Source organism: Odocoileus virginianus, unplaced genomic scaffold (genome assembly GCF_023699985.2).
Source record: "Odocoileus virginianus isolate 20LAN1187 ecotype Illinois unplaced genomic scaffold, Ovbor_1.2 Unplaced_Contig_7, whole genome shotgun sequence".
NCBI classification, from domain to species: domain Eukaryota; kingdom Metazoa; phylum Chordata; class Mammalia; order Artiodactyla; family Cervidae; genus Odocoileus; species Odocoileus virginianus.
This window is the reverse complement of record NW_027224324.1, coordinates 2,815,809-3,104,166: the sequence shown is the minus strand read 5'-3', so window position 1 is coordinate 3,104,166 and position 288,358 is coordinate 2,815,809. Positions and strand designations below refer to the sequence as shown.

Below are 288,358 nucleotides of genomic sequence, written 5' to 3'. Positions count from 1 at the left end.
ATTACTTTTTGGAATGCAAAGCTCAGTGCCTTGGTGGTCAAGTGGGAAAACAGGTTATCTGTCTTAACTTTCAACATTTAATCCAGTTAATATGAGTCATTCAGTCCTTCACTTCTCCAGAAAAGAATTCTCCAGTATTCAGTCAGTACTGAGGAAGGGTAGCTATCAGATTATGAAGAGGAAAGTGTGTCTAGGGAAACCCTAATTTGTTGCACATCTTTTACCCAGTCCTCCTTATTTTAACCTCGAAACCCTTTGGGTTTCCGTGGTGGCTCAGATGGTAAAGAATCTGCCTGCAGTGCAGGAGACCAGGGTTTGATCCCATGGAGAAGGTTGTGGCAACACACCAGATATTCTTCCGTGGAGAATTCCATGGACGCAGGCGCCTGGCAGGTCATGATCCATGGGGTTGCAGATTTGGCATGTCTGAGTGACTAATGTTTGCACTATAAATTTCAGAAAAACCTGTTGTTACAAATGTTGAACCTTTTGAGGATTCTTCTTTGTAAACTGAAACCTAAGTCTCAGATTTTGCTTATTTTAGATTAGGTATTCTAACTCCCATCTATTTTTCTGGGTTCCAAAAGTTTGTTGCTGTTGTTACCTCTCTTGTTTGTCTTGTGATTTTTTTTGTCTTTAAAATCTGCAGTTAGAGTGAGGTTTCTGAAGGCAGAGAATTGAATTGTTTATTAAGTGCACTCTTTTAATTCAGAAGACTTTTTTTAAATTGACTTTAGAGGGTAAGAAATGAAGCCTTGTCCTTGAATTTATGAGAATACTTATTACTATGACTTGAGTATGTAAAATTAGAATATATTTAATAAGCTTCCCATAATTATTTTAAGCCTTATTTTTATGAATGCAGAATGTTTTCATGACAACAGGCAATCATCTTTGACAATAAAATTTAAATGTATTAATGACTAGTGGTTATTCTAGTGTGTTTGGTTATTAGCAGTTATTTAGAATTTAGTCACAGTAAATTCATGCTATACATATTCCTTTTATGCATTTTCCAGACTCCTCTCCTAATTGATTATTACCTTCATAAGAAAAATTTGTCTTTATCACAACTCTAAACTCTAGAACCTACAGTGTCTTGTATTTCTGATGAGAGCACTAACTTTATGTTGTGTGCATTTAAGAGAGGGAAAACCAACAGGACTGAAGTACATCATACTCTAATTACTTGTATTTCAGTTTAACAATTGATAGGTGGATCCAGAGAATCCATATAACATTTTTATTTATTTATTTATTTTTTGTTTTTTTTTTTCCATTTATTTTTATTAGTTGGAGGCTAATTACTTTACATCATTACAGTAGTTTTTGTTATACATTGAAATGAATTAGCCATGGATTTACATGTATTCCCCATCCCAGTCCCCCCTCCCACCTCCCTCTCCACCCGATCCCTCTGGGTCTTCCCAGTGCACCAGGCCCGAGCACTTGTCTCATGTACCCAACCTGGGCTGGTTATCTGTTTCACCCTAGATAATATACATGTTTCAATGCTGTTCTCTTGAAACATCTCACCCTCGCCTTCTCCCAGAGTCCACAAGTCAGTTCTATACATCTGAGTCTCTTTTTCTGTTTTGCATATAGGGTTATCGTTACCATCTTTCTAAAGTCCATATATATGTGTTAGTATACTGTAATGGTCTTTATCTTTCTGGCTTACTTCGCTCTGTATAATGGGCTCCAGTTTCATCCATCTCATTAGAACTGATTCAAATGAATTCTTTTTAATGGCTGAGTAATATTCCATGGTGTATATGTACCACAGCTTCCTCATCCATTCGTCTGCTGATGGGCATCTAGGTTGCTTCCATGTCCTGGCTATTATAAACAGTGCTGCGATGAACATTGGGGTGTATGTGTCTCTTTCAGATCTGGTTTCCTTGGTGTGTATGCCCAGAAGTGGGATTGCTGGGTCATATGGCAGTTCTATTTCCAGTTTTTTAAGAAATCTCCACACTGTTTTCCATAGTGGCTGTACTAATTTGCATTCCCACCAACAGTGTAAGAGGGTTCCCTTTTCTCCACACCCTCTCCAGCATTTATTGCTTGTAGACTTTTGGATAGCAGCCATCCTGACTGGTGTATAATGGTACCTCATTGTGGTTTTGATTTGCATTTCTCTGATAATGAGTGATGTTGAACATCTTTTCATGTGTTTGTTAGCCATCTGTATGTCTTCCTTGGAGAAATGTCTGTTGAGTTCTTTGGCCCATTTTTTGATTGGGTCATTTATTTTTCTGGAGTTGAGCTGGAGGAGTTGCTTGTATATTTTTGAGATTAATCCTTTGTCTGTTGCTTCGTTTGCTATTATTTTCTCCCAATCTGAGGGCTGTCTTTTCACCTTGCTTATCGTTTCCTTTGTTGTGCAAAAGCTTTTAAGTTTCATTAGGTCCCATTTGTTTATTTTTGCTTTTATTTCTGAAATGCTGGGATGTGGGTCATAGAGGATCCTGCTGTGATTTATGTCGAAATTGTCAAAATGGCTATACTACCTAAAGTAATCTATAGATTCAATGCAATCCCTATCAAACTACCAACGGTATTTTTCACAGAACTAGAACAAATAATTTCACAATTTGTATGGAAATACAAAAAACCTCGAATAGCCAAAGTAATCCTGAGAAAGAAGAATGGAACTGGAGGAATCAATCTGCCTGACTTCAGACTCTACTACAAAGCCACAGTCATCAAGACAGTATGGTACTGGCACAAAGACAGAAATATAGATCAATGGAACAGAATAGAAAGCCCAGAGATAAATCCACGAACCTATGGTCACCTTATCTTCGACAAAGGAGGCAAGGATATACAATGGAAAAAAGATAACCTCTTTAACAAGTGGTGCTGGGAAAACTGGTCAACCACCTGTAAAAGAATGAAACTAGAACACTTTCTAACACCATACACAAAAATAAACTCAAAATGGATTAAAGATCTAAATGTAAGACCAGAAACTATCAAACTCCTAGAGGAGAACATAGGCAAAACACTCTCCATATGACATTTTTAAAGCTAGTGAAATTTTATAGAACCTTAAAAGAACATATGTTTTTGTGTGTGGAATTCTTATCAGAATAATCTCACTACTCATCTGTGCACTTAGGCAAAATGAAAGCTTACTGGCACTGCATATGACACAGTCAGTTCTGCACTTCAGTTTTTCCAGTTGTTGTGCCAAAACTATTTTAAAATGGTACCTGAGCCTAGTATTGCTTAAATGTTCCTTGGACCTTACTTGGTAAAAGATAAGTTTATGTTTTCAAAACTATCCTGTGATTTCTGTTTTTAGTTCAGCTTAATATGGATGTTTTAAATTTGCATGATTCTGACAAGAATACAGTGTTAAAACCTGAGGACTTTTGGTTTTACAAATGAAATCAAAATAAAGAAGGAGGAAACTGACTTTACTATTCAAATAGCTTTGTATAATTTTTAGCAACTAGACTTGAGATCAGTCAATCTATGTTTGAGGAAAGTTTTCAGTTAACTTTTGCAAGGCACTATTAAAACTTCTTTTCAAAGTAGCATAGATGGATATTGTAACCGTGTGTTGCAACCCAATCTTGTAACTGTGTTTTTGTTTCTTCATTAAACCTAATTTGTATGGTCTGAATAAATAACTCCCAGAAGAATTCCCTCACTCAAAGGGAGGTTTGAAAATTATAGCAAGTTACCTGCTTTTCTCACTAATTTGAAATATGATTAGTTTGATTAAAAATGATGGATTAAGTTGTTTTTGTTGTTCCTCAGAATAGTGTATCCCTTCTAAAAGAGCAAGTTATTGATCTTTTCCCAAGAATTGTAGATATAAGAAGGAGTTGAGAGTAGTGTTAATAATGATGGTGCTGTTCATTTGAAAACAACTAAAATGAGAGAGAGTCTAGGCTAAGTTTCTTCTTTCATTGGCATATGAGAGTCAAAGAAAGAAAGAGTAATGAACATTAGGAATACTTAGTATGTGTCAGAGCCATTTTTATAAGCTGTATGGTATTAACTCATCTTCAGAGCAGCTCTGTAAAGTAAATACAATTATTATCATCCCCATTTCATAGAAGAAGAAATAGAGGCAAGTCATGGGGCTGATAAATTATAAAACTGGGCTTTGCTTCCAGACAGTCTGGTTCTGGAGTCCATAAGCTTAACTACCGCTCTAAATTGTTGCTACTGTAAGAGAATTCTGCAGAAAAATATGAAATTGCTCTCAAATAAAAGAAGAAAAAGAAGTGGGGATAAAGGAACATAGCCACACCAGTGATTCAAGGTCATGGGGCTCTGATTTATTGACATGGATCAGTATTATTGTGAGATTTTAACTTATTTGGCTTATATAGAGAAAAGAGTAAAATAAAGATGACAAAAGGGGCTTCCTGGATGGCTCAGCAGATAAAGAATCTGCCTGCAACACAGGAGACTCAGGTTCGATCCCTGGGTCAGGAAGATCCATCTGAAGGATGGAAATGGCAACCCACTTCAATATTCTTGCCTGGAGAGTCCCATGGACAGAGGAGCCTGGCTGGATACAGTGCAAAAGGTCGAAAAAAGTCAGACACAATTGAGTGACTAAGCATGCAGGAAGTAAATTTATCACATTAAAATCAGGAAGAAACACAATATACCTTGTAAATTTAGTAATTTTTCTTCTCAGTTACTTATTCTACTGACATTACTGTAATTCCAAAGGGAGGATGGAAGTGAGAGTCACATTAACGTGTATATGTATAGCTGAATCACTTTGTCGTACACCTAGTAAAATAAAAATAAATAAATAACTTACTGAAAAAATGTTTTGAGGTACCAATTTGAGATTCAGTGATCAATGTTAAGTAAGCTGTTGGATAAATGTAACTTAAGCTCAAAAGTTTGGGCTGAAGATACAAATTGGAGATCATTAAGACATAATAATATTTAAAGTCATGAAATTGCTTGGTATTATCTAGGAAGAGGATAGACAGAGAGAAGGGAATCTCATGTTAGGGTGAGAGGAGAAGTCAATAAAGCAGCCTGGGAAAGAGCAGTTCATAGAACAAGAGGAAATGCAGGAATGTGTGATGCAGGAAAGCCAGGAAACTAAGCATGGTAGAACGTGCCTAAGCCTGCTGAGGATTAGATTATGTGCAAGAAAAATTTCACTGGGTTTGGCAATGTGGAAGGCACTGATGAATTTAGAAAAGTAGTTTCAATGGACTGTGGACAGGGAAGCTAGATTGAGATGGATGGAAAAATTAAGAGGAAGTAAGCATGGGTAAACTCATATAGGGAGAGTTTTAGTAGACTAATTCTACTATGCGTCTTAAAATTGTTCTCATGTGCAAGTCTATGAGACCCCATGGACTGTAGCCCGCCAGGCTCCTCTGTCCATTGACTTCTCCAAGCAAGAACACTGGAGTGGATAGCCATTCCCTTCTCTAGGGGATTTTCCCCACCCAGGATCGAACCCAGTCTCCTGCTTTGCAGGCAGACTCTTTCCCATCTGAGCCACCAGGGAGGCCCTCATCAGACAAAGCCCAATCTAATCACTACCCTCCTCAACTCTATGGAACCGTCGTTCACGTGATTCTATCGTCTTTCCTCTGCATTTGTTTACCTCTTATTTATCCTTCCACCGCATCTTTCCCTTTAAAATTCCATTACTGTATCTTAGGGAATTCATTTTCTCTGGTTAAAAGTCTTCAGCCATATCTTTCAGTGTTATCTCTGCTTGCTTACTTTATCTTTGCCTTGACTGGGGACACTGACTCCCCTTACATACCGTACAGGCCAGGAGTGGGAGCAGTATCCTTGTTGACTATTGCTATTTTCAGGCAATACCCCTGCTCTTCTGAGTTTTCCCAAAGAGTTGGATGGAGTTTTAGTTATCTTAAAAGTAGCAGGGCTCTCAGAGTCTTGCATATAGTATTCATTGTACTGCATATTCCATTTTATGTAAGACTTTAGCAACCATGGATTTTGGTAACCATAGCCCAGGGATATTAAGGGGTGACTGTGGTTTCTTTCTGTTAAAACTCTTGCCTGTATTTTTTTTTTCCCTCTAGAACTCTTTCTTGGGACCAGAATATAACTCAAAGAAACATTGCTCCAAGCAGTCTTTAAAATAAGCAGAGAATCTTTAATTTCTTCAAACTTTCCACTCTCCATTTTTAAATGTTAGGCTGCACATACAGAGTTGCTCCTTTTGCTAAGTGTTCTGCTTCTTCATCTATTTTTTAATCATCATTACTTTCAAGGAATTCTCTATCATTTTTGTATTATTAGAAGAAAAAATGTATTTGCCTAAAAAAAAAAAAAGAAACATTGTTCCAGATATATCAGAGAGTAAGGATTTTGATTATGAAGTTTTCAGCTTTACCTCCTCGGAATGTTACACTTGAAAAGCATGAAACTAACATAGTTCTTCTAAATATTAAATATCAAAATAGTCATTTTAGAAGGATAATGTGAAATAATGTGGTTGCTAAGAACACTTGGGAGCTAATGTAGTGCACAAGAAAGTAGATGAAAACTTATAATTTTTTATGTAAAAATATTTCATATACTTATTTTCATTTCTAGATTACAGTGTATTGGCAAAGCAATAGTTTTCTTTGAATTTATAATTTGGTTTGTCTTCATGAAAGTTTATCTCTTTCTAACTCAACATTTAACCCTAAGAGACATTTGAGGCCTAGGAAAATTATCCCTTTGGCACAGGAATTTTTCACTTTGAATGACTTATTATTCATTTTTGGTTAAAAGAATTGGATTAAAAAGATTAAGTACCCAGTAAAATGTATAATCTGCAATTTTAGAAAAAAAATTTAATAATCAAACATTCCTTTTTCATATGCTCATAATTAAACCCATGGTCACCATAATTTCTAAATATATTATATGTCATTCATCCATCATCTCAAATCTCTAAAGTAGCTTCTTGGTAAGAATAAATGATACATTGAATCATGACCAGTTTTATTATTTAGCATAACAGCTTAGAAATGAATCTATCTTCAGGATTTTTTTTTAACCTATTTATATACCCAAATATGGCTTCTCAGGTAGCACAATGGTAAAGAATCTACCTGCCAATGGAGGAGATGCAAGAGACGTGGATTCAATCCCTTGGTTGGAAAGATCCCATGGAGAAGGAAATGGTAACCCGCTCCAGTATTCTTTCATGGAAAATTCCATAGACAGAGGAAGCTGGCTGACTGCAGTCCATGGGGTCACAAAGAAGCAGACATGACTGAGCGACTGAGCATGCACACATGCATATCCCAATATAGAAAACAAACTGAGCATGCACACATGCATATCCCAATATAGAAAACAAACCTCTGGATAACAGAAAGATTAATTAGCAATATGGTCTCTAGAGGCCCTCAATATCAGTTCTCAGTCCTGTCTTGTGAAAAAAATCTTCTAAGCTAAAATCTTCTAAGCTAACACCTTCTCTTCTTTGTGAATGTAATGTGGTTTTTCTTATAGAAAGTGATCACATATTCCAAGAGTCTAATTTAATGTATTTGGTTGTCTATTTCACTTCTCTTTTTGAGCATAAGACAGTTCAAGCCAGAGACTCGGCTCTTTGGCTGGATCTCCTCAAACTAATGGGGTTTCGCTAATAGCTCAGTAAAGAATCTTTCTGCAATGCAGGAGACCTGAGTTCGATTTTGGGGTTGGGAAGATATGCTAGAGAAGGAAATAGCAACCCACTCCAGTATTCTCTCCTGGAGAATCCCATGGACAGAGGAGCCTGGCAGGCTATAGTCCATGGGGTCGCAAAGAGTCAGACATGACTTAGCCACTGAACTACTACCACTACATACCTCAAACTGATGATGCTACCATTAAAACAACAATAATTACAAAATGTGAAATCTGTGGTTACATAGCCTCTAAACTTCACTGTTACAAGTAGAACATGATTGTGAAAGTGGATTATTTTCAAAATTTTACAGTAATAGACATGACTTTTTTTTAAGTTGCAGTTGCTGATCCCCAGAAAATAGCATTGACTCTATTGAAACCATTTATTGGTGTTACAGTAAATACACATACTTTATTGTTGTTGTTCAGTTGCTAAGTTGTGTCTGACTCTTTATGACTGCTTGAACTGCAGCCCACCAGGCCTCCCCAGTCCTTCACTATCTCCTGGAGTTTGCTCAAACTCAAGTCCATTGAGTTGGTGATGCCATCCAACCATCTCATGCTCTGTTGTTCCCTTCTCCCCTTGCCCTCAGTTTTTTCCAACATCAGTATCTTTTCCAATGCATCAGCTCTTCACATCAGGTGGCCAAAGTATTGGAGCTTCAGCTTCAGTATCAGTCCTTCCAATGAATATTCAGGGTTGATTTCCTTTAAGATTGACTGGTTTGATCTCTTTGCTGTCCAAGGGACTCTCAAGAGTCTTCTCCAGCACTGCAATTCAAAAACATCAATTCTTCGGCATTCAGCTTTCTTTATGGTCCAACTTTCACATCCATACATGACTACTGGAAAAACCATAGCTTTGACTATATGGACCTTTGTCAGCAAAGTGATGTCTTTGCTTTTTAATATGCTATCTAGGTTTGTCATAGTTTTTCTTCCAAGGAGCAAGTGTCTTTTAATTTTATGGCTGCAGTCACTGCCGTGATTTTGTGAAGTTTCTCAGTCATGTCTGACTCTTTGTGATCCTGTGGACTGTAGCCTACCAGGCTCCTCTGTCCATGGAATTCTCCAGGCAAGAATACTGGGGTGGGTAACCTTTCCCTTCTCCAGGGGATCTTCCCAACCCAGGGATCGAACCCAAGGTCTCCCTCATTGCAGGCAGACACTTTACTCTCTGAGCCACCAGGGAAGCCCTTATTTTGGAGCCCAGGAAAATAAAATCTGTCACTGTTTCCACTTTTTATCCATCTATTTGCCATGAAGTGATGGGACCGGAGGCTATGATCTTAGTTTTTTGAATGTTGTGTTTTAAGCCAGCTTTTCCACTCTCCTCCTTTACCCTCATCAAGAGACTGTTTAGTTCTTCTTTACTTTCTGTCATTAGAGTGGTATCATTTGCATATCTGAGGTTGTTGATATTTCTCCTGGCAATCTTGATTCCAGCTTGTGATTCACCTGACCTTTGTAGACCTTTATTTTTCTCACATAAGTAATACATATTTGCCCCTTTCTTTCTCCTTCCTATTTAACACAATCACACAGCTTTTCTTACAGTGAAAATGAATTATTTTCATTTTTTGACTTGAGCAACCACCAAGCAGTATAGATTTGGGTAGAAATAAAGGGATCTCATCTAAAGTATCTTTTTTGTAATATGAAGACAGAATTTGTAGGTCAGAGTTGTTTAAGTATTATGCCTTAGTTTATAAGTTTAGGCAAGTCATTAAACTTCTCAGGACTTCATTTACCTCACCTATGAAATGAAAATCATGGACTAAATTACAAATTCTTGCAATGCTAAAAATTCAGTTATTATTTGATATGAATCAGTCTAAGATTAAAAACTGAAAGTGGAACAAAAGCTTTTTAACAATCATGAAAGAATTATTAAGTACTAGGTTTATGCATGGCAATATTTTTCTACAAATTTAAAAAATTAAGTATCTTCTTTGAACTAGCTTACATTTAAAAATGAAAAGTCAAATAGGTCACCAGGTCCATTAAAGAAGACATTCAATGTATCTTGATATTTCTTCATTCAACCTAGTCACTTACATCTCTTAGCTAGACCTTGTGCAGGCAACAGAGGATTCAGAGATGAATAAAACACGGCCTCTAACCATGAGGAGTTTACAGTTTAACATGTTTAAAAGTCACTGCTAAATTATGACTGTAAAAACCTGAATAGCAAATTTGTAAATTGGGATTTTGCTATTCTTTAGAACTGACATTATCTTCCTTTACTAAATTAGTCAGGGACTTATTTAGTCAGTGTCAGTGTAACTGTAGGCTTAATAAAGGAAGGTACAGGTCTTATTTGAAGCTGTAAGGCAATGTAATCACTTAGTCCAGTGATTAGAATGGAGAGATACCTGATACGTTTGGTGAAGCAAATTAAGGGCATAACATACGTTGACATTTCTTACTATGATATCATTTTTGCTTGTTTACTTTGGAATATACACATACAGACTACTGCACAAAATACTATTGCGTTGCTCAGTGAGCTATGGTAAAGTAAGCACCTGTATAACCACTATGGAGGTTAATATAAAGATCATTGCCCGCTTTTAACTCCTACTGCTACCCCTCTTCCAAAAATCGCACTGATTTCTTGTGCTATCCACATGGCCCAAGAGGCTGCCAAAAGCATTCCTCAGTTTGTCATCACCTCTCGTGGGATTAGGAGACACTGAGTGGGACTTTCCAGGCACACTTCCCTGTGTGTCTTTCTTCTCACTCTCGGTCCTTGAAATTAGGTCTGCCATAATGGATCACATTATTGTTATTATCACATTTTATTATCATGTTATCACATATTATCATTATACTATATACTATATCATATATTATCACATATTATTATCATATTATCACATCATATTATTATTATCACATTATTATTATCATCATTATTATTGGAAGATCATAATATTTTAAGCCAAGGCACAGAGGTCATATTGAAAAAAAATACTAACTTTAAACAATTGTAAGTATAAATCTTCTTGCTACTGCAGGAGATGCAAGTGACATGGGTTTGATCCCTGGTCGGGAAGGTCTCCTGGAGTAGGAAATGGCAACCCACTCCAGTATTCTTGCCTGGAAAATTCCATGGATAGAGGAGCCTGGCAGGCTAATCCATGGGTCATAAAGAGTCAGACACAACTGAGCAACTGAGCATGTGCTATTTACCGTTATATGGTCTTCAGTTTTGAACTTTATAGTTAAATACACAGATATTGTTCAGTTCAGTCACTCAGTTGTGTCAAACTCTTTGCGACCCCATGGACTGCAACATGCCAGGTTCCCTGTCCATCGCCAACTCCCAGAGCTATTCAAACTCATGTTCATCGAGTTGGTGATGCCATCCAACCATCTCATCCTCTGTTGTCCCCTTCTCCTCCTGCCTTCAATCTTTCCCAGCATCAGGGTCTTTTCCAGTGAGTCAGTTCTTTGCATCAGGTGGCCAAAGTATTGGAGTTTCAGCTTCAGCATCAGTCCTTTCAATGAATATTCAGGACTGATTCCTTTAGGATGGACTGGTTGGATCTCCTTGCAGTCCAAGGGACTCTCAAGAGTCTTCTCCAGCACCACAGTTCAAAAGCATCAATTCTTTGGCACTCAGCTTTCTTTATAGTCCAACTCTCACATCCATACATGACTACTGGAAAAACCATAGCTTTGACTAGATGGACCTTTTTTTTTTACATTGTATTATTTGTTGTTTTTTTTTTTTTTTTTTGATACTTCAGTTTTATTTTATGCTACAAGAAATACTGAAACACCCTTCTCCTCCAGCCAGAGGAAAACAACAGGGCCAAGAGTACCCAAAGGCCAATATAGGCAAACAGTTAGGCCCCCTTAATAAATCAGCAACCAGGGTAGGAGTCAGTGCCCTGGGGAAGGATGCACTGCCTAGGTTAATCTTAGGTGCTCTTTCTTGGCCTAGGCTTAGGGATAACCAGGAACACAAAGTACCCTGTAATTGGTTGGTTGATCTCAACCAACGGGAAAAGCTGCCTGAGACAGGAGATGATAGAAATTTGGAGGTGGCCACCTTTTTTAGCAGCCAGCTGGCTAAAAGGGAGGGAAAAAGAAAATCAAATTAAATGTGGGAACTGTTCCTCTAATTCTCTCTGCCCCCTCAGCTGGTGACAGGCTCAGTGCACATATCTACATCCTTAGACTTCGCCTTTCAGGGGTCTCCAGTTGACTATTAGAATGACCCCAGACACCTGCCACCCACCCAGGCCCCTTTGCAAGCTAACATTGCCAGGATATTGCTGTTCACTGTGAGCACCTTCCTTACTGCCCTGTGGTAGGGCTGGGCGTGTGGGCTCAGGGACTAGCGGGCCATCTCTGCCTCCATGGGTAACAGGAAGAGCACTATGTTGGAGAAACTGAGAAGGTGGCTTCTTGGCCTTCCGGCCACGGGTGGCACATGCCCACCAAGTCCCAATGCAGAATGTCCACCAGGCCACGGACCAACGTGTCCTCCTGGCCCCAGGGTGGTGTACCACCAGGCCCTGGCACCACATGTCCACCTGGTCATGGGACGGTGTGGCCACCCGGCCCTGGCATGGCTTGTCCACCTGGCCAAGGCACGGCCTGTCCGTCCAGGCCCGATAAGGTGTCTTCGCCAGGTCCTGGAGTGTGAGGTACCGGCGCCAGCTCTGGGGCTCCAGCCGAGGCTGCACCTGCTTCTCCCATGCCTGTGAGGCCCTGGTGCCTTTCAGGGCCATTTGGGTCACCAGGTTCATCCGTGCCTCCCTGGCCTTCAGCACCTCTTGCCACGCCACCTCTGCTGGCACCTGGGTCTGTGGCCTCCAGAACCACTCATGCTGCAGTTCAGCCCACCAAGGCCAGCTGGACTGTATGAGGGGCTGAGGCACCCAAAGGAAACCATGTCCCTGGGCAGGTGACGGTACTGTGGGGGCCGAGAACACCTATTCAGTCAGGCTCTGACAGCAGTCTCTGGATGGCCCTCCTAGGTGGTTATGAGCACATGACTGTTTCCCACCAAAAGTGGAAACACCAAGTGAGCCCCTTCACCTTACATCTCTGCTGCCATGTTCACAGGTGACCAGCCTACTGACTTCAACTTCTGGAAGGGAGTCAAGCACCAGGGCTAGGCCCAGTCTGTCCCATTCGTCTCCCACATGTAGGTCAAGTCTGTGTCTTTGTCTGTGCATGTGGGCATGTGCAGGTGCGTGCACATGGGAGTGCGCTGGGACCCATCCCTGGGGTCCTGAGACCAGGGATGCCAGAGTGGGCTGTTCCTGTCCACCTGGAGAGGGAAGCGGGGACTCCTGCTGGGCCCACTGGGGAAGGCACGGTGCAGGGCCGCCTGGGGTCCGGGCACAGAGACTGCAGGAACTCCAGGCTGTGGGCATGCCCTGGGCCCCTCAGAAGCACCAGAGGAACCAGCTAGACTCAAGGGCAGAGGGAAGGGCCATGTTGCCCTGGACACCCGCAGTGTCTTGCCCTCTGCTGGCACAACTCTCATGGCCTTTCCCTCCCCAGGAACAATGTCTTAAGGCTGTCCGGAGGGCTGGAGGTACCGGGGGACCTCAAATGCGAGGTGATCCTGTGTCTGCTGGCCTGCTGGGTGCTGGTCTACTTCTGTGTCTGGGAGGGGTTCAAGTCAACAGGCAAGGTACAGCCAGGCGAGACCCCGGGGCTGGGGCAGCACTGCCTGGGCACTGGCTTCATCTGTCAGGGAACCACTGGTGCCACGGGAGGTGACTGCATCAGGGATTGTACTTCAATCTGGCCCCTGAGCCCCACGCCCTGGCGGGAGAGTCCTCTCGGCCCTCCAAGTCCAAGGCCAGCAGCCGTCCCCATCCCCACTGGAGGGGAAGAGGCACCAGCTATGGCTGACCGTTTCCTGTGTGTGGGGCATCCCTGTCCCACCTTCCCACCCTCCAAGTTTCTGTTGATTCTGGCCCCCAGTCAGTTTTAGGGTGTGCGAAGACCTGCCCTACTGCCTGTGTCTGTTCGCTGCTCTGTGGCCAAGAGGACCCCAGTGGGGTGCCTGGGCATGTCAATGTATGGCAAAACCAATACAATATTGTAACATAATTAGCCTCCAATTAAAATAAATAAATTTATATTAAAAATGAAAAGATAATTTAAAAAAGAAGTAAACACTTAGGTCAGTATTTCTAACTCTTGGAATACATTAACACTTTTAAGAAATAACCATTAATGGAAAGATTTATAAATTCCACTAAATCATTAACCATAGTAATGAAAAAAGTGGAATCAACTTAAATGTTCCATAATTACATTCTTTTTTTTTCCATTTATTTTTATTAGTTGGAGGCTAACCACTTTACAATCATTGTAGTGGTTTTTGTCATACATTGAAATGAATTAGCCATTGATTTACATGTATTCCCCATCCCAGTCCCCCCTCCCACCTCCCTCTCGACCCGATCCCTCTGGGTCTTCCCAGTGCACCAGGTCCGAGCACTTGTCTCATGCATCCAACCTGGGCTGGTGATCTGTTTCACCCTAGATAATATACATGTTTCGATGCTGTTCTCTCAAAACATCCCACCCTCGCCTTCTCCCACAGAGTCCAAAAGTCTGTTCTATACATCTGTGTCTCTTTTTCTGTTTTGCATATAGGGTTATCGTTACCATCTTTCTAAATTCCATATATATGTGTTAGTATACTGTAATGGTCTTTATCTTTCTGCTTACTTCACTCTGTATAATGGGCTCCAGTTTCATCCATCTCATTAGAACTGATTCAAATGAATTCTTTTTAATGGCTGAGTAATATTCCATGGTGTATATGTACCACAGCTTCCTCATCCATTCTGTCTGCTGATGGGCATCTAGGTTGCTTCCATGTCCTGGCTATTATAAACAGTGCTGCGATGAACATTGGGGTGTATGTGTCTCTTTCAGATCTGGTTTCCTTGGTGTGTATGCCCAGAAGTGGGATTGCTGGGTCATATGGCAGTTCTATTTCCAGCTTTTTAAGAAATCTCCACACTGTTTTCCATAGTGGCTGTACTAGTTTGCATTCCCACCAACAGTGTAAGAGTGTTCCCTTTCCTCCACACCCTCTCCAGCATTTATTGCTTGTAGACTTTTGGATAGCAGCCATCCTGACTGGCGTGTAATGGTACCTCATTGTGGTTTTGATTTGCATTTCTCTGATAATGAGTGATGTTGAGCATCTTTTCATGTGTTTGTTAGCCATCTGTATGTCTTCCTTGGAGAAATGTCTGTTTAGTTCTTTGGCCCATTTTTGGATTGGGTCATTTATTTTTCTGGAGTTGAGCTGGAGGAGTTGCTTGTATATTTTTGAGATTAATTCTTTGTCTGTTGCTTCATTTGCTATTATTTTCTCCCAATCTGAGGGCTGTCTTTTCACCTTGCTTATAGTTTCCTTTGTTGTGCAAAAGCTTTTAAGTTTCATTAGGTCCCATTTGTTTATTTTTGCTTTTGTTTCTAATATTCTGGGATGTGGGTCATAGAGGATCCTGCTGTGATTTATGTCAGAAAGTGTTTTGCCTATGTTCTCCTCTAGGAGTTTTATAGTCTCTGGTCTTACATTTAGATCTTTAATCCATTTTGAGTTTATTTTTGTGTATGGTGTTAGAAAGTGTTCTAGTTTCATTCTTTTACAAGTGGTTGACCAGTTTTCCCAGCACCACTTGTTAAAGAGGTTGTCTTTTTTCCATTGTATATCCTTGCCTCCTTTGTCAAAGATAAGGTGACCATAGGTTCGTGGATTTATCTCTGAGCTTTCTATTCTGTTCCATTGATCTATATTTCTGTCTTTGTGCCAGTACCATACTGTCTTGATGACTGTGGCTTTGTAGTATAGTCTGAAGTCAGGCAGGTTGATTCCTCCAGTTCCATTCTTCTTTCTCAAGATTACTTTGGCTATTCGAGGTTTTTTGTATTTCCATACAAATTGTGAAATTATTTGTTCTAGTTCTGTGAAAAATACCATTGGTAGCTTGATAGGGATTGCATTGAATCTATAGATTGCTTTGGGTAGTATAGCCATTTTGACAATATTGATTCTTCCAATCCATGAACACGGTATATTTCTCCATCTGTTTGTGTCTTCTTTGATTTCTTTCATCAGTGTTTTTATAGTTTTCTATGTATAGGTCTTTTGTTTCTTTAGGTAGATATACTCCTAAGTATTTTATTCTTTTTGTTGCAATGGTGAATGGTATTGTTTCCTTAATTTCTCTTTCTGTTTTCTCATTGTTAGTGTATAGGGATGCAAGAGATTTCTGTGTGTTAATTTTATATCCTGCAACTTTACTATATTCGTTGATTAGCTCTAGTGATTTTCTGGTAGAGTCTTTAGGGTTTTCTATGTAGAGGATCATGTCATCTGCAAACAGAGAGAGTTTCACTTCTTCTTTTCCTATCTGGATTCCTTTTACTTCTTTTTCTGCTCTGATTGCTGTGGCCAACACTTCCAAAACTATGTTGAATAGTAGTGGTGAGAGTGGGCACCCTTGTCTTGTTCCTGATTTTAGGGGAAATGCTTTCAATTTTTCACCATTGAGGGTAATGCTTGCTGTGGGTTTGTCATGTATAGCTTTTATTATGTTGAGGTATGTTCCTTCTATTCCTGCTTTCTGGAGAGTTTTAATCATAAATGGATGTTGAATTTTGTCAAAGGCTTTTTCTGCATCTATTGAGATAATCATATGGTTTTTATCTTTCAATTTGTTAATGTGGTGTATTACATTGATTGATTTGTGGATATTAAAGAATCCTTGCATTCCTGGGATAAAGCCCACTTGGTCATGGTGTATGATTTTTTTAATATGTTGTTGGATTCTGTTTGCTAGAATTTATGTTAAGGATTTTTGCATCTATATTCATCAGTGATATTGGCCTGTAGTTTTCTTTTTTTGTGGCATCTTTGTCTGGTTTTGGTATTAGGGTGATGGTGGCCTCATAGAATGAGTTTGGAAGTTTACCTTCTGCAATTTTCTGGAAGAGTTTGAGTAAGATAGGTGTTAGCTCTTCTCTAAATTTTTGGTAGAATTCAGCTGTGAAGCCATCTGGTCCTGGGCTTTTGTTTGCTGGAAGATTTCTGATTACAGTTTCGATTTCCTTGCTTGTGATGGGTCTGTTAAGATCTTCTATTTCTTCCTGGTTCAGTTTTGGAAAGTTATACTTCTCTAAGAACTTGTCCATTTCTTCCAAGTTGTCCATTTTATTGGCACACAGCTGCTGGTAGTAGTCTCTTATGATCCTTTGTATTTCAGTGTTGTCTGTTGTGATCTCTCCATTTTCATTTCTAATTTTGTTAATTTGGTTCTTCTCCCTTTGTTTCTTAATGAGTCTTGCTAATGGTTTGTCAATTTTGTTTATTTTTTCAAAAAACCAGCTTTTAGCTTTGTTGATTTTTGCTATGGTCTCTTTAGTTTCTTTTGCATTTATTTCTGCCCTAATTTTTAAGATTTCTTTTCTTCTACTAACCCTGGGGTTCTTTATTTCTTCCTTCTCTAGTTGCTTTAGGTGTAGAGTTAGGTTATTTATTAGACTTTTTTCTTGTTTCTTGAGGTAGGCCTGTAATGCTATGAATCGTCCCCTTAGCACTGCTTTTACAGTGTCCCATAGGTTTTGGGTTGTTGTGTTTTCATTTTCATTCATTTCTATGCATATTTTGATTTCTTTTTTGATTTCTTCTATGATTTGTTGGTTATTCAGAAGTGTGTTGTTTAGCCTCCATATGTTTGAATTTTTAATAATTTTTTTCCTGTAATTGAGATCTAATCTTACTTCATTGTGGTCAGAAAAGATGACTGGAATTATTTCAGTTTTTTTGAATTTACCAAGACTAGATTTATGGCCCAGGATGTGATCTATTCTGGAGAAGGTTCCGTGTGCACTTGAGAAAAAGGTGAAGTTGATTGTTTTGGGGTGAAACGTCCTATAGATGTCAATAAGGTCTAGCTGGTCCATTGTGTCCTTTAAAGTTTGTGTTTCCTTGTTCATTTTCTGTTTAGTTGATCTATCCATAGTTGTGAGTGGGGTATTAAAGTCTCCCACTATTATTGTGTTACTATTAATTTCCTCTTTCATACTCGTTAGCGTTTGCCTTACATATTGCGGTGCTCATATGTTGGGTGCATATATATTTATAATTGTTATATATTCTTCTTGGATTGATCCTTTGATCATTATGTGTGTCCTTCTTTGTCTCTTTTCACAGCCTTTATTTGAAAGTCTATTTTATCTGATATGAGTATTGCGACTCCTGCTTTCTTTTGGTCTCCATTTGCGTGAAATATTTTTTCCAGCCCTTCACTTTTAGTCTGTATGTGTCCCTTGTTTTGAGGTGGGTCATCTTGTAGACAGCATATATAGGGGTCTTGCTTTTGTATCCATTCAGCCAATCTTTGTCTTTTGGTTGGGGCATTCAACCCATTTACATTTAAGGTAATTATTGATAGGTATGGTCCCGTTGCCATTTACTTTGTTGTTTTGGGTTCACGTTTATACAACCTTTCTGTGTTTCCTGTCTAGAGAAGATCCTTTAGCATTTGTTGAAGAGCTGGTTTGGTGGTGCTGAATTCTCTCAGCTTTTGCTTGTCTGTAAAGCTTTTGAGTTCTCCTTCATATCTGAATGAGATCCTTGCTGGGTACAGTAATCTAGGTTGTAGGTTATTCTCTTTCATTACTCTAAGTATGTCCTGCCATTCCCTTCTGGCCTGAAGGGTTTCTATTGATAGATCAGCTGTTATCCTTATGGGAATCCCTTTGTGTGTTATTTGTTGTTTCTCCCTTGCTGCTTTTAAAATTTGTTCTTTGTGTTTGATCTTCATTAATTTGATTAATATGTGTCTTGGGGTGTTTTGCCTTGGGTTTATCCTGTTTGGGACTCTCTGGGTTTCTTGGACTTGGGTGGCTATTTCCTTCCCCATTTTAGGGAAGTTTTCAGCTATTATCTCCTCGAGTAACTTCTCATGGCCTTTCTTTTTGTCTTCTTCTTCTGGGACTCCTATGATTCGAATGTTGGGGCGTTTCACATTGTCCCAGAGATCCCTGAGGTTGTCTTCATTTCTTTTGATTCTTTTTTCTTTTTTCCTCTCTGCTTCATTTATTTCCACCATTTTATCTTCTACCTCACTTATCCTATCTTCTGTCTCCGTTATTCTACTGTTGGTTCCCTCCAGAGTGTTTTTGATCTCATTTATTGCATTATTCATTTTTAATTGACTCTTTTTTATTTCTTCTAGGTCCTTGTTAAACATTTCTTGCATCTTCTCAATCTTTGTCTCCAGGCTATTTATCTGTAACTCCATTTTGTTTTCAAGATTTTGGATCATTTTTATTATCATTATTCATAAATTCTTTTTCAGGTAGATTCCCTATCTCCTTCCTCTTTTGTTTGACTTGGTGAGCATTTTTCATGTTCCTTTACCTGTTGTGTATTTCCCTGCCTTTTCATCTTGTTTAGATTGCTGTGTCTGGAGTGGGCTTTCTGTATTCTGGTGGTCTGTGGTTCCTTTTTATTGTGGAGGTTTCACCCAGTGGGTGGGGTTGGACGATTGGTTTGTCAAGGTTTCCTGGTTAGGGAAGCTTGTGTCAGCATTCTGGTGCGTGGAATTGGATTTCTTCTCTCTGGAGTGCAATGGAGTGTTCAGTAATGAGTTTTGCGATGGGTCTATGTGTTAGGTGTGACTTTGGAGAGCCTGTATGTTGACACTCAGGTCTATGTTCCTGCGTTGCTAAAGAATTTGTGTGGTATGTCTTGTTCTGGAGCTTATTGGCTCTTGGGTGGTGGTTGGTTTTGGTGTAGGTATGGAGGCTTTTGGATGGTCTCTTATTCCTTAATGTTCCGTGTCAGTCAGGAGTTTTCTGGTTTTCTTAGGTTTTGAGCTTAAGTCTCCTGCCTCTGGATTTCAGTTTTATTCTTCCAATAGTCTCAAGACTTCTCCTACTATACAGCACTGATAGTAAAACTTCTAGGTTAACGGTGAAAAGATTCTCCACCATGAGAGAAAACCAGAGAGGTTCACAGAGTTACATGAAGAATATGAGAGGGAGGAAGGAGATAGAGGTGAGCAGGAGGAGAAAAAGGGGGACTCAAGAGGAGAGAGACAGATCTACGCAGTTATCTATTCCCAAAGTGTTTTCCGTAGCCCAGACACCCACAAAGATTCACAGAATTGGATTGGGAAGAGAAGGGGGAAGGAGTAAATAGAGGTGTTCTGTGGTAGAAAACAAGAGAGTCAAAAGTGGGAGAGAGTAATCAACACACTCCTGAATAGAAATGGGAACTGAATATTGGATTCTTAAATGTCCAAAATTTATATCACATACTGAAAAACAAAGATTAAAAATCTAGCGTAGAGGTTAGACTCTTTGAAATACAATATTTAAAAACAAAAACAAAAACACAAAAAAATTTAGAAATATATATGAAGTTCAGTTTAAAAATAGGGCTTCTCTCTCTTTTTTTTTTTTTGCAAGGTTATAGTGAAATGAAAATGAAAATTAAGGAATAATAGAGGAGTATTAGAGGACTTTAAAAGGAAATAGGAGAGAAAAACAAGAAAAAGAAAAAAAAAAGAAAAAAAAAAATTTTTTTTTCCCTAATTAAAAAAATCGTAAAAATATATGAAAATGAAAGTTGAGGAGTAATGGGGGAGTAATAGGGAATTTTAAAAGAAAATAAAAGAGAAAAAATAAGAAAGGAAAAAAAAAATTTTTTTTTAATTAAAAAAATATATCATATATATCTAGGAATTTCTTTGGACTGTTGCGGTCAGTGTAGTCAGTTCAATTTCAGATAGCTCCTCTTTCCAGCTTACACTTCTCTATATCTATAGGCCCCTTCCTGTGTAGTCGGTGTTACCTTCAGGGATTTTAATCTGTTGCACCGGTCCTTTCTGAAGCGGTTCCCTTTGTTTATTTGGCTTCTGTTTGCCGTCTCTTCGGTGTCTAATTTCTGCCCTGACACAGGCGGGTGGAGGTGATCTCTTATTTAGGTTCCCTAGTTCAGTTCAGTCCTGCTACGGGGAGGGCGGGGCGCTGCAGACAGATACCGCTCTGTGTGGATAGCACTCACCGTGTTCCGGCCACACTGGGTTTGCCCCGCTCACGGGTGTCTGTGCTTTCCCCGTCTACACTGCTCAGGCTCCCGGCTGCTCTATATGGAGCAGGCCCTGCATTGAGTGCAGTTCCAGTTTTCGGGTACTCCACAAAAGCGTAGATTCGGTTGCCCTGCGTTTTGTGCCTTCCCCAGCCTGAGCGGCTCTGGCAGCCAGGGGCTTGGGCGCACTCTCCCCGGGTGCGGCGCGCCTTTTCCCTCCGTGGCCCCAGCGCGAAGGTCGGGTGCCTGCAGCTTGTGTTTGTTCTCAGGAGCCCGGCGGCGGATGTCGACCATCCAGAATCTCAGGAAGTCTTTAGATAGACACCGGAGGCCTGTTTGCCGTGTGGGAGGGGGTGGCTTCTCTGGGGCTGAGTTTGCCCCTTTCCCCTCCCCCCTGCCTCCTACCTCCAGCGGGGATGGGCTGGATCTTCTCTGGAGTTTCTTAGTCCCTTTGTTTTGCGAACGGCTGGCAGTGTGTTCGGGCCAGTTAATTTTCTCCCTTGCTATCCCACAGTTTAAAAGAGCTCCCTCCGATTGCTCTCAGGGCCTTCAGGCCCGGTCCTTACCCTAAGCAATGCCGCCCGCTCCTCTCCGTTCCGCCCCCGCTTGTTGGTGGCGGGTGCGGGCGTCTGGGGTACTTTTCTGCTGGGAGTTGCTTTTAGGCACGTAATCTGTGGGCCTTATTTAATTTTTCCTCCCAGTTAGGTTGCCCTCCGAGATTCGAAAACTTCCCCCAGACCCGCCAGTGCGAGGGTTTCCTGGTGATTGGAAACTTCCTCTATTAAGACTCCCTTCCCGGGACGGGTCTCCGTCCCTAGCTCTTTTGTCTCCCTTTTTATCTTTTATATTTTGTCCTACCTCCCTTCGAAGACAATGGGTTGCTTTTCTGGGCGCCTGATGTCCTCTGCTAGCGATCAGAAGTTGTTTTGTGAAATTTGCTCAGCGTTCAATTGTTCTTTCGATGAATTTGTAGGGGAGAAAGTGGTCTCCCCATCCTATTCCTCCGCCATCTTGGCTCCTCCCTCTAGATGGAGCTTTTTTAGCAAAGTAATCTCTCTGCTTTTTAATATGTTGTCTAGGTTTGTCGTAGCTTTCCTTCCAAGGAGTAAGCGTCTTTTATTTCATGGCTGCAGTCACCATCTGCAATGATTTTGGGGCCCCAAAAAATAAAGTCTGTCACTGTTGCCACTGTTTCCCATCTATTTGCCATGAAGTGATGAGGCTGATGCCATGATCTTAGTTTTCTGAATGTTGAGTTTTAAGCCAACTTTTTCACTCTCCTCTTTCACTTTCATCAAGAGGCTCTTTAGTTCTTCTTTGCTTTCTGCCATAAGGGTGGTGTCATCTGCATATCTGAGATTATTGATATTTCTCCCGGCAATCTTGATTCCAGCTTGTGCTTCATCCAGCCTGACCCACTGGAGAAGGCCCTGATGCTGGGAGATATCTGAAGGCAGGATGAGATGGTTGGATGGCATCACTGACTCAATGGACATGAGTTTGAGTAAGCTCCAGGAGTTGGTGATGGACAGGGAAGCCTGGTGTGCTGCAGTCCATGGGGTCACAAAGAGTCAGACACAACTGAGCGACTGAACTGAACTGAACTGATAATGGCATGTATCCACCATTGTAGTATCACACAAAGTATTTTCACTACCCCCAAAATCCTCTGTGTTCTGCCTCCCCACAACACTGGCAACCACTAATCTTTTTGCCGTCTCCATAGTTTTACCTTTTCCAGAATTTGAGTAGTTGGAATCATACAGTTTCTAGGTAGCCCTTTCACACTGCCTTATTTCACCTAGTAATATGTGCTTAAGGTTTCTTGGAGTCTTTTCATGGATTGATAACTCATTTTTAGCTCTGAATAATATTCCATTGTCTATTTACACCACAGTTTATTTATCCATTCACTTTCTAAAGGATATCTTGAATGCTTCATAATTTTGGCAGTTTCAAATTAAGTTGATGTAAGCTTCCATGTTCAGATTTTCATGTGGACATAGATATCAACATTTGAGTAAATATCAAGGATTGTGATTACTGGATTGTATTGCAAGAGTACGGTTTGTTTTGTATGAAACTGCCAGACCGTCTTCCAATGTGGCTATATCATCTTACATTCCCATTTGCAGTGTGTGAATTTGGGTTGCTCTGCATCCTCTCCAGGTTTTGCTGTCAGTATTTTGGAATCTGGCCATTCTAATGGATATATAATGGTATCTCTTTGTTTTAATTCTCAGTTCCCTAATGACATATGATGTTGAACATCTTTTCATATGTTTACTTGCCATCTGTATGTCTTTAGTGAGGTGTCTGTTAAGACCTTTTGCCCATTTTTAAACATGAGATTATTGATTTTCTTTTTGAGTTTTAAGAATTCTTGTAAATGTTGGATGATATTTCTTTATCAGATATGCCTTTGTAAGTATTTTCTCCCAATCTGTTGGTTATCTTCTCCTTCTTTTGACATTGTCTGTTGCAGAGCAAAATTTTTTTTTAAATTGTAGGATAATTATTTTACAGTGTTGTGTTGGTTTCTGCCGTGCAACAAATCAAATCAGCCTTAAGTGCGTATATATATATATACCCCTCCCTCCAGAGCAGAAGTTCTTAATTATAATGAAGTCCAAGTATCAGTTGTTTCTTTCATGCATTGTACTTTGGGTATTGTATTTAAAATATCATCACCATGTCTGTCATCTAGATTTTCTTCTATGTTTTTCTGGGAGTTCTATAGTTTCTTTTTTAAAGCACTACAGATTTTTTTAAGTTGTATTCAGATAAGTTGATAGACAAAATTCAACATAAACATCATAATGAGTCTGCTTTTTATTTTTTTGACTTGCCCCCTCTGCAGTGGAAGTGCAGAGTTTAAACCCTTGGACCACCAGGGAAGTCCCAGGAGTTCTGTAGTTTCGCATTTTTAATTTATATCTATGATCTGTTTGAGTTAATCTTTATGGAGAGTGTAAAGTCTGCAAAGATTCTTTTTTTTTTTTCTTGTGGATGTCTAGTTGTTCTAGCACCGTTTATTGAAAAGATTATCTTTTTTCCACTGATTTGCCTTTGTTCCTTGTCAAAGATTAATTGACTGTGTTTGTCTAGGTCTATTTCTTGGTTCTCTATTCTGTTTCATAGATCTATTTGTTTCTTCTTTTGCCAATATCTTACTGTCTTGATCACTGCAACTTTATAGTAAGTTTTGAAGGCAGATAATGTCAGTCCTCTGACATGCTTTTCTTTCCTAGTTGCTCCAGTACCTCACAACTACTATATTTCAGTGAGTGTGCATGTCTGTGTTTTAATCCTTCTTGCTCTTTTATGGTCTGTCCTGATCAGCTTACCACTTTGCTTTCTTTATTTAATAATCCATATTGAAATTTATAGCTAATTGTTTTTAAATTTACATGTGGCAAGCTTCTTCCCTGAACCCCTCTGATTCTCATTAGAAAGAAGTTCCACTGAAAGTAAGGAGGATCAACAGATCTCCACAATAATTGCCTCAAGTTCCCATATATCCCCCTGGCTTTCACTGTTATACTTGCCCATGTATTTCATAATACCTTATGTCATATCTCTGCATATCCCAAGATGGAATGTTCTTCTTTCTGCCAGCCCTTGAATTGACTAGTTGCTACTCAGGCCTGATTTCTCCCTCTGCCTACAAGTAGGCTGAGGTCTCCCTGAACTGCACTCCAGCCTTATTCATTTCTGCTGTATCTCCTCTACCGTACTGAGCGTAGTTGCTGTAATAGAGTTCTCAGTTTTCTGAGGAAAAGGACAATTTCTTATTAATTTTGATACCCACGAACAACTATCCCAGTGACCAGTAGATAGCAATTGCTCCATTATGTATGTATGTTGAATTCCTGATTAAAACTAGAGCTACTGAGCCCCTACTTACTGCAACTAGAGAAAGCCCACACAGCTTGAATTTTAGTCATTTGTGATAATGAAATTTATAAAAATTTAAACAGTGCAAAAGCTAGCATCAGTTCCTCATTGGTAGTTAATTTGTTTTAATAGATCCCCTCTGAGGACTTTTCCTTTTTAAGTATTTTGTGATTTAAAAAATACTCAGTTTTGTTCACATTTTGAAACAGTTAATTGGCAGAGATATGAGTAGATGGTAGGAAAAAATTTCAGGAGAAGAATCTAGGAATTTCTAGATTTCTAAATAAATTCCATAATTTATAAACTGAAAAATCAATCCTTTAGTAGATAATGAACTGTGTAATTTCTTATGAAGTTATTTCCATTCCTTTGGTTAAAGTGAAATCACTCAGTTGTGTCCAACTCTTTGCGACCCCATGGACTCTACAGTCCATGGAATTCTCCAGGCTAGAATACTGGAGTGGGTAACCTTTCTCTTCTCCAGGGGATCTTCCCAACCCAAGGATCAAACCCAGGTCTCCTGCATTGCAGGCAGTCTTTACCAGCTGAGCCACAAGGGAAGTCCAAGAATACTGGAGTGGGTAGCCTATCCCTTCTCCAGCGGATCTTCCCAACCCAGGAATCGAACCTTGGTCTCCTGCATTGCAGGCAGATTCTTTACCACTGAGCTCTCGGGTATTTACATATATTTTAATGGTTCTTTGTTTTTATATTTCTGAGCAATTTCAATCATATAAAACTTTAGAGATTTTTATTCACAGAAGTATTGCACTTTTTTTTTAGTATGTTCTATGAAAAACTTCATTCAGAACTAGAATTATTAAAATTAACATTAATCTCTAGAGATATAGTTTTCAGCAGATGAGAGAATATTTAGGCTATTAAACCTAATTCATAAATCCCTATCTAGGGTAATGAGACTTTAATGTTGTCTTCAATTTTTCCATTAACTTGAAGTGTCCAGGACTTACAAATAAGTTATTTTGGTACAATCACTGTGGGACAGATATGACTCTGTTGCTATGGAAAACTTACTTCTTACATGTGCATTTTCCTTTCTATATTGAGATCTCTTAATTCCTTTCCCATACTCCCATAATATAACATATCAAAGAATATAAGTATTCTAACACTTTTCTATTATGATTATTGATATGTAAAATATGTATCTGAGATTATGGTAATTAATATTTAAAATGAAGAAGAAGTAAAAATTTAGCTTTTTAAAGGTGACAGTATTGTAGCTACCAAGAATTGGAGCCCACCATTAATTCTATAAACTACTAAAACATTTATATGTCGTAATCCAAATATAATAATGTCCTGATTTATATAACTCGATAGAAAAATTGGAAGTTTGAATTTTAAATGTGGAAATCAAAGTTCCCAGAAGTGATATGTCTGAATATTTAGTACCACGTAATGCTCCACGAAGAGAAATTTGAGAAATGCTTCCTTAGAAATTTAGCTTGTATGTTTTTATGTCTTACAGTTATGAAAGCTGTTTAATCTAGTTTAATATGATACTTTACTAACTTGACATTGAAACAGTTATTTTGATAATTAGCATATTAGTTGATTTTGGAAATCATTTAACCAAACTCACTCTAAGAAATATTGCAGTATGTCAGTAATCTACAGCTAATGTAGTAATATTTATTTATTTATTTATTTTTGGCTGTGCTGGGTCTTCATGCTGTATGGGTTTTTCTCTAGCTGTGGTGATAGGGGCTCTCTGGTTGCAGTGCACAGTGGTGGCTTCCCTTGCCTTGGAGCGTGGATTATAGGGTACATGGGCCTCAGTGTTTGTGGCGCGTGGGCTCAGTAGTTGCAGCTTGTGGGCTCTAGAGCACAGGCTCTAGCTAATTGTGGCCTTCGGGCTTAGTTGCTCTGAGGCATGTGGGATCTTCCCAGACCAGGGACTGAACCCATGTCTCTAGCATTGGGATTCTTCACCACTGAGCCTCCAGGGAAGCCCAATGATATGAACTTTTATCATGATATAACTTCCAATTTACTTCTATGGATTTGTAAATATTTGGATCAAACAATTGAACATAAGGTGAACAGGTAGAATTATTTCCAAATTTTTTTATTCTCCAATCACATAGTAAGATTAACTTCTAAAACTAAAGCCTGAAGATTGAATGTAATATTTTGGAGGATATTTTAACAATAGGTAGATTAGGTAATCTGAAAATCCTCCCAATAAAAATACCAAATTTAAAGCAAAATAAGATTAATATATTTGAAAGAATAGCTGAAATTACAATAAAGTGAGGAAAATCCTTTTGGGTTACAGATTAAGGTGGCATGTGAAGCAGGCTTTCTTGGATTGAGGTTGTAGATAGGTGAAGCCTAGGAGAAAATCTGAGAGCTGATTTTGTTGGAGCCCTGGAAAAGGAGGGCTAAGGGAAAAGTAGGGAGTTAGTTTGGGTTCTAATGGTGATCCAGGTACAGGTTCTTCTGATCATGAGTATATGGAATCATACTCTCTGTATATCAGGGCTTTTGGAGGTCTACCCTTCAGTGAAATGGTGGCTGAGAGAAATCTACTCACTTGGACAGTGTGTTGATAGGAAGCTTCTTGGGGTAGTCATAGGCCCTGTATGGAAATAACCTGATATGCTGAGGATTTGTTAACATGGAACAACCCATACAAGTTTAGGTTTTGAGTACCTGTGAGGTCCAGGAAACCCCAAGCTAACAAATGAACAAAACAAGTGGTCTTTACTTCACACCTACTAGGATGGCTATAATCAATAAAACAGAAAGTAACAACTGTTAGCCAGAACATGGAGAAATTGGAAACCTCATGCATTGTGGTGGGGATGTAAAATGATGGAACTGCTAGGGTAAACTGTTTGTTGGTTCCTCAAAAAGTTAAGCACAAAATTGTCATATGGCTCAGCAATTCCCTTCCTAGGTACATGTCTAAACAAATGAAAAGCAGGGACCTAGTTATTTGTACACCACTTTTCATAACAGTTCAGTTCAGTTGTTCAGTCATGTCCAACTGTTTGTGACCCCATGGACTGCAGCACGCCAGGCCTCCTTGTCCATCACCAACTCCCGGAGTTTACTCAGACTCATATCCATTGAGTTGGTGATGCCATCCAACCATCTCATCCTCTGCCTTCCCCTTCTCCTCCTGCCTTCAGTCTTTCCTAGCATCAGGGTCTTTCCAAATGAGTCAGTTCTTCGCATCAGATGGTCAAAGTATTGGAGTTTCAGGTTCACCATCAGTCCTTCCAATGAATATTCAGGACTGATTTCCTTGAGGATGGACTAGTTGGATCTCCTTGCAGTCCAAGAGACTCTCAAGAGTCTTCTCCAACATCACAGTTCAAAAGCATCAATTCTTCGGCGCTTAGCTTTCTTTATAGTCCAACTCTCACATCCATACATGACTACTGGAAAAACCATAGCCTTGACTAGATGGAGCTTTGTTGGCAAAGTAATGTCTCTGCTTTTTAATAAGCTATCTAGGTTGGTCATAACTTTTTTTCCCAAGGAGTAAGCATTTTTTTATTTCATGGCTGCAATCACCATCTGCAGTGATTTTGGGGCCCAAAAAATAAAATCTGTCACTGTTTCCACTGTTTCCCCATTATTTGCCATGAAGTGATGGGACTGGATAGCATGATCTTAGTTTCCTGAATGTTGAGCCTTAAGCCAACTTTTTCACTCTCCTCTTTCACTTTCATCAAGAGGCTCTTTAGTTCATCTTCACTTTCTGCCATAAGGGTGGTGTCATCTGCATATCTGAGGTTATTGATATTTCTCCCAGCAATCATAATACCAGCTGTGCTTCATCCAGCCCAGCGTTTCTCATGATGTACTCTGCGTATAAGTTAAATAAGCACATGACAATATACAGCCTTGACATACTCCTTTTCCTATTTGGAACCAGTCTGTTGTTCCATGTCCAGTTCTAACTGTTGCTTCCTGACCTGCATATAGGTTTCTCAGGAGGCAGGTCAGGTTGTCTGGTATTCCCATCTCTTTCAGAATTTTCCACAGTTTATTGTGATTCACACAGTCAAAGGCTTTGGCATAGTCAATAAAGCAGAAATAGATGTTTTTCTGGAACTCTCTTGCTTTTTCAATGATCCAGTGGATATTCTCAATTTGATCTCTGGTTCCTCTGCTTTTTCTAAAACTAGCTTGAACATCTGGATATTCATGGTTCACATATTGCTGAAGCCTGGCTTGGAGAATTTTGAGCATTACTTTGCTAGCATGTGAGATGAGTGCAATTGTGTGGTAGTTTGAGCATTCTTTGGTATTGCCTTTCTTTGGGATTGGAATGAAAACTGACCTTTTCCAGTCCTATGGCCACTGCTGAGTTTTACCAAATTTGCTGGCATATTGAGTGCAGCACTTTTACAGCATAGGATTTGAAACAGCTGAACTGGAATTCTGTCACCTCCACTAGCTTTATTCGTAGTGATACAGCAGTGTGCAAAACAGCTGAAATGTAGAAAAACTCAAGTGTCTTATCAACAGATGGATGGATAAACAAAATGTGATTTATACTCTGCTATGGAAAGGGATGAAATCTTGATATGTGCTACAACATGGATAGACTGATAATATTTTTAAATGTGATAAGCCAGACATAGAAAGGCAAATATTGTATGATTCCTCCATTTATACCTCCATTTATATGAGGTATCTAGAACAGGCAAATTCATCAAGATAGAAATAGAATAGAGGTTAACAGAGGTTGGGGGAGTAGGAAAGGGAGAGTTATTGTTTAATGGATACAGAATGGCTGGAGGCAAAATGCTTTGAGCATAACAGTGGTTCACCAACACTGAGAAGGTATGTAAGGCCACTGCACTGTTGTTGGAAATATAAGTTGGTACAGCCATTACAGAAAGACTCTACTCTGGAGGTTCCTCAAAAAAAATAAAAACGGTAAAGAAGGGTAGAACTACCACATGATCCAGTAATTTCACCTCTGGGTATTTATTCAAAGGACATGAAAGCACTGTTTTAGATATCTGAACTCCCATGTTTATTGCAGCATTATTCACAATTATTCCAAGACATGGAAACAACCTGTGTCCTTAAATGGCATAATGGTTAAATAAAATGTGGTATGTGTATTCAACAGAATATTATTCAGTCGTTAAAAAAGGAGATCTTGCCATTTGTGACTGTGTAGATGAAACTTGAGGGCATTAAGCTAAGTGAAATAATTCAGACGAAAACAAGTACTGTATGAGATCACTTACCTGTGGCATCTAAAAAGGTGGAAGTCATAGAAATACAGAATAGAGTGGTGGCTGCCAAGGGCTGGGGCAGGGGGAAATGAGGGGATATTGGCTAAAGAGTGTGAACTTCCCATTGTAAGAGGGGTACATTCTGAGGCTGTAATGTGCAACATGGTGACTGTGGTTTCCAATACTGTATTGTATGCCTGAAATTTGCTAAGAAAGCATATCTTAAATGTTCTCATCATCAGCATCACCACCACAACAAAATGGTAATTATGTGAGGTGAAGGATGTGTTAGTTAACCTTATTGTGATGAACATTTTGCAATGCATGTGTATTAAATGTGATGGTTATCACATTGTACACTTTAAAATTATCCATTGTTGTGTATCACTTATATCTCAGAAAAGTTGGGGAGCATAATGTAATTTTAATTTCACCTACCTTACTGTTATGGACTGAATGTTTGTCTCCCCCAAATTTATATGTTGACATTCTAACCCAATGTGGTCGTATTAAGAGCTTTTAGCTTTGAAAGGTGATTAGGTCGTCAGCATGGAGTCCTGATGAATGGGATTAGTGCTCTTATAAAGGATACCTCAGGAAGCTCTGTACCATGCAGGACACAGCAAATGAGCTCTCACCTGACATTAAATCTTTGGGGACATTGATCTTGGACTTCCAGACTCCCTAACTGTGGGAAATAAATGTTTGCTATTAAAGCCATCTGTCTGTGGTATTTTTGCTACAGCAGTTCAGATGGACCAAGATACCCACAACCAAAGTTTCTTGGGTACCCTCAGGGGTTCAGACTGCAATTTGAAAATCATACTTTGAGAATAAAATTATATGACTAGATTAAAAGCACAGTTATGTGCCATTCATAAGAAAAATGTCTAAAGTGTAAGTTGAAAGTATTTACTAGGGTGACAAAAGATAGACCAAAAAATATGCATGTGTTGTTAGAATCAGGCTATGTAGGCTTTAAGGCAAAATGCATTACTAAATATAGAGTAACAATATTATGATTAATACTCTTCAGGAATATCTAATAATCCTGAATTTATAATGTACCTAATAAACCATCATCTCAATATATAAAGACAAATTTAATGATAGTGAAATGTATTACCATAAGGGCTTCCCAGTGGCACTAGTGGTAAAGAACCTGCCTGCCAAAGCAGGAGACGTAAGAGATGCAGGTTCAATCCCTGTATTGGGAAGATCCCCTGAAGGAGAGCATGGCAACTCACTCCAGTATTCTTGCTTAGAGAATCTCATGGACAGAAAAGCCTGGCAGGCTACAGTCCAAAGGGTTGCAAAAAGTCGGTCATAACCAAAGCAACTTAGTACACACTCACATATTACCACATAGTGTAATATGTTGACATGTATCTATAATTACTAGCTTCTCAGAGAAATGAACAACAAAATAAACAAGCTTGTTCTAATTGACCTGCAGATATGCTGACACTGTAACTGATGCCAGATATTTCATAAAGTGTGTGAGTTTAACCTCTGTTTCCTGAAGGTTAAAACTGTGGCTCTCAGAACCTTAACCTAATAAAGATTGAATTAATTTAAGGGGAAATAATTTAGGCTCTAGGATTCTTAATTAACTCTTTTGAGCTATTGAGACATTTTATTGCACTTTTAGGAAATACTGCTTGAAGTGACTACTGAAAAGATGCTGCTGCTGCTGCTAAGTCGCTTCAGTCGTGTCTGACTCTGTGCGACCCCATAGATGGCAGCCACTAGGCTCCTCTGTCCCTGGGATTCTCCGGGCAAGGACACTGGAGTGGATTACCATTTCCTTCTCCAATGCAGGAAGGTGAAAAGTGAAAGTGCGGTTGCTCAGTTGTACCCGACTCTTAGCGACCCCATGGACTGCAGCCTACCAGGCTCCTCTGTCCATGGGATTTTCCAGGCAAGAGTACTGGAGTGGGTCACCAGTGCCTTCTCCAAAGAGATGCTATACCTACTCAAAATAAGTATAGGTTTCCCTACTCAAAATAAGTATAGCTGTCTTCTAATAAAGAATAGTGAGGAACCTTCTCTATGCTCAAGAATGTGGAAGTAAAGAAATAAGATTGCCTCTCATAGATAAATTATTAAATCAGTTCATACTTGATCAGAAAAAGAGATATTCAAGAATTCACTTCTCCCATACTAGGGAAGTTTTCAGCTATCATCTCTTCAAATATTTTCTCAAATCCTTTCTCTCTCTCTTCTCCTTCTGGGACCCCATAATGATAATGTTGCTACGTTTAATGTTGTCCCAGCAGTCTCTTAGGCTGTCTTCGTCTTTTTTTTCACTCTTCCTTCTGTATTCTGTTTTGTGGCAGTGATTTCCACCATTCTGTCTTCCAGGTCACTTATCCATTCTTCTGCCTCAGTTATTCTGCTATTGATTCCTTCTAGTGTATTGTTCATCTCTGTTTGTTCTTTAGTTCTTCTAGGTCTTTGGTAAACATTTCTTGCATCTTCTCCATTCTTTTTTCTGAGATCCTGGATCATCTTCACTATCATTATTCTGAATTCTTTTTCTGGAAGGTTGCCTATCTCCACTTCATTTAGTTGTTTTTCTGGGGTTTTGTCTTGTCCCTTCATCTGGGACATAATTCTCTGTATTTACATTTTAACTTTAACAATTTAATAACTTTCTGTGATGTGATTTTCATTCTGGAGGCTGTAGGATTGTAGTTTTTCTTGCTTTTTCTGTCTGCCCTCTGGTAGATGAGGCTAAGAGTCTTGTGTACGCTCCCTGATGGAAGGGACTGGTGCTGGGGAAAACTGGGTTTTGCTGTGGTGAGCAGAGCTGTGCTCAGTAACTATTATTGAATTGTCTGCTGATGAGTGGGGCTGCACTCCCTCCCCCTTTTAGTTGCTTGGCCTGAGGCAACCCAGTCCTGGCGTCTACAAGTTCTGTGGTTTTAAGAGTGCTCATACCAAGGGGGAGCTCCCAGGATTATTGCTGCCAGTATTCACCTCCCTGCAGCGAGCCACTGTCAACTGTGGCTCCATAGGAGACCCTCCAATATCAGCAGATAGGTCTGATTCAGTCTCCTGTCTGGTCACTGCTCCTTTCCCCCAGGTCCTAGAGCGCGCAAGATTTTGTTTGTACCCTCCAAGAGTGGAGTCTCTGTTTCCCCCAGTCCTGTGGAAGTCCTGTAATCAAATCCCACTGGCCTTCAAAGTCAGATTCCCTGGGGATTCCTAGTCCCTTTGCCAGATCCCCAGGCTGGGAAGCCTGATGTGGGGCTCAGAACCTTCACAACAGTGGGAGAACTTCTTTGGTATTATTGTTCTCCAGTTTGTGGGTCACCCACCTGGCAGGTATGGGATTTGATTTTATTGTGATTGCACCCCTCCTACTGTCTCACTGTGGCTTCTTCTTTGTCTTTGGACATGGGGTATCTTTTTTTGGTGGGTTCCAGCATCCTTCTCTTGATGGTGTTTCAATAGCTAGTTGCGATTTTGGTGCTCTCTCAGGGAGATGAACACATGTCCTTCCACTCCACAGTCTTGAACCAATCTGCCTTTGCTAACAATTGTGGTGATGTGGCCCTTGTTACATACCTAGTGGGACAGCTGGGTAACTCTGGCCATTCAGAGGAGACAATTAGCTTATTTTTCTCCGATTCTTTTGCTTTACTGCCTATGATTTGGTTTCCTGGGCATTTTCACCTAAAATACGTTCACCTATAATCTACCAATCAGTGAACGCAAGTCGTAACTGGTTTTTGTAAATGAAAGTAGCATCTTAAAAAAAAAAAATTCTGCGTTAGGTTACAGTGAGTCAGCTCCCCAGAGTCTGATTCCCTTGCATGTACCAGAAATCAAAGTCCCAGACACCCAGAGCTTAACTGGAATGAGATGATGGCCTGAGGTCCTCTTGACTGTGAGTCTGTTGGGAGGACAGCAGACCTCTCATGAGAGATAACCAATCTCACTGCCTTACGCTCCCTTCTCACTGCAACACTTACGACCCCAGGTAAGGGCGTGCTCTGGCTCATCATCCTGGGTTTGAGAGTCAGGCGAGTGTACACTCCTTGGTTCTGTCTCGTCACAACAAAGATTTGGAGTGACGGACATTAAAGCTCTCGGCGTGTCACAGCTCTTGGGTCTTGGACAGACTGTGTTATAGCTCTCAGGTCTCGAACAGACCATGTTATAGCTCTTAGACAAATCAGTGTTACAGCTCCGTGTTACAGCTCTATTTTATTTAGAAAATAGCAGGAAAATCCATCCTCGAGGCATGAGGGCATGTCGACCCAAAGACATGAAGAGAAGAGCGCCCCAGCATGCAGCAGAGAGAGAGAGAGAGACAGAGAGAGAGAGAGAGAGAGAGAGAGAGAGAGAGACTTGACAACAAATGCATTGGACCCCTGGTACACTGTTAGGACAGTGGAGTATTAAGGTGATAGAATTCTCAGACTTGCAACATTTTATGGTGTAGAGATAAGTGAAAGCGACAGTGTTAGTCACTCAGCTGTGTCTGACTCTTTGTGACTCCATGGACTGTGTGGCCTGTAGCCCTGCAGGCTTCTCTGTCTATGGAATTCTCCAGGCAAGAATACTGGACTGCTTAGCCATTCCCTTCTCCAGGGCATCTCCTGACCCAGTGATCAAACTCAAGTCTCCTGAGTTGCAGGCAGATTCTTTACCTTCTGAGCCACCAGAGATAAGAAACAAGTAAGCAATAGTACAAGACTGGTATAAGTGATACAGAAGTAAGGGATACAGAAAATGTCTGTGGGTATTCAGAGGAAACAGAAATCGCCTCTGCTTGAGGGAGAAGACTTAATGGAGGAGGTAGTAGGTAAAATGGCTCAGTAGTAAAGAATCCTCTTGCCAATGCAGGAGATGCAAGTTTGATACCTGGGTTGGGAGAATGCCCTGGAGAAGGAAATAGCAAGCTACTCCAGTAGTCTTGCTTGGGAAGTCTCATGGAGAGAGGAGCCTGGCAGGCTACAGTTTATGGGGTCTCAAAAGAGTCAGACATGACTTTATGACTAAACACCACCAACAAAGTATGTAAAACAACCTTGAAGAGGTGTGACTGATAAAGTGATATTTTCATACGTATTTAAAAATTCTTGCTTATCCCCACACATATGCTTAAATCCCCTGGGTGGCTTCCTGCTGGTAGAGACAAAGACTGAAACACTCAGCATGTCTGCTTATCCAGCTTTATCTTGCCCTGCACTCTCTGCTCACCTGTACTCTGGCCTTCTCTGGGTTCCTGTGTGATGCTGGGCTCCCTCCAGGTCTAGTGGCTTTGGACATGCCACTCTCTCTGCCTGAAACCCATGCACACACCATCTCATCTGTATTTCCTAATTTGCACCTACAAAGTCTCTTGATTTCAGTTAAAAGTGAATCTCATCTAAGTCTGCTTGTTACAGTGTAAATGCCATCCTCTGGTTAAATGCTGTCATGTACCATTTCACTTTTATTCCAGTACATGCATTGTGCTGTTTCACAGATCTAATTACACATGTCCCTGTGTGATTAGTTGATTTGTCTGAACCCAGATACTCCAGACTGTAAACTCAAAGAAAGATGAGACATTATCTGTTTTTTTCCCATTGGATGCTTACCACCCTGCATACACTCACCCACCACCTGACCCATGGTTGCTGTGCAATAAATATTTATTGAATGAATGAGAAATGCAAAAATGGAGAAGTTGTTTTAGATTGTGGGCAAAATGCAAATCAAAATACAGAGGTAAAAACTGCCCAAGCTCAAGAACATAGGAAATTATCTTTAATGGCAGAGATTTATTACTTAACTGCGGGATATGCAGAGATGAGTTAGTTAATGCCTCAGGAAAGGATTAACCCTCACTAAAAACACTTCTTGCTACCAACCAGATTCTTGACAGAAAGAAAAAGTTGTTATTCCTCAAGTGGTAGAAAAGTGTGACAAAAGTCAAATAATTTAGGGAAACAATTAGTAATGTTTCAAAAACACTTGTTAATGGATTGTACAAAATATGGTTAAGGTCAGGTACCAGTGCAAAACCAAAGCCTTGAGAGAAATGAACAAAGCACCTTGTCTGAGCCTGCAGTGACATTGTTAGTTTTTCAGAAAGAACTGATCTTAGAGCAAATCAGCCATAGACAAAATTTCCTTTTTTAAAATTGTGTTAATGCAAAATTTACACACAGTGAAATGCAAAAAACTCTTAAGGGTATAATTTGAAGATTTTGAAAAATTCATGTAAATCTAATCTACAATATTTTCCAGATGATAGAATTTTCCCTTCCTCCCAGACAGTTCCTTCTTGTCCATTCCCAGTCGGCTCTCTCTCCCACAGGAAGCTACTGCTGTGAAATCTAAATCCATAAAGTAGTTTTGCCTGTTTTGGATCTTCATATAAATGAAATTATACGTAAGCATAATTTGGTGTCTGGTTTCTGTTGCTCAGCATATTTTGGGGATTCATCCATGTTGTTGCATATAGCAGTGGTTCATGCCTTCATGTCACTTCAGAGTAGTCTGTTGTCCAAATATACCATAATTTATTTGCTCATTTTCATTTTGACATGCATTTGGATTGTTTCCATTTAGGACTTATTAATACTATAAATAAATAATAGAAATTGTTAATTCATATCAACTTATGAATAAATTTACTATGAACTTTATTGTACAAATATTTGTGGATATATATTTATTTTTACATAATTTTATTTATTTATTTATTTTTGGCTGTGCTGGGTCTTCGTTGCTGCAGGGCTTTTCTCTAGTTGCAGCGAGTGGGGGCTACTCTTTGTTGGCAGTACATGGTCTTCTCACTGTGGTGACTTCTCTCGTTGTGGAGCATGGGTTTGAGTAATTGTGGCACATGGGCTTGTAGGATCTTCCTGGATCAGGGATTGAACCCGTGCCTCTTGCATTGGCAGGCAGGTGGACTCTTTATCACTGAGCCACTAGGGAAGCCTGGACATATGTTTACTTTAGTCTCAGGTATATGCCTAGGTGGTGCAGTGGTAAAGAATCCACTTGCCAATGCAGCATGCAAGAGACATGGGTTTGATTGGGAAAATCCCCTGGGGTAGGGAATGGCAATATGCTCCAATATTCCTACCTGGAGAATTCCATGGACAGTGGAGCCTGGCAGGCTACAGTCTATGGGGTTGCAAAGAATAGGACACAACTGAGTGCATGCGCGCGTGCACACACCCACACACACACACACACACACACACACACACACACACACTCCCCCCGCCCTCTCACGAGGAAATTGATGGGGCATCAGTTCAGTTCAGTTTAGTCACTCAGTCATGTCTGACTCTGCGACCCCATGGACTGCAGCACGCCAGGCTTCCCTGTCCATCACCAACTCCCAGAGCTTACTCAAACTCATGTCCACTGAGTCGGTGATGCCATCCAACCATCTCATCCTTTGTTGTCCCCTTCTCCTCCTGCCTTTAACCTTTCACATAATCAGGGTCTTTTCCAGTGAAGCAGTTCTTCACATCTGGTGGCCAAAGTTTTAGAGTTTCATCTTCAGCATTAGTCCTTCCAGTGAATATTCAGGGCTGATTTCTTTGAAGATGGATTGGTTGAATCTCCTTGCAGTCCAGGAGACTGTCAAGAGTCTTCTCCAACACCACATTTCAAAAGAATCAATTCTTCAGCTCTCAGCTTTCTTTATAGTCCAATTCTCACATCCATACATGACTACTGGAAAAACCATAGCTTTGACTAGATGGACCTTTGTTGGCAAAGTAATGTCTCTGCTTTTTAATATGCTGTCTAGGTTGGTCATAGCTTTTCTTCCAAGGAGCAAGCATCTTTTAATTTCATGGTTGCAGTCACCATCTGCAGTGATTTTGGAGCCCAAGAAAATAAAGTCTGTCACTGTTTCCATTGTTTCCCCATCTATTTGCCATGAAGTGATAGGACTGGATGCCATGATCTTAGTTTTCTAAATGTTGAGTTTTAAGCCAACTTTTTCAATCTCCTCTTTCACTTTCATCAAGAGTTTTTCTTTGCTTTCTGCCGTGAAGGTGGTGGCATTTGCATATCTGAGGTTATTGATATTTCTCCTGGCAATCTTGATTCCAGCTTGTGCTTCATTCAGTCCAGCATTTCTCATGATGTACTCTGCATATAAGTTAAATAAGCAGGGTGACAATATACAGCCTTGATGTACTCCTTTCCCTATTTGGAACCAGTCTGTTGTTCCATATCCAGTTCTAACTGTTGCTTCTTGATCTGCATACAGATTTCTTAGGAGGCAGGTCAGGTGGTCTGGTATTCCCATCTCTTAAGGAACCAGAGATCAAATTGCCAACCTCTGTTGGATCATCAAAAAAGCAAGAGAGTTCTAGAAAAATATCTACTTTATCTTTATTTATTTATCTACTTTATTTGTAAAATATCTGCTTTATTGACTACGCCAAAGCCTTTAACTATGTGTATCATGACAAACTATGGAAAATTCTTAAAGAGAATTTGTGATCCACAATCTGGTCTCTGGTTCATCTGCCTTTTCTAAATCCAGTTTCAACATCTAGAAGTTCTCAGTTCATATACTGTTGAAGCTTGTCTTGGAGAATTTTGAGCATTACTTTACTAGCGTGTGAGATGAGTGCAATTCTGTGGTAGTTTGAGCCTTCTTTGGCATTGCCTGTCTTTGGGATTGGAATGAAAGCCGACCTTTTCCAGTCCTGTGGCCACTGCTGAGTTTTCCAAATTTGCTGGCATATTGAGTGCAGCACTTTCACAGCATCATCTTTTAGGACTTGAACCATCACCTCCACTAGCTTTGTTCATAGCGATGCTTCCTAAGGCCCACTTGACTTCGCATTCCAGGATGTCTGGCTCTAGGTGAGTGACTCACACCATCGTGGTTATCTGGGTCATGAAGACCTTTTTTGTATAGTTCTTCTGTGTATTCTTGCCACCTCTTCTTAATATCTTCTGCTTCTGTTAGATCCATACGGTTTCTGTCCTTTATTGTGCCCATTTTTGCATTAAATGTTCCTTTGGTATCTCTAATTTTCTTGAAGAGATCTCTAGTCTTTCCTATTCTATGATGGGGCATAGGTAGGAATTTGATTAACTTTATAAGAAATCTCATTGCTGTTTTCCAAAGGCTGTAACATTTTACCCTCTCACTAGTGATGTGTGCTCTGGTTATTCCCCCCAACACTTGGTATTGTCATTGTTTTCAATTTGAATCATCATGGTATGTGTATAGTGGTATTGCATTTTGGTTTTAATTTTCATTTCCCTGATGATTGATAATTTTAAGCATTTTTCATGTCTAACTGATCATTTTTGTATTTTCCTATGTGAATATCTGATCAATCTTTTACCAATTTCTTCACATGAAGTTTTTTCACATTATTAGTGATTTGTAGGATTTATGTATATATTCTGGAAAGAAGTTATTTTTCTGATACATATTTTGCGAAGATATTCTCTTGGTCTGTCACTTGCTTATTGATATTCTTAATGGTGTCTCCAGTGAACAGACATTTTTAATTTGAGTGAAATCTAAGTTGTCATTTTTTTTTATAGTTAGTGCTTTCTGTTTCCTAAGAAGTGTTTGCCTAACTCAAGTTGGCAAAGAAATTATCCTCAAATTTCCCTAGATGTATTAACATTTTAGCCTTCGCCTTTAGGTTTATGATCTTAAGTCAGTGTGGGTTTCTTTCTGCAATTTCTATGCTTTTTGTTTGATCAGCTTATCTGTCCTTTTGCCAGTACTACCCTAGCTTGATTACTGTAAAGTTATACTATTTCTTGAAATCAAGTAGTGTAAACTCTCCAATCTATTTCTCCTTTTTCAAGATTAGTTTTCTAGGTATTTTGTATTTTCATATACATTTTGGAATCAACTTACCAGTTTCTAAAAGCAAAACAAACTTTAAAAATCCTGCTGAGATTGTGATTGGGGTTGCATTCAATTTACAGATCGGTTTGGGAAAACATAACATTTTAACACTATTAAGTTTTCCAATTTATTGATGTATATTTCTCTTTTAGTTCAGGTGTTCTTTCATTTTTTCTCAGCTATGATTAGTAGTTTAGTGAAGAGCTCTTACACGTATGCTATTGCTTCTCTCTGAGTACCATACTCTTCATATTATTATTTAGGATGATTTTATGTTTCATTTTCTAAGTACTCATTGCTAAAATCTGGAAAAAAACAATTGATTTTTGTATTTGACTTGTATTGGTATCCTGTAAATCTTTCTAAAAGTACTTAATAATTCTAGGAGTTGTTTTGTAGATTTTTTGGTATTTTCAGTGTAAATAATTTATTATATTTAAATATGGAAGAGTTTTAGCTCTTTTCCAGTACTTACATATTTTTGTTTTGCATTGTCTCATTGACTAGAATCTCAAGAAAAATGTTGACTAGAAGTGGTGAGTGAACATCCTTGCTTGTTCCCAATATTAAGAAAGCATTCAGTTTTTTACCATCAAACATAATTTTAACTGTAGGTTTTCTACAAACATCTCTCATTAGAGTCTATTCCTAACGTGCTAGTTTTTAAAAGTCCTGTCTCTACTTCTCGCTGTGCTGGGTCACTGTTGCTGCGCAGGCTTTTCCTTAGCGGGGGCAGGCACGGGCTGCTCAATAGCTGCGGCCTGGGCCTCTGGTTTGGTGGCTGCTCTCTTGTTGCAGAGCGCAGGTGCGTGGGGTCTGGTAGCTGTGACACGTGGGCTCAGGACTTGTGGCTCCTGGGCCCGAGGGTGCAGGCTCAGTAGTTGTGGCACACAGACTTAGTTGCCCCACAGCACGTGAAGTCTTTGCCCATCGTCGAACCTGTGTCTCCTGCATTGACTCTTTACCGCTGACTCTTTACCACTGAGCCATCAGGGAAACCCTGTTAATTTTTTTTTTTTATCATGAAGACGTGTTGATTTTTTTTTTAATGCTTTTTCTGGACCTCTTTAAATGATCATATAATTTTCTCTTTTCATGCTTATGTGGTTAACTGTATCCACTGATTTTTAAGTGTTGAACTAACTGCCTTCCTGTGAAAAATTTCACTTGGCTATATTTCTTTTTTATACATTATTAGATTTAAATTACTAATAGTTTGTTAGGGAATTTTATGTCTATATTCATGAGAGATATTGGTTTGTAAATTTATTTTTGTAATGTCCTTATCTGGTTTTGGGATCAAGATTGTCCTAACCTTATAAAATGTATTACAAAGTGTTTTTTCTGCTATTTTCTGGAAAAAATTGTGTAGAATTAGTATTATTTCTTCTTTACTTGCTAGGAGCATTCATTAGACACTCCAGATTAGCCTGGAATTTCCCTTGAGGGAAAGCTTCTGATTACAAATTCAAAGAAATATTGTAATACTCAGATTTTCTAACTTCTTGTATCTGTTTTGGCAATTTGTGTCTCCTTCCCCCAATTATTTTCTTACATTTTCCCCGAGTTGTCCAGTTTTTGCTTGTCTTTTAGTATTATTTATTTATTGTTGGACGTGTTGGATCTTGGTTGTGGCACATGGGATCTTCCATGCATCATGTGGAATCTTTTGTCGTGGCAAGTGGGCTCAGCAGTTCAGGCATGCTGGCTCGGTCACCCCATAGCATGTAGGATTTTATTTCCCCAAGCAGGGAAACCTGTGTCCCCTGCATTGGAAGGTGGATTCTTAACCACTGGACTACTAAGGAAGTCCCTGTCCAGTTTGAAAAAAATAACATAAAAATTTTAATGATACTATCTTTTTGAAATTTAATGTCTGCAGTTTCCCTAGTGATACCCTCTTTCATTCTTTATACTAGTATTTTCCCCTCTTTTATTGTTGATCAGTCTAGTTACAGGTGTATCAATTTTATTAATCTTTTCAAGGAATCCACTTTTGACTTTGACTTTAATGTTTATATTCTGTTTTACTTTTTGTTTGTATTCTGATTGCTGCTTTTATATTTATTATTTTACCCCTTTTATTTATTTGAATTTAATTTAATCTTTTTATAGCTTTAGTTGAAACTTAGTTTAGTTCTTCTTTTCCAATATAGAGCTGCAAAGCTCCCTTTAAGCACCACTTTTGCAGTATTACACAAACTTATATCTATTGTGATTTCATTATTATTTAGTTAAAAGTGTTTCCTAATTATTCTGTGTTTTCTTTTTGGGTATGAATTATTTATAAATGTATTGCTTTACTTTCAAACATTTTGTTATTTTCAAATATTTGATATTTTTTGTTAATTGAGTTTTACTTTAATTTTTGTTATGATCGAAAAACATAATTCACGTGATTTTAATCCTGTTACATTTTGAGACTCCTTTTTTGTTGTTGTTCAGTACATAACTTATCTTGGTGACTGTTACATGTGCATTTTAAAAGAGTAAGTGTTCTCTAGGTGCCGGGTGTAGTGTCCATGCAAACAGGCAGTTAGATTAAATTGCTTGGCAGTGTTAAGTCTTACATTCTTCCTGATTTCTCTGTTTATTCTAACAGTGACTGAGAAAGGAGTGTTAAAATATCCAACTATAATTGTGGCTTTGTCAGTTCTTCTCAGTTTTTTCAGGTTTTTCTTTATGTGGTTTGAAACCCTGTTACTAGGTACGTTGGAAGAGGATTATGACTTCTGAATAACTGACTCTTTAGCATCTTGGAATGTACATTTTTAACCTTTTGTATGTTTACAATGGCTACTTTAAAGACTTTATTTCCCAATGCCAGCATGTGTCATCTTTGAGATCATTTCTTTTGTCTATTTTTTTCATGGTTACATGTTATATGTTCTTGTATCTTCACACATTTAGTCATTTTTGATAGTCTGCAGAGTATTGTAGATACTTTGTTTTTGAAAATTTAGGTTTTCTTTCTTTCCCTAAAGATCATTGCGTTTTATACTAATGGACAGTTAATTTACTAGAGTATCAGCTTAGTCCTGTTGAGCACTGGTTTAAGACTTAATTTGGTTGTGCTTAGGATGGCCTTTCTGTGACTCTTCTGAAGCAAATCCTTTATAGGCTCTCAACTAGATGCCCAGAACGTTCAACAAGTTCTCTCCACTGTGGATGATTGAAATTCCAGTTTTACCTAGCACCATATTATCTCCAGAATTATCATTCAACTCACTGTCACCCAGTAACTGTTCTGTTCTAGTCCTTGTAAAATTTTGTCCTGTATGTAGTACAAAGTAGTATTTGGTCCAAAGTCTGTGGAATCCTGTGAAGATTTCTGTTGTTTCTTTTCTGAACATCTTTCTGGTACCTTTCCAGCTAATTCCAGTTACCACAGCAGCCCCAAACATTGATTTCTGTTTCCTTCAGTCAGAATGATCATGCCTTGCTTTTTTGGACTCTACTTGTCTCCACTTCATTTTGGGAAAGAGGAGAAAATAAGGATGAATGTATAGCTTACCTCATGCATTTCTCTTTTCAGAGGGATTACGTCTAGTTCTTTCTGTTGTACATTGCCTGAAAACAATTGCTTTACATAGTTTTTCAAGTTCTGTAGTTGTCTCTGGCTGTAGTCTATCGTGATCAGAACTTAAAGTTCACATAGATGTTAAAAAATTGTCCCCAGTACATCTTGTCTTTTTTGAAAAAATGTGGAGGGGTATTGGGCTTCCCAGGTGACACAGTGGTGAAGAATCCACCCACAGTGCAGGAGACACAAGAGATGCAGATTTGATCCCTGGGTTGGGAAGATGCCCTGGAATAGAAAATGGCAACCCACTCTGGTATTCTTGCCTGGAAAAATTCAATGGGAGAGAAGCCTGGCAGGCTGCAGTCTATGGGGTCACAAAGAGTTGGACATGACTGAGTGACAAGCATGCACGTGCCAAGGGGCTATTTTAGTAAAATTTTCAGAAGTGGTTTGTCAAAATGATATACCTCTACTAATTTTCCTATATACATATTACCTGTGAAATATTTTATCTTAAAAAGAAAGCAGTAATTAACAAAAGTCTCTCTAACATATGCATAATTTACTTGTTTTTCTTAGCGCCCCCTGTCATCATCATCTTTCTCTCTGTCTCCAGAATTTTTCATTTGTTTATCATTCTTCCATCTCTCAAGTTAGTTTTTTAGAGTTGGTCCAGTTTGTTTCCTTCCACACTCAGGGACATTAACCCTCTAGGGATTTGTGTCTTTAGGAGCTCTTTGCTACTCGTCGCAAATAGTCTAAGTTGCTTTTCTAAAAAAATCTGTTTTTACCCATTTTTTTCCTAAAAAGGGGGAAAACAAATTGCCGTCTGTCTGCCTTGTCTTGTGTGTATACACACATACAGAGAAACAGCATCAGGGAGGGCCTAACTTGGCTTTAAATTATCCTGGTCTAGACAGTTGACACAATCTTCCAGAGACAATGGGTTTGAGGAGTTTTCTATCATTTCTCATTCTATCTCTTTTCTGTGCTATGAAGGAATAATCCTCTATTAAAGGATGCTATTGGTATCAACTGGGTGCCCTCCAACTGCTTCCAGTGTGTTGACTGAGCTCCTAGGACTGTTGAATGACTCCTTTAATTTTACTTAAAGTAATACACAAATAAAATGTAGATTATCTTTATCAACAAGTTTCTCACAGATGCATCAGGAGACTGGGAGTGTGGAAATCAGCGTTAAGAAATCCAAAATGCTTATTTAAAGACTTGCAGAGTGTTGAGATGACATCATATTTCCAGACACGTCTAATGTATAAGTGTACACAATGTATCTTGCTTTAGAAAATTGCTGGTTTCTGTGGTCCCTTACATCTCAAGGATAGACTTAAAAATATTTATTTAGCTCATGCTCTGTGTCTGACATTAGGCTGGGGCAGAATAATTTCTTTTTTTTTTTTTCCATTTATTTTTATTCGTTGGAGGCTAATTACTTTACAATATTGTAGTGGTTTTTGCCATACATTGACATGAATCAGCCATGGATTTACATGTGTTCCCCATCCCGATCCCCGCTCCCGCCTCCCTCCCCATCCCATCCCTCTGGGTCTTCCCAGTGCACCAGCCCTGAGCACTTGTCTCATGCATCCAACCTGGGCTGGTGATCTGTTTCACCCTTGATAGTAAACTTGTTTCAGTGTTATTACCTCAGAAGATCCCACCCTCGCCTTCTCCCACAGAGTCTAAAATTCTGTTCTGTACATCTGTGTCTCTTTTTCTGTTTTGCATATAGGGTTATCATTATCATCTTTTATAATTCCATATATATGTGTTAGTATACTGTATTGGTCTTTGTCTTTATCTGGCTTACTTCACTCTGTATAATGGGCTCCAGTTTCATCCATCTCATTAGAACTGATTCAAATGAATTCTTTTTAATGGCTGAGTAATATTCCATGGTGTATATGTACCACAGCTTCCTCATCCATTCGTCTGCTGATGGGCATCTAGGTTGCTTCCATGTCCTGGCTATTATAAACAGTGCTGCGATGAACATTGGGGTGCACATGTCTCTTTTGATTCTGGTTTCCTCGGTGTGTATGCCCAGGAATAATTTCTTTTAGATGATTGACCAGAAGGAAATTAGTCCCAGCAAAAGGGGCTTCCCAGGTAGATCAGTGGGTAAAGAACCTGTCTGCAATGCAGGAGACACAGAAGATTTGGTTTCTTCCTGGGTCCAGAAGATATCCTGGAGGAGGGTACTGCAACTCACTCCAGAATTCTTGCTGGAGATTCCCATAACAGAGGCGCCTGGTGGTCTGTAGTCCACAGGTCGCAGAGTTGGACACGACTGAAGTGACTAAGCGTGCATGCACACAGGATGCAAGAAGGTATTTGAGTACTTGAAAACTATTTCAGTTGACTGATGTGAGTTTGAGTGGAGCCTAAATGACATGAGAGAGAGAGAGGACAAACCTCTCCTAGCTGCATAGCAGAAGCCATAGAGAAGGGGGAAGATGACACCTGCAAACTTGACTAGTGATTTGACTAGTGATTTGACCTTGAATGCACTTTGCACATGTGCTTTTGATCTTCACTTGTTCACTTCACAAGTTTGTCCATTAAATCCAAAGTGAGCACAAGTGTTTGAAAAATTAAATTACTCTTCCACTGACTCTAAAAAGAATCAGTCTAAGACAACAAAATTTTGTGTCACTATGAAAAAATTACTTTTTTCCAAAAGTTTATATTTACAATTGGTAGGCTGTATTAAATAGTTTTATAGTAGATTTATCCTAGACCAATATGGAAATCTTCAGTTATATGAGAAAATTCACAGTCAATGTTAATAGAAGAAATAAACAGCACTAGCTTAAATTGACAGTAAAAACTGCATACAACAAAACTACAAAATTTGAGTGGAGAAATTGGATTTAATAGGTTTATGACTTCAAACAACACTCAAAAAGGCAAAAGCTATAAAGTGTAAAAGTGGACATGAAAAACAAATAGGCTGATTACTCAGAGGAAAATGTGATACAAAATGTTTATATAAAGTAGTTGATACCTGGTGAATATTTTCAAATAAATTTCCAATGTAGATAAAAATCCTTATTTAAATATTTACATTTATTAAAAATAATTTCAAAGCATCCTCAGGATTAAAACAGTGGGATAAAAAAGGGAACAGGTGAAGCATCTTCTTCATATACAAGATACCTCTGAAACAAGTTACATTGTTTACAGAAGAGTGTAACAATTTTTCTAACATTTTATTATAATACTTGCTTAGTCTTCTCAATGATAGTTAAAATTACAGATACTGAGACAGATACTGTTAAATCTGAAAAGTTGAAACTCAATTTACAAATATTCTGATAGTTATTAATATATCAAAGTGTACTGCAATCCATGATTTAAAGTTCTTCCATATGTAGTGTAACTCTGTATATTATGGAATCATTCATATTTGCAAATACTCACTTGCAAAATGTATTTGAATCCAAATCAAACTTACCTGACAGTTCTTCATCAGAGAATACCTAGGTCCCTTCAATGCAAGTGGGACTTGGTAAGTTCTCAGGATGCTTTGGTATGTTCCAAGGTGCAAGATAAACTTGAATCCATTTTGGAAAAGATACTTTTCACATCTCCTTTCCCCTCCCCCACTCTACTAGAGAGAATATTAAATCATCTTCTTTTCTACATAATTAAAGTCACATGGTTACAGAGTACAAACATTCAGGGTAAAAATTAACCTGTAATTTCTAAAATTACCTATAAAAAAATTACCTGTAAAAAATTCCTGCAAGCTGTTTAGCGGGAGAGGTAGGACATGAGTAGTACAGTGATAACAAAAATGAATAAATTTATGTGTCTTAGATTTAAGCTGAGAAACCATACTTTGCACATTTTTAATGACAGGGCCATGAAACTGGAAAGACTCTGGAGGATATGATGTATAATCACTTCTTAATGCATATGTTGAAAATGGAATGCAGTTCTCTGCCTTCAGTTTATTACTTCCCCTGAAAAGTTTAGCACCAGCAAGAAGTTTATTTAAAAAGGCATTTATCATCGTATCACCCACTGGATCACCCATTTGAGTGTTTAAATAGCTTTTAATCCTGTGTAACAGAAGAGAAATAAAACTATATCAATATATCAAAGGATATATGTTTAATTTTTCTAAACCTCTTCTGCCAACTCCTTCATAAAGAAATGAAATAAAAATTTTATTTAAAAGTACTGTTTAAAAAAGACCAAATCATTCTATTGTTATACTGACCTGAAGAGAAACTATTGACAGAGAAAAATAGCAAAATGTATATATGAAGCCTCCTGTCTATTAAAAATAAACAAACAGGAAAAAGGACACAAAAAAGTGTGCAGAGGTCTTTTTTTTACAAAAAATATAAAATAGCCAAAAGTTTATACACAATATTAACTTTGAAGAGTGTTTCAGTTCAGTTCAGTCACTCAGTCGTGTCTGACTCTTTGTGACCCCATGAACCGACAGCATGCCAGGCCTCCCTGTCCATCACCAACTCCTGGAGTCCACCCAAACCCATGTCCATTGTGTTGGTGATGCCATCCAACCATCTCATCCTCTGTCATCCCCTTCTCCTGCCTTCAATCTTTCCCAGCATCAGGGTCTTTTCAAATGAGTCAGCTCTTCGCATCAGGTGGCCAAAGTATTGGAGTTTCAACTTCAACATCAGTCCCTCCAGTGAACATCTAGGACTGATCTCCTTTAGGAGATGAAGAGTGTAGGTAAAAGAAAATGGAGCATGTCATTTTCTTCTGTCCATTTACCACTTCACAATATGGGCTAAACCATTTGTTTACACATGCTGTTAGTATTTTAAATTTCTGTACATTATTTTTTTTTTACTTTTTATGTGTTTGTTTTTCCTTCCACTCATAATTATTTCTCCAAATGTGAAACTTTATGTTTAATTTGTCTATAATAATGCTTCCATCAGTAAAGAGCCTGATGTTGATTATCTAGTCTCTTTACTGTACATGTAGAAAGAAAATTCTGCACATATATTAAGAGCTCTGTAGTTTTAGCAGAAACGGTGTTCCTAGCAACTCTTGAGAAACAGCAACTGAGAGATCCTAAAAGTAAATCAAGTGAAATTAAAGCACCTGTAGGTCATTTGGCACAAGTAGGCAACTGTCACGTTAGCTTTTTCTTTCTTAGGTAATGGAATTGGTTATGTAATGCTTTATAATTCCAGTGCAGTACTGTTTGGTCTTCTGAAATCTAAACTTCCAAGATTTAAGACAGTGATGAAAGGCAAATGGTAACTTGGCTGACTTCTTGGCTGTTTAGTGTGGTGTACGGTGTTTTGTGATGAGAACACACTAATAAGGATCTTTTATCAAGATTGGCTCTGTCAGAGCAATGAAGGGAGTGAGATGGAGAGGTGAGAGCTCAAGCCCCTTGTTCAGTGACACTCGGGATCCTTGAGTGTATGTGGGATTGGGAAGTTCTGGGAAGAGCAAAGTACCATTTAATTTCAGAGCTTATACAAGCAAGTCTTCTTGCCTTGGCTTCTAGTTTTATGTCATAAAATTTTCAATAATTGCTATTAAATATGATAAAAATAAAACTTAAAGGAAATAGTTTTCTGAATCAAGAAATTGTTATTATTATGGCTGTTAACATGAAAATCTGAAACAGGCAAGTCAGTCTCTTATGGACGCTGCATATTCTTTCACATGGCCTATCTTTAGAGCAGGAGTGGGGGTAATTATAAAGGATAGTATTATGCAGGTCTAAGGTGACAGACAGGGAGGCCTGGCATGCTGCAGTCCATGCGGTTGCAAAGAGTCAGACACGACTGAGTGACTGAACTGACTGACAAGTAGGTGCTAGTGGTAAAGAATCTGCCTGCCCTGGCAGAAGATGTAGGAGATGCAGGTTTGATCCCTGGGTTGGGAAGATCCTCTGGAGTAGGAAATGGCAACCCACTCCAGTATTCTTGCCTGGGAAATCCCATTGACAGAGAGGAGCCTGGTGGGCTGTAGTCCACAGGATCGCAAATTGTTGGACACAGCTGAGCACTGAGAAAGATCTGCACCCCCAAAAGCAAGCATTCATTTTGCGCTGTATGCAGCCCATTTCCCAGAGTCCTGAGCAGAGTCTGGCCCAGTGGTCTGAATGAAATGCATACTCATCTGAAGAAAATGTTTATTTCAGTAGAAGCAGAGCATAACCGGGGACACATATTACAGTCAAAAGACCTTCTTCTGCAGAATCTTTTAAAAACAATTAGATGAGAAGATGCAATTTTTTGGACTTAATTCATGCTAAGATCATGCATGTACTTGGGAGCAAATACTTGCATATGTGTCATTATAAACAAACACAGCAAATATTGCTACCCAATCTTTTTCCACACAACTTTTCAGACAGCTAATACCAATAAACCAGAGGGTCCTGCAATTTAAAATCTTCTATTTTTGATGTAGTCCAGTAAACCTGATGCCAAAATAGGATGGCCCTAGAGATCAACTTAACATAAATTTACTGAAGAATTTACTCATCAAAATACTTTGTATGGTTACATGAGATCACAGTGAGGCATAAAATGTGGTGTACACTCTTGAGGAACTTTGAGTCTTGTAGGAGAGAGAAGACACAGATTGTAATCCTGAGGTATTAAGTGACAGTTAGGCAAGATGGTCAAGAAGGTCCTACAGGAAATCTAGATGAGAGGAGAGAGCTGGAAGATCTAAAATGTTTAAGCAACAATTGGGGAATTTGGCTGAGGTAGGGAGGAGCAGAGAGAAAGAAGGTAAGATCCAGAGAGGGAGAGAGTCGCTCAGAAGGGCTCCAGGGTTAATGGTCATCGATCCTGAAAAACACGTCTCTACTGTCTGCTGCCTTCTGCATTGTCTACAGGATGTAGGTGCCTTGAGTTAGAAAGGATTGTTGAAGCCACAGATGCATCAGTGTTTCTAGAATGCCTAATAATAGAAGGAATATGTTTGGATTGTTTGACCTTTTTTTTTTTTAAACATGGAGAGCAGTAAAATCAAACCAATTCTTGAATACTAAGTTTTATAAGATTGGAGAACACTAAGGCATTTTTATACTACTAAATTAGTTACTAGACATAGAAATGTATCTGTAAAGTATACTGTATACTTAATCAAATATTTGGGCTTCCCTGGTGGCTCAAATGGTAAAGCATCTGTCTGCAATGCTGGAGACCTGGGTTCAATCCCTGGGTCAGGAAGATCCCCTGGAGAAGGAAATGGCAACCCACTCCAGTATTCTTGCCTGGAAAATCCCATGGACAGAAGAACCTGGTAGGGGTCGCAAAGAGTAGGACACAACTGAGTAACTTTACTTTACTTTAATCAAATATTTAATGGACAGCCTTTGTGTGTGTCTTTGACAACTTAAACCAACTATTTTCACTGTACATTTATGAGAGGACACTGCTAGTTCTTTTTGTGATTTGTGGAAATTTTTTTGCCATGAAACTCTTTACAACGTTATCTTCTGATTTTATTTCCCCTCGCACATTCTACTTAGGCTAGCAATACATTATAAGTGCTCTTTTTAATAATGCTGCATAAGAAGCTTCATTTCTGTTCCAGTGATTAAATTTATTGAAAGTAACTATGTAAACTTAATTTGTTATCTAATATTATATCCAAAAAGATATTTATCCAATGAATATGCCAAAGTCAGTGTCTGTATTTGTGGAACATAACCTTTTACAAATCCTGTTTACTGATATCTCCAACTAATATTATATTTTTTCCAAAAAATGCACAGTGTCTAATTGCATGCAACTGGATATAAACTTCAAATGTGCTTACTTGGATCATTCTCTGTTTGGAAAAGAAATGTCTACCGTTATAACCAAGGTTTCTCTTTTTATTTAGTTTTAAAATAGTTGAAAACATAATACAGTGAACCCATCTTTTTTTTATATGGTTTTAAAATATTTCCCCAGTAAGCTTTATTTTTTATTGTTTTTTTTTTCCATTTATTTATATTAGTTGAAGGCTAATTACTTTACAATATTGTAGTGTTTTTTTGCCATACATTGATATGAATCAGCCATGGATTTACATGTGTTCCCCATCCTGAACCCCCCTCGCACCTCCCTCCCCGTCCCTTCCCTCTGGGTCATCCTAGTGCACCAGGTTTGATGCATGAACCCATCTTTAAAGAGGTTTCCTGGTGGGATCTCAGAGCTTAAATACTGCTAGCAGGATTGCAGATGGTCTGTCTATATGATACAGCCTATCAAATGATTGATCTGTTACATGGGCAGATGGCAGAGGGGCCTGACAGCAGCTCAGTTTCCAAGTTGTGAGAGAGAGAGAGAGAGAGAGAGAGAGTGTGTGTGTGTGTGTGTGTGTGTGTGTAACCGCTGAAGAACAAAGCTCCTTTACTCTGAAAGGCAAAAATAATTGTATATGTTAACCTAGGCCATATTTGTCAGCGCAACACTGAAAACTAACACTTGAGTTTTGGAGTTATGCATGAAAAGAATAGTTTACCTAACTAAAGCAAAGCAAAACAAAAAGATGTAAGGCTGCTGATTTACCTGAACTATGGTTCTAAATTTTCGATAACATAAAAAATCAGAGAATTCTGCTCAATATTATGTAACAACCTAAATAGGAAAAGAATGTGAAATAGAACAGGCACGTGTGTATGTATAACTGAATCACTTTGCTGCACACCTGAGACTGTCACAATATCATTAATCAGCTGTACTCCAAAAAATAAAAAAATAAAACCTGAAATCATTGAAGAATGGTGAGCATCTGAAATCATTGAAGAATGATTCAGTTGAAGAATGCTTCAGAAAATTTTAAATTTAATGTTAGTTTTTACTCTTTGAAAATTGGAGAATTATATTCTTCATTAGTGAAAGATAATTTGAAATTTAAGAAAAATAATTTGCATCTTTTCATCTACAAGAATCTAAAATACTTTTTTTCATAACCTCCTGTTCTATGTATTTAAAAAAAATACAATTCTATATTCAATTTGAACTCATCTCTTCTGAGAAATAAATGAAAAATTTCAAAAACATTGTTAGCTGCAGAGCAGGCCCTGGGTTAGTGGTGCTCTTTGCTGTCTCTGTGAAGGACACAGTTGTTTCATTAACTTCCAGAGCTAGTTGATCTGAAAAATCTCAGTTGTTTTCCTTTCAAAATTATTCTGTCATCTGACACATCTCAGTCATTTGTCATGAGAAATGAGGGATTTTTTTTTCTCTTTTTTTCTGATCTAAGATGTAATAACTAAGCAAACAGATTTCCAGTCTAATTTCTGGTGCAGCCTGTCCCAGGAAACAAGATATTTTGAGAAGAAAATCAGTTGGTTCCTGCCTGGAGCCTAGATGCGGTAAACCATCTCTCTCCTCAGGAGATGGAAGGCAGCCACACATTTGGCAGCAAATACTCAGACAACTGACAGAGCAGGCAATTGACGGCACAGGAAAAGCACATCTGCTGCATTATTAAGTATCAAGATGACAAACAGAGGTCGTAATTAAGCTTGTACTTAACAGTTCATTGCCTTGAGTAATAACAACTACGATTTTCTAAAGGCACCCTCCTATCACTTCTCTCATGTCCTCCCAGAGAAATGTAATGATGTCAGAGTTGTCATCACTAGGACAATTTATCAGTGCTCTCCTTAATTAAAACCTTTCCTCTAGTCTTCTTATTAACATTTTTATATTTTCCAGCTTTTAAAATTACTTCAGTTGCTCTTTGGAGACAAATCACTGTATAAATCCCCAAACACAAATAAATAAGTCAGCCCAATTACATGTTGTCTAAGGCAATTACTTCATTTATATATGTCTATTCAAAAGGAGAAAGAAAAGTATTAGAGAAACTTCAGATGAATACTGTATTTTGATAAATAAAAACACTGAAATGGATTATGCAATGAAATGGCAAGGTATTCTATAAAACTTATATTACATATGTTACATATTACATCTTTGCATAAAGATTGAGTTTTTTCTGTTAGAGGTGAAAGAAAAGAAAGGAAGTATACTTAGCAGGTAATTAGAAATAATATTTTTACAGAGCTAATGTGTCCTAACTTATTTTTAAAAAGAGTAAAATAATGAATTAGAATTCCATATTCAAGAGAAATAAAATGTGCTAATTTTGATTATACAAGAAACCAAAAGACACCAAAAAAAAAAAAAGAAAGCAGGTGTTCAAAGAATGAATATAATATGGCAATTAGTACCTGATCAAATGTATAATAAAAAAACTGAGGATTCTAGTTAATAAGGATTATTCTGAGATGTTTCAAGTTTGGTATGTTGAGCCAGGTACAAGTAAATAAAAAATATAACTTGTTAATTTCTCCAACCATATGTACATTATAAGTGATGTTTGAGGTCCCTGCATAATACAGTGTTGTATGGATGTGAAGGCTGGACTGTAAAGAAAGCTGAATGCAGAAGATTTAATGCTTTTGAACTGTTTTGTTGGAGAAGACTCTTGAGAGTCCCTTGGGCTTCAAGGAGATCGAACCAGTCAGTCTTAAAGGAAATCAATCCTGTATATTCATTGGAGGGACTGATGCTAAAACTGAAACTCCAATACTTTGGCCACGTCATGCAAAGAACTGACTCATTGAAAAAGACCCTGATGCTGGGAAAGATAGAGGGCAAGAGGAGAAGGGGAGGACAGAGGATGAGACAGTTGAAGGGTATCACCAACTCGATGGACATGAGTTTGAGTAAGCTCTGGGAGTTGGTGATGGACAGGGAAACTTGGTGTGCTGCAGTCCATGGGGTCGCAGAGTCGGACTCAACTGAGCAACTGAGCTGAATGTTCAAAGTCAAGTAAGAAGGAATAAAGTATGGTTTTTAGGTTATACTAAAAGTATGGATCGTTAGGTTCTGTTAAGAAAAAAAGAACAACTGAGAGGTCTGTGAATTTACTGTACGTGAATTTCTCATGAGTTTTCAGTGAAGAGTTTTTGGTCTATAGGTATCATAGAAGACCAGGCATTGGACAATAAGACACATCAGTACTGCGGGCCTCACATTCCTGAGCAATCCAGTAGGCAAATCCACAGTGGTTAATATGGTTATTTTTTTGCCATTATTGTTCCTGTTTTGTTATTATTGCTCAGCTGATACTCCAGTAAAGCTGTTCCTTCTGTAGTCAGCGTAATTTATTTGCTATAGGACAATGCCAATCAAGTAAGCACAGGATGCAGAAGATTGAGTAGGCTGTTCTCCCCTGATTATTTCTAGTCCTCTTACAGGGAGAACAGGTACTAACTAGGGAAGAACACTAGTTTCACTTGCCATTTTCAGTGCTCACTTTTCTCTTCCTTTTTATTTTTTAAAAGTCATCCCCACCACTGCTGAAAAGTTTGCTGGTAGATAAAAGAACCCCTGGAGGGCTCCCACAAACCTGCAGTGGGGAATTTTTTATTTAAGTATAATGGACTTGGATGAACATGTGAACGAGAAGGTGGAAGCTAGAGTATTCTTCTATTTCGCATGGATTGTATCAGTCCCCTCCTGCTTTCCAGTGCATATTCTTGGCCTAAGTATGTGAATCAGTTTAAGAGAAAGGATTTTGGAAAAAGTTCTAGGTTTAAGTACTGGCTTCTACCTCTAAGGGTCATGTGATTCTGGGCAGGTCAGTTATACTTTCCTGGCTTTCGTTGCCTCATATGTGAAAATATAGTCATGATGATACCTATTTCAGAGACATTTTCAGATAAATAAATGAGACTATGTAGGGAATTTAGTGTAGTCAGACGTATAAACAATTAACAAATGATACGCTTGTACAACATGAAAAGAGTTTCCCACTCAAAATGATTCACTCTTCCAATTAACAGTGTGTATGGAAAAGATAAAATATGCATCCTCAAAGGCAAATGATAGGAAAAGAACTGTTTTGGGGATACTTATCTTTTGTCTCAGAAGAGAACAGACTTGTCAGCAACCCTGTCAAATACACAGCTATGGGAACCCTTGCTGCAGCCTTGGGGGCACACTGTCACCACCCCAGATATTTTGGAAATTTAGCTCTCATTAAGCTTGTGGCAAGGTCCTTGATCTACCATGGAAGCTTAAGGCTGTCCCATGAGCCAGCAAGAGGGAACTGTGTTAAGATTTATTCTTCATTGGGACTGAATTTTTGATGGCTTAGCTGTTTTAGGGCTAGGATGAACCACTTGGGTTCTCAGAGATACCCTGGGACACCCCACTGAAAGACATTATTTGGTAACTGACTATGTTAGCATAACACATCCCAGGGTGAGCTATTTTATTTCATTATTTTCCCTAATGCAAACCTAGTTGATTTTTGGCTGACTGAAGTTCACTGCCTCTTCAAGCTGGTCAGTTTTGCTGCTTTATTCTCTTTCATCACTGACCTCCTTTTGTCCTACCTATTCTACCTTCCTTTTGCTTGCTGGTAAGATAACTCTAGGTTTCCTGGCTTGAGCATTTGGTTTTGATCATTACTGTCAAAGCTTTTGCTCAAATCTGTAACATTTCTGACATAAAGTTCAGGTACCACAGAAGATAGCTTTTTTCCCTACTCACCTGCCCTCATGATCCAGTATTATACTTCCTCTCTTTCTCATAGCCTTGACCATCTTACTTCTCTATCCCTAAGTCCTAGTTGTCTGGCACAAATTTAACCTTCGTTAAACCTACCACTTTACATTTTGCATACCTACAACAGACTTGCTCATTGAGGCTGGAAAAAATACACAATCACAGCTGCATTCATGGTGCACAGTTTATAGCTGCCAGACCTCAATATTAAATTTATGACAACAGATCTCAAAGGAGCACTCAGTTAAACCCAGAAGTCCAGTAATACTTCCTTCGTCAGTCTTCCCTCACATTCCCTAAAAGGTCTTCTCTTTCTTCAAACACCCAAAATTCTATCCCCTTTTCTCACGCATATCTGTTGACCTTATTTCACCAATAAAATAGAAAGAAAGCATAAGAAAAGTCCTTATGTTTTCACTGCCAACACCCCAGAAACATCTGGCTTCTTCAACCTACAGGGCTTACATCCTGAGGAGACATCGGGCCATAGGGAATGGAGAGTCTGTTCTTGAAGAACTGATGTGCAGATTCAGTTAACCCTGGCACTCAGTCCACAAACAGCAATTTGAAAAGTGCCCAGGCCGTATGTGAAGGAGATTCATTTGCTGATCTTAAAGCATCTGCCAGAGGGACACAAGCTTGCTGAGACTATTTCTGGGGCTGGACGTGCTAGTGGGCGCCATCTGTGTGCTCTCACTTGCTAGCGCCCACCTCCTCAGGGCTGCCGTGAGCCCTGCCAGAGGCAGCAGGTGAGTGCTCTATCCCCTTGTGTCTCTGCCACAGTCCTCCTGGAGGTGATGGGCAAGCGCCTCACCCCTCATGTGTGCTCCAGTCACTTCATCAGAGGTGGTGGGCGAGGTATCCTGCCTCCCCCACAGGCCCCCAGAGCCAGTGGGCACATGCGACACACACAGAATATGCCCCTTGGACACTGGGTTCCCATGCCTGGATGGATTGTGTTTCAGAGCCCGTAGTTCTGAAACAGAGGGAGACTTCAAAAGACATCCAAGTACCAGTGCAGGATTAAACAATAAAGCTCATTGCCTACATGGGCCACCTCTTTAAGACTGGGAGAGAGAGCTGTTTTACCTAATGTATAGAACAAACATGAAGATTCAGGCAAAATGAGGAAATAGAAGAGGAGGAAAAAGAAGAGCAAGATAAGTCTTCAGAAAAAAAGTTAATGAGATGAGTAACTTGCATAATAAAGAATTCAAAGTAGTAGTCATAAAGATGCTCACTGAACTCAGGAAGAGAATGGATGAACAGAGAGAGCTTTGATAAAGGGATAGAAAATAAACACCAAACAGAAGTCACAAAACTGAACAATACAATAACTGAACTGAAAATATACTTAGAAGGGTTCAATAGTGGACTTGAATGAAGCAGAAGAAGAAAAAATAATTAAGGATCTGGGAGACAAGGAAGTGGAACTCACCCAGACAGAGAAGCAAAAAACAAAAAAAGTAAAGACTGCTTCCGGGACCTGTGGGACAACATCAAGAAAAATAATATCTATATTATAGGAGTCCTAGAAGGACAGAAGGCAGGGATAGGGACAGAAAACTTAACTTGAAAAAATGATGGCTGAAAACTTCCCTAACAATGCTAAGGAAACAGATATCTAGATTCAGGAAGCCCAGAGAATTCCAAACAAGAACCCAAAGAGACTCACACCAAGACACAGAGTAATTAAAATGCCAAAAGTTAAAGAGGGAATCTTAAAAGCAGCAAGAGAGAAACAAGGTATTTTGCATAAGGGAACACCCATAACATGAACAGCAGATTTCTCAGGTGAAACCTTCCAGATAAGAAGGGAGTGGCATGATATATAGAAACTACTTAAAGGAAAATACTTCTGACCATGCAGGATTATCATTCACATTTGAAGAAGATATCAAAAGGTTTCTAAATGAGCAAAAGCTAAGGAAGTTCATCAATGCTGAACTGGCTATACAAGAAGTGTTAAAGGGATCTTCTTTAAGGTGAAAAGAAAAGGCATTAATTAGTAACTAGAAAACATAAGAAAGTAAAAATCTCAGCAGTTGAGATAACATATAGTACAGGAAGTAGATTAATTACTTATAAAACTAGTATGAATGTTAAAAGAGAAAAGTAGTAAAAATAACCCTAATTACATAATTAGTTAATTAGGGATTCATAAACTTGTAAGACTGTAAAATATGATATCAAAAATATAAAATATGAAGGTGAGTGCAAGAATGCAGGCTTGTAGAATGTATTCAAATTTGCTATCAATTTAAACTATTGTACATTTATTAAAAAGCAGAGACATTACTTTGCCAACAAAGTAAATTCTAGAACTATGTTAATCTAATATTTTACAGTTAAGAATTCTTGAAGTTTTTCTTTTTATCTTATAAATAAACTCATAGAAGTTGAGGCTACTTTACCAACATTTTAATGGCTTTCACTGCTTCTCTTCAGACATGACCCAGATAATCACAATGGTGTGGTCACTCACATACAGCCAGACATCCTTAGGAAGCAGAACTACAAACAAAGCTAATGGAGGTGATGGAATTCCAGTTAAGCTATTACAAATCCTAAAAGATGATGCTGTGAAAGTGCTGCACTCAATATGCCAGCAAATTTGGAAAACTCAGCAGTGGCCACAGAACTGGAAAAGGTCAGTTTTCATTCCAGTCCCAAAGAAAGGCAATGCCAAGGAATGTTCAAACTATGACAGAATTGCACTCATCCCACACACTAGCAAAGTAATGCTCAAAATTCTCCAAGCCAGGTTTCAACAGTTCGTGAACCATAAATTTCCAAATGTTCAAACTGGATTTAGGAAAGGCAGAGGAACCAGAGATCAAGTTGCCAACATCCACTGGATCATCAAAAAAGCAAGAAAGTTCCAGAAAAACATCTATTTCTGCTTCATTGACTACATCAAAGCCTTTGACTGTGTGGATCACAGCAAACTGGAAAATTCTGAAAGAGATGGGAATACCAGATCACCTGACCTGCCTCCTGAGAAACCTGTATGCAGGTCAGGAAGCAACAGAACCAGACATGGAACAACAAACTGGTTCCAAATCGGGAAAGGAGTATGTCAAGGCTGTATACTGTCACCCTGCTTATTTAACTTATATGCAGAGTACATCATGAGAAATGCCAGGCTGAATGAAGCACAAGCTGGAATCAAGATTGCAGGGAGAAATATCAATAACCTCAGATATGCAGATGACACCACCCTTATGGCAGAAAGCAAAGAAGAACTAAAGAGCCTCTTGATGAAAGTAAAAGAGGAGAGTGAAAAAGTTGGCTTAAAACTCAACATTCAGAAAACTAAGATCATGGCATCCAGTCCCATCACTTCATGGCAAATAGATGGGGAAACAATGGAAACAGTGACAGACTTTATTTTTCTGGGCTCCAAAATCACTGCAGATGGTGACTGCAGCCATGAAATTGAAAGACTCTTGCTCCTTGGAAGAAAAGTTATGACCAACCTAGATAGCATATTAAAAAGCAGAGACATTACTTTGCCAACAAAGGTTCATCTAGTCAAAGCTATGGTTTTTCCAATAGTCATGTATGGATGTGAGAGTTGGACTATATGGAAGGCCTGATGTTGAAACTGAAACTCCAGTACTTTGGCCACCTGATGTAAAGTACTGACTCATTTGAAAAGACCCTGATGCTGGGAAAGATTGACGGCAGGAGGAGATGGTTGGATGGCATCACCGACTCAATGGACATGAGTATGAGCCAACTCCGGAAGTTGGTGATGGACAGGCAGCCTCGTGTGCTACAGTCCATGCGATTGCAAAGAGTTGGAGATGACTGAGAGACTGAACTGAACTGAGACTGATCCTTTTCAGTTTTTATAAACTAAAAGTAAAAGTCAAGTGTTAGTTGTTCAGTTTTGTCTGACTCTTGCAACCCAGTGGACTGTAGCCCACCAGGATCCTCTGTCCATGGGACCCTCAAGCATGAATACTGGAATGAGATGCCATGCCCTTCTGCAGGTGACCTTCCTGACCCAGAGATCAAACCTGAGCCTTTTGTGTCTTCTGCATTAGCAGGCAGGTTCTTTACCACTAGCACCATCTGGGAAGGTATCCAAGACAAAGTTAATTTTCTTGAAACTGTCTAAACTTTCTCTGACCATACAAGCTTTTTTTATTTTATAACTATCTTCTTGCTGTACAGAATATTTGCTTTAAGAGGAAATTACTCTGTTTTCCCACTGATAAGCAAAAGTGCATCACATTGCTTTGTCTACACATTTAATCTTTTAATCATTGCTCCCAGGATTGCTCCAGCATGAATTTTCAACCTAAATATCCAATTTATTTTCCACACAGAAAATTGAAAGATAAGGAATAACTGTTGCATACACAATCTTGGTAGCATACCAGCAAATTTCATGAGCACTGATAAAGCAATTACCTACAGCTATCATTTTTACAACTCCATAAAGTGGCAAAAATAGACATGTTCAGTAAATAAAAAGTATTTTATATGTAAATAAGGGGGCAACAGGGAGGCCTGGCATGCTGCAGTCCATGGGGTCTCAAAGAGTCGGACATGACTGAGTGACTGAATGAGCTGAACTGAACTGAAGGGGGCTTCCCAGGTGGCTCAGTGATAAAGAATCCGCCTGCCAAGCAGGAGACTTGGGTTCAATCCCTGGGAAGATTCCCCTCGTGTAAAAAATGGCAACCCAATCCAGTATTCTTGCCTAGAAAATTCCATGGATAGAGGAGCCTGGCAGGCTACAGTCCAAGGGGTTGCAAAGAGTCGGACATGACTGAGCAAATGAGCATGCATATGTACCTAATAAGAAATGTGAATAACAAGAAAAATGTAAATACATAAATAATAAGCAAATATTGGTGACTAATATTTCCGTATTCTATTTCATATAGAAATTAAGTATTCAAAGGTTATTTATTAAATAATCCAATATTAGTACTGGTGTTAAAGTTAACTAAAAACCCTGGAAATTATATCTAAGCAGATATGCCACTGAGTATAATTACTACTGATAAAAAAAGTTTGTCAGAGTTATATTTCAGTTTAGTTAAATACAGTTTTTTCTTTGCATTAGTTTCACCACCACCGATCACAATGCTTCTCACATGTAATCTCAGAACTTACAACCCCACAGCAAAGTAGGCCTTATTAGACTGTTTAGAGATGAATTAACGGAAATACTTCTTTGGTAAGTGGTGGAACCTGTATTCTGCCCTCCGTCTATCTTGCTTTCCAACTTGCTGAGGTAATTCTGAATGTCTCGTTAGTTTGTGAGCTCAGGAAGCATGATGCCTCCAATTTGATTTGTTCTCTCTCATGATTATTTTGGCTATTCTCACTTTTGTGTTTCACGCAAATTTTGTAATTATTTCTTCTTCTTCTGTGAAGAATGCCATCTGTACAGTAGATCTCCTACACACGAAGCCTCAGCTGCGAACTGTCACAGGTGTGAAGGTGCGTTTGCATGCCCAGTCACCTAAGTCAGCACAGTGTGTGCCTGTTCTGTCAGTTGGGTACCGAGGCTCACTTTGTTGGACTTGTGAGCAACTTTGATTTACGAATGTGCTGTTGGTATGGAACTCATTCGTCTGCAGGGGACTTACTGTGTTTTGATAGGGATTGCACTGAATCTGTAGAATGCTGTGGTTAGTTTGGATATAGTAACACTATTAATCCTTCTACTTCATAAGCATGGAGTAACTTTTCACTTGTTTCTGTTGACCTAAGTTAATGTTATGTAGTTTTCAATGTACAGATCTCCCATTTCTAGGTATTAGGTAAATACACTTTTATATTTTCCATCATCTTGAACACTGTGCAAATAATGCTACCTTGTCTGATCAGTAAACTGCTGTGAAAGCTTTAGGAAGTTCAGGTCAACTGGTCTCTTCATAAGAAAGCACATATAAGATCCTATTTAAAAATTACATTATGCATTATATTCCACATTTATAAAATAGAGAACTCATAGAACCATTCTTAAACCAAAATTACCAAGTAGTCTGATTTATCAAAAAAGAATTACCTTGATTACATGAACATTTTTAATAGAAAAAGTTGCTATCAAAGTATCACTTTTCTCTTAATAGCACAGCTGAAGTATTAGAAATCTGCTCCTTTATATGTGGGATTCTAGGAATAATATATTTATGTAAACACCTAAATTTTTTATAAAGCAATCAGAATTGATTTTTATTTTAAAAGATCTTTCATTTATTAATTTATAGAAATTAATTTATTAATGACTGTGATGGTAGGAAAATATTTCATGCTTACATTGAGAGAGAAAGACTGTTCTCAATTGTAGATAGAAAAGATCTTGTATCTTGTTTTATACCTTTAGTAATAGGTCAAAAGTAAGTACAGAAACACTATATCACAGTTGTTAACATTGCGGTGTGTTCTTTCGAATAAAGTTGAAGCACAAAAAGACAAAACAAGGGGAGAAAAAGAAAAAAACAACTCTTTGATATCTCTCAGTGACCAAGCTCATCACATGCTGAGACCATAAAACCAGATCTTCTTAAGTGTTTGTTGCCACCCAAGGGCTTCCCTGGTGGCTCAGAGGGTAAAGCATCTGCCTGCAGTGTGGGAGACCTGAGTTCGATCCCTGAGTGGGGAAGATCCCCTGGAGAAGGACATGGCAACCCACTCCAGTACCCTTGCCTGGAAAATCCCATGGACAGAGGAGCCTAGTGGGCTACAGTCCATGGGGTCGTAAAGAGTCGGACATGACTGAGCAACTTAACTTTCACTTTCTTTCAAGGGAAATACCGTGGCGCTAGTGGTAAAGAACCTGCCTGTCAATGCAGGAGATGCAGGAGATTCCAGTTTGATGTCTGGGTAGGGAATATCCCCTGAGGGCATGGCAACCCACTCCAGTATTCTTGCCTGGAGAATCCTATGGACAGAAGGAGCCTGGAAGGCTACAGTCCATGGGATTGCAGAGTTCGACACCACAGACATAGCACGCAGGCAAGGGAAACATTATTGGTCCTGCACAAATTAGAATCAAAATAAACTTTGCACAACATCAGAAACAAAAGTAAACTCTTGAACCCAGGAATTTCAGTACTCTGCTCTAAGTAAGCTCTGCTCACGGTCTCTGCTAACCTGTCATGCCTACTAGATAGGGTGCCCAGAATATGACTGTCTTTTGGGAGGGTGCCTGAACTAATTTACATAACTTTGGATATTACAGTTTATAGTAATGAGCATCCTCCTTGAAACCCAGCAATATAGACAAAAAAAAAAAAAATACAAATTTTAAAATAGTAAAAGGGAAAAGGAAAAATTAGTAAACCTGCTCAGACCACTAGAATGTAATAGTGGGATGGAAAGTGAAGTGAAAGTCACTCAGTTGTGTCCGACTCTTTGCGATCCCATGGACTGTATAGTCCCTGGAATTCTCCAGGCTAGAATACTGGAGTGGGTAGCTTTCCCCTTCTCCAGGGCATCTTCCCAGCCCAGGGGTTGAACCCAGGTCTCCCACATTGCCAGCAGATTCTTTACCAGCTGAGCCATAAGGAAAGCCCAGGAATCCTGGAGTGGGCAGCCTCTCCCTTCTCCAGGGGCTCTTCCCGCCCCAGGAATCACTGGGGTCTCCTGCATTGCAGGCGGATTCTTTACCAACTGAGCTATCAGGGAAGTGGGATGGAAAGAGAAGGGAGAAAAGTATCACACCTTGAAATTACAAAATAAGATATAGGAAGATTCCCAAACTGTCATTGTTTTCGAAAACTTTAAATAGAATAAACTTTCCAGTTAAAAGACAAAGATAGTTAGTCTATCAGTTGGATTTTAGAAATTTTATTGTATTCTGTTTTAAAAGAGATACCTAGGACATAATGACACAGAAAAGTCTAAAGAGAAAATAATGGTATCAGGCTATTACCAAGAAAAAGGGAACTTATTTGGCTGTGTTAATATTGGAAAAAAATGTATCTTCAGTTAGCATTTTTTTAGTACAGAACTGTAAGATCTTGTGATATATATTTATATCACGTGAAATATATTTATGTTGTGTGCTTAGTTGCATCTGACTCCTTGTGACCACATGGACTGTAGTCCATGGGATCCTCTGTCCATGGGGATACTCCAGGCATGAATACTGAAATGGGTTGCCGTGCTCTCCTCCATGCAGTCTTCCCAAACCAGGGATCGAACCCAGGTCTCTCGCACTGCCGGCAGATGCTTACCATCTGAAGCACCAGGGAATCCTAGATCTATATATATATGATATAGATATACCTAATGTATATTATACTTTTTATATATAATCTAATATATGTTTATATAATAGATATCATCAGATCTTAAGCTTCTTTATTCAGAAAAAAATTTTGCCCATTATTAGCGCTGCTAATATTAATACAGTAATTACATTATTTATCAATGTTTTAGTTAAATACACTACAGTATAAAGTATATATTTTAATATATAATATATGATACAATATTGATAATACCATTAATAATATAACAATATTAGTACTATTAATGTATTACTACATTATTACTTATATATATATAATTCTAGCTAATATATAAACATTTGTATACATACAGACATACATACATATATATACATATATATAAAGTATTATACCTGTATGAACCTAAGTATCCAGTATAAAACACTAGAAAAAAGAGAGTACACAAAGAAAACAGAATGAAGGAAATGATCAAATTAAGAACAGAAATTAATTAATATGGGCCAGTTTCATTTACAACATTGGAAACAAAAATGCTTAATGCCCAACCAAATCAAGCAGAGTGTGTGTGTGTAGATATGTATAAATATATAAATATACTGTGAAAGTACTAAGTGTTGGTAAGGTATGGAACAACTGGAAGTTTCATATGCTGTTGCTAGGAATAGAAATTGGTTAAAAGTGTTTTAAAAATCTCTTAGCAAACTTTAATAAATTCCTAAATTGAAAAAATATATCCAAACCATAAAAAAAAATCCCAATACTATATTTAAGAACATTCTAGTAATTTTCAAAATCATTACTCAGACCATCTCAAATTTTCCTCACATTTTTCTGAATTGAAATGTTCAGATGAGTACTTGCTAAAAAGACACAAATATGAACAAGGCATAGTCCTTGCCAAAAGGGATTCATGGATAATTTCAGGCGACAGACCTGAAATTACTAATAGAGAAGATCATGGAAGTACTAGAGGATTTACAAAATGATTTGGTAAAAAATAGATTAGTAGTAAAAATTGAATCTGGTTAAAGAGGTGTAGAAAGTGCATGAAGAATACTTGCCAGAGGTAGTGATATTAAGTAGGGCCTTGCAGGAAAATAGGAATTTTCCTTGCAAATTAGCTTGGGAGAGATGTAGAGATAGAATTTTAGATCACATCCACAATATTAAATGTACAGAGATAAGAAACCGTATGTTGGAAAAGTATGTTGGAACCATATGTAGTAAGAGAAGAAACTGAGAAAGTATATTGGGGCCGAATTTCATAACGAATGTGTTATAAAAAGAAGTGAGACAGTTACTGTGACTTCCTAGTATATCAAATTGCTTAAAATCTGTTGCTACTAGAAATAATACCTATTTGCAGAAGTGTATCATATCACTACTTTAAATTTTATATGTACTATTAGCTGCTTGAATATCACAAGAAACTCCTATTATTTTAATTAAACAGATTTATGTCATTTTAATAAGAAGATAATTTTGATGAGAGTAAAATGAAGAAATCAGAAATGTTATGTGCATTTTTTAAAAAATGCCCTGTTACTTTGAGACTGTGTGTGTATACTTAGTCGTGGTCCGACTCTTTGCAACCCCATGGACTGAAGCCTGCCAGGCTTCTCTGTCCATGGAATTTTCCAGGCAAGAATACTGGAGTGGGTTGCCACTTCCTACTCCAGGGGATCTTCCCGACCCAGAGATCGAACCTGTGTCTCCATCTCCTGCATTGGCGGGTGGATTCTTTACCACTGCACCACCTGGGAAGTAGCTGTGACTTTGAGAAATTCACTGAATAAGAGTGTTTCTCTTTACTGGTATATTTATAGGCAGTTAACTGCTTGTTGAAGCAAGTTGCATGGGTTTTACAGTGAAAAAAAAATGTTCTTTCTCATCCCATATTTAATATGTTTAGAAACATACAAAAGTCTGATATATTACTGACATACTTGATATCTTTAACTTTTAAAATTTAAATAATAAACTCAGATTTTTTAGCTTATAGGCAACAGATGTCCACTTCTACTTGGTTGAGCTGAAAGAGGATATTTACAATGAGGATATTCAGATATGTTGAGTAAGCAAGGGGATTTGAAAACGCCTTAGGAAGAGTGAACACGCCAGAGGATGAGATGGTTGGATGGCATCACTGACTCGACAGGCATGAGTTTGAGTAAACTCCGGGAGTTAGTGATGGACAGGGAAGCCTGGCATGCTTCAATCCATGGGGTGGCAGAGAGTCGGACATGACTGAGCATCTGAATTGAACTGAACTGAACTAGGAGAGTGAAAACTAGGGTGATCGTATGGATCTCAGAAGTAAGAGTTCTGTCATTTCGTGGCTCCAGCTGGCTCTCAAGACTCCAACTGACTGTTTAATCAATCAGCTGTGGTCATCCTGCCAGGATATAGAACAGAGCAATAGGGGCCTAATTCACAATCATTATACATGGGTGAAAATATAAAATTTGGGAATGATTCTTCCTCCAAATAGATGTTCCAAAGAATTAAAGCATTTTGTTTTATATATAAATGAATGAGTCTAAGGGAATACTCTTTTCTTAAAATCTCACTGAACTTATGCATCCTCTTTATCCTAGCCGTTGGCTGTAAGAAAAACATATGCAAAAATAGAACAGGTTGCGTTCAACATTTTCTTTAAATATTGTTTGGGAAAATGTCTGACATACTGTTTGTCAGAGACAAAAGTTTCCAGAGAGCTATAGTTAGTGGCTATAAAAACATTAAGAGAAGCATTGTATTAAATGTTACCCTTAGCTGATCTAGCTGAAAAAAAAAATGACAAAAGAGAAGGGTGTTTGAGATGACAAGGGGTATGATAAAAAGTCACTGCTCACAGTTTGGAGAAATCAAAAAGTCCCTGTTGAAGTCTGAATGCAACCTCTCTATTTGGCTGTCCTACAACATGCTAAGTCGCTTCAGTCGTGTCCGACTCTTTGCGACCCCGGACTGTAGCCCACCATTCTCCTCTGTCCATGGGATTCTCCAGGCAAGAATACTGGAGTGGGATGTCAACCCCTCCTTTAGGGTTCTTCCCAACCCAGGGATCGAGCTCGAGTCTCTCATGTCTACATGCGTTGGCAAGCAGGTTCTGTACCACCAGCACCACCCGGGAAGCCCGTGGTTGTACGAGCAGAGGGAAACGGGCCTGAGTCACAGAGTGAGGCGGACACCTCGGGTGACCTGGCTGAAGCACTACCAGCCCAAGAAAGGTTAAAAAGATCGTGTTCCCTGAGGTGTCTGGGAAAGCTCAGAGGAGAGAACACTGTGCTTCCTAACACACGCTAACATTTAGTTGCTCATGATACCTGGGGGCTTATTATGTGCCAGATACCTCAGATTGGCTTGCTTTATTTCACTTAACACTCAGAATAGCTTAATGAGATAAGCACTATTCTGTACTCCAGTTTACTGAAGTGGCCACACCGAAAGTCCAAGCTTTTGGACCACGTGATTTTATTTTGATACTCCGTATAAACAGATGTCAGCATAAAAAAATTTTAAGAGGAAAACCAGTCCCTTCATTGGTAAAAGTTTATCCTAAAATAAACTAAGTGATGACAGTTTCTCAGGCAGCACCCAACATTAGTGAAGCTCTAACTTTGTGCCATATTAAAGATGTGTAAGCTTGACCAGGGTTATGAATTTGATTATTTTTTAAATGGCTGGCAATTTAGCAGGTTATCTTTGCCAAACCCCTCAAAGCTTTTCTCAGTTATAGAAAGAAAATGCCTTGCACTTTGGCGAGTGAATATTTTTCATGTGTATGCTCATCCAAAACAGGGGATACAGCATTTCTATTTCTGTATGAGTCAGGCTTCCCAGGTGGCACTGCTGGTAAAGAACCCACCTGCCAATGCAGAAGACATAGCAAACCTGGGTTTTCCCCTGGAGGAGGGCATGGCAATCCACTCCAGTATTCTTGCCTAGAGAATCCCATGGACAGAGGAGCCTGGTGGGCTATAGTCCATGGGGTCACAAAGAGTCAGACACGACTGAAGTGACTTAGCATGCATGCATGCAGAGTCAGCAAGGATAGTCATTATTATTCTGAGCATGCATGATAAAATTTTTAATTATAAGTTTATAACCAAGTTAATGAATTTATGATATTTCTGTAATTTATATATTATAGCAAATAAAATGTGTAGTTAATGTAATTAATTATTAGTTGCAAATTTAACAATAACAAGGATAGTTAATATTTTGTAGAACTATGAATTCTCATATCACATGTATTTTTTTTTTCTTTGGGCATTTTTTTGTCTCCTAACTTGTATTCTGATTATTTGAATATCTCCCCCTCTATATTTTAGGCACAACTAGCCAGGGACTATATTATAATCTCAGCATTTTCTCCAGTTATGTCAAGAATTAGGATTCTTTAACTTTTGTACCTCAGGCACACCACTTTTACAGTAGTTTGGGGGAGAATTATCTTCCATGTCTGAGTTTCCTTATCATGGCAATGCCTTCTATTGCTTATTTCTATTCCAGGACGTATAAATTGCTTCAGAGTAAGGTTTTCAAAACTAGACACTGTATAACACCTCCACAGTTTTTGCCAAATATATCATCTGTACTATTACTTAATTAATGCTTTCTTTAAATAAATTCAAGACTTTTATGTAAAATTTACTTGTGAAGGAACTATCTAGCTATTGCAAATGGGAAAACAGAATAAGGCAAGTGATTTGCAATATTTGTATAGATCCTTTATAAATATACTTTATTTATATAATTTATGGGTTTCCCAATGACTCAGTGGTAAAGAATCTGCCTACAGTGCAGGAGATGCAGGTTCCATCTCTGGTTCAGGAAGACACCCCCGGAGGAGGAAATGATAACCCTCTCCAATATTCTTGCCTGGGAAATCCCATGGACTAAGGAGCCTAGCAGGCTACAGTCCATGGGCTCACAAAAGAATCAGGTACGACTGAGCGACTAAGCATGCACAAGCATATAATTTATAGGTATAATCACCTATATAATAATTATATACATTAAAATAATACACTGGAAACAAAGCTTTGGCTTTATTTTCTTACCGGGTCTCAACTGAAAGAGGGAGAGAGAGAGTAGCAGTTATTAGAGAAGCATTAAATACACACTGGATCTAATCTCAGTCTTTACCATTGATGCAATCAAGTTAACCAAAGGAAGTTTATAAAGGAGTGGGTTTCTTATGATCTAATGCTATATTACTTCATGCCACTTTTAAAATTTTTTATTTATGTTTCATTGGAGGATAGTTGCTTTATGATATTGTGTTGCTTTCTGCCACATATCAACATGAGTCAGCCATAGGTATACATATGTCTCTTCCCTCTTGAACTTCCCTCCCATCTCCCATCCCAGCCCACCCTTCAGGTTGTCACATAACACTGGATTTGAGCTCCCTGCATCATGCAGTAAATTTCCACTGGCTATCTAATTTTACATATGGTAATGTATATGTTTCAATGCTACTCTCTCAATTCACCCTCACCCACCACCATGTCCAAAAATGCCCATGAACATCTTATTTCCAACCATAGTTTTATTTTGGGAAACATGCCTTATGACATGGACCGCAAACAATGTGCATCATACCTTAGCTCAAATCCCTTCTCCTTAATTGCCTGATTTTTAACAAGTTACTTAATTCCTTTAAACCTTGATTTCTTACTGAAGAGAGGAATGATGGTATTTGCATTTCAAGATGACTTTGAGAGTATATGCTGTAATATTCACAATGTATCTAGTCTTGTTTCTAGAGTTTATTGAAAAAAAGTGACCTCCTACTATGTGTCAACTATGATCTTTTGGTGCTTCAGCATCTGGAAGACATGACAGAGAAGAACTCTGCTTTCAGGGAACTTGATTCTAGTAAGGGCAGATCAACCACAAACAACTCAGGTCATTTCAGGGAGTAAGTAAAGCTCTGAGGTAAATAAAACAAGGCAACATGAAAGAAACTGACTGGTATTCAATGAATACTAATTTCCTTCTGGACTGTCACCTCTATATCAGTTCAGTTCAGTCGCTCAGTCGTGTCCGACTCTTTGCGACCCCATGAATTGCAGCACGCCAGGCCTCCCTGTCCATCACCAACTCCCAGAGTTTACTCAAATTCATGTCCATTGAGTCGGTGATGCCATCCAGCCATCTCATCCTCTGTCATCCCCTTCTCCTCCTGCCCTTCAATCTTTCCCAGTGTCAGGGTCTTTTCAAATGAGTCAGCTCTTCACATCAGGTGGCCAAAGTATTGGAGTTTCAGCTTCATCACCTCTATATGGTTAGTATTTAATATATGTGAAGAGGATGAACTATTGAGAATATGCTTGCCAACTGATGTAAATAAAGGGCAAACACCAAAATAAATAATATATTAATTTCAGTTTACAACAATTAATTAAATGTGAAAAGTGAAAGTGTTAGTCAGTCATGTCTGACTCTTTGTGACCCTATAGACTGTAGAAATACATGGGCCACATCTTAGGTTTCTGTACTGCTCTAAGATCTGCTCTAAGTCTTTGTAAAGCACATGCTCTTGTTTTTGAAACAGCGGACATTTTAATGGTCATGTTTTGCAAATTAAATGCGGTTGAGGCTTTATCACCTACTTTTGTCATGAAAAAAAAAGTGAAAGTGTTAGTTACTTCTCTTCAGACTCATCATTTGCAGTTTTTATAAACTACAGTGTTAGTCACGCAGTCACATCCAACTCTTTGTGACCCTGTGGACTGTAGCCCTCAAGCCTCTTCTGTCCATGAAATTCTCCAGGCAAGAATACTGGAGTGGGTAGCCTTTTCCTTCTTCAGAAGTCTTCCTGACCAAGGAATGGAATCTGGGTCTCCTGGATAGCCGACAGATTCTTAAGCATCTGAGCTACTTTTGTCATGGTTGTGTTTAAAAAAAAAATCTCCAGAACCCATTTTTTTTTTTTTATTAGTTGGAGGCTAATTACTTTACAATATTGTAGTGGGTTTTGTCATACATTGACATGAATCAGCCATGGATTTACATGTGTTCCCCATCCCAATCCCCCCTCCCACCTCCCTCTCCACCTGATCCCTCTGGGTCTTTATGCTTAATGGGTGTGGTTTCAGAAAAGTTAACATTTTCCCACATAATTCAAACCCACTATGTACTTTGGGGAAAATTTTAGGAATTTTTCTTCAAATATATGTATTATATTTCTACATAGACAAATTTCACTGGGTAATTTCTCAAGAGAAATTTTTTTTTTAAATTTTCTCACTTTTTTCTTTTTTTGCAATATAAAAAAATACTCAACCATGATTTAAACTGAACTAAACGAACCTTTTGCAGACTCTCTATAAATGGGAACTTAGTGTTGAATTCAGCCATCAGCAGAGTCCCTGAGTGGGGCAGCACTCTAGGCCAGGGTGCTAATGGCAATGGAATGGGAAACCAAGTTGAAACAATTAAATTTTGTGTGAAAAGCACAGGATGGATTTATACAGACAAATAAATTTCAAAGACCTATTATTTGTCCTGTGAAAGATAAATTTGAGGCATTGCAGATTAACTTTGGAGTGCTAAGAAAAAAGGTTTCTTTTCCAATTCTTTTATCCCTTTTTCAGTTTTGTCATTTGTAATGGCTTTGAGTTCTATTTCTCTTACTGGACTCTGTTAACCCATCTTTCCAGTGTCTAACTGGCTTAATTATTGGAATATAAGATTTTGAAGGATCAATTGAAAGAGTATCAAGTTAGAGACAGGATGCCCAATTAGAAAATACTGGAAAGGCAGCAAATCTGCTCCCGGTGTCTTTCATCTCAGGCATTGTTGAATCTTGCTTTTCCTTCTCAAGTTACAATAACCTTTTTGATTTCTGTGATGGAAGGAAAACTCAAGCTGATTCTCAGAACCCACAAATGAGTCTCTTACCCTGCTCTACTTCTTCAAAGATTCAGCTAAATTTGACTTGCAGTTATGTTTTCAATGTAATTACCAGGCACAACAGAAAACTGCTCCCTTTATTATCATAACTGAAAAGCACCATTTCTTTATTCTTCCATTTTTTAATGTTACATTTTATATCAGTGGGATTCATGTAAATTTTATTTTTTCAGTGGAAATTCCCAATAAGAGATTTTCAAAGTAATGCCATAGGTTTTTTGCTTGTTTTCTGTCAGAACCCCTACCTCTAAAACAAGTAAGTTCAGTGCTGCTCATGCATAATTTACTTTAGAAGCCTAATGATTCTATTTCCTAGAATAGTAATTATGAATGTTTAACAGACTCGATGACATAGTGGAAAAAGCTGTGATCTAGTTCTGACCCCAGTGTTTACTATTTGTCCTTTAGCAAGTGAAATCTGAATTCTGAATCACCAGTTACATATTGGTAGAACATCAAATGTAGAAATGCATATGTCTGCTTTTTACACAGACTAAAGCAGCATACAAGAGCTCATGAAGCATGACTACAGTTAACCTCGTTTTTTAGTGCTCATTTTATGCAGCCACTTGTGTTCATTTGGACAGTTGTCATTTTGGGAGCTTGAATTATGGTGTTGAATACCTCAGTTCTTCTCTAAACAAATCCACGCAGATTACCACTGAGATTCCAAACATATGAAAGATATTTGGAGGATGAAAGAGCAGTTCAGAGCCACCCTTAGCCACATTGTTGAAGTCTGTACCTCGTAGGTGGACTGCCTCAGACTTCTTGAAAATTTACTTTTAGAAATAACGATACAAATGATATACTGTCCGTAATAGTACTGATTCACTGTTAAGTCTGTATTGAAATTTTGGGGTCAGTCTACCTCACGTAATCCATTTCTTTCTCCATTCTCTCTCCTACCAAACCTGCCAGCCAGGAATGCCTCTGACACGCAAGGCTGTTGGGGATTTGGTCTGTGTGGCTGCGTCATCCAGAAGCTCTCTGAAATCCAGACTAGTTCAGGGATTTCCCATCTGTAGCAAATGGAAGACCCTTAAAAGACTAAAATTAAGTTTTATTTTACCTCGTGAAGTGAGGTGGAACTGAGTCGAGCTGACTGAGGAAAAGATTTCAGAAAACAGGCTGACCAGTAACAAGACACTGTGATGGTTGATTTCATATGTCAACTTGATGAGTCTGTGGTGTGCAGTAGTTTGGTCAGCACCAGTCTAGATTCCATCAAAGAAGGAATTCATCCTCAAGACTCCAGTGTAGAAACCCTGCCTGAGTTTCTCACTTGCCTGACCAGCTTTGAGAATTTTGACTCAAGACTGTGACATTAAATCTTACATGAATTTCTAGCCTGTCAGCTTGCCCTCCAGATTTCGAGCTTGTCAGCCCTCATGAACATGTAAGCTAGTTTCTTATGATTGAATGCTTGTGCATTCTCTCTCTCTGCCTGAAACAACAAAACAAACACATTTCAGTACAACAGAGTAAATAGGGGGAAGAAGACAACAGTTTAAGATGTACGTTCACTCACTACTTAGTCTTTTCAAATGTAACCTACTTCTTGTTTTCTAACCTTTACTTCTTGCATCCCAACCAAGTGTCTACCTTGAAATTCTGCTGCAGTAAGCTTCTATGTTCAAGTTGCCAAGTTTCTAAATAAAAGTTGTGGTTTTTTTCCCCTGCCAAATTCTAATCTTATCTCAAGGATAATACCCTCTGATCTTAAATTATAACTATTTACAGGTCTCCTTAAAATCCATTTGTGTGCTTTGGAAAGAAAGCTGAAACTTGCTATCTATAAAGACATAATGGGGCTATAATTCATGTTCATTCTGGGAGGCCTAAGACACCATTTTTTTAAGAAAATGAGAGAACACAGAAAGGAACTAGCATTTAGGAGATGGGAATAGAGTTGTTTGAGAAGATTAAGAGACATGATCACTGTGGTTGTCATCTGTACATGTGCAGAGGAACCAGTCAGGAACAAGCTGACCCAGTTATTTAGCAATTACTGTGCCAGGCCCCTGGGGTGTTGAAGCCTGGAATCTAATGAGAGAGACAAAGTTAAAACATGCTAAGCATTTACATAAATATTTTCAGGTTCACAAAACCTTTTGTTCATATGCATGAATAATAAAGCAAAAATTGTTGCAAAAAAAAAAAAAGAATAAGTTGAGCTGCTTGTTCAAGTTATAGGCGTGACCAGTGCAGGGCTTCACTGGTGTGTCTTGGTTTCTCACTTCTCAGCCCTGTTCCTGGTGGCTCCTGGAGGTGCTGTGGGACACCACCTGAGAGCCATTGAGAGGTCAAGATTTCCCATTTTCTCAGCTTCTAGAACCCATGGATTATATGTGCACACATTCACTTGAACACATTAGGTTGGGGGCAGAGAATCATTGGGGGAAAGAAAACAACTCATGTATACATAAAGAAATACTTCATTTTCAGAAATTAAAAAAAAATTTTAAAAAGCACATGCCATAAGACTACATTTCACAAAAATTATGTGAAAATGATTCCAAGGCTGTAGAAATTCAAAAGAGGAAATGCCAGTCTGACTGAACAAACCAAGACAGACTTCACTGGGAAGCTGACTCTCGATATGCTGAGTCTGGACAAGAGAAGAGGACAAGAAGGGGACCATATAGGAGTGGCGACAGTGAGAACACAACGCTGGAGCAGGAATGACTGAACTTGATACTGGGAGACTGACCATGCGGAACAAAGAGCCTGCACAGTGAGTACTAGTTCAAACACATTTGGAAAGATTGAGACGTGTTACCAAGGGCAGGCCCTGAAGTTCTGGGTTACCTCTCAACATGCAGCATTTATAACTTTCCCCAATACATATTGGATGTTTAAAATTGCATGTAAAGTGAGGAAATTTTATTTGATTCAGGAGGTAATGGGAGAGCAACATCTTTCTAAATTAGACAAGTACATTGTGCTATTTCCTCCTACAGGTCTTATATTTAAACTATGTATTATTGATGTTCTTCTGTGTATTCTTGCCACCTCTTCTTAATATCTTCTGCTTCTGTTAGGTCCATACCATTTCTGTCCTTTATTGTGCCCATCTTTGCAGGAAATGTTCCCTTGGTATCTCTAATTTTCTTGACAAGAACTCTAGACTTTCCCATTCTATGGTTTTCCTTTTTTTCTTTGCATTGATACACAAAATACACAGAAGAATGATAGAAAAAGATCTTTATGACCCAGATAAACACGATGGTGTGATTACCCACCTAGAGCCAGGCATCCTGGTATGCAAAGTCAAGTGGGCCCTAGGAAGCATCACTGTGAACAAAGTTTCTGGAGGTGATGAAATCCCAGTTGAGCTATTTCAAATCCTAAAAGATGATGCTGTGAAAGTGCTGCACGCAATATGCCAGCAAATATGGAAAAGTCAGCAGTGGCCACGGGACTGGAAAAGGTCACTTTTCATTCCAATCCCAAAGAAAGGCAACACCAAAGAATGTTCAAAGTATTGCACAGTTGTACTCATGTCCCATGCTAATAAAGTAATGCTCAAAATTCTCCAAGCCAAGTTTCAGCAGTACGTGAACCATAAATTTCCAGACATTCAAGCTGGATTTAGAAAAGGCAGAGGAACCAGAGATCAAATTGCCAACATCCACTGGATCATCAAAAAAGCAAGAGAGTTCCAGAAAAACATCTACTTCTGCTTTATTGACTACACCAAAGCCTTTGACTGTGTGGATCACAACAAACTGTGGAAAATTCTGAAAGAGATGGGAATACCAGACCACCTGACTTGCCTCTTGAGAAATCTATACACAGGTCAAGAAGCAAGAGTTAGAACTGGACATGGAACAACAGACTGGTTCCAAATAGAAAAAGGAGTACTTTAAGGCTATATATTGTCACCCTGCTTATTTAACTTATATGCAGAGTACATCATGTGAAATGCCGGACTGGATGAAGCACAAGCTGGAATCAAGATTGCAGGGAAAAACATCAATAACCTCAGATATGCAGGTGACACCACCCTTATGGCAGAAAGTGAAGAAGAACTAAAGAGCCTCTTGATGAAAGTGAAAGAGGAGAGTAAAAAAGCTGGCTTAAAATTCAATATTCAGAAAACTAAGATCATGGCATCTGGTCCCATCACTTCATGGCAAATAGATGGGGAAACAATGGAAACAGTGACAGACTTTAATTTTGGGGCTCCAAAATCACTGCAGATGGTGACTGCAGTCATGAAATTAAAAGATACTTGCTCCTTGGAAGAAAATCTATGACCAACCTCGATGGCATATTAAAAAGCAGAGACATTACTTTGCCAACAAAGATCCATCTAATCAAAGGTATGGTTTTTTCTAATAGTCATGTATGGATGTGAGAGTTGGACTGTAAAGAAAGCTAAGTGCCGAAGAAGGGATGCTTTTGAACTGTGGTGTTGGAGAAGACTCTTGATCATCACTTGGACTGCAAGGAGATCCAACAAGTCAATCCTAAGGGAAATCAGCCCTGAATATTCATTGGAAGGACTGATGCTGAAGCTGAAACTGCAATACTTTGGCCACCTGATGTGAAGAGCTGACTCCTTGGGAAAGATACTGATGCTGGGAAAGATTGATGGCAGAGGAGAAGGGGACGAAGAGGATGAGATGGTTGGGTGGCATCACCGATTCAATGGACATGAGTTTGGGTGAACCCCGGAGTTGGTGATGGACAGGAAGGCCTGGCGTGCTGTGGTTCATAGGGTCACAAAGAGTTGGACATGACTGAGCGACTGAACTGACTGACTGATTTTTAATGTGTTATTAATGTAAGACTTCCATAGTGGCTTGATGGTAAAGAATTCACCTCTAATGAGAGAGACCTGTTTTCTGTCCCTAGCTTGGGAAGATCCCCTTGAGGAGAGGATGGCAACCCACTTCAGTATTCTTGCCTGGAGAATCCTAATGGACAGAAGAGCCTGGCAGGCTGCAGTGCATGGTTCGAAGAGTCGGACACTACTCACCAACTAAGCAACTATTACCGCAATTATATTTCAATGTAATAACCCAATATTGATTTGAACTCTTGATAATATTCAAAATATTATAAAAGCAACACATTGCCAATTCCCCAAAACTTTACAATTGTTTTGTTAAATGTACTAAAGTTAACCAAGTTCTGAGATGCACGTTTTCTACTACAAGTTACTTTTTCTGTCCTTTAAGTAATACATCATCATTTTGATAGTCAGCTTCCCTGGTGGCTCACATGTAAAGACTCTGTAATGCAGGAGACCGGGGTGGGGAAGATCCCTTGGAGAAGGGAATGGCAACCCACTCCAATATTCTTCCCTGGAGAATTCCATGGACCACGGAGCCTGGTGGGGTATAGTCTGTGAGGTCGCAAAGAGTTGGACACAACTGAGTGACTAAGCCTTGCACTTTCATAGTTTTGATAGTACTTGGAATTTATTTGAATCATGTATTGTAAGACTCACAGACTTGGAAATGAGTGTTTATGAGGCCAGAACTCTCACCAATCCTAAGAAACAGGAGGCATAGCACACCCTGCAGGGTTGGGCGGGGGCCCATGGAGAAGCTCCAAAGCTGGTCAGGAGGTCGGAGGTACGGGAGAAATTGTGGGCAGGAGCCTTCGCTGTGGTTTCCATGGACAGGTACAACTGAGGCAGTGTAAGCAGGCTTCAGATTGGCTAGTGTGAGTAATTTCAGCAATCTCTGGGGGCATAGGTCTTTGTTGTCTGGTACTTAGCCTTTGGAGTGATTGAGACAAGAGGATATTGCCCTGGAGTGTAAGAGCCCAAGAAAGGAGGTGGTTGGGGATATGGAATCTGGATTGTTTGGTTTACATTTGAAAAGCACATGCAAGGGATAGTTGTTTATTGTCCCTAAAAAATTGGCTGACATTGGGAGGGGCAGTTCTTTCAAGCTAGCAAGTATGTAATCCAGGAACTACCTAGTATCTAGCTCTGATCTACTAACGAGATACCAGAAAATCCTAAACTGTTAAAAATAAACTAGGCCCATAAAACCCAAAAAACTGCCTAGGGAACCATGTATAAGGCAGGAACTGAATTATCCTTAAAGTACTGGGGCTGACTCTGATATTCCCAATATCCATGCTGATGAAGCTCTGTACTACTGGTATAAAAATCTTTCTTTACTGGCTTTGGGGGGTTAGATCGGGGCAGCTGAAGAAGATTAAATGAGAATGGCAAGGGTGGAGGAGGAGCTTTAAAAATTTGTATTCGAGGTGAGCCATCAAACAAATAAAATATGAGATATGAAGACAGTAAAAAAAAAATAACCAGTCAGGAGAAGAATTCATTTCAGATAAAAATGAAAAATGTTGAGCACTCTTAAAATGACTTTTAAGTCTGTTTAAAATCCCATCGTAGTCTACTTAGGTTGCCATAATGTAATGCCATAGACTGGATGATTATGATTTAAAAACCAAATTTATTTTCCTACAGTTTTGGAGGCTGTTAACTCCAAGATAAATGTGCTGGCAGGGTCTGCTAATAGCAAGCACTCTCTCCTGGCTTGTGGGGGGGCTGCCTTCTCACTCTGTTGTCACAGGTCAGAGAGAGCTGATGACTCTTCCACTTTTATAGGGACATCAGTTCCAATATATCAGATTACTACCCTTTTGACTTCTTTGAACCCTAATATCTTGGAAACCCTATCTCCAATACAGTCACATGGATGATTAGGGTTTCAATATACAAATTTGGGGAGGTGACACAATTCACTTCAAAGCCGTATGCCTCTAGCTGCCCAAAATTCATGTCTTTATCATGTGCAAAATACATTCGTTCTGTCCACACACCCCCCAAAGCCTTAATTCGTTCTAGCATCAACTGTGAAGTCCAAAGTCTAATCTAAATACCATATGAATCAGATATGGATGAGATTCAAGGTACATTTCATTCTGAGACAAAAATTCTTCTCTAGCTGTGAACCTGCGATATCAGACAATTACGTGCTTCTGAAATACAGTGGTGGTTCAGGCACAGGCATTCCTACTCCAAAAGAAAGAAATAGGAAAGAAGGATAGGGTGACAGGTCCCAAGCAAATCCAAAACCTAGCAAGGCAGATTCCTTTAGTTTTAAAATAAAATTTTATTGGAGTATAGTTGCTGAAGAGTGTTGAGTTAGTTTCTACCGTACAGCAAAGTGAATCAGTTATATGTGTACATATACCCACTCTTTGATTTCCCTCCGTTAGGTCACCACAGAACACTGAGCAGAGTTCCCTAGGTATGCAGTAGTTTCTCATCAGTCATCTGTTTTACACATAGTAATGTATTTCAATCCCAGTCTCCCAATTCACCCAGCCCTCCTCTTCACCCCTTCGTGTTCATATGTATGTTCTGCATACTTATGTTTCTGTTTCTTTCTTCTTAAATAGGTGAAAGTGAAAGTGACTCAATCATGTCTGAATCTTTGTGACCCCATGGACTATACAGTCCGTGGAATTCTCCAGGTCAGAATACTGGAGTGGGTAGCCATTCCCTTTTCCAGGGGATCTTCCCAACCCAGGGATTGAACCCCAGGTCTCTTGCATTGCAGGAGGATTCTTTACCAGCTCAGCCACCAGAGAAACTCTGGTACAAATAGATTAAGCTATACCATTTTTTCTAGATTCCACATAGGTGTGTTAATATACAGTATTGTTTTTCTGACTCACTTCACTCTGTATGACAGTCTCTAGATTTATCGACATCTCTACAGATGACTTGATTTTGTTCCTTATTATGTTTAATATTCCATTGTCTATTTATATATAGATAGATACACACACACACACACACAAACACACATATATACATTATACATTATACAGTGGAAGTGAGAAATAAAGGGATTAGATCTGATAGAGTGCTTGAAAAACTATAGATGGAGATTCATGGCATTGTCCAGGAGGCAGGGATCAAGACCAACCCCAAGAAAAAGAAATGCAAAAAGGCAAAATGGTTGTCTGAGGAGGGCTTACAAATAGCTGTGAATAGAAGAGAAGCGAAAGGCAAAGGAGAGAAGGAAAGATATACTCATGTGATGACAGAGTTCCAAAGAACAGCAAGGAGAAATAAGAAAGCCTTCCTCAGAGATCAGTGCAAATAAATAGAGGAAAACAACAGAATGGGAAAGACTAGAGAACTCTTCAAGAAAATTAGAGGTACCAAAGAAACATTTCATCAAAGATGGGCTCAATAAAGGACAGAAATGGTATGGACCTAACAGAAGCAGAAGATATTAAGAAGAGGTGGCAAGATTACACAGAAGAACTATACACAAAAAGATCTTCATGACCCAGATAATCATGATGATGTGATCACTCACCTAGAGCCAGACATCTGGAATGCAAAGTCAAGTGGGCCTTAGGAAGCATCACTATGAACAAAGCTAGTGGAGGTGATGGAATTCCAGTTGAGCTATTTCAAATCCTAAAAGATGATGCTGTGAAAATGCTGCACTCAATATGCCAGCAAATTTGGAAAACTCAACATGGCCACAGGACTGGAAAAGGTCACTTTTCATTCCAGTCCCAAAGAAAGGCAATGCCAAAGATTGCTCAAACTACCACACAATTGCACTCATCTCACCCGCTAGCAAAGTAATGTGAGTATCCTAGGGGAAAGCTAACCTTTATTGGCTATTTCCACATGGCAAGAATCTCCTCTGTGAGTTATAGTTGGCAGACTATTTTTAGCTTTTCTTTACCTCCTATTATTTCTCTTTTTCATATTTGAGGGACTGCTGTATATCTTTCTTGGCTCAAAAACTCACAGATATACTGCCCAGCCATGTTTTTACCCCTTTTTGTTATGGAATTGTTTCTATTTAAAAGAAAATTTACACAAGCATGCAGTTATTCCCAAATGTATCACACCAATATCCCATTTTTGCAAGATGAATAAAAACAGTGACTACCAGAACTTATGAACAGTAAAGACTGTAAAGTCGTATCTAAAACTTATGTCTTACTGCTACTCACTGAAATTCCACTTGTGCTGTTTTCTGCCTCTTCAGTTTTAAAATTTGCAGTCATTACCAATTAATGTAAACTTTCTGTACTCTTAAGAAAAGTTCACAAATTCGTTTATACCTTTTTTAGTAGATTTTTACTCAGGCATTAAAAGTAATATAAAATTAACGCAAGGAATAATCATTTACCTCAGGAATTTGGATTGTTGAGCTATGTATAAAAATACCAGTGTAATTCCTGATGGTGCAAAGCAGCATATGAGCCAATATCTCATGGGGTCAAATGTTCATGCATTATAAAAGAGCAATTAATTTGAGCTGGAATGGTCACAAATGTCTTTTGTGAAATTTCTGAGAGTAGAACCCAAGTAGCTATCTAGTTTGTGTATATTTAGAGACAAAGAGGAGTTGATAATTATACTTAGAGACATGTGTGTATCTTGTTCAGGAAACAGTGAAGTGTCTGACCTAGCTAAAGAAAAGGATCTACACTGAGAAATAGTGAAGAAAAAAATGGATTACTGAAGCAGGTTGCATTGTAGAGGATCTTCTGTGACCTAAGAAGATAAATTAAGAGCAGTGTTTATTTATGTATGTTTCTAGGATCATTCATTGATAAGCTTCCTCCAAAATGATCTCTCAGGTCAGATGTGGAAAATACTGAGTTTCTTTACTGTGAGTCTTCTCTAAGACATTAATATGTTAATGGGCATTTTGATTTCCAGTAGGAAAATACAGCATTTCCCAAACCTATTTGACCATGGAACCCTTGCTAGGGAAACAGTGCATGGATCAAGTATTCTATCTACATTGGTATCAATCTCAGTCTGCAAACTGTAATATATTAAGATATGTACTGTTTTGTAGTTTTAAATAGTACATTTTATTTCTAGTTTAATCCTTTGTTCCCAGATTGGCAGAAATTCAAGATCTTTCCATTTTCTCCATGAATGTATCCATGTTATGGAGTCTTCTAATGCTAAGGAGCTAGGTCACTGTGGAATGAGGTGTGACATGTATCCACTGTATCATCTGTGTACGCTGGATGTCTGCTGAAATGTCCTACTTGCTCTCTGGTCCCAGGTGATGGGCCTGAGACATGTGTTACTCAAATCCACTGGTTCTCTTTGTTCCTTCCATATTGTAATTCTCATGTTGATGGGAATAACTTCACTGATCTGTTCCATGCTGAGGTACGAGAAATTCTGTATGAATGAACAATGCCCCATCTTTCTTAGACTTGTTATGTAATTGTTCTGTGGGGGCGTCCTAATCCCTCTTGGTCTCTACTTATGAAATGTGGCATGTATCCCGTGCCCCTAATGAGTTCAGGCTTTTCCCATGAGGTCTCTACCGAGATCTTCACGCTGTGCCAGGCATGGTTTTTGTTTCCTAGGAAACTAAGTTTTCAAAACTCGTAAGCAACGAAATGCTCTCTTTTTCTCTTATACTTCTGTAATTTCTTCTCCTCTGAGGAAATGATCTAGCTATCCCTTAAGACAGCTCAAGACAAGGAGAAAGGAAGAGCTAAGAAATATCTGAGGGGAAAAAAAATCAATTATTATTTCAAAGTTATTCCCTACCATGCTTCCTAATATCCTTTGCGAAATGCTAGTCTAAAGAATGGAGGGTTAAAAGCTGATGAATAAAAGGATATGTGTGACTGTAATGCTTTCTTGAGTTTTGTTTCCATGTGCGGTAAGTTACAGTATTGTTGTTCATTCATTAGATTGTGTCCAACTCTTTGAAACCCCATGGACTGCAGCACCCAGCTTCCTCTGTCCTCCACTATCTCACTACTGAGAATTGGTGATGCTGTCTAAACCTTTTATCCTCTGCCACTCCCTCTATTGCCTTAGGTCCTTACAAGCATCAGAGCTTTTCTAGTGAGTTGGCTCTTTGTGCATTGAGCTTCAGCAACCAAGGAGCTTCAGTCCTTCCAATGAATATTTAGGGTTGATTTCCTTTAGGATTGATTGGTTTGATCTCCTTGCAGTCCAAGGGACTCTCAAGAGTCTTCTCCAGCACCACAATTTGAAAGCATCAATTCTTCAGCACTCAGCCTTCTTTATGATCCAACTTTCACATCCATACATGACTACTGGAAAAACCAGGGCTTTGAATATATGGACCTTTGTCGGTAAAATGATGTCTCTGCTTTTAGATATGCTATCTAGATTTGTCATTGCTTTCCTTCCAAGGAGCAAGCATCTTTTAATTTCATGGCTGCAATCACTGTCTGCAGTGATTTTGGAGCCCAAGAAAATAAAATCTGTCACTGTTTTCACCCTTTCCCCTCTGCTTGCCGTGAAGTGATGAGACTGGATGCCATGATCTTAGTTTTTCTAATGGTTAGTTTCAAACCAGCTTTTTCACTCTCCTCTTTCACCCTTTCCAAGAGCCTCTTTAGTTCCTCTTCCCTTTCTACCATTAGAGTGGTATCATCTGCATATCTGAGGTTGTTGATAATTCTCCCAGAAATCTTGATTCCAGCTTGTGATTCGTCCAGCACAGCACTTCGCATGATATACTCTGCATATGAATTATATGAGCAGGGTGATGATATACAGCCTTTCCAAATTATGAACCAGTCTTTTGTTCCATGTCCAATTCTAACTGTTGCTTCTTGACTGGCATACAGATTTCTCAGGAGGCAAGTAAGGTGGTCTGGTACTCGCATCTCTTTAAGCATTTTTCATAGTTTGTGGTGATCCACATGGTCAAAGGGCTTCCGATAGCTCAGGAGGTAAAGATGCCACCTTCAACACAGGAGTCTCAGGAGACATGGATTTAATCCCTGGATCAGGAAGATTCCCCTGGAGGAGGAAATGGAAACCCACTCCAGTATTCTTGCCTGGAAAATCCCACGAACAGAGGAGCCTCATGGGCTACAGTCCACAGGGTGCAAAGAGTTGGACATGACTGAAACAGCTGAGCACCATGGATACATACAGTCAAAGGCTTTAGCATAGTCAGTGAAGCAGACACAGACGTTTTTCTGGAACTCCCTTACGTTCCTCAGTAAATAGTGAATAAACTCATTGTCTTTGTAGTCTTCTGTGGAGCCCTCTTCTACGCTGACTCTTGAAAAGCCCCTGTTGCTGTTGGGAACTCTTCTTCCACCACATGAAGTAGGCCTGTTTGCTGACTGAAGACATGGAGATCAGCCCAGAGCCAGCTTCCAACAGCAGACACATAGGTTACTCCAGCTTAGCTGCCAACTGATTACAGGTTCCTAAGTGATCTTAGTTGAGACCCAAACTGCCAGTTGAGCGTCTCCTGATGTGTTAAAATGAATCATAAGCAAATGAAATGGTTGTTTAACCTATTTTTATTGCATCGATATAAAACTGTACAGTACAGTACAGTACAAAAAAACAGTATAATATGGTAGGAATGAAAGAAGAGATATTTTGGGGGGAATATTTTCTCAAATACGGATATATGGGATCAAGAAAAACTGAAATGGTGTAAGCTGGGACCTTGAAAGGTCTTATTTTTCACTGAATGATCCAAAGTGGTTTTCTTGGTTTAAGTGCCTCATGTTCATTCGTTTTTTGTTTTTTGTTTTTTTAGTTTACTATTTTTTTTTAAATTTTTATTAGTTGGAGGCTAATTATTTTACATCATTGCAGTAGTTTTTGTCATACATTGAAATAAATTAGCCATGGATTTACATGTATTCCCCATCCCGGTCCCCCCTCCCACCTCCCTCTCCACCCGATCCCTCTGGGTCTTCCCAGTGCACCAGGCCCGACACTTGTCTCATGCACCCAACCTGGACTGGTGATCTGTTTCACCCTAGATAATATACATGGTGAAAAGACAGCCCTCAGATTGGGAGAAAATAATAGCAAACGAAGCAACAGACAAAGGATTAATCTCAAAAATATACAAGCAACTCCTCCAGCTCAACTCCAGAAAAATAAATGACCCAATCCAAAAATGGGCCAAAGAACTAAACAGACATTTCTCCAAGGAAGACATACAGATGGCTAACAAACACATGAAAAGATGCTCAACATCACTCATTATCAGAGAAATGCAAATCAAAACCACAATGAGGTACCATTATACGCCAGTCAGGATGGCTGCTATCCAAAAGTCTACAAGCAATAAATGCTGGAGAGGGTGTGGAGAAAAGGGAACACTCTTACACTGTTGGTGGGAATGCAAACTAGTACAGCCACTATGGAAAACAGTGTGGAGATTTCTTAAAAAGCTGGAAATAGAACTGCCATATGACCCAGCAATCCCACTTCTGGGCATACACACCAAGGAAACCAGATCTGAAAGAGACACATACACCCCAATGTTCATCGCAGCACTGTTTATAATAGCCAGGACATGGAAGCAACCCAGATGCCCATCAGCAGACGAATGGATGAGGAAGCTGTGGTACATATACACCATGGAATATTACTCAGCCATTAAAAAGAATTCATTTGAATCAGTTCTAATGAGATGGATGAAACTGGAGCCCATTATACAGAGCGAAGTAAGCCAGAAAGATAAAGACCATTACAGTATACTAACACATATATATGGACTTTAGAAAGATGGTAATGATAACCCTATATGCAAAACATAAAAAGAGACTCAGATGTATAGAAGAGACTTGTGGACTCTGGGAGAAGGCGAGGGTGGGATGTTTCAAGAGAACAGCTCATGTTCATTCTTGTGCCAGGAAATTCATTTATTTCTGGATGAGATCTGATCATTTAATTCAAACTCAACAAAACCATGCAAATGTTTTGTAAAAAAGTGTTCTCAAGTGTGATATTATAGGATAAAGAAAAGGTAAGGGTAAAGTGTGATTATGGGCACTGTAATCTTCAGGAACTTAGAAAACTGTAGACAGGTCAGTGGATGGACCCATCCTTGATGAGGTCATGGCATCATACTGCAGTTGAACCTTTCTATAAATCACTGTCACTCTCACTGGCTTGGATTCACGAGGTTGTTCTGTTGTCACTGATGAAATGAAAGCAAACAGTTGTCTTAGTTTGAACATATTCTCAGGTATTCAGTTCAGTTCAGTTCAGTTCAGTCGCTCAGTCATGTCCGACTCTTTGCAACCCCATGAATCACAGCATGCCAGGCCTCCCTGTCCATCACCAACTCCCGGAGTTTACTCAAACTCATGTCCATCGAGTCGGTGATGCCATCCAACCATCTCATCCTCTGTCATCCCCTTCTCCTCCTGCCCCCAATCCCTCCCAGCATCAGGGTCTTTTCCAATGAGTCAGCTCTTCGCATGAGGTGGCCAAAGTATTGGAGTTTCAGCTTCAGCATCAGTCCTTCCAATGAACACCCAGGACTGATCTCCTTTAGGATGGACTGGTTGGATCTCCTTGCAGTCCAAGGGACTCTCAAGAGTCTTCTCCAACATCACAGTTCAAAAGCATCAATTTTTCAGTGCTCAGCTTTCCTCACAGTCCAACTCTCACATCCATATATGACCACTGGAAAAACCATAGCCTTGACCAGATGGACCTTTGTTGACAAGGTAATGTCTCTGCTTTTTAATATGCTATCTAGGTTGGTTATAACTTTACTTCCAAGGAGTAAGCATCTTTTAATTTCATGACTGCAATCACCATCTGCAGTGATTTTGGAGCCCCCCAAAATAAAAGTCTGACACTGTTTCCACTCTCTCCCAGTCTGTTTCCCATGAAGTGATGGGACCAGATGCCATGATCTTAGTTTTCTGAATGTTGAGCGTAGACTCATCTAAATGCCTAATTAGATGGATTGTCATAAAGATTTCCTCAAAGCAATGAGATAAGTGTCATAAAACCAAGAGGTATTAAAAATATAAAGGGACTCATGATTCATGCCATCAGGTTGTGATTCTAAATGCTGCCTTATAAAAATGAACTGCTACCAGGAAGCTGTGATTAGCTAGGCTCAAGTAGTACTAACTCTAATCTCATAAGAACTTCTACTAGACCTATTAATTGCTTCTTTACAGATTTATTTTACATCCGTTATCTTATTTAATCTTTAGTGCAATCCTAAGATTTAGATACTTTTCATTAACATCTTAGAGATGAAGGAACTGAAACTGAGCTAGAATAATTGGCCAAAGTTAATGCAACTGGTAAATAGTGGTACAAGAGCTTATAGTCTGGAAAGTTGTTTTGACATTAGTCCTTTTTTTGTCAATGATGCTGGTTCTTTTCAACCTATTGCAAAGGCACTAGGAAGCTGCAGTGCCTCAGGGACCACTGACCAGAAAAGGGAAGGAGAGGGGAATAAACCAGGCAGTGCCCCTCGCCCCTCGCTCCAGGTTCAGCCCGAGCACGTCTTTTATATATGAGTTTTATTTTAAAAATTTCCAAATGTGATATTTTACCGGGATGTTCATTTTGAACTGTAGTGTTGGAGAAGACTCTTGAGAGTCCCTTGAACTGCAAGGAGATCCAACCAGCTCATCCTAAAGGAAATCAGTTCTTTCTAATCAGTCCATCAGTCCATCCTAAAGAAATCAGTCCATCCTAAAGGAATCAGTCCATCCTAAGGAAATCAGTCCATCTTAAAGGAAATCAGTTCATTGGAAGGACTGATGCTGAAGCTGAAACTGCAATACTTTGGCCACCTGATGCAAAGAACTGACTCGCTGGAAGAAACCCTGATGCTGGGAAAGATTGAAGGCAGGAGGAGAAGGGGACGAGAGAGGGTGAGATGGTTGGATGGCATCACCGATTCGATGGACATGAGTATGAGTAAGCTCCGGGAGTTGGTGATGGACAGGGAGGCCTGGCACGCTGCAGTCCTTGACCCCAAGGAGTTGGGTCACTGCAGTCCTTGGGGTCACAAAGAGTCGGACACGACTGAGCAACTGAACTGAACTGAACCATGATGTCTTCTAAAGCTGTATTAGTAGCTTCTTGAAATCAGAACAGTCTTATCCTTTCTTTGATCTCATGTGATGAAACTTCCCATGTCTTGGAGCAGATGGAAATTACTACCGTTAGAATGTGCTTTGGACTCCAGGATCTCCCATTGACCCTGGCAGCCTTGCTGTCTTTTGCATCAAAGTCAGTTACATTATTCACGTACCTGCAACCTTCTCACTGTTATCAGTGATATCAGTGATATCACTGTTATCAGAACTCACTGAGTTCTGTCCAAAGAGAGAAGTGATATCGTCTCCAAATATCTTGAGACAGTTTTCAATGAAAAATTGTATGAAAGAAATCTGTAACACAGAGGGGCAAAAAGTGGGGTATTACTGTACATATGGCGTCATAGTAAATCACATTTCATACATGAGTCTTGGCTCTAACAAAAAATGCAAGAGAAGTCTGAGAAAAATTCACTTGATTTAAAAAATATATATATTATATATACATCAGCTTTTTCTAAGAAATAACTAATACTTTCAAGAGTACTTTGGGCAAAATTTTAAAATTCTTTTAGTCGGTGGACTAAAGTTATAATATGTGGCCTAGTTTAATAGCTAAAATTTTGTAATGATTGTTACATGTTTAAAACTAGGATGATTTTTAAGTAGCCTACATAGGATGTTTGGGACAACAATGTATATTTTCTTATTAAGTTTTATTTATTTTTATTAAATTTTTTTCTCGTTTTATTGAGAGAGAATTTATATATAGCATCTCATTAAACTTTATAAAGTATCAAATGCAACACAACTTTTGAAATTCCCTTCAGTGAAGAACTCTCTGAAACTTGGGCAGCAGAGGTTTCTGTGTGGGGTGGGGGGGTTTGTGACGGAAGAAAGCATCTGGAGAGAACACATGTCTGTCTGCCTCACTGCATTGCCTTGCCTCACACTTGCTGTCCAGCGGGGCTTGGAAAAGAGCTGTGATCTTCTTAGGCATGTTGTGGCTCTGTCAGGATGTTCTGAAATATTTTATTAGCTTCCTCATCCTCTAGCAGAGACACAATAGAAGCCAAGTATTTTCCTGAATGAGCCAGAACTGGCAGAGTGAGGCCAGTATGTGTGGAGCCTTGGGTGCTCATATTGCCCAGGCCGCCTAAGATGTGCCGAGAGTGACCAGATGTATCGGGTGTTGTCATCATTGTGTAATGATGAAATCATAGTTTGGAGGTTTGTACACGCCTCAGTGATTAGGCTGAGAGTTGAATCTTGGTTCTCAGATTCCAAAGCCAGGTTCTGTTCTATCATACCATCCTACTGTTATCTCTCTAGTGTTTAATCTCTTGGATGGTAAAGGAGAAATGACTCAACTGTTCTCAGTTGCAATACACCTTCCCATGCCCAACCAGAGTAGGACTCTGCCAGTCGAAGGCAGTGTAATTAAAACGTGCACTTTAAAAACTGGTTCATCAGAGTTAATACCACAGACTTCAGGTTCAAAATGGGGACTCTGCCCCGCAAGGCATAAAAATGAGAGATCTCGTTACCTTTTTGGTGAAGTTTTCTAATTCTGTGCTGCCAGAATTAAGCAGACAAAGAATGCTTGGGGTTATATGCACTGATAAAATATAAGCTGACATCTGATTGGATGAGGAATGTTGCTCAATGTTGTGTAACACTCCAAAAAGGTATCGCAAAAAAACTACATTGGCTCTTGGCAGCTGGTCTAGGAGCCTAATGACAGAAAAAGGCACTTATATAAATAAAGCAAGTCATTTTCTTAGTAAGTGGAAATACAGAGAACAAAGTACTTCTTTTTATACCATGTCCACAGTCCATTCTCACAGTTCCAGGCATGAATGCATACAAAAATGTTTCACCAAATTTAATTCCTGAGCCAGGTAAGAACTGCTCTGGTTAGTTATGTGTTTGTATTTAAGATCATACCGCTGGCAGATTGGCTCTTTATCATCTCTTTTTAGACCAATGGATTTCATCTCCAACAATTTCGTGTATTCAGAAGGTGTAAAATGGTCAAGCATTCCATATGAATAAGATGAGGAGAGAAACACCAATTACAATGTCACCAATAAGGCATGCATCTCTTTTCAAACTGGCTTCCATGGGTATGATCAAGTGAAACCTTTTGATACTGGTCAATATTTTAGTGGACACAGCTGTAAACTATAAGCTGATATTTTCCTAACAGTATGTTGGTTGTATTTTCTCAGAGTTGAGAAAATTGCATCATTACCTCTGGGTCGCAGTTATTTTCTCCTCCTCATTCCCTTGATCAATAACATCAAGCCATTTATCATAGAGACTGGCTGAAAATATGCTTCCTGGAATATTTCGAAGAAAATCCTTAAATAGATCAAAAAATATATATTAGTCTTATGATCAATTCAATGGAGAAATTGCAAAGAAAATATTTAGTTGAAAAATTCAATTCAGTCCGTGGTTGCTTCACAGCCACGCAGACTGATTCACACAGAGCTTGGCTGTGATTCTCCACAGCCTTGCACACCCAGAAGTGCTGGTTGGATTTTCCCCAACTAAAATCAGAAGCACAAAAGTAGAGTTTGGGCTGTAGTGAGAATGAAGCTAAAGCTCCTTCTATCACCTGGAACTTACTCCTTGTGTTCATGTTAGCACATTAGTACAAACTGGCAAGGTCTGGTGATAACTCATCCTAAATCCAGTTAGTTTCTTGAAAAGAAATGCACATACCCATTTTGTTTGTTTACCTAAGACACACTACTTGCACTTAATTCAAGAAAGAGAAGTTCTGAAATAAAACAAACAAAATTACACCCCTACATGCTCTTATACACATATTAAGAGAAGACTTGAGCTATATGTGCTCTTTGGGGAAAAGCTAGTCTCATAATAGCTTCAATCTTTTTCTTTTTTTTTTAAACCATATAAAACTTCAGTCCTATAGACTTTTAAGCAGCAGGTGTTAGAAATAAATCAAAAGCCCCAATGGGTAAACTACATGTTACCCTTACAACTCTTTGAATGGAATATATTCTCCCCAAAGAGGAAACTGAGAATTTAGATACATTGCAACTTCACACCTGTGGGATAGAATATGCAAATATAAGCTTCCTAAGTGGAGGCCTGGGAAGTTCATCACTGATGAACAAGTCTTAGTATCATAGAATGGGGCCTTTTAAAATAGATGAAGTTGTAAGCTGTTTTGCAAGACTAAGGGGAATTGATTGCACTACCTTGCCAGTTTCAAAGGCACAACTTGCTTCCACTAGTCTTAATATAGAGCCTGACTTCTCTTAATAGTATCTTGTTGAGGCAATGTTTCTGGGCAACTATCATGATTATAATTCAGTCAGTGTTCACTTGTTTCAGTACTTATTGAGCTGCTGTTTGTGCCAGGCCCTCTTTTGAGTACTGAGGACAGAGTACAATGATAATGTACAAAGTCTCAGTCCTCTCATACTTTTTCTTGTAAGTGGTACACAGTACCCAATCATGGTTATTAGGTTTTCACTATGCTTCTTATGGAGTGTCCACAGTATATTTGGAAGGAGGAAGCACTCCATTTCAGTTCAGTCGTTCAGTCATGTCCTACTCTTTGTGACCCCATGGACTGCAGCACACCAGGCTTTCCTGTCCATCACCAACACCTGGGTCTTGCTCAAATTCATGTCCATCGAGTTGGTGATGCCATTCAACCGCCTCAGCTGGCTTTGGCTTCTGGGAGTCTGGGAGCGTGCAGCAGGCCTTTGCCTTGTGTACCAAACTACATGCACTTGGAGAGTGTGTCTCTTCTCTCTCTTGGACCCTGTGCTGTAGAATCGATTGGTGAGACTGAGTATGGTTAAGCCAGGACATGACTCATGCAGAATATGCCATGGGTATTTGCTGTTGGATCTCTGTTTATAGACAGTTTAATGGAAAACTCGATGTGGTTCTGACTATATATTCATTTCTGATTTAGACCAACTCTATGGTTGCTTGGACCTATGGTATTATCAAGGCTGAGGTTGCAAAGTCTGATTCCTCACCAAGATCAATCAACTTTAGGAAAAGAAAACTTTGGGATTGTGTAAGACCTGTACCCATAAGTAGCCACCCTCTGACTAGTCTGTGCTTATAGCATGGAAATAGGCAAGAGCCTAGTAACTCTTGCTCAAAACTCAAATCAGTTCCGAGTGTGCACCTTATAGACGGTAGCACTGCACTTGCTATTTGCATACCTAGTGTGTATTATTATGGTGCAAGTGTAGTAGGGGTCAACTCTAAGTTGTATCTGCACTGTTGCTATTACCATACAATCGAACATTAATAGGCGACAAGGGGAGACCATATGTTTAGTTTCTAAGATAATTTTAATAACTGTCTGTAGTTATTACTACATCAATATATTTTTGTTCATAGCTGCTAACAAGTATCAAGATGAATTGATTAAAATTTTTTCCTGTTCTATTATAGCCCTGGTAGAAATTAAACTACACACACTTGTGATTTAGCTGTATCACTTCAAACTCAGTCTATTTTTTGTATAAATCTATTGAATTTTCAAAATTCCAAACTGATTTTGACTGTTGCACTCACTTTGAAAATAAGTTATATAAGATGAGGCATGTAATAAAACTGGTTACCATGTAACTGTAACCTTGGGTGGTGGGTTAAACATACAAATATTAACAAAGGGTGTTGAAGATGGTAAGGGAGATAAAAGGAGGAACAAATGGTGGAGTCATCCCTACACTAATTTTAAAGTAAAAGGCATTGAGAGACAAGGGAAGGAAGGATGATGAAATGATCAGAGAATTTGGTGGCCTCACTAAGCATTTTTTGATTCACTGTAAGACAAATGGGCTTCCCAGGTGTTCCTAGTGATAAAGAACCTGCCTGCCAATGCAGGAGATGCAAGAGATGCAGGTTCGATCCCTGAATCAGGAAGATCTCCTGGAGAAGGGCATGGCAGCCCACTCTAGTATTCTTGCCTGGAGAATCCCATGGACCAAGGAGCCTGGTGGGCTAGAGTCCATGGGATCACGGAGAGTCGGATAGGACTAGGCGACTTACTAACACACACACATACACCGGAGTTTACCACAGTAAGTAACCATGTGTCTTGCATCCATGCAGAGTTGCTTCAGCCGTGTCTGACTCTGTGCCACCCCATAGACTATAGCCTGCCGGACTCCTCTGTCCATGGGATTCTCCAGGCGAGAATACTGGACTCGGTATGCCAGTCCCTTTTCCAGGGGATCCTTCCAACCCAGGGATCGAACCCAGGTCTCCCACATTGCAGGCAAATTCTTTACTGTCTGAGCCACTTGGGAAGTTACTTCTGTTAACTATTTCCAAAAGCTTAATGTAAATTTTATTTTGGAAATGTTGCCTTCACTACCAAGATGATGAGGAAGTCATCAAAAGCAGGAAGCTTGTTTTGGTAAACACTCTATGTGTAAGTGTGTATTTTGAAATTTATTATTATTCTTTTGCATGGAGTGTTCAGGAGTCAAGATGTGCAATGAAAAAGGAAAATATCTAATATATGGGGCTTATAATATTTGGGGTACCTTCCTTCAATTTTGGCTTTGTGAAGTGTTTTTCACTTTTTCAAATCCTTCCTCTCTTATGCCTATTATGTTTCTTGGGCAGTCATAATGAAGGACCAGTCATATAACTTCAGATTTACTCTGTGTGTGGATAATGCTCAATCTTTCCTTACCTTTAAGACGGATGCTACCACAAGAATGGATTCATCATCCAAATGCACTTTGTCCCCAGAGTTTAGTTTCTCCTTTAGGGCTCTGCATGATTTTATACTGGCTGATTTTCTGAAGATGCCTTCTGTGAATGGCCCTTTTTGATTGATAAAGGAAAGCATATCCTATAGGGAAGGAAAGAAAAGAAAAATATGGGACGTTTCATATCTACAAGCCCAGAGCACAAGCTTGCTCCTCTTTTGACAGAGCTGTGGTGTATGAGGGTGCAGTGCTAGAACTGGACCGAAGTCAATTTGAAATGTTTTCTTCAGTGTCTCTAAATATATTTTCTACCCAACCATCGATTTGGCATTCATACCCTGAAACATTTTCAACACCTGTGTAATCAGATTTTCCGTTTTAGTGAATTTACCCTGTTAAACGTCTCTGCTTTGAGGCCTTTGTAGATTCACCCTCTCCTCCTTCACTGCTCCTTTCTCATTATTCCCTATTATAGATGCTCTTCTGTAAGTGTGGAAATCTTTTTGCCATATTCATGCTCCATTTGTGTATTCCCCTTTCAGGGACTGGCCACCCCATTCATTCCTATTTCCTGTATTCCGTCCCCTCAAAATCAGGCTCAACATGCCTCTCCTCCTTCTCCGCTCACATTTCTTTCTCATCAGCCTTTCCAGTTCCTTCTGTATTTTCATGTACTCTGCTGTCTGCAGAGTAGAGAGATAACAGATACTGGAGCCAGGTTTTTCAAGGAATGTGGAATCTGTTTTGCTACTTATCCACTGTGTGACTTTAGGCATAGCACATACTTGGGTGAGGCTCTTTTGTTTTTCATTTATGAAGTGGGGGTGATGATAATCATAGCTACCCCCTCAATTTTCTGCGAAAGACACAAGGTCTGGGGTAGTGCTAGCACATAACTTGTGTGATAAATTTCTTCATATATACCATAAAATTCCCTGCATCTAATATAGTGCTTGGAGAGATAGTGGCCAGTGAACAAGTGTTAATGCTTACAGTTCAATACACTAATTTGATATAGCACAGTCCAAACTCTGTGACTTTCTTTTGACACATTCTGTCAGGATCAAATGATTCATTTTTTGCCAGAGGATGAGTAATTTATGCTTAAACACTTGAGTTACAAATCAAATCCGTGTGAGACATTTTGAATCATAAGGCGGGGTAGACTCAGCTGAAGGAGATTTGAGACTAGACTTCAAGGGAGGAGACAGGAGACAATATGAGGATGAGTTGGACTCTCAGAGATTCTTACATACAGAGTCTGAAGGAAAGTTACACAGCTCAAAATAGCCTGGAGTTAAAACTCCCCTCCAGGTCCTCCCCACCATTCTATGCAAAAGAAAGAGCTCTGTCACCCGAAGAAAAACATGGACATTAGGTTGATTACGCCCAGCTCCCAGCTGGTCCCAGCCTCTGGCCAGTCTCCAAAATTCCTTGCCCCAGCTGTGTAAGAGATAACTGCTCCGAACGACCTTGCAGAACAGGCCCCCTTAAGACAGTAGCTTTCCACATACATGCCTGTATATACTTACTCTTTTCTTGGGGTGGGGCAGCAGCTCACTAATCTGACTGCTGCCCCTTCTTGCCTCGTTAAAGGTGATCTGTTCCTGTAAAGTGCCGGTCTCATTCTTTTTCTCAACCTCGCCTTCTCTAACTCCCTTACCTTACAGAGTCCATTTTAACTGGTCTGAGCTGGTATAGACGGGTCTTTGTTGAAATCAGTGGAATGGATGAGAGTATCTTTTCATCTGGTATTTGCCTTCTAACTCTGCAGTACCTAAATCAGACCTTATTTTTTGAAGTAATACTACGAAACTTATCAGACAAAGCCAGACTTCTTCATTTGGGAGTAGATTTGGAAGAGAACACTTGATCTCTCAGAACTCCCCTCCTCAAGAAGGATACAGAAAACCAAAATAAGACCTACCAGAATTGGGGTGGGCAGGGTGTCATTATCACATACATCCTCAAGAGGAGCTCCAAAGAGCTGTTTTGGCTTTGTGGGTGGTAGACGTGGGTGTTGGTTGTCCTCGCGAGTCCTGGAGCTGCACCAAAAGGCCCAGTTTTTGGCAGAACTCTTACTAACTGTCTTCTTGTCTGAATCTAATGTAGAAGAGAGATTTTCACTAGTAGTAGTTTGGCTTATTTAGCCTGATTTCCACCACTTACATTCAGCAGCATGTTCATTGCAGTGGCTGAAAGAGAGAAACTGAACCATTTGTTATATAGAATTCCCCACATTCTGAAACGGACTCATTGCATCCTTGCAGTGTTAACATGTTCTTCTTCCCCATATCCTGCAAACCAGTAGTTAAACCTCGAGGCGTGATCAGACTCAGGGTTGACTCTTCTGTGACAGTGTTCCCTAGAGAGTGCTGTCTATTCCCTTTGCCCTGTGTCATGAGGCACTTAACCTGTAGCTATACAGGTTTCCTAATGTGAAGTATTATCAGTGGATTCTGGTATCAGATCTCATTTTAAAAGCCCAACGTATTTAATATTCAAATCAAACAGCATTTGGTTATCATTTACTTTTGTAGTAAGTTTCCTGCCTCTGTTCAATTTCCTGTTTGGCTTTCTGAGTACTCAGTCATGCCCAATTTTCTCTCATCAAAAGAATCGCCTTTCATGAGACATCCTGCCTGACCCTGCTTTTCAGTCAGCCTCTGCACCTCTTCTCTGGGAGGCCACACCCCTCAGTCAGCTCCAAGGCTGACTTCCTGCCCTCGCGGTCCTTGGGAAGTAGTCATTAAATGCAGACTATGTGGTAAGATTACAGGTGGCCATTTTTCTGTAACACCTTACTCAGCTAACCCAAAGAAGAATTTTAACTACCAACAGCCCCTGTCAAAGGAATGCAATGAAGGGCTTTTCCAAGAAAGAGTGAACAGCAATGAAAAATTGAATTCAAAGTTTCTCGTGCCCAGCTGTGAATGTTTTCCTGATATTTGCTCAATGAACCTGCTTAATATTTCCTTAAATTACCTGCTTAAGTAGCCAGCTGAAGAAGTCAATAGAGGAGCCAAGTTGTAGAAAAATAAACAGAAGAATTTAACGAAATATTTTGAAATGCCATCCACTTGGCTTTTCTGAGACATAGTGAGTGCATCACCATGTCCATTCAAGTGGGTGAGCCACTTGTGGTGCTGGGTGAGAGAACCAGAAGGCTCCTATTCTGCCCCCTAATTGGATAAGTTACCTAAAACTCTTTGAGCTTCGGTTTGCTCAAACTTAACATAAATGATGCTATTTACACCTCACTGGACTACATAACATAATGTACTGCTCCGTGCTATGTCACATAGCAGCCTTAATAAAGGTAATTTCCCTCCTTCAAAGGGCCTAAGGCAGCCTAGACATCAGTCACCTCCCCAACAAGCAGACCCCCACCCCCATTCTCCATTTGATTTTGCAGCCTCCAGAAGGTGTGCATTCCTGAAGGAATGTCATCGCTTTGCCTTAGGCTCTTCCTGCCTTGACATCATACCGCCATCATTTTCAAAGGAGATGATGAAGAAAGCAAATGCATTCCTAAATCCAGGAAGAGATTCTCCTAATTAATATGCACAAATGTTAAAAAGATACATGTTTATATGGGTAGAGTTGCTTTATGCACCCTGGTTTCCCTGCTCTTAACCTGATTATTTTATTTCTAAAACTACCCAAAGGTATTCATGTATTCCAAATGTATTCATTCATTGTTCAGCTTTAGTAAGAATACTCAGGAAGAAAGCTCTATCAGTTGCTACAAAGCTATACGTCCAGCTACTCTATGAGCATAGACGGAAAGCAAAATAGACATTAAGCCCTATACTTTTATTTTCAGGCCTAGATGGACCTTTCGTAATGTACATTGGTTGGTGTTAGAGTTCTTGCTGGCTCAGTGACCAATAAAAATACGTACTGTAGCCACGAAAAGTGTGGTGCTCGGTTGTTCAGTCGTGTCCAACTCTTGCACCCCTGTGGACTGTAGTGCATCAGGCTCCTGTCTGTGGGATTTCCCGGATGGTAATACTGCAGCGGGTTGCCAGGGACTGTTAGACAGGTTAACTTTATACCCTCATCTTTCTTAAACAGTCCTGACAAGATTTAGGTCAGCGTTTCGTCCTGTTCCAATTAGGGTTTGAATGTTAAAAAGTCAAATTTTGAAACTTTGTGGGTATAGAATAACAATTATAAGAGTAAAAATACTTTAAGTAGAAATTCTATTCTGGCCCCAATACTTCTTAAATTAGTGAGATATTTTATTCAGAGAAAGAAATATCAATGGGACAATATTGGAATGGTAGCAGGGATGATTGCAAGAGGAAAGATTAAAAAAATAAACAAACACATAAATATTCAGTCCAGTTCCATTCACAGCCTGGGTCTGAAGCGGAATGGAAAGTGAGCTTGCTGTGGAGGTAGAATCGAGATTCAAGTCTCAGGGGTCGTCCTAAGATGGCAGAGGATAGGACGGGGAGAAAACTTTCTCCCCCACAAATTCATCGAAAGAACATTTGAACGCTGAGCAAATTCCACGAAACAACTTCTGAATGCTGGCAGAGGACATCAGGCGCCCAGAAAGACAGCCCATTGTCTCTGAAAGGAGGTAGGACAAAATATAAAAGATAAAGAGAGAGACAGAAGAAGCAGGGACAGAGATCCGTCCTGGGAAGGGAGTCTTAAAAGAGGAGAAGTTTCCAAACACCAGGAAACACTCTCATAGCGGGTCTGTGGGGAGTTTTGGAATCTCAGAGGACAATATAACCAGGAGGAAAAATAAATATATAAATAAATAAAACCCACAGATTATGTGCCTAATGGCAACTCCCAGCAGAAAAGTAGCCCAGACGCTCGCATCCACCACCAGCAAGCCGGGGGCTGAACCGGGAGGCTTGGGCTGCATTGCTTAGAGTAAGGACCAGGCCTGAATGCCCCGAGGGCAATCTGAGGGAGCCAATGTGAGATAGCAACCCAGACTGTGGGATAGCCAGAGAGAGAGAAGGAGAACTGTCCTGAGAAAAGCCCTAACCCAAGACATTGCCAGACATCACCACATACACATGGACATCACCAGATGGTCAACAGCGAAATCAGATTGATTATATTCTTTGCAGCCAAAGATGGAGAAGCTCTAAACAGTCAGCAAAAACAAGACCAGAAGCTGACTGTTTCTCAGATCATGAGCTCCTTATTGCCAAATTCAGACTTAAACTGAAGAAAGCAGGGAAAACCACTAGACCATTCACGGTATGACCTAAATCAAATCCCTTATGACTATACAGTGGAAGTGAGAAATAGATTTAAGGGACTAGATCTGATAGACAGAGAGCCTGATGAACTATGGATGGAGGTTCGTGACATCATACAGGAGACAGGGATCATGACCATCCCCATGGGAAAGAAATGCAAGAAGACAAAATGGTTGTCTGAGGAGGCCTTTCACAGGAGACCTGTGAAAAGAAGAGAAATGAAAAGCAAAAGAGAAAAGCAAAAATATTCCCATTTGTATGCAGGGTTCCGAAGAATAGCCAGGAGAGATAAGAAAGCCTTCTTCAGCGATCAATGCAAAGAAATAGAGGAAAACAACACACTGGGAAAGACTAGAGATCTCTTCATGCAAATTAGAGATATCAAGGGAACATTTCAGGCAAAGATGGGTTCGATAAAGGACAGAAATGATATGGACCTAACAGAAGCAGAAGATATTAAGAGGAGGTGGCAAGAATACACAGAAGAACTGTACAAAAAAGGATCTTCATGACCCAGATAATCACAATGGTGTGATCACTCACCTAGAGCCAGACATCCTGGAATGTGAAGTCAAGTGGGCCTTAGAAAGTATCACTATGAACAAAGCTAGTGGATATGATGGAATTCCAGTTGAGCTATTTCAAATCCTGAAAGATGATGCTGTGAAAGTGCTACACTCAATATGCCAGCAAATTTGGAAAACTCAGCAGTGGCCACAGGACTGGAGAAAGTCCGTTTTCATTCGAATCCCTGAGAAAGGCAATCCCCAAAAATGTTCAAACTATCGCTAGTAAAATAATGCTCAAAATTCTCCAAGCCAGGCTTCAGCAATACGTGAACTGAGAACTTCAAGATGTTCAAGCTGGTTTTAGAAAAGGCAGAGGAACCAGATATCAAATTGCCAATATCCGCTGGATCATCGAAAAAGCAAGAGAGTTCCAGAAAAATATTTATTTCTGCTTTATTGACTTCGCCAAAGCCTTCGACTGTGTGGATCACAATAAACTGTGGAAAATTCTTCAAAGAGATGGGAATACCAGACCACCTGACCTGCCTCTTGAGAAACCTGTATGCAGGTCAGGAAGCAACAGTTAGAAGTGGACATGGAACAACAGACTGGTTCCAAATAGGAAAAGGAGTACCTCAAGGCTGTATATTGTCACCATGCTTATTTAACTTATATGCAGAGTACATCATGAGAAACGCTGGGCTGGAAGAAGCACAAGCTGGAATCAAGATTGCTAAGACAAATATCAATAACCTCAGATACACAGACACCACCCTTATGGCAGAGAGTGAAGAGGAACTAAAAAGGCTCTTGATGAAAGTGAAAGACGAGAGTGAAAAGTTGGCTTAAAGCTTAACATTCAGAAAACTAAGATGATGGCATCTGGTCCCATCACCTCATGGGAAATAGATGGGGAGACAGTGGAAACAGTGTCAGACTTTATTTTTTGGAGCTCCAAAATCACTGCAGATGGTGACTGCAGCCATGAAATTAAAAGATGCTTACTCCTTGGAAGGAAAGTTATGACCAACATAGATAGCATATTAAAAAGCAGAGACATTACTTTGCCAACAAAGGTCCGTCTGGTCAAGGCTATGGTTTTTCCAGTGGTCATGTATGGATGTGAGAGTTGGACTGTGAAGAAAGCTGAGTGCTGAAAAATTGATGGTTTTGAACTGTGGTGTTGGAGAAGACTCTTGAGAGTCCCTTGGACTGCAAGGAGATCCAACCAGTCCGTCCTAAAGGAGATCAGTCCTGGGTGTTCATTGGAGGGACTGATGTTGAAGCTGAAACTCCAATACTTTGGCCACCTGATGTGAAGAGCTGACTCATTGGAAAAGACCCTGATGCTGGGAGGGATTGGGGGCAGGAGGAGAAGGGGACGACAGAGGATGAGATGGCTGGATGGCATCACCGACTTGATGGGCATGAGTTTGAGTAAACTCTGGGAGTTGGTGATGGACAGGGAGGCCTGGCATGCTGCGATTCATGGGATTGCAAAAAGTCGGACACGACTGATTGACCGAACTGAACTGAAGACATTGCCGGCCTGCTCACAAAACAAAGGACTGAGCGAATACCAGAGGAGAGCTAGCTGGCTGTGGTCTGGCCCATCCCCCGCCGGAGACAGGGAGGCAGGAGGGGGGCAGCCAGAGCCGGAAAGGGGCAATCTCGGCCCCAGAGAGGCATCCTCTACCAAACCACAAGCAGGCTCCCAGTTGCTGACAAAATCTTCCTGGGGTCTTGGACGGTTGACATCCGCAGGGAGGGTCGCAGTCAGTGCTCGGCTCCCCAGAGGAGACACATGGCACACCTGAGCCGGGCGCGCCCACTTCCACCCAGGAAACCAGGCGGCTGGGACGGGGAGGTGATACGATGAGCCCGCATCTGGGGTGACTGCACTCGCCAAGTGCCTGAGCTGCTCAGGCCTGGAATGGGCACAAAACGCAGGCCCAACCGAGTCTGCGCCTTTGTGGAGTACCCAAGAACCCTGAACCTGAGCGGCTTAGACCTGGGAAGTGCACGCAACCCAGGGCCTGCTCCCTGCAGAGCAACCTGGAGCCTGAGCAGTGTAGACCGGGAAAGCACACACGCTGTGAGCGGGGGCAAACCCAGTGTGGCCGAGACACTGCGAGCACTCCCCACACACGCCAGTGACATTTGTTTGCAGTGCCCCTGCCTCCCCACAGCATGACTGAACAAGTGAGTCGAAATAAGTGACCACCTCCGCCCCCCTGTGTCAGGGTGGAAATTAGACACTGAAGAGACCAGCAAACAGAAGAAGCCAAAATAAACAGAGGGAACCACTTTGGAAGTGACAGGTGCAACAGATTAAAACCCTGTAGTTAGCACCGACTATATAGGAAGGGGGCTATAGATCTTGAGAAGTATAAGCTAGATAAGGAACTATCTGAAACTGAACTAACCCCACACTGCCCACAGCAGCTCCAGAGAAATTCCTAGATATAGTTTTATTATCATTTAAAAATTTTTTTAAGTTTTTTTTATTGTTAAATCCTCTATTCCTCCTTTAGTTTTCATTTTTATTACCTACTATTACCTTGAAAAAAAAAGACCCTAGTTTTAAAACAAGCTTCATATATATTTATTATAATTTTTGTGACTTTGTTTTTTTTAGTATTGTATTTTAAAGAATCTAACCTCTACTCTAGTTTTTTTTTTTACTCTAGATTTTTAATCTTTGCTTTTTGGTATTTGTTATCAATTTTGTACCTTTAAGAACCCAATCTTCAGTACCCATTTTTACTTGGGAGTGAGATTACTGGCTTGATTGCTCTCTCCCCCTTTTGACTCTCCTTTTTCTCCACCAGGTCGCCTCTATCTCCTCCCTCCCCCTTCTCTTCTCTACCCAACTCTGTGAATCTCTTTGTGTGTTCCAGGCTGTGGAGAACACTTAGGGAACTGATTACTGGCTGGATCTGTCTCTCTCCTTTTGATTCCCCCTTTTATCCTCCTGGCCACCTCTGTCTCCTTCCTCCCTCTTCTCTTCTCTGTGTAACTCCGTGAACATCTCTGAGGAATCCAGACTGTGGAGAGCACATAGGGAATTGATTACTGGCTAGCTTGCTCTCTCCCCTTTTGATTCCCTCTCTTCTCCTCCTAGTCACCTCTATCTCCCTCCTCCCTCTTCTCTTCTCCATGTAACTCTGTGAACCTCTCCGGGTGTCCCTCACTATGGTGAACCTTTTCAACATTAACTTAGATGTTTTATCATCAGTGCTGTATAGATGGAGAAGTCTTGAGGCTACTGTAAGAATAAGACTGAAAACCAGAGGCAGGAGGCTTAAGTCCAAAACCTGAGAACACCAGAGAACTCCTGACTCCAGGGAACATTAATCGATAAGAGCTCATCCAAAAGCCTCCATACCTACACTGAAACCAAGCACCACCCAAGAGCCAACAAGTTCCAGAGCAAGACATACCATGCAAATTCTCCAGCAATGCAGGAACATAGCCCTGAGCTTCAATATACAGGCTGCCCAAAGTCACACCAAACCCATAGACATCTCAAAACTCATGACTGGACACTTCATTGCACTGCAGAGAGAAGAAATCCAGCTCCACCCACCAGAACACCGACTCAAACTTCCCTAACAAGGAAACCTTGACAAGCCACCTGTCCAACCCCACCCACAGAGAGGAAAGGCCACCCCAAACACAAACAAAATGAAAAGGCAGAGAAATACTCAGCAGGTAAAGGAACATGATAAATGCCCACTAAACCAAACAAAAGAGGAGGAGATAGGGAGTCTACCTGAAAAAGAATTCAGAATAATGATAGTAAAAATGATCCAAAATCTTGAAAACAAAACGGAGTTACAGATAAATAGCCTGGAGACAAGGATTGAGAAGGTGCAAGAAATGTTTAACAAGGACCTGGAAGGAAAAAAAAGTCAATCAATAATGAATAATACAAGAAATGAGATCAAAAACAGTCTGGAGGGAACCAACAGTAGAATAACAAAGACAGAAGATAGGATAAGTGAGGTAGAAGGTAGAATGGTAGAAATAAAGGAAGCAGAGAGGAAAAAAGAAAAAAGGATTAAAAGAAATGAGGACAACCTCAGAGACCTTTGGGACAATGTGAAACACCCCAACATTCGAATCGTAGGAGTCCTAGAAGAAGAAGACAAAAAAAGAAAGGCCATGAGAAAATATTTCAGAAGATAATAGTTGAAAACTTCCCTAAAATGGTGAAAGAAACAGTCACACAAGTCCAAGAAACCCAGAGAGTCCCAAACTGGATAAACCCAAGGCAAAACACCCCAAGACACATATTAATCAACTTAACAAAGATCAAACACAAAGAACAAATATTAAAAGCAGCAAGGGAGAAACAACATGTAACACACAAGGGGATTCCCATAAGGATAACAGCTGATCTTTCAATAGAAATTCTTCAGGCCAGAAGGGAATGGCAGGACATACTTAAAGTGATGAAAGAGAAAAACCTATAACCCAGATTACTGTACCCAGCAAGGATCTCATTCAAATATGAAGAAGCAATCAAAAGCTTTACAGACAAGCAAAAGCTGAGAGAATTTTACACCACCCAACCAGCTCTTCAACAAATGCTAAAGGATCTTCTCTAGACAGGAAATACAGAAAAAGGTGTATATACTCAAAACAATAAAGTAAATGGCAACAGGATCATACTTATCAGTAATTACCTTCAATGTAAATGGGTGGAATGCCCCAACCAAAGGACAAAGACTGGCTGAATGGATACAGAACCAAGACCACTATATATGTTGTCTACAAGAGACCCACCTCAAGACAAGGGACACATACAGACTGAAAGTGAAGGGCTGGATAAAGATATTCCATGCAAATGGAGACCAAAAGAAAGCAGGAGTAGCAGTACTCATATCAGATAAAATAGACTTTAAAGGCTGTGAAAAGAGACAAAGGACACTACATAATGATCAAAGGATCAATCTAAGAAGATATAACAATTATAAATATATATATACCCAACATAGGAGCACAACAATATGTAAAAAATGCTAACAAGTATGAAAGGAGACATTAACAATAACACAATAATAGTGGGAGACTTTAATACCCCACTCACACCTATGGATAGATCAACTAAACAGAATATTAACAAGGAAACACAAACTTTAAATGATCAAATGGAACACTTAGACCTAATTGATACCTATAGGACATTTCATCCCCAACAATGAATTTCACCTTTTTCTCAAGTGCACATGGAACCTTCTCCAGGATAGATCACATCCTGGGCCATAAATCTAGCCTTGGTAAATTCAAAAAAATTGAAATCATTCCAAGCATCTTTTCTGACCACAATGCAGTAAGATTAGATGTCAATTACAGGAGAAAAAACTATTAAAAATTCCAACATAGGGAGGCTGAACAACATGCTTCTGAATAACCAACAAATCATAGAAGAAATCAAAAAAGAAATCAAAATATGCATAGAAATGAATGAAAATGAAAACATAACAACCCAAACCCTATGGGACACTGTAAAAGCAGTGCTAATGGGAAGGTTCATAATAATATGGGGTTACACCAAGAAACAAGAGAAAAGTCAAATAAATAACCTAGCTCTACACCTAAAGCAACTAGAAAAGGAAGACATGAAAAACCCCAGGGTTAGTAGAAGGAAAGAAATCTTAAAATTAGGGCAGAAATAAATGCAAAAGAAACAAAAGAGACCATAGCAAAAATCAACAAAGCTAAAAGCTGGTTCTTTGAGAAGATAAATAAAATTGACAAACCATTAGCCAGACTCATCAAGAAACAAAGGGAGAAGAATCAAATCAACAAAATTAGAAATGAAAATGGAGAGATCACGACAGACAACACAGAAATACACAGGATCATAAGAGACTACTATCAGCAACTGTATGCCAATAAAATGGACAATGTGGAAGAAATGGACAAATTCTTAGAAAAGTGTAATTTTCCAAAACTGAACCAGGAAGAAATAGAAAATCTTAACAGACCCATCACAAGCACAGAAATCGAAACCATAATCAGAAATCTTCCAACAAACAAAAGTCCAGGACCAGATGGCTTCACAGCTGAATTCTACCAAAAATTTAGAGAAGAGCTAACACCTATCCTACTCAAACTCTTCCAGAAAATTGCAGAGGAAGGTAACCTTCCAAACTCATTCTATGAGGCCACCAGAACCCTAGTACCAAAACCTGACAAAGATGCCACAGAAAAAGAAAACTACAGGCCAATATCACTGATGAACATAGATGCAAAAATCCTTAACAAAATTCTAGCAAACAGAATCCAACAACATATTAAAAAGATCATACATCATGACCAAGTAGGCTTTATCCCAGGGATGCAAGGATTCTTCAATATCCAGAAATCAATCAATGTAATACAGCACAACAAATTGAAAGTTAAAAACCATATGATTATCTCAATAGATGCAGAGAAAGCCTTTGACAAAATTCAATATCCATTTATGATTAAAAAAAAAAAAAAAAAAAAAACTCTCCAGAAAGCAGGAATAGAAGGAACATACCTCAACATAATAAAAGCTATATATGACAAACCCACAGCAAACATTATCCTCAATGGTGAAAAATTGAAAGCATTTCCCCTAAAGTCAGGAACAAGACAAGGGTGCCCACTCTCACCACTACTATTCAACATAGTTTTGGAAGTTTTGGCCACAGCAATCAGAGCAGAAAAAGAAATAAAAGGAATCCTGATTGGAAAACAAAAAACCTATATATAGAAAAGTATAAAGCACTGATGAAAGAAATCAAAGATGACACAAGTAGATGGAGAAATATACCATGTTTGTGGATTGGAAGAAACAATATAGTGAAAATGAGTATACTACCCAAAGCAATCTGTAGATTCAATGCAATCCCTATCAAGGAAACAACGGTATTTTTCAAAGAACTAGAACAAATAATTTCACAATTTGTGTGGAAATACAAAAACCCTCAAATAGCCAAAGCAATCTTGAGAAAGAAGAATGGAACTGGAGGAATCAACCTTCCTGACTTCAGGCTCTACTACAAAGCCACAGTCATCAAGACAGTATGGTACTGGCACAAAGACAGAAATAAAGATCAATGGAACAAAATAGAAATCCCAGAGATAAATCCATGCACCTATGGACACCTTATGTTTGACAAAGGAGGCAAGAATATACAAGGGAGAAAAGACAATCTCTTTAACAAGTGGTCCTGGGAAAACTAGTCAACCACTTGTAAAAGAATGAAACTAGAACACTTTCTAACACCATACAGAAAAATAAACTCAAAATGGATCAAAGATCTAAATGTAAGACCAGAAACTATAAAACTCCTAGAGGAAAACACAGGCAAAACACTCTCTGACATAAATCACAGCAGGATCCTCTATGACCCACCTCCCAGAGTAATGGAAATAAAACTAAAATAAACAAATGGGACCTAATGAAACTTAAAAGCTTTTGCACAGCAAAGGAAACTATAAGGTGAAAAGACAGCCTTCAGAATGGGAGAAAATAATAGCAAATGAAGCAACTGACAAAGAATTAATCTCAAAAATATACAAGCAACTCCTGCAGCTCAATTCCAGAAAAATAAATGACCCAATCAAAAAAATGGGCCAAAGAACTAAACAGACATTTCTCCAAAGAAGACATACAGATGGCTAACAAACACATGAAAAGATGCTCAACATCACTCATTATCAGAGAAATGCAAATCAAAACCACAATGAGGTACCATCTCATGCCAGTCAGAATGGCTGCTATCCAAAAATCTACAAGCAATAAATGCTGGAGAGGGTATGGAGAAAAAGGAACCCTCTTACACTGTTGGTGGGAATGCAAACTAGTACAGCCACTATGGAGAACAGTGTGGAGATTCCTTTAAAAACTAGAAACAGAACTGCCATATGACCCAGCAATCCCACTCCTGGACATACACACCGAGGAAACCAGAATAGAAAGAGACACGTGTACCCCAATGATCATTGCAGCACTGTTTATAATAGCCAGGACATGGACACAACCTAGATGTCCATCAGCAGACAAATGGATAAGAAAGCTGTGGTACATATACACAATGAATATTACTCAGCCATTAAAAAGAGTACATATGAGTCAGTTCTAATGAGGTGGATGAAACCGGAGCCTATTATACAAAGTGAAGTAAGCCAGAAAGAAAAACACCAATACAGTATACTAACGCATATGTATCAAATTTAGAAGGATGGTAATGATAACCTTATATGTGAGACAACAAGAGAGACAGAGATGTATAGAACAGTCTTTGGACTCTGTGGGAGATGGCGAGGGTGGGATGATTTGAGAGAATAGCATTGAAACATGTATATTATCATATGTGAAACAGATCACCAGTCCAGGTTGGATGCATGAGACAGGGTGCTCAGGGCTGGTGCACTGGGAAGACCCAGAGGGATGGGATGGGGAGGGAGGTGGGAGGGGGGTTCAGGATGGGGAACACATGTACACCCATGGCTGATTCATGTCAATGTATGGCAAAACCACTGCAATATTGTAAAGTAATTAGCCTGCAATTAAGTAAATTTAAAAAAAAGAAAAAAGATTGCCAGGAGAAATGTCAATAACCTCAGACATGCAGATGATAAGGGAGAAAGCGAAGAACTAAAGAGCTTCTTGATGAAAGTGAAAGAAGAGAGTGAAAAAGTTGGCTTAAAACTCAACATTCAGAAAGCTAAGATCATGGCATCTAGGCCCATTACTTCACAGCAAATAGATGGGGAAACAGTGGAAACATTGACAGACTTTATGATTTTGTGTGCCAAAATCATAGTAGATGGTGACTGCAGCCATGAAATTAAAAGATGCTTGTTCCTTGGAAGAAAAGTTATGACCAACCTAGACAGCATATTAAAAAACAGAGACATTACTTTGCCAACAAAGGTCCGTCTAGTCAAAGCTATGGTTTTTCAAGTAGTCATGAATGTATGTGAGAGTTGGACTATAAAGCAAGCTGAGCACCAAAGAACTGATGCTTTTGAACTGTGCTGTTGGAGAAGACTCCTCAGAGTCCCTTGGACAGCAAGGAGAACCAACCCGTCCATCCTAAAGGAAATCAGTCCTAAATGTTGATTGGAAGGACTGTTGGTGAAGATGCAATGTCAATACTTTGGCCATATGGTGCAAAGAACTGTCTCATTTGAAAAGACCCTGATCCTCACAAAGATTGAAGGCAGGATGAGAAGGGGCAACAGAGGATGAGATGGTTGGATGGCATCACTGGCTCGATGGACATAGGTTTGAGTAAACTCTGGGCATTCATCATGGACAGGGAGGCCTGGTGTGTTGCAGTCCATGGGGTCACAAAGAGCCGGACACGACTGAGCGACTGAGCTGAACTGAACTGAACAATGTTGTTTAGTTTTTTTTTTTAACAATGTTGTTTAGTTTTAATTGCTATTTTCGTCTCTGTGAAAGTTTCTTTTCTTTTTTTAATGCTTTATTTTATATTGGAGCATAACTGGTTAGTAATGTTGTGTTAGCCTCAGTTGTACAGCAAAGTGATTCAGTATACATATATCTATTCTTTTTCAAATTCTTTTCCCATTTAGGTTATTACAGAGTATGAGCAGAGTTCCCTGTGCTATACAGTAGGTCCTTGTTGGTTATCCATTTTAAATATAGCAGTGTGTACATGTCAATCCCAAACATACCTAATTTATATATGTCTTTTATCATAAGTCACTTTAAATCAGTGTAAGAAGTAATCAGAATGAACATTTTACTAATGATAACATTAATTAGTAAAATATTCATTAGGCACAATGCCAGACATTTGAACACAAGTGTCCTAAGATTTCTCTCCTCTTGAAAATCAAAAGGATAGGAAAATATTAAGTAAAATAGTCTTCCCCCAAACAGAACTAGCACATCAGTTTACTGACCGGAAAAACAAGGATGTTGATAACTGAACTATATTGCAGGACTCTAAGTTAAACTAGTTAAAACTGAATATTAGATTTTCTATAAATAGATGTTAGACCAAGGTGCTTGCTAACTTATCTTCTCTGCTTATAGACTATATGCAAGAGCATTTGGACTTTAATAATTACAAAATACACTAAGAGAAAATTAATTTTGCTAGCAAATAGCAAATGTTTTAGTTACTGTTCTTTTTGAAATATATTTTCTTCAATAAATATACCAACGTAAAAACAAAAGAGTTCAAGTCTAACCAGAATGCCCAAGGCCACTTCAGCCTAAGCCCAGAATAGATTCTAGGTCTTATCTAAGCCACACAGTCCTCTAAACGCCTTCTGTGAGGTGCCCGGGATGCTGGACAAAATCCTGGGATGGCGAACGTGTGTTCCCAGGCCATAAGAAGCTCATGTTATAATAAGATACATAGATGTGTGTGTGTGTGTGTGTGTGTTACGTTGTTCAGTCTTGCCCGACTCTTTATGATTCCATGGACTGTAGGCTGCCAAGCTCCTCTGTCAGTGGGATTCTCCAGGCAAGAATATTGGTGTGACTGATAGCCATTCCCTTTGCCAGGGGATCTTCCTGACCCAGGGATCAAACTCAGATCTCCTGTGTTGTAGGCAGATGCTTTACCATTTAAGCCACCAGCAAAGTCCACACAGATGTGTGCATACGGAATTATATGTAGGAAGTGCTATGCTGCCTACCTAGAGGAATTAAAAAAAAAAAAAACTTCCTAGAAGTGAATTGGGTCTTGATTTCAGACCTTTGGTGTTTCTTTGGGCTTGATTCTGGGTGGAATTGGTGCCTGCCTATACTGCCTTCTAGCCCCACATGGAGAACTGGCTGTACGTTGTTTGTTTTCAGGAGTAGAGACGAGAGCCAAGAGAAGCCACTTGTAGGAAAGGAAGGGGCTCACCTTTCCCCTGCTGATTTCTGGCTTTGTTCTTGGCTGAGTGCCTGGGTTTCAGGATAAACTGGTCTTGAATCTCTTGGGACCCCTCCAGGAAGTCCTCCTGGAGGGCAGAAGCAGAAGTGGAGTCCTCCAGTCCTTGCTGCAGCAGCCCAGTAGCTGGAACATCACTCATTTTAATTCCATAGGGATGTTCATGACCTATATGGAGAAAAATGTAAATATAGATTCAGACCGATGGGGATGTGTGTGATCAAACCTACCTTACCGTGAGCGAGTGTGCCACAGTGGTGTGACTGCTGACCTTAAGGTGCTTCTAGGTAGAGAAGGCTGTGACTCCCAAGTAAGCATAATATGCACTCTCACGGGGACATGCTGCAAAAAGCAGGTGCCCAAGCCGAAAAGTTTAAACCATATCAAGAAAAATGTTTTTAGACACCTTGCTTGACTTGGAAGGTATATATTCATCAGTGAATTGCACACTATTGACTCATCGTGTTTACATCTGAGAATATTTATGTCCTTCTAGTTTCTTCCTTGGAGAAGGCAATGGCACCCAACTCCAGTACTCTTGCCTGGAAAATCCCATGGACAGAGGAGCTTGGTAGGCTGCAGTCCATGGGTCGCTAAGAGTCAGACACAACTGAGCAACTTCACTTTCACTTTTCACTTTCATGCATTGGAGAAGGAAATGGCAACCCACTCCAGTGTTCTTGCCTGGAGAATCCCAGGGACGGGGAGCCTGGTGGGCTGCCATCTATGGGGTCGCACAGAGTCAGACACGACTGATGCGACTTAGCAGCAGCAGCAGTTTCTGCCTTGACACTCACTATACCTGTACATCTTAGGCAAAGTGCTAGCTTTAACATTCCTCCTTTGAAACACTGACCCTCACACATAGACTCATAAGGATCAAAGTAAATATATTAATAAGCATCAGTGCTTAATATTTTTAAAACAATCGGACTGTGTATGTTAAGAATTGCTCTGATCAGTGTTCTGCCACACATGTCAGTTTTACTGATTTTCCATTTCCTTTTGTCAGTTCAGTAGGCAGAGTGCAGTGGGGTGGTTTGCCTGAATGTTTCCCTCCCACTACTGCTTCCTTCTAAGGGGTTTCCTATGAGGCAGTGATCAGAGACAAGCCTGCATGGCCAAGAAAACCCATACGTAAAGTGCAAAACAGTGTTTACAGAGTAGAAAACCACACCAGAAATCATCGGGAGTTGCCGGCCAAGTGATTTGTTTTGCTCTTTCATGCTATAAATTGCTTCCTCTCCATAGACTTCTCTAAGGCCCTGTGCCGCCCTGTGGATTCCATCTTTAAAGAATTGCATGAAGGCTCCTTTTCTTTTGTTTCTGATTTGTTAAATGCAGCTGGAGTTCTTGCTTTTGCTTTACATCTGGCATAAAAACAATGTCAGTGCTCTATTCAGAACAAGAATCAGAGCAACTTCCATCCTTTAAGGCAGAAGAAGCTTCTGTGAGAGTAATAAAATACAACCAAGTCACCAGGATAACCAGGAGCTAATCCATAATTGTGAGCTGAGAACATGTTAACAAATGCATTTAGAATGACTGCTGAGGCAGCATCATGAAAGGCAGCCTCTCAGGAATCCTTAGAGCCAGCCATGGTGTTTGAAGCTGTTCAAAGCTTAAAAGTTGTCATCTACATTGTTTTATTTAAATTAATGCATTTTATTAAACTAAATATGTTTATTCAATGTTTTTCACTTTACTGCTGACTGACTTTTACAAGGATGTCAACAAGGCAAGAAAAACACGTGAAATGGGTGAGGTGATTTTGTCTTCAGCTCTACACTTGGTGACTCCATGTAGTCTAAGACTGGGAATATACATATCAAAGAAAAAAACTTAGTTGTTTAGATTCTCCAGACCACTTGAAAATGTTCCTCAGATCACTTGAAAGAGTAATAGACTCACAGGATTGTTGAACAGATGAGAAAAGTTAAAAAAAAGATTATGTAAGAGGAGGTGCTCTAAGATTTCTATCAGAAGTCATTGTCACCATTACTATATTGCAAGTTCTACTACAGATTTTGTCTTTTCCCTTGTTTTAAGCCCTCCTTTTTTCACTGACCACCCTGACAGATTTGCTCATCCAAGAATGTGCATTATTATTTCTAGTTACCTTGCTATGATAGCTATTTTAGGAAAGATGTAGTCTATTTATCAAAAATTTCAAGAGCAGTGCTAGTGAACTCAGCTTGAGAAACAGCAAAGTTATATGCAGATGGTTTAGTTAGTGAAGAATCTACGAGTCTGAGTGTGATTATTTCATTTTCTTTATGATGCTTTTCTTTATGAGAACAGCTTTGGGCACAGAGTAGGTATTAAATAAATGTACTTGAAGTCAGAGGCATGGCTGGATTTTAGAAGATTATCACAAAATAGAGACTACTTAGTAGTTAGAAAATGGAACTGAGAACATCAGGGCTGGAATATGAACAATAATGTATGAGCAAAAGAAATTCCCGCTTGTGTTACTTTCATATCTACGTGAGTAAATAAAGAGTAATTGTTTTCAAGACAACTCTGTTTGTCAAGTGGAAAAAGTAAAGAAGAAAAATTCACGCTGCTGTCAAAATTCAGCAGACCATAAGCTGCTGCATGAAGACATGCTATCTGTGTTTGGGATAGAGCAGGTGCTTAGAATTATTTACCATGTGTATAAGTGAACACTGCAAGAGATTTTCAGTTTAAGGGCATTTAAGCATTTAAGCTGATCAACCATTACTTTGAGACCTTAAAGTTACAATTTGGAATCCAACCAACTCCATCTTGGGTTTTTCCTGACACTTACCAGAAAGTGGATATGAGGCCTTTTTCTTGCCAGAACTGATCCACAACTGATAATCTTTCTCAGAGCCCTTGGAAACAAAAAGAACTATGTGTCACAGCAAATCTTCCTAGTATGTACTTGAAGAACTCATTTCCTTAGCATTTCTATACTTTCAAAAGGAGAATTAGTGCCAGTATAAATGCTATTTGGTCCGTGGGAGTGACGAAAAGTTTTGAGTTAACAATGGTGATTCCAGTAAACCCTGTCCCTCTCTCAGAGCCTCCAGTGGACCATCTGAGATTCTTGTCCTTTTTGATAAAGGGTGAGGATCTGTGGAATCACAGTACAGTCAGCCAGCCTCTCACTTTGTGGGTGGTTCATAGTATAAAAATTCATGGTAATTTTAAATAAAATTATAAATATATAAATAAAATGTATAAATTATAAATAAAAATAATTTATAAAACTTCTCTTCACCATGGAAGAGAAGTCTAATCTCAAGAATCCTGCTTTCTGCTGTTTTGAGACTCCTTGGAGAATGCTGGCTTTTGCCTTAAAATTCCCCTGCCCAGTCAAACATGTTGTCCAGAAAGTCACGTAACTCTGCCATGACTATTCCTGAACAAAGTAAAACTTGAAAGGAGGCATTAGCTCAGCAACCATTAACAAAATGAGACAGATGCCCAAGAGGCCTTGAGTAGATGGCAGCCTACTGGCTGTGATGTAGGCAAGCACCACTCAAGGCAGAGAAGGGACAAGGACTCTAACCTGAAGAATGAGTCAGATGTAGCAAACAGTTTCTTCCAGCAGAATCACTGCCTAAGAATACTGAATATCCCATTTGAAACAAGTTTAAATTATAAAGACTGCTAAATTGAAGAGCCCTCCGGGAGAGGATAAAGCAAAAAATGTTTGAAATAGAGTTGTTGGTGATAGGTAATAGGTACTATGCTTACCTTTGACTCCTGGTTAAAAATCACAGCCTTGCCATGAGGGAAGCAAAGTCCCAGGTATAGAAGCAATCACACACACAAACACACACACATAACTAAATAGGCTCAAAATTGTATTGCAAATAAGAAATAAGAGAGCAGATAAAAATCTTTTCTTTTAAGGTAAAAATTGGAAAAACTATGATGGAATCCCTTAAGTCAGGCATATGTATATAGGCAAATAACCCTAGTTATTCACTGAAATAGAAATTCTTTTTCTAGTGAGATGGATCACTTTGATTCCCTTTGATTAAGCAAAGGAAAGTTATAAAAATGAAATAAAATGAGTTCTAACATTTAATCAGTCTCCCCAGCCTTATCCCTAAAGCCACTTTCTTTTAAGATTTAATTCTCATTCAGGGCATATATATCATATAGATTAGAAGTCAGTGCAGAGGGGTGATGTACTTAATGCATATGAATTCAGTTTTATTTAAAATGTATTACTAAATTATATTTTTACAGAAATCTTGATGTCTTATACCAAATTCTGGATGCCTTGAGGTTTTAAGGGGCTTTATTATAGCATTGAGAAACATAAATACAAATACTGTAATTATGTCATATGACAATAGCAAGACATTTTCACATTTATGTGTAAATATGTATTCATAATTTATGGTACATTTTACACACTGATATGTAGATTGAGATATATATATATAATTTTATATAAGGATCTATGCTCTACAAGTGCTTTCTTCAGTTCTGTTCATCTGAATGTTCCACTCCTCTTTTCGCTTCTGAACCCTCATCCTCAAACATAGCCATCTCTTCCACTAAAAAAGTTTTAACAAGCCATAACAGTCCTATCCAAACATAAAGGAGCAGACACTTGAAAACACAATGAGATGAAAGAGATGTGTCCATCAACGCCCCCAGACCCGTGGTCTTATTCAGAACTTGTCTTCTTCATCAGTTCACAAGAGGCTTTAGCGATTGCATTCTGGGACCTGCATCAAGGGGATGTAGCTTCTTGGCAGGTGGTCTTTATATCAAATTTACAACAAAACATACCATTTAGGATTTTCTCATACTGAGACTGAGTCCTCAGGTGCAACTGGGGTAAATGGAGATGGGACAGGAGGAATCAGGAAAGAGGATACAAAAAGAATAATCCAACAGAGGAAGAAATATTTAGAATCATAAATATTTTCTTGTCTATGCATATAATATGTATAATAAAAATGCATGTTTTCATTAAAACTGTAAAATTATAGCCCGATTTCATTATGCTATGACTTCACACAAAATTGAAAATGGGAATACACAAATAACACATCTGTATAGATTATTAAGGGGCTTCCTTGGTGGCTCAGAAAGTAAAGAATCCACCTACAATGTGGTAGACCCAGGTTTGATCCCTGGGTTGGGAAGATCCCAAAAGAAGGGAATGGCAGCCCACTCCAGTATTCTTGCCTGGAGAATTCAATAGACAGAGGAGCCTGGTAGGGCTGCAGTCCATGGGCTCTCAAAGAGTCGGACACGACTAAGTGACCAGCACACACATAGGTTATTAATACAGTTTGGCTGCCTTCAATTTCTACATTTAATGAGACAAAATGTGACTTACTTATCTGAAATAATCAGCTGTCTTATGGTAGATACATTATACACACACACAGACACACACATACACATACAAATCTCAAAAATCAAACTTGGTTTTTTAACTAAAGATAACTTGCTGGTAACTTACAGTTATTCCTAGCTTTGAAAGTGACATGTTGATAACATCATTCACTGTGTCTGAGTTTGTCACTGTTACAGTAACAGACTGCAACAAAGAAGGGAGAAAAGCTGCTGTAAATTAAACATTTTTAAACAAGTGAGTAAATAATTATTGTTAAAGTATTATCTATATTCTAAAGGCAAAGCTTATAATTCAGGTAAAGACAACGTAAAATGCTTGTATATAGAATATAAGCCCCTAATTATAATCTATTTCCATTCCTTTATATAACATGAAGCTAGTAGAAAGCATTCCAGTAAAACATATTTCTGTTAAAGGATTTGAGGCACACAAAATATGAGAGCTTAAGCAAGAAATAGACTGAGAATTCCACAAGGGCACATAGGCTGACCCTCAGCACCTTAAGGCTGTTTCCATAATGGAGGAAAAATAGTTTAAAAAAAAAGTACCATCTCAGTGTTCCTGAGTTGTGGTTTTATAATATGAATTTATTTCTTTGCCGTTACATAGTCAGTTTTAGCAAAATTAGAATGAGAACTGGTTATTAAAGATGTTTTTAAAAACAAAACTACTATTCAGTGATTTCTTTCTGTCAGGTATCATGATTACTAAGATTTTCATGATTGAAATCTAATGAATCAATTAAATAAACTACTATTCAATGATTTCTGTCAGGTGTCATGATTACTAAGATTTTCATGATTGAAATCTAATGAATCAATTCAATAAAACCAATGAATCTAGGAAATGAGATTGAAAATTTTTAAAATTTAAGTTCCTTTCTAAACTCTGTCAATGAACAGGGTGTTTATAATAGCTCTTGGCCACACAACACATTAAGAAATTCTCCATAAAAATAGGAAGACAAGTTATAGAAAATTAATATAAGATAATAATGACTAAAATTTCTCAAACTTGGTGAAAGACATAAATGTATAAATTCAGGAAGTTCACACCATACCAAACAGGTAGGTTAAAAGAAAACCATGCTTTGACACTTCATAGCCACACAGCTAAAAACCAAAAATAAAGAGAAGATCTTGAGAGCAGGTGAAGAAAAATGACAAGTCACATACAGAGGGCTGATGTTTGAGTGAGCACAGAGTACTCATCAGAAAACATAGAGACTGAAAGTGAAGCATCTTTAGAGTGTTGAAAGGAAAACATTTGCAAACAAAATTCTATATCCAGCAAAAATACCCTTCAGGAGTGAAGGTGAAATAAGGACATTTCAGGTGAAAGGAACTAAGAAAATCTGTTGGTACCAGATATATACAAGAAAAGTTAAGGAAAGTTCTCCAGGGTGAACTGACGTACTAGAAGGAAACTTGAATCTTCAGGAATGAAGAACATTAGAAATATTCATTTTGTGTAAGTTATACGTAAATAAAGTTGATTTTTAAAAATTTCTAGGTGAAAACTTCTGAATGTAACCCATTGTCACAAATTAATGTAGGCGGAGATGAAAGTGTGCTTTGCAGCCGGAGAACCCTCTAGTTGAATCTCTTGCCAGCATTGCATTTATCTGGTGCTCAGGAACAGATGGGGATTTTGCCTGGCTTTGCTCTTGGCCAGGAAATAACTGTCTTAAATGACTTCCTTTTTCTACCTTCAAATACTGTTTTATGTCATCTAGAGTTACTGTAAACTACAGTAGAACAAAGTATTGTAAAAAAAAATCCAGGATATCTTTTCATCACAAATGTCTAGGCTACTGCACTACACTTTCAGAAATCAAATTACATGCAAATAACTGGGGCTAATGGTATGATCCCCCCTCCCCCACCAGGTTGCATAAGCAAAATAAGGTAGAGATATGCTGATCCTTTCTAAGTTTCATCCCTTTTGGCTCAGTTCTATCCAGACATTCCTCAGAATGAAAGACCTTTCAAAAGTCTTCTGCATTTAGCATTACGTTCCTCTTAATCCTGTGCTGGAAAGGGGCATTATTGAGATCAGCTGACAAAACGGAAAAGTAAATGGTTGATTAAAGTATTACACGTATGGTAATTTACTAAAGGTCATAGCTGTGTGATGGTTATATATGAGAGAACATCCTTATTCTTAGGACATACCTAATTATTTAAGGAGAAAGGGCATGGTGTACGTATGACCCTCAAAAATAGCTACACACACACACACACACACACACACAAATATATATATAGAGAGAGAAAGAGAGGAGACAAATGATCAAACAAATGGAACAAAATGTTCATAAACAGGTGAATCTAGGTAAATGGTATATGGTGTGTTCTTTGTACTATTTTTGTAACTTTTCTGTAAGTTTACAATTATTCCAAATAAAAACATCACAGGGGAAAAAAAAACAGTGGAAGCATTCCAAACCGCAATGTATGCAAGTAGCAGCCATTAAAAAATAAAAAAAGTTTATTTCCAATAGGAAATAACTGCTTGTGAAAATCATTATGTTACAGTGATCCACTATAATTGTTATTAAAAGATCCAGAGAAATATTATGTACACTTGACAGGCAATATTTTTTTTTCCTGTGCTTAAGCACTGTAACTACTGTGCATCCCTCTGCATCATATTGTGTAGGATTCACTTTTTATATATGCAAAAACACTCATCTTTTTACGGGAAAATATGTTATAGTCCTTTCTAAATTACTTCCCCTCTCTCTTTCTCCTCTCTTTTGTTCTCCCTCCTACCCACCCCATCTCTCTCTCTATCTCTTCTGTATATTTCTATCAGTTTCATTTTGCTAAGTTGCGAACTTGGAAATTAATTTTTGATCTTAAAAATACTTACACAGGCACCGTTTTTGATGTCCTCAGTGAAGATTTTGAGGGGAATGCTTTTTGGCTGATCCTTCTCTTCGTCTAGATTGACGTACCTAATAAAATTCAATAATAACCCAGAATAGGGTAGACGAATTAGCTTTAGCTATTAGCTTATTTTCAAATCAATCCATGTTGCTAATATTTTAAATACTGTTATTTTCTTAAAAATTTTTATTTAAATTGGCTGCACTGGGTCTCAGTTGTGGCACACAGGATCTTTACCTGTGGCATGCAGACTCCTAGTTGTGGCGTGTGGGATCTGTCTAGTTCCCTGACCAGGTATTGAACCCAGGCGCCTGCACTGGACCCCCAGAGAAGTCCCTTATTTGTTATTATTCTTTTTTTAATGTCTATTTTTTATTTTGCTTTATTTTGATGTTTAAATTTTTGGCTGGGCTGGGTCTTTGTTGCTGTGGAGGCCCCTCTCCAGCTGTGGCCAGTGGGGGCCATGCTCTAGCTGCAGTTCACGAGCGTCTCCTTGCAGTGGCTGCTGTTGTTGTGGGCACGCGGGCTTCAGCAGCTGCGGTTCGGTTCCTGGGCTCTGGAGCATAGGCCCAGTAAATTGTGGTGCACAGGCTTAGCTGCTCCATGGCATGTAGGATCCTCCTGGATCAGGGATCAAACCTGTGTCTCCTGCATTGGCAAGCAGATTCTTTACCACTGAGCCGTCAGGGAAGCCCTTGTCATTATTCTTAAAAGTGTGGAGAGATAAACTGAGTAAAATCAAATTAGTGATTGGAAGAAGATATGCAAAAATATTTTCAGGAAAATAAGATATGACCCAGAAAGTAACAGGTCGCCTTTGTCATGTGAGATTTGGGCAGCAGATCCAATCAATCCTCAAAGTTTTCCTGTCTAGATTGGAGGGCCCGGGGCCTTCCTGGGTTCAAGGACAGGAAGTAGCATGTGCTTTGAGACTCTTTCATTAGAATAAGTAATCTACACTTATGGAAATTTAGCATATGTTTTGAGAATAATGTTAGTTCCAACCATTAGGATGGAGAGAAGGGAAAGATGACAGTGACAGAGAACTCCTTAAAACCAAGCAGAGCATACATGTATATGAGAGAACATTCTTTGCAGTAGCAATCAGGATAAATCTGAACAAGAAGTTATTTGAGGGCAGTCTAACGGTTCCTACAAAGGAGAAGGACAAAGTTTGGGGGCACTGCCTTGAAGAGATTTGCATTCTTCTATCATGGGTTAAACATTTGAAATATGTATACTGCTGTCAAAATACCTTTGAAGAAAGGACTGCCATTTTTCCTTTCGTTCAGAGGAACTACGATATTAAAAAAATGGAAGAAAAATTACATAAAATATATTTTTAAATTACAAATATTTTTAATATCTGTATTAAATATTTAATATATTTTAAAATTATAAAATTACATAAAATACTAATATATTAAGACTGGTACTAACATATTAAGTGCTACTCCAGATTAAAAAAAATAGCACTAGCCAGTTGTTAACTAATGTGTATGCATGTGTAAGTTGTACCTTCTTCATAATTAGGCTCTTGATATGGAGTCTCTCTTTTTTAAACCATATTACAGTGATGAGAAGTAGATGTTAAACTTGACTAGAAGATGGTTTGAAATCTAAACACTTAACTGCATGTGTGATGCAAGCTGTGTAATCATGGGCAAGTCACTAAACCACTCCGAACCTCAGTTTCCAGAACAGGAAAAGGATTAACTATACCTGAGTGTTCTTGTAGGTGGAAGTGCTATTTAGCTATAAAGAACATTATTATTCAGATTAAATCTTACTTAGGAATTGGCATTTGGATGGAACTGTCTTATCTCAGAAACAGGAGTATCCTTTTAGGAAAAAACCCTACAATATTTTATTCCTTTATGTGTGTACCATATAATAAATTGTAATATATGAAATTAGTTCCTAGAAAATGTATTCATTACTATGATCCTCTGATGAAGATCAATCTACTGTTAAATTATTAAAGATAAGCATTTTCTCTGCTAAAGTTTGTGTAGCATTTAATGTCCAGAGCTGAAAATGTTTTAGGCTCATTCATACACAGACTTATCACTAACTTTTATTTATTGTGGTAAATTATGCATAACATAAAACTGACCGTTAGTGATCATCTGTACATTAACAGTATTGTGCAACCATCACCACTACCTAGTTCTGGAATATTTTCATTACCCAACGGCAAACCCTGTGTGCATTAAGGAGTCACACCCCAGTCCCCTCCATTCTCAGCCCCATACCAGATTTGGTTTATACATTCACTAGTTGATAGACACTTAGGCTATTTCCACTTTTTTTTTTTTTGGCTATGATAGATAAAGCAGCTATAAGCATTTGTGTTTAAATTTTTTGTGTGGATGTAAGTTTTCATTTCTCTTGGATATATGCCCGGAATATGTATGTTCTCCTATGGCTGCCATATTTTATATTCCTACCAAAACACTGCTCCTACCCCCCATCCCCATTTCAAGAACTGTTTTCACCAGGAAGTAGAATGCACTCTTAGCTCCCCAACCTGCATATGTACACAAACACAGCTTCTAATTACTCATGGCAATCTGCAGAAGGGTAAAATAGCAAATGGCAAAAGCACTAGGTGCCAGGCATTGTTATGAATGCCATGTATGTTCTTACACAGCTTTTAAACCTAAATAACATGTGTAAACCTGACTGCCGCCTTTCTAGACTCACTAGGAAAAAAGTTTCTGGGACACTCCCTTATCAGAAACTGCACATTCCCAAATGAAACTGCTTCCTTTCACTTACAAAATGGAAAAGATGTTTAAGCAATAGGAACTGGATCTTTAGAGAAATAAGTCATGGGAAGGAGACATGTAGAGAATGATACAAATACATATTTCTTCCCCAAAAGCTTTCAAAGTTTTCATTACGTCAACAGCTGCATTCTAGAATTTAGTAAATTTACCACTTGGCAACATTTTAGTTGTCTTATCTCTGTGATGATAGGAGAGATTTTGGTGGAGTGGGGTGAGGAGGACAAGAAAGTGTGTCAAGTGCGTGTGATGAATGCCCAGTGTGCTTAAAAGACTGAGATTTGGGGTATGGTTGTTCCAAATGGCAGTTGTAAATGTTTCATGACACTTGCGAACCGGGGACTGTCAACTTGGGATATCCACATTTTCCATCCCCACTCCAGTCTAAGAATGTTATTGGAAAACTGACCTATATGTATTCCATGGAATCATACCTTTGTTTTTATTGTCACCCTTCTACGCACACCAAATAAGATTATATGTACATAGCAATTCAGGCAGCCTAGTATTTTGTGACACAATCAATGTTACGTGTATAATTAAGTCCCATTTTAAAGGGAATTAATTTGGGAGTATAAAGTCAGTTTTTCAAATGTAATTGTACTTTTTCAAGAAAGATAATCAGGATTGAGGGCAGGATATTGGTGAGGGGTCCTAGAGTCTTGCTCTCATGATCCTCCTTCCTCATACAAGGATACCATGAACACATGAGGATCTGGCTTCCCAAGTAGCTCAGATAGCCCATCTGAAAAACCACTGATCAAAACCAAAGGAAATTACTCCAGTCGTTTCCACTGTTTACTATCCGTATACGTGCATTTGCACATAGAAACCTTTTCTGGGGGAGAAGTACAAGGCATATGTGTCATGTGTTGTTGTTTAAGTCACTCAGTCGTGTCTGACTTTTTGCAACCGCATGGACTGTAGCCCGCCAGGCTTCTCTGTCCACGGGATTTCCCAGGCAGAATACTGGAGTGGGTTGCCATTTCCACCTCCAGGGGATCTTCCTGACCCAGGGATTGAACCGGCGTCTCCTGCAAGTCTCCTACATTGCAGGCAGATTCTTTACCAGGGACGCCCATATGTGTCATTATGGTCAGTCAAGAAGTGAGTCACTGGCTCAATATACAATCAGATTAAAATGTTCTTTTTAACCCACGTAGATACAGGACACCAAGCGGTCTCACCTGAAGGTGGCCGCAAAGTTCACCATGGGCCAGCCCAGGACAAAGCGCCTCCTGGCACTGATGCTGGCTTCACCAGCCTTGTCTGTACAGTTGGCAGTCCACATTGTGCTCAGGATATTTTATCTTTTATCTTTAAGTTCTTTTTATACCTGGAAAGAACCAAATAACGCCTCTGTTAGTTTGTTTCTTAAACATAATGAGAGCAGCTGTGTTCATGCTAAGATGGTGCTTCTTACTACTGGAGGGCCAAGCATGCCTCCTTCATCTCTATTTCTCTCTGTGGACAGCATGGCTAGGCACTTGATAGACCTTTTCAAAAATGCATGTTGAGTGGAGGCTGGTCCAGAAAGTCCCTGAAAATACTTCCTTAATCGTGGGAATAGACATTTTCTGACTATTAAGTAATAAGTATAGACCATCCTTTTTAGTTTAGAGCTTTTTTAGAGAACCCTTAACTTACTTATCAGTCTCATATTTATTATTATATATATTAAAAAATAAATCTTATATAAATGTAAATATTTAGCATTTTATAATTATAATATAAATGTACAAAATATATAAATATTTTTGTAGTTATTATAATTATTCATTCATGCCTTGCATATGTCAAAAGGTATTGAGAGGCTGAACCAAAACACATGCATGATATATGGTTTATAAAAAGTTACAGAACTTTTTCCTTAACAGAGACAAAAAAAAAAAAAAAAAGCTAGATTAGAGAGATTTAAAATACATTTTCAACTTTAATTTTTTAAAAAAGATTTTTTTATTATCTAGCATAGGTTATTTTAAATTTTCTTTCCTAAAATTTTGTTCATAACATTTCCCCTTATAGCTAAAAACTGAAAAATTGTTAGCATACAAACTGAACCCCAACTTAAAACTCAGTCAGTCAGTCAACCTCAGACCAGTGGCCAGGATGTCTTGTGTGTAGATGACAGACATCTTTCCCATTTACCTCTGGGGAGTCAGAAGGTCACCAGTGAAATTGCTCTCTGACAGTTTCTGCTGATTCTCTGTTGACTTCTAGCATGGAAACCACCATATCTCTTGGTTAATTCCCAAGTTTAACTCTTGGCGGGCCTGAGATTTAGATAGCTACAACCCCTATGAAAGACACCTAGGTAACTTGGGCACACAGTTCTGGAGCTTTCTACAATTCAGAACCACATGTAGACACACTAAATGTAGAATGAGATCTGAAATACTTCATGTGCAGAAATGCCTTTGATTCCTCTGGTTCAGGGAACAGTTAAAGCTCTAACTCTTCAGTGGGATTTATGAAATGAAAATAATTTTGTAAGAAGCCTGCTTGAAGGATAACCTTGATTCAGTGGGCACTATGAATATAAATGTGATGGAGACCTGCTTTGTGATACAAGTTGGGTTTTTTCTACATTCAGTTTCAACATTTTTACCCTATGCCTGTGTATTTGAGGATTTAATGAAACATAATTATCAGATAAAATTATTTTTCTATATAGTAACTCTAAAAGCATTTTCAAATTAAAAGTTTATGCCCAGTGGGAAAGAGGGCTTTCCTGACAGGTGGTAAAGAATCTGCCTGCAATACAGGACACTCCCGTTTGATTCCTGGGTTGGGAAGATCGCCTGGAGAAGGGAAAAGCTACCCTCCATTATTCTGGCCTGAAGAATTCCATGGAATGTATACTCCATGGGGTCACAAAGAGTTGGACATGACTTTCACTTAATGGGAAAGATAGATGCCTATCTGCTGGATTTTATTTTTTCTGATGTAAATGTCTAGTATATTGACACCCAAGGTACTGTGTGGAAACTTCCAAATCCACTGACCTGGGAAAAGGCATTTCAATAATTCTCTTCTTAGTGAAATGAAGTGCCAGGATTATTCACTCCCTTTAAACCAAACCAAGGAGTTATCCAAAGGCCCAGAGCATGGTTTCTATTCTCCAGTAACACTGAATACTTAACATATAGTGAACACTGTTCTAAGTATTTTATGAACATTTTTTTTCATTTAATTGTCAACTACACCAGGTAGTCTTTAGTAGCTCCTTTTTATAGGTGAGGAAACTCACATAGAGGTTCAGTAAATTGCCCAAAGCAACAGAAGCAGGGTTTGAACTCAGACAACCTAACTCACGAAGCTAAATCATGAGCCTGTGCTCCTACCCACTTGGCCTCCATGCGTGTTGACCTCAACTTCCCTGAGGTGCCCTTCTCCTCTTTCCTATCTTCAGCCTCAACACTTCTCCAGGAACCACCAGGCTTTCTGACGGAATTGTTTAATTTGCAGACTGACATGATAAATTTCATGACATTATACCAACAAAGCTAGATGCCAGCTTGGAAATGTTTAAAACAACAAAACTGTATAGTCCAGTGGATTTTCCTAGGGTCTCATTGTATTTCTTCACACGTAGTCACGACTTAATGAGATTTTCTCGTAAGTTAGAACAAATCTAATGTAAACTGACCAAAGGATGAGAAGGAAGAGGACTACATTTTAAATTTCTACTGTGTGTCCCTTACTACGGACTCCCACACCCCTCTCCTTTCCTCTTTGTTGTTGTTTTTCAGTTGCTAAGTCATGTCAGACTCTTTGCAACCCCATGGACTGCAGAACGCCGGGCTCCCCTGACCTTCACTATCTCCGGGAGTTTGCTCAGATTCATGTCCATTCAGACAATGAGGCTATATAACCATCTCTAACTCTGCTGCCCACTTCTCCTCCTGCCCTCAATCGTTCTCTGCATCAGGGTCATTTCCAGTGAGTTTACTCTTCACATCAGGTGGCCAAAGAATTGGAGCTTCAGCTTCAGCATCAGTCCTTCCAATGAATATTCCAGGATTGATTTCCTTTTGGATTGACTTGTTTGATCTCTTTGCTCAAGAGTCTTCTTCAGCACCACAATTCAAAAGCATCAGTTCTTGGTGCTCAGCCTTCTTTATGGTCCAACTCTCACATCCATACATGACTACTGGAAAAACCATAGCTTTGACTGTATGGACCTTTGTTGGCAGAGTAATGTCTCTGCTTTTTAATATGCTGTCTAGGTTTGTCATAGCTTTTCTTCCAAAGAGCAAGCATCTTTTAATTTCATGGCTGCAGTCACTGTCTGCAGTGATTTGGGAGCCCACATCTCTCACTACTTCCACTTTTCCCCCATCTGTTTGCCATGAAGGGATGGGACCAGATGCCATGATACTAGTTCTTTGAATGTTGAGTTTTAAGCTAACTTTTTCATTCTCTTCTTTCACTCTCATCATGAGGCTCTTTAGTTCCTCTTTGCTTTCTGCCATTAGAGTGGCATCATCTGCATATCAAGAGGTTGTTGCTGTTTCTCCCGGCAATCTTGATTTCAGCTTATGATTCATCTAGTCTGGCATTTTGCATGATGTGCTCTGCATATAAGTTAAATAAGCAGGGTGACAATATACAGCTTTGTCATACTCCTTTACCCAATTTTGAATCTGTCATTCCATATCTGGTTCTAACTGTTTCTTCTTGACTTGCGTACAGGTTTCTCAGGAGGTAGGTAAGGTGGTCTGGTATTCCCATGTCTTGAAGAACTCTCCATAGTTTTTTGTGATCCACACAGTCTTCATTGACTACATTAGCATAGTCAATGAAGCAGAAGTAGATGTCTTTCTGGAATTCCCTTGCTTTATGAGCCAACAAATGTTGGAAATTTGATCTCTGGTTCTTCTGCCTTTTCTAAACTGAGATTGTTTATTTGGAAATTCTAGGTTCACATACTGATGAAGCCTAGCTTTAAGAATTGTGAGTCTAACCTTACTAACATGTGAAATGAGAGCAATTGTATGGTAGTTTGAATATTCTTTGACATTGCCCTTCTTTGGAATTGGAATGAAAACTGACCTTTGCCAGTCCCGTGGCCACTGCTGAGTTTTCCAGATTTGCTGGCATGATGAACACAGCACTTTAACAGCATTCTGTTTTCAGATTTTTAGATAGCTCAGCTGGAATCCCATCACCACCACTAGCTTTGTTTGTAGTAATGCTTCCTAAGGCCCACTCAGCTTCATGCTCCAGAAAGTCTGGGTCTAGGTGAGTGACCACAACATCGTGGTTATCTGGGTCTTTAAAACCTTTTTTTATATAGTTCTTCTGTGTATTCTTGCCAACTCTTCTTAATATCTTCTGCTTCTGTTAGGTCCATAACATTTCTGTCCTTTATTGTGCCCATCTTTGCATGAAATGTTCCCTTGATATCTCCAATTTTCTTGAAGAGATTTGTTAGTCTTCCCCGTTTTATTGTTTTCCTCTGCCGCTTTACATGGTGCCTTGAAGAAGGCCTTCTTATCTCTCCTTGCTGTTCTCTGGAACTCTGCATTCAGTTGGGTATATCTTTCCCTTTCTCTCCTTGCCTTTCACTTCTCTTCTTTCTCAGCTATTTGTAAAGCCTCCTCAGACAGCCCCCTTGCCTTACTGCATGTGTTTTTCTCCAGAATAGTTTTCGTCAGAGCCTCATATACAGTCTTACGAACTTACGTCCAGAGTTCTTTAGGTGCTCTACTGAAATCAGACTGGTTATGTTCTTTACAGCTCAAGATGGAGAAGTTCTGTACAGTTAGCAGAAACAAGACATGGAGCAGACTGTGGCTCAGATCATGAGCTCCTGACTGCAAAATTCAGGCATGAAGCTGAGTATTGACCATTTGGCGATGTCCATGTGTAGAGTCTCTTCTTGTTTTGCTGGAAGAGGGTGTTTGCTATGACCAGTGCATTCTCTTGACAAAACTCTGTTCACCGTTGCCCTTCTTCCTTTCCTCTATCTCAGCCTTTATACTGGAGGGTAAGCCTGAATGGTTTGTGGAGTTTATGGGATTCTAGGCAGACTTCTATCCTAACACAAGACTGTTCCCTTAGATGCTTGGAAATAGAGATTGTGGTATATTGTGTAAGTATCTGCTTTTTCACTGATAAGTTAATAGTAATCATCTTTTGATCTAAATAACATTCATTTTTTATTGTTTCTGTATTCTGTAACAACTGAATGTGAGGATAGTGATGTCTAAAAATGGTGTTGGCTATGTCTAGTCCCTCCCTATTTGTTAATTCTTCATAGGCCTCTACTAGTATCAATACCTCAATATTTATAAAGTAGATCCTGTTATAAAAAGTAAAAGTATAATTTTATTTGAAAGGTAGCTTATTAGCATTCTAATGAATATCAAAATGATGTTGAAGAATTCATGAGATTACTTCTTGAGAACAGAAGTTCTAATGTTTGTAGTGTGGGAGAAAATGACCAAAAAAATCTCAAAATAATTTTCACTGAATATTAACATCCCACAACTGGAGAAATATAATTTCTTTGTGAAGAAGTAAATGTTTAAACCCCCCTTGTTATTACCCCGCCCTCTGTCTCTTTAGTCGCTCAGTCGTGTCCGACTCTTGCGACCCCATGGACTGTAGCCGGCCAGGCTCCTCTGTCCATGGGATTCTCCAGGCAATAACACTGGAGTGGGTTGCCATAGAAACTAAAATGTACTTATTCTGATCAAATACATAGGGAGAAGTCAGTAGATTACTTATTCCACTTGTGTTAGTTTCTACCGCACCAGCCTCAGGGTGAGTGAGTTTTCAGCGGAAGTCTGAAGGTGAGCGGAGGTCACAGGGAACCTCAGTGCTCGCACCTCTTCTTATGGCTAAGTGGCAAAACTCGGTGCTAAACTCAGGTTACTAATTTGAACAGATTGATTCAAGGCAGGATACAATATTCCATCTAAGAATGAGGCACGACAGGGAAGAAATATGTTTGTTATCACAGGAGGTGATTTCTTTTTAGTTGTTTCTTTCTGGGGAATAAAAAATTTTATTTTTGGATTTTAATAATGATCATGAGTATACCTAAATGTTACTGTGGGAATGATCTTCTAGGTCTTTTTCTAAAAATTGTGGTGAAGTCCTGTACAGGTACTCAGTACTGTAGTTACTGCAGTGGGGGAATGGTGCCCCCCCCCCCCCGCCCACCTGCTAAAGTCCTTAACCCAGTGAAGCCCTCAGTGCAAATATGGCTCTATTTGGAGATAGAGCTTTGGGGATGTCATGAAGGCTAATGAGGTCATAAAGGGTAAGACTCAAATCCAGTAGGATTGGTGGGCTTATTGGCACCAAGGAGATGCCTTGTGAGCACATAATGAGAAGACAGCCCTCTGCCAGGCAGGAGGAGAGCTCTCCCTGGAGCCTCACCATACTGGTGCCTGATCTTGCATTTCCAGCCTCCAGAACTATAAGAAAACACATTTCTTTTCTGAAGTCACCAAGTCTGTGGTCTTAGTCACATCTGTGTTGAGGGTTGAGCGGAAAGTGCACCCCGCTGGTTCTGTCTCCAACATATGTTCTGCACCTGTGTGGCTGAAGCTTTGGTTTTTACCGCCAGCCCCAGGGTGCAGTCCTTGACCTTTCACAGGACTGCTGCCTCCCTACTAGTCTCCCCGCTTCCACTCTTGCTTACTCCACCATCTGTCGTCTGCCAATAGCCAGAAAGCTTTGCTAAAAAGTATATGCAGATATGGTTACTGTCTTAGTTAAACACTTTTCAGCATAGCATTTTAACCCCTTACTGTGGCCTGAGGAGACCCTGTGTGCCTGGACCCCTGACTACAGTGTTATATCTAATGTCATGCCCCTCACTTTAGGCTCCAGTCACATTGGCCCTCCCAGAGTTACCCTCATCCACGGGGCCCAGCTGCACCCAGGCAAGCCTGCTGCTTCCTCAGCCTCGAAGGCTCAGCCGCCTAGTCTGGGATGGAGGCTGCTTCTCCATGCACAGGTCTAGTTTAGAGGCTGCCTTCTTGAGAGGTCCTGCCGGACAACCCCTTTCTAATATGGTCCTGCCTTCTTCATGATTCCTTTCATGATACTCATGATATCTGCCTTGTATCACAGGCGTTAGTCACAATCTCTCCTTCCCCCTCTTATTTCTTATTTTTTATCATCTGTCTATAAGCCACAGCCAAGAGAGGCCCTGTGTGTCATACTTTCTTAAAGGTTAGCAAAGGTGCCATTTAATGGTGATTAGGAAAGCATGTAATATATACGCACTTGGTATTAGATATAAGCAACAAATCACTAAATAAGGAGAGGTACCGCTTCTGCTTCTCTAGCCTCTTTTGAGTTCTACGGGGCTGTGGATCAGCAGGGTACCATTGACTCCCTCGGATGATGAAGTATTCTCGCTGTTGGTGTCCACCTCAACAGAAGGGCTTCTCCTGAAAAACATCAAACACCGCAGAACAGCTAGTCACTGGTCAGATATACGATGGGGTTTATGTTAAATGTCAAGGTTGACAACTCTAAAACTAAGCCCCAGTCTCCCAAACAGGGCTTCACAGCTCAGATCCAGGAATCAGCAAGCTATGGAAGCTACCGAGAGAATGAGGTCCCTCAGGGAGTTGATGTGGACAGACAACAGTTTCAAGGACAAAGCCCTTGGGTCTGTGGACTCTTAGAGGCAGGGAAATAGAGAAAGGAGCAGAGCTGGTCTTGGGACTGTTAGGAAGAGGAGAACGAGAAGGCCAAAGGTAGAGAGGATTACAGGAAGGCAAAAACAGACAATGGTTAAAAACCACACAAAATAGGATAATGTGTGGCCTATTATAGATGAAAAGATGTGGAGATTTGCCAAGAAGTAATTACAATTTGGTTTCATGTTAGCCTAAAATTTTAGATAACCGAGGATTCTGGAAAATTGACTTCAATCATATCTAAATCAATATTCAAATTTTGGGGAAATTCTCTAAGATGAGCTAAATAATACTGGAAACATCAAAAAAGTTTATAAATACTAGGCAGTGCCTAGTTATTACTTGATTGAGCTGTGACTAAGGTCTAACAGAACTGCCTGATCAAAAGAACTAAATTGTACTGAACATAAAGACTCTTTGATAAATAGAGCAGATATTTTCATAGATCTATAGAAAATTCTAGCCTTGAAGCCAAGAAAATTTCCCCCTACACCCTGCCCCACCATGAGAATATAAAGCTGCTCACTCATGTTCTGCAGTATGAATCTTAGAAACACCAGTAGCTTTTCATGAAACCTGTGCTGAAGTGAAAAATTAGTTCATATGTCTTAAAAGAAACAAAATAAAATTCGTTGTGTGACCACCAATTTGTTTTGATGATAAAAAATAGTATATTAAAGGATTACCTGATGTGGTGAAACCTTGAATGACAACCAAAAAGCTCAAAGTGCTTTTTGATTGCCCTGAAAATCCTTTTTTCTCCAATTCTCGGCACTGAAAGCTGAGTATGTCTACAGCACTTGGCAGAGTACTGTGAACAAACCCATGAGGCCTCAGGAGCAGTAGTCCAGGTTACTGGCCATTATGATGTCACCATTCTGAGGCTCGTGTCATGGCTGACAAGCTTACATATTTGTTCCCCTGACTTAGCTCTGTCTTTTGATTTTTTTGGAGAAGGGAATGGCAACCCACTCCAGTATTCTTGCCTGGAGAATCCCATGAATAGAGGAGCCTGGTGGGCTACAGGCTCCAGGTAGTCACAAAGAGTAGGACGCAATTGAGCAACTGATGCTTCGATTTTTTTTTAATTAATATTTTTATTTTGAAATAACTGCAGATTCACGTGCAGTTACAAGAAATAACACAAGAGTCTATAACCTTTTACCCAGTTTCCCGCGATGGTAGTATCTCTCTAAACTATAGCACAATATAGCACAATATAACTAGGATATTAACATTGAAACTGTCAAGATACAGCACATTTCCATCACCTCAATGATAGCCACCCAGACTCCCCTCCACTTCTGCCACCTCTTTAATCCCTGCAACCACTAATTTTTCTCCTTTTATCTTGCCATTTCAAGAAGGTTATATCAATGGGATCATACAGGATGTAACATTTTGGGATTTGCTCCAGTTTTGCTCCCTGCTCAGCATAATTGGAGATTCATCTAGACTTTTGCAGGCATTAATAGTTCATTTCTTTGTAACTCTTAGTAGCAGTCCATGAGAATGATGTATCCACAGTTTGTTTAACCATGTTGTGGAACACCTGTGCTGTCTTCAGTTTTGGGCTGTTACAAATAAAGCTGCAGGAAACATTTGTGTACACTTTTTTTTGGTGTCAATGTAAGTATCCATTTCTCTAGGTTAAAGGCCTAGGAGTGTAAATGCCCGACTGTATGGTAGTTGTAGGTCTTCCCTGATGACTCAGGGGTAAAGAATCTGTCTGCAAATACAGGAGATGAGGGATTGATTCTTGGGTGAGCAAGATCCTCTGGAGAAGGACAAGGCAACCCACTCCACTGTTCTTCCCTGGAGAATCCCAAGGACAGAGGAGCCTGGTGGTCTACAGTCTACGAGGACACAAAGAGTTGGACCGATTTCGCAAACAACAGCAGCAATGGTATCTTTTGTTTTTAAAGAAAATGCCAAATTGTTTTCCAGAGTGGCTGTACCATTTCGTGTTCTCCCCAGCACTGTATGAGTGATTCAGTTTCCACACATACGTGTTTGGTGGTGTCATTTTTAGGCATTCTGATAGCTGTGTAGTGCCATCTCATTGTGGATTTATTTTGCATTTCCCTAATAGTTAATGATGCTGAGCATGTTTGCATTGTGCTGATTTGCCTTCTGTGTGTCTTCTTCAGTGTTATGGAACCTATAGTCTTCTGCTAAAAGCATTTTATGTAAAGACGGTATTCTCTTTCCACTAGAAAATTGACCATTGTACAGTTGAGGAGGCTGCCACTCAGTTAGTTTGGGTAACTGTGAGGCCAAGAAGCCCGGTATAGTAATAATGAAGGATCACCTCCAACCGATCCAGGGGTCACACAGCTTCTGGGCAGCGAGGCCCCTAACCTCTTCTCCTGGGGACGGTCTCTTTTCTTTGACAATGGTGGAGAACTGAAATTTGACCATATGGAAGTTTGTGGTTTCTCTTGTAGGTTCTTATGATAGTTATCTGAATCCATATTTTATCTTCCCCACTAGAATCTTACAGAGGCTTCCAAGGTGGCAAAGTGGGTAAAGAATCCACCTGCAGAAGACACGGGAGATGTGGGTTCAATTCCTGGGTTGGGAAGATTCCCCTGGAGAAGGGCATGGCAACCCACTCCAGTATTCTTGTCTGGAGAATCCCATGGACAGAGGAGCCTGGCGGGCTACAGTCCATAGGGTCACAAAGAGTCAGACATGACTGAAGCGATTGAGGATGCATGCAGACTCTTAAGGACTTCAAGGAATGAGTCTATTTTTTATTTATCATTTAATTCTCACAGGTATTGGCACATGGGAAGAATTCAAAACATTTTATTGAATAAATCAGTGAGATAGCTTTCTGCCATAGATGTAGGGGAAAAGGATCATCCAAAGTAGTCTCTCTTTCACTTCATTTGTTCAACAGTGTTTGAACCTGCACTAAAGGAAAGGCATTTGGTTAGGTCTGGGCAGAGGGAGCAAAAGGGATTCTAACTCAACTCTCGATTTAAGTGGAGGAGACAGAAATTAAAAGTGTCACCAGTAAGTCTTAATGCCAGACTCTGGTAGGTACTACAAAGAAAAGTTAAGAGAGTGAGATGATCAATTACCACTGAGACCGGACTCCTGACTTTGTGGGGAGGGCAGGCAAGGAAGGCTTCTTTGAAGGACTCATTTGAAATGAGCTTTTAAAGATAATTTGGAATTAATTAGACAATTGGTGAGGCGGGGGAGGGAGAGAGAGAAAGAGGGATGGAGACAGGAGGGAGAAGAGACAGAGAGGGAGAACGAGAAGGGGAAAAAGAAGAGGAGGAAAACAGTGTTTGGGGAGAGGGTGTTTTATATTTCGTGCCAAAGGGTAGAACTTGAATCTATGAAATTTCAGAGACATGAACGAGTTTACTGGGTTGGAGACACGAACAAGAGGTATAAGAAGGTGCAGTAAGTCTGAAAAGGTAGGTGGAGGCCAGCAGGAAAGGTCTTCTTAGTGTTTTCTGACCTTGTTAAGGCCTATCATCTTAAAGCCAAACTAGCGTGGCAGGTGGGTTCTTTACCACTAGCACCACCTGGGAAACCCAAGCATGGACCGCAAGCAGACAGTGGCCTCCAGGGACCGCTTACTGCTTAAAGGGACGGTGCCACTGGGCATGCTCGACTGCATTTAGAGCCACAGAGGCTCACTGGGCAACACTTCCTGGCCTCTCAGCAAGGGTCTGGCAGGATCTATTTCAGGCAAGAAGTGTAGACATATATATCTCTGCACTTCCCCCAATTCCCAGATTATCTCCATTCTGTCTTTCTCTTTTGGAGCGCTTAGAGCCAGGAAAACTTCTCCCCTTCTGGAATCTATTCAGTGGTAATCAGTTTTGATATGCTTCAGACTTTTCAGGCTCTCCTCCTCCAGAGGTTCTGAGCCATCAGATCCAAAGAACCTGTATTTTTGAAAAGCTTTTTGTATGATTCTTGCATGTAACCAGGATTGTGATTGTGGTTTAGGTATCCATTGAGAAAGAAGTGTTCTTTTATCATTGTTCCCTTGGAGTGAGGCAAAAGAGAGAAACTTTTTTCCCAGAAGGATTAAGGGAGCTTTCCTTAGTCCTGTAGTAGTTAACTTTAAAGCTTAATTTTTACAAAATACCATTACTAGTTGTTTTAATTTTTGAAAGAACTAAATAGAATAACAGTGACAAGGTGTTTTAATTTATTTCATTGAACATTGAACTTTTTCCCTAAATATAAAATAGAAGAGATGATCCCATGCCAGTAGTACCAACATTTAAACACATTGCAAAGACAAGACTATTTTCTTAATTCTGATTTTTCGCTTAGATTTTTAAATTTTTGATTAAATGTCTTTAGTGGAAAATGGATGGTGTGAGTTTTGGATCCCAATTACCTAGTTTGACTCCCTCCTTGTTCTTTACTACATACATGAGAAGACAAGGAAAACCAGTTTACAGTGTCCTCGTTTGTAAAAAAGAGATGATAATAAAAGTACCTACCTAATAGGCTTGTTACTAAAATTAGATAATACTTTGGAAAACTCACTATGGTTCCCAGCACAGTAATCCCTCAGTTAATGTTAGTTATGCTCTTAGGAGACTGTGAGACTTTGCATTGAAAAACAGAACACACTCTCATGGATGTTCCTCCATGACAAAGACGGGGAGATGGAACAGGTTCTAGTGTTGACTGATGAACTGTAAGTTGCCATGCTCTCTCTCAGGCAGTTTATGTATGTTGTCTGATTTCTTTGTAGCATATTTGTGAGGTAAGAATCATTATTTATAGTTTTACAGACAGAGAAACTGAGGCTCAGTAAAATTAAGTAACTGAGTCGTACATCTAACAACTCATAGAGGCGCGTTTGTCTAATTTAAAAATCATATGGTGTTTCCACAAATAAACAACGTTTGCCCTCTGGAGGAAGGAAGTATATCTAAGCCACCTCACATTTAGGTTGGTCCCCAGATTATTTCATTGGAATGTATCTGACTCTTTTCATTAACTGTCAGCATTGTACTCAGGCAGTAAAGAATTCACCTGCAATGCAGGAGACCCTGGTTCAATCCCTGGGTTGGGAAGATCCCCTGGAGAAGGAAATGGCAACCCTCTCCAGTATTCTTGCCTGGAGAATTCCATGGAGAGAGGGGCCCGGCAAGCTTCATGGCTTGCAACCCCAAGTCTGTGGGGTTGCGAAGAGTCAGACGTGACTGAGTGACTAACACACATACACAGGCGCACACACTCTTCTCAAAATGGCAGGTTGTGGAACCCTTAGCCAGCGCTCAGACAGGAAGCTTGTGTCATCTCCGCAGGTGGACAGCACGCTCCTGTCTCTCTAAGGACCCACCGCGTCATCTCCCCGGGTGGACAGCACGCTCCTGTCTCTCTAAGGATCCACTGCGTCATCTCCGCGGGTGGACAGCACGCCCCGGTCACTCTAAGGACCCACCGCGTCATCTCCCCGGGTGGACAGCATGCACCTGTCACTCTAAGGACCCACTGCATCATCTCCCCGGGTGGACAGCACGCCCCTGTCACTCTAAGGACCCACTGCCTCATCTCCCCGGGTGGACAGCACGCTCCTGTCTCTCTAAGGATCCACTGCGTCATCTCCCCGGGTGGACAGCACGCCCCGGTCACTCTAAGGACCCACTGCATCATCTCCCCGGGTGGACAGCACGCCCCTGTCACTCTAAGGACCCACCGCGTCATCTCCCCGGGTGGACAGCACGCCCCGGTCACTCTAAGGACCCACCGCGTCATCTCCCCGGGTGGACAGCACGCCCCGGTCACTCTAAGGACCCACCGCGTCATCTCCCCGGGTGGACAGCATGCACCTGTCACTCTAAGGACCCACTGCGTCATCTCCCCCGGTGGACAGCATGCACTTGTCACTCTAAGGACCCACCGCGTCATCTCCCCGGGTGGACAGCACGCCCCTGTCACTCTAAGGACCCACCGCGTCATCTCCCCGGGTGAACAGCACGCCCCTGTCACTCTAAGGACCCACCGCGTCATCTCCCCGGGTGGACAGCATGCACCTGTCTCTCTAAGGACCCACTGCGTCATCTCCCCAGGTGGACAGCACGCCCCTGTCACTCTAAGGACCCACTGCGTCATCTCCCCGGGTGAACAGCACGCCCCTGTCACTCTAAGGACCCACTGTGTCATCTCCCCGGGTGGACAGCACGCTCCTGTCACTCTAAGGACCCACTGCGTCATCTCCCCGGGTGGACAGCACGCTCCTGTCACTCTAAGGACCCACTGCATCATCTCCCTGGGTGGACAGCACGCTCCTGTCACTCTAAGGACCCACTGCATCATCTCCCCGGGTGGACAGCACGCCCCTGTCACTCTAAGGACCCATACTTGGGCTGTAGACAGACTGGGAGGAGCAGGCAGGACTTGAAAGTGTTCTAAATGATGAGTCACCTCCTGATGTCCAGTTGTTCACATCTCTAATGACAGATACCAGACTGAATTGTGGGTGAACCTTTCCACTGCCTCTCCAACTGATCCCCATTCTGGGTCACTGTCCCTGTGAGTAACTTTTCTCCTGATACTGGTACTCTGGGCCTTCTGCTGCCTGCTAATTGATTTCTACCTTCACAAAGAGGGAAGCGAATCCTTGGCAGTGAGCACTTGTTCCACTACCCTTTGCTGCCCTCTGCTGACCATACCTGGAAATTGTGTTTAACCTTCAGGCCCTTGGTTGAAGGCAGATTTCTAAACAGTCAGTGAATCCTGGCATACAAAAAATGAAATAAATAAAAGAATTGATATATTATGTATCATTTTTAAAAGTCAAATTTTAAAAATATACATTAAAATGTATTTCAAATTTCAAAACAAAATACACAGTGAACTAAATATTTAAACATACCTTTAAAATATACAGTCATACCTCAGTATCTATGAGGGGTTAATTCTACCCAGGATGTCCTGTGGATACTGAAACACATGGATATTAAAGTGCCTTGTGTAAAATGGTATAGTATTTGCATATAACCTGTGCACATCCTTCTGTATGCTTTATATCATCTATAGGTTACTTATAATCTATAGGTGCAAGGTAAATATAATATAAATGCTATTTACATAGTTGCCAGTGCACAGCCAATTTAAATATTGCTTTGTGGAATTTTCTGGAATTTTGAGGGGAACACTTTTTTATCTTAGGTTGGTTGAATCCGTGGATGTGAAACCTGTAGACGCCTAGGGCCTATAGTACTAGCTTATATGTAGATAAACCCTGCCATCCATCATTCACGGGAGAGATCTGATAGCACTGTTGAAAGTTATGCAGACAGTATTAATCTTTTTCATCATGCATGTGTATGAAAAAACCATAAAATTTAGAAGAAACCAACAGCAAAAAACAAGATGGTCCAAGTAGAACAGATTTAAATTGACTCCTGAAGAAAACAGGAGCCTTTTTAATTAAGAGAACTGAAAAAAAAGTGATTAAACTCCATGCCTTCCCAAACTTAACATCTGCAGGTCAAACCAAAAAATAAGTGGTTAGGAAACAAGAATAATCAGAGAAGGAAGATTTCTTAGAAATTAAAGGTCAGTTCAGTTCAGTTGCTTAGTGGTGTCCAACTCTTATGTGACCCCATGAACTGCAGCAGGCCAGGCTTCCCTGTCTTTCACCAACTCCCAGAGCTTGCTCAAACTCATGTCCATCAAGTCAGTGATGCCATCCAACTATCTCATCCTCTGCCGTCCCCTTCTCCTCCTGCCCTCAATCTTTCCCAGCATCAGAGTCTTTTCAAATGAGTCAGTTCTTCACATCAGGTGGCCAAAGTATTGGAGTTTCAGCTTCAACATCAGTCCTTCCAATGAACACCCAGGACTAATTTCCTTTAGGATGGACTGGTTGGATCTCCTTGCAGTCCAAGGGACTCTCAAGAGTCTTCTCCAACACCACAGTTCAAAAGCATCAATTCTTTAGCACTCAGCTTTCTTTATGGTCCAACTCTCACATCTAGACATGACTACTGGAAGAACCATAGCTTTGTCTAGACAGACCTTTTTTGGCAGAGTAATGTCTTCTTTTTAATATGCTGTCTAGGTTGGTCATAGTATCATTGCGTAAATGAATAATTTATTTGAAAGTCTTGAAGATTGAGTTTAAGGAATCCGATTTGACCTTGACACTTGGAATATTCATCTTTCCATCTTATATAGATTACCTTATTTTTCTCCATAAATAAAGCTATTCAATATTTCAGTAAGTAGTAATTCATAATTGCAGTAATGTAAATGCTATTTCAGTTTGTAGAATCAGCATATAAATAAAACTTGGAAGACAATAATATTAAAGAGAATCTAATATTGACATTGATCATGTAAGAAAAAGGAAGTTTGAATGTTAAAGGCAGCAGACACATGTGGAAGGTTATGTCAGACACAAATTTTTCTCACCTTGTCAAGATATGCTATCTAAAATTGATGTAACAAAATATGGAGACTAAGCATATTCTTTAGAATTATAGGTAACCACCAGAAGAACTGAAATACTGTAACTGGAAAAACTTAGCAATGGATAGATAAAGAAATATGAACTAAATTTATCATCTCTCAGTAGATACTGTCTAAAGTTGATGAACAAGAGGTGGAAGAACTAATGTAAATTTCAGAGATATGGTAATAACTAGCAGCAGAATAAAAAAAAAATGTTTAAAAGTGCGGAGCTGAATTAGATATGGGGAGGGGGAGTGAGGTCAGGTAGAGAACTTTTCATTCAGCACCACTCTTACTGTTTGATTTTTAAAAGAAAAACTTGCATATGTATTAATTTTACACACTAAAAGTGAAAAAACAAAAAGCAAGAGATTTCTGCAGCTGCAACTCTTGGCACCACTTTCTTCCACAGCTGCAGTCTTTCTTCTTACACTCACGGTCAGTCAGAGCCTGCCGAGACAGGAAGGAGGGAAACAGCAAAGTTTCTGCCCTGAAGTTTAGGTTTAGGCTTTTCTTTTTTGGCTTATGCTTGTGTTTTATCTTTTCAATGGCCCACCTTTTGGAATACTAACTTTTGAATTTAATCTGTGATATATAGAATCTCCTTAAAGTCTTGCTAAACTTTTATATCCTTCTGTTCCTTTTTCTTACTTTTAAAAAAAATTGAGGTAAAATTAGTATATCATATTTATATAGACTTCAGGTAGACCATATTATAAATCAATATTGGTGTACAGTACAAAGTAATCAGTAAGTCTAGTAACCAGCCATCATCATACACTTGATCCCCTTCATTCTTCATTTAAAGAAAGCTTCAAACTGTTTTTCACAGTGGGTGAAGCAGTTTACATTCCCACCAGCACTGTACAAGAGTAATCCTGACCCTCTGGTCTTACTGAGATCCTGGTGTTTTAATTTTTTTGTTTTAATTTTGACTCTGGTCACTTACTTCCTATCTGGGTCCAGCTTAACCTACCTAGGTAGGAAGGGAAAGTTTATGGAAGAATGATGACAATCACAATCAGAATAAATACAGCAGTGTATATTATTAACTTAAAAAACACAGTGCTAAGGAAGTAGGGTGATGGTCTCTACCCCACTCCTCATATTTTCATGGAGAAAAGTGTATTTCACCCCTAGAAAGAATACAGTTGGAAGAATTTGGGTGTTTTCTCTAGACCACAATCTTGCATGAGACAAGGAACTAGAATATCTAAATTTTCTAAGAAGGCAATAATGTCTCACATGTCACTCTGAGAGAAAGTAGGCAGCATATATGGGGAGATCCCACGAGCACCACCCACACAAAACAAGGAAAAGCACAAACAAGAAATACACACATATATTAAACATGTACAAGCACAGCTGTTGGGCAGTTTCCAGTCAGTGAATACAGATTCCCAGACTGTGGACTTGACCCTGGTGCAGCTGGCTGGCCTGCCCTGGGACTGAGACCCACTGTTCTTTTTTTTTTTTTTTTTAGTAGAATTTTAAATATAGAATGAAAAAAAAACAAACCCAAAACCCTAACAGGTTAAAACAAGTCAAACAACCATTCTACACAGATAAAACCTTCACAAAGGTCAACTGAAGTAATCCAGAGCTAAAACTGAATTGTGCAGATTTTCAGTGAAGTCACCAGTCACATAACATAAATTATTTACACACTTGCAAGCCCTCTAAGAAACGTGCCCCAAGAAGCATTAACCTTTGTTTTTTTCGTGTGCCATCCTAAAGACTTGCACATTGTTATTTTTCAGATAATCTAACATTTTCAATAGAGAATGTTCTCTACCAAGTGGTAATGCTTTGGTACTATTCATATAGGATTGCTTATTCTAAAGACTTGACATTTCCCCAAGAGGAACTTTGATTCTGCTTTAAGTTTTGATTCTGCTTTTTAAGTTTCATATAAATTAAAATCTGTATCAAATATCAATATGGAGTGAGGTGACACAGGATGCAACATATACAGTCAAGTTACCTTTGCCTATTTAGAAATTACTCCTTCAAGATATTTGCACCAGAGAGCTGTCTGTCCTGCTTAATATTCAGTAGTACAGGTTTGAATCACCAGAACCTTGGCAAGACCTTAATATTTCAGTTATTAACAACTACCTCTAGGGGCAAGTCCATGTTTACTGAGTTATGACAAATTTATTATAACGAAGGAAAACAAGTGTAGCCAGCCATCTTAAAAAATGCCCCAACCACTGCTTCTCAAAATAGAAAGACTAAAACTACATACGTTTATCATACAACAAATCCCATCTCTGTCCCCTGAAAATTCCCCTAATTTCATTCATTAGAAGGGGATTTTTAAAAAAGACTTAAAGAGCACTTTACAGCAGCATTCAGCTTTCCTATGAAATACTCAGCATCTTAAATATTATGTACACTTCTTTTTTATCTCTTAGTAAGCTTCACTGGCTTCAGAGTTTGTGGAACTGGAGGAAAAATAACCCATTCAAAACTATTCTACAAATCCATCTTTTGGCAGAATAGCAGGTATCCAAATTAAAAATAGGAGGGTCATTTTGTTGCTTTGTTTTCCAAAATTTAAATCATTTTTGCTCCCCTTCTACATAAAGCTTAGTCACCACTCCTGAGTGGAGATGGGCAGAGGCTCTGGCCCCTGCTCCTCCGGCTTCTCAGCAGCTGCTTTCTTATTGCTGCAGCAAGGTTTGAATAGATGTGTGTCGATGAGGACTTCCCCAAAACGGCCTTTATAGATAATGCCACAGCATATTTTCTGTCTTTTCCAGTATGTGAGATCTAAAAAGGAAAACACTGGCGTTCTGTTGGAGCCAGAAGCCATCTCTGTATCTGAGCCATCATCTGACTGGTTACTGTAACAGGGAGACTGAGCTGGAGAGGCACTTGAGGTTGTACTGTGAGCATCAGAATTGTGGCCTTTAAATTCCTTCTGCAGTTTACTGATCTGGTTACTTTTTATCCTGTTTCCAGATAGAGTTTTCACTTTCTTTGGTTTCAGTGTAGTCTTTAGACTGGGTCCTGCCCTTGCATCTACCACATGATTCCAGTTTTTTTTTTTTTTTTTTGATCCTGCTGGCAATTTCTTCCATCTTTTCACAAGCAGGACACAGGCATTACAGATATCTCCTGAACGAGTCTCATGTAACCCAAAGCAGCTCTGGAAATCCTTTTCATAGCGCTTACTGTCAGTGAATCGAGAACTGGAGGATTTAGCTCTGCAAATACAGCAGCCCTCTATACTTCGGTACATCTTTGGCTTGTGAAAACCAAACATCTTTTCTTCTGGGCAATAGCCTTCCAAAAGCAGCCGTTTCACGCGCAATAACGATCCCGAGGGGCGCAGTGCACGCTAAGTCAACCCCCCCTTCAATCGCTCCCTCCTCCTCAACAGCCTCGTCTCGACCCACTGTTCTTAAGTCCCCACTGTCTCCAACACAGATACCGCTGAGTTATCTGTCGTGTTCTTTGGCTGAGAATAGCAGTGTTGACCCACATTACACAACTAGAGATTAGGATTTAAAGAAGCTACATTCTTGTGAAAGACAGCCTAGGACGCAGCGGCAGACATAGGAACCTAGACAACTAAGTAAGACCCTCTGGCAGGACTGAGCCCGTAACATTGGGAGTGAAGGCATTTGGGCTTTAATTTCTATGGTCTTTTATTTGCAGGGGGAGTTAGTTTTGAGGAAGTCAAATAATAAGAGCTTCCTATTGTTTGGACTTGGAGCATCTTTATGTTGTTGATCCAGTCTTTGTGTTCATTTCATAAAGTTTGGTGATGTATTTTGGACAGCATGATAGGACATAATTAGTGATAAGAATAGAACAGGGAGGAGGGAGGAGCCAAGATGGCGGAGGAATAGGACGGGGAGACCACTTTCTCCCCTACAAATTCATCGAAAGAACATTTGAACGCTGAACAAATTCCACAAAACAACTTCCGATCGTTAGCAGAGGACATCAGGCGCCCAGAAAAGCAGCCCATTGTCTTCAAAGGGAAGTAGGACAAAATATAAAAGATAAAAAGGGAGACAAAAGAGCTATGGACAGAGACCCGTCCCGGGAAGGGAGTCTTAATAGAGGAAGTTTCCAATCACCAGGAAACCCTCGCACTGGCGGGACTGGGGGAAGTTTTCGGCAACCTAACTGGGAGGAAAAATTAAATAAGGCCCACAGATTATGTGCCTAAAAGCAACTCCCAGCAGAAAAGTACCCCAGACACCCGCACCCGCCAGCAACAAGCCGGGGCGGAACAGAGAGGAGCGGGCGGCATTGCTTAGGGTGAGGACCGGCCCGAAGACCCTGAGAGCAATCGGAGGGAGCTTTTTTTAAACGGTGGGACAAAATTAACCGGCCGGAACACACTGCCTGCGGTTCGCGAAACAAAGGGACTGAGAAAGTCCAGAAAAGAGCCGGCCCGTCCCCGCTGGAGAGGTAGGAGGCAGGGGGAAGGGGAAAAGGGCAAACTCAGCCCCTGAGAAGCCACCCCCTCCCACACTGCAAACAGGCCCCTGGTTCCTATCTAAAGACTTCCTGAGACCCGACTGGCGGCGCGCGCTGGGGCCGCGGAGGGAAAAAGCGCGCCGTACCCGGGGAGAGTGCGCCCAAGCCTCTGGCTGCCTGGGCCGCTCAGGCCGGGGAAGGCACAAAACGCAGGCGCAACCGAATCCGCGCTTTTGTGGAGTACCCGAAAACTGGAACCGCACTCAACGCAGGGCCCGCTCCATATAGAGCAGCCGGGAGCCTGAGCAGTGTAGACGGGGAAAGCACTGACACCTGTGAGCGGGGCAAACACAGTGTGGCCGGAACACGGTGAGCGCTATCCACACAGAGCGGTGTCTGTCTGCAGCGCCCCGCCCTCCCCGTAGCAGGACTGAACTGAACTAGCGAACCTAAATAAGAGATCACCTCCGCCCGCCTGTCAGGGCGGAAATAAGACACCGAAGAGATGGCAAACAGAAGCCAAATAAACAAAGGGAACTGCTTCAGAAAGGACCGGTGCAACAGATTAAAATCCCTGAAGGTAACACCGACTACACGGGAAGGGGCCTACAGATATCGAGAAGTGTAAGCTGGAAAGAGGAGCTATCTGAAATTGAACTGAACCTACGCTGACCGCAACAACTCCAGAGAAATTCCTAGATATATATGTTTTTTTTTTTTTTAATTTAAAAAAAAATTTTTTTTCTTTCCTTTTTTTTTATTTTTTATTTTTTCTCTTTTATTTTCTTTTAAAATTCCCTATTACTCCCCCATTACTCCTCAACTTTCATTTTCATATATTTTTATGATTTTTTTAATTAGAAAAAAAAATTTTTTTTCTTTTTCTTTTCTCTTCTATTTCCTTTTAAAGTCCTCTAATACTCCTCTATTATTCCTTAATTTTCATTTTCATTTCACTATAACCTTGCCAAAAAAAAAAGAGAGAGAGAAACCCTATTTTTAAACCAAACTTCATATACATTTCTAAATTTTTTGTGTGTTTTTGTTTTTAAATATTGTATTTCAAAGAGTCTAACCTCTACACTAGATTTTTAATCTTTGTTTTTCAGTATGTGATATAAATTTTGGACATTTAAGAATCCAATATTCAGTTCCCATTTCTATTCAGGAGTGTGGTGCTTACTCTCCCACTTTTGACTCTCTGTTTTCTACCTCAGAACACCTCTATTTCCTCCTTTCCCCTTCTCTTCCCAATCCAACTCTGTGAATCTTTGTGGGTGTCTGGGCTACGGAGAACACTTTGGGAACAGATAACTGTGTAGATCTGTCTCTCTCCTCTTGAGTCCCCCTTTTTCTCCTCCTGCTCACCTCTATCTCCTTCCTCCCTCTCCTATTCTTCATGTAACTCTGTGAATCTCTCTGTTCGTCTCTCACAGTGGAGAATCTTTTCACCATTAACCTAGAAGTTTTATTATCAGTGCTGTATAGTTGGAGAAGTCTTGAGACTATTGAAAGAATAAAACTGAAATCCAGAGGCAGGAGACTTAAGCCCAAAACCTGAGAAAACCAGAAAACTCCTGACTATACGGAACATTAAGGAATAAGAGACCATCCAAAAGCCTCCATACCTTCGCTAAAACCAACCACCACCCAAGAGCCAATAACTCTAGTACAAGACATACCACGCAAATTCTTTAGCAACGCAGGAACATAGACCTGAGTGTCAACATACAGGCTGTCCAAAGTCACACCTAACACAAAGACCCATCGCAAAACTCATTACTGGACACTCCATTGCACTCCAGAGAGAAGAAATCCAATTCCACGCACCAGAATGCTGACACAAGCTTCCCTAACCAGGAAACCTTGACAAACCAATCGTCCAACCCCACCCACTGGGTGAAACCTCCACAATAAAAAGGAACCACAGACCACAAGAATACAGAAAGCCCACTCCAGACACAGCAATCTAAACAAGATGAAAAGGCAGAGAAATACCCAACAGGTAAAGGAACATGAAAAAAGCCCACCAAGTCAAACAAAAGAGGAGGAAATAGGGAATCTACCTGAAAAAGAATTTAGAATAATGATAATAAAAATGATCCAAAATCTTGAAAACAAAATGGAGTTACAAATAAATACCCTGGAGACAAAGATTGAGAAGATGCAAGAAAGGTTTAACAAGGACCTAGAAGAAATAAAAAAAAGTCAATTAAAAATTAATAATGAAATAAATGAGATAAAAAACACTCTGGAGGGAACCATGAGTAGAATAACAGAGACGGAAGATAGGATAAATGGGTTAGAAGATAAAATGGTGGAAATAAATGAAGCAGAGAGGAAAAAAGAAAAAAGAATCAAAAGAAATGAGGACAACCTCAGGGACCTCTGGGACAATGTGAAACGCCCCAACATTCGAATCATAGGAGTCCCAGAAGAAGAAGACAAAAAGAAAGGCCATGAGAAGTTACTCGAGGAGATAATATAGCTGAAAACTTCTCTAAAATGGGGAAGGAACTAGCCACCCAAGTCCAAGAAACCCAGAGAGTCCCAAACAGGATAAACCCAAGGCAAAACACCCCAAGACACGTATTAAACTAACAAAGATCAAACGCAACAAATATTCAAAGCAGCAAGGGAGAAACAACAAATAACACACAAAGGGATTCCCATAAGGATAAGAGCTGATCTGTCAATAGAAACCCTTCAGGCCAGAAGGGAATGTCAGGACATACTTAAAGTAATGAAAGAGAATAACCTACAACCTAGATTACTCTACCCAGCAAGGATCTCATTCAGATATGAAGGAGAACTCAAAAGCTTTACAGACAAGCAAAAGCTGAGAGAATTCAGCACCACCAAACCAGCTCTTCAACAAATGCTAAAGGATCTTCTCTAGACAGGAAACACAGAAAGGTGGTATAAACGTGAACCCCAAACAACAAAATAAATGGCAATGGGACCATACCTATCAATAATTACCTTAAATGTAAATGGGTTGAATGCCCCAACCAAAAGACAAAGGCTGGCTGAATGGATACAAAAGCAAGACCCCTATATATGCTGTCTACAAGAGACCCACCTCAAAACAAGGGACACATACAGACTAAAAGTGAAGGGCTGGAAAAAAATATTCCACGCAAACGGAGACCAAAAGAAAGCAGGAGTCGCAATACTCATATCAGATAAAATAGACTTTCAAATAAAGGCTGTGAAAAGAGACAAAGATGGACACTACATAATGATCAAAGGATCAATCCAAGAAGAAGATATAACAATTATAAATATATATGCACCCAACATAGGAGCACTGCAATATGTAAGGCAAACACTAACGAGTATGAAAGAGGAAATTAATAGTAACACAATAATAGTAGGAGACTTTAATACCCCACTCACAACTATGGATAGATCAACTAAACAGAAAATGAACAAGGAAACACAAACTTTAAAGGACACAATGGACCAGCTAGACCTTATTGACATCTATAGGACGTTTCACCCCAAAACAATCAACTTCACCTTTTTCTCAAGTGCACACAGAACCTTCTCCAGAATAGATCACATCCTGGGCCATAAATCTAGTCTTGGTAAATTAAAAAAAATTGAAATCATTCCAGTCATCTTTTCTGACCACAGTGCAGTAAGATTAGATCTCAATTACAGGAAAAAATTATTAAAAATTCAAACATATGGAGGCTAAACAACATACTTCTGAATAACCAACAAATCATAGAAGAAATCAAAAAAGAAATCAAAATATGCATAGAAATGAATGAAAATGAAAACACAACAACCCAAAACCTATGGGACACTGTAAAAGCAGTGCTAAGGGGAAGATTCATAGCATTACAGGCATACCTCAAGAAACAAGAAAAAAGTGAAATAAATAACCTAACTCTACACCTAAAGCAACTAGAGAAGGAAGAAATGAAGAACCCCAGGGTTGGTAGAAGAAAAGAAATCTCAAAAATTAGGGCATAAATAAATGCAAAAGAAACTAAAGAGACCATAGCAAAAATCAACAAAGCTAAAAGCTGGTTTTTTGAAAAAATAAACAAAATTGACAAACCATTAGCAAGACTCATTAAGAAACAAAGGGAGAAGAACCAAATTAACAAAATTAGAAATGAAAATGGAGAGATCACAACAGACAACACTGAAATACAAAGGATCATAAGAGACTACTACCAGCAGCTGTGTGCCAATAAAATGGACAACTTGGAAGAAATGGACAAGTTCTTAGAGAAGTATAACTTTCCAAAACTGAACCAGGAAGAAATAGAAGATCTTAACAAACCCATCACAAGCAAGGAAATCGAAACTGTAATCAGAAATCTTCCAGCAAACAAAAGCCCAGGACCAGATGGCTTCACAGCTGAATTCTACCAAAAATTTAGGGAAGAGCTAACACCTGTCTTACTCAAACTCTTCCAGAAAATTGCAGAAGAAGGTAAACTTCCAAACTCATTCTATGAGGCCACCATCACCCTAATTCCAAAACCAGACAAAGATGCCACAAAAAAAGAGAACTACTGGCCAATATCACTGATGAAGATAGATGCAAAAATCCTTAACAAAGTTCTAGCAAACAGAATCCAACAACATATTAAAAAAATCATACACCATGACCAAGTGGGCTTTATCCTAGGAATGCAAGGATTCTTTAATATCCGCAAATCAATCAATGTAATACACCACATTAACAAATTGAAAGATAAAAACCATATGATTATCTCAATAGATGCAGAAAAAGCCTTTGACAAAATTCAACACCCATTTATGATTAAAACTCTCCAGAAAGCAGGAATAGAAGGAACATACCTCAACATAATAAAAGCTATATATGACAAACCCACAGCAAGCATCACCCTCAATGGTGAAAAATTGAAAGCATTTCCCCTGAAATCAGGAACAAGACAAGGGTGCCCACTGTCACCACTACTATTCAACATAGTTTTGGAAGTGTTGGCCACAGCAATAAGGGCTGAAATAGAAGTAGAAGGAATCCAGATAGGAAAAGAGGCAGTGAAGCTCTCTCTGTTTGCAGATGACATGATCCTCTATATAGAAAACCCTACCAGAAAATTACTAGAGCTAATCAACGAATACAGTAAAGTTGCAGGGTATAAAATTAACACACAGAAATCACTTGCATTCCTATACACTAACAATGAGAAAACAGAAAGAGAAATTAAGGAAACAATACCATTCACCATTGCAACAAAAAGAATAAAATACTTAGGAGTATATCTACCTAAAGAAACAAAAGACCTATACATAGAAAACTATAAAACACTGATGAAAGAAATCAAAGAGGACACAAACAGATGGAGAAATATACCGTGTTCATGGATTGGAAGAATCAATATTGTCAAAATGGCTATACTACCCAAAGCAATCTATAGATTCAATGCAATCCCTATCAAACTACCAATGGTATTTTTCACAAAACTAGAACAAATAATTTCACAGTTTGTATGGAAATACAAAAAACCTCAAATAGCCAAAGTAACCTTGAGAAAGAAGAATGGAACTGGAGGAATCAACCTGCCTGACTTCAGACTATACTACAAAGCCACAGTCATCAAGACAGTATGGTACTGGCACAAAGACAGAAATATAGATCAATGGAACAGAATAGAAAGCCCAGAGATAAATCCACGAACCTATGGTCACCTTATCTTCGACAAAGGAGGCAAGGATATACAATGGAAAAAAGACAACCTCTTTAACAAGTGGTGCTGGAAAAACTGGTCAACCACCTGTAAAAGAATGAAACTAGAACACTTTCTAACACCATACACAAAAATAAACTCAAAATGGATTAAAGATCTAAATGTAAGAGCAGAAACTATCAAACTCCTAGAGGAGAACATAGGCAAAACACTCTCCGACATAAATCACAGCAGGATCCTCTATGACCCACATCCCAAAATTTTAGAAACAAAAGCAAAAATAAACAAATGGGACCTAATGAAACTTAAAAGCTTTTGCACAACAAAGGAAACTATAAGCAAGGTGAAAAGACAGCCCTCAGATTGGGAGAAAATAATAGCAAATGAAGCAACAGACAAAGGATTAATCTCAAAAATATACAAGCAACTCCTGCAGCTCAATTCCAGAAAAATAAATGACCCAATAAAAAAATGGGCCAAAGAACTAAACAGACATTTCTCCAAGGAAGACATACAGATGGCAAAAAAACACATGAAAAGATGCTCAACATCACTCATTATCAGAGAAATGCACATCGAGGTACCATTACACGCCAGTCAGGATGGCTGCTATCCAAAAGTCTACAAGCAATAAATGCTGGAGAGGGTGTGGAGAAAAGGGAACCCTCTTACACTGTTGGTGGGAATGCAAATTAGTACAGCCACTATGGAAAACAGTGTGGAGATTCCTTAAAAAGCTGGAAATAGATCTGCCATATGACCCAGCAATACCACTTCTAGGCATACACACTGAGGAAACCAGATCCGAAAGAGACACGTGCACCCCAATGTTCATCGCAGCACTGTTTATAATTGCCAGGACATGGAAGCAACCTAGATGCCCATCAGCAGAGGAATGGATGAGGAAGCTGTGGTACATATACACCATGGAATATTACTCAGCCATTAAAAAGAATTCATTTGAATCAGTTCTAATGAGATGGATGAAACTGGAGCCCATTATACAGAGTGAAGTAAGCCAGAAAGATAAAGACCATTACAGTATACTAACACATATATATAGAATTTAGAAAGATGGTAACGATAACCCTATATGCAAAACAGAAAAAGAGACTCAGATGTATAGAACAGACTTGTGGACTCTGTGGGAGAAGACGAGGTGGGATGTTTCAAGAGAACAGCATCGAAACATGTATATTATCTAGGGTGAAACAGATCACCAGCCCAGGTTGGATGCATGAGACAAGTGCTCGGGCCTGGTGCACTGGGAAGACCCAGAGGGATGGGGTGGAGAGGGAGGTGGGAGGGGGTGGGACCGGGATGGGGAATACATGTAAATCCATGGCTAATTCATTTCAATGTATGACAAAAACCACTGCAATGGTGTAAAGTAATTAGCCTCCAACGAATAAAAATAAATGGAAAAAAAAAATTTTTGCTTGGCCTACAAAAAAAAAAAAAAAAAGGATAGAACAGGGAGTGAATTTCGAGTTTATGGTGCTGCATGGAATCCTGTCTGACTCACCCGCTGCTCGAGTCTTTTTCGGGCAGAGTGAGATGCCCATCAGCAGTGGCAGCGGGGAGGTTTGTGCAGGAAGAGCAGAGCGCAGGACGGTGTGAGCACGCAGCCTGCCCCACTCGGGGACGGCCGCCTTGGCTTACGTCTGAGCTGCGTGAGGACATGGATCATGACATTGCTCCCCAGCCTCCCTTCATACACATGGTGCCGTCATGATTTTCCTTTATTTGCCTATCATCCATGCTAATACTTGAAAAAAATGTTACGTGTGCTTAAAAACCTTTAGCTCGTATGTTAAAATGTGTTATGTATTTTTCTGAATACATATTAAAATACATAATTACCAAAGTAAAAAAAAAATGCTTGTCACCATCACCATGAATTTTTTTTTCACATAGATACCTGGAAGTCTTGGGTACCAAAATAACTGGCGTGATGCCAGTGGAACACACAGTGTGATATGATGAAAGATTAAAAACCTGGCAAATATTGGGAGGGATGCATGTTACTCCCACCTTCAGGTTTCTGTTGTAATCCTGATGATGGAAACTGGTACTGGAGAAATGTTCAGGGCTTCTGTCTCCACTTTCTCTCACACCATCCACAGCAACGAAGAAGAACACTCTCTGAGACTTACAGGAGTTCAGGTAAGGTGCTTTCTAGTTCTGCCCTCAGTATTCAGGATGCAGGTCTTACTCCCACGGTAGAGCTGGGCTTGAGTGAGCAAGACTTAAGTTTTCTGAGTGTTCACAGTTCATTCATGGAGGAGTAGTAGCAAACCTATTTCTGCTTTAGGTCTAAGCCTCATCCTCCTACCCAGCATTAATAGGAACCCCATAATTTATATAGTAATAAATACACTTCAATCTCTTCCTGTTTTCTGTGTCTGTTTCTCAAACTGGCTAAAGCCCATAAACTAGAAACCCAAATGCCAACACAGCACTTGGTACAAAAACAAGTGAAAGAATGAGAGAAGAAAATGTTGCTAGAAGAAAATGCTCCTGTTACACAGCAAAACGCTCTGTGTTTATAAACATTTAGTGATAGCTTATTATGAAAAAGAGTTTTTGAAAAAGTTAATGCACCTCGACAGTCAGATATTGTGGCTATGAGTTTTTACTTCTCCAGCCTGGGGTTAGATTCATGTGGTAAGTCTCCTTGGCTGAGATGGACATTGGAACAGGGCAGCGCTTCCTTGTTCCCTAGTCTCTGAGAGGCAGTGAGGTATAGTAGAAAGAATATTGGTTTTGGAGTCAGGTCTGTGAATGTATTCTGGATGTTTGAAGTTGGACAAATTACTTAACCTACCTGGATCTCACTTTTTACAGGTGTAAAATGAGGATAGTTTGTTGTGAGGATTGAGATTGTGTGTGTGTGTGTGTGTGTGTGTGTGTGTATGTGTGTTTATGTGTACTCAGTCATGTCCGACTCTTTGCAACCCCATGGACCATAGCCCGCCAGGCTCCTCTGTCCATGGGATTTTCCAGGCAAGAATACTGGAGTGGGTTGCCATTTCCTACTCCAGATATAATGCATATAATGTACTGACTTGATGCCAGATCCCATTCCTGTCTATAAGTTGAGTTTAAGATACTCTATGAAGGATTCTTTCTACCTACTCAGTGTTCCTTCATGGTTGTCCTCCAGGCATCCGCAGTTATAAACCTTCCTTTTGGATCCAGTCCTTCTCTATCCACACTCTTCTCTCCTCGCAGTTCTGAACTCAGGCTCTGGAGCTGTTCCTTACTGTGGACGGCTTGTCGCTGGAGACCCCGACCTCATCCTTTTCTTGCTCCATGGCCCTCCCGTGCCCATCACCAGTTCCCAAGGCCACAGGCTGCAGCCCCGGTCCCTCACTTCCTCACGAGCCCCACCCTCTGGTCTCCCACAAGGAATCGGACTGAACAGATGGGCACATGCTAGATGATCATTGCCTATAAATTTCCTTTCTTAGATCTGGAACCTTCGAGTTGATTTCTACAGAGCTGCATTGATTATTATGGTTGAGTACAGCAATCCAAGAATGGTATTTTAGACATGAACTATTTTGGTATTACTGACTTAATCTTTAAAACCACTAACTTCTGCACATAGACAGGGAGACTGCCATTCAGAGAGAAATCATACCCATGTCTAGGCATCCACTTGATATATCCGTATCTAGCCAGTTTTTAAAGATGTTTGAGATCTTTCCCTTGCATGGAAGCGGAGTGTGGTTAGCCTGCTTATGCTCAGAGAGGCCTTTTCCAGCACAGATGAAATTCCAAGACAATAAAGATTTTGATCTGATGTTAAGTTCCTTTGTGCAAAGAAGCTTGCATAGCAAAATGATGCAGATAAATGTAGATGAAAATGGACCTAGATAAATAAATGAAACTGTATTATGTTTCTCTAGTATAAACATAGATTAAACGGTAGGAGGACAAAAATAGGTGAAATGGTAACATAAACTGACTTGTGTAATCAGAGGGTCAGCTCTGACATTTTTCTCTCTAGGCCTTTTCTAATAGTTTTGTTGCTAGGGCTACAGTGTTTTTGCCAGATTGGAACAGGATTGTCCGTTCTAATGGAGATTAAGTGGCTTTCCCAGCTAGATTTTTTTTTTTTAATAAGCATAGGTTAATTCTGCTGACTTTCAAAGCCATAATCATGAATAATGGAAAGATTACTAAAGATCTGTTTTTAGAAAATATAACTAATAAAATTTGAAGTTTAATAGACAGGTTTATTCCATAGTTATTCCAACACAAACTTTTATTATGGTTACAATGAACAAAATAACTGAAATACAGTTTCACACATGGAATTTTTAAAAATGAGAAATTATTTACGAGTTAATCCAAAAATTAATGCCCCAAGGAGTAATGGACAGTTCTGGTAAGTTGGAAAACTGGTTCACAAATGCTTGAAAATTCATACTTGATTTTTTTCTATAGACAATATAGATAAGATATAGGAAAATGTCCTCTGTGTTTTGGTTGCTTCCCATCATTGTTCAGAGTCATCTGAGGGAAGTGGAAATACAAACTCACCAATGAAACTCAAAGCCCAGTAAAGGAAAACTGATTTATTCTGGACACTCAGTTGCTAACAGGATGTAGACGGTTAGAGCCACTAAGAAAATGGTGAGGAAACATTCCTTTCGTTGTGCTTGTTATGGAGTCAAATGAACTTCCACGGCCATGGACAAAAGGAGACCATCTAAACTTTAAATCACAGTGCCATTTGCATGCCCCTTGGCCCTCCAATTCTTTTTGTGCACTAAAGCACGAGAGTTAAATGAAATAGTTCATGTGAAATGCCTAGCAAAAGATAGCTGCTGTGCTTTCCCTCCTGATGTCTTTTTGTAGCCAGAAGTCCCAATGTTAACTTCAGTAAGAGAAGCTGAATATTAGTCTTTAGTCAAAAGAAATTCACAGTACTAGTGACACCTGGTGGAAAACATAAGTATTACAATGTAGCATTCTTTCAGCTATCCTGAATTTTCACATTTAATAAAATTAAGATAAATCTTATAATGAAATGAAACAGAAGGTAAAGAAAAAATTAAATGTGTGTGTACCTGCTTTATTATGCTAGTAATTTTTCAGTCCATAATTATAAAACATATAGGAGGTTAGGAACCTAAGAAACTTGAATGCATACTAGTAATAAAAATGTATTAAGCATCCATGTTTATACAGTGATCGAAAATAGAAGCATGTAGCGTTTTCGATGTTCTCAATCTATTCATAGGTATCATGTGCCAAAGGGGCTCCCTTCCCGTTTTCAGATAAAAATCCATTGTAGGGTGTCCTGAGGAGTACCTCAAAGAAATAGCCAGTTATGTTTCACTACAGGATTGAGGTGAAATAGAGGGCCATCCTATTTGAGGTACTGTGGATGGATTCAACAAATAATGATGTTTTAAATGTAAGCCTTAAGTATCAGAGAATCAGTTGCTTTGAGCCAGCGACAGGTTTGAATATTTGTGAACAAACGAGCAAATGTCCCTATTACAGGGTCAGCAAACTATAACCCATGGACCAAATACAGCACATCAGCTTTTTGTTACTGTAACACAGCCACGCTCATTCGTTTACTTACTGTCTCAGGAGCTTTCGTAACGACTGGCTCACTTGAGTAGGTGCAAGAGACCATACTGGCTGCAGAGCCTAAACTGACCCTTTACAGAAAAAGTTTGCCAATCCCTGGTCTATTAGATCCTTTCATTCGATTTTCACACCTCTCCCCACCATCTGCTCGGGAGGAGTGTATTTCCCTTTCCCACTGAAGTCTGGCTTAACCGTAAGACTTGCCTTGGTCAGTGGAATGTGGAAAAGCATCAGTGTACAAGTTTGAAGCGAAGCCTGAGTTCTGTGCCTCTTCAGTGGCAAAGTGAGACAGGTGACCCGTAGACTTACGTGAGAATGAAGCAATCTGCTGACCGGCAGACTTGAAGGAGAAACAAATGTTTGTTGTCACTGTTGTGCTTGTTTGCGTGTTAGTTGCTTAGTCATGTCTGACTCTTTGCAACCCCACAGACTGCAGCCCACCAGGCCCCTCTGTCCATGGGATTCTCCAGGCAAGAACACTGGAGTGGGCTGCCATTTCAGCCAATACATGAGATTGTTATACCTCTGCGTAAAAGTACCAGAGGACTGACCCATCTGCCCCACTGACGACACTGGGAGAAGGGCCCTAGACTAGGTGGGGTTCAGTCCCTTCTGGGGCTGTTCCGGACTTTGGGGGCTCAGCTGCAGCATGTTTCAGTCCTCTACCTGTAGTAAGCAAAACTGGGTCGGAGTGCAGGCCGCGTCTAGAGGCTTACCAGACTCTCTCGGAATCAACTTATGTTTAACGTGGTGTGGCAGTCAAAATTCTTTCCTCTGTTAGGTTAAATATTTCCCTCCCAAGGTGAGCCTCAAGTTATAGTAAGAGGGTGGGACAAGTTCAATGGGAATCGGGAATCGAGGCCAAAGTTTTCCAGTCAAGCTTTATCAATAAAGCTCACAGCTTGGCTTCTTCCTACTCAACTCTAGTATGTGTATTTCTGAATTGATATATAATCTGTAAGTGGTAAAAAATGATCATGACTAGCTCCTCAGAAAACTCACAATAGTAATATGCAATCTAATTTAACCATCTTAACAACGCTGGCTGCGTCAAAGTGATCAAAGTATTTAGAAATGCAATGTCCCAGAATTCTTAGTCTTACATCTCAGCTTATTAAAATGCTAAGGCTCTTCATTGTCATTTTTTTTTTAACTATCCATATTACTTTTTTTGAAACAATCAGTTTGAATCCTTTGGAGATATCACTGGATAACACCAGTGGCCCATTTACTAGAGTTCACAGATTTGTGACTTGAGAGTCCTTGAGGCGGCCCTAGTTCTCTAGTTTTCAGCCTTCCCTTTGATTCTTTATGTAGTTAATGTTCTTTCATTAATTTTTTTCAAAGCCAGTTTTTTTTTTTTTTTTTTTTTGAAGAGCCTAGCTAATGCAGAATTGGTACTATAGAGTAACTTCTAGGCAATAGACTGTATGGCAGAAGCTTCTATTAAGACTAACATTCAAATCCAGAGCATGAATTTCTGGACATAACTCTTGAAGAGAGTATGAATAATAAATCAGTATTAAGATCACCAATATTAAATACATAAATGACAGACATTTAAGTGTTACTGGTTATCCATAATGTTGCTACTGGTGTGCTTTTAGGAGGAAAGAACCACATTTATTTTTCCTATTAGCAAAGGGGCAGAGTTTCCAGAAGTCATTGCTTTCTATGATGATTTTCAAACATATTTCCTAAAAACGGGACCATAATTTTCAACTCTCTTCATATATTTGCTCAAGTTCTACTTTTGCTTTCCTTTTCAATGAATATGTCAAATGTCAACAGCCCAAGAATTCCAATGTCTTAATAGTGACCACTATAATACACCTCATGCTGTTTGGAAACAGATTCCGTTGTTCAGTTGCTAAGTTGTCTGCCTCCTTGCCGAACCCCAGGGTCCGGTCCTCCACTGTGTCCTGGAGTTTGCTCCTATTCACGTCCATTGATTCAGTGACACTAGCTAACCATCTCCTCTGCTGCCCTCTTCTCTTTTTGCCTTCAGTCTTTCCCAGCATCAGGGTCTTTTCCAGTGAGTCAGCTCTTTGCATCAGGTGGCCAAAGTACTGGAGCTTCAGCTCAAGCATCAATCCTTCCAATAAGTATTCAGGGTTGATTTCCTTTAGGATTGACTGGCTTGACCTGCTTCCAGTCCAAGGGACTCTCAAGTCTTCTCCAGCATCACAGTTCAAAAGCATCAATTCTTCAGTGCTGAGCCTTCTTTATGGTCCAGCTCTCACATCTGTACATGACCACTGAAAAAACCATAGCTTTGACTAGACAGACCTTTGTTGACAAAGTAATGTCTCTGCTTTTTAATATGCTGAGTTTGTCATATCTTTTCTTCCAAGGAGCAAGTGTCATTTAATTTCATGGTTGTAGTCACCATCCACAGCAATTTTGGAGCCCAATAAAATCTGTCACCGCTTCCACCTTTTCCCTATTTGCCAAGAAGTGATGGGACCAAATGCCCTGATCTTAGTTTTTTGAATATTGAGTTTTGACCATCCCAAAATCAACACAATTTCCACTTCTACGTAACTGCTTTTCTTATTCAGGAAAAAAAAGAGATGGGTGGACCTAAGTTAGATACTTTAGCTCCTCTCTGGGAATGGCTTTTGCAGCAGCATACATAATACCCATCATCAAAGACTGGCACCTGTTTGTCCAGCAGCACTAAGAGATGAAAGAATGTCAGACATAGGCCTTTATTCTCAACAAGCACCCAGCTGGATCAGAGAAAGATCATCCCAAGTGAAATGACACAGACAAACACATAATGAAGTGACCCTGCTCAGCTACCTTATGGTCCTCTGTCATACTTTCCTCTCCTAAGATCTCGAGCTTTGGAAGGGCCAGGACTGCTTCACTCCTAGTACTTGGCACGCAGTGTTCTTACTCTGCACGTTAGCAGATGCTCATTATGTGATTTTCAAATGAATGAATACAGATTATGTGTATTTACTTAATAGTGAAGGTTGAATGAATGAATACATATGAAGATCTTAGAACAGTGTCTGCTACTACATACTTAAAAAACTGAATTATTACAAAATGGGCTAAGATTTAGTATAGACATTAGAAAGGAATTTTTATGAGTTTGCCTTAAACTGACCCTGGAAAAATAGGTGGGAACTGAAAGAATATACCTGATGAGAGTATTAATGAAGGCACAGGCAGAAGAATAAACATGATGTTTAAGTATACAGCTGACCTTTGAACAAGAGTTTGAATTGTTCAGGTCCACTTATATTTGGCTATTTTTGAAGAGTAAGTACTATAGTACTACATGATCCATGGTTGGTTGAATCCATAGGTTTGGGATAACCACAGACATGGAGTGCTGGTTCTAAGTTTTACTGGGATTTTCAATTGCTTAGAGGGTCAGTGTTCCAACCCCCACATTGTGCAAGGGTCAACTGTATACGGAAAATTAGACTACTGATGATAAACCTAAGAGCACAGAAAGGTTATATACAATCTACCATTTGCTAAACTGAATTAATTCCAAATGACACTTATCATTTAACATAAAGAACAATGTTTATTTTAAATCTACTGTTACAGGGTGAAGGAGGTTTAATTAAAGCTTGTCCAATAAATTGAAAGTACCTCAAGACTTACCCAACTTTGTATCCTTAGGCCCTCCCTACAACATAGTAGGCACAAGAAATAATATGCCATACTGAATCCATAACTACTTAACTGTATAAACACACCAATATAAAAAATTTAATACAAATTTAAAGCATACACATTTAACTTTATTTCATCATTGTCATTTAGAGCTTGATTTTATAAAACATGAAAAGACATTCTTAAGAGTTCTGTATCACAACAATTTGAAGAGTGGGGATATCCACAGCTTTATAGACTCAAGTTACATAAATTAAACTCAAATAATTGGACATTTTTTCAATATGGAAACTATAAAAATGAAATAAATGGCAAAAGGACCCAATAAGAGCAATATTTCACTACTTATGGATTATTATTAGTTACTTTCAGGATCTAAATGAAGATTCTGAATATTCGTATTTCTTTTGTTCTATTTTATATTTAAATATTTCTCTACATTCTGAGTCAAGCTACTTGACCAAAAGCCTGACTTAGAAAGGCATTTAGCAAAAGTTTTTCCACCTACAGTTACTACCTTGAAAGAAAGTAACACTGCAGTACTGATGTAATCTGTGCACAGTAACTTATGCCAACCCTATGGAAAGTCAGATAGATACCAAACTGGAACAATTTTGCACAGATTCAGTAAAGCATCATGTTAAGTTTTCCTCATTTAAAAATTAACAAATGAAATAAAACACACCAACTATAGTTGATCTGGAAGGAAAACCACATTTGAGAGTTACAAGTACATTATTGTCCATATCTCATCCTCAGTCATTGACAGGAATTTTGTAGGCTACCATGCTATTTACTTTGTGAATTGTAGTAGTAAATGAACGAAGACGAACTTCCTCAGAATTGGTAATGAACTGTGGTCCTGACTCTTCCCATTTTTCAGGTACAACCAGATCTTTGTCTGTATAAATGAGGAGATCAAATGAACCTAAATTGGAGATAAAATCATTAAAGTACATTATTTTTTTCAAAAGTAGAAGAACCTTCCTTGTCTCTCTCACATTTTGAACCACCCACAGTATTAGAAAAGAGAGTTTAGCTTGGTCTGTAATGACTAGTCAATTGCTTTTCCTCAATAGAAATTTACTGTAGTACAGAAAATATTGCACTCCTTTTGCTTTATCTTATGAAAACTTCAAGTTTGCTTTTTTTAAAAGAGAAAACCATTATTTGCAGGAAGTATATAGTTAATCACATAGGATAGCATAAAGGTAACCTGAAGGAAAGCTAACATCTGGGTTCTGTGACTGATATAGCCTGGGGCCTAGAACAGTGTCTCGCATATAGAAGGCATTCAGAAAATATCTGATAAGGTAGAAAAGCAAGAAAGTTATGGCTAGCCTTCAAAATACACATAAAAAATTAAGATAATGAAAGGGATTACATTAAGACATTCAAGAATGAATACTGTGGAATACTTTCATTCCTTTCCTTTTCAGAATTTCCAAATTTCTAGAATGCATATAACACTACTTCTGCTTTATAAAACATTTTTAATTTTTATTATGTAATATTAATAATTAAGAAAAATTTTAATAAAGGGCTAATTCTTAAACTAATAGCTTAGTCTTTTCCCTGACAAATTTTAAGTCAATGTGAAGCTGTATAATACTTACAAGAAACTTCCAACAGTGGCAGAAATGTCACTGTAGCTGTGATCTGTCTGATCACTGAACGGATTTCATCTTGGATGGCCTTCTGAGACTTTTCTCTGGGTGCACTATTGGAGAAACCAAATCAATTTACGTGTTAACAAATTATTTAAAACACTGGTAAGACTGATTAAATGTTTCCAAGATCAAATAAGTAATACATTAAAATTTTTTTGTGTTTTTTTTTTAAGTTTTAAGTGTATCATCAGGGCCTATATACCACAAGAGGCATATGCATTTTTATTATTTCATTTATCATTTCAGTCATTTTTTAGGGGTGGTCTTAAAATCAGGTCATTTGGTATCAGATAATCAGAAAACTGGCCAAGTGCTTCAAGTTAGGCAAACTACAGCACCTTTTAAAAAATGAAAATAATAGTATCTAATAATAATAGTATCTAAAATATTTTGTTGGTGCAATCACTTTGGCATTTTTTGTAATCACTCAGTCGTGTTCGACTCTTTGTGACCCCATGGACTGTAGCCTACCAGGCTCCTCTGTCCATGGGATTTTCCAGGCAAGAGTACTGGAGTGGGTTGCCATTTCCTTCTCCAGGGGATCTTCCTGACCCAGGGATCGAACCCAGGTCTCCTGCATTGCAGGCAGACGCTTTACCCTCTAAGCCACCAGGGAAGCCCCTTAAAAAATGAAAATAATAGTATCTAATAATAATAGTATCTAAAATATTTTGTTGGTGCAATCACTTTGGCATTTTTTCATAATGCTTAATTCCCTACTGCTTCAAATAAAATATTAAATTAACTATCAAATTATTTTTATAAGCTAAAAATTTCCTAAAATAGACCAAAGGCTTCAGAAGCAAACTACATTTCATTACGAGAAATGATTCTGAATTTACCAGTAAGCAAGCCTAGGACAATGCTAGACATGATCATATGGGCATCTCCTATACAGGTGGTCTGGAAACTTTTTTATGAAGTGTCTTAGAAGATTTGGGGCATTCAATGAAATACAATAGAGCTGAATCTTAGGCTGGGGGAATCTAGGATAATCTCTTATGGCTAAAACTACCTTTAAACAATTCACTAAAGGGCCACCAGGTACATACTACCATAAACACTGAAGGTGAAATTCACCCATTTACACTATAGGCAAGTATGTTAAAAGTACATTATCTAGATAAGACAGTGAACTATTCTTTGCCACAGGAGACTAAGGATCACATTAACATCCTAGAAAAAGACTGTACTTTATATGCAACTTGTTCAATATAATTAGAACTCATTTAGTAAAGAAAATAAACTTTAAAACATACGAAAATGGAAGTAACTGCTACCTACCTGTCATCTTTTGCAGTCTTGTCACACTCAATATCAAACTGCCATCTTTCAAGGACCCCTCCACTTTCAATATTTGAGATGACTACCACCAGTTTCTGAACTGAACACTTGTATAACCATTCTGCAATACACAAAACAAGGCATCTTTTTTAGTTTACTGCATTACAAAGCAACTCTCCTCTCAAGACCGACTTCCTATCCTCAGCAAATTTCTCCCACCACTATTTTGGTTCTCCTCCAAACTGTGCAGAAAACTTTCCCCATCAATAGCCTAGCTCCCGATTTCAAATTCTCACTATTTGTGCCAGGCATAGCACTGGGTGCTAAGAACAATGAACATAAGGTACTTCCATCCTAATCCAAGGGAAGGGTGTAGGAGATGTCACTAATCTAATCACAACAATAAGTGTGAAATTATAATTGTTGTAACTGCCATGATGGTGCAGCTTCCTATGATATAATAGCAGTTACCCATCATGGGGCAACACAGAGCACAATTAAAGCACAGAATAGGGAATTCTGACTCAGGGGTTTGAGTTTTGTTCTAAGAGACAACAGTATACATATGCAAAACATGGAAGAGGGTATAGGCTTTAAAATATGAAGTAATTTATTTTTGGCTGTGTCAGGTCTTAGCTGTGGCATGTGGGATCTTCCTTGCTAAAGGTATAGGTCTTAAAGACTCAGAACAGAGCACTGGATCAGAGGACTGAAAGGAGACCAATACAACTACAGTTTAAGAAAGGGAGAATGAACAAGGCTAGTCTGACAAGATAAATGGGCCAGACCACACGGAGTCATGGGAGCCGAATTAAAGACGTAATACTATAAGAACTAAGAAGGTCATTACTGTGTTTGAAGCAGAGTATGATGTAATTAAAGTTGTATTTGAAAACTATCCTTCTGGATACGATGTAGAAAGTAAGCTGGAAGTAAACAGGGGATCTAGGGCACTAATGAATGAATATTCAAGCAAGAGCTAATAAAGACTTAGGGAAAGATATACTGGTAGAGATGGAGCAGTAGACAGATTCAAGAGATTTCATGGTTAAAATTGTTAAGATTTATTGGATTACCTTAGGGTAAGGAAGAGGAATGAATCAGGGATAGCTCCCAGGTTTCTGATTTATATCAGTAGTCAGATGGTTGATCCAGTCACTAAGAAGAAAGAGAACTGAAATGGAGATGATCCTAAATTCAGTTTTTAATATACTGAGTGTGAAGTGGTATATTATATAGCTGCATAAAGACATTAAGGGAGTCACTCAATATATGAGCTGAGAGTTAGGAGAGGCTTTGGTTAGATATTGGTTCTAGAGTCAGATACAAAAGTTGTTACTAAAATTATCTACATGTAAGAGGGCCTCAAATTGAGCCCTCAAGTAATCTTAGAAATTGAGAATACTTTATTCAGGAATCGGCAGGTTTTTTTTTTTTTTTAAAAGATAGAAAATATTTTAGAAATATTGAGGGCTTATGGGTCACCTACGTAGCATAGTCTTCTTTAAAATGTGTAATATTCTTAGCTTGCAAGCAGTACAAAAATAAGCTACTTGCTGGACTTGGCCTGTTGGCCTCGCTCACCCCTGGCATATATGAACAACTTTTACCAGTTTACCTGTGAAAAAGAGATTTAGTGGTAATTTGAAGATATGGGGAAGTTGGTGATTTTTTTTTTCCTCCCTTAAAAATGGAAATGAAACCAATGGGAATAATCCAAACAAAAACAAAAGAAATTGACAACATAAGAGAGAGGAAATAGGGTCAAATTCCTAAGGCTAGAGAAGCGGAATTTAAAAGACTGAATAATTTTCCTATAAAGCATTTCCTCCATTTTAACTCAAAGGGAGAAGTTAAGTAGGAAAGTGTAGATACATCTGACAAGAAAGAAATGTTATTGGTCTCAAAGGACACGAACCAAAAACCAGTAACTTAGGCAAGGCTGGCTTGCTACTTCTTCAGATTAAGATGAAGACATACATCCATAGGTGCCGAGAGGTTCCATACCAAACAATCTGAGTGCAGCTGTATGAATGACTATGGGTGGTTTAGCTCTGAAGTTAATGAAAACGCAATGATGTAATCTGAAAATGAAGCTAGTTGAAACAACAAAAATGATTCATGAATTTTAAAGTTCAAAAAAAAAATGCAGGCTGTAGTATTTTTAGAACTAGTATTTTGGAAGATCTAATGGGCAGAAAGGGAGAAACATTTTACAACACAGAGAAATTAGAAACGAGAATCCTAAGTGGAGAGAAATATGAAAGAGAAACTACTAGAAATTCTAGAAATAAAAGGAATATATGGAGCATACTGATCCCACAATACTGCAACTTCTTGAGCTAAAAGAAGAAAATGATTGTGCAGACAGAAAAGGCTTACTGACTCAGAGGCACGATTTAAAAAAAAAAGACAAATGGAAACAGGTGAAAAATAAGAAAATTCTAATGAGTGCTGTTATTTAGTAGTTCCTTCTTTTTAAAGTTTAGTTCCCTAGGTTGAATCTGATTTTAGTTCTTTCACCTTAATATAATGATGGCTTTAGATTCCAAGCAGCTACAAAAAATATATGCAGTGGATTTCTCAGATAAGGAATGCCATCATAATTACATAAAATTCCAATGTGTTCTATCATCCCTGAAGGAGTTGATGGAGATTGTTTTGTTAAGCCACATCGATTCTGAACCTTAAAATAGTCAGCCTATTCAAAAGTGGAGGAAGGGTGGGAATTCTTTCAATTTGTATGTTATTTGCTTCCCTCCCAACTGGTTCACTGTATCAGAGATGGTAGTGTGTTTTACACTACCCTGTACAGAGCTGAAAAATGACCACCAAGAAGCTAAAAAACGTGGATCCTGCCGTGTGTTCCTATCCAACTCTTTACAACCCAATGGACTGTAACCCGACAGGCCCCTCTCTCCATGGGGTTATCCTGGGAAGAATACTGGAGAGGGTTGGCATTTCCTCCTCCAGGGGATCTTCCAGACCCAGGATGGAACCTGAGTCTTCTGTGTCTGCTACATTGGCGGGTGGATTCTTTACCAGAGTCACCTGGGAAGACCCGAGGATCCTGTTAACATAAAGGCCCGCAAAACTCAAAACTGTGTCCAACAATAAAATACCTTTTAGTTGATCCACCACATTATTTAGGTATTTTATGAGCTCAGGATCAGTAGTTACAAGCAAGGTGAGTCCATATTTCTGCACCCGAGTAAAGGTTTCCGATGGATATATGCCACGCTGATATAAAATACTGTTGATGCCAAACGCTGAAAACATAAGAAATATTAAAGTCATCGTCACGTTGTAACTTCTGGGGAAATAAAGCATATGTAGATGGGGCTATGGTTTCATGATAGTGTAAAGTTATAAATGTCTAAACACGTGTTTGTGTTTTGCTGAAAGCCGAGTAGGTACAAAGTGGCATTTTAAAAAAATCCTTAAAATCTTGTGTCTAAGTGACAGCTGCATTTATGTGGCAATAGAAGAAAAATGCCAAACCACTAATCTACCAGTGCCAAATTTCATTTCATTGTAAAACAAGTCCAAATGCCTATTTTATGGTTAGAGGGTGTCAAAATAGGCAACTGACAGACGGGTACCAAGCCCAGACAGGCCTCTCCCCACGTCTCTTTCCTCCTTTTCTCCTCACCGGTCCTGCCAGGTTCTGTCAGCAGGTACACCTGGCCGAGCTCACAACAGCTCTTTCCGAAGTCTAGCCCGTCTCGGTCCACCCCCGAGGCCTCACCGTTGCGGGGGCGGGGGGTGTGGGAGGAGCTCTGCACTCGAAAGAAACGCTCCCGTGAAGGGGCCCACCGCAAGACGGGCCTCCGCGGCACCCGGGCCTCCTCCCCCGCCCGAAGCAACGCGAGCGGAGGCGGTGCCCGCCGCCCCACTTACCCGAGGCCGCGGCTACAAGGGCCGGGATTCAGGGCCGCTCCGGCCGAGCCGCGGGCCTGCGGGCGGCCTGCGCTCGGCTCTCCCCGCCCTCCGCCCCGCGCGAGGAGGACTTACAGAAGAACTCGGCCACGATCTCGGCGCTCCCGCGCAAGGTGATGCCTTGCTCCCGGGAGAGTTGCAGCGCCATTGCCAGGCCCACGGATGACGGTACGTGATTCCACCCAGCAGACAGCGGCGCCAGGGGCTTCCGGAGCAGTTCCCCGCCACTGGTTTAAAAAGGAACGACGCAGGACGCCGTCGCGCCCTTTGCGCAGGCGCGGAGCGCCTCTAGACCCCGCCCATCGCGCCCTTTGCGCAGGCGCAAAGAGCCTCTGGACCCCGCCCTGCGCAGCCGGGCCCGCCAGGTTCTCTGTCCCTTGTTTCGCGCAGGCGCAGTGGGGAAGCGTGGCGGCGCCGTTGCGGGTGGTTACACCTGGCCGGGTTCCCGCTGTAGTTGTGGGCTGGCTGGCGAGCTGGCGACTAGAGGGGAAGACGGTAGGTCCAGGTTTTAGTGGCCGCTCTGTAGGTCTGCGGACAGAGCGACCTAGGAGCACAATTCCCGAGTTTGAAAGATCTTTTGAAAGGGTTACGAAGTGTCCGCCACGCTGAGTGGCCCCAGTGATGCTTAGTCAGCGGTCGGAACTTGCTGGGTTCTCTGGGAGTTTGCTTCCCTCGTGGCTGAGACGGTGAGGACTCTGCCTGCAGTGCCAGAGACCTGCCGTGCACGATCTCTAGGTTGGGAGGATTCCCTGGAGAAGGGAGTGGCAACAACGCACGTCTGTATTCTTCCCCGGGGAATTTCTTGGTAGGAGGAGCCAGGGAGGCTGCAGCCTCTGCGGTCGCGAAGAGTCGGACGCGACCGAGCGCCTAACACTTTCACTTTCTTTCAAAGCAGCTGCGTGCCGCAGACAGGGTTTTAGAGGTATTACTGTGCCGGCGTAGTGTTTTTCCTGAGAAACTGGGCTAGGGATTAAAGGGACGAACGGCATCCCCTTTTCTGCCCTTCGTCCTGGCTCAGCTCGCGTCTACCCCCGACCCCGCTGCTCGGCGGAGTCTGGGGACAGCAGAGTGTGCGTCTGATAGTCCAGCTTCTACTCTGCACCCCGCCACCCCTAGGCAACTGGTCAGGAATAAAGTCATCTCACCAAAAGGCTCATCAACACTGAAGAGCTTCTCAGTGAATTTTGACTCATCCAGTGGCTTTTAATCTTTCTATGAGAAGTATTAAGCAGATGTTGTTTAGTCGCTAAGTGACGTATGCCTCTATTGCGACCCCATGGACTGTAGCCCGCCAGGCTCCTCTGTCCATGGGATTCTCCAGGCAAAAATACTGGAGTGGGTTGCCACTTCCTCCTCCAGGGGGTCTTCCCCACCCTTGAATCAAACCGGCATTGGCAGGCGGATTCTTTACCACTGAGCCGCCAGGGAAACCCAATTAAGCAGATAGTGCACTACTAATGTCACGTCACTTGTGAAGCAATTGTATTTTTACAGCAGGTGGAGAAATTATTTGTAAAATGAAGTCTGAGAAACCTGCCCGGATGTAGTTATTTAATTATATGAGAAAGTGCCTGAGTGTATTAGTTTTCTATTGATGTGTAACAAATTATGACACATTAGTGGTTTTTTTTAAAAAAAAAAAACCATTTATGATCTCAGTCTTATAGATCAAGAGTCTGGGCGTGGCATAGCTGGGTGCTCTATGTATTTTTTTTTTCCATTTATTTTTATTAGTTGGAGGCTAATTTTTTGTCATACATTGAAATGAATTAGCCATGGATTTACATGTATTCCCCATCCCAGTCCCCCCTCCCACCTCCCTCTCCACCCCATCCCTCTGGGTCTTCCCAGTGCACCAGGCCTGAGCACTTATCTCATGCATCCAACCTGGGCTGGTGATCTGTTTCACCCTAGATATACATGTTTCGATGCTGTTTTGTAAGTTTGAAGTAAAGGCTCTTGGCTGCAAGAGGGGTCTCATCTAAACTCTGGGTTTGAGGTCCTTGGTTCCTGGCAGATTTAATGTCTTTGTTCTTAAATTGAGGTCCCCATTGGCTTGCGAGCTGTTGGCCAGAGGCCAGTCTTGAGCCCTTGTCATACTTCCACTGTCTCTCTTTCCAAGGAGGTCCTTTTTAAACAACTCATGTGATTAAGTCAGACCCCAGCAGATGATTTCCTCTTTGTTAAACCTAATCTTCAAAATGATTTTGCCTCATAACTACATGTCTGACTACACTCAAGGGGAGGGATTATATAGGATATGTTCCTTGGAGATCACAAATTTGGGGGGCCATCTTAGAACTCTTGTCTATATACAGTGTTATATATCAGAATACTACTTAGCACTTCAGGAAAGATATCCTTCAATTTCATAATACTATAGTTTGTGAATTTTTTGAAGATGCAAATAATCATTAGTATCAATATAATTTGGGAATTCTAGAAGGCTGGTGAAATATATGAGGTTTCCATGTAGAGGAAATATTTGTTAGTACTTACTTTCTTTGTGTTCTTAAGAACTTAAGTTCTTGTGACTTAAGAACTTGAAATATGCTGGTTTGAATAGAGATATGCTACAAGAATAAAGTACCAGATTTTGAAGTCTTAGTATGAAAAACAAATGTGTGTATGTGTATATATATATATATATATATACACTCATATACAGCTCATATATATATATATATGTACATAAATGTACATATATATATATATATTAGGTGCTCAGTCGTGTCCAGCTCTTTGGGGCTCATGGACTGTAGCCCACCAGACTCCTCTGTTCATGGGATTTTCCAAGCAAGAATACTGGAGTGGGTTGCCATTTCTTTCTCTAGGGGATCTTCCCAACCAAGGGATCCTATCTGGGTGTCCCGCATTGTAGGCTGGCTGGCTATTTACCTTCTGAGCCATCAGGGAAGCCCTGTAAAGTATATTGATAGTAAAGTATATTGATATGTCTTTAATTGATTACTTATTACAATGATACTATATGTGCATTGAATTAAATAAAATATTAAAATAATTTTACTTTTTTTTCTTTTTTAGTTTTTTAATCTACCAGAACATTTTACAATTACATATGTAACTTGTGTTCTGTTTCTACTGGATAGTGCTGGTCTTTTTCTATGGAATCTAAGAGATAACTTGTTTTAACCAGAATCCCAAATGATTCTGGTGCAAGTTCTTAAATCACTCTTTGAAAAGCAGTAAACTGTGATGGTGATTTTAGTAATGCTGGCCCAGGAGCTTGAATTCTTGGACAAGTGGATGCCAGAGCTTAAATAAGAAGATGTACATCAGAGCAAGATGTTTTGAAAAAAGAATTGAGTTTTGATGACTGATGTGGAGGAAGAATGAAATGGTAGTACAGAATCCAAGGTGGCAAGCATGCAGTATATGCTAGTGTTGGTCAAAGCTGCCTAACTCTGAGCCTGTTCTGTTTCTTGTTTATCACTGTAACAGGTGTTTCTAGAAGCTTTGGTGGAACTCCTTTCCCATTAACTTTTGGGTGCTTGGTTTGATGTTGACCCCATCTTATCTAAAGCATGCACTCTTATCCTTACAAAAAGTTTTTTAAAACTTGTTTTCAGTTACTTGAATTGACTTATTCACAATTTGGTGACATCTTTCTAATGTGTTTTGAAGGTTTTTTGGACAGGGAGAAGTATAAATTAAGATTTATTTCTGAAGAAAATTCAAGCAGACTGTATAACCAAGCAACCTAGAATTAATAAAAGAGATAAATATGAAAACATATGTCATAAATAGGGCTGTATTCCATATTAGGATGCTAAAATCAGAAATACTCATACAAATTTCTAAAGCTAGAATCAAATGGAATTTTAGAAAGTGACAATAACTTAGCTGGACAGTCTTAGACATGAAGAAAATGAGGTCCCGAGTGATTGTATAGTTTATTCAGTATCTGGTTTATTGTTGTTGTTCAGTTGCTCATAACTGAGTCGTGTCTGCAGAGTCGTGTCTGACTCTTTGCAACCCCATGGAGTTTGGGGTTTGCAGCATGCCAGGCTTCCTGTCTATTAACCCAGTATCTAGTTAGTAGAAAATTTAGTAATAAAATCTAGGGTTTCTGATTTAGTTCTTTTAAAAGTATTTCTGTTTGAGGATACTCTGGAAGATGCTTGTTTTTAAAATATTAACTGATTTTAGACTCACATGTTCAGTAACCTTAGGTTGCTGAGTTGTTGCTAAGTTGTGTCCAACTCTTGCAGCCCCATGGACTGTAGTCCTCCATGCTCCTCTGTCCCTGGGATATCCCAGGCAAGAATACTAGAGTGGGTTGCCATGTGCTTCACCAGGGGATCTTCCCCACCCAGGGGCCGAACCCACATCTCCTGCGTTGGCAGTGGGTTCTTTAGCCCTGAGCCACTGAGGAAATCCTGTGAACTTTCAGGAGCCTTATAGGTGTCAGTGTGTTAGTGTTAGACTCTGCAGCCCCGTCGACTGCACAGTCCATGGAATTCTCCAGGCCAGATACTGGAGTGGGTAGCCTTTCCCTTCTCCAGGAGATCTTCCCAACCCAGGGACTGAACCCAGGTCTCCCGCATTGCAGGCAGATTCTTTACCAGCTGAGCCACAAGGGAAGCCCCAAAATACTGGAGTGGGTAGCCTAATCTTTCTCCACCAGATCTTCCCACATCAGGAACCATGGCAGTTACATTCCATAATCAGTTTTATGCCAGAATGCAAATAGCTGCAACTGCCACAAGATGGCACTATTTACATGTGAAATAATACCTTTAGAAAATTCAGTCCCGGTATGTGTGCTTTAGTTCAAAGTGAAATGAGGGAAAAAGAATTTAGTGATTTCTAAGGTATTTATATATGTGGAACACATCAGAATGAAATGTTGGATCATAAGATATTACAGAACTTGTATCCTTTTAAATATGCGTGTATGCACACACTCATGCCTTAAAACATATTTATTTATACTTACATTTAAGTTGCATATTTGTTTTCACATGGAGAGAGAAAACATTTTGGATAGTTGAATCACTATTCTGATAGACTGAGGACGGTTTTCCATTAAATTTCCAGATGTTATTTTATTCTTGAGTCCAGTATCTTTAAATGGAGCATTTTGTTCTGAAATGGGTGAAGCAAGAATATTTATCTTTATAATAACTTTAATACATTTATTTACTAAATTTAGGTAAAAATTCTGTGCACATAGGCATTTGTGCACATTTGTCAATATGAGGAATTTGCCTTCTTGAACAGCAAGGATGCTGTCATGAGTCTGTGTTACTATTTCTTATATAGATCTCTCATATGATTTGAAGAGCAAGAATTAAAATCAGAAATTTCCTACTCAGATTATGCTGTAGGTCAAATGAATATTTACATTTATTCATAAGCTTAAAAATTAAGTTACATAAAGTAAATCTCCTAAAGATCCATTTTCCCCAAATACTTTCCTCTTAAGGACTGTTTGATTGTTGTTCCACATGTTCAAACTAATAGAACAGTTTTAAATCATGGAATTTTATTAATAAACAGTGGCTTAATTAACAAATATATCTCAGTACTTGCATAATTCATCATTTTTAAGGATCCAGTTGCATACATAGGATATTAACATTTTACCTTAGTAAAAATTAGGTACAAAAATTATTGAGAACATATTAATAATTTCATAAGTTCTTGTAATGAAAAATATGGGCTGTTCTTATCAGAAAGTGTTACCATGTTGTATTGTTTTATTATAATTCTGTTATAATAAGTGATACATAGAGACTTAGAAGTCTTCCATAGCTCAACCATAATTAGGCACCAAAAAGTATAATTTGAAAGTAAAATGATAATCTTATTCATATCTAATTCTCAGAGATTGTTTGATGGAGCACTTATCAAATATTGTAATATTTTATATTACAAATATTTGTAATATTACAAATATCAACAAATATGTGTGTGATATATATATGTGAAAAATGGGTCCTGTAATCAGTTGCCTCCAACAGCAGAGGATATTTTAAAATACAAGTGAAATTTCAGACAAGTCAGAACAGGGTCTGATGTGGAAACTAAAAGCACAAAAACTCTGTGAAAAATTAAAAGCCATGGTTGCAATTAAATTCATAAGAACAGATTTAAAGTGGTAATTGACTTTATAACTACATATTAAGTTTGGTTAAATGTTTTTTGCCTGTAGTACCTTTTAAGCATGTTGTTTCTGAATCTTTTGTAGATAAAATCATTTTGATTGTTCTTAATATGTGCATATAAATGAATTAGTTTTGTTAAATCTACTAACTAATAATAAAATTATTAGCTGAGTAAGTGGAAAATATTTTTTGAGATATTCCATAGACAAGCCATAAGTTGGGTGTTTCTCAAATATTTGTTAGTATCATTTTATGAAACATTTATGGGAAGAAAAAGCTTTGTGAAAATATGAAAAATCACTTTAAGTTTGTTTATATTTTTGTATTTTTATAAGCTTGGTTTTTTCAACTGAAACAGTTTTCTTATAACTTGCCTTGTGTTTATACCTCAAACAATATAGTAGTCAAGCCATATTTATCAGGTTACAGATCAGTCATGCACATTAATTCTATTATTTGTGCTGAGCTTTTCTACTTATAAATTGAATATGACAGCATTTTAAATTCTTGAATGGTGTCTGTAACCTATAAACATCAGCTAACAGCACAAAGACTTACTGAATTCCAAAGGTTTTGGTTTAATGTTGAAGATCAAATGGATTAAATATTAAATAGTGTCTTTTTATGTTTGCTAAGTCCCAGTATGGTTGTAAATATAGATGGAAACATTTTACTTCAAAATAGATTGCAATTGTTTGGGTGATCTAGAATATGCCTCTTTAAACCTGTGTTATGCTATTATCAAAATAAAAGAAAACTTGAAATCAAATTTCATTTAATTAGTATATCTCCAAGAATATTCTTGCAGACTCTAGTGTAAGAAACAACAGAATGAAGCATATATATGGTTTAAAATTTATTCACAGAATTTTATTATTAAAAGAAATGCGTGGGGGTTTTTGTTTGTATAATTAAAAAGGTATTAATAAGATAGATTTCAGGGCTTCCCTGGTAGCTTAGCTGGTCAAGAATCCACCTGCAATGAGGGAGACCTCGGTTGGATGCCTGGGTTGGGAAGATTCCCTGGAGAAGAGGGCATGGCAAACCACTCCAGTATTCTTGCCTGGGAAATCCCATAGATGGAGGAGCCTGGTGGGCTACAGTCCATGGGGTCACAAAAAGTCGGACACAACTGAGCAAATAAGTCAGCACAACATAGCATTTTGTTTTTGGAATTTTACATTAAGATTCTTATTGTGATAGTCGCTCAGTCATATCTGACTCTTTGTAACCCATGAACTGTAGCCTGCCAGGCTCCTCTGTTCCTGGTACTTTCCTGGCAAAAATACTGGAGCGGGTAGCCATTCCCTGCTCTAGGGGATCTTCCTGATCTGAGTCAAGATTGTTTTTAATTTTGAGTTATCATTAATCTCTATTAAATTAATAAGAAATTGTAATATTTACTTTCCAAGAGCAGTCCAAAATACCACTGTTCATAGAAGATGAACATTTTAGGGACTTAAGAAGGTGTGTGTTGCTATTCCTAGGATGGCTGCGGGCCTTGGGAAAGAGATCTGCAGGGTGGGAGGAGCAGGCCTTCAGTACCGCAGGTAAGCTTGCTGTGCCTCCAGGGAGCCTGGAGCTTGAAGGAGGGTTCCTCAAAGGACTCTGGAAATGCACATGTTCCGTCCTCATCTCTTTCTTGAAGATCTTGTTTAAAATAATGTATCTCAACAATAACAGAGAAAATAGTGAATACACCCCAATATGGGTTTGGTGGTTTAGTCACTAAGTTCTGTCTGACTCTTTGTGACCCCATGGACTGTAGCCCACCAGGCTCCCCTGTCCATGGGATTTCCCAGGCAAGAGTACTGGAGTGGGTTGTCCTTTCCTTCTCCACAATATAGGTTTATTTATCTCTAATGATAGACATTTTCCACAGTATTAGGTAGATGATTCTTATATCACTAGAAAATAATTTTACTATCACTAAATATACTAACTATATTAAGAATTGTGTGATTAACATTTTAAGGAAGCATGTTCCTTATTCTTAAAAATCTTGATTTAAATAGTGACTTAAAAGTCATATGCTGCTGCTGCTGCTAAGTCACTTCAGTCGTGTCCGACTCTGTGCAACCCCATAGACCAGGCTCCCCCGTCCCTGGGATTCTCCAGGCAAGAACACTGGAGTGGGTTGCCATTTCCTTCTCCAATGCATGAAAGTGAAAAGTGAAAGTGAAGTTGCTCAGTCATGTCCGACTCTTCGCGACCCCATGGACTGCAGCCTACCAGGCTCCTCTATCCATGGGATTTCCCAGGCAAGAGTACTGGAGTAGGTTGCCATTGCCTTCTCTGTAAAAGTCAGATACTTCAGCTTAATTTAATACTTGGATTTTTTTTTAATTTGTTGTTTTAGTTTTTCTTTGTTTTTTGGCCATCATAGCTAAAAAAGATACATCACAAAGATATGAAGATCCAAGTGAAAGTGCATTGTTGACCTCTTATTTTTATTTATCAGTATTTAGCAATTATGCAGAGTCTTGAAAAACTACTAAATTCCCCATTTTCTTGGTACCAATTAAATATTCTTGCAAACTAATTTAAAAATGTTGTAGCTTTATAGTTTTAATGAATGGGTATAAAACCAAAAGTTTAAGTATTTTTGGTCCATTTCTTTAAACTATGAGAACTTAATACCTGTCTATTAGTTTGGAAATAATTGCTTTTGTCTTAATTGCCTTTGGAAATAGATTGTAATTTAGAAATATTATAAATAGATTAGAAAAATTTTTTTCCAAATTTTTTAATGTGCAGATGAAAGTTTTTAAAAAAATAATTGACACAGACATGTTCTTTCAGCCACACAAGTGTCTTCTGGAAAAAAAAAAAAATCCTCATTTTAAGTCATTTTTTCTTTGAAAGAACATAAATGTTAATTTTTCTGAAATTCTTGTTAGACAGCACAGTATCTATTGTTAGCTGCACAGAGAAAGCACCAGTAAATTTGCAACTGTTGACTTTCATTTCTTTAGGGCACAAGTCATGATCTGTGACTTTCTGGTGTGCAGATTGTGAGGGTGTTGGAGTTGATCCATTTGTAACATTTTAGTACAGCTTAGTTTATTTTCTTGGATAAAAGAATCAAATGGGAATTCTACATTTCTTCCTGTACCCCAGTGAATCGGTTTGTACAATCCCACTCTGGAAATAGTTGATTTAGATAGTATATGCAGAAACCCAATTGGTTCTAGGATATATCACCTGGAGTTGGGGAAGGCCGTGGTCCTTGCTTGTCCCCCTCTCCAAGGCAGACATGGAATGGATGTAGCTAGGATAGTCAACTTGCATTCTTGTGTAGAAATCTGAGTTACTGTTCTCCTTGCTGGCTTCTGCCAGGGCAGTCCTGTGAGGAAAATATATGATCTTTATTGGGAAAGAGAGCTCCAGACTTTTCCACTTAAATGTGCTGAAGGCACATTCGTTCACTTTCCACTTAAATGTGCTAAAGGCATAGAATAAATACCCTCTTAGGAGTTTTGACAAATTCTTATGTGGTAAAAACACACTTGGATCACAAGAAAAAGCTTTACTGCTGGTAGCATAGGGATAGTGTCATGGCATTGTCTGAAGAAGCAGGAATCTCCAAGCAGTCTATCAGAGGCAGACTTCATAGGCAAATGTGCAAGAAAGGGTTGCCAAAATAGCACATTCCAGAAACTTTTTAGAGGCAGACTATCTGAACAATTTAAGAAAAGTTATCAAAAAAAAAAAAAAAAAAGAAAAGTTATCTAAGGACCTTTTCCCCTCATACGTAAAATGGAAGTTGTAATAATACTTGCCACATAAAATTTTTGTGAGGATTCCATTAGATAATGCAAGTGAAGCCTTGATTTACTGTTAATGTACTATATTACTCTTGTTGTTATTATTATTGTTTAGGTAGCTTTCCCTCCATTTTTCCATGCAACTTTCCTGGGTCAGGTACATATTTAGTAGAGGATAACTAAAGGAGTCTTTAGGTAAAGCAACTTAAAGCAAAGATGAGGACACACTCTCTTTAACACTGTGACAAAGATGAAATAATAATACTACTAACTACCACTTATTAAGCTCTTATTTTCTGCCAGGTACACTTCTAAGTGCTTTATGTGAATCAATGTATTTCATCCCTTCACAAACCCATGAGTTATGTACTATTATTATTTGCATTTTTTACAATGGAGGAAACTAAGTTACAGAAGAAGGTTGGATTAATTTATCCAACGTCACCCAGCTAAAAGAACAGAAATCAAGTCCAGGAATGTCTAGATGATAGCAGGATATGAATCCTAAAAGTGTGGAAGGTCTGACTCTATTTTTAATAATCTAGCTTGAGGGATCCTTTATGCTCTGTCCTTCGCTCTATTCTTGATGGGAAACTCCTGGAACCCATCCAGCAGTGGAATACAACAAAGCTGAGTGGCTGGAAACCTACTGGAAACTCAGCATAGAGAGAAGACCCTGGGCTTAGGGGTTGTCCAGGTTGAAGTATTGTCTCTTCAGGTTAAGAGTGGGCAACCAAAAAGGGTACCTGAGTAGGACTGGAACTACAGAAGTGTTTTTATTTTATGCGCTATATAAATGCTTTGGCTAAGAAACAGCTTGGTGATTGAAATCCAGCCTTCTCAGCTTGCCAACTCTCGATATTTCCAACAAAAGGAAATGAGAATGTCCAGTACAATAAGAATATAAAGGGATGACAGATCTCAGACATTTTGGAAATGTGTTCATGTGTTTGAACTCTGAAGAATTAAGTCTGGTATCTTAGAGGTCATCATGGAATTATATACATGGAGATCATGATAACTCAATTTGTGGAATTGGATTAATTTTCCTTCAAGTGAGTTTGGGTGAGGAAAAGACTCAGAAGGATCTGGGGGTAATAACTAATAAAATGGCACATGGTTGAAAAAGACACAGTGATGGAAACTCAGAAGAAATGAAGAAGTAGGAGGCAAATCATGAGATGAATGTCTTAAAAACCTACTTAATGAATTTGAGTTGGGTGGTAGAATATTTTAGTAGTTCAGTTCACAATTCAGTACGAATAAGAATGGGAAAACATTGGATTTTGCACATAAAAGATCTTTGGTGAACTAAGAGGAAGCAATTTGGGTAATGCAGAGGTGATGGATGTCTTCTCCAAGGAGTTTGCAAGTGAGGGGTAGGGAGAGTGGGGTGATAACATAAGCAATTGCTGGAACATGGACATTTTATTTTTAGGAATATAGAGGAAAGAGAGCCAAAAGAAATATATAAACTGTGGTTGGAAGTTGGAAAGGTGTAACTAACACAGTCCAAGACTGCAGAAAATAGCAGCATCGAGGACCTAGATGGAGAATAAGCTTTAAAAGAGACCATTTCTTCCTGGGAAATGAAAATATGCAAGAAAGGAGAAGTGAGAGTATAGAATTCTTATTTTTCTTTATGAAACATTAAGTGAGGATAGCTGCAAAGGGTTCCTGGACCAAGTGTCAGCGTGTGTGTGTGTGTGTAGGCTTCAGTCAGCAACAAGCAATTTTCTGATGCCAACAGTATCCTAGCATTCAACTCAATTCTGACACTGCCTACCCAGAATTCAACTCAATTCTGACACTGGCTACCCAGAAATATAGTCAGAGTCCATAGGTGAAGGGCTCAGTCTCTCATATAAGGCCACCCTTCATTCCAACACCAGTTTCAAACCTGAGTTGTTTCCCTGTGCTGCTGACCTACTGGCTGCAAACCAGAGGTTCTCGGGCCTCCTCCTCGGTTTTGATTAATTTGCTGGAACAAATAATGGAACTCAGGAAAGCTTCTTTACTCACTAATTACCCATTTATTATAAAAGACTATTAAAGGATATGAATAAATCATCAGATGAAGAGATGCGTAGGGTGAGATCCTGGACAAAGAAGCCCTGTGTGGCGCCTGAGGTATTCTGGTTTCCCTACACAGAAGCTTTCTGGAAAAGGGCAAGCGTGGTCCTTTTGGGTTTTTACGGAGGCTTCATTACATAGTCATGATTGATCGATGGATCCCACCTCCAGTCCCGGGGGTGGGACTGAAAGTTTTGTCTAATCACAGTTTTGATTAGTTTTGGTTTTCCTGGCAGCCAACCCCCACCCTTGGGTGGAAGCCAAAAGTCACCTTCCCTGGAGCTTTGTATGCAACCAAAGGTTAAGAGACCAAATGTTACCTTTTTTGCCCGTTGCAATCAGGACATTGCAAGGGTTCTGGAAGTTGTGAGCCAGAAACTGGATGAAGACCCCAGTCTGTTGTTGGGTATGTGTGTGGCCGCTCTCTGTGTGTGTTATATACGTTACCGGGTAAGGGAGGGTCAGCGAGGACTGAGAGGGCAGCAGGCAGGAAGGCCAGGGGTCTCCAAACGGAGGAAAGAGGCTGCAAGTGCCAGACATTTTTATCTCTCTTAAGCAGCAGGAGGAAACAAACCAGCGATATTTTTTCTTCTCTATACAAATTTAAAAGGAGGTTTCTCTTAAAATGCTGTGTTGCCATGACACCTGGTCTCACCTGAAGCTAACTATTCTCAAACCTTGAGTTACCCAATACATTTCTTTTTCATATGGAAATGTTGTCTTAAGCTATGACTCTATCTTCAAGTTGGTTCTGGCCAAATGGCCCAACCTACTTACTCAGGTATTTTCCCCCTAATCTATGTAAACGAAACCATTTGTTGGTAATCTGCCCTACTACAAGATTCAAGTCAATCGTTTTATGGCCAGGGATGAATTATCTGGTCCCATTCTAAGTTTTATGACACTCCTTTCTTTTCATTAACAGATTGTGAGTGACTATATGACAATAATGTTTCCTGCCTGAGGACAGTCTTTGAATTAAACCCTCTGGCTAATTCTGTTATCTTAAAAGGTAAATTATGGGAGTAGGTCTGGTCTTTACAAGGATGTATCCTGCCTGAGGACAATCTTTGGATTAAACCTTCTGGCCAACTCTGTTATCTTAAAATGTAAATTATGGGAGTAGGTCTGGTGAGGTCTTTACAACCTCCAGACATTCTTTGGATTCATTGGAGAGTATATAACTCCATTGCTAATACTAGCAAAGGGGGTACTCTTTTGCCCCCTTCTGATGCCTGTGTCAGAAGCTTTCTCTATCTCCTTTACTTTAATAAAACTTTATTACACAAAAGCTCTGAGCGATCCAGCCTCGTCTCTGGCCCCGGATTGAATTCGTCTCCTCCGGAGGCCAAGAATCCCGGCGTCTTATCATTCAGCAACAACCTTTCAAGGACCCTCTCACAGGGCTCAGTTCTTGGTAAGGACGAAGAGAAGAATCTGAGGTCTTATTCATGGCAAAAAGAAGTTTATTAAGGAAGGCACAGAGCCCCTCAAGGGAGAGGTGGGCCAAGCAGAAGGGGCCCTGGTGCCCAAGAGACGAGGTAGGGGGTTTTTTAAGACTGGACTTTTACATATTTATTTAGGTGGACGTGAGCTAGCAGTTTTGATTTACAGTTGCAAGTTACATAACAGCAGGCTCTCCTGTGCATGTCTTTCCCATAATTAAGTCTGTTATAATCAGGTGTCTCTATATATAGAATATTTATGAATCTTTTATGAGCTCCTGAGGTCTCTTGAGGACACAGCTGTGCATCAAGGGCACATGTGCGGAGTTGGAGAAGCCCCTGTGGTTAGTTTGTATCTACTGTTAGCCTAGGGTGCAGAGGCAGGAGTTGGAAAAGTCTGGTTATTTTGCAGCATATCTGTGAGCGCTCCTGAGCCACACTGTGGGGGCGTCTCGGGTGGGGTTCAGAGATCAACTTGAATCTGTTCCCGCTAGTCCACTCCTTATTGCTCATGTCTCACTTCCTACCTAACATACGCGCGCAAACACCTTCGTGTGTGTGTGTGTGTGTGTGTGTGTTTCTCACATATGCTTGGTCGTGAACAAATACATAAATTTCCTATGAGCCGCGGTATTGCAGTAACTTTTAGTTCTCAGTGGAGGGAGAGGCAGGGAGGGGAGTAGAGATGGGCAGACAAGGTTTTCAGTGCAGCCATTGTGGGGAGTGGGGAGAAACCTCAGTCAGCCAAGGAGAAGTAACAATACAGAGCAGGTTTTCTCAAGAGAGATTTTTTTATCTGTAGATATTTATTGAGTAATATTTATCTTGTGATGTGGTACTGTGTAGCTGCAAGAGGGAAAAGAAAATAACCTTGCTTCGCCAGGCAAATCTAGTTGGGAAGCCAGTACACAAAAATAGCTGCAAATAAGGAGGTATCAGATGAGAACCAAGTGAATATATGCAGCAAATGCACAATGATTTCCAAGATAACTATGGGAATGTTTCTTGGTAGGCAACTTCAAGAGTGCTTCAAACTGGCTGGTGAGATGGGTGGTGGTTAGGGAGGGTTTAGTGGAGAATACTAAGTCCAATTTGAGTCATAAAGTAGGGAAGTAACCTTTTTTAGATGGGAACTTCCAGATGCTCAAGCTGGTTTTAGAAAAGGCAGAGGAACCAGAGATCAAATTGCCAACATCCGTTAGATCATCGAAAAAGCAAGAGAGTTCCAGAAAAACATCTATTTCTGCTTTACTGACTATGCCAAAGCCTTTGACTGTGTGGATTACCACAAACTGTGGAAAATTCTTCAAGAGATGGGAATACCAGACCACTGACCTGCCTCTTGAGAAATCTAGAAAGCAACAGTTAGAATAGGACATGGAACAACAGACTGGTTCCTAATAGGGAAAGGAGTATGGCAAGGCTGTATATTGTCACCCTGCTTATTTAACATGTGCCGAGTATATCATGAGAAATGCTGGGCTGGAAGAAGCACAAGCTGGAATCAAGATTGCCGGGAGAAATATCAATAACTTCAGATATGCAGATGACACCACCCTTATGGCAGAAAGTGAAGAATAAGTAAGAGCCTTTTGATAAAAGTGAAAGAGGAGAGTGAAAAAGTTGGCTTAAAGCTCAACATTCAGAAAACTAAGATCATGGCTTCCGGTCCCATTACTTCATGGCAGATAGATGGGGAAACAATGGAAGCAGTGACAGGCTTTATTTTTGAGGGCTTCAAAAATCACTGCAGATGGTGATTGCAGCCATGAAATTAAAAGACGCCTGCTCCTTGAAAGAAAAGTTATGCCCAACCTAGACAGCATATTAAAAAGAAGAGACATTACTTTGCCAGCAAAGGTACGTCTAGTCAAGGCTATGGTTTTTCCAGTAGTCATGTATGGATGTGAGAGTTAGACTATAAAGAAGGCTGAGTGCAGAAGAATTGATACTTTTGAACTGTGGTGTTGGAGAAGACTCTTAAGAGTCCCTTGGACTGCAAGGAGATCCAACCAGTCCATCCTAAAGGAAATCAGTCCTGAATATTCATTGGAAGGACTGATGCTGAAGCTGAAACTCCAATACTTTGGCCACCTGATGTGAAGAACTGACTCATTTGAAAAGACCCTGATGCTGGGAAAGATTGAAGGCGGGAGGAGAAGGGGATGACAGAGGATGAGATGGTTGGATGGCATCACTGACTCAATGGACATGAGTTTGAGTAAACTCTGGGAGTTGGTGATGGACAGAGAAGCCTGGTGTGCTGCAGTCCATGGGGTCACAAATAGTCAGACACGACTGAGCGACTGAACTGAACTGAACTGAAACATATAAGTAGGATGTTACAGGCACAGAACTGAAAATCAACAGACCCAGGGTTTGAACACTAAATTAGCTTGGTTTTACCTGGGGCACAGTTCTCATGTAATCAGATCACATCTGGGTCTTCTTTCTTTTTCCTTTTGTAACAGGCTGGAAAACTTGTCCTTTTGCGAGACTTTAGAGAGCCATTGAAGGTTTTGGACTTGGGAATATACAGTGATGTTTAGTAGCATTAGCATAGCTGGTGTAAAGTACAGATTACAGAGTTGTCGGCTTCCCTGGTGGCTCAGATGGTGAAGCATCTGCCTGCAGTGCAGAGGCCCAGGTTCGATCCCTGGGTCGGGAAGATCCCTGGAGAAGGCAGTGGCAACCCATTCCAGTGTTCTTGCCTGGGAAATCCTATGGACAGAGGAGCGTGACATGCAGTACAGACTGCAGAGTTATAGTAACAGGCAAAGCAAGAGGCACTGGAGTACTTCAGTGTTTAAAGTGTGGTGAGTGCTGTAATTACCAGGAGAATCCCCGGTTTTGCCCTATTATCACAGATTCATCAATGTCCCCCCATTTTTCCCTTTCTAAAGGTGTCTTTGGTGTATGATATTTATGGTTCTTTAACTCCCCTAAATTTCCAGTCATTTAAAAAATCTCCTGTCCTTTCCTCTTGACCTTATTTGCTCTGCCTTCCACTGTTCTTTCTGCATGAGTCACGCTGCTCTCTCTCTATCCTGTCTATTCAGCCCCAATCACAGAGAATCCTAATGAACTGATGGCCTGTGTCATTCACTTGCTAAGATCAATGATATATTCTGTAATATTCATTAAACTTCAATGGCTACTAGTGTTCAATATCACATTGTTATGTAAGTGCAATAAAATATTTCTGGTTTTTTGGTACTATGATCAACTGTTGAATGTATTAAATTTAGAGTGATTGTATTTGTGACTGGATAGTAGATGTGGAAACCCTAGAAGTTTCTTACCATTTTACTGAGTTTTCACTCAATTTTAACTAAATTTGAAAGCCTCTAATTGAGATCAGAAATTCATATACATTAATTTGATCTTTATGCTCTCTTTGAAATACCAAAATGTTGGTGGTTTCTATTTGAATAAATTGTTTTCTATTTAAAACTGGCTTCCCTGGTGGTCCAGTGGTTAAGAACCACCTGCCAACGCAGGGGCCATGGGTTTGATTCCTGCTCTGAGAACATCCTACAGGCCACAGGGCAGCTAATCCCCGTGTGCCACAGCTACTAAAGCCCAATGCTCGGGAGCCCGCATGCTGCACATGCTGAAGCCTGCGTGCCTAGAGCCTCTGAAGGGAGAAGCCACTCCAGCGAGAAGCCTGCTCAGCAACAAGGAGTAGCCTCACTTGTTTCCGCTAGAAAAAGCCCAAGCGCAGGAATGAAGACCCAGCACAGCCAAAAACTACAAACAATAAGGGATTTCTAAAAAACAACTGTCTGTTTCTACTTCAGCATCCACAACATAGCGGATATTAGAACACATGGGATGGAAGTAAAGTATGAAATGAACAGAAAAAAGTTTTAATCCTGGAGTATGGATTCATCTGCACACATATGATCCTGGTATGATTTGAGTCTATAATAGTTTCCCTTTAAAAGCATCGTTATAGTAGTTTTTAAGTCTCTTGAAATTATTCAATTTGAAGCTACTGAAGGCTTTAGAAAGTAAGAGATTCTGAGTAATTAATGCTTAATACAGATTTTACCTGAAGACAACAAGAATACATCATGTTGTTAAATTAGCTGTTTAATTCTGAGATAACTTACGAATGATTCAGTCCACCCTTCTTGAAACCTTTTTTCTTTAGTGAAAGAGGGCAGTCGAATTTGGTTTTATCTTGAGAGTTCAAGAAGGGGTGAAAAATAAGTCGAAAAAAGTCTATTCTGAAAAATGGACCTAATTTTGAAGTTGAATTGGAATAAATTATTAAATTTTGTATAGAAAATTTTATCACACTTCATAGTTATCTGATTATTTGATTTATCAAGTAAACAAAGCATAATGTTTCTTAAAGCCTATGAATACTTTTTTCCAACCATGACAGATTAAATGAATACGGAGAGTGAACAGAAATGGGAGGGGGTCCTGGTTCTGTATCCTTATGCAGGAAAAGGGCAGTGCTTTGGGGGAGTGCAATTTACATGAGCATCTGGGTCTTTTGTCGTGTTTTGGATGGATGACCTGAATCTGATATATGGTGAATAGCATTAACAAAGGTCTGATTATCAAAGGCTAGGAAGAAAAATGCAATTAGCCACAGCAATGAAGTGATGTCTGTGTTTGGGAGGAAAACCTGATATCTAACTGGCTATAGAAAACACTGAAATGATACATCAGTAGAAGTCCTGATTTCTGTTTGTGTGTGAGTGTGTGTGTGTGTGTGTGTGCATTATATAGTGATTTTAACTCAGTGGGATATGACCAAAAAGAGTCATTTTTTGGATAATGTTTGGGTTATGTGATGAAAGTACCTGTTACTAACAAAATGATGTGAAAAATTCAATGCATTCTTAATTTATAACACACCAGTTTCACCAGTCTGACAATTGCAATACTGTTTCTATTTAGAGAAAATTGGAATTAAGTAGAAGTGCATTGGAGTTCAAAAGAAGTTTGCTCTTTTTCTGTTGTTTTCCCCTCTATAAACCATGCCACCCAGAACAGAGAACCATATCTAATCTCCCAATTAGGTCAGGCCCTAGGATAATCAATCTCTTTTAACAGCAGATTCCTTGCTTTAGCAAATGAATGCTTGGTTTCAAAGGCAGTTTTGTGTTGAGAAAGAAGTGCAGTTGGCATGGGTGATTAGAACTCTTTTAAACTCTGTAAAAAGCTTCTGTAGATTTTTTTATGCCCACACTTTGTGAACTGAAGTAAATGCTGTCTATATCCATCTTAAAATGAATATGGTGGCGGCTTTCTACAGCCTGTGAGAGCATCTACATGCATAGAAATGAGATTATTTTAAGGCCAGATTTATAATACCCATTTGAATTACACTGTGATTTTGACAATATCTAAAAGCAGTGTATATGTTTTTAGTAGATGCTGTTCATATTTTTAAGTATGTTCATTAGTGACCGTAATGTAATTATTACATTAAACCACAACAGACTGAAAATACAATGACAGATTAACATGATTCTTATATTTGTTGTTTGGACCACATTTATATTAGTTTGTGAAGGCCTTTTTTTTTTTTAATATCTGATGCCTTTCAGTTCATATTCATGAAATATGCAAACAGGTCATGTGAGGTAACTTTGAAACCAAGAAGAAATAATTAAAAATTGAAGTTTATACAAGAGGAAAGTTGTGGCAGGATGAATTGGGAGACTGGGCGTGACGTATATTCACTACTGATACTGCGTGCTCTACTCAGTTCTGTGTGGTGACCTAAATGCAGGAAATCGCCCCGTACATGTATCCGAGGGGATATATGTATACACTTTGTTGTACAGCAGAAACTAATACAACAGTTCAAAGCAACTATACTCCAATAAATATTAATTTAAAAATAAAAGTTTATAAATAATGTGTAGTAAGTTAAAATTATAGACTTAATTTTGCTCAAAACTCAATCTAAGGTGTTAAAATGTAGTGAAGTACTTTTCAGTATAGTACAACAAAAATTCTAGGGTTTCAATAAGTTATTTTAGATAATTATTGTTCAAAGTGTGATTGCTGGAACTTATCAGTGATGCTTGAAAGTGATACAAAAGTAATTCAGGAAGCCACAAACTGCCTGTTTTAGGAAAGCAGATTATATACTTAAAAATATGGTGTTGAAATATTTGCAAGGTAGTTAAGAAAAAAGCATTCTCAAACATATTTTGTATGTTACCATTCAACTTTATGTGTAATGCTCAGTTCTGTCAGTTTTTCTCCCCTCTTAAAAATTGTTTCAAATGTGCTTAATTTTTGGAAAGTTCATATTTTTCTTAGTGACAGTTCATAAAACTTCTGAGGAAAAATTGAAAGCAGATGGCCTTTAAGAAACATTTATTGCTAATTACTTCTTACCTTTCACACGAATACCAGCACATGTCTGGGGTTAAGTCACTGTTGTAAGCAGGAGTCTTTACTTTGGGCTGTGCTAGATCTTGGTCGCCGCACGGGCTTGTCCCGGGTTGCAGTGCGCAGGCTTCTCTTTGTGGCGGCTTCTCTGGTTGCAGTGCGCGGGCTCTAGGGTACTTGGGCTTCGGAAGCGGCGGCATGTGGCTCAGTAGTTGGGGCTTCCAGGCCCTTGAACACAGGCTGAAGAGTTGTGGCCTATGGGCTTAGCTACTCTATGGCATGCCCGATCGTCCCGCATCAAGAATCCAACTCGTGGCTCCTGCATTGGCAGGTGGATTCTTTACCACTGAACCAAAAGGGAATCCTCACTATTGTAACTAAGGTTCTAAGGCAGAGTTGGTAGATATTGTAGTGATTCACTGAAACAAGATTTTTAAAATACAGGCATATTTTAAAAACAAACAAACAGGCATTCTTAATAATACCAAATGCCAAAATAGAACTATGATGTTTACTCATGCTTGTAATAATGTATGCCTGTGCATACTAAGTCACTTCAGTTGTGTCTGAGTCTTTGCATATGGACTGTTGCAGAGAAGTCCACCAGACTTCTCAGTCCATGGGATTTTCCAGACAAGAATACTGGAGTGGGTTGCCATGCCCTCCTCCAGGGGATCTTCCTGACCCAGGGATCGAACCTTCGTCTCATGTCTCCTGCATTGGCAGGCAGGTTCTTTACCATTAGCGCCACCTGGGAAGCCCCTTCTACTGTATAACAACATTTTAATATTGTTAGTAGAATAGCTTCTGCATGTTAAATATTTCTGTATATTAAAACTTTTAGCTGGAAGACTGTTTAATGTCCAGATCTGTTACTCAGATATATTTTAGATTGAAAGCTTAATTATTATAGCTTATCAGGCAGTATACATTTAATTTAATGAAATCAAATCACTTAGGTTTATACAATAGATTTCTTACTTATATCCCAATGATTTTCAGGATCCAGAGATTTCCAATCTGAAATCCTTTATTATCCTGGAACTCTTATAGCTAAATTTATATATGGGTTATTTCATCCTTGCCTGGCACACACATTAACTATAGTATGAAAAAAAGAAGTCTGAAAGAAAATATAGCAAAATGTATATCTTTGGGTGATTTGGGGGTGATTTATTAAATCTTCTGTACTGTATTATATAGGCTTTTGATCCTTTTATAATTAGGAAAGATATAAATATTTTCAGTTTCAAAAAACACAGAGTTCCAGCATAGGTGATATATAATTGGACAATAATTATATAATATAGTTTGACAATAACTTTTTCTTCTCCTCTTGACCCTTGTAAAACCTGTTGGGGCAAATACCCTGTTCTTTCCTTGGCACTGCTGATTTGGCCAGACTGCTGAAATCAAACATTCAATGGAAGGTGCACTTGGAGTAGATTAAAGCAACCTAGGAATGATCCAAAACAACAAATAGTAAACATGGTAAACAAATTTTATCTATTGAGGATTTCTCAACACTTTTACACTATGAAAAATCATTAAAGAGCTTTTATTAATGTAGGTTATGTCTGAGTATTTATCACATCAGATTTTAAAGCTGAGAAATCTTTGAAATTTTTTTATTACTATACTTTAAGATAATAATGAATAATTACATGTTGGGGCTTCCCTGGTGGCTCAGTGGTAAAGAATCCACCTGCCAATGTGGGAGACGCGGGTTCAATCCCTGGGTCAACAAGATCCCCTGCAGGAGGAAATGGCAACCCACTCCAGTATTCTTGCCTGGAGAGTCCCATGGACAGAGGAGCCTGACGGGCTTCAGTCCATGGAGTGGCAAAAGAAGCATGACTTAGCGACTAAACCACAACTTTACATGTTAAAGTACGTAATATGGATTTTTCAGAGCAACAAGAAATAGTGAGAAGAGTGATACTGTTTTACGTTTAGTAAATGTCTTGAATATATATCTTAATAGAAGACTGCTGGATTCATTCAATCTGCTTCTGCATTCAGCTTGTTACAATATGGCATTTAGGTTGACATATATGAAGAAAAGTTGACTTCATGCAAATATGTAGTTGGAAAGGGAGGACAATTTTAACAACTTTTCCAGATACTTCTGGATATTCTTTTTAATATTACATCAAATCTCAACAAGTAATAGTTTGTTAAAGACAAGTTGTCATGTGAAATCTGAAACCATGTCAGTAAACTTTTAATACTTTTGAACTTGACCTATTTCTCAAGGAAGGTTTCTAAAAGGAATCTGAATTTTTATTTTAAAAATAATAAAGTGTAATATTCCAATAATAAAAAACAATCCCAAGAATATTCTGAGGATATTTTAAGGATTAATTTGCATCCAAATTGCTTTCTAAAACATTTGAGCACTGCTCAAATCTCTGAGCTAAATTTCTTAATTCTTAGAAAGATCAACTTTAGAGTTTACTGTTTGTTGCATGAATGATGTCTTAAAACCTTTACTTTTCATCTCTTTGGAGGTAATTTTATATATATAAATTTATCAGATGTGAGCAGTGTGGGAATACAGTAAAAACTTGATCAGTGGTTGTTGGCATGGTGTGGTACTTTTGCAGAGTTCTGTCCTCGCTGTAAGTATGAAAAGATAATTTCCAAACAAAATGACTGCTTGAGCCCTGAGATCCAAAATATTGATTTCTAAAAGAAATACTCGTTTCAGTCATAAGGTTTTATGGAAGAAATTGAAGCCAAAATATGCGTTTTCTCTTATGACACTCATATGTCTGATCTCACTAAAAATAATTTAGAAGTTCCCATACATTGCTTTTGATGATATCTCTTTTCTTTGTAAACATTTGTATAAAATATCTCAACAAGGAATCCATTATCAAAATTTCCTAAAATCCTTTTTTTTTTCCCCAAAATAAAGGTCTAGTTGAGTTTACTAGGAATGTGGATGACATGTTTTCATGTTCTTTTTTTTGAATGACAGAAACAATGTTGTCATTCTTTACTAACAAGTCCAGGAGTAATGCCAGAGAATTCCTGTGGATGTGGCTGTCCAATCTATTCAATATTCCAAGGAAACCATCTGTTATCCCCCCTCCTTTCCCAGAATAGACCTGCTTCTCCTAATGTGTGCCCTCAGTCCTGCAACCTCGGGCTTCCCCACATTGCAGTCACTGCAGCTGGTAATTATCTCTTTGTACACTCAGTGGAATAACTGCTTCTCTATCTACAGGGTTAGCTCCGAGACAGACAGGTCTGAGCTGGATTTTCCATCTCATGCCCAGGACCTTCAGCACAGTCTTCGGCACATGATGGGAACTCTTTAAGATTTGCAGGGTAGTATATGATAGGCTGGAGAAGAAAATGCAGCCCATTCCAGTATTCTTGCCTGGGAACCCCATGGAGAGAGGAGTCTGGTAGGCTACAGTCCACGGGGTTGCAGAGTGACATGGCTTCGATTAAACCACCAACCACACATATGGTAGAATACCACTGAGCGTTTAATGCACTTTGGTGTCCCCAGAGTATTTTCCTGTATCTTCTATATTTGGGGATTTTTCATCCTTCTTGAAAGTAGCTTTTGTGATAAATCTCAGTTCTTGTTTCCTTCTTGCCTTCTTGACTGTTCCATATTTGTCTGCTTTCATGGCCTTTGTTTCAATTTCTAGTCCTTAAGGAGGATGAAGATCTGTCTTGCCCTTTGCTTTTTTCTCTTTTGTACACTTTCTCTCAATTACGCATAACCTCTGTGATTCTCAGATCTAAGTCTCTAATTCCAGTCTCTTCCTCAAACCTCGGTTCTGTATCTTCCAGGTATTCTCCCTACATCTTCAACCAGAGATTAGTCTTTAAAGCCAGTGGATCCATGGCTAGACCCATCGCCTCCCATCCTATGTCCGTTATCCCTTGCGACTTCTCTGTGACCCGGTGACGCCCGTGCTGCCTTCATCCTTGCCTTCACTGAGTCCTGCCAGGCCTCTCTCACGCAGGGCCCGTGTCTCCGTCTCAGTCACCATCACACTAGCGCACGCCTCGGCTGTCTCATGCCCGTCCTGCGCTGATGGCATCCACATTCTCCCTCCTCTGTTCCGGTTCTCGTGGCATTAAAGCATCGTGTGTACACATAAGTTTCCTCTTAAAGCTCTCACTCGATAATTTGAATGTTGCCTGGGCATTTGATGGTATTAATACACAAATACTAAATATAGTACACAAATACTAAAATGTTTATGAATAATTGATATGATGCCTGGGTTTTGATTCAAATCATATAGAGTGAGAAGGCATGGATGGCAGCATAGACAGATAGGCCAGAGTTTATGCTGACTGTTCTTTATAATCTTATGTATGTTTGAAATATTTGAAATAATAAAAATTAAGTCAACTCTTTAGTTCTTTAAGTGCTCATAAAATAAAGTCCAAGCTCTTTAAGAATAAAAACCACAGATCAGTCCCAGTCTATCTTCCCAGGGTCATTGGCCAGTGTCTCCTTTGTATATCCTTTGCTGATCCAGCAGCTCAGCAGACTCCTCAGTGTGTGCGCGTGACCATCTTTCTCCAGTTTTCTGCATTCCTGTACACTTCTTATCAGGAGCACCGTGCCTGCAGGTGTGCCTTTAGTCTAGGCATAAGGTAGTTTGCAAGACCTGTACATCGCTGTGAAGCCCCCAACAAATGACAGAGGTTTGGAGATTAAATTCCCCAGCTTTCTTCTCTGGGCGGGTCTCCTAGAAGTCTCCGATGGACTTGAGCTCCAGTGGCCCACACTGGTATCTGACTTGAGCACATCAGAATTGCTTTCCTTTCCTTCTTGGTCTCACCTGTCCACTTTTGTACCAGTGCTTCTGGGAACAAGTTGCATCAAGTCCTAGTTTCAGGAACTTCTTCTGAGGGTTGTCAATCTTATTCAGCCATAAACTCATCCTTTTCTGGTTCTGTTCAAGCCTGTATCTTGGCCATGCATGTCCCCCCACTTCCCAGCTGTTACTTACATTATTGTCGTTTTCAGTCTTAAATTTTAAACAGTGCCAATTTTAGAAAACTTTGAACATAAAAACATTTCAGAGAAAAAAAATACATGGTTACAACACCCCATCATTGTCGTTTTCAGTCTTAAATTTTAAAACAGTGCCAATCTTAGAAAACTTTGAACATAAAAGCATTTCAGAGAAAAAAAAAAAGTCCATGGTTACAACACCCCAGAGATGAACATTTCCTTTAGTCTTTTTGTGTGTGTGTATCTGTAAACATCTGACCTCTTTCCTGGGGCTCGAAGATCCACTTCCAAGATGGCTCATTCCCATGGTTCTTGGCAGGACCCCTGGCTCCTTACTGACCTGGGCAGAAGGTTTTAGTTCCTTGTGTCTTGGCCTTAGCGTGTGTCCTGAGTGTTCCTACGAGATGGCATCTGGTTCCACCAGGGGAAGTGATTTAAGAGAGCCACAGTATCTTATCATGACTCAACCTTGAAAGTAACACATCACTTCTGCTTATTCTATTGGTCATACATTGATGAACCAAGGTAAAAAGTAGGAAGAAACTATATAGGGGCGTGAATGTCATGAGGCTGGAATTACTGAGGGCATCTTTGAAGAGCAGAGCTAGTTTGAAATCTGGAGCTTTGGGGGGAGTTTTCAAAGACTGCCTTTAGGGTACCTCTTTTTTATGTCTTTCTGGCCTGGCCTCTGAAGAGAAATCATCTGATTTCCCTTGTCACTGTGTCTCACCTGTCTTTTTAAGATCTTAGGTTTTCTTCTAGTTCTCTCTATTCTAATGCTATTGTTTTTCTTTCTTTGTTACTATACTGAAACTTCTCTAATTCTGCAAATAAGACTCAACCATATTTTTAAAACCACTCCGATTTATTCCTAATTTCTAAAGTATATCCAATTTTTAGAATTAGATTGTTCCACAGGCAGCCCTGTTAAATAATTTTTCTCAGATTTTGTCATTTATATTCAGAATTGTTTCTTTACCTTAAGAAGGTGAAATGTTCTTTTATAACAACTTCCTCCAGTTTTAGTTGTTCATTAATAAGATCTGTCACTCTTCCCTTGGTGAAATAATAGTTTGGGTCACTGATATCTAAAACTATGATCAGATTCTATGCACCAAGGACAGGCTATGTTCTCATGGTGAGAGGGTAAGGCTTGAGGCCACAGGCAAAGCTGTAGGCTCCTGAAGTGAAGCCTTTCACAGATTTCTTTCAGAGATTTCTCCTTGGCCCTGCACATAGTTTAAAGCAGAATAAGAATGAAAAGTATTCAGGGCAGCTGATCTAAGCGGCCCATCAAGGGCCTGAACTAGGAATTTAAAATTAGAACTCCATCCATTACTATTGAGCCTCTATCGAAATTTGTGGCCTTCTGGTTTTTTTTTGTAGGCCATGATGATATTTTCCAATAATTTCTCAACACATTTCACATTCATGAAGTCATTTTAGCACTGATGTAAATTTATAGCACAACATTAAATTTAGTTAAACATTAAAAAACAGTAAGAATAAACATTAAATTAAAAATTTGAGGTACATGTGTCTCTTTCAGTTTGTGTACCCCAGTGTTCATCACAGCACTGTTTATAATAGCCAGGACATGGATGCAGCCTAGATGCCCATCAGCAGACGAATGGATAAGAAAGCTATGGTACATATACACAATGGAATATTACTCAGCCATTAAAAAGAATACATTTGAATCAGTTCTAATGAGATGGATGAAACTGGAGCCCATTATACAGAGTGAAGTAAGCCAGAAAGATAAACACCAATACAGTATACTAACGTGTATATATGGAATTTAGAAAGATGGTAATGATAACCCTATATGTGAGACAGAAAAAGAGACACAGATGTATAGAACAGACTTTTGGACTCTATGGGAGAAGGCAAGGGTGGGATGATCTGAGAGAATAGCATTGAAACATGTATATTATCAAGTGTGAAACAGATTGCCAGTCCAGGTTGGATGCATGAGGCAGTGCTCAGGGCTGGTGCACAGGGATGACCCAGAGGGATGGGATGGGGAGAGGCGGGAGGGGGGATCGGGATGGGGAACACATGTAAATCCATGGCTGAGTCATGTCAGTGTATGGCAAAAACCACTACAATATTGTGAGTAATTAGCCTCCAACTAATAAAAATAAATGGAAAAAAAATGATACTATGTATGTTCTGGTCTGCAGGGGAAAGTCGTTCAACAGTTTTATAATTGAGCTATAAAATTAGTTCAAATACATACTTGTTTTCTCAGTACCTGTCAATAAAAACATAGTGAAGTGAAGTGAAGTCGCTCAGTCGTGTCTGACTCTTTGCAACCCTATGGACTATAGCCTACCAGGCTCCTCCGTTCATGGGATTTTCCAGGCAAGAGTACTGGAGTGGGTTGCCATTTCCTTCTCCAGAGGATCTTCCTGACCCAGGGATCGAACCTGGGTCTCCCGCATTTTAGGCAGACACTTTACTGTCTGAGCCACAAGGGAAGCCCCCTTCCTGAACATAATGAGGCATCCCTCAGGGGGATGTGCTTTCCCCTAAATGTCCCATTTTCATAACTTTGGGCCCTTAATATTTAACTGCTCCTTTTCCTGCCCTTTCCAGTTTGCAGGATGATCTGTTACCTATTTTCTCCACCCTCTGTTCCCTGTGCTGTTTTTTTATAACTTGATTTCTTGTTCTTTTATTTGCTTTGCTTTCATTTTCAGAATGTGGTTGAATTGGTACCTCAGGCAGATGACTGCCATTAATTGTCTGCATTTACTAACTTGCTTTGCTCTGAGTCCTTCTTTGATAAAGTGTTGAGAGGTATTCCTCTTTTATTAATTATTTGAATTTGTTTGAGCTTTGGTTATTTGACAAACTAAGAATGGTTAAATGTGAGCATGTGCTACAAATGAATTCACAGTCCTGCTTCTTTTGCTGCTGGTCAACTACAGAAAACAATTTTTCTTCCACAGACTCATCAATCTCATTTACTGGCAAACCTTCTTCCTCAGACTCTTAGGTGTATTCAGCTTTACACAGTTCTCTACCTTCTCTTTCATGTAACCATTCGCTGTCTACGTGAATGGAGCCCTCCAATTTGGCATGATCCAGAGCGCCAACCATTCTTGGAGCACAGAATGAAGCAGGGCAAAGGCTAATAGAGTTCTGCCAAGAGAACACACTGGTCATAGCAAACAACCTCTTCCAACAACACAAGAGAAGATTCTACACATGGACATCACCAGATGGTCAACACCAAAATCAGATTGATTATATTCTTTGCAGCCAAAGATGGAGAAGCTCTATACAGTCAGCAAAAACAAGACCAGGAGCTGACTGTGGCTCAGATCATGAACTCCTTATTGCCAAATTCAGACTTAAATTGAAGAAAGTAGGGAAAACCACCACTAGACCACTCAGGTATGATGTAAATCAAATCCCATACAATCATACACTGGAAATGAGAAATAGATTCAAGGGATTAGATCTGATAGAGTGCCTGAAGAACTATGGACGGAGGTTCATGACATTGTACAGGAGGCAGGGATCAAGACCATTCCCAAGAAAAAGAAATGCAAAAAGACAAAATGGCTGTCTGAGGAGGCCTTACAAATAGCTGTGAAAAGAAGAGAAGTGAAAAGCATAGAAAAGGAAAGATATACCCATTTGAATGCAGAGTTCCAAAGAATAGCAAGGAGAGATAAGACAGCCTTCCTCAGTGATCAGTGCAAAGAAATAGAAGAAAACAATAGAGTGGGAAAAACTAGAGATCTCTGCAAGAAAATTAGAGATACCAAGGGGACATTTCATGCAAAGATGGGCTCAATAAAGGACAGAAATGGATTGGACCTAACAGAAGCAGAAGATATTAAGAAGAGGTGGCAGGAATACACAGAAGAACTATACAAAAAAGATTTTCACAACCCAGATAATCACGATAGTATGATCACTCACCTAGAGCCAGATATCCTGGAATGCGAAGTCAAGTGGGCCTTAGGAAGCATCACTATGAACAAAGCTAGTGGAGGTGATGGAATTCCAGTTGAGCTATTTCAAATCCTAAAAGATGATGCTGTGAAAATGCTGCATTCAATATGTCAGCAAATTTGGAAAACTCAACAGTGGCCACAGGACTGGAAAAGGTCAGTTTTCATTCCAATCCCAAAGAAAGGCAATGCCAAAGAATGCTCAAAATAGAGCACAGTTGCACTCATCTCACCTGCTAGTAAAGTAATGCTCAAAATTCTCTAAGCCAAGTTTCAGCAGTATGTGAACTGTGAACTTTCAGATGTTTAAGGTGGTTTTAGAAAAGGCAGAGGAACCAGAGATCAAATTGCCAACATCTGCTGGATCATGAAAAAAGCAAGAGAGTTCCAGAAAAACATCTATTTATGCTTTATTGACTATGTCAAAGCCTTTGACTGTGTGGATCACTGCAAACTGTGGAAAATTCTTAAAGAGATGGGAATACCAGACCACTTGACCTGCCTCTTGAGAAATCTGTATATAGGTCAGGAAGCAACAGTTAGAACTGGACATGGAACAACAGACTGATTCCAAATAGGAAAAGGAGTACGTCAAGGCTGTATATTGTCACCTGGCTTATTTAACTTATATGCATCATGAGAAATGCCAGGCTGGATGAATCACAAGCTAGAATCAAGATTTCCAGGAGAAATATCAATAACCTCAGATATGCAGATGACACCACCCTTTTGGCAGAAAGCGAAGAGGAACTAAAGAGCCTCTTGATGAAAGTGAAAGAGGAGAGTGAAAAATTTGGCTTAAAGCTCAACATTCAGAAAACTAAGATCATGGCATCTGGTCCCATCACTTCATGGCAAATAGATGGGGAAACAGTGGCAGACTTTATTTTCTTGGGCTCCAAAATCACTGCAGATGGTGACTGCAGCCATGAAATTAAAAGATGCTTGCTCCTTGAAAGAAAAGTTATGACCAACCTAGACAGCATATTAAAAAGCAGAGACATTACTTTGTCTGTCTAGTCAAAACTACGGTTTTTCCAGTAGTCATGCATGGATGTGAGAGTTGGACTATAAAGAAAGCTGAGCACAGAAGAATTGATGCTTTTGAACTGTGGTGTTGGAGAAGACTCTTGAGAGTCCCTTGGACTTCAAGGAGATCCAACCAGTCCATCCTAAAGGAGATCAGTCCTGAGTGTTCATTGGAAGGACTGATGTTGAAGCTGAAACTCCAGTCCTTTGGTCACCTGATGCAAAGAACTGACTCATTTGAAAAGACCCGGATGCTGGGAGAGATTGAGGGCAGGAGAAGGGGACGGCAGAGGATGAGATAGTTGGATGGCATCACTGACACAATTGACATGGATTTGAGTAAACTCCGGGAGTTGGTGATGGACAGGAAGGCCTGGCATGCTGTAGTCCATGGGGTCGCAATGAATCAGACAGTACTGAGCGACTGAACTATCTGAGAGCTCCAATCTTATCATCTTAACTTTCATAATACTCAAACTGCTCATGCTGTTCATTTCTTCTCATGAGTGAGAAAGTCATAGAATTCTCTACAAGGTGACTTTTTATTTTTTCTTCTTAAAAAAGAAGAAGACGAAGAAGAAAACCAGCATCCTTTGCCTTCATGAAGTTTGTCCAGGCAGTCAGATCGTCTTCATTTGAGTTTGGCATTTATACATCATAGTCATCATTTCTCCCTATCACTTTTTCTTCCCATCCACATCTTTCCACTTGCTGACATTTTCAGCTTCAGATTTCTTTCTATTCATCCCCTCTCCCTCTCTTGTTCCTCACTAATCTGAAAGATAAAGTCACCTTCACATACGCTTTCTGGGTAACAGAGTTGAAATCATCACCAAGAGCTGCAACAATGTCAGGACCAAATCCAGTTGAGGGCCCAAAATAGGAGCGGGTTTATTTACCTATCAATATCTTCCTTAAACTCTGTTTTAAATTCTGATTAAGGCAAATTAATTGCAGGGCCTAGAATTATCAGTCTCCTCTTTCTCCTCTCTCCTGTTACATGTACTGAAGGTAATTTGGATTTAAGCATGTAGGGCCCAGATGCTTCTTTCAAATGCTGTAGGTGGTCATAATCATCATCAAAGCAGACTTCATAACTTCCTCTGTTTTGTTGACAATCTTCATCATTTGTTTTCTGTGGAGGCATCGGAACCCTCTGGGGTGCTTTTGCATCTGTTTGCTAAAGACTCAGACTTGACTGGACCATGTGAAGACACACACTTTTCCTCTCTGCAAAGGACGTTTCGCCTCCATTCTGTTGCAGTGTGGGGCTAATATCAAGAACAGCGACTTGAGGGTCCCAGAGCAGGTGACACAACTTGAAAGTGGACAACACCCAGATAGCAGTCACGTTTCAAGGCCATATCATACATCTGTTCTGGGGCTTTAAAGTGCAAGCCTGAAGAACTGGCTCAGAAACACAACAAAAGCTACAAATAACCCATGCAGCAAGGTCTAAAACACCTAATCCCTGCCTCCCACACCTGCACGGTTAGCCAAAGCCGTCAGGAGTCCTAAGTTAACTGACTCTGTACCCTACTCAAGCTTGAAAGTCCACACAGCCCACAAAGCCCGTAAAGCCCCAGCCTTGATCCAAAAACTGATTTCCACTGCTATTTTGTCCCCTCCTTCATCCATTTCTTATTTATTTCTCAAGGTTCCCTGTCCATTTACCAAGATGTTGGAGTGTGAGTGATTTTTCCACTCCAGTTTGAACTATAGACTAGGAAGTGGGAATGACCATTTGTTAGCATTCTTCATGTTCCAACCAAATTACGTGAGAGTAGTTGTAGAGTACATGTTTTCACTTCATTTTATAGGCATTGACATATATTTCTTTATTTTTAAAATTTTCTATAGAGATAACAATCTGGGAATTGCTTGAGAATGTTTGAGAATAATGCAAAAAGAAGAATCTTTGATTTGAAAACAAATATTATAATTTAAAATATAGTCCATAAAAATATGTTGATATACATGTTTAAATAACTGATTGTGAAATGATTATTGTATAAGCAGATAGAAAATTTTATCATTGTAAATACAAGTCAGTGGATTAAGAACAAGAAATTAGTATTATGAAATTGTAAGATTTGTTATATATACACACACACAATATTCCTCTTATGTTGAGATAAACCTTGAGTTTATCATGCTTTTCTTTTTGAAGATGTTGTTGCACTTATCTTCTAGCTTGGTTTGTTTTCTGCAAGGAATCTGTCACTACTATCTTTGTGTTTATATATTGTCTGTGTACTCAGGTTCCTTTTAAGATTTTTCTCTTTAGCACTAGTTTTAAATAATTTTGTTATAATATGCCTTAATGTAATTTTTTTCCTTTTTTCTCCCATATTTCTTGTTTTGGGGGTTTTCTAAGTTTCTTGCATCTGTGAGTTTATGACTTTAATCAAATTTAGTAAATTTTCAGCTGCTACTGCTCTAAATATTCATTCCCACCTCCCACCCATCCTTTTGGAGACTCCCGTTATACGTATATTTGCCTGCCTTTGGTCATCTCACAGTTAATGGATACTCTATTAATGTTTCCAATCTCTTTTTCTCTCTATGTTTCATTTTAGACAGTTTCTGTTGCGGTGGCTTCAAGTTCATTAATTTTTAATTTATTTTCAGTGCGTAATTTATTAATTTCTCTCATATTTTCCCCCTTAGACATTGTAATCTTACTCTCTAGAGTCCATTTGGGTCACACTTATATCTTCTATATTTTGCTTATTTTCAAACTTTTCTCTTACTGCTTGAATATATGGAATACAACTGTAACTGGTTTAATGTCCTTGTCCATGAACTTTATCATCTGTGTTGGTTATGATTGATTTTTTATCATTGTAGATTATATTTTCTACCTCTTTGTATGCCTGGTAATTTTTCAATTTGATATAAGACATTATGAATTTTACCGTGGGTGTTTAATGTTTAATGTTTTTGTTTTCTATTAAGGTATTCTTGAGCTTGTTTTAGGCTATAGTTAGCTGGAAAACAGTTGATCCTATATGGATCTTGCTTTCAAGCTTTGTTAAGTGAAACTAGAGTTTGTATTTAGTCTAGAGCTAACTCACCCCCAGTAGTGAGGCAGGATCCTTCTTAGTACTCTGAACTAAGAGTATAATGAAATTTTACACTTTGATGGCTGTGATGGTTTAGTCGCTAAGTCACGTCCGACTCTTTGCAACCCCATGGACTGTAGCCCACCAGGCTCCTCTGTCCATGGGATTTTCCAGGCAAGAATACTGGAGTGGGTTGCCATTCCCTTCTCCAGGGGATCCTCCCAACCCAGGATCGAACCTGGGTCTCCTGCACTGCAGGCAGATTCTTTACCAACTGAGCTACCAGGGAAGCCCTGATGGCTGAGACAGACATCATTCTGACCCTGCCTGGCTCCTCACACTGCTCCCCCTAATCTTCGCTTGGCCTCAGGTAGTTTCCTCACTATGCATGTGCTGATCAGGACTCCACTTAATACACAACAGAGACTTCTGCAGATCTCAGTTTGCACATCTCAAGAGTTCCCTCTTTGTCCCTTCCAGTACTCTATGATGAAAATTTTAGTATCTTAATTTTCCTGGACACCTAGCTCTGTCTCATAACTTAAGGAGATACCTGGCTCCATGTGACATTCCCCTCCCGTGCAATACACCAGAAATGTTCTTCAGGCAGTAAACTAGTAATCAAAGGGCTCACTTGAACTTTAACTTTTCCCTGTCCTTCATTTCCTGATATCCAATGTTTTGAATACAGTTTTTTTCATATATTTTGTCTGTTGTTTTTTTTTTTTTTCCCAGTTGTTTCAAGAGAGAATGTAAATTTAACCCCTCTTATTCAGTCTTAAATGAAATAGAAAGTCCTATTGCTTGATTTTTAAAAATCTTGCGCCAGCCTTACATGCTGGTGTAAACTCCACTTGGTCATGATGAAACAATCTTTTTATTACTGAATTGGGTTTGCTGGTAGTTTGCTGAAGAATTTTACATCTGTGTCTGTGATGGATATTGGTCTGTACTTTTATTTCCTCATAATGTCTTCATCTGCTTTTGGTCTCAGATAATTGAGACCAAAATAAATGAGACCTTCATAAAATGAGTTGGGAAATGTTTTCTAATCTTCTAGTGTCTGCAACAAGCTGTGTGTAATTTATAATTTTCTTTATTAAATGTTGAGTAGAATTTCCCAGTGAAAATATTTGGACCTGCAGTTGTCTTTGTTGGAAGGTTTTAAGGACAAATTCAATCCCTTTAATAGATAAAAGACTGTTAAGATTCCCTTTTCCCTTTTGAGTGAAATGTGATGCTTTGGATCTTTTAAGGAATTGATGAATTTCATTAGAGTTGCTAAAAGCAATTTCTGTGGAATGGAGCATGCAAAAGCCAGGCTGGAATGGATTTAAAAGGTCTTTAGAGGAGTTTTGGTGCACAGGATGAGGTAGTTTCTGAGGAGAAGTGGGTTCAAGAGAAGGTTTGTTTTTTTTTTTAATTATTTAAATATAAATAGGAACAATAGAATATATGTTGATGAGAGTAACCCAGTAGAAAATTCTGGTTGCCCAATGTTTAATTCATATGATTAGTGTGTAATCAAATAAGATAAAAGTTACACAAACTGATTTTAAACTGTAGAATGGTATGCAAAGAGAGTTTTAATATGAATCTAGTACACATTTTTTCTTGAGCTTTTCTTCCTTGCATCCTCTATCAAGGCAGAATTACTAAATAGTCAAGAGCTTCTCCACCAGCTTGGAAAAAAACAAGCTGCTAGGTAACTCTTGATCTTCAGGCTTAATCCCAAATGAGAATTATTGTAGTTGAAGGGGAGATGTTTGAATATGTTATTACTATCCTTTGATTCCCCACTTATCTCCCGTCAGTTGACCAGTTTGATATTTTGTTTCTAAAATGGGAAATAGAAAATTATGTTGATAATTTTTACTCTGTGTGAAAATACCACTGACTGGAGCCAGCAAGACGCTCTAATGGCCTTAGAAAAGGAAGGAGTCTCAGCAGCTGGGATGGAAACAATTGTAGAGGGGACATGGGATGAGAGATGATGCTGCTGACTGAGATCAACAAATTATCTCTGATTTGGAGCCAGTCACAGGCAGAGATCTGGGACAAGAGTGTCGCAGGCAAAGCGTATGTAAGAGCAAAATCTGAGAGGGAAAATGCTTAATGTGATTCAGTGTATAATGTGACAGAGTACAGTAATACTGAATGTCACAAGATGAGATCTCCAATATAAGGCAGGATCCAGATTATTGGGGATTTGTGGACTATGGCTAAAAAAATTACCTTTTATTATTTGTTTGATACTAAAGAGAGGATCGTTTTTCAACATCACTTGGACTACTGCATTAAGAAAATAGATGGGAGCAAGCAAGAATGAAGGCTGATAGACTATTGTGGTAATTCATAAAATGGTGGTATTATATGCTAGGGTGGAGATAAATTAAGTAGATAGATTTGGAATGTGTTTTGGAGTCAAGGTCAAAATCTGAAATTAGACTGAGGTTAAAATTCTTCTGTGGCTTACTTATCGTATGATTTCGGACAATTTTTTAAAACCTTTCCTACATTTCTTCTCATCTGCAGAGTGGAGATTATGGGACTATTAAAATCACACATATAAAATATAAGCTTTATGCCATGATGTCTGAGATGTAGTAGTCCCTTAATAAATAGTGATTGTAATTCTTATGTTATTGTAGTCCCATAACTGATATTCCTGTGTCCAGTTCTCTCTTCACACAAACATACCTCCATATTGCCACTAGAATTATCTTTTAAGTTACAGATTACACAATTTCTTTGCCTTGTAAACCCTTTAAGTCCTTTAAATCAGTATAAACGTAACGTTGTATACCAAGGACGCACACTTATTGCATCTTCACCTCTCACATCAGTCTTCTCCCATTTACCACAGACTTTGGACTGGTGCTTCTTAACTTTTAATGTGCCTATAGCTCACCAGGGGATCTTCTTAAAATGCATACCCTAATCCAGAAGGTTTGAGGTTCTGCATTCCTAACAAGCCTCCAGGAGATGCTGTTTCTTCTGGTCTCTGCACTACACTTTGAGAAGCATGGTACTAGCGGACTTTAAGTCCCTGAAAGGTTATATGATGTCCCTGTAACTTTGCCTCTTCTCATCAGTCTGATCTCATTGTCCAGACTGACCTTGCCTTATTTCTCTGCTTAATGAAATCATTCTCATCTTTCAAGGTCTATCTAACTCAAAGATCATATTCTCTATAAAATTTTCTTCAAGTGTCCATTTTATTTATCACTGCAACTTCCCAAATGTTTGCTTTCTCTGGTCCCCATAGTATTTTGCAATAGTTCTTATTACAGCACACATCACTGCCCTGCCACTGATCCTTAGGTCCATGATCTTCCTCATTTGACGGTGCTCCTTGGGGTCAGGCACGTGACTCTCTCTCTTCCTTGAGTTGCCTGGCTCCTCGCATAGACGGCAGCTGGCAGTCGCCAGGAAATTCGTCTTGAATAAATGAAGCTGACGTGTACTTTTGAAAAGCGGTGATCTCTCTGTATAGCAAATGTTGCTTCAGGTAAATTAAAAAGCTTTTTTTAAGCTTAAAGTATTGATTTTGCATTTCTTTATGTAAAATACTTCTATACTTTTTAAATTTTCTTCAGTGTTCTAGCTAATCACCCAAAGCATTATATATCCATAATGTATATCTATTAGTTCTTAACAGAAAAGTGTATCTTTTCAAGGTTGTAAAGCCTTAGGCTTTCTCTTAGCTAATGTCAAGCTAAAATTCATAAAATTATACACACTGTGACTAATGATTTCTTTTAACTGTGCTATCAGAGAGTAACATGATTAAAATTTTTTGCCCGAAGCTGATAAGGAATGAGAAAAAGAGTGGGAATATAACTGCTTTTCTAACATTCAAAGTATATAAAGAGAAGAATAGGAAAACTACTTAATATATGTTTTTTAATATCTATAGCCAAACCCCCGAATTTTCATTTCAAATTTTTTTAGAAATAACAGTTGTCTAATGGAGAAACAAGGATCACATTGGATGAAAAGTTTCTTAAGGGCATGCATGTGCAGTTGTGTCAACTTCTCAAGTCTTTAGCCTTTATGAAATTTTTCTCAAAGAAAGAAATCAGGTTAGCCCTCCCTTCTCACCTCATCCAGGGAAAAATCTCTTCGAAATCTGTTAAAACTCCTTGCTTACTTTGCGTCATAAAATGAGAGCATCCCCTAAAATGGCTAAGCTAGAGATATGTACAGCTATCAAAACTTGGACTGCTCTGTTCTCAGGACTGATAAATTGTGTTTTCCACAAGTACAACTCTTGGTGTTGCTGATTTCTGTTAAGTAGACTTTCAAATTTTAATTTGCATAGCATTAACACTTTTCCCCGAGAAGCACCAGTTTTATGGAGACATTTCCTTGTTGTTCTCATGCAATTAAAAAAAAAATCCACGGGGCATTGATTAACACTTCTAAAGGTGACAGGCTGTGTTTTTATGCCATTTCCATTTGCGCTGCTTCTGATCTTGCCATAACTAATTAAAGGGGAATTTAAGGTAATATAAACAATGTTTTTTTTTGGCTATAAAAAGCTATATAAAGCTATTTTTCTTGTCTGGTAAAGAAGAGGATACAAGATCTCTTGAACAAAGGATAAGGATATACACTTCATGGCTTGACTCTCAAGAAGCCTTATAGTCCATTATGTTTGAGCTCACGTCCTTTGTGAAACTTTCTTCCTGAGTAATTTCTACTACTTAGTATTCTGTCCTCTTACCTCAGCCCAGGGAGGGTGCCCTTAAGCAAATATCTTTGGAGGGAAGGTAGGATTTCAACTGAGACTTGAAATAGGAATATGATTATAGTATTAGGAGGAAAGCTAGTTGGTTATGCTTTATTTGTAGGAGACCCAGGTTCAGACCCTGGGTCAGGAAGATTCCCTAGAGAAGGGAATGACAACCCACTCCAGTATTCTTGTCTGGAGAATCCCATGGACAGAGGAGCCTGGCAGGCTACAGACCATGGGGTCACAAAGAGTTGGACACAACTGAGCAAATCTTTCACTTATTTAGAAAGAATTGTCACCTGAAGCCCATATATAGAGAGAAGGTCAGTAATATTCTGGAGGTAGCTCAGTAACCAGCTTTGTTGAATAATGATATTTTAAAAAGGAAAATTGAGACAGATTTTTGAGAAACTTCAATTTGGAGCATGAATTTGGTACATATTGGACTTTATAAAGTACAAATTGGTAAGCTATTAAAGTATTTTTTTTTTTGACTGCCAGGATGATGTCCATATTAAATTTGGATGGGCATAGTTAAGAGATATCCTGGGACTACAAGTAATTCTCATCTAATTAGGAAAAGGAGGGAAATGTAATAGATGAAACTGGGTCTTGACAACCTGACCTGCATATGTGATCTTGTGCATGGCAAGCTCACAAACTCAAGCAGTAAACGTGCACTTTTAGTAACAGGAGAGCTTCCCTTGTGGCTCAGACAGTAAAGGATTTGCCTGTAATGCAGGAGTCCTGGGTTTGATCCCAGGGTCAGGACAATCCCTTGGAGAAGGGGATGGCAACCCATTCCAGTGTTCTTACCTGGAAAATTCCATGGACAGAGAAGCCTGTGGGGTTGCAAAGGGTTGGACACAACTGAGCAACTAACACTTTCACTTTCATGTAGTAACAGGAATCATGCCTTTTACTGGGAAATAGCAATAAAGAACACTAACTAGAAATTTTGCAAGTCAGGGAGGTGACATGTATGTCACAAAAACATCCCACTTGGAAGCTCCCTTGCCAGTGGGGGATAAGTTCAGAGTGCAGTAATCATGTGAAGAAAAGGTTTATCATAATTGAGGCAGAGAATTAGGGACTCCTTGTTACTCACTGAGGTTCAAAACAGGATTTCAGTTTTATAGTTTCTTTGTGTGTGGTGGGATGGAATATGTGGAATATAGGAGCTGGGATTTTAGACTAATTAATCTGGCAGAAAAAGAGAGGAAGATAGAGCCAGACAGTCTGATGAATAAGGCCAACTGTATCTGTCTACATGATTTCCCCAGGCTTATACCTAATTCACTGGACCTTAGTTTTGGTTAGTGATGGAGGCGATCGGCTTGAGGAAATCCAGCTGTTAATGCTGGATCATCATATCTAGAGAGGCTAATCCAACAGTGGTATTGATGTTGTAAAGTGCTGTGGGGATGAGCCTACAGTAGTTGAATTAACTTTGGGGAAGAAGCAGAGAAAATGAATCAGGGTGTAGCAGATGTTTCATTTAATGTCTGTCCCCGCTGGAAAACTCTTTAGTGGGCTTTATGACAATATTCAGATGGAATGATCTGTTATTCAAGTCCCCATCCGAAACAAATTAAATGCCTCTGTCCTGTGTTATCTCTTACCATTCCCTACATTGATTTTCCATTGCAAACAACCTAATTTACACACTATCCTCATATATGTCATGCTTCTCATTTTCCACTTCTTTGTTTACAGTTCTTTCTTCCAGGAACATCCTTTTTAAAGGTTTTCTCTATCTACAAAATTGTGTAAGATCCAAGACAGTCTTTTGTGTAGCTTTTGTTTATTTCAGCACAAAGTAACTTCTCTCCCAACATCGATCTTATCCATAAAACATTTGCTTATCCTTCATTCCTGTGAGAATTCTTAATTCTTGATTCTTCTTAATCCATATTTATTATTGCCAGTTTATTGAGAGTCTACTATGTAGACTTGGTAACAAGTTCCAACCTTTGGAATTCCTAATCTCTGTCAAAATGTATCACTGGGTATATTACTCTGCTCAGTTCATCATAGACTGGGGAAGCTTAAACAACAGAAACTCATTTCTCAGAGCTGGGGAGACTGGCAAGTCCAAGATGAGAGTGCCCTTGTCCTGGCTTGCAGATGGCTGTCCTTTTGCTGTGCTCATACTTTGTAGAGAGAGGAAACTGAGATTCTCTTCTTCTTCCTAGAAGGGCACTAATCCCATCACGGGAGCTTCACCCTCATGACTTCATCTAAATCTAATTACCTACCAAAGACCACCAACCCCTCATCCCATCACTTTGGGGATTCAGTATATGGATTTGGCGGGGGGACCACAAATATTCGGTCCATAACATTCTACCACTGGCCTCCCACAATTCGTGTCCTCCTTGCATGCAAAGTGTATTCCATCCCAGCTTCCCTAGAACTCTCAACTTGTTCTAGCATCAACTCTAAACTCTAAAGTCCAGTTTCAGCTAAGTATCATCTAAATCAGATATAAATGAAACTCAAGGTACAATTCATCCTGAGGCCAAATTCTTCTCTAGCTGTGAACTTTTAAAATCAGACAAGTTATTCTTTTCCAAACTACAGTGGTAGGGCCTACTATAGGATAGACATTCCCATTTCAACTGAGAGAAATAGGAAAGAAGGGAGGGGTGATAGATCCCAAAGGTTCTAAAACCTATCAGAGAAAATCCATTAGCTATGATGGTGCAGGAATAATCCTTCTTGGTTCAATGCTTTATCCTCCAAGCCCACTGGGGTGCAAAAGTCACCTTCCCAGTTCCTCCGGTTGACCCCACGCCTGTGGCTAGGCAGGGCCAAGGCTTTCTGCAGAGGCCCTAACCACGCTGGGACTTTATGTGGAGGCAGTGGTCCCCTCCTCTGAAACCATAATGGAGGCACCTTTTACCTGCCTTTGCCCAGGGCCTGTTGCACTGGGCCTGTGGTGGGGGTGGGCAGGCCTGACAATCTCCGAATCATCTTTGGGGTCCTTCTTCCCTTCCCTTTTCTTGAAACATATTCACGGTGTAAAATTCAAGATGTTTGACAGCCTTCCTTCATCCTCTCCCACTTTCTCTGTCCCCTTCTACTTCAGTTGGCAGTGCCTGTGCTGATTTAATCCTGTCGGTATCTCTGGTCTCTGCTGAGATGGCTGATAATTTCATAGCCACACTCATGACCTCTTTATCAAATGATTGCTCAGACACACTGAGTGTTCTCTTCAGAACAAGTTTTCTCACTTTTGCAACATGGATAGGCTGTGATTTTCTTCTTCTTTTTTTTTTTTTTTTCACAGCTCCAAGTTCTGGTTCCTTTTTACTTAACAATTATGCTTAAGTTTATTTCTTCCTTTGGCATTTTACTGAAGGTAGTCAGGAGTGATCAAGTTACTCCTTCAATACTTTCCTTAGAAATCTCTTCTGCTAAATATCCAATTCCTTTGCTTGCAAGTTCTATCTTCTATAGAGCACTGGAACATGAATACAATGTATACAAGTTCCTTGCCACTATATAGCAAGGACTGCCTTTCCTTCAGTTTTTAATATGTTCCTCATTTCCATCTGAGAACTTGTCAGAATGTCCTTGGCCATCCATGTTTCTACCAAGATTCTAGTCATGATTATTTATGTATTCTTTAAGAAGAATCTTTTCTTGCTGAGCTTTCATCAGAATCACCCTTAATGTCCATATTTGTATCGTGTACCTCAACATTCCTTTAGCCTTTACCCATTACTCAGTTCCAAAGTCACTTGTACATTTTTAGGTAGCTGTTAAAGCCCAGTGGCTCAGACAGTAAGGAATCTGCTTGCAGTGTAGGAGACCAGAGTTCGATCCCTGGGTTGGGAAAGTCCCCTGGAGAAGGAAATAGCAACCCACTCCAGTATTCTTGCCTGGAAAATTCCATGGGCAGAGGAGCCTGGTGGACTGTAGTCCTTTGGGGTCACAAAGAGTTGGACACACTTAGAAACTAACACTTTCACTTTTCACTAAAGCGGCATCCTACTTTTTGGTGCCACTGGCATGTAACAATTCCAAATGTTTATGTACTTAATAAAAGAACTTCCAAATACATGAAACAAAAACAGAACCGTAAGAAGTGGATAAATTCACAGTGATAGTTGGAGATTTCAACACTCATTTTCAATAATTAATAGAATAAAAGGACAGAGTATTAGGGAAATTACAGAGTTGAACACAGTATCATCAACCATCTTGATCTACTTGACATTTATAGCACCCTCCAACTAGCAATAGCAGAATACACATTCTTCTTTAGTGCACAGGAAGTGTTTATCAAGATAGACTGTATGCTGAGTCAAAAAATAGATTTAAATACAATTTAAAATGTTAAAATCATATTAAACATGTTCAGTTCAGTTCAGTCACTCAGTCGTGTCCGACTCTTTGCAACCCCATGAACCGCAGCACACCAGGCCTCCCTGTCCATCACCAACTCCCAGAGTCCACCCAAACCCATGTCCATTGAGTTGGTGATGCCATCCAACCATCTCATCCTCTGTCGTCCCCTTCTCCTGCCCTCAATCTTTCCCAGCATCAGGATCTTTTCAAATGAGTCAGCTCTTTGCATCAGGTGGCCAAAGTATTGGAGTTTCAGCTTCAGCATCAGTCCTTCCAATGAACACCCAGGGCTGATTTCCTTTAGGATGGACTGGTTGGATCTCCTTGCAGTCCAAGGGACTCTCAAGAGTCTTCTCCAACACCACAGTTCAAAAGCATCAATTCTTCTGCACTCAGCCTTCTTTATAGTCCAACTCTCACAACCATACATGACCACTGGAAAAACCATAGCCTTGACTAGATGGACCTTTGTTGGCAAAGTAATGTCTCTGCTTTTTAATATGCTGTCTAGGTTGGTCATAACGTTCCTTCCCAGGAGTAAGCGTCCACAAAGCAATTAAATTAGAAATCAGTAATAGAAAGAATTTTTGATAAATCATCAAAAATTAAACACACTCTTAAATAAACCACTGCTCACAGAAGAAATGAAAAGGGTAATTAACAAGTATTTTGGCTTGAATGAAACTAAAACATAGCAGTTAAACTTTATGGAATGCAGCTAAACAGTACATAGAAACAATTTTGTAACACTGATTTCATATTTTAGGAAAGAAGAAGGATCACTAGTGACCCAAGCTTTAACCTTAAGAAGTTAGAAAAGGAGAAGATGAAACCCAGAGTTAGCAGAAGAAAAAGAATAATGAAAATGCTAGCAATAATTCATGAATTTTAATACAAAATAACAGAAAAATCAATGAAACTCAAAGCTGATTTCTTGAGAATATCAGTAATATTGACAAAATTCTAGTTCCACTGATCAAGAAAAAAAGGAGATGCATATTGCAGAAATCAGGAATAAGATAGGTGACATCACTGCAGATTATACAAATATGTTAAAGAGATGAGAGACAAATGCATACACATGGCCCGCAGATGCATGAAGAGATGCTCAGCATCCTTAGTCGTCAGGGAGATGTGAGCCAAAACCACAGTGACCTCACATCTGTAAGATGGCCATTATCAGAATGATAAGAAATGTGTGAGCAAGCATGTGGAGAAAATGGGACCCTTGTGTATTGTTGGGGCGGGGTGTAAATTGGTGCAGTGATTTTGGAAAACAGTATGGGGATTCCTTCAAAAATTAAAAATAGAACAATCATATGATTCAACAACTCCACTTTTGGGTGTATAGCCAAAGGAAATAAAAACCCTAATTTGGAAAGATATCTGCACCTCCATGTTCATTGCAGCATTGTTTTAAACAACTAAGACATGGGAACAATCTAAGTCCATTGATGGATGAAGAAAGATGTAATATATCTTCTTCACATATATACAATGAGCTATCATTCAGCTATAAAAAAGGATGAAATCTTACCATTTATGACAACATAGATGGACCTAAGTGAAATAGCCAAATAGAGAAATACAAATATTGAATGATCTCACTTACATGTGAAATCTAAAAAGAAAATAAAACAAAACTGAACTCATAGATAAAGAATACAGATTGGTGGTTACCAGAATTAGGGAGTGGGATGTATTACAGTGGTTATATGAGAGAAGATGGCCAAAAGGTACAAACTTCCAGTTATAAGATAAATAAGTCCTGGGGATGTAATGTAGAATATTGTGACTATGGTTAGCAATACTGTGAAAGCTGAGATAGTAGATCATAAAAGTCATCATCACTAGAAAACGTTCTTTATCACTAGCGCCACCTGGGAAGCCTGTACCTAAACATGGTTGGCTAAATTATTGTGGTGATCATTTTGCTATATATATATATGTGTGTGTGTGTGTGTGTGTGTATGTATATATATATATGTGTGTGTGTATATATATATATATATGTATATATATATGTATATATATATATAATTGAATTTTTAGCTAGAAACCTCCCCCCCCCAAAAAAAAAATCAAAACACTGAAAAAACATGCCCAGATAGTTTCACTGGTTAATTCTAATGTAAAAAGAAATAATACCAAATTTGTGTAAATTCTTTCAAAATTTAAAGAGGAGATACTGCTTGCCAGACTATTCTATGAGACCAGGAATTCCCTGATATCAAAACCAGACAAACACATTACATGGAAAGAAAATCACAGACCAATATCTGTCTTTAATGTAGATGCAAAAAGTTTTAAAAAAAATTTTCAAAAATCAAGTATAACAATCTGTAGAAGTGATAATACATCATGACCAAGATAAATCCAGGAATGCAGGGTTAGTTTTACCATTTGAAAATTTGTCAATTTAATACACCATGATCAGCTCAATATATGCAGACAAAAGCATTTGACAAAATCTAGTATCAACTCCTGATTAAAATCTTGCAGAAAAGAAGAGATACTTTCTTAACTTGATAAGGAGTTATAAGAAAAAAATATGATTAAAATTATACTCCATGATGAAAAGTTGAGTATTTTCCTCACTAAGATCATGAACAAGAGAAGGTTTTATGCTTTTACCACTTCTATTCAATATTATAGGTTCTAGACACGGAGGGAGGAAAAAAACCCAAAGCCATACAAATTTCAAAGGAAGAAGTAAAACTGTCTTTATTGACTGATGGCAAGATTGTCTCTGTACAAAATCCAGTGAAATAATAATAATAAAACTTATTTACACTAATTCAAAATGTATTAAGTGAATTTTGCAAGTTTGCAAGACACAAAATCAATATACCAAAAAAAAAAAAAAAATCAATTGTGAGTGGCCTCTATCAGTAGTTTTGTTAAATTGAATCGTATTAGGGTTAACAAACGGAGAAAGATAAAGAACCTTTTGGTAACTACTCTGTGAGTGTGTATCACTCTTTCATGGATACGATGTTTTTAATAGCCTCAGAGGACGAAATAGACTTTGTTTTCTATCTTCAGACTATTAAGTATGTCCTCTGAAGCAGCAAGGATTGGAGTTACACTTAGGACTCTGAAACTCTTCAACTTTTTATTCTTTTTAATTCAGTTCTTTATTTGTTCTACCTAATTCTTGCATTCCAGGCTATTGTATTGGCAAATATATTACCCCACAGAAATCAAGAATTGTTTTCAAATGTCGAGATTCATGATGTTCTTCAGTCTTTTGTTTCGTCTAATTAGCTTACTTTACTCAAATGTTCTAAATAGCTATATTCAAGGAATTTCTATGTTAGATATTGAAACCTCAAATAAAATTCCAAGAAGTAAATAAAAATTTTAGCTGCTTCACATAATTCCTACCTCTACCCTGGTTTCCAGGGTTTGATTTGACACAGGTGGGGCTTAAAGAGTTGGCCCATTTCCAAGCCATCTCCTATATAAACATTGACGAAGAAATTGGTTGCAGTGTCGGTTATGGTCCACACAAGTGATTATGCTTAACTGACATCAAAAATATTCTTTTTTCTGTATTTCCATCCAAATGGTTAAAAAATATGTGAGAGATTATCCATGCATTTGAGTGACAATAACACTAAATGACTATGGTTTTTAGGATAAGAGAGGAAGTTTTTTGGTTTTATTTGATGGAAACATTTAATATTTTAAAATGTTTGCAATGTGTTAGAAAATACTGAGTCAAAGGTTTGAATAATTGAGAAGTGTATGTTTCTAAAAAAAATAAAAATAAGAAAAGTAACATATATATCAGATAAACATAACTCTATGCCTATTTTAAAATAGTTTCATATTCTTTGACCCTGAGAATTTAAAAACTAATGACAAGAATTCTTATAGAGTAAAATATTATGTAGTAAAGCAAAGATGTCCCAGTTATTCTAGCTTTCTGGTATTACCTCTTTTTTTTTTTTTGTATATAGTCACTCTTAGTAGACTAACTTCTGTCTTAAATATTGTGAGAGGCATACTGTTTTGCCGAATACTTCTACTGATTCTTAGTTTAAGGTGGGTCATTTTTAGTCTACTCTAAACTCTGGCCTCTGTAGATTTCTCAATTCCTATTTTTCATTTTCTCTAGCTTCTGTCATTTTCCTGCTCTGCTTCTTTCTTTGGTATAAACTCATTCATGGTTTTTGTTTTTTTTTTTTTTCCCATTTCCCCAAATTATACCACAAGAAGACTGTCTGTGTGTCTTAGATTATATGGCTGATTATAATAAGGAGGATTAAACACAGAAACAGCAAAGAAAAACAAGTTAAATTAGAACTAAAAGTCCTCATGCTGGCTGGAATTCCTCATTAGCCATTTGTCTTTGTTGTCATTTTTCTGAATTCCTTTTTTCTCCCTCTACCAGATTTTTCTGCCAGCCCTAGTAATTCAAGTACCTGGTCACCATATCTGCATCATCCTTTGCCCATTAATGAAAAAGTTTCACTATTTTTTTCTGAACAAATAAAATCAAAATTTCCCCCCTACATTAACTGATCAGTCCAAAGAAATTTAAAAAATCTGGTAAGTAAACAAACAATAAATAACTTAAATGTTTCATTTATTTATTTTGTATTTAATATATGGAGTAATTTTGTGGAGAATATCTCATGTGGGGGTTTCCCTGGTGGCTCAGCTGGTAAAGAATCCACCTGCAATGCAGGAGAGCCTGGTTCAATTCCTGGGTTGGGAAGATCCCCTGGAGAAGGGATAGGCTATGCACTCCAGTATTCTTGGGCTTCCTTGGTGGTTCAGATGGTAAAGAATCTGCCTGCAGTGCAGGAGACCTGAGTTGGATCCCTGGGTTGGGAAAATCCCCTGGAGAAGGGCATGGCAACCCACTCCAGTATTCTTGCCTGGAGAATCCCATGGACAGAGGACCCTCACGGGCTACAGTCCATGGGGTCGCGCAGAGTCAGATATGACTGAGCAACCGCGCGCAGCGCAGAATCTCCTGTGGGTGTTGGCCTGGTGTCAGCTGATGCCACTGGGGAGGTGGTTTTGGTTCCTGACAGCAGTGCCTCTGTCGTTGATTGGTGCCTGGGCCCCATAGTGGGCTTCCCAGGCGGCACTAGAGGTGAAGAACTGCCTGCCAATGCAGGAGACATCAAAGATGTGGGTTCAGTCCCTGAGTCAGGATGATCCCTGGAGGAGGGCATGGCAACCCTCTCCAGTATCCTTGCCTGGAGAATCCCATGGACAGAGGAGCCTGGTGGGCTACAGGCCACGGGGTCACAGAGGGTTGGACATGACTGAAGGAAATCAGCATGTATGCATGTGCCCAGCAGATGTTAAACACTTTGAATATCACCCCTAACTATGTCTATTTTCCTATTTGAAATAAAGGAGACCATTAATGTAGTTTTATTTTTAGTGTTTTATAATTATTATGATTTTCTTTTTTTGGTTGACCCATTTCAGATTGCTTTCCTTTCATGCTTTTAATCAAAGATTGATAATATTTTAAAGAAATGAGATACTCCTAAAGAAAATTGTCTAGTGAAGCACATTATTTTCTGTTTGCTTTTTTCCTAATCTCCTTACCTCAAAATATAGATGCAGTTATATGTGATTTTCCCAGTGGTACATAGATCAGAATTTAGCTTTTAAACACATTTTTACCTGTAAATTCTAGAAAACACTTCACTATTTCTGTGTTTTCTGCTTTATGGGAATTTTGGTAAGTTAAAAGAAAAAAAGTCTCTAAGTTGATCTGTGTTGTTACTGCTATTATGAAAGCTGAAAGACAAAAACTTCAGTGTATGTAATATATTCAGGCATAATATTTATTTAGATTCATCTTGTAGCTGATTTTCTCTGGTTTAAGTATAAACTTCCAAAAATGAACACAGCAGTGCCTTAATCATATGTATCATACTAGTCTGACTCCTAGGATGTTTACTTCAGGAGTATGTGCTTGACTCAGTGTTTATAGCTTCAGAAAATTTGAACCTAATTTCCAGAAATCAGCCTATAAACTTGACTTGAAATAAGACAATATTTTTTCAAAATAAAGCCATCTCTTTTAGATTTCCTTATAACTGCTGAGAAGCAAGGACTTTTTTGAATCTTGGGAATGTGAGAATAAGATTATTTCAGTTCTATGTAGACTTCATGATCCCTAAGATGTAAGTGCAAATAAAATGATGGCTTTGCCGCAGCTGGTAAAAGTGCCAGTGCTGACATCATCACTACAGTAAAAGAAGCAGTAGAATGGCTGCTGTTTACTTTTTTCCAGCTCTAAATTAACCCTTTTAAGGTGAAGTTAACAGTTTTTCAAATTCCAGATTTACAAGCTCAGATGAACAGTGAAGAAATTCCAAGATGCCTATAAGAACCTGGAGCTCTAGACCAAATTTCTTTACAAATCTTGGCACTTAAGATATACCACAATTCAAAGATTCTAACATTTACATTTTTTTCGTCATGCTGTAACATCTCTGGAAACAGGTTGTATCTTGTGGTAGGCCTGATGGATTTGTTCTTGCTTGTTTGTGTGCACGAAAACATGCAGAATGAGTGTCACCAAATGCAATATGATTTCAGAGACAGTACGGCATCACCAGCACATTTGATGGCATAGATGACAGTACCGTGCAAGAAAACATGGTCACCCATGTGCCTTGTGACTTTGAATTTAAATGTATTTTGAAAAACTGGACTTCGAATGGGAGTGAGCTTTCAGTTTAGTTCAGTCATTCAGTTGTGTCTGACGTTTTGCGACCCCATGGACTGCAGCACACCAGGCCTCCCTGTCCATCACCAGCTCCCAGAGTTTACTCAAATTCATGTCCATTGAGTCGGTGATGCCATCCAACCATCTCATCCTCTGTCATCCCCTTCTCCTCCTGCCTTCAATCTTTTCCCAGCATCAGGGTCTTTTCCAAGGAGTCAGTTCTTCGCATCAGGTGGCCAAAGTATTGGAGTTTCAGCTTCAGCATCAGTCCTTCCAATGAATACCCAGGACTGATTTCCTTTAGGATGGACTGGTTGGATCTCCTTGCAGTCCAAGGGACTGTCAAGAGTCTTCTCCAACACCACAGTTCAAAAGCATCAATTCTTCGGTGCTCAGCTTTCTTTCTAGTCCAACTCTCACATCCATACATGACTACTGGAAAAACCATAGCTTTGACTAGATTTTTGTTGGCAAAGTAATGTCACTGCTTTTTAATATGCTGTCTAGGTTGGGCATAACTTTTCTTTCAAGGAGGAAGCGTCTTTTAATTTCATGGCTGCAGTCACCATCTGCAGTGATTTTGGAGCACAAGAAAATAAAGTCTGCCACTGTTTCCACTGTTTCCCTACCTATTTGCCATGAAGTGATGGAACCAGATGCCATGATCTTAGTTTTCTGAATGCTGAGTTTTAAGCCAATTTTTTCACTCTCCTCTTTCACTTTCATCAAGAGGCTCTTTAGTTCTTCTTTGCTTTCTGCCATAAGGGTGGTGTCATCTGCATATCTGAGGTTATTGATATTTCTCCTGGCAATCTTGATTCCAGCTTTCGTGCTTCTTCCAGCCCAGCGTTTCTCATGATGTATTCTGCATATAAGTTAAATAAGCAGGGTGACAATATACAGCCTTGATGTACTCCTTTTCCTATTTGGAATCAGTCTGTTGTTTCATGTCCAGTTCTAACTGTTGCTTCCTGACCTGCATACAGGTTTCTCAAGAGGCAGATCAGGTGGTCTGGTATTCCCATCTCTTTCAGAATTTTCCACAGTTTGTAGTGATCCACACAGTCAAAGGCTTTGGTATAATCAATAAAGCAGAAATAGATGTTTTTCTGGAACTCTCTTGCTTTTTCGATGACCCAACAGATGTTGGCAATTTGATCTCTGGTTCCTCTGCCTTTTCTAAAACCAGCTTGAACATCTGGAAGTTCACGGTTCATGTACTGCTGAAGCCTGGCTTGGAGAATTTTGAGCATTATTTTACTAGCATGTGAGATGAGTGCAATTGTGCAGTAGTTTGAGCATTCTTTGGCATTGCCTTTCTTTGGGACTTTTGGAATGAAAACTGACCTTTTCCAGTCCTGTGGCCACTGCTGAGTTTTCCAAATTTGTTGGCATATTGAGTGCAGCACTTTGACAGCATCATCTTTTAGGATTTGAAATAGCTCAACTGGAATTCCATCACCTCCACTAGCTTTGTTTGTAGTGATGCTTCCTAAGGCCCACTTGACTTCACATTCCAGGATATCTGGCTCTAGGTGAGTGATCATACCATCATGGTTATCTGGGTCATGAAGATCTTTTTTGTATAGTTCTTCTGTGTATTCTTGCCACCTCTTCTTAATATCTTCTGCTTCTCTTAGGTCCATACCAGTATAAATTCTTTAACCAAGTTTTGCTTACATTTTCATTTTTATGTAGGCTTAAGAATGACATAAGATAAAAACCTACACCTTAATAAATATTAAAAAGTCTTATTAATAAGTATGTAGTAAAAGTTCTGAGCTACCAAAAATGTTGTGTTGTTACTTATGTAGCAGTATTTATTTTTCTATCTCTCTGGTGCTTAAAGTAAGAACACCCTTACAATCAATTTGGTATTATGATTCTAGGTGGATATTGATTGTGGGAACATAGAATTTTTGAATTACTAAATTTTGTTTGTGAATTGCTGATTTTAAAGAAGTTTTTGTTGTTGCTATGTTTTAAAGGGGGTGTTATGAATCATATCAAAAGAGTCATTAAAGCATTTCTCAAAGAGAATTAAAAATAAAAATTTTAAAGGATTTAATATTTCTTTTCATTCTCATAAATAACATTCTTTTTGAGAACTACTTCCAAATATGTTCTTTAAAGGCAAACTTCAAAATCTAATTCTGAGCCCTAAATAAACTATTTTGGCTTGTTTATTGTGGACGATCATCTTTGAGGGTTTTGAAGCTTGGTTTGGAAGAGGATATAGCACTCTGCATGTTTATATTTGAGGTTGCAGTATCAACTGACTATCTTTCCTAAAAGGAAATAGACATCATAAATAGCTTGCAACACTCAGTGTTTTGAGAATGTTTGCCATTGTTGTACTTGATGATGATTATTTTTTTAAAAAAATCACTCTGATCCCTTTTTCTGAAGAGGAAATCAAAATTACCTTTCAATCACTTCACTGTCTGTGTATGTGCATGCATGCTAAGTTGCTTAGTCCTATCCGACTCTTTGTGATGACATGGAATGTGGCCCGCCAGGCTTCTCTGTCCATGGGCTTTTTTAGGCAAGAATACTGGGATGGGTTGCCATTTCCTTCTCCACAGGATCTTCCTGACCCAGGGAAGATCCTGGGTCTCTTACATGTTCTGCATTGGCAAGTGGTTTCTTTGTCACTAGCACCACTTGGGAAGTCCATCTATATATAATCCATGATTTAATATCACTAAACCAATGAGGAGACACCTGATCTTCCCAGCATTGTCCAAGAAAGATCATTTTATATCAATGAACTTCTCAAATAATGGAGGCATAGACAAATAAATGCCAAACCTCAATTTTTCATTTACTATTTCTGATAGAGTTATTTCTACAAAACGCCTTTGTATTATTCTCAAAGAGTACTGGAAATTGAAGCCTTAAACATATGCGTTATATGGCAATCTTGGGCTTTCCCTGGTGGCTCAGATGGTAAATAATCTTCCTGCAATGCAGGAGACCTGGGGTTCGACCCCTGGATTGGGAAGATCGCCTGGAGAAGGGAATGGCAACCCACTCCAGTATCCTTGCCTGAAGAATTCCATGGACAGAGGAGCCTGGCAGCTATAGTTCATGGGGTCACAAAGAGCTGGAGATGACTGAGCGACCAGAGCACACACCTGGCAATCGCAGGAGGAAACTGCCTTGTGTGCTGATGGGTCTTCAGCACACAGTGAACAATGAGATAAGAGGAATGGATGGATTCCTTCCCAGCTGAGCCCCAAGGGGAGCTTGAGAGTGGACTGTCCTCAACACTAAGTGAACGTTCACTCTTTGTAGACTTGTTATTCTGAATATCAGTTACAGCAGATGATGTGTTTTGGCCCCTTGGGCTGTGTGCACAATGTAGGGGCCTCGGTCTCCAGGGGTCTGTTACGACCCCAGAAACGGGACTCTTAGGTGTGTATTTTGGTTTCTCCAGACAGGTGGTTTCATTATCTCATGCACTATTTTGTGTGTGTATCAGATATTTAGTGCAATATAAATCAACATGGCAACAATAACAGGGGACTTCTGCTGCTAGATGAACTGGGGTTCTAAGCTCTTGGTTCTCCAGTCTTCCCCAGCATCATACTGAAAGCCAGAACCTTCTTTATTTTCTCCATCTCTCCCCGAGAGTCACTGTGCTATTTTTGACAGAATTTCAATATTCTGATCAATAGTTGAATTAAAGCATCACCTTGCTAGATACCCTGGGCTGGGAAGATTCTTTACCCACTCTAATATTCTTGGGGCTTCCCTGGTGGCTCAGATGGTAAAGAGTCTGCCTGCCATGCAGGAGGGCAGGGTTTGATCCATGCAGGAGACTGGGGTCAGGAAGATCCCCTGGAGGAGGGCATGGCCACACGCTGCAGTATTCTTGCCTGGAGAATTCCATGGACAGAGGAGCCTGGAGGGCTGTAGTCCATGGGGTCACAAAGGTCAAATACAACTGAGCAACTAAGACTTTCACATTCAGCCTAGAAAATTTGTTTGCCATATGCTTGATCTTTAGGCCTCCAATCTCTTCAGTATCCATTGTATTAGATACAGAATTGATGATGTTTCCCTGTTTAAAAATCTCCAATGTTTTCCTATTTTTTTAAATTAATTTTTTTGCCAACTATTAAAATACAATTGGCAACAGCAGCTTAGTTCTGTAATGTCACACATGGATGAAAGGATATAAAATTATTTTGACTTTAAACATCACATTTCCTTTCCCACAAATCATTTGTACAATAGTCTACTTTAAAATCCCCTTGAGCATCAGGATTGAATGCATCAGTATATCCATCTTGATGTGTCCCCAGTCAATTCTTGAGGAATCTTCTCTACACACTCTTCTGAAAACACTCACTGACTATTTTAAACTTATCTACAGATACTTCAAGGACACACTTGTACATTTTGTCAGCAGCTTGAGATGCCACTGAGTCTTTTTAAAGTACTTGATCCTACTTCAATTTCTTTTCCAGTTTCATTGAGCTATAATTGACATATAACATGGTGTAAGTTTAAGGGGTGCATGTATTTTGATTTAATATGTTTATATATTGCAAAGTGATTGCCACCATAACTTTGGCTGGCACCTCCATCCTGTCACAGAGTTACCATTTCTTTTTTGTGGTGAGAACATTTAATGTCTACTCTCTTAGAAACTTTCCAGTGTATCGTACAGAATTATTAGTTACTGCCACTGTGCTGTACCTTAACTCCTCCATGTTAATCTTACAGCTGGCCTTTGTATGCTTTGGCCAATATCTCCCCATTCCCCCCACCGGCCCTCTCACCGAGTTGCTGGTAGCACCCTTACCTTTATTATTGAGTATTCATTTCTAAATGCATATGTTTGTCATGACCTTAACTGAGATACCACAATGAACTGACGTGCCAGGTGTTATAGACATGGTGGTACACAAAAGTGGATATGGTTTTTATCCTTATCTAGTTTATAAACTAGCTTTCTTCACCATTTGGAGTTGAAATCTACATACTTCCATTGTATATTCTGTTTTTAGAACTTGAAGATCATTTTTGTTGCTGGAGGAAAGTAAAATTCTATTGAATGTTAGCAAATTGCTCTCTTTTCCTGCCTTTTCTTTCCTCATTGCCTAAAATATGATGGAAAAGTACTTTATATTGTCCTAAGTATTTTTCACAATTCTCAGTTCATTTTGAACATAGCACTTTTGACACTGATGTAAAACATATTGTATGTATAGCTGTGCATTTTTTTTTTTTACTTTACAATATATTATATGTATTTTTCCATTTAATTAAGTATATTCTGAAAACCTGTTATTTAATGTCTGTTTAACAGTCAATTTAACCATCCCCTATTTTGGGCTGTTTGGTTTGTGTCCAACATTTTTTTTTTTTTTTTTTGGCTTGTTTTACAATTTTGAGTAATGCTTCTGTGAACATCCTGGTACATAATTCTTTGCCTGCATTTCTGATTATTTCCTTATGCTGTTCTCCAGCCTCCAAATACTGTCCATTTCTTGTGCCCAGGGACTATGTAATGGACTGTTTTTTCAATCTATGTTCAGTGAATATACTTCTCACTTAACAATTTTTAGGACTTTTTTGATGACCAGATGGAGTGTTGCCCATCTGCACCTCAAGATCTTCCACAATCTATTCCAACATACCCTCTTAGAGTAAGCTAGGACACTGTAAAGACAGGAGAAGAAGGTAAAGGCCTGTATACCTTGCTGGATGATGACGGTAGTATCATCTAGTCCTCTATCTTGGGGCTGTGCCCATGTGCATGTCTGTGTGTGTGATGGAGGAGAGATGGAGTGTTCTGTTTGCTGTGGACTAAATGGTGACCTTCCCCACCAACCCCCGCCCAGCATCCTAATTTATATGCTACAGTCCTAACCACCCCCTCCCCAGTGTGATGGAATTTGGAGATAAGGCCTTGGGAAGTTTCTTAAGTTTAGATGAAGTCACAAGGGTGGGGCCTTCATGATGGGATTAGCGCCCTTATAAGAAGGGACACCAGAGAGTCTGCTTTCCCCTTCTCTCTACCATGAGACAGTGAAAAAGAGACCATCTGCAAGTCAGGAAGGGAACTCTTACCAAGAACTCATTTGGCCCACACCTCGATCTTGGACTCCCCAGCTTCCAAAACTGTGAGAAAATAGGTTTCTTTTCTTTGTTACCCAGTCTATGGAATTTTGTTATGGCAAATGTGCTGTTGAAGACAACTAATTTATGATTCCCTGTGAGCTGGAGAAATGGCAATACACACGTGTTTTAGACTGACACTGAATATTAGCTTTAGAAAATCTGAAACCTCAAACTCAAGTGCTTAGTCAACTGTAGTAAAATATTTTGTCCCATTTTTATTAGTATTTCTTTAGTTTTGCTTATTTTTTCTTACTTTTTTCCTTTATGTAGTATATTACAGATGAGCTGCATATTACAGCTCAAACTCATGTCCATTAGGCATGTATATTATACATGCTATTTCAGCTTCAATGTTTCATTATGGATTTTAACCAGTAGTTCAGATCAGGAGGAACTGACTGAAATCATTTCAAAGAGGGTCCTTTCTAAAGGCATATATCCACTCATCTATAAAAGTGCTACTTTCAATCCTTACTAACGAAAAAAAAATTAATACAGAAATATCCCTTTTAGTTCCTCTTTTTGGTTGACTCTTTGTTAAGTTGTGATATTGTAACTTTTCATTTTTATGAAGTTTCTAAAATGTAATGTTTCAGCTGTGTTTGCTTTGTGATAGAGGAGTTGTTGCTGTTCAGTTGCTAAGTCGTGTCTGACTCTTTGTGACCGTGAGCTACAGCACACCAGGCTTTTCTGTCCCTCACCATCTCCTGGAGCTTGCTCAAACTCATGTCCATTAGGTCAGTGACACCATCCAACCGTCTCATCCTCTGTCACCCTCTTATCCTTCTGCCCTCGATCTTTCCCAACATCGGGGTCTTTTCCAGTGAGTCACCTCTTCACATCAGCTGGCCAAAGAATTGGAAACTTGAGCTTCAGCATCAGTCCTTCCAATGAATATTCGGGGTTGATTTCCTTTAGGATTGACTGGTTTGATCTCTTTGCTGTCCAAGGGACTCTCAAGAGTTTTCTCCAGCACCACAGTTTGAAAGCATCAATTCTTTGGCACTCAGCCTTCTTTATGGTCCAACTCTCACATGCATACATGACTACTGGAAAAACCATAGCTTTGACTTCATGCACCTTTGCCTACCATGCATCGGCAAAGTGATGTCTGCTTTTTAATACGCAGTCTAGATTTGTCATAGACTTTCTTTCAAGGAGCAATCATCTTTTAATTTCATGACTGTAATCACCATCCACAGTGATTTTGGAGACCAAGAAAATAAAATACATCACTGTTTCCACTTTTCCCCATCTATTTCCACAAAGTGATGGGACTGGATGCCATGTTACTTATGTGTTATCAGTGGATCATAAAGAGGAATTATTTATATTGAACCACTTTTCTTTTTTTATGTTGACTATTTTGCCTTGTTTAGACATGCTATTGTTAATAAATTGCTGGATTTAATCATACCAGGAAATATTTGTCTTTTGTGATCACTGTGTTATGTGGGATGTGTGAGCTGAATAATCTATTGAGCTGTACATTTTCCTTTGAAATGTTTGAAGGACCTTAAATGCTGTTGGAAGTGAAGAATAGAACTGCTCTCAGGAAAACAAAGGTTTTATTACATTTTTCTCAAGTACTGAGGATATCTAGATAAAATAAAACAAAGCAGTAAAAATCACACACATAGTGCCATATGCCACTAACGGAAAATACTGACCAAACAGAATAGTGCCTGCTGGGACCCTGCTAACTTTCATTTATTTTCTCCTGGAGTGTGGGTCTTTCAGAGGGGAAATCAAGTGCCGACTCACACCAAATATATGTCCCCCTCCTCACTATGAACCCAGACTCCATTTTCAAATAGAGTAGGCTGTATAGGTAGGAAATGAAACCTTGACTGGCATCAAATGATGTCTCAGATGGTCAACAAGGCAACTTCATAGTCATTGTTATCCTCATCTTATTTTACATTTAAAAATTAAAAGCAACAATGGCCAAATATCACTGGTGGTTATGGTGATTATGTGAGATATATCTAGAGAGAAAGAGAGAGAGAGAGATGTATAGGTATTGAGTCCAGGATTGATACCAAAGCAGATGCTTCCAAATTCTTGGCTATTTTTATTGGCTGAAAAAGCCTGGTAGACTTAAAGTATCATGCTACTATGAGAGTGTGATGCATCTATGTTCCTCTGGAATGGCAAACTGATGGAATTGTCAAAGATGGAACTGAAGGGGAATTTTGGTTATTATGGTTTCCAGAATATGGAGGCAGTTAGGCGTTCTAAGATGCCAAGTTGAACATTTTGGATATATCTTAAATATTTGAGAAAATAAAGAGTATGTTTAGGATTCTGCTTAATGGACTCAATTAACTCAGTCTTGTAAATGACCCTTTTTAAAAATTAGTCTCCTCACTCTTATACTTGGATTAAGATTAATTTTTTTCCCTTTCAATTCTACTAGAGAAATAGTATACTTTGGAGACTCAACAAGCAGTCTAATGGGTGGTATGTGTACTTGTATTTGTACTAACTGGCTTCAGTAGGAAACACACTGAAATAAGTGTGGATGAGATGGAAATTCTAATCTGATTTAATTGGCAACTCACTGATGATGAAGCTGAAGCTCCAATACTTTGGCCACTTGGTGCAAAGAGCTGACTCATTGGAAAAGACTGTGATGCTGGGAAAGATTGAGGGCAAGAGGAGAAGGGGGTGATAGAGGATGAGATGTTTGGATGGCATCACTGACTCAATTGTACATGAGTTTGAGCTGACTCCATCAGTGTTAATTGCTCAGTCATGTCCAACTCTTTGTGACCCCACTGACTGTAGCCCACCAGGCTCCTCTGTCCATGGGATTTTCCAGGCAAGAATACTGGAGTGGATTGCCATTTCCTTCTCCAGGGGATCTTCCTGACCCAGGGATCAAACCTGGGTCTCCTGCATTGCAGACAGATTCTTTACCATCTGAGCCGCAGGGAAGCCCAGGAGATAGTGAAGGACAGGGGAGCCTGCCGTGATGCATGGGGTCGCAAAGAACTGGGCATGACTTAGCGACTGAACAAGAACAACACAAAGCCCAACTTCCCAGTGTAAAGAAGCAGCTTGTGATTGTCATCAGAAACACAACTTATCCTCCTGTGCACTTGATTGTTCTTCGTAGAAGTCTTACTTCCTAACAAAATGCAATGGAAGGTAGATTTTCCCCTGCACAGTGGCTAATACAGCAGAGTCTGTGGTATGTACACATTTGTGTGTGAACTGAGTGCAGTTCTCAGATTAGACCATGAGTTTATGCATTCTTGGTAAAGTCTCAAGTTACAGAACCCCACCAGTTATTTTTATGAATAGACTTGTCCCGCTTTAAGTTCTGAACTTCATCAATTTTTTTCTAGAAGAGTGCTGTTCTTTTCCAGTATCCTTTGTAAATCTGGTTGTTCTCTTTTTATGTGTAAATTCTGGAATGGCTCAGTTAGGAGAGCTCTTGGTCTCTCACCTGAGTTTCTAATTATGGCCTGTTATCTTTGAAGGTTGTGGATCTCGGTCAGGATTCATATGTGGCAGAGCCATGGCGAGGGGAGAGATGTTTAAAGTCCCCTTTGGCGGGAGTCACTTTGCATTTGAAGTCTAACCTGAAATGTCTTCACTGGTTGCCAGCACCATGACACTTTCTGTGTTAATGGCAGTAAACTGCCAGACAGCAGCGATGATGGGCAATGTTATTTCAGTGCTTGGTGACCATACCATACATGCTATGTTAGTGCCACTAGTAGCTCTGTGAAAAAGACACTGGAATTTGCACAGCGTTTAAGGTACCCTTACCTAGGTAGAGGAAAATTGGAAAAGTGGCTGATGCAATTTTAGAAATAGACTCTGGGGCCATTTATTTACAGTAGAAGGAGCAGGTGAGGAAACTCACATTTCAAGACTCAGGAGATAGTTTGATGAGCAGCATGAAGAACTCTCATATAGACTCAACATTATAGATTTTTCGGCATCAGGGTCAAGCTAAATGTGTTACCGGGAAGAGTAGCTAGGTACCGGACAAGATCAAATCCTAATGAGGTAAGTGAAATCTGTATCAAGGAACAGAGCGGGCATCCATGTGTACTGTGAGATGCAGGCTATGTAGTCGAGGATGGCTCTGAGAATCTGGTCAAAGTGTGCTACTTTCCCAGTTGGGAGGTGATGTGTGGTCTCCATGGTGAGGGAAGCAGGACAATGATGTACATTAGTTCCCCCTCATCCACAGGGAACATTGAAGATTCCCAGTGGATTCTGAAACCTTAGACAGTACTGACACATATTATTATATTTATATATGGACATATATTATTTTTCTGCTGTATTCATACCTATTATACAGGTTAATTTATAAATTAGGCAATGTAAGAGGTTAGCAACTACTTAAAATACAACATGGGCTTCCCAGGTGGGACAATGGTGAAGAATCCACCTGCCAATGCAGGAAATGCAAGAGATGTGGGTTTGATCCCTGAGTCAGGAAGATCCCCTGGAGGAGGAAATGGCAACCTGCTCCAGTATTCTTGCCTGGAAAATTCCACAGACAGAGGAGCCTGGAGGGCCACAGCCTGTGGGGTTGCAAAGAGTCAGACATGACTGAGCGCACATACACACAATAATACAATAGAAAAATTATAACTATACTATAATGAAAGTTATGTGACAGTCCTTTCTCTCCTCAATCAGCTCCTTCTACTCTGTTGGAAATGTGGTGATTTCTTCATCTGCAGACGTAGCTGCTCTAGTAATTTTTGTGTTTTTTCATCTAAGCCTGTTCCTGAATCTGTGTAACTTGCAGTTAATGGCTTGGTGTCACTCAGTTCAGGGGACTCCTTGCTGAAGTTTTTGTAGAGGCTTCATGCTTTCTGGAACAACATGTTGCTGTCAGCGGGCTGTGTTTTCTGTTTATTGCCTGCACCCACAGCCTTACTGTGTTTTCTGTCCTCGTTAAGTGGTCATTGTGCACTGTGGCTGTAACTTCTGCAGTTTGTGGTGAGACATCAAAACTAGCGCAGATTCCTTTCTCCTTCTTTACAGTTTCACGCACAGGAGAAGATTCTTGCCTACTGTAGATCTTAGTAACTTCAGCCTACTACTCACAATATTTTCTTTCCTGATTATGTTGAGAACCTTGACTTTTCATTTTAAGGAAGCTCTTTGGTATATCTGAATGGCCAGCCTCATTACTCTTGTGCTTTGGTGCCATTATTAAGTAAAATAAAGGCTACTTGAATACAAACACTGTGATACCACAACTGTTGATTGATCAAGCTGATAACCGAGATGCTAATGAGTGACTAATGTGTGGGATATGCTGGACAAAGGAATGATTTGCATCCAGAGCAGAACAGAGTGGGATGGTTCATCATGCAATTCAGAATGGTGCAAAAAATGAATTGTTTGTTTCTGGAATTTTACATTTAGTATTTTCAGGTGTGTGTGTGTGTGTGTGTGTGTGTGTCTGTGTGTGTGTGTATGTATTGGCAGGGGGTGGGGTACTGGAACCTCAGAAAGCAAAACTGTGAAGGACTTGTTTATCCTGCTTAACTGAATATGATCAATTCTTGTTAAACAAGGATGTGGAGACAGTTCAATTGTGAAAAGTAATTTTTGTAACATTTTGTAAAACTTGTAACAAATGGTGGTGGGATAACTGTATCTGTATTTCACCTGCAAAAGAATAAAGATGAAACTCTACATCGTTTAAAAAAAAAATGAAACTGTGAATAAGGAGGAACTACTGTAACCATTTTTTTTTTTTTTTTTTACTGGCCGTGCCACAGCATGCAGGCTCTTGGTTCCTTGACCAGGGATTAAACCTGTGCGCATTGCAGTGGAAGCATGGAGTTTTAAGCACTGGACCACCAGGGAAATCCCATGTAACCATTTGATGCAGTCATTTTGACTGGAGAAAGATATCCCTTCTACTAATTCTCTCCTTATTCCATGCTTATTAGGAAAATCTTTACTTTCTGTTTTATTGTTTTATTTTTAGACTTTTTATATCTATGTTTTACTTGTATTTCAAATCTTCAACGTGTTTTAAATTATAGAAGTAATATATTTTCCTGGCGGCACATGAAAAATACAAAAATGTATACATATGGATAGGAATGAAGTGGAAATCTCCAATCCCCTGCATTCCTACCTCCTTGAGTTAACAATTAGTAATTTACTACAGGTATCCCAGGAATAGTCAGGGGAAATTTCTTGTGTACCTTTGAAAAACAAAGTTTAGGTCAAGTCCTTAGGAGATAACCGACTAGTGAAGTCTTTAGTAAGTTGTTTTGCTGCAACTGTGTACAAAAACAATTTAAGTTAGATTGAAATTTTTGGCTTATGCACTGGAGAACACACTGTTCTCCAAAGTGAAGTTAGAAGAATCTTGATGCCAAATTTTCAAAGGATGTGTCATTAACCATTTTCAGTGTTTTTAAGTTTCTCACTTCTATCAAAAATATTAAATATTTAAGAGAGTTAAAGATTAAGAGGAATATTTGAGAGGGAAGTATCTGAATGCTGTAATAACTCTCCCAACTTGACGGGTAGGCAGAATGGAGATTTTTCCTTTTATAGTCATTTGAGAGAGAGAAGAGCCCCTTGAAAAGACATTTTAGTACTGGATATATGCTGGGCATAGTGAACTGGGATCTGACCCTCACCTGAGAAATTCAGTGGATGAGAAATTAAGTTTAATAAATTGTATGTCCTGGATGACTTGGAGTTAGTAAATAATTTTTTTTCTAAAGTGATTTAAAAATTAATGATTTCATAATGAGTAATATCACATTCATTACTTAGCAATACAGAAAGTTCACTTTATTAATGTTTTTAATTTTAATTTTTTAGCTTAATTCTTTTTTAATTTCCCCCATGTATCTTATCTTCTATTTCTCTAAGGTAAAGCTTTTAATGGGCAAAAGACCTATGTGCTTTTGAAAATTCACTTTAAAAAGAAATTCTTGATATGTAAGATTACAGTTCATGTAATTTTCTTTTTCATAAAATTTACAATTCTATTTTGAAGGAAAAAATATGTCAAAATTGCATTATAAGTAATTGAATTACATATTTAAAATTGGGTGAATTTTACTATATATGATTTATATTTTAATAAAGCTGATTAAAAATGCATTATCTGGAAAAATTGGTTAAGAGTTATTAGAGTAGAATAATGTAAGCATATTTCAGAAATACCCAGTAAATGTGTGTTCGTGATATTCATGTATGAAAACCTTGATAACCACGTCACAGAATGTGAAGCTCCCTCTTGCTTTGGGCCTGTACTAGTCATTTACGTTTGCTGTCTTTGATGTTTAGTTTCCCCCTGATTTAACATTGCGTCCTGGCACATTATATTTGGAACTGAGTGATCACTTTTAAAATATATGTCCTGTGCTTGCCAGATGGATTTGGAAGCTTTCCCAGTAATGCTTTCATTGTCATAACCCGCTTCACAATTCTATCATGAATGAGGTCATTAGGGAATGACATCATTTTCAGTACCTCCCAGATTGCAATTAAAAAAAAATACAACAGCCTTTTAAAAAAAATTGTGTCTCTTACATAATCATGTCTTAAGTTAAGCAAGACATAGTTCCTAAATCACACACATGTGCAGGCCCACTCACACATGCAAACAATGCAGCTTGAAATTGTGCAGCTAGAGGAATTTCTGAGACATGTTTGGTTGTGGGTGGTCATGAAGTACTAAAGGTTCAGGCAATACTAAAGAATATTTAAGGTAAGGCAACAGGAAGGAAGAGGCCACCAAGAGTGGGTAGATGAATTCAGTAGGGAAGTAAGAAAGCACTTGGGAGCTTTTCTGCCATTTTTCCTCCTTCAGGAGGCTTTGTAGAAAGTTGCTGCTCTTTCTAAAATGAATTATGTAGCAAGAATTTAAAGTAAAATTCCCATTTATATATTCAGTCACACAGCCATATATTCAACAAATATGTGATGGTAACCACATAGGATAACCATCTGGTATACAGTTGTGAAGATGTCAGATGTGGTCTCTGCCCTTATGGAGATAAAATTCTAGCTGGAGAAACAATCAATCACTAACCAATTACAGAGATATAATTTAAAGTGTTCAAATATGGTCAGTGTTAGGAACAAGAAGCATGTGTTTCTAGAAAAGTCTCCATCAGAAGGTGATAAACGAATCAGAGGGTCATGAAAATCTTTCCTCGGCTTAGCTTTATAAGAAAATTAGGAATTAATTATTTAAGGAAGTGTGGAGTGTGGAAGAAAAAGCTCTAGGAAGAACCTCATGTATAATGTCCCTGGGAGAGCAAAGAATACCCTGTGCAGGTCTCAAGCTGTCAGGACAAAACTCTGAAATTCAGGGAAAAGCAGCTTTCTCTCGACAATATTTTCCCTTACCAGAAAAAACTTTTGAATACAAATATTTCCTCTTTGAAAATAAAATATCTTTTGAAAGGGTGAAATCAAGTCCATCTTAACACAAGTTATTTTTGAAAGTAGACAGCATCAATATATAATTAGGTTCTAAGGCAGTTGTTCGAGAGAGAGAATGTAGTGAGGGCCACAGTGGAATTATGTTGCTTATATGCCCAGACTCAGCAGATAGGCCTTATAGTGGGGGCCATTTAAAGATTCTATCCCAGTAGTCTTGTCTGACCTGCATAGAAGCTAATACCATGGCATCAGCTTTTGAGAAAAGAAAGAGCTTTATTGAGGACAAGGGGTAAGGAGACAGAGGCAAGGGTCTCAAATTTGTCTTCGTGGTCCAGGATTTGGGGGAAATTTTTAGTAGTTAGAGGAGTTTCAAATTTGGAAAGTGAAAGTGAAGTTGCTCAGTCGTGTCCAATTCTTTGCAGCCCTATGGACTGTAGCCTACCAGGTTTCTCCGTCCATGAGATTTTCCAGGCAAGGGTACCAGAGTGGGTTGCCATTTCCTTCTCCAGGAGATCTTCCCGATCCAGGGATCAAACCTGGGTCTCCTGCATTGCAGGCAGACACTTTACTCTGGAAACTGATTAGCTAGTCTGAAATCAGTTCATATAAGCTAATTTTGCTGCTTTAAGCCAATGGCAACCCACTCTTGCCTGGCAAATCCCATGGACGGAGGAGCCTGGTGGGCTGCAGTCCATGGGGTCGTTAAGAGAAGGACACGACCGAGCGACTTCTCTTTCACTTTTCACTTTCATGCATTGGAGAAGGAAATGACAACCCACTCCAGTGTTCTTGCCTGGAGAATCCCAGGGACCGGGGAGCCTGGTGGGCTGCTGTCTATGAGGTCTCACCAAGTCGGACACGACTGAAGCGACGCAGCAGCAGCAGCAGCAGCAAGCAAAATATTCTTAAGAGCTCTGATGGCAATATTTCTGTTCTTTGAGTTCCATAGAATGATAATTCTTGACTTTAAGATATCCTGGAGATATAATTCCTACCCTGCACATGTGCAGTGCTTTCTCTGTAAGATAACTAAAGGTTTAATTAATCGATCCACCTTTTTAAAGAGGCAGAACCAGTTTAAGTTGGGCAGAGTTTTATGTGCTATTTCTATCTGGTAATGTTAGATTATTTAACAGCATTCAAGAGATGGTAATAGAATGTCTGTTGTACCCCAGCCACTGACTGGCCTCGAGGTCCTAGCATGTCTCATTGCAGTGCCCGTATTGGTAATGACAGTGATAGCCATAAAGATTCGAATGAACAGGAATGACAGAGTTATGACCCCTGAACTCCTCTCTGTTTCCCGCTGCTTGGCCCTCGTCTTCCAGGTGTGTGCCAGAGATTATTGTAAATATGGTAATTATAGTCGCAGCTGTTCTAATCTGGCCCAACTGAGATAGGAGAATGGGAGGTTTTCTGGAGCAGAGAAATAACTTCCTAAACAGTTCCTACCAATGAGAGAAATCTAAAACGAGGTTTAATACCGTTTTTTGAAACAGAGGTTATGTTTGAAGCTCCATAAATGATTTGATTTTCTGGGAAAGTGGAATGAGTCTTATTTTACTGGGAGTATTTACATCATAGACCATTTTAAGAAACTGCTAAGCTATGCATTTGGTAGCTTGTATTTCTATACAGTGTACCCCTTCCCCATATCAGTTTGTGTCTTCCAACTCGTTGCCTGCTTCCTATTGTGGAGAGTATATATTTTCCTTCCGTCTCCATTGGTTTTGAATATAGTCATGCAATTTTCTCTGGTCATTGGAATGTGAACAGATATGACTACACTATATACAGTTAGAAGCTTTAAATTAAATTCTAAGCATTGGCTCAGCCTCTTGCTTTTCAGAATGTTAGTTTGGAAAATGGTATGCTCCACATAAAGGCTTCAACCTCAGCCCAAACCTTCCAGCAAGAGCCACAGAGCCAAGCCAAGCAGAGCCTCTGTAGGGGCATCCATCCAGCCGCTGCCTCTGTGAAACGTTACGGAGATGCTTGTTTTTGTAAGTTCATGAGATTTTACAGCTGTTATGCAGAAAAGTTGAAAAGTACAGAATCTGATACTTAGACAAGGAGTGTTCCCATATAAAAACTTAAAATATGTGGCCCTGATTCTGGGGGAAGGCGACCTTGCCATGAGGAAACTTGATGGAGGCTGGGAAATTGGTGACACTTTTTATTCAGTAAATAAACATTTGGTAAAACGTTACCTGAGGTAACTTGAAAGGCAAACATGAATATCATGTTCTCAAGGCTTTCTGTAAAGAAGATTTGAAATGTTGCTAATGTGACTCGGTTGTTAGAAGCTGTGTTTGATAAGATAACACAAGAAGGAAAATGATCTCAAGCATAAATGACTTGTTTAGGATGAACAGGAAATTAAAATGAGAAACTACAGGATTCATAGGGTTATAAAATCAAACTGTTTCTCATCTCTAACTGGTTAAAATAGAAACACTTTGAGTCACAAAGGCTAATTAAGACACAGATTAAGACTCAGTTTAGGGACAAAGCCCAAATTATTGGCATGTGCACAAAACCTTTTGATTGGATTAAGATGTCCCTCAGTAAATCCTTTCAATTGGACAAAATGGTTCAGGAAAAAGAAGCCAAAGGAATGATCTCTTGAAGCCAATAGTGTGGTTCAGTCAGTTTATAGAGAAACAGATCGGTAAAAGAATAGTGAACATGTCTTTTAATATATGGAGCAGAATAGATGAAATAAATAGAAGAAAAGAAGAGATAAAAAAAATTGAGATGAGTTTTAATGCAGACTATCTCCAGCCTGATATAGCAGTTGGGAGGCTTTTTTTATATCTTAAACTGACATGTGGACCTCCAGCTTTCTCTGGGAATGAAGCAGGCCAAAAGTGCTGCTCAGCTCCAGGGAGGGCATGTTTTCCAGTGTTCTGTTCAGGTGTGGTCAAGGTGGGGAAAAGGGAAGGAAGAGGTGGGAGCTGACAGTGCTGGAGAAAATTGATGTTGTTCAGTCCCTCAGTCGTGTCTGACTCTTTGCAACCCCATGGACTGCAGCATGCCAGGCTTCCCTGTCCTTCGCCATCTCCTGGAGCTTGTTCAGACTCATGGCCATGAGCTGATGATGTCATCAAACCACCTCATCCTCTGTCACCCCTTTCTACTCATGCCCTCAACTTTCATGAGTAGAAGACCCTGATCTTCTTTTCCAGTGAGTCAGCGCTTTGCATCAGGTGGCCAAAGTATTGGAGCTTCAGCTTCAGCATCAGTCCTTCCAGTGAGTTTTCAGGGTTGATTTCCTTTAGGATTGACTCGTTTGATCTCCTGTGCAAGGGACTCTGAAGAGCCTTCTTCAGAACCACAGATTGGAAGCCTCAATTCTTCTGCACTCAGCCTTCTCTGTGGTTCAAATCTCACTTCTGTACTACTGGAAAAACCATAGCTTTGACTATATGGACCTTTGTCAGCAAAGTGATGTCTCTGCTTTTAAATATGCTGTCTAGGTTTGTCACAGCTTTTCTTCCAAGGAGCAAACATCTTTTAATTTCATGGCTGCAGTCACCATCCACAGTGATTTTGGAGCCCAATCACTTTTCCATTTTTCTCCAACTAATTGCCATAAAGTGATGGGACCAGATGCCATGATCTTCGTTTTTTGAATGTTATTTTTAAATTAATTGATGCATTTTAATTGGGGGATAGTTACTTTACATATATTGTGGTGATTTTTGCCATACGTCAGTGTGAATTGGCCACAGGCATACATGTGTCCTCTCATCCTGTGTGCCCCTCTCACCGCCCCCCACATCCCATCGCTCCAGATTGTCATAAGCCATAGAGAATGTTGAGTTTTAAGCCACCTGTTTCACTCTCCTCTTTCACCTTCATTAAAAGGTTCTTTAGTCCCTCTTCACTTTCTTCCATTAGTGTGGTGCCATCTGCATATATGAGGCTGCTAATATTTCTCCCGGCAATCTTGATTCCAGCCTGCAATTCATCCAGCCTGACATTTCGAATGATGTACTCTCCTCATGGAAGTTAGATAAGTAGGATGACAATATACAGCCTTGATGTACTGTCCTTCCAATTTTGGACCAGTCTGTTGTTCCATCTCTGGTTCTGACTGTTGCTTCTTGAACCTGCATACAGGTTTCTCAGGAGGCAGGTAAGGTGGTCTGTTATATCCATCTTTTTAAGGATTTTCTACAGTTTGTTTTGATCTACACAGACAAAGGCTTTAGCATAGTCAATGAAGCAGAAGTAGATGTTTTTCTGGAACTCTTTTTGCTTTTTCTATGATCCAGTGGATGTTGGCAATTTGATCTCTGGCTCTTCTGCCTTTTCTAAATCCAGCTTGTACATATGAAATTATCAGTTCATGTACTATTGAAGCTTGAAGGATTTTGACCATTACCTTGCTAGCATGTGAAATGAGTCCAATTATGCAGTAGTTTGACATTCTTTGGCATTGCCCTTCTTGGGGACTGGAATGAAAACTGACTTTTTCCAGTCCTGTGGCCACTGCTGAATTTTCCAAATTTGCTGGCATATTGAGTGCAGCACTTTCACAGCATCATCTTTCAGGATTTGAAATAGCTTCAGCTGGAATTCCATCACTTTCACTAGCTTTGTTCATAGTGATGCTTCTTAAGGCCCACTTGACTTCACACTCCAGGATGTCTGGCTCTAGGTGAGTGACCATACCATCATGGTTATCCAGGTCATTAAGACCTTTTTTGTATAGTTCTTCTGTGTATTCTTGCCATCCTCTTCTTAATATCTTCTGCTTCTATTAGGTCCATACTGTTTCTGTCCTTTATTGTGCTCATCTTTGCATGAATCATTCCCTTGCTATTACTAATTTTTCTTGAAGAGATCTCTAGTCTTTCCCATTCTATTATTTTCCTCTATTTCTTTGCATTGTTCACTTAAGAAGACTTTCTTATCTCTCCTTGCTATTCTTTGGAACTCTGCATTCAGATGGATATATCTTTCCAAAAGCCTTTTGCTTCTCTTCTCAGCTATTTGTAAGTTCTCTTCAGACGCCATTTTGCCTTTTTGCATCATTTTTCTTGGTGATGATTTTGGTCACTGCCTCCTGTACAATATTACGAATCCCATCCATAGTTCTTCAGGCACTCTCTTTCAGATCTAATCCCTTGAATCTATTTCTCACGTCCACTGTATAATCATCATGGATTTGATTTAGGTCATACCTGAATGGTCTAGTGGTTTTCCCTACTTTCTTCAGTTTAAGTCTCAGTTTTGCAATAAGGAGTTCATGATCTGAACTACAGGCAGCTCCCCATCTTGTTTTTGCTGACTGTGTAGAGTTTCTCCATCTTCAGCTGCCAAGAATATAATCAATCTAATTTCAGTGTTGACCATCTGGTGATGTTCATGTGTAGAGACATCTCGTGTTGTTGAAAGAGGGTGTTTGCTATCACCAGTGTGCTCTCTTTGTAAAACTCTGTTAGCCTTTACCTTGCTTCATTTTGTATTCCAAGGCCAGATTATCTGAGGGGTTAGTCCCAGGCTCCCAATCAAAGACACTTCATTTTCCCTATCTCCGGTGCCCTTCTGTTTCCCTGGGGGGATTTCAGAGTTTCTATGAACCAGTGAGTATTCTTTCTCCACTTCTTCCACTTACAAATGAGAATGTTTATATGTTTATCCTGCCTCTTTTGCACCATTTTATGTTCAGTGCATGTGGGGTGGATAGTTTTCTACTTAATTCATATGTGGCTAAATCAAGAGGAGCAATTTGGATTTGATGTAGATAGGTTCATGCTCTTCAAGGCTGATGATTTGGTTGGCTGAAACTTTTAGGATGTCTTCCTTGTAGGTATGAGTGAATTTTGTGTGAAGAACTGTAGAAAGTATCTGTGATTGAGAAGGTGAACTGAGATAGATCGTATTCACAATTGCTTACTTCCTCCTTCCAAGCAGGAGGATTATATACAATGCCATGCTGTGTGACTTACTAGCTCCTGTGGGAGAAGTATATGTCCTTTTCCCTTGCTCTTTGGCTTGGCCACGTGACTTACTTTGTCCACAGATAAAGAGTAGCTTTAAATGCAGTGGTGTTGCTTAGGCTAGCCTCTCTTTGCTCTTCTCTCTTCCAGATTTTATGAGATTTTCTCTTAAAGAGCTGCTTCTCTAGCCTGAGTAAAGAAATGAGGAGACATATGGGACAGAGGCAGACAGAACCAAGAAGCTAATGCTGAGCTAATGACTTGTAAATTGGGCAAGGAACAGATGCTTCTTTGGTAAGCCACTAAGATTTTGGATTATTTATAGTGCCACAAAGCTGACTAATACAGAATTTAAGCGATTAAGGGATTTCTTTTCTATATTGACTTGTTTAGCCCCATGAATTTCATCTTGATTTATAAATATAAAGCTTTTCAAAGGTAACTGATGCAGACTTTCATAGTTGTTTTATAAAAGATTGCATAATTCTTACACTTAACATTTTTTGAATGTAAAGTCTAATTTGCACCATGTCAACGATAGGTGGCACTAGTGGTAAAGAACTCGCCTGCCAATGAAGGAGACATAAGAGACAGGGGTTGGGAAGATCCCCCAGAGAAATAAATGGCAACCCACTCCAAAATTCTTGCCTGGAGAATCCTATGGACAGAGAGCCTGGTGGGCTACAGTCCATGGGGTAACAAAGAGTCGACACAACTGAAGTGACTTAGCATGCATGCAGTGATGGTTTAGATTAGTTTATATTTACTTAAAAGTTCCACACTGTGATTTTGACATCATAGCTCAGTTCACTTCAGTTGCTCAGTTGTCTCCGACTCTTTGCGACCCCATGGACCGCAGCACACCAGGCCTGCCTGTCCATCACCAACTCCCGGAGTTTACTCAAACTCATGTCCATTGAGTCGGTAATGCCATCCAACCATCTCATCCTCTGTTGTCCCCTTCTCCTCCTGCCTTCAATCTTTCCCAGCATCAGGGTCTTTTCTATTTATATATAATATATCATATATGATATTATAATTATATAAAATATAATTATAATTATATAAAATTAATATAATATAATTATATTATATTAATTATATAATATATAATTATAGATATATAATCTTTAATATATTATATCTATAATATATTATATATAATGTATATTATATATAACATATATTTATATATGATTTACATATTTAAATATATTTACACATATATTTATTTATATATAATATATAACATATATAATTATACATTTATATATATTTATATTCACTATATATAATTATGTATATAATTGTAGTAAGTATATATATATAAGTATATGTAGGAAGTATATATATAAGCTGTAGTCAGGTGTACAGAATGTCACTGATGAAATCAACCTAGAAACTTCAAATTGCTTATATATATATATATATAAGCAATGTAAGACATTCTGTACATCTGACTACAACTTGTATATATACTTACTACATATACTATATACTATATATATTAAATATACTATATATATACTATAATTATATATATTTATATATATTAGTATATACAAATATTGATATATTATAAATATATACTAATATTATTGATAATATTTACAATATATTTATATATTATAAATTATATCTATACTGCATAAACATATGCATATATACATATATAGTATATAAAATATATAATTATAAGCATAATATATATCATTATCATTATAATAGTATATAATATATATACTTATATATAATATATGTAATATAATTGTATATAGTATATCATATGTATGATAATATTTACAATAGATTTATATGTTATAAAATTATATACTATGCTACATATACATATACATATGTATATAGTATACTATATATGTACAGTATATATATAGTACATATATATATAGTATACTATATATGTATAGTATATATATAGTACATATATATATAGTATATATATAGTATATATATATAGTATATATACTACATATGCTATATACTATGTATATTATATATGCTATGTATATTTATTTATAAATAAATATTTATTTATATATATATTTATATATTGTCATCTATATACTATGTACTATATATTATATATACTATATATACTATAATATACACTATATATAGTGTATAATTATATGCATATATATACATATATATTTGTAAATATTAAATGAAATTAAATATTTATATTTAATTACATATTTATATATTCATATTTATTTATTTATATAAATATATATAATATATTTATAAATATATATTTATTTATATGTATTACATATTATATTAATATTTATTTATTGATATTTATAACATAATATAGATTATTATATTATATATTGTATTATATAGTTATATTTAATAATACATATTATAGATATATAATTATATAATATATAATATATTATATGATTTTCATTTTTAATATATTTATGTTAATATATTTAATATACTCAGTATATTTTCTATGAATATATTTAATATATATTAATGTATATTGAATATATTTAATATATTTTTATAGAATTATATTATATATTATATAAACATGATATATATATATTTTTTCAGTTTCTGAAGTTTGTTTTTTTTTTTATTTTATGGCTATTCTATTTTATTTTATTTTTATTTATTTATTTATTTTTTCTTTTCTTTTTTTTTTCATTTATTTTTATTAGTTGGAGGCTAATTACTTTACATCATTGCAGTGGTTTTTGTCATACATTGAAATGAATTAGCCATGGATTTACATGTATTCCCCATCCCGGTCCCCCCTCCCACCTCCCTCTCCACCCGATCCCTCTGGGTCTTCCCAGCGCACCAGGCTCGAGCACTTGTCTCATGCACCCAACCTGGGCTGGTGATCTGTTTCACCCTAGATAATATACATGTTTTGATGCTGTTCTCTTGAAACATCCCACCCTCACCTTCTCCCAGAGTCCACAAGTCTGTTCTATACATCTGAGTCTCTTTTTCTGTTTTGCATATAGGGTTATCGTTACCATCTTTCTAAATTCCATATATATGTGTTAGTATATTGTAATGGTATTTATCTTTCTGGCTTACTTCGCTCTGTATAATGGGCTCCAGTTTCATCCATCTCATTAGAACTGATTCAAATGAATTCTTTTTAATGGCTGAGTAATATTCCATGGTGTATATGTACCACAGCTTCCTCATCCATTCGTCTGCGGATGGACATCTAGGTTGCTTCCATGTCCTGGCTATTATAAACAGTGCTACGATGAACATTGGGGTGCACGAGTCTCTTTCAGATCTGGTTTCCTCGGTGTGTATGCCCAGAAGTGGGATTGCTGGGTCATATGGCAGTTCTATTTCCAGCTTTTTAAGAAATCTCCACACTGTTTTCCATAGTGGCTGTACTAATTTGCATTCCCACCAACAGTTTAAGAGGGTTCCCTTTTCTCCACACCCTCTCCAGCATTTATTGCTTGTAGACTTTTGGATAGCAGCCATCTTGACTGGCGTATAATGGTACCTCATTGTGGTTTTCATTTGCATTTCTCTGATAATGAGTGATGTTGAGCATCTTTTCATGTGTTTGTTAGCCATCTGTATGTCTTCCTTGGAGAAATGTCTGTTTAGTTCTTTGGCCCATTTTTGGATTGGGTCATTTATTTTTCTGGAGTTGAGCTGGAGGAGTTGCTTGTATATTTTTGAGATTAATCCTTTGTTGCTTCGTTTGCTATTATTTTCTCCCAATCTGAGGGCTGTCTTTTCACCTTGCTTATAGTTTCCTTTGTTGCGCAAAAGCTTTTAAGTTTCATTAGGTTCCATTTGTTTATTTTTGCTTTTATTTCTAAAATTCTGGGATGTGGGTCATAGAGGATCCTGCTGTGATTTATGTCGGAGAGTGTTTTGCCTATGTTCTCCTCTAGGAGTTTTATAGTTTCTGGTCTTACATTTAGATCTTTAATCCATTTTGAGTTTATTTTTGTGTATGGTGTTAAAAAGTGTTCTAGTTTCATTCTTTTACAGGTGGTTGACCAGTTTTTCCATCACCACTTGTTAAAGAGGTTGTCTTTTTTCCATTGTATATCCTTGCCTCCTTTGTCGAAGATAAGGTGACCATAGGTTCGTGGATTTATCTCTGGGCTTTCTATTCTGTTCCATTGATCTATATTTCTGTCTTTGTGCCAGTACCATACTGTCTTGATGACTGTGGCTTTGTAGTATAGTCTGAAGTCAGGCAGATTGATTCCTCCAGTTCCATTCTTCTTTCTCAGGATTACTTTGGCTATTTGAGGTTTTTTGTATTTCCATACAAATTGTGAAATTATTTGTTCTAGTTCTGTGAAAAATACCGTTGGTAGTTTGATAGGGATTGCATTGAATCTATAGATTGCTTTGGGTAGTATAGCCATTTTGACAATGTTGATTCTTCCAATCCATGAACACGGTGTATTTCTCCATCTGTTTGTGTCCTCTTTGATTTCTTTCATCAGTGTTTTATAGTTTTCTATGTATAGGTCTTTTGTTTCTTTAGGTAGATATACTCCTAAGTATTTTATTCTTTTTGTTGCAATGGTGAATGGTATTGTTTCCTTAATTTCTCTTTCTGTTTTCTCATTGTTAGTGTATAGGAATGCAAGAGATTTCTGTGTGTTAATTTTATATCCTGTAACTTTACTGTATTCGTTGATTAGCTCTAGTAATTTTCTGGTAGAGTCTAGGGTTTTCTATGTAGAGGATCATGTCATCTGCAAACAGAGAGAGTTTCACTTCTTCTTTTCCTATCTGGATTCCTTTTACTTCTTTTTCTGCCCTGATTGCTGTGGCCAACACTTCCAAAACTATGTTGAATAGTAGTTGTGAGAGTGGGCACCCTTGTCTTGTTCCTGATTTCAGGGGAAATGCTTTCAATTTTTCACCATTGAGGGTGATGTTTGCTGTGGGTTTGTCATGTATAGCTTTTATTATGTTGAGGTATGTTCCTTCTATTCCTGCTTTCTGGAGAGTTTTAATCATAAATGGGTGTTGAATTTTGTCAAAGGCTTTTTCTGCATCTATTGAGATAATCATATGGTTTTTATCTTTCAATTTGTTAATGTGGTTTATTACATTGATTGACTTGCGGATATTAAAGAATCCTTGCATTCCTGGGATAAAGCCCACTTGGTCATGATGTATGATTTTTTAAATATGTTGTTGGATTCTGTTTGCTAGAATTTTGTTAAGGATTTTTGCATCTATGTTCATCAGTGATATTGGCCTGTAGTTTTCTTTTTTTGTGGCATCTTTGTCTGGTTTTGGAATTAGGGTGATGGTGGCCTCATAGAATGAGTTTGGAAGTTTACCTTCTGCAATTTTCTGGAAGAGTTTGAGTAAGATAGGTGTTAGCTCTTCTCTAAATTTTTGGTAGAATTCAGCTGTGAAGCCATCTGGTCCTGGGCTTTTGTTTGCTGGAAGATTTCTGATTACAGTTTCGATTTCCTTGCTTGTGATGGTTTTGTTAAGATCTTCTATTTCTTCCTGGTTCAGTTTTGGAAAGTTATACTTCTCTAAGAACTTGTCCATTTCTTCCAAGTTGTCCATTTTATTGGCATAGAGCTGCTGGTAGTAGTCTCTTATGATGCTTTGTATTTCAGTGTTGTCTGTTGTGATCTCTCCATTTTCATTTCTAATTTTGTTAATTTGGTTCTTCTCCCTTTGTTTCTTAATGAGTCTTGCTAATGGTTTGTCAATTTTGTTTATTTTTTTCAAAAAACCAGCTTTTAGCTTTGTTAATTTTTGCTATGATCTCTTTAGTTTCTTTTGCATTTATTTCTGCCCTAATTTTTAAGATTTCTTTCCTTCTACTAACCCTGGGGTTCTTCATTTCTTCCTCCTCTAGTTGCTTTAGGTGTAGAGTTAGGTTATTTATTTGACTTTTGTCTTGTTTCTTGAGGTAGGCCTGTAATGCTATGAATCTTCCCCTTAGCACTGCTTTTACAGTGTCCCATAGGTTTTGGGTTGTTGTGTTTTCATTTTCATTCATTTCTATGCATATTTTGATTTCTTTTTTGATTTGTTGGTTATTCAGAAGCGTGTTGTTTAGCCTCCATATGTTTGAACTTTTAATAATTTTTTTCCTGTAATTGAGATCTAATCAAACTGCACTGTGGTCAGAAAAGATGACTGGAATGATTTCAATCTTTTTGAATTTACCAAGACTAGATTTATGGCCCAGGATGTGATCTATTCTGGAGAAGGTTCCGTGTGCACTTGAGAAAAAGGTGAAATATAAATATATTTATACATTTATAAATATATATTTATTTATATGTATTATATATTACATTATATTAATATTTATTTATTGATATTTATAACATAATATAGATTATTATATTATATATTATATAATATAGTTATATTTAATAATGCATATTATAGATATATAATTATATAATATATAATATATTGTATATTATATGATTTTCATTTTTAATATATTTATGTTAATATATTTAATATACTCAATATATTTTCTAAGAATATATTTAATATATATTAATGTATATTGAATATATTTAATATATTTTTATAGAATATTATATAAACATATAATATATATAATATATTATAATTATATTATTTAATATAATTAAATAATTAAATGGACAACTTGGAAGAAATGGACAAGTTCTTAGAGAAGTATAACTTTCCAAAACTGAACCAGGAAGAAATAGAAGATCTTAACAAAACCATCACAAGCAAGGAAATCGAAACTGTAATCAGAAATCTTCCAGCAAACAAAAGCCCAGGACCAGATGGCTTCACAGCTGAATTCTACCAAAAATTTAGAGAAGCGCTAACACCTATCTTACTCAAACTCTTCCTTAACAAAATTCTAGCAAACAGAATCCAACAACATATTTAATATATTATAATTATATTATTTATATTTATATTTGTTATGTTAATTATGTAATGTATAATATATATTACATAAGTTAATTATATAAATAATATAGATCATATATTATATTGTAATTATATGTAAATAATATAATATATACTATTAAATATATATTCATATATATTACATATTATATAATATGTATTATATAGTAGTATATTGTATATTGTTACATTATATAATATATTATCATATAATTGTAGATTTATATGTTATAATATATTATGTTAATCATATATAATTATATAATAATTCTGTTATAGTTAATTATACATTTACTTTATTATATTATAGTTAATAATATAATCAATATAATTACATTATTTTGATTATATTAATTATAGTAGATTATATAAATATATATTTATGTATTTATTTAACCCACGTGTCCTCTTTGTGCATGCTAAGTCACTCTGTCTTGTCCGACTGTGCGACCCTTTGGACTGTAGCCCACCAGGTTCCTCTGTCCGTGGGATTCTCCAAGCAAGAATACTGAAGTGGACTGCTATGCCCTCCTTCAAGGGGACCTTCCCGATACAGAGATCAGACCCTCGTTTCTTTTTTTTTTTTTTTTTTTTTTTTCAGACCCTCGTTTCTTATGTCTCCTGCATTGGCAGGCCGGTTCTTTACCACTAATGTCACATGGGAGTTTAAATCCTGATTATTGAGATCTAAAAGACAGACATACAAAGACTAAGACAATACCTTAACTTCACTAGCAATGAATATTGACGGCCTATTTGCAGAACATTGTTTCTAAGGGTAAAATACAATCTTATGGTCAGAATGGCTATCCTCAATGGTTTGGTTGATGTTAAATGTCAGACTGTTTAAGGCTTTTTAGCATCTCCAGGAGCTCTCACTGAGTTTTAGTAAGATGTACAGAACATCACTGATGAGGTCCACCTAGAAACTCAAATTGCTTCTGTTGTCTCCTTTGCTGCCTTTAAAATCTCTAACGGCTCAGGAGAGATACCAGAATAAAAAAAAGTGAAGAAAGAAATGTGGGAGATAGACATAGAGTGGAAGTCAATGAGTAATAAACAGTGTGTTTATTTGGGGTAAGCAAAGAAAAGAGATGACAGCTAATCATTTATAGTTTTAATCTTTAGCTTTGTGTTTCCAAAATCCAAGTGCTTTTTAGTTTTATTTTCTTTCATACTTCTAAAATGTATTTTGTGATACCAACCAAGTTGCAACTTTTAAAATACTTGTCAGATAATCTTGAAAATTTTTATTTGACTTCAGGTTAACCCTTAACTTGTATTATACAATCAAACATAATATATACTAAAACAAATACATAATTCATAATGTGGATCTTTAAAAAATTAAACCTTTCATTCAGATAATAAAGCTTGTTTTATTCAGGAAAATGATACTATGATTCTATTATAATACAGCATTATTATTATTGTATAGTTTTAAATAATAATAATAAGCATACAGATGATTATGTATATATATTTTAGATATTCAAGATGACTTGAAATTGTTAGGAATAACTTATGAATTTGGGAAAACAAATGTCATGTTTTCAGAGAGTCATAGAAGAAAATATTTCCATGCTCACAAAAATCTATTTCTAAAAGGGAACATATATATATATATATATGTATACACACACACACACACACACACACGCACACACATATTTATATTTCCAGGCACAATTATAAGGCATTGATATTCAGAGGCAATCTTTAGTGAAATTTTTACTATTCTGCCTTGAATGAAGATCTTTGTAATATTTGACCATATTCAAACTAATTGGAGGTTAAATACTGAAGATACTAATGCCAATAAGAGTTACCACTTATCTTTTGTTATAATCTAGAGTTTGAAATATTATTTTCTGGGAATTTGTGAGTCTTCTTGGAAATATGTCTTTTTAGAATTACAGATTTGGAAAATTAGTATGTAATACCAATAGGGCATGAACGAATAAAAGGATTTTTAGAAATCTTACGTAACTTTGATTCATCTGGTATGCAGGTTAAATATTTTTGGTGGAGTGAAATCATAGGAAAAAATTCTGCTTACCTTTAACATTTATTCCACTCAGTATATGCTTAATTCAAAAATGAAGAAATCTAAATTTTTCCAGAGACTTTTCAATTTCTACTGCAAAATTTTTCCATGAAACTACTTTATTATTTTCTTGCAAAAAAATATATTTTCTGGAATTGGACTTACTATGTTGAGCCTTTCTCAAATGTGGTTGTTTCTTACCTTTGGTGCATCTTCTCACAGTGAACTTAGCTACAAAGCTCCAGAGGTCACTATGGTCTCAGGTATGTGCTATCTATGAATGGTGCTATATATGAATTGATATTTTGAGAAAATTTTCTAAAGATTTTCTGAGGACTTTACAGAGAGTCAGTGGGTCTACAACCACCCAAAATGGGCTGATACATTTTAAAGGTTTATAGTAGTTTTGGCTACTGAAAGATGGGGTTTGATTACCAGCTGTATCATTTGCTAGCTCATTGACCTCAGGTAACTTTCTTAGTTTCTCTAAATCTCAATTTCCTCATCTGAAAAAGAACAATAAAATGTCTAACTGACAGCTCTGCTGGAAAGATTCAGTATTATACATAAAAGCACCTATTGTGCCTATTACATGGGTTGAAACTCAGTTCAATTCAGTCACTCAGTCATGTCTGACTCTTTGAGACCCCATGAACTGCAGCACGCCAGGCCTCCCTGTCCATCACCAACTCCCGGAATTTACTCAAACTCATGTCCATTGAGTCAGTGATGCCATCCAACCATCTCATCCTCTGTCACCTCCTTCTCCTCCTGCCTTCAGTCTTTCCCAGCATCAGGGTCTTTTCCAATGAGTCAGTTCTTCATATCAGGTGGCCAAAGTATTGGAGTTTCAGCTTTAGCATCAGTCCTTCCAATGAACACCCAGGACTGATCTCCTTTAGGATGGACTGGTTGGATCTCCTTGCAGTCCAAGGGACTCTCAAGAGTCTTCTCCAGCATGACAGTTCAAAAGCATCAATTCTTTGATGCTCAGCTTTCTTTAGAGTCCAACTCTCATATCTGTACACAACTACTGGAAAAATCATAGCTTTGACTATTGAAACTAGTTTTATTTATTGAAACTCAGTGAATAGTAGCAATTATTTGTTTTTATAGTTTTATCTTTAGCTCTCATTTGCTTATTCAATGCTTATTTTTAATTGTTTAAAATCTTAGAAGAGTAGTTATAAACAGATTACTTTTGATGATCACTTAGCATGTTGCCCATTAACATGTATTTTGTATATCATAGAGTTAGTAAGTAGCAAAAAATCAGTTTAGACAAAGGTCCTTCTATCTCCAAACCTATGTGCTTTCTTCTATTCTATGCTGCCTCCAACTTCAGATATGTGTGTGTGTGTGTGTGTGTGTGTGTGTGTGTGTGTGTATATATATCTTTAACTGCATTGACATGACTAGCTCATAATCTATAAGTTTTGTGATTGAGCATCTAGAGTAAGTATTTATAAGACAAAAGCTATAAATGTCAAATGCCGGAGAGGTTGTAGAGAAAAGGGAACCCTCCCAAAATTTTGGTGGGAACGTAAATTAGTGCAGCCACTATAGAGAAAGGTATGGAGGTTCCTCAGAAAAATAAAAATAGAGTTGCCATATAATCCAGCAATCCCACTCCTGGGCATATGTCCAGACAAAACTATAATTCAAAAAGATACATGCACCCCAATGTTCATAGCAGCACTATTTGCAATAGCAAAGACATGGAAACAATGGAAATGTCCACCAGCAGATGAATGGGTAACAATACTGTACTGCATATACACAGTGGAATATTACTCAGCCATAAAAACATGCCATTTGCAGCAATATGGATGGACGTAGATATTAGCATACTTAAGCAAAGTAAGTCGGAAAAGAGAAAGACAAATACCATATGATATCACTTATGTGTGGAATCTAAAATATGACACAAATGAACTTAACTATGAAACAGAAATCAACGCACAGCTACAGAGAACAGATTTAAGGTTTCCAAGGGGGAGTGGGGAGTGGAGGAGTATTGAACTGGAGGTTTGGAATTACTAGATGGAAACTATTCAATTTAGAATAGAAAAACAGCAAGGTCCTACTGTATGCACAGAGAACTATGCTGGTGCACTTGGATGACCCAGAGGGATGGGATGGGGAGGGAGGTGGGAGGGGGGTTCAGGATGGGGAACACATGTACACCCATGGAGGATTCAAGTCAATGTATGGCAAAACCAATACAATATTGTAAAGTAAAATAAATAAATAAATAAATTTTTAAAAATCCTGTAATAATTCATACCTTAAAAGAGTATAAAAAAGAATATATGTGTGCATCACTGAATCACTTTGTTGTACACCAGGAATGAACACAACATTGAGAATCAACTATATTTCAATAAAATAAAGTTATAAATTTCATTATTTATTAGCGACTTTCCTCTTAGAATGGGCTTCCCTGATAACTCAGCTGGTAAAGGATCTGCCTGCAATGCAGGAGACCTGTGTTTGATCCCTGGGTTGGGAAGATCCCCTGGAGAAGGGAAAGGCACAGAGAATTATATCCACTCCAGTATTCTGGCCTGGAGAATTTCATGGACTGTATAGTCCATGGGTTCACAAAGAGTCTGATATGACTAAGAGACTTTCACTTTCACTTTTCCTCTTAGAATAGACTGTCCCTGTCTATCATCTGTCTGTCTGTCTACCTACCTATTTATCTCTCAAGATCTGCCTTTAGTCTAAAGGCTCGTAGATGATTTTACAAGGTTATGACCAACTTTTTTTGTGATATTAGATGTTTATCTTAGTAAACAGGAACAAAAAAGGTAAGTTTTGTTTTCTGCTTTCTAAGTTATCTCAATGAAAAATGTCTTTGGGATCTACACTTTATTTTCAGGTTTTTTTTTTAACTAAATACATTTATTCTACCTTATGGAATAGCTGTATTATTAAATATTTTAGTAGTGAAACTTGAATTCATTGACTTCTGACTTTATTTTAATTGGCTTTCTTTTCAAACCAAAATCAACATAGGTGTTACCTTTTGTTGCATGTGGTTATTATTGACACCATTTTTAATTTTTAGTGCATGACTATGTAATCTGGCTATCTTATTGCACCTTTTTTTTTTTTCTTTCTTGAGAATAGGGGCTAATTCAACTACATTTCCAAAAGAGACCGGTGGTAACTGATTCAGCTTCTGGCCCCAGAGGATACTTAACAGTGGATGAGAAACCTGTTCTCTTTCCAGTTTTTCCCAAGAACAATACTTTTGACCTTGAGGCTGGCTCGAGCCTTCCTTCCTGACCACCTTCAAGTCTAACTTCAAGTGCTGACAGAATTATATAATATTTGCCAAAATTATGTGATTTTATGGATAACAAGTCATTTGTCATAAAAAGAAGATTAAGTGAGAACCTCAGTAACAAAGGGAAAGACAGGAGCCCTTTGTCCTCTGAATATTTGTCCCAGACAGGGTTGAATTATTTACAATTATGAATATTGAAGGGTTTTTAACAGCAGTCCAGGGCCCTCTCCTCAGTTCCAAGTAGGCAGCTTGAGGGATGAAAGCTTTTGATAATTTCTCAGTGATAACCTTAGCATTTTATGGTGAGGACAGTGCAAAATTTTGTTAGATTTATTACATACTGTTGTCCTAGAATGTTTGTTGTACATTCTTTTTCTTTTAGGATAAATTCTGTCTTTCTCAAAGACCTTATTTTCCTTGAGTATTTAGTTCACTTTTGGAAAGTCAGAAAGGACTTCTGAGGAATGATTTTATTAGAAAAGCAAACCATTTGATCATACCTCTAAAGATGTGGCAGAAAATGGATGTTTCTTCCAGGAAAAAGGACATTGTATAAATGACTCCATCCACGTTAGATAAAGCATTTCATATAGCTACTTTTCAATTATTAAACTACTAATTGTTGGCAAATCTCTGTGTCAATGTATAAACAATTAGCGAAATGTTAGAGTCTCAGAGAGTAGAAGAAATTACCTAGATCAAAAAGAAGTTAGACTGGGAGAATGTAAAATTTTAATGACTGTGGCACTCACGACAGTGTTTGCTGATACTAGCTTCAATCACCGGATGCTGCTGCTGCTCACCAAGGCAGAATGGTACGGTGTTTAAATAGGTGGGCTCATGATCTCACGCCACCTGCATTCGAACCCTAGCTGTGTCACCGAGAGCTGTGTGTCCTTGGATAAGTTACTTATTCTCCCTGTAACTCAGTTTACCCATATTTAAATAAGAGGTGATAATATCATTTACCTCAGGAGAATGATTAGTTATCATAAAGTACTTCTGACTAAATTTTACACAAAACAAATGCTGTGTGAATGTGTAATAGGTTCATACTATGTCATCAATCAATGTGCAATATATTATAGGCCTACTGTATTCACAGATACTGAATTGCACTGATGGTCCCTGCCTGGAGGGGATGTTTCATCAGGACAAATAGATGCCATTTCATACAGAAAAGTGGAAGCTGCATGTGTGCTCTTGGAGGTAAGGATATAAAATTTAAACTTTAATTTTAACTAGAAGTTTTAAATGGTTACATTTTTTGTTGTAAACTCTCTAAGGGCATAGAGTGCCCATTTTACGTATGCACTTTACAGGCCAGAACAGAAGATTGCTTATAATTGTTGTTGTTTTTGTTGTTTAGTTGCTAAGTCCTGTCTGACTCTTTGTGACCCCGTGGACTGTAGCCTGCCAGGCTTCTCTGTCCACAGGATTTTCCAGGCAAGAATACTGGAGTGGGTTGCCATTTCCTTCTCCAGGGGATCTTCCCAACCCAGGGATCAAACCCACGTCTCCTGCATTGGCAGGCAGATTCTTTACCACTGAGCCACTGGGAAGCCCGCATATGATAGTAGGGAACAATTAATAGTTACTTTTAAAAATGAATTAAAATTTGGTTATACAGATATCAAGCTCCCTTATTTTGTTTTATAAGTGGAGTAAATACAGTCCCTGGAATGCAGACATGACCCTTAATTCTCACATATTCCATTGTTCTATAGTTCAGGTTATAGGGGACTTATTAAAAATGAAAACCAAAATGCTACATGTATGCTGTCTAGAACTAGAATAAAATGTTAACAGTTTGTGCATGAGTCACATTTAAATAATCTATATTTATAAAATAATATCTTAAGAATTATAATTCTACCAAGTTTCATTGGAAGCAGCTGCATATTCACTTAACTTCAGTGAAACAAAAATTTTACAAGATTATTTTAAAAGATAAGCAAAAGAAATTTAAAACAGCAACAATTTACTCTTAAGAGTCAAGCTTAAAAATTCTACATTTGTAAAATATTACCTGAGTTGTAATTCTGTTAAGCTACCATTTGAATGGTATTAGACCCTAATGCTGGGAAGATTGAAGGCAAAAGGAGAAGAGGGTGGCAGAGGATGAAATGGTTAGATAGCATCACTGATTCAGTGGACATGAATCTGAGCAAACTCTGAGAGACAGTGAAGGACAGGGAAGCCTGGTGTGTTGCATGCGGTCCATGAGGCTGCAAACAGACACAACTGAGTGATTGAACAACAAATATTCATTGAACAGCAGTGAAAGTAAAAGAGAAAGCAAACTTCCTTAGAAAAGAAACAAAAATAATTTTGCTGTGGTACAGGATCTTCAGAAGTTGACCCAGTTGGGGGCTGGATTATTCAACTTTCAGGATGTGGGGAGCGAAATATTTAGTGCTAGATATAGACATTTCTCATTGCTGATGGAGAATGTGCTAGGCTAGGGCTGTCTCTTAATGATCAGTATTTTTCGCGATGTCCATACTTCCCTTGCACAAACTGCCCCCTGGAACTCATATTCAACATCTGACTAGAGGATGCGGGAGAGAAAGAAAGGCTGAAGCTGAATCAGGTTGCATAAGTGGCCAAACTCGTCTTCAGCGTCATTTGTACTGGATTCTGTTTTTGAACATGTGTAATCCAGTGGCATTAGCAAAGTGCTAAGTCGTGCTTCAGTCATGTCCAACTCTTTGTGACCCCATGGTCTGTAGCCCGCCAGGCTCCTCTGTCCATTGGAATTCTCCAGGCAAGAATACTGGAGTGGGTTACCATTTCTTTCTCCATGGCGTTAACAAAAGAAGGCATAGTAAATTTTTACGTTCTGTTCCAGAGTGAGTCTGCCAAGTTAGACACATGAGGATACATTGCATATGGCATTTGTAGTGAAATTATTGAAAAAATACAACAAATTGATGGAGGGAACATTCTATGATTTCGATCCCATGGAAGTGACATTTGGTTCCCAGAGGATACACTGAGATATTCAATCCCTGAGCCATTGCAACTTAATGCTCTTTTGATCAGATTATCAATGATCTGGTAATCCCGTAGAGGATTTGGTGGTCCTCTCAGACCTTGGGCACATGCCCTTCTTTAAACATTGGAGTGTAAGAAGTTCCTTTACATCTGACAGATTAAATTTAAACTCTGCCTAACTGAATTTTTCCCGTCATACGTATTTTTTCTTATTCTTGAGTTTTCTCTTGGTCAATAGTTTTTGACCAATTATTGTTAAGTTTTGCCCCTCATGGGAAATCATTTGGCTAAAAAGAGCAAATGCTTCTTTCTCCTTTTTCTATAAGGATTTTTCCTTAGTTTCTGTAGGTGTGCAGCTGTTCACAATTATGACTGATTGTTTCATCTGCTTTGGACAGTTTCTCCTCTGTGGTTAAGGGGTGAATTCTCTATTAAATGGACAAATCCAGTATATTTAACTTCATTTTCCCAAAGAAGAAATGTCCAGAAATGACTAAGTCAGAAATGACTAAGTTTTTGAAATTTTCAAATATTACTTTCAAACTATGTATTTTCTATCTTCAATGAATTCAGTTCTCACCTTGAAGAATTTTATTTTGATCTGTTAATTCCTTATATGTAATTTCTTATATTTGAGGAGGTGAAAACCATGGAAGAAAATAGTTTCAATAAATGCTGAGTTTTCAGAAAGAAACTTTGGAATTCATAGAGTCTTTCAAAATCAGCTTAATTTTTTTCATATAAATATAGCTGAAGATACTTGCTCAAATGTAAACAGGACTTGGATAATTTTCCCAAAGACTGTGTGTAAGCTTTTCCTTCGTATTTTGCAAAGTAGTTGGTTGTTAGTAAATCATTCTCAAACGACTTAAGTTTATATGCTTTTGTGAACTAGCTCTGTGTGTGAGTATGTATATTTGGCAAAAGGCTTTAATATCTTTGTTATCAATCTTACTGTCAGTAGATCTGCTTTATTCAGTTGAATAGTGGCAATCTCATTATCTATAGCTACATCTGCTGTGAAAACCAAGTAGTATTGTGTATCAGAGTCTGGCATTGCCATAAGATTAACTTTTTGCTTCTCTTCAAATATGATGAAATATGGCAACAATAAAACCCTCTTGTAAAATGATCCTTTTTTTCTAGTATGTTTCATTATGGGAAAGAAAATTTTTAAAGACATTTTCAAAAGTCTATGATATGTTTCACCTAAATAAATCCCTCTATTCAAAGATATGTATATATAGCATATGTATTTATGTATAAGCAGAATTTTTGTTTATGTTTGTGTACACAATATCCTTACCTCTTTTCATTATAGGATAGAATGCAAATCTAGGAAACCCTCTAAAGGGGATTATCTTTTAAGATATTTGAGTCAATTTTAGGAAAATAAACCACAAAACCTGATTAAATTACCAACTTTATTTGGTTTTGTTTATTTTTAATGAATTCTTTAGTGATTTCTGTCTAGATAAAATTCAGACTATATACTGTATCTTTTGGAACATACCCATCAACAAATTGCAAACTTCTGTAACTTCCACCATTTTGGAATTATCTTCTTTTGTTAAACTTTTTACAAAAATCACCAAAAAATCAAGAAAATATCATCTAACATGGTCTCCACATAACTTATATGTGCTTATATTTCTTTTTTTTTCTTCCCATTTATTTTTATTAGTTGGAGGCTAATTACTTTACAATATTTTAGTGGTTTTTGCCATATATTGACATGAATCAGCCATGGATTTACATGTGTTCCCCATCCCGATCCCCCCTCCCGCCTCTCTCTCCATCCCATCCCTCTGGGTCTTTCCAGTGCACATATGCTTGTATTTCTTAATGCAAATATATTTGGGAATAAATAGATTCCCAGTGTAAGCAAAAATATTTTTTATAAAAAAATGTGTTTCTGTTAGTTTGAGGTCTTTCCATTTACTTACCACTGTTTTCTCAGACTCTAGAATAACATATGAGTAGAAGAAGAATAAATACTATGTCTTTATAAAATCATAGTAACTGGTGGGTTTTTGAGTTGTCACTGCCATTGTCAGCATCAACATAAGCATCTGTTAATGAACAGCACTTTATACTCACCATAGCCTTTATGTACAAAGTCAGTCAGTTCAGTCGCTCAGTCGTGTCCAACTCTTTGCAACCCCATGAATCGCAGCACACCAGGCCTCCCTGTCCATCACCAACTCCCAGAGTTTACTCAAACTCATGTCCATTGAGTCGGTGATGCCATCCAGCCATCTCATCCTCTGTCGTCCCCTTCTCCTCCTGCCCCCAATCCCTCCCAGCATCAGGGTCTTTTCCAGTGAGTCAACTCTTCGCATGAGGTGGCCAAAGTACTGGAGTTTCAGCTTCAACATCAGTCCTTCCAATGAACACCCAGGACTGATCTCCTTTAGGATGGACTGGTTGGATCTCCTTGCAGTCCAAGGGACTCTCAAGAGTCTTCTCCAACACCACAGTTCAAAAGCATCAATTCTTTGGCACTCAGCTTGTAGTCTTTATTAAAAACATATGAGGCATGAAAAAAAACAACACCCAGAATGTGTCTCTTTTACTGATGATGATGCTAGTTAACTGATGGCATAATCAGGCCAGTACTTCTGAGCTGTGATTCACTACACTATTCCTTAGACTGCATCTCAACAGATATCTGTACTTTTTAATATTCAAAGTCTTAATTGACTTTATACAACATGCAGAGAAGCATACTTATCATGGTGTTCAAAACCTTAAATGATCTAATTCAGTGTGATTAAATGTTCCCAAGGTCCATGGCATCTAATCATTTGTAATTTTGTTGCAACATATATTTGTACTGCAAGAAATATTAGTTGGTATGAATGTGAAAAAAGCACCCAGACATTACAGTTTTGTATCCACTATACTTAAGTGTGGGCTCCACAGGTGGCCCATGGGTAAAGAATCTGCCTGCCAATGCAGGAGATGCAGATTCCATCCCTGGGTTGGGAAGATCCCCTGGAGAAGGAAATGACAACCCACTCCAGTATTCTTGCCTGGAAAATCCATGGACAGAGGAGCCTGGTAGGCTACAGTCCATGGGGGTGGCAAAGAGTCAGACACGACTGAGTGACTTCAATTTCTTTTTCTTTCTTTAGGGATTCCAGTGTGTATGTGAATAAAATAAGATCAAATTCCAACCTTCTTTATTACCCTATCAATTTTTTATTCATTCTTTTTATATGCACCAGTCTGCATTCATCACAGACCTACTGGGCATTCATCAGGCATTGATACTAGACTCTGCTATGTAAGCTTATAATCTAGTGGAAAAGGGCATACATTAAATCAGTTGCAACAAACATAAATGTATGATTAAAAAATGTGAGAAGATTTTGAAATACTTTTTCTCATTGCTTTTTATGCTTTGGATGTTATCATTACTTTAAATTGAGATATAATAGGCATATAGCATTATATTAGCTTCAGGTGTATAACTTAAAGATTCAGTATACTTGTATATTATGAAATGATCACCACAATTAATCTAGTTAGCATCTATCACCACACATAGTTGCACATTTTTTCTTGTGATAAGAATTTTTACCATTTACTCTCCTAACAAGTTTCAGATATTCAATACAGTATTATTAACTACATTCATCATGCTCTACATTACATCTGCAGGACTTCTTCATTTTATAACTAGAAGTTCACACCTTTTAACCACTTTCATTCATCTGCTTACCTCCCAGTCCCTGCCTCTGGCAGTCATCAGCCTGTTCTTTGTATCTTTGTTCTTCTTTTTAAGATTCCACATATAATTGAGTACTTATCATTCTAGGTCTGATTTAGCATAATGGCTTCAGGATCCATCAGTGTTGTTAAAAATGGCAAGATTTCTGCTTGCTATGGTTGCATAATTTTCCATTTTGTGTATCACGTTTTCTTTTGGATATTGTCTTTATTGCCTGTTACATGCCTTCATTTTTATTAGTATTTTTACTTTCACTTTGTTATCTGTAAAATAACCAGTAAGAAATGATTGTGCAGAAAGAGGAAATCATGAAAACATTACTAGTTGATCTGGGTTCTGGTTTCAGGTTGGCACCAATTAGCAATATTATTTGAATAAGACATTACCGCTTTAGTCTTACATTTCCCAGTTGCAAAACTGGTCAGTTGTCGGAAGTCCCACACCTAGTATGCTCCATGCTGTTTTTGAGTAGGTAATCTTTGCATTGTTTTTCACAAGAATGATGGAATTATTCTGTGACATCATTTTAATTGTATTATATTTATTTATTTCAACCTATCAACCCATGAGAATACAGGTATCTTGAAGGCCAGTCCCTGAGTCCTTTACGTCTTGTGTTCCTAAAATACTCAATGCATGCTTTGTTGAATGTTCAATATACTTTAAAAGTATATTTGTGATGGCAAATATTCCACAATGATTTTTCAATATAATCTGTCCCAGAATGACAAATTGAAACATAGGTCTGAAGATAAATATTTTTCAGGTACATTAAAAAGAATAATGAGTGTTTTTACAAAGATTCCATTTTTAGGAACAAAGTCTATAGTTGTTAAGACTTCATGCAGAACAGCAATTGTGAATCTGTAATTTTATTTGTGTCCAGCAGATGCCGCTAGTGCCTCAAATAAAACTCCTGTGGCTAAATTTAGAAAGAGCCCACATTTAAAAGTAAGCAGATGTCATTAAAATCCAAGAGAATATTACAGAATCATTCAGATCTTCAGTTAAATGCAAAATAAAATGACATGTTTATCTTTCTAAAAATGTCTTCAAATTTTCAGTTTGTAATTCTTCACAGTTATTCTAGGAAAGTAAAGACTACATAGAAAAAAAGTAACACAAACTGGGAGATTATTTCAGCGAGAAAGTCTCCTCTACGGTCAGGATGAGTTCCAAGATGACTTTTTTAGATGTATTTTCCATGAAAAGTTTATAAAAACAATCAAAAAAGGAATAAAGATTATTCAGTTTCTCCTTTTTCCTAAGCTGTCCTTTGTCTTCATTATAGTTGGTAGCTCATTGACTGTTTAGAACTAATGAAAAGACATACATTAGGTAGTGCTGAAAACTAGAAAAGGAAAGCAAGGGAGAGCCAATACTTCCAAAATTTTACTTGAGAAAATTAATGTTGTTCAAAGTTTTCTTGGCATTGAAAGCTTTGATTCATAATCATAACATCCTCCTTCCTGAATATTGTTATGTTCTTTTTCCCAATGGACTGATTAACAATTTTTCTTTTCTTTTAAAATTAAAAATGAACAAATGTTTACTCACAACTTCTTGAGATATCTTTTGTTTTTCTTTGATTTTTTAAAAGCCCCTTACTGCCTTTCTTTTTTAACATAAGAAACTAGACTATCTTAGATGTTAACTATTTACAATTTAACTAATTTAGATTCACCATTTCCTTTATTTGGAAAGTTTATGCTTTATCCAAACTTAATGGATTTTATTAACTGATTAAAATTCACAAGTCATATTAAAAAGTAGGATTTCCTAATATTTTTGAGAGGTATGATAGCATATTGTTTTAACATGTTATAGTAACTTTTCTCACTTTATCTAATTTGGTCAAATTAATGACTTGAAACACATAACAATATTAATTTCTCATTAGATAGATCTTTAATATATCACCCTACTTAAGAGATTTAAGAAATACTCTGAGAAGCTATTTGTTTAGAGAAATTTTATGGTTCTAGAATGCTTTTGATGAAATATATAATTGTTTAGGATTAACATGTAAAGCACATGCGTGAAAATGACAGAATTTTGTTAATTTTTAAATTGCGTAATTTAATAGTGGTGTTCAAACAAAGGAACAGTGTAGCCTGTTGTGACTCCCCTGAATTTCTGAGAAAGCACTCCTTCTCCTCACCCACTGTGACTCAGTACTCATCCATTTCCATGTCCATGTCTGGAGAATGCAGAGAGAATCAAGGGAAGGAAAACCAAGAATGAGATTCTCTGCATAAGAACCGCATAATCTGATACTGAAAATTAAAGCAACGTAGACTGTGGGTGGATGCAGTCATCTATGTGACGTGCAGTTACAGGCTGTCCATTTGTTCATTATCTTGCAGTCATCCGAAGAAGAATGCACTTGGAATAGTGCAGCTTGGTCTCTGTTTTGATGTTATGTGCCCTGTTGGACTCGTCCATATAGACATGTATGCTTTATGCTTTTGTTTGGAATCTTGAGTTTTTCTAACTTTTTTCAGCTTTGATTTGTCATGAAAATAGACACATAATCATGGGTTCAGTGCTTTAAAGAATTAAGATGGAGCTCATGAAAAAGAGTACTTTCCCGTACTCTGCCTCACACTGCCCTTTGTGTGTTCTATAGTAAAGTGTGAAATGGGGAGAATCCCGTATGTCTGCTGCATGCAAGCAGCTACCTTGCAGGGTGGGGGGTGGGGGGGCAGTTATAGAAAGGTTGGGAGGAGCTGGAAATAGCACTGGGAAATGTGGGTAGAGCTGATACAAATTTTGTGAGATAAGTAGAATTCTGGTGGTTGGAATGTTTTTTCAAGCTATTGTAGAAGTTGATTTACATTGTTTCCCGGAGTAAGTTCCATCCACATTCCATCTCCTTTTTAGATGTCTTAAAAATTATTTTTCTTCCTTTCACTACTTGATCTGTTAAGCAATAGTAAGGTTTTTATGACTTTACTAACCATGTTTAGTCACATGAATTAAAATTGTTTTACATCTCGTTTTTTTTTAAAAGCAAGTAAGATTTTTCAATACAGAGGACCTACCTTAAAATGATAATTTAGAACACTTACTATCTAGGGTATGTTACATTCACATAGAAATCTTGGGCAGTAAGTAAAAACTGGATTCATTTTAAAAGTGTCTTTGCTTCAAGGCACATCTTATCCAATGGGGCTGTTTATAGCCTACCTTGTATTTCACTGCTTGTGAGCTCTGTGAGCAAACAGAATTTGCTCACAGGGTGAAACACATGTTTATGGTCCTGAATAAACTGCTCAGATTCAAAAACTATTTGTGTGACAGTGCTAGACGAAGGAATGCTGGAGCCAAATGGGATGTTTGTAGCCTGTATTTGCATATCAATACCCAGACTCCCCTTTAGGAATACTACTGCTTCGTGACAATGCTGTTGTCTGAGGTCTGGGGCAAAGAAAAACCATAAAAGTTGGGACTCACTTTTCAATGCCCTCAATTCTTTTCTTGTGCTTTGGAAAACTGTGAAACAAGGTCACCAAGTTCCATTCTCCATAGTTTTATTATGCTTTCAATGAAGCAATTGAACCTGCACGGAACCCAGACAGACGGACATCACAAGGCCACTTTGTAGAAAGGCAGCTTCTTTAGAACATGAATGCTGAAGCTAGATTTGTGAGTTTCATGGGTTTGGGGCCTGTATACTGTTTAAAGAACCAAAGGGAATCAAACCTTTAAACAAAATATGTAGAACCCTTCTGCCTGCAGAAAAAAAGTATAAAATTAAGGATTCTTTTAGCCATGAAAAAGTCAACCTAAGAATGTAATAATAGCTACTTGGAAATCTGGCCATGGGTACTGAGGTTATTTTGTAAGGTGATGTTATTTTCTATCAGGTTGGCAAATGGAAGTCTGTTGTCAGTACTTATTTTTTAAATGGGATCACAGAGCCTGTTCATAGTTTTGCTGAGGTTTTACTTGGAGAAAGATTATTATTATTGTTATTTTTTCTTTTTTTTTCTGACAACACTTTGGACTTCCTGATGGGAATTTTAGTAAATTTTACCTTATATTTTAGAATGCAGTTGATTTCTTTAGTTGGTTAAACTCTATTGAAACAAAGATAAAAAGAAATGCATGTTTTCATATTACTGCCTTTACCCACTACTGTATAGTTGAAAATACTTTGTGAGAGTGCTATGATTGGAAATGTCAGGTTTAGCAGGATTTCTTCATGGGTAAATTTTCCCACACAACTACACTGTATTGTGTTCTCAAACTTTTTTTTTGAACCCACTTCACTTTACCAAACATTGTTTTGCTTTTTGGTTTTATCATTAGTTTGCTTTTTCTGTGTAGTCCAGACATGTTACTCCTGAATATTCTTTTATAGCGATCTCAAGAATCACTTACACCGTCTAAAATTGTCTTAAATACAGAAAATGCCGCTAACAATATTTCAATTGCCTTGTCCAGAGCTCTGAACAATTTTCCTGATTCACCTCCAATTATCTCTTCATGCTGTCCTAAGTTGTTTCAGTCGTGTCTGACTCTTTGCGACCCCATAGACTATAGCCCACCAGGCTCCTCTGTCCATGGGATTCTCCAGGCAAGAACACTGGAGTGGGTTGCCATGCCCTCCTCCAGGGGATCATCCCAACCCAGGAATCAAATCCATGTCTCTTACAACTCCTGCACTGGCAGGCAGGTTCTTTACCATCTGATTTCTAGTCATATCTTTATCTAGTACCAAAGATATGTTAGTGCCCTTGCAATGTCTTTACTATCCTTGATTTTTACATAAAATTTAGTATTTTGACTGTTCTCTGTTTTTATTTTCTTTTCTGATATCATCCTTCTCTTCTACTTCTTAAAATGTACATATGACCCTATTCCTTTCTTTCTGAATTTCATCTCTCAGTGTTTTCAACCACCTTTAGGTCTTCACCTACAACAACCATGTGGAAGAGAACTCTGAAAATGAGTTGGCCCATATTTTATTTTAATAGCTAAGCTGTTCATTTGCTCTTTCCATTGATTGTTATACTTATCACAAACTTGGTAGATTTAAAACTAAATACTGTAGTTATTTTCCTGTGGTTGGTTTTATTTTCCTATTTGTGCAAATTCTTTGACATTCTTTCCTTCAAAAGAATGTGTGCTGAGTTTAATAATCTCTTCTAATGAATAGAATGTGGCACAAGTGGCGTGTGTGAGTTCTGAGGCTAGGTCATAAAAGACTTGGCCGCTTCTGGGCCTTGCTTGCTCTTATGTCACCCGCTGTGGGAGGAACTTGCCACCATATTGTGAGGGCAGCCTCACAGTCCATGTGGAGAGGAGCAGAACCTTCCAGTCATAGCTGCAGCAACATGCCAGCCATGTGTGTGAGCTCACACAGACGTGGCCCTTCCATCTTCACTCAGGCCTGTGGATGGTAGGCTGACGTCTGTCCCATTAACTGCATCCACATGAGAGACCCTGAGCCGGAACCGCCAAACCAAATGGTTCCTGAATTCCCAGTTCTCAGAGAATGCCCGAGATTAGAAACACTGCTGTTTTATGCCACAGAGTTTGGGGTAATTGATTATGCAGCTCTTTCACCACTCCTCCAAAATTCACTTGTTTTCCTCTATCTGAAGAACTTTTTAGTCTCATGCCTTCTTATGTTAACGTGATTTTGTTATCTGTCACTTCTTTGGAGTATGATTATCAGGTTACCCCCCAATTTAGCTCAGACTGTCACCTCCCAGATGGCTGAAATGTTTAGCCTTTGAGCGAGCCTCCCTGACTCCCTCCTTTCAATATCTATAACACACCAATAGAAGATTATTTGTCTCTGAAACACATGGATCCCATACATTTTCTCTGCTCAAAAAACTTTATAATTTTCCCATTTGTCTTCAAACTACAGCCTTATATTGTTAGTGTAATGTATTAGAGTCTTGTTGAAAACTATTCACTCCTAAGCACCCTGTTGATTTTGCTTTGATATTATTTTGAGACTTGCTTCGGCTTCCTGGTAGGCAGAATGGACTTTCCATCCTTGATTAGGGGCTTGGCCATGTGACTTACTTTGGTAAGAGAGTTGTAGCAGACACAACATAAAGTCACGAAATGCCCTTAGGTTGTTGGGCTTGCCAAATTGTACTTCTGTCATTCCTGTGAGAGGCACATGACCCAGCTAGACTGCTAGTCCAAGGAAGATGAGAGAAACACAGAGTATGCATGAGCCCAGTACCATGTGAGGAGCTCGGCCCAGCCAGCCAATGGAGCTACCTAACCATGTCCACTCCAGACCATCCTTGGCCATCCCTGTGAGAGTAAATAACTGTGGTTTTAAATCACTGAGTTTTCAAAGTGGTTTATTATACAGTAACCTCTTTTCCTTTAACTTAATCTTTTCAAATATATTATTTTTTTCTGTTTAAAATTAACTCGTTACTCCCTGACTGTTCTCTATTCACTAAATACACTTACCTATTCCTATAGACACTTTTACATTTTCTCACATATCCTTTACTGTCTTTTTTAATAATAAGGAGTACTTATTAAATTATTAGTAACTCAAGCTGCGATATTATCACTTTTATGACGTCTGATAGAGGCAATATTATTGTTCATTTTAAAGGTGAGAGAGCTAGCAGCTTAAAAATTTGTCCAAATTTTTTCTTACTTACATGGTAAGTAAGAGCAGGATTTGAACTCAAGGTTTTGTGATTAAAAAGTAATAATTTACTCATAACCAAGATACTGTATTCCTGTTTCAGCTTCAATGCTTTCTGATAAAACTAATCCATAGATTATGCTTTTTTCAATTCCAAATGAATTTACTATTCCAAGCAGTAATAATTTTTATAATATTTTAAATTAATTTATTTATTTTAATTGTAGGCTAATTATTTTACAACATTGTAGTGGTTTTTCCCATACATTGACATAAATCAGCCACAAGTGTACACATGTGCCACTTCCCAAAACCCCCTCCCCATCCCATCCCTCTGGGTTCTCCCAGTGCACCATCTTTGAGTGCCCTGTTTCATGCAGTTGAACTTGGACTGGTCATCTATTTCATATATGGTAATATACATGTTTCAATGCTATTCTTTCAATCATCCCACCCTCGCCTTCTCCCACAGAGTCCAAAAGTCTGTTCTTTATATCTGTGTCTCTTTTGCTGTCTCACATATAGGGTCATCGTTACCATCTTTCTAAATTCCATATATATGCATTAATATACTGTATTGGTGTTTTTCTTTCTGACTTACTTCACTCTGTATAATAGGCTCCAGTTTCATCCACCTCATTAAAACTCATTCAAATGCTTTTTTTTCAATTGCTGAGTAATATTCCTTTGTGTATATGTACCAAAACTTTCTTATACATTTGACTGCCATTGGGCATCTAGGTTGCTTCTATGTCCTGGCTATTGTAAACAGTGCTGCAGTGAACACTGGGGTACACGGGTCTTTCAATCCTGGTTTCCTTGGTCTGTATGCCCAGCAATGGGACTCCTGGGTCGTATGGCAATTCTATTTTCCGTTTTTTAAGAAATCTCCACACTGTTCTCCAAAGTGACTGTACCAGTTTGCATTCCCACCAACTGTGTAAGAGGGTTCCCTTTTCTCCACACCCTTTCCAGCATTTATTGTCTGTAGACTTTCTGATGGCAGCCATTCTGAGCAGTGTGAGATGGTACCTCATTGTGGTTTTCATTTGCATTTTTCTGATAATGAGTGATGTTGAGCATCTTTTCATGTGTTTGTTAGCCATCTGTATGTCTTCTTTGCAGAAATGTCTGTTTAGTTCTTTGGCCCACTTTTTGATTGGGTTGTTTATTTTTCTGGTATTGAGCTGCATGAGCTGCTTATATATTTTGGAGATTAATTCTTTTACAGTTGCTTTGTTTGCTATTATTTTCTCCCATTCTGAAGGCTGCCTTTTTTTTTCTGAAGGCTGTCTTTTCACCTTGCTTATAGTTTCCTTCATTGTGAAAAAGCTTTTAAGTTTAATTAGGTTCCATTTGTTTGTTTTTGCTTTTATTTCCATTACTCTGGGAGGTGGGTCATAGAGGATCTTGCTGTGATTTATGTCAGAGAGTGCTTTGCCTATGTTTTCCTCTAGGAGTTTTATGGTTTCTGGTCTTACATTTAGATCTTTAATCCATTTTGAGTTTATTTTTGTGTATGGTGTTAGAAAGTGTTCTAGTTTCATTCTTTTACAGGTGGTTGACCAGTTTTCCCAGCACCACTTGTTAAAGAGATTGTCTTTTCTCCATTGTATATTTTTGCCTCCTTTGTCAAAGATAAGGTGTCCATAGGTGTGTGGATTTATCTCTGGGCTTTCTATTTTGTTTCATAATTCTGTCTTTGTGCCAGTGCCATACTGTCTTGATGACTGTAGCTTTGTAGTATAGTCTAAAGTCAGGCAGGTTGATTCCTCCAGTTCTATTCTTCTTTCTCAAGATTGCTTTGGCTATTCAAGGTTTTTTGTATTTCCGTACAAATTGTGAAATTATTTCTTTTGGTTCTGTGAAAAATACCATTGGTAGCTTGATAGAGACTGCATTGAATCTATAGATTGCTTTGGATATATACTTATTTTCACTATATTGATTTTTGTCATCCATGAACATGGTATATTTCTCCATTTATTTGTGTCATCTTTGATTTCTTTCATCAGTGTTTTACAGTTTTCTATGTATATGTCTTTTGTTTCTTTAGATAGCTTTATTCCTAAGTATTTTATTCTTTTTGTCTCAATGGTGAATGGGATTGTTTCCTTAATTTCTCTTTCTGTTTTCTCATTGTTCATGTATAGGATGCAAGGGATTTCTGTGTGTTAATTTTATATCCTGCAACTTTACTATATTCGTTGATTAGCTCTAGTAATTTTCTGGTAGAGTTTAGGGTTTTCTATGTAGAGGATCATGTCATCTGCAAACAGTGAGAGTTTCACTTCTTTTTCCTATCTGGATTCCTTTTATTTCTTTTTCTGCTCTGATTGCTGTGGCCAACACTTCCAAAACTATGTTGAATAGTAGTGGTGAGAGTGGGCACCCTTGCCTTGTTCCTGACTTTAGGGGAAATGCTTTCAAGTTTTCACCATTGAGGATAATGTTTTCTGTGGGTTTGTCATATATAGCTTTTATTATGTTGAGGTATGTTCCTTCTATTCCTGCTTTCTGGAGTTTTTATCATAAATGGATGTTAAATTTTGTCAAAGGCTTTTTCTGCATCTATTGAGATAATCATATGGTTTTTATCTTTCAATTTGTTAATGTGGTGTATTACATTGATTGATTTGTGGATATTAAAGAATCCTTGCATCCCTGGGATAAAGCCCACTTGGTCATGATGTATGATCTTTTTAATATGTTGTTGGATTCTGTTTGCTAGAATTTTGTTAAGGATTTTTACATCTATGTTCATCAATGATATTGGCCTGTAGTTTCCTTTTTTGTGTGGCATCTTTGTCAGGTTTTGGTATTAGGGTGATGGTGGCCTCATAGAATGAGTTTGGAAGTTTACCTTCTGCAATTTTCTGGAAGAGTTTGAGTAAGATAGGTGTTAGCTCTTCTCTAAATTTTTGGTAGAATTCAGGGTGTGAAGCCATCTGGTCCTGGTTTTGTTTGCTGGAAGATTTCTGATTACAGTTTCGATTTCCTTGCTTGTGATGGGTCTGTTAAGATTTTCTATTCCTTCCTGGTTCAGCTTTGGAAAGTTACACTTTTCTAAGAATTTGTCCATTTCTTCCAAGTTGTCCATTTTATTGGCATATAGTTGCTGATAGTAGTCTCTTATGATCCTTTGTATTTCTGTGTTGTCTGTTGTGATCTCTCCATTTTCATTTCTAATTTTGTTGATTTGATTCTTCTCCCTTTGTTTCTTGATGAGTCTGGCTAATGGTTTGTCAATTTTATTTATCTTCTCAAAGAACCAGCTTTTAGTTTTGTTGATTTTTGCTATAGTCTCTCTCTCTCTCTCTTATTTTCATTTATTTCTGCTCTAATTTTTATGGTTTCTTTCCTTCTACTAACCCTGGGGTTCTTCATTTCTTCTTTTTTCGTTGCTTTAGGTGTAAAGTTAGGTATTTATTTGATTTTTCTCTTGTTTCTTGAGGTAAACTTGTATTGCTATGAACCTTCCCCTTAGCACTGCTTTTACTGAATCCCATAGGTTTTGGGTTGTTGTGTTTTCATTTTCATTTGTTTCTATGCATATTTTGATTTCCTTTTTGATTTCTTCCATGATTTGTTGGTTATTCAGAAGCGTGTTGTTTAGCCTCCATATGTTTGTATTTTTAATAGTTTTTTTCCTGTAGTTGACATCTAATCTTACTGCATTGTGATCAGAAAAGATGCTTGAAATGATTTCAATTTTTGAATTTACCAAGGCTAGATTTATGACCCAGGATGTGATCTATCCTGGAGAATGTTCTGTGTGCACTTGAGAAAAAGGTGAAATTCATTGTTTTGGTGTGAAATGTCCTATAGGTATCAATTATGTCTACTGGTCCATTGTATCATTTGAAGTTTGTGTTTCCTTGCTAATTTACTGTTTAGTTGATCTATCCATAGGTGTGAGTGGGGTGTTAAAGTCTCCCACTATTATTGTGTTACTGTTAATTTCCCCTTTCATACTTGTTAGTGTTTGCCTTACATATTGCAGTGCTCCTATGTTGGGTGCATATATATTTATAATTGTTATATCTTCTTCTTGGATTGATCCTTTGATCATTATGTAGTGTCCTTCTTTGTCTCTTTTCACGGCCTTTATTCAGTCTATTCTATCTGATATGAGTATTGCTACTCCTGCTTTCTTTTGGTCTCCATTTGCATGAAATATCTTTTTCTAGCCCTTCACTTTCAGTCTGTATGTGTCCCTTGGTTTGAGGTGGGTCTCTTGTAGACAGCATATATAGGGGTCTTGTTTTTGTATCCATTCAGCCTGTCTTTGTCTTTTGGTTGGGGCATTCAACCCATTTCCATTTAAGGTAATTATTGATAAGTATGATCCTGTTGCCATTTACTTTGTTGTTTTGGGTTCGAGTTTATAAAGCTTTTCTCTGTTTCCTGTCTAGAGAAGGTCCTTTAGCATTTGTTGAAGAGCTGGTTTGGTGGTGCTGAATTCTCTCAGCTTTTGCTTGTCTGTAAAGCTTTTGATTTCTCCTTCATATTTGAATGAGATCCTTGCTGGGTACAGTAATCTGGGTTGTAGGTTTTTCTCTTTCATCACTTTAAGTATGTCCTGCCATTCCCTTCTGGCCTGAAGAGTTTCTATTGAAAGATCAGCTGTTATCCTTATGGGGATCCCCTTGTGTGTTATTTGTTGCTTTTCCCTTGCTGCTTTTAATATTTGTTCTTTTTGTTTGATCTTCATTAGTTTGATTAATATGTGTCTTGGGGTGTTTTGCCTTGGGTTTATCCTGTTTGGGACTCTCTGGGTTTCTTGGACTTGGGTGGCTATTTCCTTCCCCATTTTAGGGAAGTTTTCAACTATTATCTCCTCAAGTATTTTCTCATGCCCTTTCTTTTTGTCTTCTTCTTCTGGGACTCCTATGATTTGAATGTTGGGGTGTTTAACATTGTCCCAGAGGTCTCTGAGGTTGTCCTCATTTCTTTTAATTCTTTTTTCCTCTCTGCTTCATTTATTTCCATCATTCTATCTTCCACCTCACTTATCCTATCTTCTGCCTCAGTTATTCTACTGTTGGTTCCCTCCAGAGTGCTTTTGATCTCAGTTATTGCATTATTCATTATTGATTGACTCTTCTTTATTTCTTCTAGGTCCTTGTTAAACATTTCTTGCATCTTCTCAATCCTTGTCTCTAGTCTATTTATCTGTAACTCCATTTTGTTTTCAAGATTTTGGATCAATCTTTACTATCATTCTGAATTCTTTTTCAGGTAGACTCCCTATCTCCTCCTCTTTGGTTTGGTTTGGTTTGGTGGGCATTTATCATGTTCCTTTACCTGCTGAATATTTCTCTGCCTTTTCATTTTGTTTAGATTGCTGTGTTTGGGGTGCCCTTTCTGTAGGCTGGAAGTTTGTGGTTCCTCTTTATTGTGGAGCCTGCTCCCTGTGGGTGGGGTTGGACTAGTGGCTTGTCAAGGTTTCCTGGTTAGGGGAGCTTGCATCTGTGTTCTGGTGAGGTGAAGCTGGATCTCTTCTCTCTGAAGTGCAATGAAGTGTCCAGTAGTGAGTTTTGGGGTGTCTATGGGTTTGGCATGGCTTTGGGCAGCCTGTCTTTTAATGCTCAGGGTTGTGTTCCTGCTTTGCTGGAGAATTAGCATGGTATGTCTTGCTCTGGAACTTGTTGGCTCTTGGGTGGAGCTTGGTTTCAGTGTAGGTATGGAGGCTTTTGGGTGAGCTCTTGTCTATTAATGTTCCCTGGAATCAGGAGTTCTCTGATGTTCTCAAGTTTTGGAGTTAAGCCTCCTGCCTCTGGCTTTCAGTCTTATTCTTACAGTAGCCTCAAGACTTCTCCATCCATACAGCACAGATGATAAAACATCTAGGTTAATGGTGAAACAGTTCTCCACAGTGAGGGACATGAAGAGAGCTTCACAGAGTTACATGGAGACAAGAAGTAGAAGGAGGGAGATTGAGGTGACCAGGCGGAGAAGAACGGGAATCAAAAGGGGAGAGAACAATCTAGCCAGTATTCACTCCCCAGGTGAAAATGGATACTGAAGGTTGGATTCTTAAAGCTACAAAATCGATAACAAATAGCAAAAAGCAAAGATTAAAAATCTAGAGTAGAGGTTAGACTCTCAAAAACAATATTAAAAATACAAAACAAAATCAATCACAAAATTATAATATATATATATATGAAGTTTGCTTTAAAAATAGGGTCTTTTTTTTTTTTGCAAGGTAATAGTAGGTTATAAAAATGAAAATTAAAGGAGTAATAAAGAACTTAAATTAAAAAAATTAAAAAGTGATAATAGTAAAAATATATCTAGGAATTTCTCTGGAGCTGTTGTGGGCAGTGTGGGGTCAGTTCAGTTTCAGATAGTTCCTTGTTCCAGCTTGTACTTGTTCTCAAGTTCTATAGGCCCCCTCCAATGCTTAGTCCTTGTTAACTACAGGGTTTTAATCTGTTGCACCTGTCGCTTCCAGAGCGGTTCCCTCTTTGTTTATTTTGGCTTCCTCTCTTTGCAAGTCTCTTCAGTGTTAATTTCTGCCCTGACACAAGGGGGCGAAGGCGGTCACCTATTTAGGCTCACTTGTTCAGTTGTGTTTAGGGGAGGGACACTGCAAACAAACATTGCTGGCGTGTGTGGGGAGTGCGCGCAGTGTAGCCCACCCTGAGTTTTCCCCAGCTCGAGGCAGCCTGTGCTTCCCGGGTCTACACTGCTCGGGCCCCCCGGTGCTTTACAGGGGCGCTGTCCCAGGTGGGCCCTGGGTTTCGTGCCCTTCCCAGGTCTCAGCAGCTCAGGGGACCAGGTGCTTGGTGCGCGCACTGTCCCAGGTGGGCCGTGCATCTGCATCACCTCCCCGTCCTGGCTGCTCCGTGTCCCGGGTGCGCCGTGAGAGCACCGTCTCAGGTGTGCCGTGTGTCTCCTCTGGGGAGCTGATCTCAGGCTGCGACCCTCCTGGCGGATGTCAACCATCCAGGATCCCAGGAAGACGTGGTTAGCAACTGGGATTAGCTCACAGTTTGGTGGAAGATGCCCTCTCTGGGGCTGAGAGTGCAGCAGCCCCTTGCCTTCCGCCCTGCCTGTCACACGCCTGCCTCTCTGCCTCCGACGGGGGGTGGGGAGAGGTCTGTATGCACCTGGCTAGCTCTCCTTTGGTGTTCGCTCAATGCTTTGTTCTGTGAGCAGGCCAGGCTGTGCGTTAGAGCCTTTCTCGGGAAAGTTCTCTTTCTTTTTTCTCTCTGGTGATCCAAGTTTGGGTTTCTATCTCACGTTAGCCCCCTCAGATTGTCCTCAGGGCACTCAGGCCCGGTCCTTACCCTAAGCACCAGTGATGCAGCCGGCGCCTCCCTGTCCAGCCCCCGCTCGCTGGTGGTGGACGCGAGCATCTGGGCTACTTCTCTGCTGGCAGTTGAGGTTAGGCGCATATTCTGTGGGTTTTTTTTTTTTCCCCACCTCTGGTTATGTTGCCCTCTGAGATTCCAAAACTCCCCACAGACCCGCCTGTGAGAGGGTTTCCTACTGTTTGGAAACTTCTCCTTCACGACTCCCTCCCCAGGATGGGTCTCCATCCCTAACTTTTGTCTTTTATATTTTGTCCTACCTCCTTTCAAAGAGAATGGGCTGCCTTTCTGGGTGCCTGGTGTCCTCTGCCAGTGTTCAGAAGTTGTTTTGTGGAAGTTGCTCAGCGTTCAAATGATCTTTTGATGAATTTGTGGGGGAGAAAGTGGTCTCCCCGTCCTATTCCTCCACCATCTTGGGGTGGCCCCCCCACCCTCCACCCCCCGACTCATTTTTATAATATTAGTGAGCGGTGTTTCTTTAGTAATTTATAACATTGTATGTTGTAATCTTTATTCAATCCTCATCTCTTCTTGAAGAATGCATGATTATTATTTTCTCTGTAAGGAAAACAAGAACCTGAAGTTAAATAGTTTGGTCTGAAACATTGAGCTCTACATGGTGGACCTAAGAGAGAGATGTCATGGGCTGAATTGTGTCCATCCCCCCTTTCATACGTTGAAGCCTGAGTCCCCAGTGTGATGGTGTTTGGACTTGGGACCTTTCGTGAGGTAATAAAAGTTAAATGGTGCTGTACACATGGGGCCCTGATCTTCCATCAGGAAGGAGGAAGAGGAAGGGACAGCAGAGTGCTCCCTGTCTGCGCACAAAGCTGAAAGCCCTGTGTGGATGCAACGGCAGGGTGGCTGCCCACAAACCAGCCAGAGAGCTCGCGCCAGAAACCACCCTGATGGCACCTTGGTCTTGGATTTCTAGTCTCCAGGACTGCCAGAAAATAAAATTCTGTTTAAGCTACCCAGTGGGTGGTAGTTTGTTTTGGCAGCCCTAGCTGACTAATACAAGAGCTAAGCCTTTTCATTGCCAGTGTCTCTCTGCTTAACTCCTTAAATCTATTCTTCATTACATTTGTCATCAATGCTCTGAGGATAGGAATGATACCTTAGTATCCCCTGCCGTATCTTATTTGTATAGTAGATCCTCCGATGTTTAATAGGCTCACAGCGGGCTTACAAGGGGAAGAGGGCACGATGTCAACTTTAGAGTGGAACTGCTCAGATCCAGAGGGGTGCAAAGACAGCAAACCTGGCCCTGCATTAGTGAAGAGCAGGGTCTGGGACTCAGGATCTCCCGCCAGCCTCTCAGATGCAGTGTTCCCTTCACTTCAGTGGTGAATGTGGAAACTGAAGGTGTCACCCTCACTGCTGCTACTATATCTTATTTTTTTAAAGTTATTAAGCTGCATCATAGATATTTTATTAGGTATCTATGGTACATCTCATTGAATTTTCAAGATTCATTTATATGGTCATAGGGCTATGAAGTTAACTGAAATAACATTTTATTGAGAGGTTTATTAATGCCTGAATTTGCCTTCAATTCAGGTCAAACAGTATATTCTTTAAAGTGTTAGGTGCTCAATCGTGTCTGACTCTTTGCGACCCCATGGACTGTAGCCTACCAGGCTCCTCTGTCCATGGAATTCTCCAGGCAAGAATACTGGAGTGGGCTGCCATGCCCTCCTCCAGGGGATCTTCCCAACCTAAGGATTGATCTTAGGTCTCCTGCATTTTGGGCAGATTCTTTACAATCTGAGCAGCTAGGAAATCCTCTTAAAACACACAAACAAACAAAAACTTAAAATTCTTTTTTTATTGGAGGACAATTGTTCTACAATATCATGTTGACTTCTGCCACACACACATCAACACGAATCAGCCACAGGTATACATATATCCCCTCTCTCCTGAGCCCCCTCTCCTCTCCCACCCCATCCCACCACCCCTAAGTTGTCACCTTTTTAATAATGTTTTAGAATGGAACCCAAATGCCACGGAAAGCCAACAACTGCAACTACAGCAAGATTCTAACTATAGAAAGAAAAATGGTTGCCACATGATATACCAAAAAGGGAATAGAAATCTAGGATTCTCAGTGTAACAAAACATATTTAACAGACATATTATTTTGTTTCTTTTTGATTAGGTGAAAACTGTTTAAATGTTATATTTGTGTGTATGAGAATGAAAAATGTGAACATATTTATGTGCTTAATCTAATTGTATGTACTGTGCTTGTCTTTATTTTCCAGAGAGGAAACCCAACCTCAGGAGTCCCAAGGACATATCCAAGGTACGTACATCTGTTTGTCCATCTATCAAATCAGGCTGTGCAGGTGATTTGCTGCTCTGTGGTAGGTACATAATGTGTAAATGACTGGAGTTTGGAATGGAAACCATTGAAACTACCCCTGTAAAGAAAATGGCAGGGTCTTCTACTATTATCAGGAGCTATTTTAAATGCTAAATCAAAAGGATGCCAACTGGTGGCCTTGTTGCTAGTCTCAGTAGAGAAGGAAATGTTTAAATTAACATGAAGCTTCGAATCTATTTCCACTTCATAGAGAGGTCTGAAATTGATCATCACGGTAACATGTGAAGACTTGCACAGCTGTGGTTGGTGGGGCTTTTGTTTAATGGATAAACAACACTTACAAGTTGATGGTGCAGTTTCTCATTTTTATTCAGTTATGCATCCAAAATATAGACCAATAAGTTAGATCACAACATTTCAGGCTCTTTTTCTATTTCAAAAGTGAAGGTTTTAATCATGTGGACATGAAACCTGCAAAACTCCATGTGCAGAAAGGCAGTATGACATGGTAGAAGAGGTGATGGCAGGGAGGCAGATCTCTGGGGTCCAGCCAAGATTCATCCCTTAAAGCATTCAGAGGCCCGTAAAGTGACCCTGAGCCTCAGGGAAGCTATTCTCCTCTGTATGAGGTTCACGATAAAGTCCTTGCTTAAATGCAGACAGTGTGGTGAAAATCACATTTAATAATACTATTTACATTTGTATGATCTTTTATATTCACAAAATCCTCCGCCCCCTTTTTTTCCTCATAAAGATGGGGCTAATTAAGAGAGGCAATGCTCTGGTTTTCCCGTTTCAGTCACTGAGGCTTGGAAGTTCAGGTGTGCTCAAGGCCAGGAACTGAGAGTGGAGGCCCTTGTCACTGTCGTCCAGCAGTGTTCTCTGGCGAGGAGTGCGAATGAGCACCGTGTACGTGAGGGGGAAGCACGTGGCCATGGCCGCGCCTATTGTGAAAACGGTCTGTTAACAACAATCAATCATAACAGTGGGCTTAATGTAAAAGTGTATAATATAATTTATTTTGTCACTTATCCCAGTTTTGGTATGTGTAGATAATAGAATTTATATGTTTTGTGTTCCACATCCATAAGATGGGGATAAAAATTACAGACTAAATGAGATGTTGTGATAATTAAATCATGTAAATGCTTAAAGCTTACTTAGCATATGGCAAGGATTCAATAAACATAATCATTATTATCATCAAAATTGGATAAAGAAAAGTTATACTTGTATGGGATGGATTGTAGGGCTTCTAAGATGGCTCAGTGATAAAGAATTTCCCTGCCAACGCAGGAGATATCGGAAATGCAGGTTCGATCCCTGGGTTGGAAAGATCCCCTGCAGTAGGAAATGGCAACCCATTCCAATATTCTTGCCTGGAGAATTCCATGGACAGAGAAGCCTGGCGAGCTACAATCCATGGGGTCGCAAAGAGCCAGACACAACTAAGCAACTGAGCCCACATGCACTCACAGGATGAGTTCTAACCCTGGGAAACCACTTGTAACTGAATTGTCATTTCCTGTTAGTTTCATGAAATTGCCTTTACAATCCTGTAGCTGTTCCTAGTTTGCTGTGAAGATAGCCTGTTGTAGGGGACGGTAATAGCTTACTAGACTAAAGGCCCAGAAATTAAATTGCATTTCATCACTCAGTTGTTAAACTGTACACCTTCTATCATAGTCTTGACTTCTTTGTACACATAATAAGAGTACTTATATTTTTGTTGTTGCCTTATTTAAGATTTAGGCATTTAGTGAATGATCCATTCACTCACTAAGCAAAGAAACAATGTACTAATAGTTAAAGAGGTAAAGATTATAAAGAGATAATCCTTGACCTCACAGATCTTAAAATGTAGTAAGGGGAATTCAATCTGTAAAGAGATGATTATAACAAGGTACTATATACATATGAGAACTGAGATGTGTGTAAACTGTCACAGTGAAAAATAGAGGCAAAATTAATGACTCCTTTTCAGTAAAATGGTGTGGAGATAAGAGTTGGTTTCTGAGAAAGATGACATTTGAATTGAATCTTGAAAAACAAGAATATAAAGATGGGCTTTTAGGCAAAGGGACTGGCATGTACAACTTTACAAAGACTTATCCAAATAACCCTTCAAGATCTACACTTTTGGAATTCTGCACAGATGTATTTACAATGTTTTCTTAAAAATTTATCAAACCAAGGCAGAAATTCAAAATTAATTGGGTCATTATTGTAGCAATACTCACAACAGCCAAGACAAGGAAACAACTTACCTGTGCACTGATGGATAAATAAGATAAAGCAGCATACATGCACACACACAGACACATCTGGGGATATGATTCAGCCACAAGAAAGAAGGAACATGCATAGACCTTGAGGGCATTGTTCTAAGTGAAATAAGTCAGAGAAAAGCAAATACCATGTGATCTCATTGTATATGTAATCTTAGAAAAACAAACTCAGAAACAGTGGAATGGTGGTTGTCAGCACAGAAGGATGATGGAAATCCTGGGTGTTGGTTAAAGGATACAAATTTCAGTTATGAGATGAATAAGTTCTGGGAACCTAATATACAGCAAAGAATGGCACATGACTAAGCGACTGAACGACAACAAATATAAAGCTTGGTGACTGTAGTTAACAATACTGTGCTCCGTGCTTGAAAGTTGCTGTGAAAGCAGAACTTTAATGTTCTCACTGTAACAACAACGTGGCAGTGATGTGAGGGGAAGGGTGTGTTAACTAACTTTATTGTGATTAATGCTTGTTGCTTAATCACTCAGTTGTGTCCAACTCTCTGAGGCTCCATGGACTATAGTCGGCCAGGCTCCTTTGTCCATGGAATTTTCCAGGCAAGAATACCAGAGTGGGTTGCTGTTTCCTTCTTCAGAGGATCTTCCCAACCCAGGGATCAAACCCATCTCTTGTGTCTCCTGCGTTGGCAGGCAGATTCTTTACCACTCGCGCCACCTGGGAAGCCCTAAAATTGTGGTACACACACAATATATATGTGTATCAAATCATCACATTGTACACCTTAAACTTACACAATATTATATGTCAACTTATATCTCAATAAAACTGGAAGAAAAAATAGTAAGAAAAGTAAATTGAAGAAGTCAAAGGGAAGAGACAGGGAACCTGAGAAGAGATAAACTTCAGGGTGATTTATGTACTTTGTTGTTATTCAGTTGTGTCTGACTCTTTGTGACCCCGTGAACTGCAGCATGCCAGGCTTCCCTGTCTTTCACTATCTCCCAGAGTTTGCTCAAACTCATGTCCACTGAGTCAGTGATATAATGCAACTGTCTCATCCTCTGTTGCTCCCTTCTCCTCCTGCCTTCAATCTCTCCCAGCATCAGGGTCTTTTCCAATGAGTTGGCTCTTCTCATCAAGTGGCCAAAATATTGGAACTTCAGCTTCATCATCAGTCCTTCCAATGAACATTTAGGATTTATTTCCTTTAGGATTGACTGGTTTGATCTCCTTGCTATCCAAGGGACTCTCAAGAGTCTTCTCCAACACCACAGTTCAAAGGCATCAATTCTTTGGCACTCAGCCTTCTTTATGGTCCAACTCTCACATCCGTACATGACTACTGGAAAAGCCATAGCTTTGACTATATGGACCTTTGTTGACAAAATAATGTCTCTGTTTTTAATACTCTGTCTAGATTCGTCATAGTTATTCTTCCAAGGAGCAAGCGTGTTTTTTTTAATTTCATGAAGGGAAATGGGAGCAGGGAAGAGCCGTGTATAAGCATGCCCAGGTGGAAAAATGCAATGTGTAAGTTATGTTTAGTTTATGAAAAAGTATGTCAGATATGCAGATGACACCACCCTTATGGCAGAAAGTGAAGAACTAAAGAGCCTCTTGATGAAAGTGAAAGAGGAGAGTGAAAAACTTTGCTTAAAGCTCAATATTCAGAAAACTAAGATCATGGCATCCGGTTCAATCACTTCATGGGAAATAGAAGGGGAAACAGTGGAAAATGGCTGACTTTATTTTTCTGGGCTCCAAAATCACTGCAGATGGTGATTGCAGCTATGAAATTAAAAGACGCTTACTCCTTGGAAGGAAAGTTATGACCAACCTAGACAGCATATTAAAAAGCAGAGACATTACTTTGCCAACAAAGGCACATCTAGTCAAGGCTATGGTTTTTCTAGTGGTCATGTATGGATGTGAGATTTGGACTATAAAGAAAGCTGAGTGCAGAAGAACTGATACTTTTGAACTGTGGTGTTGGAGAAGACTCTTGAGAGTCCCTTGGACTGCAAGGAGATCCAACCAGTCCATCCTAAAGGAGATCAGTCCTGGGTGTTCATTGGAAGGACTGATGTTGAAGCTGAAACTCCAGTACTTTGGCCACCTGATGCGAAGAGCTGACTCATTGGAAAAGACCCTGATGCTGGGAAAGATTGAGGGCAGGAGGAGAAGGGGATGACAGAGGATGAGATGGTTGGATGGCATCACCAACTCAATGGACATGGGTTTGGGTGGACTCCAGGAGTTGGTGATGGACAGGGAGGCCTGGCGTGCTGTGGTTCATGGGGTCACAAAGAGTCAGACATGACTGAGTGACTGAACTGAACTGAACTGATGTTGTATAGGAGCTGTTGAAGAGTCTAGGTCATATTCTGTAGCAGTGGTCCCTATGTGCTTCACTGGTAATTGCCTCATAAAAGTGAGAATTCTGGTTGCTTTTTGAGTAGGTAAGCACATGAACTCATCAGTGATTAAGTTTTCTTTTTGAAAAATAACTGTTGGGTGCACCTATGTGTACATAAGGGACACTATTATAAGTGAAATTTTAACAGCCCATTCACTGTTAATTCCAGAAAAATTGCCGTATATTTAAATATTACTGATTACTAATTCACATAGACTTAATATCTGGCTTTTATACTTTTTAAAGCACAAGATTAGTGGTGTCAGTGTCCATTTTGTGATTTGAACTTATTCCGTGTGAAAACTTAGAATAATTTTTTGGTGACACGACCAAAATGAAATAGTATACAAGCAATATTATCAGAACTGCATAGTAACCTTCCTTTAATCATTCATTCTAACTATTCAGTGATTTATCCCTTAGCACCATTATTCAATATATATATTCCTGATCTTCTTTAGTAATTAGCTGATAAGTTAATGAATGAAAAACCTAGATTAAGTCAGGGACTCAGCTAGGTGCTAAGAATTTAGACATGATACAGGCTTGGTCTCAAAGAGACAAGTACCTGGATAAAACATAGATTAGACGTACTGTGCTCATGGAGGAATGACTGAGAAAATGGCTGTTCTATCATGTTGTTGTATCATAACTTCACTCTGGGTGGGGTAATTGACAGAGCCATCTCTTTCTTCTCCTCACACCTGGACAACCCAGACATTATCCTGACCTCTCTCAAGTTACCTATCTGCAGCCTGAAGGGGCTGCTTCAAGCTGTCATCTCAAAGTGGCAAAATCATGGCCATGTCTCAGCAAGCTGTCTGTTTGTGCTCATTGCAAGGATCTTTGCCATCAAATCTTTCCATGCCAAAGTAGTATCCTCCATAGGAGATACATATAATAACTGTAGAAAATTTTAGAGGAGACTCAAAAAAACAGAGGGAGAAGCTTAAAGATGATTTTTTTTCACTTCTCATTGGGAATCTTAGGGGCGGCTTACCACGTCTAAGTAGAGCAGAGATCCAGAGTTCCCTTCACACTTGGAGGAGATATGAAAGAGGCCTAACAATGGAGATGATGTAGACAGTGAGTGCTGGACTGATGAGAGACAAGTGGAGGTCTCGTGGAGGAATTTTTGACATTTTCCAGCAAATGCCAGAGTGATGACCAAAAACCATGAAATTAAGCTGGTAACAATTTTTTAACGTGTGATTGAATATGGGAGTTGAAAACATCACTGTATGTAGATCAAATGTCTCCTCCCTAAGAATTCTCTATTAAGAAATTATCTGTCCTTTTTTTATGTCTGTCTGAAGGGAAAGTTACTCAGTTGTGTCCAACTCTTCGCGACCCCATGGACTGTAGCCCACCAGGCTCCTCTGTCCATGGGGATTTCTCCAGGCAAGAGTACTGGAGTGGGTTGCCGTTCCCTTCTCCAGGGGATCTTCCTGACCCAGGGATTAAACCTGGGTCTCCTGCATTGCAGGCAGATTCTTTACCATCTGATCCATCAGGGTCTACTCCTTGTTTAAATCTTTCTCATGGCACTATTTTTTGGTGGGGGCTGGATCATCGAAAAAGCAAGAGAGTTCCAGAAAAACATCTATTTCTGCTTTATTGACTATACCAAAGCCTTTGACTGTGTGGGTCACAATAAACTGTGGAAAATTCTTAAAGAGATGGGGATACCAGACCACCTGACCTGCCTCTTGAGAAACCTATATGCAGGTCAGGAAGCAACAGTTAGAACTGGACATGGAACAACAGACTGGTTCCAAATAGGAAAAGGAGTATGTCAAGGCTGTGTATTGTCACCCTGCTTATTTAACTTATATGCAGAGTACATCATGAGAAACGCTGGGCTGGAGGAAGCACAAGCTGAAATCAAGATTGCCGGGAGAAATATCAATAACCTCAGATATGCAGATGACACCACCCTTATGGCAGAAAGTGAAGAGGAACTAAAAAGCCTCTTGATGAAAGTGAAAGAGGAGAGTGAAAAAGTTGGCTTAAAGCTTAACATTCAGAAAACTAAGATCATGGCATCCGGTCCCATCACTTCATGGGAAATAGATGGGGAAACAATGGAAACAGTGTCAGACTTTATTTTGGGGGGCTCCAAAATCACTGCAGATGGTGATTGCAGCCATGAAATTAAAAGATGCTTGCTCCTTGGAAGGAAAGTTATGACCAACCTAGATAGCATATTAAAAAGCAGAGACATTACTTTGTCAACAAAGGTCTGTCTAGTCAAGGCTATGGTTTTTCCAGTGGTCATGTATGGATGTGAGAGTTGGACTCTGAAGAAAGCTGAGCGCCAAAAAATTGATGCTTTTGAACTGTGGTGTTGGAGAAGACTCTTGAGAGTCCCTTGGACTGCAAGGAGATCCAATCAGTCCATCCTAAAGGAGATCAGTCCTGGGTGTTCATTGGAAGGACTGATGCTGAAGCTGAAACTCTAGTACTTTGGCCACCTGATGCAAAGAGTTGACTCATTGGAAAAGACCCTGATGCTGGGAGGGATTGGGGGCAGGAGGAGAAGGGGACAACAGAGGATGAGATGGCTGGATGGCATCACCGACTCGATGGACATGAGTTTGAGTAAACTCTGGGAGTTGGTGAAGGACAGGGAGGCCTGGCGTGCTGCAGTTCATGGGGTCACAAAGAGTTGGACACGACTGAGTGACTGAACTGAACTGAACTGAACTGAAGTATACTTAGAGTAACTGTGCTGCTTCCATCTTTATGAGTTGCAATCTTCTTATCTAGTTGTGTCATATTTGTTTTGTTACGTCCTTTTTTCCAACAGGACCTAACACAATGCCTTGTACTTCTCACATAGTAGGTACTTTGTATATAACATGATATGAAATTAGCTGGCTCAGTTGGTAAAGCATCTGCCTACAACGTGGGAGACCCAGGTTCAGTCCCTGGGTTGGGAAGATCCCCTGGAGAAGGAAATGGCAACCCACTCCAGTATTCTTGCCTGGGAAAGCCCATGGACAGAGAAGCCTGGTGGGCTGCAGTCCATGGTGTCGCAAAGAGTCAGACAGACTGAGTGACTTCACTTCACTTTTTTTTTTTTTTTTGGTCTTTTTTTTATTGTAGTGGTTTTTGCCATACATTGACATGAATCAGCCATGGATTTACATGTGTTCCCCATCCCGATCCCCCCTCCTGCCTCCCTCCCCATCCGATCCCTCTGTGTCTTACCAGTGCACCAGCCCTGAGCACCCGTCTCATGCATCCAACCTGGGCTGGTGATCTGTTTCACCATTGATAGTATACTTGCTTCAATGCTGTTCTCTCAGAACATCCCACCCTCGCCTTCTCCCATAGAGTCTAAAAGTCTGTTCTATACATCTGTGTCTCTTTTTCTGTTCTGCATATAGGGTTATTGTTACCATCTTTCTAAATTCCATATATATGTGTTAGTATACTGTATTGGTCTTTATCTTTCTGGCTTACTTCACTCTGTATAATGGGCTCCACTTCACTTTATATAAAATGCCATTTCATTTGTATTCTAGGAAAGAACCTTTTATACACCACAGCATCGGACAAGGTGGTATCACATCACTCTTCTTTCTCATTTATTTGAGTAAATTCTCACACAAACATTTAACCAACGGAGCAGGAGTATTGGTAATATTCTGTTGGTTACAAATAGATAGTTTTTCAGAGAATTTATCCTGAGTTTTGTAAAGCAAATGAAGCCATCTTGTGGTTCCATATGGGTATTCATTATGTCTTCAGAATGACATTATACTTAGCCATCATCATAGAAGCTTCTAATGGCAGGGTACTATTTTAAAGAATATGTAAACCTTCCATAAAGATTTAGATTTTCACTCACAAAAAGATTACGTATGGAAAATCTCTGGCTATGATTCCTCAATAAACATTAAGAAAATAAACAGAATAACTTTAGCATGGAGTCTATAATTCTAAGAATTTTCTTCCTTACTTGATCCTGGCTTCATTACATAAGATTTTTTTTCTATGATTTTTATTTTATTCTGTTTTCATAACTGACATTATCTAATTTATTCATTCCTATTATGTGACTTGAAAAATCAGTGAACCGTTGATTTAAGCTTTCCTTATTTTGGTCACCAACATCTCCATGAGTCTATCTGAGGCCCAAAAAGTGGCTCCCTCATACTGAAAAAGATGAGATATTGATTCTTTTCTGTAGTTTAAAATGTTAAAATAGTTTTGTTTGTAATCAAAGGGAACTGCAACTATGGGGATATGATTATGAAGTAGGTGCTGGAGAGTCTGAGAAAATAGAAACTACTCACGCTATTTAACATAATTTTTGCATCTCAGATGTGAACCATAATGACCATGAAATCCAAGTTGTATTTTTACAATAAATGTATTGTAGAATACATTAGAAGAATACATTAAGAAGAAATATTTATGTGTCAATTAAGGTATATGACAAACCAAAACTCTATAATCTGGAACTAAAAGTTTCAATATTTGACATTTTATATAAACTTACACATTTTATATATTACACTGATATACATTTATTATATATATTTTTCCCAGTATGTACTTACATATTTATTTTCCAAAGTATTTGCATTTTAGAGTCAACTAATACTTTACTGATAACTTATTAAAAGACAAAAATAAACAAATGGAACAACAGCATAAAACATTCTCCAGACTGAAAAAGGGCTGGCCATTTACATGTTATTTCAGCCTCTCTTAACCTGTATCTCACAGCATCAGGCTAAGCAGGACAAATACTTTGAGTGGAAACAAATGCCTTTGCCATGCTCTTACAAACTTATGTTCTCATTAATACAGAAATACTGGGAAGAGAGTATATTTTAAATTTATTTTAGTATCACAGCTATATTTTCCATCTCTTAGTTAATATTAAGATTTAATCACTATTGGGAATTGAGGTTCACAAAGAAGGAGAAAAAATAGTCCTTCAATGACCAAATGTGACTTTCAGAAATCACACTTGGTGATTAATGTGATTAATCTTGCATTTAAATGGAGTCAGAAAAGAAAAAGAACACCTTACTCCTTTGAACTGTATTTCGTATCACAAATGCTAATGTCAAACAAAGAGTAGAGAGTCATGTGAAAAAAATGTAAGAGGTAATTCAGTACAGAAAGTTACATGGAATTATTTTCTATTAACTAATCAAAATCGTCATTAATGTAAATGAAATCTATTTTAGCTTCAAGGAGTGTCGCTGATTCTTTAACGAATCTGAAAGAATAAAGAACGAATGTATAAGAATAGTAATATAATGGTAATGTATAATAATTATACATTGACCTAATTGCACAATATAGTACAAAGTGTAATCAGTACTGTGAAGAGCAATTTAGTAATCACTGAAAATTCTTAGGTGTTTCCTTCATGGTCCAGTGACACAAAGCAAATGTATGTTTTATGCCAGAGTCAGTCATCACTTTTGAACTGGTTTTTAAGTTTATCCTTATTGAGTAAAAGAATTATCTGTTGTTGATTTCCAATAAATATGAAAGTGCTTTGACATTGTATTGCTTAGGGTGTACTTAAACTACACGTTTCAGCTTTTACAACTCACCCTGATACTGTTTCCCACCTTATATACAAACTGAAATGTTCTTTGAGTAAAATCTTCCTTAGCTGATATATTTTTGTTAATATAGAGATATACTAATTCCAGAAAAAAATGTAACAAGAATCTTAGTCGCTAAATCAGAAACATTTTTTATGAACTGTATTGAGTAACCTCCAGATGCTATCTATCTTTGTAATGTAGACAAATTTCAGACATTAGATTTGTTTTCTCCCACTGTAAAGAAGTAATTTTTACCTTTTAGAGGTTTACAAGTAGCAAGCTAAGTAATCAGGGTTGTTTTTTGTACTCCAGTGGCACTAATAAATGAACAACAGCCTCTTTGCTAAGGCTGTCTGTGCCTCTCCTGCTTTCTAGGCATGGTAGCGGTTTAGACTTTAAGTTGTGTCCGACTCTTGTGACCCCACGGACTGTAGCCTGCCAGGCTCCTTTGTCCATGGGATTCTCCAGGCAAGAACACTGGAGTGGGTTGTCATTTTCTTCTTCAGGGGATCTTCCCAACCCAAGAATTGGATCTGGGTCTCCTGCATTGCAGGCAGACTCTTTACTGACCAGCAACAAGGGAAGCCCTGCTTTCTAGGCATGTTCCATTTAAATGGTTCCTTGTCCTCCGTGAACATGCATGTTCACAGTCTTGGCATGTGGGTTGGACCAGTGGCCATCTCTAATGTTGTGGCATAGATTTGTGAGGGGAGAAAACATTGTTCTGTTTGTCCTCACTTCTTACACCTTCTTGTGCATCACCTGGGAATCTTGTTCAGCTACAACTTCTGATGCAGTCGGTCTGGGGTGGGGCCTGCGAGCCCCTATTTTTTTCTTTTTCAAAAATACATAGTTTATTGCAGTTACACAAGAGAGTAGCTGGGAGTTAGGCCAGAGGTAATTGCAATATTGAGATGCCTTTAAAATTTTTATTTGAGTTTTTTGGACCATGCTGGGTCTTCCCTGCTGCACACAGTCCTCCTCTAGCTGCAGTGTGCGGGCTTCTCATGGGGGTGGCTTTTCCTGTTGGGGAGCCTGAGCTCCAGGGCGAGCGGGCACAGTAGTTAGAGCTTGCAGGCTCTAGAGCTTGGGCTCACCGGTTGTTCATAGGCTTAGTTGCCCTATGGCATGTGGAATCCTCCTGGGCCAGGGATGGAACTCATGTCCCCTGCATTGGCAGGTGGGTTCTTAACCAGCAGACCACCAGGGAAGTCTGAGGGTCTGTGTTTCTAACTAACTTCAGGTGAACCAGTGGCTGCTGGCCCACTGGACCTCATTTTGTCTGCTAGGCATCCCCTTTGTGATATATTTTCATCTCTTCTCTTAATTAAATGAAAGCTCTTGATACCTAATGTATCTTCATGTTTTCCCAGGAGGACCACGCAAATCCATGTGCATATAGTGGGTACTCAATAAATGTTTGTTACTTATCAGAAAATAAGCAAGAACAAACCCGTTGCCCTCTGGTGACCTAACTTTTGTTTCCTTTCACAATGCATGAACAATAGCCCTCTTCTCAAACTGTAAGTTGATAGCGCACAACTCTGAAAAGTGGTATTGCTGAGAATATAAAGTTGAAATTTTAAGGCTATGCTGGAAGTCGCAGAACCAGATGACAAATTTATAGCTGGTTCTTTTTTTGCCTATCCTCCGGCCTCCTCGTCTTGGTATGTTCTAGGTGTATTCTGGGATGGGTGCCCTTTTCAGCTCATGGAAATGAAAGCACTGCATGGTGTGAAATCTAGAGTGATAGTCTCTTCGAGGGAAGGGAAGGTGAGCAGGAGGCTGAGGATTATGACGTGAAAGTTCTCTCTAATTCAAAATCATCAGTGGATATTCACACAGAACTACACGTGCATGACTTTGACCTATTTCTCCTCTTTCTAAGAAGGGAAATTGTATGTCTTTGAGGCAATATGTTTACTGTAAGCAATAAACAAATTTTTTTGTTTGTTTTTTGTTTGTTTATTGCTCCTAAGCATTTTGGAATGCTGAAAAGGTCAAAAGTGTGGCCATTTTGTTTTGCTCTGAGATCACTGCTGCTGCTAAGTCACTTCAGTCGTGTCTGACTCTGTGTGACCCCATCCCTGGGATTCTCCAGGCAAGAACACTGGAGTGGGTTGCCATTTCCTTCTCCAGTGCATAAAAGTGAAAAGTGAAAGTGAAGTCGCTCAGTCATGTCTGACTCTTTGCAACCCCATGGACTGCAGCCTACCAGGCTCCTCCGTCCATGGGATTTTCCAGGCAAGAGTACTGGAGTGGGGTGCCATTGCCTTCTCTGCTAAGATCACTAGGCATCTTATTTCCAAATGTGTGAAGTGAAGTCATTCCATGAGTCATTTGGACAACTTGACTTCTGTGTATAAGGGGTGGGTAACTCTGCTTAGCATGTAGACACTCTTTTATATGCTCTGTGCTTAAAAACCATTGTTTCTCCTAATGTTCTATGTAAGTGATGGCTTAGCTAAATGAGAATAATAGTTGAAAGCATATTAGAATCAAGTCTTAATACAGAGAGATTAAATGGCCTTCCTAAGGTCAATACACTAGTTATTGACAAATTTTCACCAGATCTCATCTCAAATCCCCAAGATACTTAACCAAGGTAGCTCCTTCTTTCTTCCTAGACACTTTATTTCCAAGAAGTAGTTAAGGTCTATAAACTCTTGAAAATAAGAAATATATTTCATTGTCAGAACTGAGAGTAGAAAAGCAATGGTTATACTCTTTTACAACTTATAGCAGAGTTTAAATCGGACTATGTTTAGAACTCTGAGAAGATAATGGCAAGTCATTCTTCTTTAGAAATAATGTCATCATTTATGAACAGAAAATAGTTCTCCATTCTAAAGAATAGGTCCCTGTAGGAGTTACTGAGTTTTCTATAGCAAGAGTTACTAAATAAAATAAATGATGTCCCAGAATATTCTGTTGCCTTTGATTTCAAATAGTATATTTTATTACGGTTTTTCATTCCTGCTACCATAGGAGGCAGAAAGAAAACCTCTCTTTTGAATCTAGTACCTAAAAAACAAACGTTTGCGGATTTTGGAGTCAGTGAAAATTCAAGGTACAAAATATCTTTTCTTGCCTTCATATACTTTCCCAATGCTTCTCTTTATTAAACATGAATCATTTAAAAACATTAAGTTTTTGAGAAGGTTAATGTCATGGGCCAAAAAGAATGGAATCACAAAACCTGAGACACATTTCTGTTACTGAAAGTCTTTCTCAGAATCTTGTCTTCCCACTTTCCGTTCCTTAACCATTCTGCCCTGGCAATACCCAGAAAATATCAAGTGTTCTTTTCTTTATTGGTTTAAATAGGGAAACTGAAGGACAGAAAGCTTAATGAATTTGTCTTTTTAAGAAAGCCTTTGTAGAAGCCATAGTTTAAAAACAATACAAGTGAACTATGCAGAAGACAAAATTAAACACATTAACTTGTTAAAAATACAGTATATTTCAGTTCAGTTTAGTTCAGTCACTCAGTTGTGTCCGACTCTTTGCGACCCCATGAACTGCAGCACGCCAGGCCTCCCTGTCCATCACCAACTCCCAGAGTCCACCCAAACCCATGTCCACTGAGTTGGTGATGCCATCCAACCATCTCATCCTCTGTTGTCCCCTTCTCCTCCTGCCCTCAATCCTTCCCAGCATCAGGGTCTTTTCAGATGAGTCAGCTCTTCACATCAGGTGGCCAAAGTATTGGAGTTTCAGCTTCAGCATCAGTCCTTCCAATGAACACCCAGGACTGATCTCCTTTAGGATGGACTGGTTGGATCTCCTTGCAGTTCAAGGGACTCTGCAAGAGTCTTCTCCAACACCACAGTTCAAAAGTATCAATTCTTTGGTGCTCAGCTTTCTTTATAGTCCAACTCCACATCCATACATGACTACTGGAAAAACCACAGGCTTTTGAATATGCTGTTTAGGTTGGTCATAACTTTCCTTCCAAGGAGCAAGTGTCTTTTATTATTTTTTTTTTGATATGCAATAACGTCTCAACTTTTATTGACTCCCTGCTCCCCAGGGGATCCTGCTTCTGCTGCCTCAGTGCCTCAGAACTTTGGTGTCTGAGGTCTCAGACACCACTTTGCCATCCACGAGCCGGAGGGTGGTGGTCTTATGGATGGTTTGCCTGGAGTTGCTGCTGTCCAGAGCGTCGCCAAGGCTGAAATCCTCCCCATCTTCCAGCAGGCGGCGGTAGGTATTGATCTCAGCCTCCAGCTTGACCTTGACATTCAGCAGGGCCTCGTACTCCTGGGTCTGGCGTTGCCCCTCTGCCCGGGTCTGGGCCAGCTCTGACTCCAGGTGCAGGAGGACTCCGTTGAGCTGCTCCATCTGCATGGCATAGCGGGCCTCCACTTCCCTCAGGCTGTTCTCCAAGCTGGCCTTCAGGTTTCTCATGGAATCCAGGTCGATCTCCAGGGACTGGACGGTGCGCCTCAGCTCTGTGAGGGTCATCTCAGCAGCTCCTATCTCAGCGGTCTGCGAGGTGACCACTGTGGTGCTCTCCTCAATCTGCTGGGACCAGTACTTGTCCAGCTCCTCTCGGTTCTTCTGAGCCAGCTCATCATACTGGGCCCGGATGTCTGCCATGATCTTGCTGAGGTCCTGAGGTTTGGGGGCATCCAACTCCACAGTCAGCCCAGAGTTGGCAATCTGGTTTTGTAGACCCTTTACTTCCTCCTCATGGTTCTTCTTCATGAAGAGCAGCTCCTCCTTGAGAGCCTCGATCTCAGTCTCCAGCTGCAGCCGGGTGACATTGGTGTCATCAATGACCTTGCGGAGCCCGTGTATGTCACTCTCCACAGACTGGCGCATGGCCAGCTCCGTCTCATACTTGACTCTGAAGTCATCAGCAGCAAGACGGGCACTGTCAATCTGCAGAACGATGCGGGCATTGTCCACAGAATTTGCAAAAATCTGAGCCCTCAGGTCCTCGATGATCTTCAGGTAATGCCCCCAGTCTCTGACCTGGGGTCCCTTCTTCTCCAGATGTTCCCGGATTTTGCTCTCCAGTCTCCGGTTATCAGCCTCCAGGCTCCTCACCTTCTCCAGGTAGGAGGCCAGGCGGTCATTCAGGTCTTGCATGGTCTCCTTCTCTCCCTGGATGCCCCCCACACCCACCAGACCCCCGGCCATCCCGGCGCCCAGGTTCCCGGACCCCCAGCCGCCCCGGACGCTGGTGGAGTGGGACACGGAGATCCGGGAGCCCGAGCCCCCGGCGCCTGCATAGACGCTGGCCGCGCTGCTGACCGGTCGGACCCGGTGGCCCGACGACTGCACGGAGCCCAGGGACCGGTAGTTGGAGAAGGTGGATTGGGCGCTGAAGCTCATGATGTTTGTTCAAGAGGAAGGAGCGAGGCCAGGACTCAGGTGCTGGACTGTTGCAAGTGTCTTTTAATATCATGGCTGCAATCATCATCAGCAGTGATTTTGGAGCCCAGAAAAATAAAGTCTGACACTGTTTCCACTGTTTCCCCATCTATTTGCCATGAAGTGAAGGGACTGGATGCCATGATCTTTGTTATCTGAATGTTGAGCTTTAAGCCAAGTTTTTCACTCTCCCCTTTCACTTTCATGAAGAGGCTCTTTAGTTCTTCTTTGCTGCCATAAGGGTGGTGTCATCTGCATATCTGAGGTTATTGATATTTCTCCCGGCAATCTTGATTCCAGCTTGTGCTTCCTCCAGCCCAGCATTCTCATGATGTACTCTGCATATAAGTTAAATAAGCAGGGTGACAATTCACAGCCTTGATGTACTCCTTTTCCTATTTAGAACCAGTCTGTTGTTCCATGTCCAGTTCTAACTGTTTCTTCCTGAGCTGCATACAGGTTTCTCAAGAGGCAGGTCAGGTGGTTTGGTATTCCCATCTCCTTAAGAATTTTCCATAGTTTATTGTGACCCACACAGTCAAAGGCTTTGGCATAGTCAATAAAGCAGAAACATGTTTTTCTGGAAGTGCGGCAGCTGTGATGGATGGTGCAGAAGTGCAGTCAAGAGGAGCTACCCCATGTCCAAGGTCAGGAGCAGTGGCTGTGCTTTGCTGGAGCAGCCGTGAAGAGAGACCCCACGTCCAAGGTAAGAGAAACCCAAGTAAGACGGTAGGCACTGAGAGAGGGCATCAGAGGGCAGACAGACTGAAACCACAGTCACAGAAAACTAGCCAATCTGATCACACAGACCACAGCCTTGTCTAACTCAGTGAAACTAAGCCATACCCTTTAGGGCCACCCAAGATGGCCGGGTCAGGGAGGAGAGGTCTGCCAGAATGTGGTCCCCTGGAGAAGGGAATGGCAAACCACCTCAGTATTCCTGCCTTGAGAACCCCATAAACAGTATATTTACCAGAGGAATATTAGCAGGTATATCTCTAGATGATGGATCCTTGATGTTTTTATGTTTCTTTTATACATTTTCTTCAATCAACATTTACTGTCTTTGTTATAAAAAACAACAAAAATAGTTTGTAAAAGATTAAGATATATACATATTTTAAAATTATGCTAACAGTGTTACATAAGTTTAGAGAGGTACAAAGGAGAAATCTTGAGAGGCAAACTGAGTAGAAAAGTACCATTAAATTGTAGCTTTGATCACAACCCCTGTGGTTTGGAGGGTAAACAGCTCTTTCTCTCTTATCCACCTCTCTGTCCCAGCTCATTGCTAAATGCATCAGGATTGTGTAGCTGTGTGCAGCCTTAAGCCCAGGCAGGTGGATCCTTTGTATTATTTCTCAATTCTCAGTGTCCTCCCTTCCAGGGTCACCAGGCTGGCGCATTTCCTGTCTCCCCTCACCGTTACCGCTATGTCATATAGACTGATGTCTCAGCTGCTAGGCCTTTATTCCATCAACCTATCTCTGTTACAGCAAATATTTCTTCACCCACACTTCTGTTAAGGAATCCCACAAAGTCTCTATTTCTTGTTTTCTATTATTCCAAGTTTAAATTATTTTCATGCTCTCTAGTTATGCTATAGTTGGCTACCAAACTATTTCTTCTGAGTTCATTTTCCGCCATTCACCACCTCTCAATTCTCGTTAAGTAATTCTCTCACTTTCCCACGTGAATCACTCACAGTTTCATATTTGTTTGTTCTTCTGTGTATCTTTCTCTTTTCAATCTACTCAGATACTAATGACCTTGCATTTGGCCCAGTTCCCATGTTCTGCACAAAGCCTAATGGACAAGTCAGCTTGCAGTGAACTCTCATTTACTGATCCTCACTTGCTCATGAAATCTGAAGATGAAAATTTATATGCAAAGCAGGAATTGACTACAACCACTTTTCATATACTAGACAAGTAGCTTTTTCATGTAAGGGGAGATGACTCTTTTTTTAGGGGAAAAAACTCAATAGACTCTTTGGGAATAATGAAGCTTCCTTGTAGCATAGATTACTGAAAGATTGCCAAATTCTTCAAATTAAAGAGCAGAAATATGGATTACCTGAGGTTGTGTATGAGAGAGGGTAGGAAGATGGAAATACTGGAGAAGAGATGAGATGGAGTCTGAAAAAATGTAGCTAATATCGCTAAGGGAGCAGGGATGGTGAGATGTTACCCATGCCTGGGACAGGGTGAAGAATAATACACTCACTAGCTTTAAGTTAACGCTGGTCCTGTGCTGAAAGCCCAGCTGCCACGGTGCCAGACCTTAAGTAAACTCCTGGCCTGTGCAGTGGTGCCCTGAAGGAGTGAAGGAGTCCAGGCAGCGGCCAGTGGGGAGCACGGCTGTGCAGACCGAGGGCGGCAGCTGCAGAAGTGAGGTGCTGAGTGTAAACTGTTCAAGAACAGAGTCAGGAAGCTGAAGCCCAAGGACACTAGGGGAAACGCTTCCCTGATGATCCCCATCTACTGGAGTGGTGACTGGGTTTTTCATAGCACATGAGAAAAAGTAAAGTTGCAGTGTGTACATATTAAAAGGGAGGGGACACCAAAGAGTTGGGGGCACCTAGGTAGCTGTCTGGGGGGGAGTCCCTCAATTTTGAGCCAACTATAATTCATCTCTTAAGTCTGTGATAGTTTCAGATGTGTAAGCATTATTTCTGCCACAGATTATAATCTGAGGAAGTAACTTTTATACCCTTTCACATCGCCACAGTTGCTACTTTGAGGCAGCTGCTTAATAAATACTTGCTAGATTGCAGCTAAATTAAGTCGAAATAAAAGAGTGGTTCTTCTTAATTATAAGAAAGGTCATCAGATATTATTGCCAATGTTGTGTGTCAAGTCATGCATTTTTATATACTAATTTGTATACTAATTTTTAAAAGACTTTCAGAATACTTATGTTGAAATTTATATGGAAAGAGAAATGAAACTGTATTGTCAGAATTTATATAAAATAGACCAGTCAGAAAATATTTTTTTCTCCGTATTGAATGGAGAATAATCACAGGGATTTGCATTTCTTGCTGTTAGGATTATGGTTCTTAGTACTTGAATAAATCATAAACTAGGACTCTTCTGATGTAATCTTTCTCTGTAAGTTACACAACCAGCTAAGTTATATAAGAAAGGTGGCAAAGTTAGTTTTATTCAACTTACAGTCTCTGTTTTGGCTCTAATAAATTAAGTCAAGATATATACAAATAGTATGTAGTCATTTAGGATATTTGAAGGCTTATAATTCCTACCATTGAGAAGTCAGCCTGTCATTTTTAAAGTGCAGTTTAGGGAAGAAAACAAATATACATAATTTTATATAAATTATATAAATACTAGTATACTAAACCACATAGCATAACTTTCATCTTGCCCCAAAAGGCTGTCTCAATGAGTACATATCTGTTGGTGAAATCACTCTTAAACCTTTAGAAAGTGAAATTAAAACTGAAAATAGGTTGGGGGAACTTTATTCTTAGAGGCTAATGGAAGAAATGTCATGTTCTTTAAGTTTAAATTCCTTTTATTTTATGGACTCTGAACTTGATTCAATTGAAAAAGTGGAAACTTTCTGTAAAAACTAATTTGATGGGTGAATCTGGAGAAGTCAGGTGTGGCAGAGATAATAATCTTTAGACAGTTTTGCTGATGGATATTGAAGTGAGGCAGAATTACCATTCTAAGATGATTCAAATGTAATTCATACTTTTCAGAAAATTC

General features: G+C 38.9%; 2 protein-coding genes, 1 long non-coding RNA gene and 2 pseudogenes across 6 annotated transcripts; 1 reads left to right on the top strand and 4 right to left on the bottom strand.

Moving 5' to 3' along the window:
• Positions 1–85,323: 85,323 nt before the first annotated feature.
• LOC110121535 (rho GTPase-activating protein 20-like) lies at positions 85,324–130,663 on the bottom strand. 2 transcript variants are annotated; one of them, XM_070463844.1, is made up of 13 exons: positions 130,542–130,663; positions 129,434–129,600; positions 122,374–122,522; positions 118,381–118,465; positions 115,612–115,689; positions 112,942–113,008; positions 110,124–110,318; positions 95,431–95,606; positions 93,485–93,646; positions 90,032–90,141; positions 89,325–89,511; positions 87,993–88,131; positions 85,324–85,901 (listed from the first exon to the last, which is right to left on the bottom strand). In XM_070463844.1, exons 3-13 carry the CDS (start codon positions 122,475–122,477, stop codon positions 85,771–85,773), a joined length of 1,434 nt encoding a protein of 477 aa, XP_070319945.1. In that variant the 5' UTR covers positions 122,478–122,522; positions 129,434–129,600; positions 130,542–130,663; the 3' UTR covers positions 85,324–85,770. The 2 variants fall into 2 exon arrangements, with proteins under 2 accessions (XP_070319945.1, XP_070319946.1); XM_070463845.1 differs by having other exon boundaries at positions 129,479–129,600.
• Positions 130,664–140,443: 9,780 nt separating this feature from the next.
• LOC110121533 (SIN3-HDAC complex-associated factor pseudogene) lies at positions 140,444–141,710 on the bottom strand (annotated as a pseudogene).
• Positions 141,711–157,564: 15,854 nt separating this feature from the next.
• On the bottom strand, positions 157,565–164,844 carry MAD2L1 (mitotic arrest deficient 2 like 1). The gene is made up of 5 exons (XM_020911929.2): positions 164,645–164,844; positions 163,753–163,899; positions 160,631–160,751; positions 159,293–159,396; positions 157,565–158,604 (listed from the first exon to the last, which is right to left on the bottom strand). The coding sequence occupies exons 1-5, from the start codon at positions 164,715–164,717 to the stop codon at positions 158,432–158,434; spliced, it is 618 nt and encodes a 205-aa protein (XP_020767588.2). The 5' UTR covers positions 164,718–164,844; the 3' UTR covers positions 157,565–158,431.
• Positions 164,845–164,929: 85 nt separating this feature from the next.
• On the top strand, positions 164,930–282,857 carry LOC139033893 (uncharacterized). Of its 3 annotated transcripts, XR_011486381.1 has the most exons (6): positions 164,930–165,064; positions 172,188–172,250; positions 233,858–234,001; positions 247,076–247,179; positions 268,930–268,970; positions 269,791–270,200. It is a non-coding gene; the product is annotated as an uncharacterized lncRNA (long non-coding RNA). The 3 variants fall into 3 exon arrangements; XR_011486379.1 differs by lacking the exons at positions 172,188–172,250; positions 269,791–270,200 and adding an exon at positions 282,231–282,857 and having other exon boundaries at positions 164,932–165,064; XR_011486378.1 differs by lacking the exon at positions 172,188–172,250 and having other exon boundaries at positions 164,932–165,064.
• Positions 282,858–283,212: 355 nt separating this feature from the next.
• On the bottom strand, positions 283,213–284,639 carry LOC110149485 (keratin, type I cytoskeletal 18 pseudogene; annotated as a pseudogene).
• Positions 284,640–288,358: the final 3,719 nt, after the last annotated feature.

Excerpts from the sequence above, each read along its gene's own strand:
- LOC110121535 (XM_070463844.1), bottom strand. The coding sequence starts at position 122,477 with ATGTGGACTGCCAACTGTACAGACAAGGCTGGTGAAGCCAGCATCAGT. Across the intron at positions 115,690-118,380 it reads ACATCAAAAACGGTGCCTGT|TCTGTTACTGTAACAGTGAC; the intron begins GTAAGTATTTTT and ends TCTTTGTTGCAG. Across the intron at positions 95,607-110,123 it reads CAGAAATCAGCAGGGGAAAG|ATTCAGACAAGAAGACAGTT; the intron begins GTGAGCCCCTTC and ends CTTCTACATTAG.
- MAD2L1 (XM_020911929.2), bottom strand. The coding sequence starts at position 164,717 with ATGGCGCTGCAACTCTCCCGGGAGCAAGGCATCACCTTGCGCGGGAGC. Across the intron at positions 163,900-164,644 it reads GATCGTGGCCGAGTTCTTCT|CGTTTGGCATCAACAGTATT; the intron begins GTAAGTCCTCCT and ends TTATGTTTTCAG. Across the intron at positions 159,397-160,630 it reads AAGACTGCAAAAGATGACAG|TGCACCCAGAGAAAAGTCTC; the intron begins GTAGGTAGCAGT and ends TTTCTCCAATAG.